Source organism: Zootoca vivipara, chromosome 8, assembly GCF_963506605.1.
Source record: "Zootoca vivipara chromosome 8, rZooViv1.1, whole genome shotgun sequence".
NCBI lineage: Eukaryota > Metazoa > Chordata > Lepidosauria > Squamata > Lacertidae > Zootoca > Zootoca vivipara.
The window spans coordinates 13,138,662-13,407,044 of record NC_083283.1 but is presented as its reverse complement, the minus strand read 5'-3'; the positions used below and the strand labels follow the sequence as shown (position 1 = coordinate 13,407,044).

The 268,383-nt window shown below is 45.2% G+C and overlaps 4 protein-coding genes across 11 annotated transcripts; 1 reads left to right on the top strand and 3 right to left on the bottom strand.

Annotated features, from left to right (window-relative positions):
* Positions 1-26,719: 26,719 nt before the first annotated feature.
* KLHL38 (kelch like family member 38) lies at positions 26,720-39,111 on the bottom strand. 2 transcript variants are annotated; one of them, XM_035126060.2, is made up of 4 exons: positions 38,555-39,107; positions 36,031-37,492; positions 34,680-34,785; positions 26,720-31,689 (listed from the first exon to the last, which is right to left on the bottom strand). In XM_035126060.2, the coding sequence occupies exons 2-4, from the start codon at positions 37,378-37,380 to the stop codon at positions 31,403-31,405; spliced, it is 1,743 nt and encodes a 580-aa protein (XP_034981951.1). In that variant the 5' UTR covers positions 37,381-37,492; positions 38,555-39,107; the 3' UTR covers positions 26,720-31,402. The 2 variants fall into 2 exon arrangements, with proteins under 2 accessions (XP_034981951.1, XP_034981952.1); XM_035126061.2 differs by lacking the exon at positions 26,720-31,689 and adding an exon at positions 31,709-33,918 and having other exon boundaries at positions 38,555-39,111.
* A 3,236-nt stretch (positions 39,112-42,347) lies between these two features.
* Positions 42,348-63,651, bottom strand: ANXA13 (annexin A13). Of its 6 annotated transcripts, none has more exons than XR_009557985.1 (12): positions 62,726-63,651; positions 59,783-59,944; positions 58,731-58,806; positions 56,911-57,005; positions 55,670-55,840; positions 55,525-55,558; positions 55,368-55,447; positions 54,268-54,336; positions 52,451-52,552; positions 48,667-48,742; positions 47,697-47,805; positions 42,348-46,387 (listed from the first exon to the last, which is right to left on the bottom strand). XR_009557985.1 is itself a non-coding variant. In XM_060277642.1 (12 exons), the coding sequence occupies exons 2-12, from the start codon at positions 59,858-59,860 to the stop codon at positions 46,268-46,270; spliced, it is 1,014 nt and encodes a 337-aa protein (XP_060133625.1). In that variant the 5' UTR covers positions 59,861-59,944; positions 62,726-63,651; the 3' UTR covers positions 42,354-46,267. The 6 variants fall into 6 exon arrangements, 5 of the variants coding, with proteins under 5 accessions (XP_060133626.1, XP_060133625.1, XP_060133627.1 ...); XM_060277642.1 differs by having other exon boundaries at positions 42,354-46,387; positions 47,697-47,809; XM_060277643.1 differs by lacking the exon at positions 52,451-52,552 and having other exon boundaries at positions 42,349-46,387; positions 47,697-47,809.
* A 9,360-nt stretch (positions 63,652-73,011) lies between these two features.
* On the bottom strand, positions 73,012-102,006 carry FAM91A1 (family with sequence similarity 91 member A1). The gene is made up of 24 exons (XM_035125233.2): positions 101,778-102,006; positions 97,913-97,997; positions 97,095-97,246; positions 95,565-95,622; positions 92,541-92,608; positions 91,014-91,127; positions 90,036-90,126; positions 89,466-89,528; positions 88,861-88,967; positions 88,552-88,590; positions 88,283-88,395; positions 87,548-87,666; positions 86,138-86,250; positions 85,758-85,844; positions 84,637-84,769; positions 80,711-80,859; positions 79,243-79,377; positions 78,523-78,636; positions 77,240-77,312; positions 75,755-75,904; positions 75,211-75,318; positions 74,973-75,096; positions 74,763-74,832; positions 73,012-73,771 (listed from the first exon to the last, which is right to left on the bottom strand). The coding sequence occupies exons 1-24, from the start codon at positions 101,847-101,849 to the stop codon at positions 73,556-73,558; spliced, it is 2,553 nt and encodes an 850-aa protein (XP_034981124.2). The 5' UTR covers positions 101,850-102,006; the 3' UTR covers positions 73,012-73,555.
* Positions 102,007-125,412: 23,406 nt separating this feature from the next.
* Positions 125,413-252,884, top strand: FER1L6 (fer-1 like family member 6). Of its 2 annotated transcripts, none has more exons than XM_035125519.2 (41): positions 125,413-125,538; positions 149,506-149,588; positions 150,891-151,020; positions 152,679-152,733; positions 152,843-152,974; positions 154,655-154,717; positions 155,963-156,041; positions 158,657-158,813; positions 159,345-159,531; positions 161,133-161,325; positions 162,601-162,950; positions 164,029-164,137; positions 170,236-170,422; positions 175,151-175,271; positions 177,323-177,423; positions 179,072-179,162; positions 181,395-181,514; positions 182,642-182,794; positions 183,457-183,643; positions 184,998-185,122; positions 191,903-192,037; positions 194,186-194,335; positions 200,383-200,493; positions 204,217-204,378; positions 205,596-205,779; positions 207,097-207,296; positions 215,828-215,950; positions 221,425-221,464; positions 226,125-226,243; positions 226,391-226,522; positions 228,362-228,487; positions 229,970-230,097; positions 233,509-233,679; positions 235,280-235,440; positions 235,920-236,062; positions 237,057-237,145; positions 240,988-241,086; positions 242,174-242,415; positions 243,299-243,462; positions 246,604-246,704; positions 251,877-252,884. In XM_035125519.2, exons 1-41 carry the CDS (start codon positions 125,522-125,524, stop codon positions 252,061-252,063), a joined length of 5,607 nt encoding a protein of 1,868 aa, XP_034981410.2. In that variant the 5' UTR covers positions 125,413-125,521; the 3' UTR covers positions 252,064-252,884. The 2 variants fall into 2 exon arrangements, with proteins under 2 accessions (XP_034981410.2, XP_034981409.2); XM_035125518.2 differs by lacking the exon at positions 125,413-125,538 and adding an exon at positions 140,518-140,728.
* The last annotated feature ends 15,499 nt before the right edge of the window (positions 252,885-268,383 follow it).

Sequence of the window (268,383 nt, the reverse complement as noted above, 5' to 3'; positions counted from 1 at the left end):
TCAATATGCCCATGGGAAGCTTGCAAGCAGGAACTGGGCACAACACCACTCTCTCCAGCTGTGATTCTCAGTGACTGGCATTCAGAGGCCGCTGCCTTTGACAGGGTTAGTAGCCATGGGTAGCCTTCCATAAATTTGTCTAATCCTCTCTTCAAGCCATCCAAGTTGGTGGCCATCACTGCCTCCTGTGGGAGCTCGTTCCATAATTTAGTTATGCCTTGCCCTGTCTGTCCTGAATTTTCCAACATTCAGCTTCATCAGATCGTGACTCCTCTTGCTCACCCATCCTCTAAATGAAAAAGCCCCAAATGTATTTCTCATAGGGAAGTTACTCTATTTCAGCTGTTTTCAACCTTCAGCCTTTTTGAGTCCATTGCTCCCTTGACCAAGCACATTCTTTCTGTGGCTCTCTTGTTCTGCCCTGCCCCCTTTTTGGGTGGGCTCAAGAAAGGAAGGCTGCCAGGGAGAGAGAGAGAGAGAGAGAGAGAGAGAGAGAGAGAGAGAGAGAGAGAGAGAGAGAGAGATGCAGGAAGATATTGGACTGCATGTGGTCTAAACCAGATTCTGGCTGGTGTGCGGCGACGTGCGGCGACGAGAAGGGCAATTTGCATTGTCACGTGCCTGGCGGCCGGAAAGCAATATTTCTCCTCCTCTTTCCCAAAGCTCAGTGCAAACGAGCCTGGCGGCCGCCAATACGCAACACTGACCCGCCGGAAAGCAATATTTGGCAAGTGTTTCTTACAGTCATAATTATAATATAGGGCAGCACAGAGTTAAATTTTTTAACTTTTTTAATGGTGGTGTGCCTCGTGATTTTTTTCACGGAACAAGTGTGCCGTGGCCCAAAAAAGGTTGAGAAACACTGGTCTTAGCCACAGAGCCTAGGGCTTCCCGAGCAGAAGGTCGGCAGTTTGAATCCCTGCGACAGGGTGAGCTCCCGTTGCTCAGTCACTGCTCCTGCCCACCTAGCAGTTCGAAAGCACGTCAAAGTGCAAGTAGATAAATAGGTACTGCTCCGGTGGGAAGGTAAATGGTGTTTCCATGCGCTGCTCTGGTTTCACCAGAAGTGGCTTAGTCATGCTGGCCACATGACCTGGAAGCTGTCTGCGGACAAACACCGGCTCCCTCGGCCTATAGAGGGAGATGAGCGTGCAACCCCAGAGTTGTCCGCGACTGGACCTAACGGTCAGGGGTACCTTTACCTTTAACAACAACACGCCCACGCCCACATGGCTTTCAGCTGCATTTTGTCTCCTCCCAAACCTGCCTTTCCCCTAGAAGAAGCAGGTGCTGGGCTATTGCAACCTGAATTTAGGTTCAGGTTCATTTAGGGTCAAACCTGTGGGTGGGTTTGGGAAGATTGCCTACATGAGAATCCAAGCAAATGTAATTTTGATTCTGTGATTAGCAGCCACACCTGCTTTTTAAAAGTCAACACTAGAGACATAGTAGATGGGGGAGGGATGGTTAACCCTTCCTTCTCCAGCCATGAGCCCAGCACAAATGTGCCTCCTGCTTATTAGCAAAGAGAGACCAATGGGAGCTTTCCCCCTTAAGCTTAACTGCAATGTGAGGGACAGGATCCCAGGTGAGGAGGGAAGGGGTTACAGCCTCCCACATGCAGAGGTCCTGATGAGAGGAGGAGGGGGGGAAAACCTATTATTAAACGGTTCCTTTATAACCCCGAGCATGGTTGCCAATCATGCAATTAAAATACTAATCATGCAATTAAAGAATCCCAAGAACAAAAGGCAAAACACAGTTTGGTAAGCCTGAAGTTGGCTGTGCATGGTGTTGGTTGGCCTTATAGGAACGTAAGGCTCTTCTGCAGCAGACCACAGACATCTCATGCCCAGCTGTCTATTCTCATGGTGGCCAATCAGGTGACTATGGGAAGCTCTACCGGCCATTACCAGCAACAGTGGCATTCTGCCTTCAACAACAGAGGCAAGACATAGCCATTGTGGGTATAGCCATTGACAGTGGCATAGCGTGCGGAGCAGCACAGGGCGGTTGGCTTGGGTGAAAAATTGTTAGTGGAGCAAAATTTCAACACCTGGTGCTGCCTCAATATAACTGCATGCTTCTGTTGCTGAGCTCTGTGGAAAATGACTTCTCCGTGTGAAACAGGAAGTGACCTCTCCAGACAATGGAATGACTCTTCTTATTTCTGTGGTTGCAATCTCCTGGGTGATGCAGATGTCATTAGGCAGTTGAATGCACATACGTACTCTGTCGGTTTCCTTTATTCTGTGCAGCCCCGGCTGCTTGCAACCCACACTACGCCACTGGCCACTGATACTCTTTATCCTTCATGAAACCTCCCTCTTTCAATTGCGAGAATAATCTTCTTCTTCTTCTTCTTCTTCTTCTTCTTCTTCTTCTTCTTCTTCTTCTTCTTCTTCTTCTTCTTCTTCTTCTTCTTCTTCTTCTTTTAAAAAAGTCCCATGGTTACTCTTTTAAAAACAGCAAGGCAGCAAAGAAACAAGTATGTGCATGAATGTTTATATGGCACCTTTTTAAAATAAAAAAAATGAAGAGCAGGCAGCTTACATGAAGCGTAGGACTTTCATTTTCCGATATTCTAGTGTGTGTGTTTTGGAATCACAATGTTCATGTTGTCAGCTGCCTTGGGTGCTTAACTGAGGAAAAGCAAGATATAAAATGAACAGAACAAGGCTGATTCCCAGGCATGGATTTGCTGTTACTTATCTCCATCATTTTTAGTTGCAATTCTGGGCCCAGCCCACAGTTAGAGGACCTGCTGTGAGATATCTGCAATTCTTGTTGTCGTCTTTGCCTTCCGTGTCTCTCCTGAGGATGCTGGTTTTACACAAGTGGTCCAAATACACAAGCCCTCCCTTTGCTACTAATGGAGGAAGAGGAGGGAAGGTGGCCCGAGTTTGCTTATATAAGAGTGCTTGAGAGATAAACACCCCCACAGAAGTCTAGCTGCCCTAATCCCAGTCACACTGTCACCTCTTCTCCTGGGGGGTGATGGATCTGCTGACTTGCAGAGTTACAACAACAGCTGGCATTTGATGCACAAGGTGATATGTGCTCTTTCAAAACAACGTCTCGAAAGCCAAGTGCTCAAGTTTTATCTCTCCCTCGGGGTGGGGAATGGCCTGGTGGGCACCAGCACCAAGTAACTGAGAATGGGAGAGCAACATCTTGCAGTTGACTAGAATGGACTGTTTAAGTTCTTCAGGCCTATTGGAATAGACTGGGAACAGAATTATGACTTTTTAGAGAGTTGTAGATAGTTTGAAAGAGTGATCATTGCTTTTGTTGTGTTGTGTTCAGACCTCTGAAGGCAACCCTCTATCAGGAAGTTCTTAATGTCTGGTGTTTTATTACCGTATTGACCTGAATATAAGCCGCATTCCCCCCCCCCCATTCTGACTGTGAAAAGTTAAAGTGCGGCTTAAATTCACGACCTTACAAAAATTGGCTTTTTTATGAAATCGCTGCTGAAACAGACATATGGTAAAACAGAATGGGTGTGAGTGCCTGCGGAATTTTAAGGGAGCGACTTATATTTGGGTGTGGCTCATATTCGGGCCAATACAGTATGTTTTTATAGGTGTTGGAAGCTGCCCAGAGTGGCTGGGGCAACCCTGCCAGATGGGTGGGGTAATAATAATAATAATAATAATAATAATAATAATAATAATAATAATATGTTCAAATTATGTTCAGATTTCTGTAGTGTTTCAAATACTGTTTTGACCAGAAAAACTATGTGTATACTTGATGGGAAACAAACTACTTTCAGGACTTTTTAAAAATGGCATTCTTTGTAGAACATCCCAAAGGCACAGTAAACGAGGCTGATTTGCAACTCGCAGCTGCTGTGATCATTGTAGCAAGGGCAGCCAGAGGAAGAAATGGGAAATCGGATCAAACAGTCGACACTTTGCAGTGGTACGGAAATGTACGGGATATAGTATTATTGACAAACATATTACGAAAGAGGGTTTGAGGAATCAATTTCATTAATATGGAGGAGACCTACATCAGACTAAAGCAAAATACTGTATGCAGCTAATCTGGAATGGGACAGGAACAACAGATGTGTCAGCATCAAGAGGCAAGGTTAGAAGTGCATTTGTGCTTCCAGAAAACATAGAATCATAGAACTGTAGAGCATCCATGACAGATGGCCATCCAACCTCTGCTTAAAAACCTCCAAGGAAAGAGTCTATGCAAGGGAGAAGCTCTGAACTGGCCTGTAGTAGGCCAGTGTGGTTGTAGTGGTTAAGCCCCTTTTAGTCTCTCTTTTGTAAAGCAAAGTGAGGAATCTTCCCTGAGGATTCTATAAGGCTTCTTTCGCCATCTGCTCCTCTCTCTGGAACAGGGTGGCCAAACTTTTCATACCGAGTGGGCCACAAGAATACTTTGATGCAGAAGCCACGAACCACACACCACCTTGTCACACGGAGGGGTGGAGAGGGGGAAGGCCAAAATTTGACGCCTCTTAAGCTCTCATGCGTTGGGCTTTGGGAAGGATGTGTGAGGCTCTGGCCAGGCCCTAGAGCCAGTGTGGTGTAGTGGTTAAGAGCGGTAGACTTGTAATCTGGGGAACCGGGTTCACGTCCCCGCTCCTCCACTTGCAGCTGCTGGGTGACCTTGGGCTAGTCACACTTCTCTGAAGTCTCTCAGCCTCACTCACCTCACAGAGTGTCTGTTGTGGGGGAGGAGGGGAAAGGAGATTGATAGTCGCTTTGAGACTCCTTCGGGTAGTGATAAAGCGGGATATCAAATCCAAACTCTTCTCTTCTTCTATAGTATACTTGCAAATTTACCAGTCCTCTGGAATCATCATCATGAGATGTTATTATAGATACCACAGCCGTCATTCGATGAACTACCTGCCATTTAAACACACACATATGTAGAGAGTTGGGCCATGTTAAGGAGGCACATGACAGGCCTGATTTCTGCAACCCACTCATTCTCTCCCATTCTCTGATTCACGAAGTAGTGGCTTGTGGCAACACAGGTTAGGCAGACCAATTTCATTCAGAAGGTAACCCTAACCCTGCTATATATAAACACGGCAGGCATGTGTTTGGATCATGCTATTGCCCACACCTGTTAGCTGCTGAGTCACTGCCTCGCTTGCCACCTCCTCTGCCATGTGGTTAGTTGACACATAAACCACTTGGTTCTTTCCAAAAGGTTGCTGACTAAATCCTCATCAAAGCTATCCCCCTGCAGTCAAAATAGCACCCGTAGGTACAAACCGTGGGAAAGACAGGAAACCTTGAAATATCTGCACCCGAAACAATCTAAGGTTGAAATAGAGACAGCAGAGTCTGTGTCAGTTTTGGTTTCTCTCTGCTTCATTGTTTAGGGAAGTTTTAATGTTTGATGTTTTAATGTGTTTTTAGTATACTGTTGGGAGCTGCCCGGAGCAGTTGGGGCAACCCAGTCAGATGAATGGCTTACAAATATAATAATAATAATAATAATAATAATAATAATAATAATAATAATAAAAATAAATCCCATTTTTCCAACCTCCACATTTCTGCATCAAGTTTGTGATTATTTCTTTTAAAATAAAAAAGTCTTCATGAAAATTCACCAGCATTTTAGTGTGAATTTCTTCTGAGGCACACATTTGTCTGTACAATTGCCCCTGACATTCACATTTCTGCAAGCAATTTCCTCTCACATAATGCATTTTTACCATGTTATTATCGCTGTGTTATGGACCTGTGGCTTTTTGTCCGCTATATGGGCACACCACAATAATGTCATTCACGGCAGTGGGCGTGCTGTAACTCAGCAATGAACATCAACAGTGGACGCCGTTGCTTCTGTTTCCACCATGAGTACAGCAGGAAAAAACTGTGCCAGAAGAGCACCCCATGGGCATCTGGTTGGTGACCCTAAGAATGGACTAGGTGGGCCGTTGACCTGATCCAGCAGGCTCTTCTTGTGTTCCTGCCAGTGGGTTTGCACCACACAGCCTTCCCTGCTGCCTTGCCCCCTCCTCCTGGTAAGATGCAACAATGCTAGTCAGGTGAGCGCTGCTGCCTGATTCCTGCCTTGCCTTTCCAGGTAATCATAGAATCATAGAGTTGGAAGAGACCACAAGGGCCATCCAGTCCAACCCCCTGCCAAGCAGGAAACACCATCAAAGCATTCTTGACATATGCCTGTCAAACCTCTGCTTAAAGACCTCCAAAGAAGGAGACCCCACCACACTCCTTGGTAGCAAATTCCACTGCCAAACAGGTCCCACTGTCAGGAAGTTCTTCCTAATGTTTAGGTGGAATCTTCTTTCTTGTAGTTTGATTTCCCCAGAGGTAAGCACATTCCCAATGCTCGCTCTCTCCAGCTGAAATCAGCAGGTCTTAAAAAAATGGCCCATGGATCTTAATAGTCAAGTGGTGATGGATCTTGCAGTCCAACAATGTCTAGAGGGCACCATGTAGACATAGGATGTTGTAGAGCAGTGTTTCCCAAACTTGGGTCTCCAGCTGTTTTTGGACTACAACTCCCATCATCCCTACCTAGCAAGACCAGTGGTCAGGGATGATGGGAATTGAAAAACAGCTGGAGACCCAAGCTTGGGAAACACTGTTCTAGAGCTATATGTGCACTGCAATATGAGCTATCTGTGACAGAAAGAGCTCCCTGCCAAGAATAGGCACGTCCTAACAACGTGCCTCACTCGTCTTTCTTCCTCAACAATACGGTGATCTTACTGTTGGCTTCACTTCCAGGTGCTTGCAAGGTGATGTCATTATAGTTACAATTCTTGGAAGTGTGCAGGTGAACCTGTCCATACAGGTTATACACATGGTCTGTTGAAACACTGCAGCCCGGAGGGTAGATGAAGTCATCTTGCATCCTCCCTCCACTCTGTGACCTTTGTGGTGCAGTGGAATACACACATGCAGATTATTGCAAGCCAATAAAAGTGAGGATATGGCTTGACCTTTCATTGTTTTCACCCCAGGAAGGCAGCCCCTGTGTATTATAGGGGTGGAATCCCATTCCTGTTGTCTGTCTCTCCTCTGTCAAATTTGGAGCTGGCTTCTTGAGGTCAGTATTGCTTGGGCACCTGCCAAGGCCCAAACCCCAGCAGGGGTTCTGCTGCTGATCCCTGGGCCTGTTCCTCCTTCCTGTTGCTGCCTGTTCTCCCATCACCTTCAAGTGTGTGAGTGATGAGAAGTATTGTCCACTTACCTTGCTTATGCCTCCTTGGCAGTGGTGAGATTGGGCATAGAGGACAATGGACAGACAGTGGTGACAGTAGCAAGGAGGTGCGCCGCTTAGATCTGGGAGCTAATACTGGACAGTTTATAAATTACAAGAGCTTTGTGGGCAGGTGCCATCAAGCCACAATCCATGCACAGCTTGGGAAGTTGCACAGGAACCAGCTAAGAACCCAGATCAAGTTTAGGGCTCTGAACTGATTGCTGAAGACCAGGAAGTCAGTGTTCCCGAGGCTGGCAGACTGGAACCCTCCCAAAATCACGCCAGGCCACCAGGGCCTCAGGGACTCCCCCCCAGGCACCTTCCCCTGAAGAAACAGGTGCCTCCAATCACACATCACCTATCCAGTAGCATAGAGAGTACACCAGGAAGGGGTCTATGGAATGGAGGAGGGTTGGGGGGTTGGCCCTTTAAGACTCAAGTTCATCACAAGAGGATGGAGCCTGGAGGGGGAAGTCTGGAGACAGCAGCTTAAAAGGCTTAAAAGAGCAAGTGGCTCACTTGGAGCTGTCCGTGGTCCTTCAACTTCTAGCCAGCCTTTGCCCTGCTTCCATGGGATCCAGCACTGGACCAGAACATGAGGTCAGGTTACTGTCCACATGTTCACTTTGATGCACCATGTTCACGGGTGGTGATATCACACCCTCTAATAGTGAACTCAGTGCCTGCTGTGCCAACATGACTGGGGCCTCCAACAAGTAGGAAGGAGGGTACCGGTATCAATATCTATCCCTGCTTTGTAGCTGAAGTACAAAACTGCCCACCCCTCAAATCGAACAAACCTAAAAGAGGGCACGCTCCCGCCAAATGGAAAAGAATAGGCATACTATATTGGAATATAACATTTATGATAAGAATAATATTGGAGAAAACTGGGCATTGAAACTTGCTTAACCTAAATCATATATCCCAGTTTTACAGCGGCCCTTTAAAGTACGCTTCACGCAGAGTATATGCAGTCAGAAGTTGACCTGGCTAAGAAAACACCACCAAGAGCGTGGGGTATTATCTCCCTTATATGAAACCCCTTACTAGCTGCACACTTGTAAAAGTATGCAGATGAAAATACAAACGGTTGGGTTTCTTTAACTCTAAAGAGACTTTAAACTAAAGATAAATGCTTTCTCCCACATTCCCGCAAACTCCCACATAACTCCCATTAAACTGCCCGAGAATTAACAGCATTCTAGCATTATAACTAAGCAATCGTACTAAGATTCAACTAAGGAATCTCTTAAACTGAGAACAACTGAGAGAGTGATCTACTTAGAGATGAATCAAACTGAAAGAATCTAACTAAGAGATGCAGAAGGCTTTCTGGCAGAGCCTTATATACAAGAAGCAGAGCCCACGCCCGTGGGCAATTAACAGAAATCACCTGCACCTGTTTCTCTTAAACAGACAGTATTTACATTAGACCGGCTCTAAAGTAACTTGACTATTCAAAAAATCCAACATACTATACATGCATGAGCATTTTCAGTTTTTTGTTTGTTTGTTATATGTCCTTGACATCACTGTAATTGAAGTATGTGAGGTCTGCATGACATAAATCAGGGTATAAGACTTCTAAAGAAGCCATCAACAAGAATGCATGGCCAACAAGCTGGAACCTGTATAGGCGCTGTGAGGGAGGGAGAGTACGCTGCAACATTTTTTTGTAGGTTCCACTTGTAATAGAAGCAATAACTCGGCTGCTGCAGCTGCTGACAACACAGTCACTCAGCTCTTCTAGACAAGGCCTTTTCCCCCCAGGAACCCTATCACAAAGAGGCTACTGTCCCTTTAAAAGGAATTCATCCATTTCAGTCTTTTTTGAAGAGCCTAGAATCAATATTTCAGGAGCCAGAGCTTGTCAGGGTTACCTTCACTTTGCCCAGCCTCAGGTAATCGAGTTCCTCCAGACCCTGTGAAGTCCTGCCAGCATCAGAGCATCCTTTTGATGCTATACAAGTGAAAAATATTCCAGTAACATCTGTAAGTGTAACTCTCTGTGTTATCACAGGTGAACACAGACGGCTTAATCACAGAGCTTTTTGTGTAACTCTTTGAGGCTTACAAATAATTTGGGCATGCATTAATCAGCTCCAAACTCACTTTAGGAAGGTGAGGGAGAGTCATCCTCTTCATTCCACAGAGTGAGAATGAATACCTGCCCAGAACAGCCAAACTATGATTCGGTGCCCTCAAAATAAATGAAATGCAGGACATACAGCTCCCCACATTGACTCATCATGTGGCTTAGCTCATGAACCAATGAAAAATTACAGGAGGACATTATGGGGAACTCCGTGGTAGAGCACCTGCCACTTTCAAGCTTGCAAACAGTCATGGATTTCCAACCAAAACACCCTGGGAAATGTAGTTCTGAAGGGACTTCAAAGGCAACACAGAACTATCAAAACTACAACTCACAAAGTCTACCAAGAGTGGTGAATGGAGTCTCTGTGTTTTGAACCTGGTTTAACTTTGCAATATACAGTATTAGGTATATATCCAGTTTAAAACATTCCACAATTATCAGCTAATTAGTATTAGCTGGTTCCGATTCTCGATGTGGTCAGAATGTTTTGGCTTTTGCAAATATTTTCCAGCCAGTCTGCATTCCCAAAATATACATTCTTTGCGTGCATAGCTAACAAAAAGCTGGGCCAGGAATGTGACATCAAAGTGGAGTTTATGAGGCTTCTTGCTAACCAACCACAGCGCAGCTTGCAAAGTTTGTCTTCAAGTAAAAGAAAGGGATACTCTAGTCAGGGGTTGACAGTGGTGACATTTTTAAGATTTTATCCATTCTTGATTTTGCCCCCAGCCCCAATCTGTTGCTTTAAATATTACTCATCTGCTGCCAATTTCACGATTCGTATGCTTTAAATTCCAAAGCACAATGCACACATGCATAAATATATAGAGAGAGGAACTGCAAAACAAAGCAATGGGTTATTACTGCATAACTTTGTAATATGCATATTATGGAGACAAACAAGCACGTATAAATGCCGGGTGGGGAGGTTTCAATTTTGCAAGCAAGGAAATCCATCCTTCATCATTCAGAGATCATTAAAGGAGGAAGTTCCACGGCCCCTTATTATGTTCTTGCCATGAGCTTGTTTTGTGTTGGAATGCTTGTGGTTGTTTTGAGGCAAACTTCATGTTCCTTTGCTAAGCCCTTCTTAGTCTCTCTCTTGTAAAGCAAAGTGAGGAATCTTTCCTGAGGATTCTATAAGGCTTCTTTCGCCATCTGCTCCTCTCTCTGGATCAGGGTGGCCGAACTTTTCATACCGAGTGGGCCGCAAGAATACTTTGATGCAGAAGCCACAAACCACACACCACCTTGTCACATGGAGGGGTGGAGAGGGGGAAGGCCAAAATTTGACGCCCCTCCAGCTCTCATGCTGCCTTCACAAAGCCAGCTAAGCAAGGCGTTGGGCTTTGGGAAGGATGTGTGAGGCTCTGGCCAGGCCCTAGAGCCAGTGGGGTGTAGTGGTTAAGAGCGGTAGACTTGTAATCTGGGGAACCAGGTTCACGTCCCCGCTCCTCCACATGCAGCTGCTGGGTGACCTTGGGCTAGTCACACTTCTCTGAAGTCTCTCAGCCTCACTCACCTGATAGAGTGTTTGTTGTGGGAGAGGAAGGGAAAGGAGATTGTTAGCTGCTTTGAGACTCCTTAGGGTAGTAATAAAGCGGGATATCAAATCTAAACTCCTCCTCCTCCTCCTCTAGGACCCCATCCGAGCCCTCCTGCCTCCTTTCAAAAGCCCAGCCGCCTTCTTTGGTAAGGCAGCACAAGGGCTGGGGGGTAGGCGGGCTTGAAATGTTGCTGAGGGCCACCAAAAAGATATTGAGGGCTCCATTCATGTGTGTTGGACCACCTGCTCTGGAACATGGGAAAGTGGTTTATGATTAGTCAGAGCATCACTTCATCACTACCTAAGTGCTGTCTACATTGGCTGGCTTAATATCTTGAGGGTTTCAGGCAGGGGGACATTTCCAGCCATACATGGAGATGCCAGGGATTGAACTTGCGACCTTCTGCATGCAAGGCAGATGTTCTGCCATTCAGCTATGGCCCTGACCTTAAGCTATGGCGCTTTCCCATCTCTCTCCACTTGGCTCCATATCTGAAAACTAGCCATAGAAGTGGGTTGGAGCATGGATTTGTTCTGCTTTATAGGGCCCACAAGTTGCCCCTGATCATTTCCTATCTCCTTCCGGGGAAACTTTTAGAAATTTTAAATGCTGTCCATGTGCGCACAATGCCTATTAGATGTACCAACACACTTCAGTTGTTGCTCCTTACCACTGCCTATCCCGAGAGTAAACACTGATGAATGCATTTCATAGAATCAAAGAATCGTAGAGTTGGAAGGGACCCCAAGGGTCATCTAGTCCTACCCCCTGCAACGCAGGAATCTCAACTAAAGCCTCCATGGCAGCTATTTTATAGTGCAGCCAGATCCATTGTGAGATGGGCAAAGTATGTGGGACCTCACATACACTAACTTCATATCTGCTGCTAGTCTATGCCGCTCCCTAACACAGATCAGATGGCATAATGGCAGAATAGTGTCCTAAACATCTACTAAACCTTATTTGTTTTTGTTTTTTTAAAAGAACTACACGGTGACGTTGGTTTATTAACACACCAGCTTTGATAGTTGATACAGGAGTGGCTGCTGTTGAGAAGAAACTGAATTTGGGGTGAATTAGGCACAGTGAATCTCTAGCAAATGTTCAATTGGGTGTTACAAGAATCCAAAGTTCAGTTCTCCACATTTCCACACAGGTTTGTGAATCTTTAAAGTCATGAACATTCACCAGGATTTAGTGCAAATTTATTCTAATACAAACATTTTTTAAAATGCAATACAAAACATTTTTGTATGTTCTTTTCACAAATATATTCATTTAATGCACACTTCATCTAGATAATTATTTTATTTTATTTTAGGGGGTACACATTACCTGGAGAACTGCATGGCATAATTCAGAAAAGTGCACATTTTGAAGGATGGCTGTGTGTTGGTCTTCATTGTTGCAAAGTACAAATTAGGGAGCTTTGCCTTTAAATGCAAACTCAATTGAATTTAACTCCCCCATCCCCATATTAAACGCAAACCCTCCCCTTACTTAAGGGCATCTGCAAATTTTGTGAATTGCTGCACAAGATAATTAGTCCCAGATAAACAGAGATGGGCTCTTTTCTGCATTGGAAAGTTGGGAGGGGTGGGAGGGATCCTGTTCCAGGAAATTCAATCCAAAGCTTTGGTAGGGTGGGGGATGAATGGTGTCAATCAGAGGAGGCTTAAATGAAGCTCTGGCATATATGTTTGCAGAAAATAACTCTCAACCAAGGTAACGCTTGAGAATTATGAAACCACAAATAGATTGCAGCTGAGCGAACAGCTGAATTATTAAGCTCCCAAGTTCATGGAAACAGCAGAGAGGTGTCACAACACAGCAGTGTGGCTTACAACTGTGGAAGCCGTGTGTATTTTGTCTCTGAGCTTGTGTAACAGCTTGTTGCCCGTTTAGTTCCTACAGTTCCATTTCACTCCTGGTTCGAGAAACTCCAAGCTCTGATTCCCAGAGGTGTTGGCTTCTAAAAGTTTGTTTCGATAGCTGCCTTTCCACGGGATGGTTGAGAACATTTGTAGAATAAATGCTCCTTAATATCAAGGGAAGAGGTTCAGTGGGTAGAGCCCACCCTTTGCATGTAAAAGGTTCCGGGTTCAGTCTTCTCCATCATCCTCCAGGAGAGCTGGGAAATGCTCCTACTTGAAACCTTGGACAGGGGCGTAGGAAGAGGGGGGCGATGGAAGCATGCCGCCCCTGGCAGTGCGATCCCGGTAGGGTGCCATTGCGGATGCCACCCTGCCCGCGCTGGGCGCCCTGCCCCCACAGATGGTGGCCCTTGCCCCCAGAACGCGCGCCATGCTCCCAGAATGTGCGCCACGCCCCTGCAGGCGGCACATCACGCCCCCAGGACACGCACCACGCCGCTGTGGGCGGTGCACTCTGCCCCCAGGACGCACGCCAGCCAGCCCTGCCCCCGCCTGCTCTCTCCCCCCCCCGGTGCTGGAGCATGATGCTCCGCCACTGACCTTGGACAGTCAGTTTGGACCTGATGCTCTTGGACTCCAAATCCCATGAGCCTCAGCTGGCATACTAGATGGTCTGGGATGATGCGAGTTGCGTGAAACATCTGTCGGGTCACAGACACCCTATCCTGCACCAACAAGATTTAAGCACTGTGCATAAACCCAACACGAAGCATGGTCCAAATATGACCGGGCACACAAGGGAAGGGAATGGGTGGGGGAAAGTAATAATGGTCCGAGGGCACATTTTGCAGCCACCTTGCTGAAGTTAAATCCTCCTGGAGGCTGTCATCCATCTCAGGTTCCTCATCCCCAGTGTAGACAATACTGAGCTAGAGGGATTGGTATTTCTGACTCACTCTCTACAAGGGAACTTTCTGTGTACCTTTGCTTAGAATATAGTCTCTCTTTCACACAAAGACACACACACACACGGCTGATTTGCAAAGTTAATCTCCACAGTGCAGAATCATATCTCAAGGGCTGTCAAATGGAAGAGGGAACATGCTTGTTTTCTCCTGCTCTGGAGGGTAAGACTCAGACCAATGGCTTCAAGTTACAAGAAAGGAGATTCCGACTAAGCATCAGGAAGAACTTTCTGATGGTAAGAGCTGTCTGACAGTGGAACTGTCTCAATCGGGAGGTTGTGGACTCTCCTTCCTTGGAGGTTTTAAGCAGAAGTTGGATGGCCATCTGTCATGGATGCTTTAGCCCAGGCTTCCTCAAACTCGGCAGCGGCAGCAGCACTGGGCAATGCATTCCTTGGAGTCCAGATCTACTGCCCCTGTGGATTCTGCCACCTGAAGCGGTCTCTTAACCTTACCTCAAGGGTGGACCGACGCTAGCTTTGCCTGCATGCAATTATCCACACAACAGACTTAACCGGGCACAGTTGTTCCCCCGTTTCAAAGCATTGTAAGTTAGATCTGAATCATTGTTGTGAATCATAGATGTAACTGGCTGATAGCTTGTGTAAGCAAGCCACTCCTCTGCTCTCCATTGAACTATCAAGAAGATCCACAAACCTGCTTTCCATTCAGGACACTTATCCACAACAGAAAATATACAATTTTCATTCACTCTTTGGCTGAATACAGAACATTTTCTAAATGTGGGTGCAACACATTGCTGTAACTAGAGATGGGAGGGTATAGTTTTTTTTGCAGAGGGCAGATATGCTGGTATGTAGCTCCTACACCCCATCCCTGCTTGTCTGCCCAGCCCATGTAAAGTGTAAGGTTGTCTGGTCCGCTGAGAACACGGGTGACAATAAAACGCTCAGAGCATTGACACCTACATACCAAGTACAGCTGCAGATCTCTCTGTCCAGTTCCTCTTGTGGTCCTCAAGAGTTGTGCAAGAACGCTGTGTTCCAGACCGAGAAAGACACCTGGCAATGTCTTTCTTGGAGGAAGATAAGAGGAGTCCATTACAATTAGCAATAAGACCAGACATCAAAGCTCCCATCTGAGCTGAGCTGCCCCCAAATGTCAAGGCTACTTGGATCTTGGGTGGTTATTCTAAATGCCATGGCTTGCTCCTGCCTATCATGGCCCATGTGTTCTGTTCCAAACACCGGGAAATAATCTGAAGGCAAAGGCTTGATTAACATCTAAACAAAATATGGAGATGAATGGGTGTGCCCCCCCCAGTACAACGATACTTCATTCAACTATATTTCTGTTGGATTTGTGTCGGATTTTGGGGGAAGGGCTGTAGCTCAGTGGTAGAGAATCTGCTTTGCATGAAGGAGGTATAAGATTCAATAACTGGCATCTCTAGGTAGGGCTAGGAGAGACCCTGGAAAAGCCACTGAAGCCTTGGAGAGTCACTGCCGGCCAGTGTAGACAATATTGAGCTAGGCGGACCAATCCTGTGACTCAGACTAAGGCACTGTCCTGTGCTGCCATGCCTTCTCTGACTGGCATCTCACCTCCGAGGTCTCAGCCAGAGATCATTCCCAGTTCTAGTTTCTGAAATTCTTTAACTGGAGGTGCCAGGAATGAACTTGGGACAGTTTGCATGCAGAGCACGTACTCCCCCCACTGAGCTACGGCCCCCTCCTTTGCACAGATGTATAATGGGGTTAAATTCTGCATCCAAGCGGCACCTTGCAATGGGAGCGCTGTACTAAATCCCGCTTTCTTTCGGCCAAGCCGCAATGTTATCCCAAGCATCCAAACCAAGTGATGCGAATCTAGTGGAAAACAATGCTTCCCATATGTAGAAAGGGAAGGACTCCCCCCCCCGCCCCCGCCACCAACCCCAGGGTTGTCCATTGCACTTCTCGGCCAAGGAAAAACAAAAAATCTGCAGCAGCTAAAGCGATTTTCCAGGATCAGCTCTACTGATCTCACGGAGGAGCCTGCCTCTGAGTACAGCAAAGCTTTGTAATTTATGCCAGAGGTGATTTCCCAAAATAGAAAGCAAAACGAGAAATCGGAGACTTGTTTTGCTTGCTTCTCCTTGGAGCAAGGGGGTGCCCAACCCCTGGCACAGGAGCCTGATGCAACCCCCCCCCCCCAGTTTTTTCTGCCCCTCACAGACCCCAACAATTTGAGCGGCAGTGGTCAGGTGGGTGGAAAGTTTAAATCTCTCTGCCCAGCCCAGTGGATTGATGGGCATGCGGTTGTCTGATGAGCAGAGAGGTGGTGATTTTGCATCCTCAACTGCACAGCTTAGCTGAGGAGCAAGGGGCTGTGTGTGCCTGCAAGTTTGTCCTCTCTGTGTGTGATGGCCTGTTCATTGAGCATTTTGTCCTGATTTGCTTGCACCAGGTTTATGTGGTCATCAGATTACAGGGACTTCCAGACCGTTGCAATTTTGGAGTCGGATTCAATCACACACACGGGTAGATTCAGATTGCAAGACTGTAGTTGACTGGGAGGTCCTGTGCTACAAACCTGCTTCTCCAAAAGATTAAGTAATTAAGGAAAGGATGAGGAAATGCATTGGAATGTCTGGGATAACATTTGCTTTTATGCAACGTCATCTGATTTCCCTGCAAACAAATATGGAGGAACGTTCGGGAAACAAGGCCTCTGCAGGTATCTGATCTGCCAGTGTGAGAAAAAAGATGCAGAACGAGGTGGGCTTTTCATCTGATCTAGCAGATAACATTGCAAAAAAAAAATTTAAAGGCACAAATACAGGATGGGAGACACCTGGCTTGAGAGCAGTACATGTGAAAAGGATCTGGGAGTCTTGGTAGACCACAAACTTGACATGAGTCAACAGTGTGATGCAGCAGCTAAAAAAGCCAATGCAATTCTGGGCTGCATCAATAGGAGTATAGCGTCTAGATCAAGGGAAGTAATAGTACCACTGTATTCTGCTCTGGTCAGACCTCACCTGGAGTACTGTGTCCAGTTCTGGGCACCACAGTTCAAGAAGGATACTGACAAGCTGGAACGTGTCCAGAGGAGGGCAACCAAAATGGTCAAAGGCCTGGAAACGATGCCTTATGAGGAACGGCTTAGGGAGCTGGGTATGTTTAGCCTGGAGAAGAGAAGGTTAAGGGGTGATATGATAGCCATGTTCAAATATATAAAAGGATGTCATATAGAGGAGGGAGAAAGGTTGTTTTCTGCTGCTCCAGAGAAGCGGACACGGAGCAATGGATTCAAACTACAAGAAAGAAGATTCCACCTAAACATTAGGAAGAACTTCCTGACAGTAAGAGCTGTTCGGCAGTGGAATTTGCTACCAAGGAGTGTGGTGGAGTCTCCCTCTTTGGAGGTCTTTAAGCAGAGGCTTGACAGCCATATGCCAAGAATGCTTTTTGATGGTGTTTCCTGCTTGGCAGGGGGTTGGACTGGATGGCCCTTGTGGTCTCTTCCAACTCTATGATTCTGATTTCTTAGGTTTTGTACTCAACATACCTTTAAAGCACCCCCACCCTAGAATCCTGGGAACTGTAGTTTTTCTCTTGTGGAGCTACAGCTCCAACTTTCCTTAACTAACTCCCTGGATTCTTTGGGGTGGGAAAATAGGCTTTAAAGGTGTGGTGTGTATGTAGAGTTTCTTGGGAGTAAGACCCATTGAACTTGTTATAAGAAAAAACTGCTCCTTTCCCCTATCCAAGAGCCCATATAGAGTCCCTAAGTGGGTTCTCTATACAGTGTACGTAGGAGAAAATAACAGAGGTCAACCAGAGTATATTGAGAAGCAAAGCGACTAGTAAGCCTGATCTTTATTAACTGTTGCAACAGGGTCCCCACTCACCACACCCAGGAGGAGGGAGAACCCCGAACAACGGTGCGCAAGCCCTTATATAGAAATTGTCCACCCTGTAGCCCAAGACCACCCCCAAAACATCATACATACAGAAGGAGGCGGTCTACAGCAGAAATCCTGGTTACAGGTAGGTAGCCGTGTTGGTCTGGGTCGAAGTAAAATAAAAAAATTCCTTCAGTAGCACCTTAAAGACCAACTAAGTTTTTATTTTGGTATGAGCTTTCGTGTGCATGCACACTTCTTCAGATACAGTGAAATAGAAGTCCCCAGGCACTTATGTAGAGAAGGGGTGGGGAGGGGGGATCACTCAGAAGGGTGGTGGAAGTGGGTGCTTGACTGACTGATAGCTGTTGATGACCGAAAATGACTGCAAATGGTTTTGCATGAAAAAGCAAGGGTTGAGATGGCTGAAGATCGCTTATCATGTATAATGAGATAAGAATCCGATATCTCTGTTCAAACCAGGTCCCTCCATGGTTTTGAGCTTGGTGATAAGTTGTAATTCAGCAACTTCTCTTTCCAGTCTATTTCTGAAATTCTTTTGTAGTAAGACAGCTACAGGATACCTGTAGTCTGGCAGGATACCTGATGATGGTCACTATTTGCATTACCTGGGCAGTCTGGCCATTCTTTTGTGATGGTTAATGCTTTAGTTCCTGAATCCAGGTCACAGGTTCACCCTGTTCGTAAACAAATACACCCTTAAGATAGGATTTGTAAGTGAAAAGACAATGGGAAGGCTTTCCCCATTTTCCTCCCTTACTGCAGAGGAATATTTGAGGTTATTGGGAGAGTCAAAATGGCTTCAGGATTGTTCTTCTGTACTATTTCAGACATGTGGTTTATATACGTGTCTGAACTCAACAGGGCTTGCATTTGAATAGTCTATCGGATTCCTTTATGAGTCAATTAAATAACTTCCATGTTTCAAAACCTCAAGGAAAGAACATATTTCTAGCAGCAAAAACAAGCACCAAGTAAATTTATAAATAAAAGCTGAAGCGAAGGCCATCTTTCATAGAGACTTACATTCAGGAACACCTCAGCATCAAAACGCTTCCAAAAACTTCAACATTCATTGGCATTGTGGACGATCCAGATTTAAAGGACCTATTGGCAATTGTTTCACTTTCATATGCCTGTGGTTCTTATTGCTGGAGGGAAAGACATTTCACATTGCACGGCAAACGTTATCTGCTAACTCTGAAACAATCTCTCCTTTCATTTCTGCTTTCACCAGCAGAAGCTGCATGATTGTATCCAACAGCAAGTTTCCCTCTGCGAGAGTGGGACACTGGGTTTCAGACTACTATCTCTGCAGGTGTGGTTTCATAAAAAAAAAAACACTAAAATATATATAGATTTGCCTTTGTTTTGGAAAATTGCACTCAGGATTTCCTTGTGCTCCACAAGTGAGTGTGACTCGCACACGCTATCTTAACAGATGCAGAACTCAACATACCGTACAGTGGTATCTCGGTTTACAAACACAATTGGTTCCAGCAGTCTGTACTCAACCTGAAGCGAACATTCCCATTGAAAGTAATGGAAAGTGGATTAATCTGTTCCAGACGGGTCAGCGGAGTACTCAACCTGAAACGTACTTAACCCGAGGTATGAGTGTAATTGGTTCCGGAAGTCCGTACTTAACCTGAAGCGCACTTAACCTAAAGCGGACTTTCCCACTGAAAGTAATGGAAAGTGGATTAATCCATTCCAGACGGTCCGTGGAGTACTTAACCTGAAGCGTACTTAACCTGAAGCGAACTTTCCCATTGAAAGTAATGGAAAGTGGATTAATCCGTTCCAGACGGTCCGTGGAGTACTTAACCTGAAGCGTACTTAACCTGAAGCGAACTTTCCCATTGAAAGTAATGGAAAGTGGATTAATCCGTTCCAGACGGGTCCGCGGAGTACTCAACTTGAAGCGTACTTAACCCGAGGTATGAGTGTAATTGGTTCCGGAAGTCCGTACTTAACCTGAAGCGTACTTAACCTGAAGCGAACTTTCCCATTGAAAGTAATGGAAAGTGGATTAATCCATTCCAGACGGGTCCGCGGAGTACTTAAACTGAAAATACTCAAGTATCTGAAGAAGTGTGCATGCACACGAAAGCTCATACCAAAATATAAACTTAGTTGGTCTTTAAGGTGCTACTGAAGGAATTTTTTTATTTTGCTGAAAATACTCAAACCGAGGTGTACTTAAACCGAGGTATGACTGTATTGAATTCTGGTTCAAATGATTTCTGCTGGTAATTCAGAATGCAGCACCTAAGTTGACTTGAATGCCTGTTTTCATTTCTGCGGGCAGTATACATAGCACTCATGAGGCTCAAAGGTAACTTGAAGTTTTGCTTAAGACGCGGCAACAAATGTTCCACTCCTCACCTTCCAGGTTTATGACCCTTCAGTCTCTAATGGCAAACTCCTCCTTCCCTTGATTTTTGGTGGCAGGTCAACATGCCTCTGCTCTGCTAGGTCTTTCAGCAGTGGGAGTATACTATTGCTGTCTCATTTTCAGATAGAAGAAATACCCCTATAGTATATTGGATGAAGTGCTCTTTCAAACACTTTCAAAGTTATATTAAGCAAATGAAAAACTTGCGAGAAGACGACATAAATCATAAATTCATCTTTACAAAGGGCCAAAAGCTGCAATAGCAGATCATGACTTGTTGCCCCTTCAGACAACCTGTTGATTAAGCAGGAGCACCCAAAGCTGCCTCATATCAGCTCAGACCATTGGTCCATCTAGCTCAATACTGCCTACACGGACTGGCAGCAGCTCTTTGCAGTTCCAGGCAGGAGGGGACCTCCATACTTGGAGATGCTGGAGATCGAACCTGCAACTTTCTGCAAGGAAGGCAGACACCTTGCCCCTAAGCTATGGTTTCCCCAAGAGGAGCTGTGGCTCTGAGGGGCTCAGTCCCCTCCCAGCACTGTGAAGATCCATGATTTCAACACCATCACCCCACTACTGACACTGACAAAAGGGATGGCTGAAAATCCAAAGTTAGGCAAGTCATTGGCAATGAGCAGCTTCCTTTGTCTAATAAGAATGGGCTGGGTGAAAACATTTTGTTCCAGGCTTTGTTCCTGGATTTGCAGTTGTTTGAAACCCAGACCTGCAACCTCTCATCTCTGTGACTGATGAGAGGCTGAGTGTTTAATTCTAATCTATACATGAAATTAACTTTCTTTGTGAGTTCTTGTGGGTTCTTCATCTCCAGCCGCTGAGCTTTTTGCAGGCAGCTGTTGGATGAATTCCATGATCTTCGCTGGCCTCTGCTTGCTCGTGTCTCAACAGTCAAGTGGTCCTGTAACGTTCTGTACTTGAACGCTGTTTGTGTACGACCAGATTGCTCTTGATGCCCTTTGTTTTCAGATGGTTGCAGATGCAGGATGGGGGGCATTGTTGCTGATATGAAAAGCCTTTTTATACTTTCTGGGTGGATGTGATATTGATTTCAGATTTACCCTTTTGTGCCTGGTTCCAGGGGTTGGTATTTAACATGTCATAGTCAACACAGGAAGCTGTGTTGTTGTTGTTGTTGTTGTTGTTAACATTTGTTACATAAATAATACACCCAAGACAACCCAAAGTGACTTACAACCAACCAACCAACCAACCAACCAACCAACCAACCAACCAAAGAAAACGACCCAGATAGATATACATTTAGGGTTGCCATATTCCCAAACCTAAAAATCCAGACAAAGTTGTTGAGCTTTTTAAATATATTAACATTATGTATTTTTATACCTAAATACAGTCATACCTCTAGTTACGTATGCTTCAGGTTGAGTATGACACGGGATACGTACGTGCCGAACCCGGAAGTAACGGAACGGGTTACTCCCGGGTTCGGCGATTCGCGCATGCGCAGACGCGCCAAATGACATCACACGCATGTGCAGAAGCACCGAGTTGTGCGGGAAGCATGTGCAGATTCGGTGTCTCAGGGTAAGTACTGCTCTGGATGCATACGGGGCTCCAGAACGGATCCCGTTCGTATCCAGAGGTACCACTGTACCTTCTTCTAAAAGGCCACAGATAATTAAAGGCCAAAGGCATAGTTTTAGAGGAAAGTTTTTGCCTGGCACCCAGATATATAATGTTGGCACCAGGTAAGCCTCCCTAGGGAGACGCTGCAGAGAAGGCCTGTTCTTGTGTTGCTACCCTCTGGACCTCTCATGGAGGAGGAACATGAAGAAGGGGCTCAGATGATGATCGCAGGGTCCAAATTGGTTCATATAGGGAGAGGCGCTCTTTGAGGTATTGCGGTCCTGAGCCATTTATGGTTTCATAGGTAAAAATCAGTGCTTTCAATTGGGCCTGGATACTAATTGGCAGCCAGTGCAGTTGGGCCAGAATTATGCTCCGACTGTCTTGCTCTGATGAGCAACCTGACCGCCAAATTCTGCACCAGCTGAAGTTTCTGAACCATCTTCGGAGGCAACCCTATGTCTAATGCATTGCAGTAATCTAACTTAGAGGTTACTAGAGCATAGATAGCAGAGGTGGGGCTATCCAGATAGGCTAGGCTATCTCTCTCTAGCATCAGACAGCAAAGAGAGGGAGCCATGTTGCAGTGCTCCATGTGTGTTTATATGTAAATAAAGTAGATTAGCCAAAATGCTGTGCTGCTGAGTTCTGTTACGTAACTGCGTAAACCTCTGCGGATCCGTGCAGTGTGCTGATGTCTGTTGGCATCAGTCGCTGTGATGTTCGGGCTGGAGAAAGCTTGTGAAGCTCCCAAACGATCTATCGGGAGGGAGAGAACATGCCAGCCGGGCACGTGTCTCTGCCATGGTTCTACTCATGTGTAGGACATCCTGACAGGCTCAGCTGGGTCACAAGCTGAAGCAGATGGAAAATACTCCATGCCACTGAGACCACCTGAGCCTCAAGCAACAGCCATGGATCCAGAAGTACCTCCAAACTGTGTACCTGCTACTTCAGAGAGTGCGTGTAACCTTGCCAAGAGCCTGGTTCTGGCAGATCGCCCACTAACAGTGCCTCAGCCTTCTCTGTTTCCCTGGAACAGCATAAGAACAGAAGAACGAGCCTGTCGGATCAAAAGCTTCTCCAGTCTACCATTTTCTTTTCTGCAGTGGCCAACCAGACGCCTATAGGAAACTTGAAGGCAGAACTCGAGGGACAATAGCTCTCTCCCACTGTTGTTTCCCAGTTGCTAGTATCTGGATTCTGATCCTGGAAGTAGCAGCCACCCAGCCCCAGGAGTGGCTCACCCTGGAAGGCAGAGCTGCAGCAAAAACCTCCCAGCAGGGGCGGTGCTCTTGCATACTGGGGGGAGGAGGGGCAAAGTGGCAGTGCGGTCAGTGCGGTCGGTCGGTCGAGGCTACATGAACACACCAGCAGATCCAATCTGAGAGGCTGTTTCTGTTTCTCTACTCCACTGAGTGAGCTGCTCCTGGCCACCCCTGGGGACCAAGCTAAATGTGACATTAATTACACTAATGTAATTATGTTGCACTCTTTTTGTCATGCAAATAGCATCCGAGAGAAAGCTGGAGAGGTAGGTAGGGAAGCCTAACTCTTTCTTTCCCTGCTATACAAAAAAAAATTCACCTTTCGAAGCTGCTATTTGCATAAAAAAAGCCTCCATTGGTACTGGGGAGTTTCTTGAAATGCGAATAGAAGCTGTGGAGAGGAGATACTTTATTTATGGGGGCAGGGAGGGTAGGGTTAAACTTCCCATCCTGCATGGTCTCAGGCCTGCTAAGCCTCCCCCTCCCCAGATTTTTTTATCTACCTAACCAAAAGAACAGTGGACAGTGTTCTCGAAGCTACGAACATGAGTTTGACCAAACTGCGGGAGGCAGTGCAAGACAGGAGTGCCTGGCGTGCTATGGTCCATGGGGTCACGAAGTCGGACACGACTAAACGACTAAACAACAACAACAACCAAAAGAAATGCAAGTTAATTACATTCATGCTGTTAGCATCGCATCTAGTCAGTCCTTGATGCCTCACTGCTTTAGGGAAAGGGAAGCGAATGAGATGCTGTACCTGAAGGAGCGCCTCCACCCCTATCGTTCTTTCCGGACACTGAGGTCCAGCGCCGAGGGCCTTCTGGTGGTTTCCTCGCTGCGAGAAGCCAAGTTACAGGGGACCAGGCAGAGATCCCCTGTAGTGGCACCTGCCCTGTGGAACGCCCTCCCACCAGATCTCAAAGAGAAAAACATCTACCAGACTTTTAGAAGACATCTGAAGGCAGCCCTGTTTAGAGAAGCTTTTAATGTTTAACAGACCATTGTATTTTAATATTTTGTTGGAAGCCGCCCAGAGTGGCTTGGGAAACCCAGCCAGATGGGAGGGGTATAAATAATAAATTATTATTATTATTATTATTATTATTTTTATTATTATTATTATTGGAAGCTGTGCACCATTGTGTCCTCTGCACTGGAATTACGAGTTCTGAGCTCCTTCCAGGAGTGCCAGAGAGAAAGGCTGATGATGTGATTTACTGTCAAAGTTATTTCCAAGAGCAGATCGTTTCCCAAGCTGTTTACATTCCGGACTGAAGCACGCTTCCCATGAACTGACATGATCACCCAGCTCAAGAGACTCAGATATTCTCTCCTGTGAGTTTGACCGGGGACGTGGTGGGCAACAAGGGCACCTGTTGCTGTACGTCCGACTGCTCTTCACCACATTTTCCATTCCTCCCTGTGCGATGTCTTTCTTCATCACTGTAACTACATGCAAGGGATCTGTCACCTTCCCTCTCCACTGGGGCCCTCCATCCTGCACAAGCTTTCAGAGTCACATGATGAGAGGCATGTGATGTCTCCTGCGCTGCTCTGATCCTGCACATGTAAACAGATCGGTTTAATTCCAGAAACTGTAGGTTGCATAGGAAACTGCTCCCGTTAACTGCTATTGACTGAGGGTGTTGTGTTTCACCCAGACAGAGGCTGATCAGTTCAGCCTAAAAAACAGTGGCAGCCAACAGCTAGCAAGGAGAACTGTCCGATAAACAGAAGCATAAAACAGTTTAAAGCAAAGTGCTGGTATGCAGACTAGTGCTGGACTATGAGCCAGTGGCGTAGCTTGCGGGGCACAGGAGCAGTTGCCCTGGGTGCAAAATTGTCAGGGGCGCAAAATTTCGACACCTGGTGCTGCCTCAAAACAGCTGCGGGCTCCATTGAAAATGGCTTCTCCATGCGAACCAGACAACAGAACAACTCTTCTTTTTTAATCTTTGTAGCTGTGATCTCCTGGGTGACGCGACACCATTAGGCAGTTGTATGCGCATGCGTACTCTGTCCGTCCCCCCCCCCCTCCGTGCATCTCTGGGTGCTAGCAACCCATGCTATGCCACTGCCGCAAGCCATTGGCTTCAAATCTGTGGTGACTCCACCATAGCCCAGATTGGATGGGACACTTTAGGGACCAAAGTTATGGTCCCTGGCAAAATTGCTGGTCCACCATGTCAGATAGTTCGTTCGTGAGGTTAGTTAAAGAGGTACTCAGAACTGCCATTTGCTTTAGGAAAAGTTGCAGCATTCATGAATCACAGGTCACGTAGACATCACAATGGAGCAAGAGAAGAGGTTTCTTTGAATGTTTTGCCTGGTGTTTTTGGACTACAATTCCCCTAAGCCCTGAGAATCGCCCATGCTAACTGGGGCTGATGGGAGTTGTAGTTTAACAACAATTGGAGGTTACAGTGATAGCTACTCTTGCTAGAAGACACCCAGATGCACTTGCTAAGCTGGCCAGAAAACCACCTGCATATTTCTTTGTGTTTACGCTTGCAATTAATTTATTATTAAGAGCCTAACCAACTGCCCGCGGCAACACATTGCCAAGTCTTTATTCTTCGAGAGGCCCGCCAAGATGGCTTGCATCATCTCGCAGAGTTTATATTTATCGCTGTGAACATAAGCATGACATTTTGAATGCCCCGGTCAGGCCAGCTCAACTGCCAATCAAAGGCTGAGTCCTGAAACATCTGTGTGGTCTGCAGAACATTGCTGGACGGGGCGAGTTGCAAATTGCACATGTGTCTCAGCGGTCCTTGGGCCACTTTAACAAAGCAAGCAGGAGCCTTGAACTTTAGGCGAAGGGCTGTAGCTCAGTGGTAGAGCAATTCTTGAACCTGCAGAAAGTCCTAGGTTCAATTCTCAGCATCTCTAGGTAGGAGAAGAAAGGAGAAAGGTCCCCTTTCTGGAACCCTGGAGAGCTGCTGCCAATTAATGTAGCCCACAATGAACTAGATCAGTGTTCCCCAAACTTGGGTCTCCAGCTGTTTTAGGACTACAACTCCCATCATCCCTAACTAGCAGGACCAGTGGCCAAGGGTTATGGGAACCGTTGTCCAAAACCAGCTGGAGACCCAAGTTTGGGAAACACTGAACTAGATGGACCAATGGGGGGCTTCCTTTGTTTCTATGTTAGGCATGGTGGTATTGCATAGTGGTTAAAGTGTCAGACTAGGACCTGGGAGACCAGGTTCAAGTCCCCACTCAGCCATGAAGCTAGTCACTCACTCTCAGCCTAACCTACCTCATAGGGTTGTTGTGGGGATTAAATGAGAATGGGGAGAACCATGTATGCTGCCCTGAGCTGTTTTTTGGGGGAAATGCGGGATTTAAATGCAATAAATAAAATTAATAATAGTAATAGGTTGTCCTCATAACTTTGTCATGCACATGATTTGGCTCTTGGTAAGGGCATTTCAGCTGTCAAACTTCAGTCAATAAAGTACATTCCATCCCTTGGCATGACTTTTGCTGCAAATATAGCTTAGTTGGCTAGAGCATGGTGCTGATAATGCAAAGGTTGTAGGTTCAGTCCTCGTAAGGGACAGTTGCATATTCTTGCATCACAGGGGGTTGGACTAGATGATCCTCAGGGTCCCTTCCAATTCTGTGATTCTATCTATCTATCTATCTATCTATCTATCTATCTATCTATCTATCTATCTATCTATAAAAATGTAAACTGGCCATGTCCGTTAGTATCCACTTTTCACCAAAACCGCTTGACACAATGCCACATGTGAATATGAGAGTGACCCCGTACCGTTTCCAAAGACAGATGTCACACCCTAAAACCCCGTGTTTCAAAACACACCACTCAGACTAAAATGCATGCTGGGAAAAGAACCAGGTTGCAAACCAGCACCCTCTAGCAGTGGCTACACTGGTACTGCACTTATAAAACCTTCCCTCTCAACAGCACCTCGGCTCCCGTTTACATACTAGGCCGAAGCCTTTATAGACTAGGCCGAATGGAGGTACTGAGTTGCCTGGGTGGGGGTTGGGGGGGGGAGGCGACGGGATAGGTTAGGACATGGTGGGACCAGTCACAGGGATGAGCTGGGGGGTGGGGAGAAGAGGGGGCATGATACGTCATGGGTCGGGACAGGGTGGGGGTAAATCACACGGATGAGCCACAGCAATGCATGGCCGGGCCAGCTAGTGATTCTATAAAATTGATGCTTAGTTCAGGAAAAGCAATGTTCTAACAAATAACTGCCCATTTGCTTGCCTACCTGCACCCACCCAGGCTTTACTGTCTGATCCCTGGCCAAAGCACCAATACTTTTTGATACCAGCTGTTATCTACTGTCCCACTGCAAACAACAAAATGTTGCAGCATACTCCTAACATGAGGGCTCCTGGTCAGGGCTTCAACCTCAGGAGGTGGTGGACTCTCCTTCCTTGGAGGTTTTTAAACAGAGGTTGGATGGCCATCTGTCATGGATGCTTTAGCTGAGATTCCTGCATTGCAGGGAGTTGGACCAGATGACCAATGGCAGCTGGGGACCCAAGTTTGAGAAACACTGTTCTAGGGTTTGACAAAGGGACAAATTCAAGTAGCAGGCATATTTTCCCCATCCGTCTAAACTAAGCACATTTCACTGGGGATGTTACCCTTGATTTCTTGGCTACACTTGGCTCATCCTGGCTTGTGGGGTTAAGACAGATGCTCTTATTTCACTTGCACTCCTTCGGGTTGCAGCAGCTATATCCCATGATGTTTGTTACTTAGCCTCTTGGAACTTGAGCCTCGGCTGGTAAATATTCCCATACCCAACAGCATAACACTCGCTGTGCTTTTAAATGTTTTCAGGGCCCTGTAGACATGTGTCATAACAACACAACGCAGCTGTGTTTCTCCCCACCCATTTCTTCCCACTCAGTGGAGGTGGCTAAGGGAGAATGGGTCTAATTTGGCACCCAAGCTGGCCTGATTAAGTCCACTGCTTCCCTGCCCCCCACTTCTAAGCACCCACTAGGTAGGTACTAGTAATGGGTGAATCTGCCAGTTTTAGTTTCTCTCAGTTTCTCATTTGTCCAACCTTAAGTTCAATTCTTAGTTTGCATTCAAAACAAAACAAAACAAAACAAAACAAACAGCATTTTAGTGCCCAATATGTACATTTTTGTATGCATTTCTTGCCTAAAATGCACATTTTTGCAAAGCATTTTTCCAGCTAATATAATGCATTTTTGTATGTAACATTCACCAAAACATGCATTTTGGTGCGCATTTTACCCTAGTATTTTGGTACACATTACTGGGGCCGGAGAACTGCACTGCCAAACTTTCAGATTTCAAAGTGCAAATTTCAAAGGATGGCTGTTTTTCAGTTCACGTACAGTTTCAGGAAGTGCAGAGGTTTGGTTTTAAATGTGAACAGAGTTACCTTTCTGTCCCTCCCCTAGCGTTGCTTGATATTGACATGATCCCTCACAGCGCCCATTTGCCAGTAATGCCCGTGGCCTATTCTGGTGTAGGATTCTAGTCTGCCTTATTCTCATATTTTGAGCATCTTTTCCCAGAACCCTTTTTGCTTTACCTTTAATGGCTTTCCACAAGTTCTGGCCCTGGCTTGTATATGAATCAAAGGACAGAGGCGGTTTGCCTCAAACTGCTGGCAAGGTTTCCTAGCCTGTCATTTGCCTGGCCAGTTTCCCAAGCACTGCCTTCCCACAGAATAAAGTTTGCACAGTTTCTTCTGCCTATGTTAGTCCACAGGAGAGGCAGTGGAACTTATTCCCAGAAATTAAATGGGAACAGGATTGCAGCCTCAGTCAGTGATCTCTTTCCCTGCTTGCCCTCACTCCTATCTGGCTTTTCAATAAATGAAGAAATGATTGCATAATATAATATAATATAATATAATATAATATAATATAATATAATAATACGACAGACAAATTGGAGTTTTCAGAAATGCAGCTCAAGCAGTGGTCTTTGGTTTAGGAACAGGCATGCTAGAATGCAAAGTAGGTCCCCGGTTTCATCTGCAGAATCTTTTCTTTTTTCTATTTTTAAGGAACTTCTTGGTTGCCTTTTAAAATACTGTAGAAATAAAAATACCTTCCCAAGGTGATGTACAATAAAAGAGCTTTAAAACAAACAACAAAATTCACAGTTAAACTATTAGGAAGTATCAGTGTAACCATTTCATTTCAATCCACCTCTCTCTCTCTCTCTCTCTCTCTCTCTCTCTCTCTGATCCAGGCCTGGAGGTCATGTTCTTCATGGCAAAGACTGAGCTTTATGCATAGAAAGGTACTATACCGTTACTATAGATAGGGTGTGTGTGTGTGTGTGTGTGTGTGTGTGTGTGTGTGTGTGTGTGTAGCATGTGTTGCCATCGCCCAGGGCAAGGAAAGTATTGTGCCCCTTAAGGAAAGTATTTCACTCCTAACTGGCACCTTGATGTGGTGCTGCTGCTGCAGGACAGAGCTGAAGAGTCGAGTCCCTAAGTTTTTTTGGTCCAGGGCAATTGCCCTGGATGCCCCCCCCCCGGCCATGCTGCACCCCTGTATATTTATACCAGGTCTGGCCAATCCAGAGGCTTCATGTGGGCAGGGGCCAATTGTGCCCTCTGCACCTCCAAAGCCCTCAAGGGGTTGAGTGCAAAACCACCCATAACATCTTGACAGGCTAGAACTTCGTCCTCGAGGAACTGAATGCTAAGCAATAGTGACAGATCAGCTGACTGCCCCATTCATACTTATTTTTCTTCAAAAAAAACCCCAAATAAATAAAAAAAAGTGGTGTGGCACACGAATCCCTTTCTGTTGAACCGGGTGGATTTTGAAACCAGACGAGGAGAGAGGGGAACAGGCAAAGCTGGGGCACTTATTTATCTATCTTTGCACCGGTTTCTTTGATAGTCTTGTCAGGTCTGTTTAATCAAAAGGGAATGAGAAATGCATTAAAATAATACAAAGAGCAAAACGCTGCCCTTGGAACCATCCTCACTCCTGAAGTTAAAAGAAAGCAGGCATAAACCCCCACCCCCCGCTGCTGCCAAAAGCTCCTGGCGAGGATTACAGTGAACATCTTGGAACAATGCACAAAAGGTTTCACAGGACAGATAGAGAGAGAAGTGTGAGGAAATAGAATGGGAAGGAGACTGAAATGCCTTCCGTGGGGTTAATGAGTCCCTGATGTGACAGCATATCCCAACTTGAGAGCCAGTGTGGTGTAGTGGTTAAGAGCGGCAGACTCGTAATCTGGTGAACCGGGTTTGTGTCTCCACTCCTCCACATGCTGCTGGGTGACCTTGGGCTAGTCACACTTCTCTGAAGTCTCTCAGCCTCACTCACCTCACAGAGTGTTTGTTGTGGGGGAGGAAGGGAAAGGAGAATGTTAGCCGCTTTGAGACTCCTTCGGGTAGTGATAAAGCGGGATATCAAATCCAAACTCTTCTTCTTCTTCTTCTTCTTCTTCTTCTTCTTCTTCTTCTTCTTCTTCTTCTTCTTCTTCTTCTTCTTCTTCTTCTTCTTCTTCATCTTGTTCCTGACACCCTCCGACTTCATTTCTCTAAGCTTAGGTGACCTTCTGCCATTTTTTTTGAGGCTGATCTCAAGCTATCATCCCATTCCCACCTGGGGCCTGCTTCCTACTTTGGGGAAGGGCTGAAGCTCAGTAGCAGAGCATCTGCTTTGCATGCAGAAAGTAGGAGGTTCAATCCTCAGCATCTTCTGGTAAGACTTCCTGAAACACTGGAGAACTGCTGCCAGTCAGTGTAGAAAATGCTAAGTTATATAGGCCAACGGTCTGACTCAGCATGAGGCAGCCTCTTTCTGTGTTTCATGCCATGGCTCACTGGCACCTTCTTCTGCTTTGGAGTTCATCCATGGTTCGCAGTCATCCAACCATAATGCCTTACTTCTGGGTGCTACTAAGCCCTGCCAAACAGGCTCACCTTGTGTGGAGCCTTCCCACAATCCATTGCTACTTTTATGAGGCGCCATAGAATTGGACAGATTCTTTAATTGTCAAGGGAGACAGTTCCTAAGAAAGCAGGAGCAGTGAACACTTTAGATATACACATGAAAACCGTAAAAGAAGAATCAACAGTCACCATTGCCTGGATGGGGTTGCTTGGAAGACCTGTTAGAAGCCAATGCTTGATCTTGATCTGTCACAACTTCCCTCAAGGGTCTGTTGAGGCTGTGAGGAAAGTCCCTCAGAGGGCAGGAAAGAGGAGATGGGACATTTTGGTGTTTAAGGCCCCCCCCCAAAAATAATCCAAATTATATCCCTCATGGTAAACCAGCCAACCACAAGAAGCTCCGAACATTATAAAATTGCACAACAGACCTTTCATCACACTCAAAAGCTGGCACTATGTCACTTTTACCACAAGATATAGTGGGGCATGGGAGTCCGAACCAGGAACTGAAACCCTAAGGTCTCCCCCTTATTTGTTTGTCCGTTTTGGTGGTTTTCCTGGCAAGAGTTTACCACCCTTCTCCACGCAGAGAGCACCATGGGCCTTCCAAGTTGAAGAGGACAATGCCCGTTTCCTTCAGCCCTCCTCTCACAAGAGGTTGGCATAAGGCACACATTGGAGGGCCAGACACCCATGGTCAAAGAGTCTGTGGGGCAAGTGCCCCTTTGAAGCCCAGGTGTCTGTCTTGGGGTCGTAGCACTCGAGTGAATCGGAGTCTTTGATTTCATTGTCAATGGTAAGGCAGCGACCTCCGGTCAGATACAGCTTCTCATTTATCGCCGCAGCGCCGTGATGCATCCGCCTGTCCTTCATGTCTGCACATTTGACAAATTTATTAGCCTTGGTATCATAAGCAATCACTCGTCTGGTGTACCCTTTGGGGGGAGGGGAGGGGAGAGAAAAACACACCAGACAATTATGAATTTTGCAAAAATCCTTTGCATTGAATGCATAAAGAGGTGGTTTCAGAGTTAGAAGTGCTGACAGCAATGATAAGAGACACACATTCAGAATCCTTCAAAGAAGAGTGGAAACCCTTTCTAGTCTGTTTAAAAGTTATTTCCCATATGTGGAGATCGCCGTGGGGTTTGAAGTGTAAGAAAAAAGAAGAACATGTTAAAGGGGATGAAATTAGATAAGATGGAAACTTGAAACGCAATAGTATGTTATTTGGGTTATGAACTTTGATGTTGGGTGAGCAGGAAGTCACTAGTTTTGTTGAATTGGAATGTAACTGTTGAGTAACAAGTGTAACTTTCAATATGGAAAAAGAAAAAAATATTATTATTTTAAAAATACATTTAAAGGGCTCTTATACCACTTTTAACAGCCATGGCTTCCCCGAGGGAATTCTGGGAACGGTAGTTTGTTACAACTGGACCTAATGGTGAGGGGTCCTTTACCTTTATCTAAATCTGAGTTGCTAGATAGCTCAGTTCTGAGGGCTTGCAAAGAGCTTTGGAAAGCTCTCTTTTTGCTATATTGTTCTTCTTTCAAACAACTATGTTTTATCACTTAGTGGTTCAACTCAGAACCAATGTAGGTTTAGACACAACTGCAGTAGGTGATAACATCAAAAAAGAAAGCACCATTTAATTAAAACCAAGAATCCCATTACTTGAGCCAATGAACCCAACTTTGTTTGATGTGTATTGTGCAATGAAGACTTGAAATATACTGGATGCCCCCCCCCCTTAAAGAATGTGTTTGTTATCATTGTGATTTTTCAGTTCCAGTTGCTGATAAGCCAAGAACAACTGGATGATGTTATGGCATACTTACTTGGTAAATGAAAACTTATCGCTAGTAAATCTCTCCACTTTAAAAGAGAATGAATTATGTTTGAAATTAGACGAAATGTTTGTGTGCTTTGTTAAGTAAACCCCCCCAAAAAGCTTACGGCTTAAGCTTGTCAGTTGAATTATTGGCAGAATAAATACATTTGAAGGCATGATTTTTTGGGGGGGGGAAACCTTCTTTTTCTCATCTCTGCTGCGTTCACATTTTGAGCTCCTTGTTCTCTCTCATACCAAACTGTTTCATACGTTTTTGTTTTCCAACACAGACATAAAATTCATAAAGGAAAAAGCATGCACAAAAAAGCCTTATTCAGGCAGTAAGGTGCAGGAGGCCAAGGTGGGAGAGGGCAATCATTCAAATTAGGCCAGCCGACAACTGATTAGGGGTTGGTTTCCCCTTCTTTCAGCAGCCCCCGCTATCCTTCTCATATTGTTCAGAAGGGACCCACAATCCTCCGGAAAGGCTTTTTCCTTAGGGTTATGTGGAGCAAGCCAATCGGGCACCTGGGGTGGCGCATGTGCCCTATACCCAGGGGTGGGGCCAGCCACCCGTGGGGCGGGGCCAGCCGGGACAGGACACTCTGCAGGGCCTCCGAGGAGTCTGCCTGTCTCCTCCCACTCAGCCGCCCTACAGCTGAGGAGGGGGTGGCAGGCGGATCATTTGGTGCAGCGCAGAGCCTGCGGGTGCCTAAGCCACCGCATCACTCCCAGGAGAGATGCGTGGCTCAGGTGTACTGCAGGCCTCGTGGTGAGTGCCACCCAGCATTCTGTCACCCCCCTCAGTGGTGACACCAGGGGCAGCCTGCCCCCTTCTTCTGCCCCTGACCACAGTACCCCAGCAAAATGACCACACAGAGTTTGGGATGGGTGAATCTGTCAATTCCGGTTTCTCCCTGTTTCTCAATCTTAAATTCTGTTCTCCACATTTCCAATTTTATTTCAAAATTCTTTAGCATTTTAGTGTAAATTTATCCTAATGTGCACATATCTTTGTCTGCAATTTTTCCCTAATATACACATTTGTGCAAAGCAATTGCCAGGGGAGGGGGCAGATGATACAGAAACTTCCCTTCCATGAATTTCCTACCATCCACTTATCTTCAGATCCGTGCAGTTAATAACAGCTAGGGTCTACCTCTGAATGGAATTACGGGTGGGATATAAAACTAGTTTTTGTACGTGGACAAAAACATCAAGTTCATAAGTCTATGGAAGCATTCAGCAAAATCTAGTGTGGGGTGGGTTTTTCCATGACGTGCTCTGCTTTATTCCTTCTTGGCATGTTTATAATCCCAACAGAGAAGACTGTAAAAATAAGGAGAGGATAGACTTTAGTTCTACTATGGCAGAAGGCAAGAGAGAGCGACTTTTGGCATCAGCTACCGAAATAGCCCCTTTTCTGCCTTGAAGGTTTCAAACAATAAGCTCCAAGGAACTGCACAATGTCCACACACAGACTTGGCTGCGTTACTAGTTGTAGAAAGGAATTGCACACCGCAATGGCATGCAGTAAAGAAGAAATAGAGCAGTGTTGGGACCAGCAGTGGGATACAGTCAGACTCTAAATCCCATCAGCCTCAGCCAGCAGGGCCAATGGCCAGGACGTTGTGTTCATCGGCATTGTTTATGACCCAAGGTTACCCACTCTCATCCTAGAGTATACCTGAAGAAGCGTCTCCACCCCCCACCATTCTGCCCGGACACTGAGGTCCAGTGCCGAGGGCCTTCTGGCGGTTCCCTCACTGCGAGAAGCAAAGCTACAGGGAACCAGGCAGAGGGCCTTCTCAGTAGTGGCACCCACCCTGTGGAACGCCCTCCCATCATATGTCAAAGAGATAACTAACTACCTGACGTTTAGAAGACATCTGAAGGCAGCCCTGTTCAGGGAGGTTTTTAATGTGTGGTATTTTAATGTATTTTAAATTTTTGTTGGAAGCCGCCCAGAGTGGCTGGGGAAGTACAAATAATAAATTATTGTTATTATTATTATTATTATTATTATTATTATTATTATTGAGCTCCTGTGTTGTGAAAACAGTCTAAGAGCACTTAAGCAAACAAATTACCTCCAACAATAAAAATCCGGTCTCCAATCACAACTGCTGGTGCGCAGACGTTCTTCACCATTCTGGTCTCCATCCGGAACCACATGTTCCTTGACACATGATATACCTGAGAAATACACAACACATAAATGAGATTTCTGGGATTAGATGTAAAAAGAGCATCTCTGATTGCACACCCCGATTTCATTTCTGAAAGGGAGGGTGACTGCTCACATCCTTACAGCAACCACAACCATCAAACACTGAACAGTCCTTGGAAGAACCATTCCATTGGGGATGTGGAGCAAATCACACTGTGTGGAGATCTCATTGCTTTCATCTCACTCTGCTATACCTCCTGCTTTGATGGCATTCCCTCTTGCTCCTCCTCCTCCTCCCGGGTTACATTTTGTTGTTGGTAGAGGCATCCTTCTCCATACATGGAAAAACAGGAAGCTGCCTTGTACTTAGTCAGATGAGTGGTTCATCTAACTCAGATTTGTTTATACACTCTCTCCAGGATTTCATACAGGGGGCGTTCCCAGACTTCCCTGGAATTGCCAGGAAGTGAACCTGAGACCTTTTGCATGGTAAAGACGCATTAGAGCTTCCTCTAATGTCTGAGATTCAGGTTTGCCTTGCTAAAAGTGGCCAGAGGACTTCTGAGACACATGTGCAATTTGCATGGCCTGCCATGCCTAGCCTAGCAATGTTTTGCGGACCGCACAGATGTCTTGGGACTCGAGTCTTTGATTGGCAGTTGGCCTGGCCTGCCTGGGACATTCAAAATGTCAGGCTTATAGTCACATCAACAAATATACACCTTGAACTACATGCTGCTAAATGATGCAAGCCTTCTTGGTGGGCTCTTTAAGAGCAAAGACTTTACAAAGTGTCATTGTGGAAGTTCGTTAAACTCTTCTTAATGAATTAATTGCATGTGTAAACAGAAATGAATATGCATGTAGTTTTCTGGAGAGGACAGTTTCTGCTTAGCAAATGCATTTGAGTGCTTACAGCAGTGATACCCTCCAAATTCTGTTGGACAACAGCTCCTAAAGCAAGCATGGCCCAAAGTGGTCAGGGATGATGGGAGTTGTATTCCAACAGTATCTGAAGGACACTGTATTGGCCACTCCTGAACTACAGCATGGAATTAATGATAAATCATCAAGGTAATAGATAGAATTTTATATTGACAGCTGAGTCTGGGCACAAGTCATTCATTACTTTGGAGAAGATAAGAGTAGCCACGTGTGGTCAGATCCAATGGTCTCACAAGCCTGAAATCATGTCTCTGTGTATGCTCAACATTGTCTCTAAAGAGGACAACTGGCATCTTGAAGGTGAGATGCTGAAGATTGGGAGTTACCTGTATTAGCCGGACAGGGTTTTGCATCGTGTCTTCCCCTCCAAAGAGATAGATTCTTTGGTCTTTGGAAGACACAGCAGGATGAAGAACGGCAACAGGCATGTTTGCCATGTGCTCCCAAACATTGTAGATACTGTCATATCTTTCCATGGAATTTAGGATCTCCTGGTTTTCTCCAATGCCTCCAATGGCAAAGATATAGTTTTTATAGGCAATGCTCCTGTGGGAATAGCGCCGAACTAACATGGGCTCAACTAGCCTCCACTGGTTAAGTTTGAGTGAGAAGATATAAACATTGTCGCTGACTTGGTTCTTCCCATTGCCAATGGGAATACCTCCAAGGAGATAAACATTACTGTGGACGCTCACTACAGAGGCCTTGTAAAGCCGTGTTGGGTATTTGGCAAGGCTCAACCATTGGTTTGTCTTCTCATCATACAGCAAGACGTCTCTCGTTGTCTGTTGGTTGTCTTTCCGGCCACCAACCAGGAGGAGGAATTCCCGACATGAATATCGCCGAGGAACGTGCCACATAGGTTTGATATCTGGAGCACTGGTGCTATACAGAGAAAACATCTGCTTTTGGGCCAGTTCCAGGATATTTCTACATGCTGGGGATGACTGAATGAGAGAATCATTGGCAATGAAGTGGAAGAAAAATGTTGGATGGACGTACTGAAGCCTTACTTTCTTGAACAAGTCTTGAATATAGCTTTGCCGTGCCTGGGGATCATGCCTCACCCAAACCATGAGAGCTTCAAAAACTTGTTCCTCCTCTCCACAAAGCTCATCATCTCCAAGATAGTCTATCAACTCCAAAGCACAGAGTTCTTTCAGGTCTTCGGAGATGGCTACTTCAGGAAAACACTTCAGAGCCATTGCTTTGGCTTTCTTCTTGAGTTTATCGCAGTGCAAGATCTCCGAGAGCCGAATCAGACCGAGGCAGTTATCCGGAGCAAGTTGGTCCTGGAGGTAGGCTGAACAGGCCTCAAATAGCTTCATGTACTGGAGCATGGAAGCAGTTTCCATTAGATACAAAATATTCTCCACCGTCATTAGAATCTCTCCTGTGTAAACATAGACAATGATGCAATGAAGAATGTTTGAGTCGATGTCTCTGAGGCTGACTTTTTCCTGGCCACTCTCTTTAAAGTTGTTGCAGAACATTGCCTTGAAGTAGGGGCTACTTGAGGCAAGTACATTCCTATGACAAGGGATTTCTGTGTCACCAGTACACAGGACAACATCAGTTAGGATTCTATTCTTCCGTAAAACATTGAGCTGCTTTAGCAGCTCAGAGGAGAAATCCTGATCTTTGAAGAGCCGGTCTTGTGTGCATTTCTCTTCCATAGTGGAATCAGAGAGATATCAGCACTGGCCAAACAAGAATTCTCATTGGTGGTTCATCAGCCTCCTTGACTTGATAGATCACAGTCGAATGGTCTGTTTAAACATTGTCCATCTAGAGCAGAAATGGAAAAGCTAGCTGCATTCACCAGTATAAGGAAACATCACAGAACATCTTGTTTTATAAAACCAAGCAGGTAGGTTGGAAGTCTAGGGTTACCTCGGGGTATTTCTGACAGAGTAGTAGAATAATAATAATACCAAAATTAAGCATGCATTACAAGGCAATAGGGACAATTAGTGGCTCAAGCACAAAGCCTGAATCAAACAGTTTCTTCATGATAAGTATCTCTTAACAAATGCATGTTGGCCAGTCATTCCCATGAAGCACTTACAGTTTAGTATCGTCCATCTCAAACCCTTCAGCCCTATGTCAATATTAGTCATTCCCAAAGAATGCAATTCTGGCAGCACGACATAACAAACTAAACTCATCGAGTCTAGAAATCTGGGGGTGGGGGTGGGGGGTGGGGAATGATATATTTATTTATTCCCTGGTTGCTTTTGCTTTCATATCCACCAAGAATAAGAGCAGTAGATTTTCTCTGCTTTATTCGGTGTATGCAAAAGTCTGCTGTAGCATTTTCCCCTCCTCCCACAGCATTACATATTTGTACAGAAGCAAGACATCACTGAACAAAATAGAGGAGGATAGCTGACAGAAAACTTTGCAAACCACCACTGCAGCCTCCTTCTAATAGCAACAGAGGAAGCTGTTTTATACCCAGTCAGACCAACGGTCTATCTAGGTCAGTTCTATGATCCTAGAATTGTCTACATTGACTGCCGGTGGCTCTCCAGAGTTTCAGGTAGAAGTCTATCCAAGTCGTACCTGGAGGTTCTGGAGATGGAACCTGAGAGCTTCTGCAATGCAGATCAGATGGTCAACGATTAAGCTATGGCCATTTCCCACAAATGCAACATGAATCCAACATACATGCAACACACACGCATCATAAACAAAGCAATTGGGCTCCTTCCCCGCAAATGCTATATAAGCGCCGTATACTTTGTATGACTGGTTAAGGCTTAAATGCAGCAGGAAAAACACACAGCAGGCAAAACTGTCTCCCAGATCTCTCACATCTGTAGTGAAAATCATGGCAGAGTTGTTTACCTTCTTTCCTTCCCTGCTTTTGCTTGTTTATTCTCTGCTGAAACTTTCCATGGCTAGCTCATGAATATGAAGAGTTTTTTTAAAATTTGTTGTTGTTTTTAAAGAGCTATTTAACGTCTTGAGATTGTTCTTTCGCTGGTGAAAGATTCATAGGGGGAGATTTCTGGGTTTGTTTAGTATCAAGGCACTGTCACGGCTCTCTGAAGGTTGGCTCATGAGGTGCCGCAATGAGGCGCTGTATACATTCCTCGACTAAGAATAGTTCCCCCGTGTACTTTTTTTACTGTGTTGTGACATGTGACTTTCCAGTTGCCTGCTGCAACAACAAGGTGAACGGAACACAGCACTACTGAGCATGCCCAGAGGGTGTTTTTCTGGCGAGTGTTTACATACGAAAATAGACATGAAGATGAAGGATGGGGCATTTGCAGAAGCCCTGCTGGAAGCAGCAACAGGGACCTGAAGTACACTAGTAACTCTAGAAACTTGTAAATAATCTGCAACTTCTACAAGCTTCTTCGCTTCTTCGTTCACCCCTGTTTAGCTATTAGATTATGTGGAGATGTAAAATCAGGTCCTATGCTTCTGAAATTTTTTTGATGCAACCACTGGAGGGAAGTTCTAATAGTATTGAAATGATATTGTGAAGAAATGGGATCTTGGGGGTTCCTTAGAAATTTAACGGGGGAGCAGCATTGGCTAGACTCTTAATGCTGTGGGTGGCCCACCTGATGCTAAGCTTGTACATGTGGTATATAAGAAATACCTTAAATAAGGGATGTGATGTGTCAACTGAGTCCGCTGGAAAAAATAGTGTCTTTGAGTTGATGGGATGGCTCTGTAGCCCATTGCAGTCACCATCAAATGATGAAAACACATGTGTGAGCCAGCCTTTTCTCCCTTCTTTTCTACCTGCTTTCACATGGGCTAAGCGTGATACCAAAGACTTCTGTAAGATAGGTAATCTGGGCTCTGGGGTGACCCAGCTTAGCGATCTATCTGGGGCTTCATCCCACTGGCATGCTCAGCTAAAGGATTTCACCCAGCAGAGACTTTGGTGAGCTAGGCTAGATGGAGTAGGCAGGCTAGATGAACCCATGGTCTGAAGCAGGCATCCCCAAACTGCGGCCCTCCAGATGTTTTGGCCTACAACTCCCATGATCCCTAGCTAACAGGACCAGTGGTCAGGGATGATGGGAATTGTAGTCCAAAACATCTGGAGGGCCAAAGTTTGGTGATGCCTGGTCTGAAGTGATGCCAGACATCCCTGTAGGAACTTCATATTGCCAGGGTGGCTTCAGGAGAAACCATAAAGTGCACAGGCGCCAAATTGTTGGAGATGCCTCTCAATTCAGAGCAGAGCAGGCAGTTTGTAAGTTGTGTTCCTTTGGTTCAAGTGATAGGACACCTCCTCCAGCCAATTCAGCTGAAAGGTGCAATCTATCGTGCATTTTTAAACACGGGTTTGTAACTTTACGAAGTCTTGTGACATCTTTGCTTCTCTCTCCATAAGGTAAACAGGGAATGAGAATGGAGTTTTCTTACCAAGCAGGCGCTTGTGAAAAAGTGGATATGTTTAAAGGATATCTGTAAGAAAATAATAACAATAATGTAATTTCCATGGTAGCCTTGGAATGACTGGTTTATAGCATAAATTTATAACTTACAAGATATGTTTGTACGATTGGATTTTTGATGTACAAAAGAGACAATATGAAGATGAAGTGGAAAGTATGTACATTAGTAATATTGATGAGGTGCACTCGGGAGGTGATGGGAAATCAATATTTTTGATTGAATTCGCTAGGTTAGATCAAGGATATTTGAGGAATTTTTGATTCATGTATATTTGATTTAATACCAATAACATAGAAAGAAGGAAAGAAGAAACAAGTATGTTGAAAATGTAACTAATGTTTAATGATGTAGTAGCAATAATGTATATGTGCATAAGATTGTATAAGAAATAACATAATAAAAATACAATTTGGAAGCGGGGAAAAAGAGAATGGAGTTTTCTTTTCTAAGGCTGTAGATATGCTACAAGTGACATATATGTGTGTGTGTGTGAAAGCTACCAAAAATGGGCTGAGAGGTGATGGCAAATATTGTGGTCTTACAAGGCTATATTAAAGAGATACACTGTATGCCCGGGGGGTGGGGTGGGGGGTGGAATCACATACAATATTTAACCTAAAACACTTTTGCAGTTAATTGCATCAGGCACATTTGTGGGGTGCAACACACCTTGACAACATTTGCACCCTGCACTTTTGAATTTGTTTTGCACTGCAAGAACGCTTGAGGCTGACATTTTGATTCAGATCCTGCTCTAGCAAACCCCAACTGAACTCTGACCCACATGTTCAAATTACTTGCTATTGCTATTTGCGTTCGCTCAACACCTTAGACCCTCTGCTCCCCTGACAACTTCCAACTTCCACAGAAGGTACTTTCTAATTACGGCTGTCTGCCTCTAACGGAATGAAGACCCTGCTGGGTTCTGAGGATGCCTGCCCTGCCCTAAGGGAGGTTATACTTGCACCTACTGATATTACATACCGGTATTGCATGCAGATGGTGTGCTACAGGGCTCGTTGGAATTAAGAGTAACATGTGCATAGGCTGATACATGATGCAAACATGGAAATAATTGCTACAGGAAGAAACCCAGTACCATAGAGCAGTGTTTCCCAACCTTGTGCCTCCAGCTGTTTTCGGACTACAATTCCCATCATTCCTGACCACTGGTCTTGCTAGCTAGGGATGATGCGAATTGTAGTCTCAAAACATCTGGAGGCACAAGGTTGGGAAACACTGCCATAGAGAGGAAGTCTCTGGCCACATGACACCAATCATATTTTCTGGATCGATTTTTGTCCTGGACCAAACAAGCCAACATCAGCAATTTTTGCTCCTGTTTCCATTTTTGTCTGAATTCTCCGACATCCCTACTAATGTCGCATGTAATTTGGACCATTAGCAAAGCAAAATTCTGAAACCGAGCTCCTGGGTTCATCAGACACCTACTGATTGGAGAAGGAAATGTGTTAAGTTAATCATTGGTATTGCTTATTTTTCCATCCACTACTACTCCAAAATGATTAATGTGCTCTAAAAGAAAGGATGTCTTCTCATATTTTCTTTGCTCGGTTGCAAAGCTCCCTGGGTGGCCAAAGGGAACCTCAGCCCTCTCAGCTGAGGCCTCCTCACACACAAAAAAAATGTTGATAAAAGGAGACAAAGCTGTGCTGCAGACCTTGGAGTTGGGACAGGATAGAAAATCTAAATAATGGACTGCAGTAAATAAATACACCTGGATGCATTCATTTCCCAATTGCACTTTAGAATATTACCAGATGGCTTAAAACAAACAAACAAAACAACCCATACCCTCCAATACCCCACAGAGCATGTGTCTTTCAGGGATGTGCTCTCATGGGAGCCAGGTGACTGCAAAAAAAAAGTGTGCATCTCTCAGGGTCAGAAGCCAGAACAGGACATCTCAGGATCCGGTCAGAAGCCCCTTGAACTGGTCATACCAGTCTCTTTGTAGGATGATGGCCCTAACTGAAGGAGCCCCCATCTGCATGACCAAAGAGGTGGCCATGTTACCATGGAAACAACCAGGCCCCTTTTCCCCCAGGGAGAACTCACAGGAACTCAGCTCTGGCAACTCTCAGGTGGGTGCCATTGCCGTTCTAGGAGAACAAGGGAGGTGTTCATGGAGAGTACAGTGGTACCTCAGGTTATGAACTTAATTCATTCTGGAGGTTTGTTCTTAACCTGAAACTGTTCTTAACCTGAAGCACCACTTTAGCTAATGGGGCCTCCCGCCGCCGCCGCGCTGCCGGAGCACGATTTCTGTTCTCATCCTGAAGCAAAGTTCTTAACCCGAGGTACTATTTCTGGGTTAGCGGAGTCTGTAACCTGAAGCATCTGTAACCTGAAGCGTCTGTAACCCGAGGTACCACTGTACTAGAAAAACAGCACTGGAAACAACTAAGGGATAATGTCCATGGGGGTGGGCATTTCCCCCCACCACATCACCTGAATGAAGGCAACATGATCATGTAAGTAGGAGAACAATAGCCAGGGCTGGTCTGCATGTTGACTGGGAGCTGGAAAGGCAGAAAGGCTTCTTACTCTTTGTACTGGTATCCAATGCTATGACTTGGGGGACTCTCCCTAGAAACCTAACGGGGAAGCATGGTCTCCTGGAGTGCTAATGCTGTGAGCCCTTCCACCCTATGCTCAGGTTGCATATGTGTGTAAATAAAACCATATATCCTAAAGACACCACAGTCTCCATTGACCTTCATTCCAAGGAAACCAAACCCTGAGTAAGTGTTGGAACCGCTGGAGTCTCTCACCACTCAGAGATTGGGGTACGCACACCAGTGTGTTTTTATTTAAATTATAGACACTGCTTCTAAATTTGGATATAAACAAACGAATTTTTAATTCGCATATGCAAATTCCATGCAAATCTGTACAATCTGTTGTTCTCTCTTTTTTTTGCTTTTGCGTTGCTTTTATTTCTTTCCTTTCCTCTTTTTGATGCATGTAATTGGCCAACTGGAATAGCAGTCCACAGCCCAAGTATATTGCAATAATTGGTCCCTTAATAACCACAAATAACTGCAATTGTGTCAAGATTTGTGCTTGGGCTTAGCTCCAAGAACTTTGAGTAGAACTAAATTAATAACATTTAATATATTTCTGTTTGAATTGTGGCTCCCTTGCTAATACAACTCAGAGAAATGGACCCTTAGCTTTCTTGCTTCTCATATTAATTCCCTGAGGCCCTGCTCCATTATTTTTAGATTTTCAGCTGTTGTGCCTAATTTTTGAACTTAGTTTCACTTCTGCTTATGTTGCAATCTGGTTGTACTTCCGTCTCATGAGATCTTGACTTTGCTAGTATCTGTGACGGTGCCCCCCCTCCCCGTGAAAGGCATTGCTGGGCTCAGAACAACAGTCGATCCTAGTATGAACGTCTGGACACTTGAGTGGTTATTTATAGATCCGCTTCATTGTGCTCCTATTACAGGACAATCGGTACAACTGGAGGTTTAAGGGCTATGCACGTCTCATGCATTGGACTCCTCCTTTCCTGGAATCTAAGGCGACCACTACTTATCCACCTAAAGCCAAGCTCAGTAATATATCTGCATTCTCGGGCTTCTCTTCAGGCCAGGAGACCAACTTCTCTTATGGACACTCCTCAAATGTAAACATCAAACCAGATGTAAGCAATCCACGGTGTCAGACACTCCTGGGTTTAAGATGATGATGGTGGTAATCAAAATCGAAATCAAAATAATAGCAGTTTTACAGGAGTCCAGTTTGGACCAGAACCAAACACGAGTTGCGTAGGTTAATCTTCCCATAAGACTGTGGCAGAACATGTGTACATTTTTATGTACACACATACATTAAAGCAGACATGTCCAAAGTCTGTTTCAGGGGCCTAATCCGGCCCGCCGATAGATTTAATCCAGGCCCCGTGGGAGTATATGTCCTGGGGTAAAATCCTAACTCCTAAAAGCTCAACAACTTTGGGGTAAAATTGGGGGGGAAAGCTCCTTAAAAAAGCTCAACAACCTTGGTCGGCCCTCACACATGTTCACTTCATCAAATCTGGCCCTCTTTGGAAAAAGTTTGGGCAACCCTGCATTAAAGTTTCAAGTACTGTATACCCCTGAAATAAACAAACACACAATTTTGAAAACCATAAGGGATCCTTACCAGAGATGTCCCAGTGCACATCTGGCTTGACCCTTAACAGAGGTCATGACTAAAATGACATGAGACACTTAATCTCAGGGTTGTGGGTTCAAGCCCCACGTTGGGCAAAATAATATCTTGCTAGGGACCTTGTGCCTTTAAGTAAGCCATTATGCTACGTGCTTCAGCCACCACCGCCAGTGTATGCCAAAGATGTAGGGCAGGGAAATATGACATAGCATAAGGAAGCCAGGAGGGCACACGGGTTAAGTTATCCAAGCTGGTTTGGAGGAGAAGTAAGAAACTTAAGACGCTGGTGGGTTTCTTGGTTTTGTTTTTCGTTTGGCAGCAACACTTGTTTTTCGTTTTGCTTTTTGAGATGTTCAAGTTCTGCCCTGAAAGACAGTTCATCTTGCAACATTTTCTTATGTCCAACATTACAGCTGCCCATGACACACTTTACGGTGCGAGAATAGAGCGGAAAAATAGATGCTTCGCCCCACTGACCCCTTAGGGCAACTTATTGCTTATGCAATTCCGTTACATGAATGTTTACTTGAAAGCAAGTTCCACTAGGGTCAGAAGGGCTCCTTACCAGGTGGCGCTGTGGGTTAAATCACAGAGTCTAGGGCTTGCTTATCAGAAGGTCGGTGGTTCGAATCCCTGCAACGGGGTGAGCTCCTGTTGCTCGGTCCCAGCTCCTGCCCACCTAGCGGTTTGAAAGCACATCAAAGTGCAAGTAGATAAATAGGGACCGCTCCGGCGGGAAGGTAAACGGCGTTTCCGTGCGCTGCTCTGGTTCGCCAGAACCAGCTTTGTCATGCTGGCCACATGACCCGGAAGCTGTCTGCGGACAAACGTCGGCTCCCTCGGCCTATAGAGCGAGATGAGCGCCGCAACCCCAGAGTTGGACATGACTGGACCTGATGGTCAGGGGCCCTTTACCTTTACCAGGTGAACGTGGAAAGGAATTGCCATGCTGATTTGCAAATGCCTTCTAATCTGCCTTTAGTTTTGCATTAATGGGGGTCACTGTGCCCCACATTTTACAAGGCCGAGGGTGAGAGGCGGTGAGTTGCAATAGGTTCAGGGGAGCCATTAGGGAATACTGTATATTCTGCTCAATTAACTTGTGGGATTCACTAATACAAAGGGTGCGTTCAGACATGGGGATCATTGCGCTAGCTTTCCTGTGCAAAGGGACTGATTGCTAAACCACTCAGGGAAAAGTAGCTCTGGGGAGGGAATAGGGGTCTCCTAACAACTCTCAGCATCCTTAATGAAAAATAGCTCCCATAATTCCTTTGGGGAAGCCATGATGATTTAAAGTGGTATCATTGTGCTTTAAATGCATGGAGTGTTTGACATGTGGTAACACAGCGAGTTATAACAGAGGTAGGACTTGAACCTAAACGCTCCATCCCATGGGCTCCTAGAAGTGAGAGTCAACCCAAGAATAGGCCCTCTGGTTCCTGGCCAGATCTAGTCACCTCATGGGATAGGTTCAGAGGGAAAGCTGAGTCTATGCTGGCTACTGTCCCTCTGGCTCTGTGGGGAGGCCTAGCTCCTATTTCAAGAACTGCTAAGTGTGGTAAGCGGCGTCAGTCCACAACATTGTGCTTCTTGAGAGAGAGGAGCAATTGCTGCTTTGCCTCCCCTCCGAGGAAAAGAGCAGATTTTCTGGCAAAGCTGAGGCGGAAAATCCCATGTGCCTGTTCTTGGAAATTAAAAACACAACAACAATATATCCAATTACTAACATTTTGTTGCTGTTTAATGACACTCTGTATCAGCCGCCCGAGGCTGCCTCTTGACTCTGCCCAATGGTAGGGCCAACCTTGCAAATAATTCTGCTCGTTGCCTTCATTAAAAAACAACAACCACCTACAACTGAAGTAGTAATCTGCTAGAGCTATTTCAATACTACTTCTTCATGTATATAAGCGTGCCATTCATTTCGACACCCCTCTTTTCAACAAGGTCTCAGTGCAGCAGGGAGAGCAGCAGCTTCCTGAAATCTCCCGAAGTCTCGGATCGGATGGCTTCGGCCAGAGACCTGCTGTACATCTGCTGAAACCTCTCCTTGATTGTCTGAAGGTCAATCTTGAAAGCAAATGAGAAGAGATTAGGAGTCATGGGTCAAAAGCTTGAAATGCCAGAGCATTCTCTTTGGGGCCATAGGTGAGAAATAGCAGGAGAAGATAAGTGAGCTCTCCTGGGACACACACAGTTAACCGGCTGTTGTTTGTGAACCCCAAGCCCTGTCCATATATAGGCAAGGATTGGAGCAAACTATTAAAAAACCCAACTGCTAATTGTGGCAGGAGCATGCCGGGTCCTGACAAAGGAAAGGGGGTCCTTCCGTAGAGTGAGGTATTCTGGGAGACGCAGCTTGAGAGGAAGCCCGCAAAACTGCCGTTTCCCCAGGGTGGTAGACCTTACATTTGTAAATGACTGAAATTACTCTATCAAAAGGAAAGGGGGAGAGAAGCAGTAGCCTATTCAAATCTGGTGGGTGGCTTTAATCATATTTCTGCGTGGGCTATCAGGAGACCTGCAAGGACACCCACTTCCCAATGTATTCAGTGAACATGTGAGAGGGTGAGCGGCATTGTGCCCATTTGTCATGCCCCCTGATGCCAATGGGCTCGCTTACTACATTCTGATTACTGCTTATGCCAGGTGCCCTATGGGCATGAATCTGTACTGATATAACCTCCTTATTATTCATTTTAAAATTAATTTATATACTGCTTACATGCCCGTTTTTTTAATAAATTGTGTTTAGAAGGTTGTAACCATTGTAGAATGTTTTGGCTTTTAAATTCTGGCAATGATTGCTGCCCTGGGCACTTTTGGGAGGAAAAGCAGGATATTAAATAAATAAATAAATAAATAAATAAATAAATAAATAAATAAATAAATAAATAAATAGAAATGGCTTCTAGGTGCTTTAAAATCACCATCAAAATCAATTAAAATCACAACAAAACAAGCATGCCTCCTTAGTGTATGTGTTAGGGGCTCCACAATTCAAGCATCAACATAAAGTCAAAACAATGTTTTCATAGGTCTACTTACATAGGAGACTGCTGGCACAATTAAATCAGGACGTTTTAGTTCAGCGGAATGGTTGCGTAAAGAGGTGTGCTTTTGTGAGCCAGCAGAATGCCAATACTGTTGGGGGACTTTCATATTTCACTTCCATGAGTGAAAAATCCCACCTTCAAGTTATCACAAGCTGAAAATCATCAGGCCACTGGTGCTAGCAGAGCTACTGTATATTATTAGGTTGACAAGAATGCTACACAAGTCTGTGCTCCCTTCTTTCTATCCGGTCACTTTTAAAGGCGGTACTTACTGCAACGATCACACATCCACACAAGAATTTAAGAATCCCCAAACGGCTTACCTCAGCCCTCGTCACCAGGATGCGAATCAAGGTCTCCTCGTCGGTTCCTGCGCCCTTCATGGACTCATACAGGCGAGTGGCAAAATAGGCTTGGCAGTCCCTGGCACATCTTACTAAAGAAAAACATTCCACGAGGGCCCACAATGGTGCCATCGAGAATGAAAATATGCAGCCAATGAATCAGATACCGAGGGAAAATGACGGTCCGAGTTTCCTCAGGAAGTAGTTACTGGGCAGGGGCAGGGACTACTGTTGATGCAGCTGGCAGGTGAGTGTCGGCCTGAGTTTTGGACCCTGGGTCACCTGGAATAGGTGCTGCTCCTCCTTGCCCCTCCTGTCCCCATGGAACACCCATTCTGTTGGAGTAACTCTGGGGAAGTTACGGTGGCATACATTCCACTGGTTGAGCCCCGGCTCAGTGAAGTTGAGCTACACGGGGACATAGGGAGCTGCCTTATACTGAATCAGACCATTGACCCACTCAAGATCAATATTGTCTACACTGACAGGCAGCAGCTGTCTGGGATTTTAGACTGGGCTCGGCATGCAGATCTGCTGGGCTCAGGTGCAGGGCCGTCTTAATCGTATCTGGCGCCATGGTGCGAAGATCCCTCCCCCCCGCCCTGTTTCACAGAGTGGCTGTCTGGCAGGCACAGCCGTGTGGCGCCCCCTGGTGGCCCGGCACCCTGGCGCATTGCGCCACCCAGCCTTGCCTTAGAGCCGGCCCTGCTCAGGTGAAACAAGCCGCCCCACCTATTCCAAACTCCACTCATCCCGGAGTTTGAATTGTGCTATAAAGGCAAATTATAATTTTAGAAGGAGCTGCGTCAGAGGGGGTTCGGGTTCCAGAATATGATCCCATATAGTTCCCCCCCTCCCCACTCATGATTTCATCCAGTGTAGCAAATAGAGTCACTTCAAGTGATGGTGGTTTTTTTTTAAAAAAAAAAAATTATGTCTTTGTTTTTACCAAGCGTTAGATAGGCCTTCTCAAGGTCTCCAGAAGTTTCGCTCTTAATGGCATCTTCAATATCTTTGCCAGTCAGCTACGGTGCAATAAACAAATAAATCTCATAACTGCTCTTTGTAGTGCAGAGGTTAGACCAGAGATACCATGTGGCATTGCCACTGCTTTTTTGGGGGGGAGGGCAAGGTTTCCTGCTCTTTCCCCTTTAGCCTGGTCCTAAAAATGTATGCTGTCAGTGGGAAGGTGGGGAAAGGAAGAACGCAGCAACTTGCCTGCTTAGTGTATGTGTAGTGAAATATGGACCACATATAAATGCCATCTCCAACTCCTTGAAAGATTCCAAAAAGTCCTCGAAAGTCTCCAAAATTATTTACAAAAGACTCGGGAAGACAGGCGAATTAATATTAGTGTACTGGAAGAAGCAAAGATCACCAGTGTTGAAGCAATGATTCTTCAACATCAACTTCGTTGGACTGGTCATGTTGTGCAGATGCCTGATGATCGTCTTCCAAAGCAACTACTCTATTCCGAACTTAAAAATGGAAAGCGTAATGCTGGTGGTCAACAAAAGAGGTTTAAAGACTGTCTCAATGCAAATCTTAAAAATTGTAGAATAAAAACACTGACAACTGGGAAACACTGGCCTGCGAGCGCTCCGATAGAACAGCCTTTACCAAAGGTGTCATGGGCTTTGTAGACACTCAAACGCAGGACGCAAGGGAGAAACATGCTAAGAGGAAGGCACGCTTGGTAAATCCACACTGTGATCAACTCCTGCCCGGAAACCAATGTCCCCACTGTGGAAGGACGTGTGGATCCAGAATTGGCCTCCACAGTCACTTATGGACTCATTGTTAAAACTGTGGAAGATTGTCTTTATGGAAGACAATCTTACTCGGCTACAAGTGGTCGCCAAAAAAACAAAAAAGGGGGGGGGAAACTCTGCAATTCAAGCACACACATAAAATCATAGAATCACAGAGTTGGAAGGGATCCTGAGGGTCATCTAGCCCAACCCCTTGCAATGCAAGAATCACAGCTAATCTCTGCTCAAAAACTTCCAATGATGAGGAGTCCACCACCTACTGAGGCTGTCCATTCCACGGTTAAACAGTTCTTACCAACAGAAAGTTCTTCCTAATGTTTCGTCAGAATCTCCTCCCTTTGCTACCGGCCTAAATCCTTTCACTGATTTTGAAGCTCTGCTTAAATATAACCGAAATTCCACCTTAACTATTAAAAACAAAAACCTGGCAGCCGGCTCCGAATTCTAGCTTTTTCACAAAAGATATTTTGTGTAAAAGCCAGGCCACCTTCTACCAGTCAGTTGGCAACTTTAGCGAGCAGTCAGGGGTGAAGAACTTGTGAGCTCGAGGCGAGCCTTATTTTTAGAGTCTAATGTATTTGCTTAAGCAAAAAGAGGTGTTTAAATAACTTTAAACTTAATCTAAATAGGCTTAGGGTTTAGTTAAAACAACACTTTTTGAAATTACATATTATCTCAGCCTTCCTCGAAGGAGGTGGGTAGCTGAACTAACTGCCACAAAAATGACCCATATTATTCTCCTGTTTCCCCTTCTCTCCTCTTCCTCCCTTGCCTGTCCTGGGTTAAATTAAGGATTGATTCACCACTGGATGGGTGGGACCTTATTGTACGCTGGTGGTGGTGGTGGTGGTACCGTTTCCCCTTTTTTAAGACACCGTCTTATACCTTTTTTTACTCAAAAAAGAACACGGTGTCTTATTTTCAGGGGATGTCTTGTACGGTACCTTAAGGCCTCCTCGGAGGGGCCAGGCCACTGGTTCGGGATGCTGCTGGGCGCTCTGCGCGGCACCGAGGCGACAGGCTGCTGGCTCGGCGCTCCGCCCAGCACTGCTGGGCGCTCCGGGCGCTTGGCGCTGCAGACCGCCGGTTCCGGTGGCGGGGGGCAGGCCTCGGGCAGCTCTCCCCCCAAAAGAAGAGGCCAGGCGCTGCAGGGCGCTCCGAGCGCTCGGCGCTTCGGAGCGCTCCACTCTGCAGCCGCCGCTTCCGGTGGCGGGGGGCAGGCCTCGGGCAGCTCTCCCCCCAAAAGAAGGGGCCAGGCGCTGCAGGGCGCTCCGAGCGCTCGGCGTTTCGGAGCGCTCCGCTCTGCAGCCGCCACTTCCGGCGGCGGGGGGCAGGCCTTGGGCAGCTCTCCCCCCAAAAGAAGGGGCCAGGCGCTGCAGGGCGCTCCGAGCGCTCGGCGCTTCGGAGCGCTCCGCCCTGCAGTCGCCGCTTCCGGTGGCGGGGGGCAGGCCTCGGGCAGCTCTCCCCCCAAAAGAAGAGGCCAGGCGCTGCAGGGCGCTCCGAGCGCTCGGCACTTCGGAGCGCTCCGCTCTGCAGCCGCCGGCCTCGGGCAGCCAAACAAAAAGAGAAGAGGCCAGGCGCTGCAGGGCGCTCCGAGCGCTCGGCGCTTCGGAGTGCTCCGCTCTGCAGCCGCCGGTTACGGCGGCGGGGCGGCAGGCCTCGGGCAGCTCCCCCCCCCCAAAAGAAGAGGCCAGGCGCTGCAGGGCGCTCCGAGCGCTCGCTGCTTCGGAGCGCTCCGCTCTGCAACCGCCGGTTCCGGTGGCGGGGCGGCAGGCCTCGGGCAGCCCAAAAGAAAAGAAAAGAAAAGAAGAGGCCAGGCGCTGCAGGGCGCTCCATGCGTTCTCTGCAGCAACAGCAGCCGGTTCCAGGCCCCTCTGGCTGGCTGGGGCGCTCGGCGGTCTCGCATGGAGGTATGTCTTATTTTCGGGGGGTGTCTTAGATCTCACTAATGCTAAAAAATGCTGCCATGGCTTACTTTCTGACTACGTCTTAAAAAGGGGGAAACACGGTATATTAGTAGCGTTCAGCAAAGTGGAAATGGCCCTTCTTCACACAGTGAAGGATTTAACTGTGGAATTCGCCACTGCAGAGGTAGCAGCCTTGTTTTGAGTCAGACCATTGCTCCACCTAGCTCAGTCTTGTGGACACTGACTGACAGGGGCTCTCCAGGATTCCAGACAGGTGTATTTCCCCAGCCCTACCTGGAGATGCTAGGATCGAACCTGGGACCTTCCTTGTTGCAAAGCATTTGCTCTGCCACTGAGCTATGTGTGGCGCTTTTCAACAAGAGGTAGTGATGTCCACCAACCTGGGCAGCTGTAAAAGGTGTCATGTCGGATGCAGCAATCCAAGTCATAATATGCCTCTGAATACCAGTTGCTAGGAATCACAACTGGGGAGAGTGTTGCTGTCCTGCTTGGGAGCTTGCGGCAGATATCTAGTTGGCCACCGTGAGAACAAGACGCTGGGCTCTTCTTCTCTTCACATTGGTGGTGCTGTGTCTTCATCATGGAATTCGTGGTCTTCAAGACATTGTTGGATTCCAACTTTCATGAGCCTGCATTGGTTTCCCAAACTTGGGTCTCCAGTGGTTGTTGGACTACAACTCTCACCACCACTAGCGAGCAGGACCACTGGTCAGGGATGATGGGAGTTGGGAGTCCAACAACAGCTGGAGACCCAAGTTTGGGGAAACCCTGGTCTTCATGGTCAATGCTCAAAGGTGATGAGGGTTGGAGTTCAGATGCAGGTTCTCATTGGTCATGGACACCAGCCAACACAACAGTTTAACATTGTATCACACAGGCATACAGAAAAGCAGCTCAGTGTGCAGATTCTTCATTGCAGGGATAGCAACTGCATTTTAAAGCTAGACGCTCGACCAATATTTTACCCACTGGCAGCACTAGCATGGAGCCTCAGGTGAAGTATCAGTTGCCACAACAGAACAAGGGTACTCACATGTTTGTAGGCTTCAAAGGTAGCCCTCAACTGCATGTAGCTTCTCTTCGCCAAGACATCATTGAAAGCCAGCTCGTCAGTTCCCCAACGGCCTTCTCCTGCCTCAGAGATGGAGGACCACTATAACTATCGGTTTTGTGACATATCCACTGAGAACAGGCTAAGAATTTAAACTACAGGAATATAAATACAGGTCAAGCTTGGTTTGTGTTTTTTTTGTGTGTGTGTAGAGAGATTAGGCAATGTTGATTCTGTCAATTTTGCTTTCCCCAAGTTTCCCCAATAAGAAGTTCGGTTCTCCACATTTTCACATAAGTTCGCAGATTTTTTTTAGGTTCATGCGAAAATTCCTGAGACTATTTTTCCAAATACGGTACACAAGTTTGCCTAATATACAGATTTTTGCAAAGCCGTTTTCTCTAAGATAATGCATTTGGGGCGTATGTTTTTTTCACCAATGTGCATTTTTAAAGCAGAGTCTACCCTCGTATATGCGTTTTTGGTACACATTGCTCGGCTGGAGAACTGCGCCGCAAAATTTAGAGGTGCGTGAATTTCAAAGGACGGCTGTTTTTCAGTCCGCATATTGTTTCAGGATGCGCGAATCACGTAGGTTCACAGTTAAACCTGAACTGAATCAATTTCTGCCCCATGTCTGGTAGAAATAGAATGGCCACAGGCCCTCCTTCAACAGGAGAACAGCCAGACCTCTGTTAAAGGATCCAAGTCCAGTTTAAAGATAAAGATCCATGAGAAAGAAATGCAAGATCTTCAAAATTGCTCACCGGCCAGTAGCACCCGGGCAGCAGACTGAGGAAGCATGCAGACCACCTCCTCACAGGCTTCCTTGCTATGATGAGCTAGACGTATTGTATTCCTCTGTTTAAATTTTAATTATTTCTAAATTTGCACCTGTACCAGTTAGCACATATCAGGTGTTCCTGTTCGTTTGTTCATTTTGCAGATCTCTGCTTACTCGTGACCTCTTCTTTGGGCGATGCATATCTATTTTTTAGAAAGTGGCCACCCCAAGGGAGGGATCGACTTCTCTGTGAGGACAGTTTGGCAATGGGATAAGTATGCAAGGAAGCTTTTAGCTGATGGTGAATATTAAGAGTTTGCTTAATTGGAACTGGTGGGCGGTTGGCTGTACCAAAGCACCTGGAATGCAAATCACACCCGACAGCAGGTCAGAAGGAGAAACACTCTAGAGACCCTCCAAGTGTCCGTATTTTTCAGGGGCAGTCCCAGATTTTCAGAAGCCGTTCCGGTTTCTGATTTGATCCCAGAATGTCCCGCTTTTCCTTAGGACCTGCCTATTTTCATTGAGAAATGTTGGAGGGCATGGATAGGATGCCCTTATTTTCATCGGAGAAATGTTGGAGGAGATGTTTTCATTGGAGAAATGTCGGAGGGCATGGATAGGATGTCCCTATTTTCATCGGAGAAATGTTGGAGGAGATGTTTTCATTGGAGAAATGTCGGAGGGCATGGATAGGATGCCCTTATTTTCATCGGAGAAATGTTGGAGGAGATGTTTTCATTGGAGAAATGTCGGAGGGCATGGATAGGATGTCCCTATTTTCGTCGGAGAAATGTTGGAGGGCATGCACTCTCCGTTGCTTCTTCTATAGAGAATGCACCTGGAGAGCTGGGGAAGCACCAGTTTGGGGATCCAGCTGGGAAGATAGCTTGGAATTTCAATGTGTTGAGGCTGATAGCAGGGTACCATGCTGTCTGCCTGTGTGATTGCTTCAGAACCCTAATAATAATAAAAGCTGCTCCACCTGTTTATGTTATATCATTATTGTGCTTACTTCATAGAGATCCTTGGCATCTTTCTGAGCCAGGTTTTCATTAGTCTCCATTCCTTGATCTCTGCTAGCCTGGGAGGGGGGGGGGGGGGTAAACGACAGCCCGTTAAGAAAAAGCACAAACAAAGAGCAGGTTGTTTTCTTTCTAATATGGAAGGTTCCCCCTGCCCTGGGCTAGTGGAAATGGTATTTAGTATTAGGCTCAGCTCTACCATCTGATTTCAAAACCCTTCTTCTTAATTTCAGGTCTGCAACTTCTACTTGTTAGTGAGAGAGTTAACCCCATAACTTATTCGTTTGCTCCAGAATTGAGTCCTGTCACTGAAACTTAAGCTGGCGAACTCCAGCGCAAATTCCCAGAGTGGTTTAACAGTCTCTCTTTCCTGGGGAACTCTAGGAATTGTAGCTCTATCAAGAGAACAGGGTCTCCTAACAAGTCTCAGCACCCTTAATGAACTACAGTTCCCAGGATTCCTTGGGGGAAGCCATGACTGTTTAAAGTGATATGATACTGCTTTGAGAATGTATAGTGCAGATAGATTGGGAATGCACAACCAAACAGAACAATTTCCACACAGTTTAGTGTTGCAGGCAGCCAGTGGTGTGCATTGTCAAGATTCTCCAGAACGGAGGTGAGCAAACAGTGATGGCTCTGGGGAAATGGCTGGTGTAGATGAAGCACCCTTTATTCTGAAAACTTTAAAAGCCATCTGACAGAGAGACGCGTCAGTTTTTATGCTGCCCTCTAGTGAGTGTTGAAAGCTGGAAACTAGTGAGCGAGCAAAGCTAGAAACAAGACACACAAATCTGGTTCATTCCCTGTTGTTTCCTCACTTTTGTTTTGCCCCGTAAGATAAACCTTCTGCACCCCTTGAGCTTTCCCCACTCAGCAGTAGCTTAAAGGAACAAAGGAGACCAGAAAACCCATCTGCATTAAGTAGAATGAGATGGTAGCAATATGAAACCCCAATCTGCCGTGCCGCGGAGCTTTTGCCAGTTTTGGGGTGAGCCTGCTGCAAAAGAGCACCCCAATGGCAGACAGGTGTCCCCAGGACTCAGGTTCTCCCCCTCTGTGATAAAGAAACAGCCCAACCCCTCCTCACCTTCAACACAGAGAGGAGTATCTTCCTCACTGACCCGCTAGTATCGCTTTTGACGTCAGATTCCAGATCCCTGTCAAAGACTTTGAAGAAAAGGAAGAGAGTGACTGCTCAGGCCTTTTCACTCAAGCAGGAGTTCTTGAAATAGGACATGACTTACTCCTTTGGTAGGCAGATTTTATGGCTAAAATTTGCTGGGAGAGAGAAAAGAAAAACAGGTGGTTTCACTGGAGGAGCTGTTTTTTCTCTGTGGTTATCTGGTTAAAAGACATTTAAAAATGATGCTGAAGCCCGGGTGGTCCTACCTGGTTGACCCGTGTGCACAGGATCTCAATCAGGACCGTCTCGTCTGTCCCCACCCCTTTTATTGCCTTCCGAAGCTGCCTGGCCTCATAGTCGCATGGCTGGTCCAGCAGGGCCAGGGCAGTCTTTTCGAAATCCCCACTCAGCTCTCCTTTCAGCACTTCTCCCAGATCCTAAAAAAAACCGTAAGGGAAAAATAATAATCACAAGCCATCCTTTAAGTCACAGAAAATAACACCTTGCACAGGACAAGAGGACAGGAGGAGAATCAGTGGGACTTGCTAAAATATACAAGTCTGAATCAAATAAGTGCTGGTGATGTAATGAGGTAGAGGGTACATTTCATCATATGTGGTGGACTTGTTAAAGGGTAAAAGAGTATTGGGAAATGATATATAATGAATTGAAAAAAATGTTTAAAAGTACCTTTCCAAAAAAGTCAGTGCTTTTTGTTGGGGATAACTCAGAGGGAAATTCCCAGGTGTTAAAAAATATTCTTTATGTATGCTACTAATACGGCCCGTGTTTTGTTTGCCCCAAAATGGAGAATGAGCGAGGCCCCAACCAAAGAAGAATGGCAACTTAAACTGATGGAATACACACAGCTTGCAAATTTAACATACAGAATATGAGAACAAGAAGAACATATATTCATAGAAGACTGGAAAATGTTTACTGATTATATGGGTGAATATTGTGTACATTTAAAAACGCTGGTATCATTAAGATAAATTCAGCAGTGTAAATAGGTTTTGATGGTGTAACAATGGGCTGCTGAATGGTTCAGTTCATGTAAAATATGCAGGGATGTATGGCATGCAAAATGAACCATGGAAAGAGAAGAAAGGAAATCATTGATTTAAGGTTGTCTAAATGGATATTTTGAAATGTAAATTAGAAAAATTTAGTAAAAACTATATACTGTATATAAAAAGGAAGAGGACTGGTGGGAACAGTGGATGGGTGCTGTGATGATGATGGTGATAATTGTCATTTATTTATTTATTTATTTATTCATTCATTCATTGCCCATCTGGCTGGGTCTCCCCAGCCACCCTGGGTGGCTTCCAACAAAACATGAAAATACACGAATCCATCAAACATTAAAAGCTTCCCTAAACAGGGCTGCCTTCAGATGTCTTCCACAAGTCTGGTGCACAGCTGACAGTAAGGGTGGAGAACCTTTTGCGCTCTCGGGGGCCACATTCTCTTCATTTCGAGGGCCATACACCCACAACAATACCTTGCCATATATGGCTTGGTACTTCTGCTTCATTTGCTGTCTCTGGTCTGATGAACGGTTGGACAAGATCTCAATAATGACTTTTTCATCCGTCCCTGTAAAATATGAATGCAAAGGAGGACGTCAGCATGAAAACAATCTTTTTTGTAAAGTGGAGAGGGGGTGGACGGTTATCCCTCTCTTCCCAATCTGAGAGTTTAGGCCTAGCACTGAATGGATGTTGCATACGTAGCCATAAATCAGATATAAGGTAGAGGTAAAGGACCTCAGGATGGTTAAGTCCAGTCAAAGGCAACTATAGGGTGCAGCGCTAATCTTCACTTTCAGGCTGAGGGAATTGACATTTGTCCACAGACAGCTTTCCAGGTCATGTGGCTAGTATGACTAAACCACTTCTGGTGCAACGGGACACCATGACGGAAACCAGAGTGCACGGAAATGCCGTTTACCTTCCCACTGGAGCAGTACCTATGTATCTACTTGCACTGGTGTGCTTTCGAACTGCTAGGTTGGCACGAGCAGGGACAGAGCAACGGGTATTCACCCCATCACATGGATTCGAACTGCCGAACTTATGATTGGCAAGCCCAAGAGGCTCATTGGTTTAGACCACAGTGCCACCTGCGTCCCCTAAATCAGATACGGGGACTCTGTGGACCTCTAGATGTTGTTGAACTCCAACTGCCACCAACCCATGCCAGCATGGCCAACAGTCAGGCATGATGGGAATTAAGGAGGGCCACTGAAATTAATGGCGCTAAGTAAGTCAAGTTGATTAATTTCAATGGGTCTACTCTGAGGGGATCGAACACTGGCAACAACCGTGTTGAGGGCCTCACATTCGTCATCTTTACAATAAATAGTTGTGATGAATTCAGTTGGTGTCTCCTGATCTACGCCACAAATTACTCAAAGCATCTTTGAATGCAAAGTTTTCCTGTGAATGACATGCCTGCTTCTCCTATTGATCAAATCTCACCAATATTTGCAGTTATTCAGGCACACGAGCCTGTAACTGCTGTGTATTTGCACATAAACACCAGCTTAACAGAGTTCCAGATTGATGTTTATTTTTTCATTGGGAAGTGCCAATGAGGTAGACTTCCACTAAAATGTGAGCTGAATTGATTTTCCCTCCTTCCCCTAATGGCAAAAGGCATTTTTATATTAAAAAGGTGCATAAAATGTTGACTACCAATTTGGTGGCCTCCACAACCTCACAACGGTCGTATTCATGCCATGCATTTAAAATGCTGCGGTACCACTTTAAACAGTCATGACTTCACTCAATGCATTATGGGAGCTGTAGTTTGTTAAGGGTGCTGAGAGTTGTTAAAGTAAAAAAGGTAAAGGACCCCTGGATGGTTAAGTCCAGTTAAAGGCAACTATGGGTTTGTGGCACTCATCTTGCTTTTCAGGTTGAGGGAGCTGGCCTTTGTCCGCAGATAGCTTTCTGGGTCATGTGGCCAGCATGACTAAACCGCTTCTGACACAACGGAAATACTGTGACAGAAACCAGAGCGCACGGAAACGCTGTTTACCTTCCAACCGCAGCAGTACCTATTTATCTACTTGCACTGGCGTGCTTTCAAACTGCAAGGTTGGCAGGAGCTGGGACAGAGCAACGGGAGCTCACCCCGTTGAGCGGATTCAAACCGCCAACTTTCTGATTGGCAAGCCCAAGAGGCTCAGTGAGTTAGACCACAGCTCCACCCACATCCACTGTCCCCCCCATCTAAACAAGAGTGCCTTGTTTTGCGGCAGGGTTTGGTCCTCTGCATGGGATTCTTGCCATGCAGGGTAAGTAGCAGCATTCTTACCCATCCCTTTGCAAGCTTTATGGACCTTTTTGGCATCTCGCTCGGCATCAAAATCGTGGTGGCGCCGAATAGTTGGCTAGGAAACAGAGGACATCATTAAATGATGGGGGTGACCATGTTGCTCCCCCCCTACAGTTGTCTTTCTCTCTCTATTTATATACCATAAAAATATAAAGGTGCTTTTACAACAAGAATATTTACACAGAAAAATGTACAAAGACTACCAACTATTATGGAAAGGTGTTAATTGCCTATTAGGGTTGCCAGACTCAATAGAGGACAGGACTTCTGTGCCTTTAATTGCCCTGCTCTCTTTTGAGTCTGGAAACCTTAAAGAGAAACCAGCAGACCCTTTGTTTAATTTCCAAGCAAAGGGTCTGCTGGTTTCTCTTTAAGGTTTCCAGACTCAAAAGAGAGCAGGGCAATTAAAGGCACAGAAGTCCTGTTCTCTATTGAGTCTGGCAACCCTACTGCTAATAGAAGCTTGGCAGCATAGAAAAATTTTCAGCAGGCATTTGAGGGTTAAACCAGAAGGCACCTCCCATTGCCCTTTGCCCTGTCTTTACAGCTGCAAGGGACACATTCCGAGCCTGGCCAGCCACACCTGATACCCAAACACTCACCTGTAGGGTTGTCTGTAGGTTAGCATCATCCCAGACCCGGAGATTTCATTTTGTGTGGATTTCTCCTAATACTATACAGTATACACATTTTTGCATGTGATTTTGCCTCATGTACGCATTTTTGCAAATCTATTTTCTCTAATATGATATGCTATTTTCACTAATATATGCAGGGCTTTTTTCCCCCAGCCAGAGCTCAACTCCAGAACCTCTCAGGTAGGTGCCATTGCCATCTAAGAGAACAAGCGAGAAGTTCATTGTGAAATCTGACACCACTTTTACTAGAAAAATAGCATTCAATATATTTATGAAATTTTGTAAGCACTACTTGGCTGCAAAATCATATGGCAAAACTGGGGCGAATCTTGAAGGATGGCTGTGTTGTGGTTCTCACGTGGTTTTGGAAAATGTGGAATTAGGTAGGATCACCTTTAAATATGAACTGAATTTCTCCTCTGATCTGTTCTCTGGAGTCCTTGTAATAGATGAATCACACATCCCATGCATCCATACTCACACATCATAATGAGAGGCATTGAACTAGATGAATAATATTGACTGAAACTGCGTCAATAAGTCAACCAGGAAATCCTGAAGACATGAACAGCAAATGTCTCATTTACGTTTCAACAAATACAGTTTGATGGCAGAAGATTAGCTTAGGCAAATCAAGGCTGACAAGATTAATTGTCCATTGACTTGGGTTTAATTATTAATTGTATTAGGAGTTTCTAGACTTAAGGTGTTTTTTTGGGGGGGGGCTGTGCTGATGGGAGTTGTAGTCCGGACATCTGAAGATTGCCAGCTTGTTGAAGGCTGTCCTGGAGAGCAGAATTAACATGGGGCCAGGTGGCGCTGTGGTTAAACCACTGAGCCTAGGGCTTGCTGATCAGAAGGTCGGCGGTTCGAATCCCTGTGACGAGGTGAGCTCCCGTTGCTTGGTCCCAGCTCCTGCCAACCTAGCAGTTCGAAAGCACGTCAAAGTGCAAGTAGATAAATAGGAACCGCTACAGCGGGAAGGTAAACGGCGTTTCCATGTGCTGCTCTGGTTTGCCAGGAGCGGCTTTGTCATGCTGGCCACATGACCTGGAAGCTATACACCGGCTCCCTCGGCCAATAATGCGAGATGAGCGCGCAACCCCAGAGTCGGTCACGACTGGACCTAATGGTCAGGGGTCCCTTTACCTTTACCTTTACATGGGCCCTATAGCAAAACTGTATTTGATGGTAGCAATCCCAAACCCATCCCATCCCACTATAAAATGTGGGTGCTGGGTGACTGTTCTGGAGCAAAAAAAGGGTTGTGTAGGTGAGAACACAGGAAACTGCCTTACATCAGGACAGATTATTTGCCCATCCATCTCAGTGCTTTCTGGCAGAAGCTCTCCAGGATTTTGGCTCGGCTTTGTTTTTCTATTAACTGGAGATACCTACCAGGGAATCAACCCTGGGACTTTTCAAATGCAAAACGTGAGCGTCACAACTCAGCTATGAGCCCACCCTGCCCACGACTTACTTCCAGGTGGTTTTTCCTACCGGGATTTCCCCTCTCTTCTCAGTTAAAACTAAGATATCAGAAGTGAACTCCTCTGGGACAAAGGTTGGGGAATGAATGCAGGAAGCAAGCAGTAGGTGCAAGGAGTATTTGGCTCTGGTCACATGCACGCCCCTTTTGTTAAAATAACCAGACCCCCATCTCCCGTGTTATACATAATCGGGGCAGATTCAGGTTTAAATAAATAGGCAAAGGTAAAGGACCCCTGGATGGTTAAGTGCAGTCAAAGGCGACTATGGGGTTGTGGCGCTCATTTCACTTTCAGGCCAAGGGAGCTGCCGTTTGTCCACAGGCATCTTTTCAGGTCATGTGGGCAGCATGACTAAACCGCTTCTGGCGCAACGGGACAACTATTTATCTACTTGCAATGGTGTGCTTTTGAACGGCTAGGTTGGCAGGAGCTGGGACAGAGCAGTGGGAGCTCACCCCGTCATGGGGATTCGAACTGCCGATCTTCTGATGGCAAGCCCAAGAGGCTCAGTGGTTTAGACCGCAGTGCCACCTGTGACCCATATCTCCTGGCATTATTCCTAGTTTGACTGTAGTCCCATTCACCCATTCATTCCATCTCTATGTGCACAGGAAATGTGTGTATTGGAGGCAGCAGAAATGTGTGTATTGGAGACCAAACTGTGTCCATTAATCCCACCCTTGATGCAACTGTGCCCACCAGCTGAGGTTCTGCTTGCAGGCTTCCCACTGACATCTGGTTAGCCACTGTGAGAACAGGTTTCTCTTTCTAGATAAAGCTTTTGCGATAACTGAATCCACAAGGCTTTTGTTCATCTTTCTCTGCTAATCCCCATGAGTCAACTATTTCCCCAGAGATGGTCCAGATAATCTGTGTGCCCATACTGACCCCACCCTTAATATACCATTTACTAAACTCTGATAGACTTGACTTCTGCAGAGTGTTAACGTTCAGAATTCATAAAAGTCTAGATTGTTAACAATGTAATGTTAAGAAGCAACCCTCTGCATTAATATAATTTTCCGATTCCCCTTTATTTATTTCCGCTTGCGGTAACTCCAAGGAGCCAAAAGAGCTTATAAAGAAGAACCAAAAGTGCCTTTTGGGGAGCATGAGAAGCTGGCATAAGCAAACCAGTTTAAGTTAAGCCGGTGTAAAGTTACACCAGATCCAAACCCTTGTTCAGCAACAGGGTTGCTGCTGCTCTGGCTAAGCCTGGCAGAGGGAAAACAAGACTTTGAAATACAGTGGTACTTTGGGTTACAAACACCTCGGGTTACAAACACTTTGGGTTACAGACTCTGCTAACCCGGAAGTAGTACCTCGGGTTAAGAACTTTGACCCAGTATGAGAACAGAAATAGCACAGCGGCGGCAGCAGCAGGACATCCCATTAGCTAAAGTGGTACCTCAGGTTAAGAACGGACCTCCGGAACAAATTAAGTTTGTAACCAGAGGTACCACTGTAGTCTTCAGTGCCAGATGGGCAGGTCAAGTGACCAAGCAAAACAGGCTTAGGACCTAGGCTACGTCCCTCCCCTTGGGAGGCTTATAGTGGCCTGGCTCAGCCAGTTTGGGATGCTTCCATATCTTTGGCTGAATCCAAGGCTTTCCCCCCTCAGCCGGAACTCACAGGAACTCAGTTCTGTCACCTCTCAGGTGGGCGCCATTGCCATTATAAAAGAGCAGGGAGGCCTTCAGGCAAGTTCTGACACCTCTTTTTCTAGAAAAATAGCACTGGCTGATTAAAACGGGTCCCTTTAGCGTTATGTCTGTAGGCTGCAGAAAAGAAAAAAATGGATCTTTGGACCCCATAGTGAACAAAAGGGAAGAGGAAGATTACTTACATGAAAGTTGCCCATTTCTCCTTAGAACGCAGGGACGTTGTTGTCTAATAAGGCAGGTGTCTCTTAATATCCAGGTTTTATGCTTTTACAGTTCCGGGATTAATAAATAACCCATGGCACCATTTTAGTCATTTAATCCATAAGTGATTGTTTGCACCATCTCTTTCTTAATACTTAGGGGCCATAAAAAAAGAGAGGAAAAACTTGTGTTTTGAGTACTGTAGTTATCTAAAGGTGCTACATTTATTCGAACAGATTAGGGAGGAGATTCCCTCAGTTCCACACAGAGAAACACCTCCCTGGAAAAGCGTCATGGCAGAAGGAAGACCAAACTGGCTCCATTCATGGATCAGGGAGGAAGCAGCTCTCGAGAGCTTTGCCAATGTGTGGCCTAGATAAAATCGGGCAGACTCTCTCATCATACTTCTAAAAGCTGGGGCTATCGCAATGAAGCTGAAAGGACAGACAAAAGGAAGCCCACCCAGCACACAGTTAAACTGTGGAATCGGATCCCACAAGATGCAGCAATGGCCACAAACCTGGATGGCTTTAGAAGGGAATTAGGCAGAAATTCATGGACAAGGTTGTCAATAGCTACAAGCCATGATGGCTTTAAGTTTTCCCTTCGCCGTTGGAGGCAGTATGCCTCTCAACAGGGGTGACCTGCCTGAGGTAAAACAGTAAGGTCCCACCCCCGGCTGTCTGCCACCCCCCTGAAAATGTTAATATTGGAATTTGTCACACAATCCTCAAGCAAATGTTTTCCAGGTTGTATTCATAGGTGAGGCTAATTGGTGTTATCGAAAAAGCAAACAGAGCGTACCTGTGGAAGCCTGTACTAGACCACAGTGAGCATTGCTGTCGGTTATTAATTGACCAAGTATATGGGAAGAGTTTGTGCTATGCTGAATTTTCAAGGCTAATGAGTGAAGAAGTAATCATAGGGTAAGGACTCTGGGATGGGGTATTTTGGAGTGCAAAGAAATTTGCATATATATATATATATATATATATATATATATATATATATATATCCTGTTTCTCCAAAAATAAGACGTAGCCATAAAATAAGCCATAGCAGGATTTTTAAGCATTCAAGGAATATAAGCCATACCCTGAAAATAAGCCATAGTAATAGGCAGTTTAATCTTGGTTAAACTGTACCATACTTACGTAATAAAAAAAATAAGACATCCCCTGAAAATAAGCTATAGTGTTGTTTTTTAAGGAAAAATAAATATAAGACGGTGTCTTATTTTCAGAGAAACACGGTATATATATTTACACGCATATGCCCTTGGCTTTGCTAAGTTCTTACCAGAACGTTTCTTTGCCCTTATACTCTCACTGATGCACAAACACAATTACAGTACATATTGTTCAATTGTGTTTAGAATTCCCCTCCACTGCCTGTGTACAGCAAGGTTTAGGGAAATTATTTGCCCATGGCTAGACAGCTCTGTTTGCATATTACCTGCATAATCTTGTCTTTATATGGCAGATAATCACTTCTCAAAGGAAGGAAGGAAGGAAGGAAGGAAGGAAGGAAGGAAGGAAGGAAGGAAGGAAGGAAGGAAGGAAGGAAGGAAGGAAGGAAGGAAGGAAGGGTGGCCTAAAACAGGGCAACTTCTAGTAACAGGCCAATCTTGGCCCACCAGTCTTCCTCATTTGGCCGGTGAGGTCATTTTGAGCAAGCCATACCCACCTCCTCTGCACCTGTTGTCATACAGGTAAGGGCAGGGCTTGGCTAAGTCCACTTTGTGCAGCTCCCAAAGCGTCACACAACCCACTGGTTGCCAGGAGCCTTTGAAGCACTGCAAAAAAGTGAGAACTCAGCACTAAGCAGGATTGCTTCCTTTTCACACTGACCCAGGGAGACTCTGCTGAGCTTGGTCACAGGGAGCCTTCTGGTGTGCCTGAACTCAGTGGTCAGCAGAATCGCTCGCTCCTCTCATGGGAGAGGAAATGACCGATCCAGTTTCCTGCTGGACTCAGGAGAGTGATCGGGGGTGCCAGGTTCCTGCAGTTTTCCCCAACCTTTTAAAGCAAGCTATAAGCAAGCATAAATCTCACCAATAGGTAAAGTAAAAACATCTAACAACTTCCGTCAAAGTAGTCTGAAGGATGATGGCAATAAGACCTAGCATCACCTGCCCCCCCCAAAAAAATCCCTCCATCTTTTATGACTCAGAACAAAAAGGTGAAAAGGTCCCAAGAATTCTTCTGGAAGCAGCAGTTTTAGAACACGCTTACCTGCCCCTACTTACCAGAAGTGAAGGTGGGATCAGTGTGTACATCGCAGGTTATGATACATCCCTCATGCCGTCTTCAGTTCTTCAAAACCATTATGCGACTCATCATAGTATCGTCCTATTGATCTTAACACCCATGCTGAACACCCTTGAAGGGTGCGCTTCTTGGCAGCCAATATACAGTTTTGCATACATGTAATTGTGCCTAATGTAAATATTTTAGCCAAGATGCTTTCCCTAAAATGCATTTCTATTTTTGCTAATATTTGCTTTTCTGTACACATTTGACCTGGTATATGCATACAGCTGTGGTCTAAACCACTGAGCCTCTTGGGCTTGCCGATCAGAAGGTCGGTGGTTCGAATCCCCGCGACAGGGTGAGCTCCTGTTGTTCGGTCCCAGTTCCTGCCAACCTAGCAGTTCGAAAGCACGCCAAAAAGTGCAAGTAGATAAATAGGTACTGCTCCGGCGGGAAGGTAAATGGCATTTCCATATGCTGCTCTGGTTTCAGTGTTCTGTTGCGCCATAAGCAGCTTAGTCATGCTGGCTACATGACCCGGAAAAACTGTCCGCGGAGCGGACAAACGCTGGCTCCCTTGGGCTGTAAAGCGAGATGAGCACAGCAACCCCAGAGTCATTTGCGACTGGACTTAACTGTCAGGGGGTCCTTTACCTTTTATGCATTTTTGAACACCTTACTTGGCTGGTGAACTGCACTGCAAAACTCAGGGATGTGCGGATTTTAAGGACGCTTGTGTTTTGGTTCCTTCATTGTTTAGAAAAGTTAAGTGTTTAAATGCAAATGGAATTGAAATTTTCCTAGATATTTCACACCTCAGCCGCTTACTCCCATTGGATGATATCTTGGGTTGTTACGTATCAGAGTGAGCAGCTGATTGACAGGAGATCAAACAGGTCATCCTTTGCTGTTCATACTGGCGAGATGAAGTCCAAGAGCCATCTCCTCTAAGCTCAGAAGAAAGCAACTAACATGCACAAGAAACCAAGCAGGGGGGCAGATGTGGACTCTGGCCAACTAGTTGCCTGCCCCTTGTTGTTTGTTGTTTAATCGTGTCCGACTCTTTGTGACCCCATGGACCATAGCACGCCAGGCACTCCTGTCTTCCACTGCCTCCCGCAGTTTGGTCAAACTCATGTTCGTAGCTTCGAGAACACTGTCCAACCATCTCGTCCTCTGTCATCCCCTTCTCCTAGTGCCCTCAATCTTTCCCAACATCAGGGTCTTTTCCAGGGAGTCTTCTCTTCTCATGAGCATTTGGAGCCTCAGCTTCAGGATCTGTAATTCCAGTGAGCACTCAGGGCTCATTTCCTTCAGAATGGATAGGTTTGATCTTCTTGCAGACCTGCCCCTAGGATAGTGGAAACATACCTGTGCCATTTATTTCAATTAGTCCACTCTGAGCATGACTAAGGATGCCCGCAGCCTGTCAGTATTTTGTGTGACGAGTTTGAAGTCTGTGAAATTCTGAGGTGGTAAAAGCCATTCTCCTTCCCTCACCCCAAAAGTCAAAGGAATTCGTTCCCCTTTTTTGGATTTATTTATTTTTGTACAGAAACAGAGACTTCCAATTCTGATGAAAAAAGCTACGTGTCAGAAGCTCTGATGCTGTGAAAAAGGATTAACTGACGTGGTGAGAACTTGCCAAAAATGAAAAAAAAAACCAACCCCATGTGTTTTCCAGAAATGGCTGAAGCTCCAGCCAAGAAAATACTACAGCAGTAAAAGTCTGATGTAAAGGCCAAGAGGCAGATTTACTGTGCTCTCAGGCCTAAATCACTAATCACCACTAATTCTGATGAGAGACTAACACTTTTGTTTTGGAAATCCAGTTGGGGTTGCAGGCTTAGAAAGAAAAATGTGTTTCCCATGAAAAACACGACTAAAACACTTGCACATTAGAGCTAGTAAAATGAAAGGAGCATCTAATTTGTTTACCCAAGAAATGGGAGACTCCGGCTATCTTTGTCATCAGATGCTTAGGCACACACACAAAAACAGGCCGCTAAAATTTCCTTCTGGATTTACTTGTGTTGGTGAATGGCTGTGGGCTCAGAACTGCAATACCTCAAGGGCCAACTCTCCTCACATGAACCAACTCAGTTCCTGCAATCATAATCTGAGACCTTCTTCATGTGCCTCCTCCATGAGAAGTCTGGAGGGTGGCAACCCGAGAACGGGCCTTTTCTGCAGTGGCTCCCCACTTGTGGAATGCTCTCCCCAGGGATGTTTGCCTGGTGCCTTCATTATAAACATTTAGGCACCAGGCAAAAACATTCCTCTTCAACCAGGCTTTTGGCTGATTTGACATCCAATACCCTTTTAAAATAAGGGACGCGGGTGGCGCTGTGGGTTAAACCACAGAGTCTAGGACTTGCTGATCAGAAGGTCGGCGGTTCGAATCCCCGCGATGGGGTGAGCTCCCGTTGCTCGGTCCCAGCTCCTGCCAGCCTAGCAGTTTGAAAGCACGTCAAAGTGCAAGTACAGTGGTACCTCAGCTTATGAACACAATTGGTTCCGGAAGTCTGTTCATAAACTGAAGCGAACTTTCCCATTGAAAGTAATGGAAAGTGGATTAATCTGTTCTAGACGGTCCGCGGAGTACTCAACCTGAAGCGTACTTAACCCGAAGCATGGGTGTAATTGGTTCCGAAAGTCTGTTCATAAACTGAAGCGTTCATAAGCTGAAGCGAACTTTCCCCTTGAAAGTAATGGAAAGTGGATTAATCAGTTCCAGACGGGTCCACGGCGTTCGTAAACCGAGGTGTTCATAAACCGAGGTTCCACTGTAGATAAATAGGTACCCCTACAGCGGGAAGGTAAATGGCATTTCCGTGTGCTGCTCTGGTTTGCCAGAAGTGGCTTTGTCATGCTGGCCACATGACCTGGAAGCTGTACGCCAGCTCCCTCGGCCAATAACGCGAGATGAGCGCTGCAACCCCAGAGTCGGTCAGGGGTCCCTTTACCTTTACCCTTTTAAATGTGTTGTGGGAGCAGAGATTTTTGGCTTGTAGTTGTTCTTAATTTTATTATGAATACTGTCATTTTATGTTGTGAACTGCCCTGAGATCTACAGATGAAGGGCAGTATACAAATTTAATAAATAGAATACCACAAACCAGCCTGTGGACCTGAAACCAGCCCAGAGGCAACTGCTGGCTTGCCCTTCCAATAGTTAAGAGGACTCATTTAAGACCAGCTGAATGCCTCACAGCAGCCTTCTATAAGACAAAAGGGTTACAACAAATGCAAGAGATCCATGATCAGAATTCTTGAAGTTTTAATGTAATAGGTGTGTGGAAAGAGAGTTGAATTGGGGCAGTGCCGGCGAGAAACTGGAACGTTTCCATTGGGGCTCCTTCTCTGTTTACAACCCCTGTCCCAACCCTATTTGAACAGCTAGAGAAAAACAAATGCCTTTATAGTGTTTTTGCCTTGCTTTGGAGATTGGCGAGAGAAGCCATTTAATTAAGAGTGGCTTAGGGCGAAGGGTTAACCCTCCTCTTGAGATTGAGAAGCTGAAACCAACAGATTCATCTTTCTTCCAGCCTTAAGTTGGTCACATTCTTGCAACAGTTTTGCAAATGTTTTGATAAAAGGTTCTCACAAAAATGAACACCAACATTTTAGTGTTCATTTCTCCTAATTCACCATTTTTATATATGCCATTTCCCTCCTAACATGCACATTCCCCCAAACAAGTTTTCCTAATATAATGCAGTTTTGTTTGCTATTTTCAGCAGTATTTGCTACCTGGCTTCTTAATTGCGCCAAAAGTTATTCTACCACCCTTTTATAGTGTGGTGTTTTAACGCTTTCCCTTTTATTGTAATTTTACATTCTTGGAAGAAGAAGAAGAGGAGGAGGAGGAGTTTGGATTTGATATCCTGCTTTATCACTGCCCGAAGGAGTCTCAAAGCCGCTAACATTCTCCTTTCCCTTCCATCTCCCACAGCAAACACTCTGTGAGGTGAGTGGGGCTGAGAGACTTCAAAGAAGTATGACTAGCCCAAGGTCACCCAGCAGCTGCATGTGGAAGAGCGGGAAGCGAACCCAGTTCACCAGATTACGAGTCTACCGCTCTTAACCACTACACCACCCTGGCTCTCTTGTAAGTCACTCTGGGGACCTTTGGAAGGACACCATATAGAATCAACTGCATACAGAACTGGCAATTCACACTGCGCCACTCCAAGGAATGGAGTCAGCTCACATATTCAAGTTTCTGCAACCAAGTTAACATAATTGCACACATGAACTCACTCTCTGCCAAAAAGCTCGATTTGTAGGATCAAGTAAGCCGTTCTGGAAAAGGTCCTGACCAGCAACACAGTTTTATTTGTAAACATTTATGTTACATATTCCAATAATTTAATCAAATACCAGGTTTTTGTACAGTTCACTGTATACTATCGACGGCGTCGGACTAGAAACAAAGCAACTGGGTTGCTTTTAGGGCTGCCGGACTCCCACGCTTTTAAAACCTTCAAAATAGTATCAGAAACACTGGAGGAAAAGAAGTACGGTACAATGAATTATAAGTGCACTGTGGAAATAAAGAATTCAAACTGCTGGGAAGTTGGGAGGGGACGGAATGGAGAAGATTAACATATATACATAGAAAAGAAGGGATAATCCCAGTGAAACTGCCTTGAAAAAGCCTCCCAAGGCAAGTCCAGTTAAAAATAGTATTTATGGATGTCTCATTTATTCCCAGATTCAAGCAGCAAAATACATCTTAGTCATGAAGCACACATAGATGAATAATGAAATGTTAAGGCCTAAAACGTCGCAAACTTGATTTTTTACAAGGAAAAAGCTGGTGGGGGAAAAAATAAAGGATTAAGCTCGACAGATTTCTTAAAAAAATTTTTTTTTGGTTGCATAAAGCTGTCGTCTTTATTCACAGTACTTATAAGTAATTCAGATATGTCCTTACTGCCCCCCCCCCCAAAGCACCCATGGCACATAGCCATTACAGACACTTTTGAACAACCACCTGCATACCCAATTTAAGATTCACCTTTCGGGACTCTTATGAAGGCTGTGATGGCACCAGCAGCAAAGGCATTGCCACCGAGTTTCCCATCTTGGGCTTAAAGCCATCTACCCAGGCCAGCAACAGCATCCAAGATGGCGGCACTCACGCCACTAGCTTTAAGTGAGGTTTCAAGATTATAGTTGCACGGAAAAGAGGAGAGGGGTCAAATGATGTCTTGGGGCTGGGGAACAAAATAGGGAAGTTTATTCAAGTTGACCCTTAGGGGGATTTCAGCTCATCTCTTATAACAGTAGAGATAAAACTCCAGAATGCTTGGGATTTCCGGATGAGCCTCGACCCAGCATGCCATTTCACATTATAGTTTACACAAAGCACAACACTATCAGCATTACAAAGCTATGCTATGGCATCGTTTTTATTAAGGCCTCCCTGCTCCACTAATTAGAACTTTAATTCAAAGTTTAAACACTATGTGATGTGGGGGATCCCTGGATCTCCTAGCGCTTTGCTCTTTTTAAAACTAGCTGCAGGGTTGGAAGCGTCCAAATTTTCATCACAACAGTGGCACTTAGGGTAGGGGTGTTTAATCGTCACATGCTCCAAACTACTGATCTGAAAATGGCCCTGAAGCTACTTCTTTTTTGCTTGCTGGGGGGACGGGGGACTAAGACTTGGAAAATGGCATGGGTGAGTTTAACCACCCAACTACTGCTCTCTCGTCATATTTGGAGGCCCTAGTGGCTGCATTAAAGAAAAAGCAAAAAAAAGAAAAAGAAAAGGAGGTGGTGGTGTCAGTAGATCCAACCAATGGATCTCTTGCATCACGTGTAGATTTAACAGCTGGGCAGGTGGTGTGCAAAACAGTTCCTCTTAGGGTAGTTCTTGGGGGGGGGGAGCAACTTATTTCTGTCCTCCTTGCATTTCCATGGGGGGTTGAAATGTTGTAGTTGCAATACACATGTCATTTTTTTTGAAACAGATCAGCTTTGAAGATTGCCAACTGATTTACTGATTTCTGCTCTTGTGGCTTCCAATGGTAGCTTGATATGCTAGCATTAGCAGGCAAACAGATGCTTCTCTCCGCGCTGCGGAAGTTTTCGGCCTGCTGATTCCACATATCAAGCGACTATCAGATGCAAGGTCAGGCTCGTGTCATTCTGTTTCGATGGGTCATTTGACAGCCCTAGATCACCCATCCCAAACCCACCCTTCCATTTGTTAGGAGGCCAGAAAAACAGCCACTGCTCTATTTCCAGTATGATGGCTGAGCTGAAACTCTTTTTTTTAAAAAAAATAAGTCAACGAGATGCTCTGTGTTGCATGCAGCCTCAGAGTCCCATTGTTGCAGGAAAGGCAGAAAAAAGTGAGAGATGGCTAAAAACATTACTGTCTGTGCAAATTCTTATTCATCCCTGCTTTTCAAATGAAAGGGGAACCTTTACTTCCAGAAATATTGTGTAAAAATAATACTAAGGGGAAATGGCTGGTGGGGAGGAGGAGGAGGAGATTCAATTTCCAACCATAAGAATGCAAGGTAATTTTTCTACATTTCCCCCAGTTTCAAAATATGCCCAATAAATCCTTTGCCATTGCTCCGTATTTTTCTAAGAAAAGGAAAAGAAGAAGAGAGGAGCCTGCTAAATACTGCAATCTGCTTATGAATGTGACTTGGGTGCTTTCTAGGTTCTTGGTCCCCAAAACATCCCTGCCGATGTGCAATAAAAAACAACAATCCCCAAACTGCTATTCCAATAAAGCAAGTAACTAACCACCTTTCCTCCCAAAGCCCTGATATCGAACATCTTGGACCACAATTATTTTTATACCAAAGGTTCTTATTCTTAACTTTTCACGGCTGCTTTTTCTTTCTTTCAACATTTTGCAGCTGTTGAGAAGACCCTGAAACTAGAGGAACCACAATACAGTTTTTGTATAAACTATGCAAAGCTAATTGTTACACAACACTGCATACATTTCTCTTCCCTTCCTAGGAAGGGAACCTTGATAAAATCTAGAAAGGATTGAAACTAAATCTCCAATTAACATTATTTTCATGATGAAACACCCGCCATCCCCCAGGTATGGCCACAATCCACTGAAAAGTTTTCCTGCAGAAGCCCAACTGAGCAAGTGAGAGTTGCAAAAGAGCGTTTCCTGTGCTTCGCCTGTTATGGGGTGTAGGAAATTTCCCAGTAGATTGTGCCCAGTTTCTTCCAGTGAGAGACCAGGCTTGATTACAGTTACAGCTCTGTTAGTTTTTGTCTATTCCTACGTGGAAGAGGAGAGGCTTAATGTGAGCCTGGCCTGATTCTGGTAACCTTTCTCCAGTAACCACGTCAGTCATCAGAGGGAAGAGCCCACTGGTTAAAAGAAACGCAGCTTCCGCAGCATGGATCAGATGCTACGCAGTGCAAGTATTTCGTGGATTTAAACCATTCTGTGTTGCCCGCCTGCTTAGGACCTATTCACACAAACACATTCCCCTGTAAGGTGTGCTCGAAACTCTACGGGAAGTCATCAGAATGTGCAGATTTGGCCTTGGGGCAGCAGTGGCAAGTCAAGACACCGAATTCCAGACATGGCAGTGGATTCACACACCTGGCTAGTTATGGGATGAAAGCCATCACAGGTCAAGATTTTTTGTGAAGCTACCGCATCCTGAAGTGGCCGTGCAGAGCAGGCTCTCAATTAGCTTTGGACAACAGGAGGCAAGAGCAAAAGGCTCTCAATTCCTGCCCTCACCCTTCCGGTCTACTGTGCCAACAAAGGAAGCTGGAGAAAAATAAAGTGTATTATCAACAAGAACTTCTACGTACAGACAGCACCACATTTAACACTGGTGTAATCCCATCAAACTCCAAGGTTCCACCAAGGACGAAAATAAAATTAGATCTCTCTAAGTTTTCCTATGACGCTTCTGTAGCTGCTTTTAAGCTTCAGATTAAAATAATTTACAAAGCATAATCAGCAGACTGATGTGACCACTTCCTAACTATCCTTTTTAACCAGGTAGTTAATAGCTAATTATTAAGTACGTCAGCGGTAGAATCCTGCTGTCCCCCTCTCTCCCATCAGTCACTGATACTTTTGTTACACTATTTTAATACATCTTGTGCCTTTCTAATGCCAAAAGCTATTAACTGTTGTGTGTTAATAAGATAAAAAAAGAAGCAAGTTTAAGGTCTGCACCACAAACGTATAAAATTACTATTATCTACTGTGACAGTATAGAAATTCAACCATCAGAAAGCCTACGAAGGGCGCTTTCAGTTATAAAAGAAAGATTGATTGTCTTGAGATAAAAAGAGAGGCAGGCTGACAACTAAGAAGCTTTTCGTTGCAGCATGACATGCAGTAATGAACAGGTAGGCGAGAGAGGATGCATCTCCCCCAGGTTAAAAGTGCAGCACTACACACTTTAATAACACTATCGTTGCAGAGGTCATGCTGTGGGTAGCATTATACTTCCGGGGAGGTTGGCACTGTAAGTCGAATGCAGTTGGTTACCCGGAAAGAAAAGGCAAAATGTGAACCACACCCAGGGCGAACCCCTCGAGCTATTTCAGGTGTTCGGGCGGCACAGTTGCAATAAGGACAGAGGAAGGAGACCGCCCGTTCCACTCTGACAATGTACCGTCCTTGAACATCAGGTTCTTGGCTGGAAGTGGAACGCCTGCGTCAGCAGAGGATGGGTGGGAAAGTAAACTTGAAGTAGAAGAGGAGGAGGACGAGAAACTAGCTTCTGAAAGTAATTCCATAGTTGAAATGCTTTCCTGAGGAGGAAAAGAGGGAAGCGTGCCTCAATAGGATTACCAGTTGGCATTTATTTTTGGCAAACAAGTAACTTACAGTCCCAAATTCTCAATTGGCTACTGCATATTATTATTATTATTATTATTATTATTATTATTATTATTATTATTATTATTATTATTATTTATTCCCCGCCCATGTGACTGGGTTGCCCTAGCCACTCTGGGCAGCATACAACATATATAAAAACATAATAAAACATTAAATGTTTCCCTATACAGGCCTGCCTTCAGATGTCCTTGACAAAGGGAGGTGACGGTGCCAGGGGTCCCTTAGCAATTTTGACTCTTGGTGAGCAGAGGTAGGGGTCTTGCTAGTATTCACAAACCTAGTAAGCCTTGGTTGGCTTCTCTTTTATTAACCCAACAGCCTCCTCTTTAATGGCCAAAGGATCCAGGACAATTCCCATCCTTTCCTTTTTCCATTCTCTATCCTCTTGCCAAATTTATAGGAGGTAGTGGAGCTGTGACACTTGGCACATGCCCCGAGGCTTTTGGTGTCAGAAAGGGCTTCTTAAAACCTAGGATCCTGGCACTACTATGTCCCCACTGCTATGCCAAGTACAGTAGAGATTAAGGCTGTTTGGAGAGACCAGGCTAGCAGGCAGGACAGACAGAAAGGTAGCAGAGGAGGCACTAAGTGGCTGCAAGTCTGTCAGAGAAGAGGTTTGATAACACCAGTAGTCCTGGTGGCCTTCAGGTTGAGAAAACGTGCAACTAAGCACAAAGTCATGAAACAAACCCACAACATTGTCCAGGGAGGTATGGAGAATAAAGCTACAGAACCAGACAGTGGCTTTCCCCCCTCGTCTCAATTCAGCAAACACCCTTTAGCATTTCATCAGTGTTACAAGGAACATCGAGAAATGAAAGTTTGCAATGCGTTTATGTCAAAAAGGAACTTTTATGTAAATATTAATGCATATGCAATTCTTAAACGGTATCTATTTACCTGGAATGAATGAACAAAGCTTAGGACCTGTAGAGAAAGTTTTCTACTGGAATGTAACAGTTTTTGAAGGCTGTTGAAAGATTAGAAAACATATATAATGTCAAACAAGTAGTCTATGGGATCGATGTGCATGTTGAACACTAACCGCTTCATTTCTACCTCTGCTGAAAGATCTGCAGGCAAACAGTTTTGGTCGTGGCAAGTCCTCACCTCTCTCTGCTGCACAGTCCGTGGCTTGCAATCTTCCGGCAGACTTTCCGGTTTAACTCGGAGCTGAAGAGTGGAATTCCAAAGCACAATTCCAGGGGGACCCACTCCTGCTCTGTTGTGGGAACTGAACAGATACAGAGATGAGGCAATGTGGAATTTGGACTGCAGTTCCTTAGCCAGCACTGTCTTCTTCCCAGTAACAAATTATACCCTTTATTTTATTTTTAAAAAGGATTACCTTCGGGACTTTGCTTAGCTGCCAAATCCATGGGTGGCTCTTCAATGACCATTTCAAATGATTCCGTGCTCCCATTTACATCCGAGCCCAGTGCCAGCTCTGGCTCGCCTTAGAGCAAAAGAAACAAGCCATTTAAGCTATATTCCTGAGCAGCAGCTGCTATGATTCAGCAGCTCTGGGTGGAACACAGCGCTGCACAAGCTCACCTTCCTCTCCTCCCACCGTGTGCCCTCAAAATCTGCTCCGGAGAGTCCCTCAAGTCTGCTTTGCTTGTGCACAGACAGTACTGCTCTGGTTATGCCCTGTTCATCCACATCCCCAATGGCTTCTCTAGTATGAACACTCTTGGCGTATCTGGCATCTGGCCATGCGCAGGATGCTTCCTTTTAGCAGGACCCTTGAAGGTGTAGGATTCAGGAACCCACCCTCTTAGCTACATGCTTCCCATTCCACCACCTTTCATTCACTGTACACAAGGAACTTGGCGCAGATCCAAATGCTAGAAGCCTCCACGTCCGACAACAAAGGTTTACTGCTGACCAACCTTTTCCATCAGATGCATCACTCAGCTTTCTGTGCACGTGGTGGCTGAAAGGGTTCAACATGGTTACGTAGCCGCAGAAGTGCTGCAAATCCATCTTTTCCCTTAATATCCTCAACGCTTTGTGAACGCCCATGTTGAGACGAGAAAAATCTAAACACAAACCGGGGGGGGGGGGGGGGAGACGACGACACACCTGTCACGTCAAATGGCAATTTTACTAAGCAAAAGGTAAAAGAAAAAAAGCTGCATCACGCAGCCACCAGTTTAAAAAAGATTAGAGATTGCAGTGGCAAAGAAATCTAGCAAAACAGCAAGCCCCCCCCCTTACTTCCTCACAAAGAAAGACAATGCAGAACAGTGCAAGGGAGTGGGGGGTGGGGAGCAAACTTTTGGAATCATTGTTCATTGACAACAATGATCAGTGGCTTTTATGTCTGTCTGCATCATGTTTTATGGGGAGCGGGCAGGGAAAGGGTATTATCAGTTACATTATTCCTAACCAAAATATCATTCAAAAGGTAGTGATTACCGTATATACCTGAGTATAAGCCAACCCGAATAAAAGCTGAGGCACCTAATTTTACCTTTAAAAACAACAACTGGGAAAACTTACTGACTCGAGTATATGGTGGGAAATGCAGCAGCTACTGGTAAATTTCAAAAATAAAAATAAATACCATGCTGTGCCTTTCCCAGCTGTCGGCGGCGGGGTGGGGGGATCCCTTCCTCGCCGCTTCTCCCTCCCTGCCGCTTTGCACAGAGCAGGCATAGGACCGGGGTTTGAAGAGTCGCAGCGCAGTGCTTCTCCGAACCCCCGGTCCTGTGCCTTTCTCCGCCGCCACCTGCCTCACTCGAATGTAAGCAGAGGGCGGTTTTTCAGCACATTTTTGGTGCTGAAAAAGTAGGCTTATACTCAAGTATATAGGTAAATTCTCACAGCAACATACAAGTCTGATACCCACTAAGCCAGGGGTCAGCAATCTGCGGCCCATGGGCCACAAGCGGCTCACAGGGGTCGTTTAAACGGCCTATGAGTCACCCCTGAGCCGAGCTGCCTGCTTGGCGAGTCCCCACGTGCTGCGCTAAACCGGTGCAACACGGAGCATGGACTTGCTTCCGCAGTGCTGGAAATCTTGTCTGCGCAGATCCAACCCACAGAGCAATCTCCAAGGGAGTGAACCGGCCCAGGCGAGGAAAACCTTGCCGACCCTGCACTAAGCCAAAAGCACAAAGAGGACTATAGCTAAGTGGCAGAGAAACATGCTTTGCGTGCCTGTGTTTCCCAGGTTCAATCCCCAGCATCTCCAGCCAGCAGACGATGGGAGATGCCTGAAATTCTGGACAGAAACTTGCTAATTCCCCCCTTTCCTTGTTACCTTTTAGTATCACCTTGTTACTGTGAGCAGCAAGGTGCGGTTTTGAGGATTCAGTCATGCACAAATTGTGTCTGAGCTGAGAATGTCAGTACAAACAAACACGAGTTACCTCCTTGCAGTTCTGTTTCATCGAATGGAAATGGCATATGGACAGTTTCCCCCATACCACGCATACCATGTCCCTAAACACCAAAGTGAGAGTTAAGGCACAAAATGCATGTCAATGTGACAATGTCCAGCTTTTCAAAGGCGCCTAGACCTCATTGATCATGGGGAATTACTGCCAGAGAACTAAAGAACCTAAGGTGCCCTCTCCATTAATACTAAATTCTGCAGAATTAACAGAATGGAAACTCTTTGTTGTTGCTTGATAAGAGTTCCTGTTCAGTTAGTAAGATCAAGGTTCCTTTAATAGTAAGGACAAAATCCCAGTATGGTTTCAAGCTAGGATGCTTTTTCTTGGGAGATGTGATCAAGAGGTGGGAGTCAGAGGAAGGGGAGAAGATAGGTGAGGGAATCCAACATAATCAGGAAGGTTATCAGGCTGGCTAAGTCTGGTCTAAAAAAATAATCTGAGGCACAGGTCATCACAATATAGTCTTTTCTCATATTCCAAGAGTTAATCATGATCACCTCAAATAAGGAGTTGCATTAAATAAACCATCTTCCAGCCACCACTGGTCACCTGTAGACAGGTGAAACTCGGAAAATTAGAATATCGTCGAAAAGTGCATTTATTTCAGTAATGCAACTTATTATTTTTTTCTTTTTCTTTTAATTTTTACAAATGCTTTCTTTTGTAAATTCCACAGTAATAAAACAAATAGTTACAAAAATACAAAAATAAACATCGCTATTACATTTCATTCCATTCCATTTATAATTGACCCGCCTAACGACAAATAATTACGGTTAAAACAAATAAAGGCTTGACATTTCTTGCTTTGCATGTCATGCATCTGTCTCATATATTGGTTTCACCTTTTAAGTTGCATTGAGACAGATGCATGAGACAGATGCATGACATGCAAAGCAAGAAATGTCAAGCCTTTATTTGTTTTAACCGTAATTATTTGTCATTAGGCGGGTCAATTATAAATGGAATGGAATGAAATGTAATATCGATGTTTATTTTTGTATTTTTGTAACTATTTGTTTTATTACTGTGGAATTTACAAAAGAAAGCATTTGTAAAAATTAAAAGAAAAAGAAAAAAATAATAAGTTGCATTACTGAAATAAATGCACTTTTCGATGATATTCTCATTTTCCGAGTTTCACCTGTATTACGCAAACTAGCTTTAATCCCCACTCCTTTCCCGCCACATCCTACGCAACTCTCTGGTCCAGGAGAAATATCAGAAGTTTCATATTTATACAAGTTGTTCCTTACCTGAATCAGAACAGCAGAATGGGTTAAAGCATCATTCAGCATGGTGAGCACATTGGAAGTTGGGACGACTCCTGGGTCATGCCCCCAAGATGTTATTAGTAAGCGGTCATAGCCCTAGGGAGCAGAAGGGAAGACGCAGCGGTCAGATTAAGACTGAAAGGTCTATAGAGTGGCAGCAAGAGCAAAGTCCTCCACTGTCTGCATCCATCTGGCTTTGCCTTTCAAGCTCTTTTCAGCCTGAATTAAAGGGGTTTACCTTTTCTGCTGGTAGGAAAAGAAGAAATATCCCCAATCTTATTTGCACAAAGCGAATTGTTTCAACAATCTGAAAAGTAACGCAATCATCCTATTTGTACTGATTTATCGGCACACATGCTTTTCAATTAATTTAGAGACAATTTGTTATCTAGATGACTGTACTACCTATTAACACCGGAACCTGTGGCCCCCTAGATGCTGTTGGGAGTCTTATGCTCTACTGACTGAGCCATCTCAGCTCTCTAGAGCGGTGTTTATACAAAACACTGATCTGAACACAAAGTTGAACATGACCAAAGGCCTCTACCCCAGAATTAAGATCGCCCACATTTCCAGTGCAACAGCTTACCCTTGCTGAAACCAGCAGCTTCAGGTGTTATATGCAAAGGCTAAAGAAGCAACAACTCCAGAATCAATACCATTACAGAAGACTCTCATTCCCTCCAAATCCTTAATGCCTACCTGAAATATATCTGGAAGTTTTCGGAGTCTTGTTCCTTTAGATAACAACAGGGATGGAGGCCCTTGTCCAGTAATATGATAAATGTAGAGCTTGAACCATACGGAGCTGACTTCTGGAATAGCCGGTCCAATATGCTAGGGAAAGATGAAAAAGGAACCCACTGAAGCAAGAAGAATAAGACAAACGTTGCTGTTATAACCTTGATTTGCAGTAACAGGCTTCTTCTAACAGCAACTGCAGTTTCACTCCAAATATTAAGAAGCAGAAAAGCATTTTGGAAGGCATGTTGGTGACTCCCCACCAGTGGGGCTTCCTTGCCAGCAGAAACCAACAGTGCTGGGCAGAACTGGATGGAGACCTCTGCTGCATCCAAACCCCTTGCAGCATGGCAGAGCCACGGTTTGGGTGTAAAGTTCACAGTATCTTTTCTTTTTCCCCACAGACTCATTATGACTTTATGGTTTCTCATACCAGCTTTAACTGTGTCACCTTCTTGTCAATGGCTTTTTGGCTTGAAACTAATCCGTGAAGGAAAGCAGTGTAAAAATGCCTTTTAAGAATAAAGATTTCTGCATTTTCAGAAAAATTCTTGTGGGCAGCCTTGGGGACCTTGTTGAAAGAAGGGGACAGAAACAACCCTAGGCTTCAAACCTGCCTAAGGTTCCACTAGTGGGAGAGTCCCATCAGCAGGATGCTCCCATCAGCGGAAAGGGAGGGGGGCAATTGTCTCTGATTGGGCCATAGAACACATGCTTAACATGTAAAATATTCCATCTCTGGTGTCTCTAGGTAGGGCTGGGGATGTCTGAAACTCTGGAGAGCTGCTGTGAGCCAGTGTAGACCAGGCATAGGAAACTCGACCCACCAGATTTTTTTTTTGGGGGGGGGGACTACAATTCCCATCATCCCTGACCACTGGTCCTGTTAGCTAGAGATCATGGGAGTTGTAGTCCCAGAACATCTGGAGGGCCGAGTTTGCCTATGCCTGGTGTAGACATTACTGAGCTAGATGGACCAGTGGTCTGAATGGGTAGAAGGAAGCTTCTGACGTTCTTTTCCCCTTGCACCACCTTTGCCCCGCAAAGATCTGCCATGCAGGGCTGGGGGACTCCCTGAAGTAGTAAGGAATGTTAGTGCATGGTGGTGCAATGGGAAGGGGAGTCAGGCAAAAATAAAATAAAATAAAAAGCTGTTCCAGCCCTGTGCTCTGGGGAGTGGGGGGAAGGACTCTGCCGGACCCTCAGGCCCCTCTGCAAACAGAAGGGGCTGTCTTCCAGCTGTGGAGGGCCAGTTGGATAAAGCCATGCACAAACAATAAAGTCAACTGCTGGGAAGAAAAGCAGAAACACAGATAAGGAGTGCATCCACACTGGTGACCAAAAGCCTTGTGTAAATACTAAAAGCAAAGCATTACACAGGAAGTAATCCTCCCATTTCATTTTTTTTTGGGGGGGGGTTCTTTCTTACCTGGGGTGTGCAGCTGCTGATGGGTCGGATTTCGTTGGTGAGAGGCGCCATGGAGACGAGCAGCGTGTAGTTTTTGTTCAAAACTCTGCTGCACGTAGCAGGGTCCAAGCCAAGCAAGCTTTCGCAGCGCAGCAAATCCAGAGGGAAACCTACATCAACGATGTCAAAGACACTTGGAATACAGATAGAGAACGAACATGTACAACTGAAAGGGGTACAGGAAGGGGGGAGGAAAAATACAAATTTAGACGGGTCTCTTCTCTCTTCCTGGATAAAATCTCAACACAACGACTTAAAGATGCTATCAGCTAGGGAGGGGTGGGTGAGATGGTGCCCTCCAGACATTGTCAGACTACAACTCCTATCACTCCTAGCCAGCACGGCAAGGAATGATGGAAGCTGGAGTCCATAAGCATACGAAGGCACTGTGCATGCCAACTACCCTATGGGAAATGAGCTTTGATGCATACCACCAACCACAATGAAAGTTACATGTCAAAAGGAAATAACCGTTGAACCAAAGAGTTATTTCATGCATCCCAAGTGGGATTCTTTTATTTATTTACTTTGCTCTCCTTTGAATAGCAGGATCTCCTTCCATAACTGCTTTGGAACGGCCCCTCTGCTCTGAAGGGGTTCAGAGTACGGGGGACCAAGGAGAGTGCTGTTCAATAAATATAAGCACAGACTCTCCATGGGTATGTGTTCTCTATATTTGAATTTCTTGAACTGCTGTTCACTCACTGGGCAGTTCTTTGGATTCCAACCATGGATACTTTTTCAGGTTTTAATGCTTGGGGGTTGTTTTTTTTGAAAAGAAAAGAAAAAGGTGGAAATGATAGAGGCGCATAAAATTATTCAGTGTGTGGAGGAACTGGGAGAAAATTCTCTCTCTCATACACACACACTGGTAGAACCGGGGGTCATAGAATCATAGAACAGTAGCGTTAGAAGGGATCCTGAGGATGGTCTAGTCCAGGCATGGCTAAACTTGGCCCTCCAGCTGTTTTGGGACTACAGTTCCCACCATCCCACCACTGGTCCTGTTAGCTAGGGTTGATGGGAGTTGTAGTCCCAAAGCAGCTGGAGGGCCAAGCAGCTGGAGGTCCAACCCCCTGTAATGCAGGAAAATGCAGCTTTCCCATAGGGGAACCTGAAACCTTGTGTTATCAGCGCCACACTAAGTGAAGCTGAACACAGGGAGATTAAAGGCAGGCAAATAGATCTATACTTCTTCACCCAGTGCGCTGCTAAACTATGGACTTTGCTGCCACAAGATGCCGGGATGGCCACCAGCCTGGACAGTTTTAAAAGAGAATTAGCCAAATTAGGAACCAGGAAATCAGGCCATGGGACCACCTGGCACAGCATTGTCTACAATGCTGTGCACCTTCTGCATGCAAGGCAGATGGTCTACTGCTGAGCGATGGCTGTTCTCCAAACTCAAGGAGTTTTAGGCTTTCAGTGGCTACTAGCCACAATTGCTAGGTTCCACCTTCACTATTGGAAGCAGGGTGCCTCTGAATACCAGCAGCTGAGAAAGGGCACTGTTTCGCTCATGGCCTGGTTTTGGGCTTCCCGTAGGCATCTGATTGGCTGCTGAGAGAACAGGACTCTGGACTAAATTGGCCTTTGGTCTGTTCCAGCTCCTATATATTCAGTGAAGGAAATTTTATTCTATACTATTCTTTTCTCAGGCCCAAACTAGCATATTACATGCTGGTCACCAGAAATCCCGTTTTGAATAGGACCTATGGATTTACAGCACTACATTCCTTAGCCTTTGCCAATTTTAAACCATAGTACCCAATTCAAGAGCACTATCCAACATGATTTAAGAAATTTAATTTTTTTTTTTAAAAAAAAGAAATTTAAAGCATACTCAAGCCTAAAAAGCTTCTCCAGGGGGCATAAACCAACTGTGCAAGGTCAACTTCAAATGTAAACCAACCGCATAAGCAGCTGGAAGCTACATAAATAGTATCCCCCCCTCCCCCAGCTGTGGATATTGTGACAAGTGAAGGCTTATTTAAGCAATTCATTATCTTAAGAGTATTAGTTCATGTCCTGTTCCCCCAACCCTCTTAAATGATCAAAAAACACTGATAGAGTTAATGTGGGTAGTGAAGTGCCCTCCACAATAACTGGGGTTCATGCTCTGTATCTTTTTTTATTCTATGTACATTTTTTAATGCTGTTGCCCAGGAATCTGACAGTTTTTGATAGGACTCAACTGGATCTAGGTGGCTGCACATGCTGCTGAATGTTTTAAAGGGGTATAAATCTGACAGAGCAAGATAAATTCTTTCCCCATTAAAACAAAATTAACTTGAGAGATGTACAAACATGCACACTATGTTTGTTCAGCCCTGCAGGAAAATGATGGTCACTGGGATTTATTAAGTCCGGAGGGGGCTGAGTGCTTATAGCTAATGGGAATTACAGCTGCTGCACTCTCCCAAAATAGCATGGCTCTGGCCAAAAAGATGGTGCAGGGTTGGTTCAAGATATTGCATCGCCTATGCAGTTAAAAGTGCATGGATTTTGCAATGTATACCCCGAGCATCGTGCGATGACCTACAGATTACAGTGGTACCTCGCAAGACGAATGCCTTGCGCAACGAAAAACTCGCAAGACAAAAGGGGTTCACAATTTTTTTGGTGACTCGCAAGATGAATTTTTCTATGGCCGCGCTTCGCAAGACTTTTTTTTTTTTTTGCAATCCCCCCCCCCCAAAAAAAATGCTGGACCATAAAGGAGGCTGATCGCCGAAGAATTGATGCTTTTGAATTATGATGCTGGAGCAGACTCTTGAGAGTCCCATGGACTGCAAGAAGATCAAACCTATCCGTTCTTAAGGAAATCAGCCCTGAGTGCTCACTGGAAGGACAGATCGTGAAGCTGAGGCTCCAATACTTTGGCCACCTCATGAGAAGAGAAGAATCCTTGGAAAAGACCCTGATGTTGGGAAAGATTGAGGGCACTAGGAGAAGGGGACGTCAGAGGACAAGATGGTTGGACAGTGTTCTCGAGGCTACGAACATGAGTTTGACCAAACTGCGGGAGGCAGTGCAAGACAGGAGTGCCTGGCGTGCTATGGTCCATGGGGTCACAAAGAGTCGGACACGACTAAACGACTAAACAACAATAACAACCCCCCCATGCATTCCTATGGGAAACCGCGCTTCGCAAGATGAAATTTTCGCAATACGAAACGACTCACGGAACGAATTAATTTCGTCTTGCGAGGCATCACTGTACATGGGATACATATTGTCTCGAGTGACTTTCTGAGTTACTGGTGCCTTTGGACCAAGAAAGAAAGGGAAATAGGGAGAAGGGAGAAAGTTGGCAGTTGCAAGGTGGGAAGCAAAGGGTCCAAAAGATTCTAGTTGTGGTGGCTGATGTAACAGGGTAGAGGCAGGTTGCTGTCCTCTGATGGTGGGAATGAAAAAGAAATAAAGCACATTTTCTTTCTTTCTCATGTGACTACTATAACCAACATCTGCGATCTACTCTTAAAACTTTAATGCAAACACTATGTGCTTAGAACATTTATGCATAAATTAATGCACTCTTTGGACATTGCTTTCCAGTATGTTTACCTGCAAACACTAGAACTTGCGTAGGTTTATAAATAAGTCAGGTCGACTTTGTTTAATGAGATGACTTCTCGGTCGCCTAGATTCTTAACTGGCCTTATACAGAGTACATTTCTGAGTACAGGGTCTATTGCAACGTTAATGCCATGCCAAGATTGATGTTTTGCAGCCTAAAACAGCTAACAATGGACAATGGGACCTCTGTTCCCAAAGGGTTTATACTTATAAGTGCATGTTTGGAGCGCGTTTTCAAAGCTGGTGGAAGTGTGTCATTGGAGTAAAAAGTACAGAGCATGTAAAATAAAAGCATGTCTTCCCTGTACCATTATTGGGTTGTTCAGGCTGTGAAACTTGAGCCGCGAGGTCCTTATTGTGCCTCAGAAACAGTATAGTGTTTCGCAGGGTAAGTGCGTGATCAAAGTATCTTTGCGCTTCACCCTCTCCTGTGCTTTGAACCTAAATAAGGGAACAACAAGAAAAAGTACTTTGCATGAGCTGTTTGTGCAAATACTATTGACATAGAAAATTGAATTAAGATATGACAAAACATTCCCAACTCAGGATTTATGACCATGCAGCTGCTCTGATCCGCAAAAGAAAAGTAAAAACATTTACATGTCAGACGAATAAATGTGATTATATTTCCTAGTACCGTACTTGCATGTTATCTTCACTATTAAAAAGAATGGAAACTAAGAATATAGCATTTTCAATAGCTTTGGTAAGCTATCTGCAGACCAGCTTTATGTACATAATTATGTGTAGCTATACATTTGATACAGAGTTTAAACAACTTATGTGCAGGCTGTGGCAGAAGGAAAACATCATTTGACAATGTAATCATACAAAGGGTAATGACTGAAGTGTCTTATCTATTTTTCTTCAATCTGAATGATCAGATGAGCCACAATTACTAAAAGCAAGTGGGTGGGAGGGAAACAATGTCTCATGGGAGACTGCTCAGCAGTGGGCTATGGGCTGCATCCAGCCCCTTAAAGTGACTTGCGTGGCTCCAGGCGAATTGACCAAGTTCGGACTTTCGCTCGTAAGAAAAAGGCACTTCCAACATATAAGTTATTTTGAAGGTTAATGCTAAATTTCTCTTTCAAATCTGAATGCATTCGTGCTGTAACTGGGAAGCCTTTAATAAATAGAACGCCAGAAGAGGTTTAGTCATGCTGGCCACATGACCCGGAAAGCTGTCTGTGGACAAACGCTGGCTCCCTCGGCCTGAAAGCGAGAGAAGCGCCACACCCTACAGTCGCCTTTGACTGGACCCAACTGTCCGGGGGTCCTTTACCTTTTTACCAAAGCCTTTAATGCAAGATAACACCAACTTAACTGTACTGTATATAGCCTGACTGCTCATGCAAAGGTATTGACTACTGTACTACTGACTACTGTACTACCCTCCTTTAACAGTAACAAACCAACTATTATTTACCTTTTCAAGTTCTACAAGGAAACTGTCCAGAGACTCATCTGACAACTTTCCAACTTCAAACATGGTGACTGCATGACTTTTCAAATTCTGCAAGGAAGGTAAAATTGCATAACCTTGAGTTCCGAATTATTATGAATCTATCCAGTATTCAATAAGTGTTCACAATGAAGATGTAGGAAAACAGACTACACACCCCTTGCGTTCCCTTCCTGCAAGTCAGGACTCTTTTTTTAAATTATTTTTTAAAAAATGATCATACAGTAGTTATCATTTTGACAAAGAACTTATCTAAAAACTTGTTTTTTAAAAAAGTTTTAATAAAAAAACTAAAGGAATGTTTTAAAGAGTTTTAACAGATATTGAGAAGCTAAGAAACTTACCGGTGAGAGATTCCCCATCATTAAAAAGGCAGTGAGCGTTGAATCAAACAGGAAGGCTATGCGCTTCGTGTGCCCACTGGACAGACTCAAGCTGCTCACACTGGCAGTATCAGCTAAGGAAGCAAACACACACAGAGATTTGCCATCTTACATAGTTTTGACAACAGTGCAACACGCTGGCCTGCTTCGTACATCACGCTAAGATTGTGGTTGTGCCTCTCCTCTCCACTCCTTTTGCTGATGTGACGAGCTGCATGGTTTTGCTTAGCATGTCCTCCAAACTCAAGCCTGCAGTTCAGCTCTCCTGGGCAAACCATGAGTTGTAAACACATAACCAAACTTGATTAAAGCCCATGGTTAGCTTGAAGAGTGTTAATCCAAAAACCCAGGTTTGGATGAAACACTAACTAAGCTTAGCTCAGCAGCAAAATGACCAGCGAGGAACAAAGCTAGCCCTGATCTTATCCTCAGGAGACCAGGCCTTAACACTAAGCCATGGTTTGGGCTTAGCAGGATGTGCAAAACAGGCCATTGTGTCTGTCATTGAGTCTGCCCTTCTCTTGAACCTTTGACACCTTGGATTGCCCAGGGTCGCTTGACATCATCAGCTGACCTTCTCTTATTTAAGTGTGGGCTTGTGCTACATCTGCCAGTGTTCCAGCTCCAGCGACATCCGAAGTGTCTGAGAAAGGCCTGAAGTGATGCAGTCCCCATGGATGCTATTGGCTAAACTACTGTGATGTCACAGAGAGGCTTGCTAACCTAATGTCAGGCAACCGACTTCTTATGGAGAATGGGGGGAAAAACCTCACCATCTCAAACTGAAGATCCATGAACAACTCTGGCCACATTCAAATGGTACAGGGATTTTATTTATGCCGTGGGCTTTTGATGACACCTTTGATACCCCAGAACAGTTCACTAAAAACATCACAATAATGTTTGCTACTTATGCACGTAGCTAGAGTATTTCCCTTTTGCAAAGCTTTAATATACAAATGCACGTCTTTTAACAGAGGAATAAAGCCATACACCCCAAAACGATAAAAATGAATGCTGAAAGGTATCTCTATAAAAATCATCTACACCCTCGTTGGTTCTTTTCCAACTCAGCCTAGTGGCTCTTCCTTTCTTGCATGTGGGACAGGGGAAATTCTCCCCACTTATGGATTTCCCTGCCTGCAGGGACAAGCCAATTGGAAGAGGAGCCATAAAGATTCTCCACATGCAGAGCAAGCTGCTTTTTCAAGAAAATGTTTTAATGTTTAGCCTAGCTCTAGCCCACATGATTCAGACCACAGAATGCCACAGTAGTGGATGACAGGCACTGACCTATACAGAACATAAAAAGGAATGCGTTGCAATGCACACAAAATTATTAGATGGGCAGCCACTTGCTCTATGGCTCACCTGGATCATCTTGGCTGTTTGTGTCGGTATCTGTAGCGGATGATCCCGCCTCTTGTACAGGACTCCTGCTTTCTGAGCTCTCCCAGGAGAGCAGCATCTTCTGTGGATCCAAAGTAGTTCTAAGAATGGGAAGAAGGGTAATAAGAAGAGGCCCGCTGGCTCAGACCAACAGCCTATCTGCTGTGACCCTGGGAAGAAGCACTATTTGAGAGCAGGTTGTGGCCAGGGAAGTCCCCAGAATCTGAGCAAAGATAAACTGGTTCGGGTCATGGATCTCAGACTTTATATTCCAGCTTTAATCAGTGAGGCTGTAAGTTAATGTCACGTGATTATTTTATTAAGCTATTTTTTGACAAGGACTGGTGGCTTTTAGCTAATAATAAGCAAGGCTATTGAAAAGTTAAGGGCCACTAAATTCAATTCTATTTATTCCCAGTTGTGTACGTGCACACGACTGTCCTGACTTTGTTAAATAGTACAACTCACAAGACACACCGATATTGAGGTCCCGGAGATATGCACATCTATTAAGCATCACAAGGTGGGACCCAGTCTCAAGCAACAATGTGCTCTCCCAAGCCCACATTCCCAGCATGTTTGCAACTGCTGTCCCAGCGACATCTATGCTGGCTTGGTAATGTCTACAGAATGGAAGATGGCAGGATCCCCAAGGATGCTCTCTTTGGGAAGCTGGCTTCAGGCACCAGGCCTGTTGCTGGCAGACCACATACTTACTTCAGCCTGTTTATGGATGGGACATTCCGCCATGATGCATGAAGATTGTCCAGATTTATTACTTGGCCCTTTTTGTGGGCAAACCCTAACCGGCAATACATGGAGACAGCGTTCTAAAGTGAAGACAACATTTGCAAATCAGCAAATCAGCACTTTGCATTCTTGTTTCACAATGTCAAAAGAGATAAAACATGTGTGCAATGAAGGGTTGGCCCACCTCCACCCACCCACCCACCCACCCACTTTAAGCTGCAATACAGGAGGCCTACCTTCACTAGTGACAGATCTATCTCCAGGACATTTGCAAGCTGAAAGGACAGAAGGGAAAAGGTTACTGGCAATTCTCAAAAATCCAATCCAATGCATTCATCTGCACAACCTTCTGCCACCTGCACAAGTCAGGCATATGAGCGCTAAGCTTTAGGTACAGGTCCCTAGGAGTTAGCCAAGGAAGGACAGACAGGCATAATCCCAATCCTACCCTTATGTGGAGAGTTCACATGAAGTTAATTTAGCATGTCTTTTCCTGACAGATGCTCGTATGCAGGGCACAGAGAAACGCTGAAACAATAACTTACCTCGGCCACGTTTGTGTGTTCATCTATTGAAACAAATATCTTGTACAACAAGGTTTCAAAATAGTCACCCTGCACTCTGTTCATAACGAACCCTTCAAGTGGGGGAACTGAAAAGAGAAGCCATGTTTAAGGCTGTGATTCAAGGATATAATTTTGATGTATAAAAAGGGGTCTGACCCTATATTTGCTTATTAATTATCAGCATTAAAATGTTTATTCCTGCATCTCTCTCTCTTTCTCTCTTGAAGGAATCTGACCTAGAGAACAGAGACTCCCACCAAGCTAATGAGATACTTTGATCTTTCAAATTACATTTTACAAAACGGGAATTTTATGGTCCCGTACATCTACCAGACATGTCACACTTTAAATCCCTTTTAAACACCAAGGTCTACACAAGTGCTACACATATTTTGCATTTTTGTTGTGGCAAAACAAATAGAAGTTTGTACTTCTAACCATCACTGCAACCCTCTTTTCACACAGAGTCCCATTTTAATCCACACTCAACTCCTCCTTTGCCACAACTTTGCTATTCAATCCACTCCTGAACATGTAGCACCCTTTATGGATCTTTGTTCTGAAAGCAGCTAGTCCATACTTACCAGCTATACAACTGTCGTCCGATATTGGTACATCAAGGTAAATAAAGCCTTTATTATACAAGCCTACAGAAAGGAAAATAATGTCACTGTAAAAAAAAAACCCACCCCATCAACCTTAACATTATACCATTATGCATAGAGAGCACTATAGAAGCTAAGCATGTGCCACAAAACTGCATGAGAAGCACTCATGACATGTGTTATACAGGTAACTCGCAATTTATGTGCATTTAACTAACATGACCATAGCTTTGCGTGGGTGGGAGGAAATAAAAAAGTGTTCAGGGCTTGAGAGAAGTCACACTGCTCAGGATTCAGGCAACTTATGAAACTACTGCCAACTCCACATGACAAAGCTGCTTTTGAAATGTTGTGATGCAGCATAGCATAGTTCTAGTAACAAAAAGCAAAAAAAATTCACTGCTTTAGTGGGAATTCCTTGCAAACGTTGCTTGGGTTCTAGCCACTGTCTGAAGTATAACCTTAGACATATCTTATTTTAGGTCTAGAAAAACAAATACAACTGGCAGAAATTACTCTTCTGTTTAACAAAACCAAAGCAAAACTCACTGTGAACTATATTGTAATCCAGAGATCCAGCAAGCTGAGGACCTGAATCGATGATCTTATCGATAGCAGATTTTTCAGAGGTAGTGCAAATCTAGAGAGAAATGTACATATTAAATCACACATTTGGAGTAACCGCCAGGTCTTTATAATTCCATGCAGCTTTCAGACTGAAAATAATTCCATGCAGCTTTCAGACTGAAAAGTTTGACAATGATGACGTACACAACCCACACAGAGAGCTTGTTTAGTAGGTTAATCAAGTGGCAATTTAGTACCAGAATAAACTTTTTGATAGATGACCCACCCCTGCAAAATATCACAGAGCTAGAATTCAGGGTTAGCCAATGTCTGGAAGCAGGAGGACTGACAAAAATGAAATACTTCCTTTGTCATGCATAATTATTGTATTCACTCCCATGTGATGTGGTTACAGCTTTAACTTAGGCTGCTTTTAAAAATTCATATAGTATAATAAATGGTCTTCAGCCATGAGAGCTAAACAGAACCATCATATGAGTCTCCAGACAAGCACTGTTTGCTTAATAGTGATGTAAGCTTGCACCTGCAGGCAGCTGTTAAACTGGAATTATGTGTCGTTTCCACAAACACTTAAGGAGTCCTACTTGCCCTTATGTTGGATGCTGTTTTGAATGCCACAGCTAGCATCACAGACAGAATCCATAAGGCAACTTGACCCATTTTCTGTAAATACTGTAAGTGCTGTAACTGCAAAGTAGCTGTGTGAAATAAATACCTTTGGCGCAACAACTTTCTGTGATAGTGGCAGTAAGTATTTACACATTCCTGATTTAGGTGGTGAAGCGAAAGTAAACAACCCGCACTGGGATCCTATACAAATTTACTCAGAAGTAATTTCCGCTGTGTTCAAGTGGATTTAATTCCAGGTAATTGTGTACAGGATTTCTGCCTGACATTTATGCAGACTAATTTAATTTTTGGATTTTTGTGTGAAGATACCTTTATGTCGTCCTCTGTGATGTAACCAGCTTGTACCACCCACCATGGCTCTATTGCAATCTCAACTGGCTTCGTGGGTAGCAGATCACGGGCAGTTTTCCTTCTGAAGAATTTCTGAAGGAGTACAGTCCATTCGGGAGAGACAACAAGGAAGTAACCAAATTACTATCCTATAAAGCAGAACTAACAAATGCTCGTATTTCTGGATACGGCACACTCAGGTCTTTAACCCTCCTGAACAATGTACCATAACAAGGATGGGAGGGGAACCGTGCCACTTTTCATCATTAATCCTGAGAAACAAGTTAGTGCAATAAATTTACAGACTCCTTCAGTGGATTTTTTATAAAAAAAAAAAATATGCAGGATAAAATTAAGACTGTTAGATTCTAGAAAGAGAAGTTTCAGTTCTGTTTTTTGCTTGTATTTCTCTCTCTCTCTCACTCACACACACACACACACATGCACACACTCTCCAAGGGGAAGGGGAAGTTTTTGTTTTTGTTTTTAAAAAAGCAGTTATTTGCATTTCTGCAATATCAAGGTTAAGCTCATGCTATGTTTCATCACATCCTGCAAACTAAGATGAGAACTGCTTGCTATATACTTTCCATGTACAGTATCAAGCAGACAGAACAGGGATACACTGAATGAGATGAGATGACGGCTTGGCACTGATAATTTATGAAAGCCTGCAGAATATCCATTTAATGACTCTGAAGAATAAGAAGAGGAAGAGTTTGGACTTGATATCCCACCTTTTACTCCCCTTAAGGAGTCTCAAAGTGGCTAACAATCTCCTTTCCCTTCCTCCCCCACAACAAACACTCTGTGAGTGAGGCTGAGAGACTTCAGAGAAGTGTGACTAGCCCAGGGTCACCCAGCAATTGCATGTGGAGGAGCAGGGAAGCAAACCCGGTTCGCCAGATTACGAGTCCACCGCTCCTAACCACTACACCACGCTGGCTCTCTTGGTAACATTCGGAACAAATTACTGCAATATGTTATACATGGGACACGACTGCCTTTTAAGGCTGCTTGAAAACTACAGTTAGCTCAGAATACAGCAGCTTTTGCCAGTCCCAAGTCAACTGGTTCATTTCAGAGCACAGCTCAAAAGTGCTAATGCCAAAGCCTTAAATCAGGGACGGGGAACCTGAGGCTCCACAGATGAGCTCTTCAACGGGTTCTCCCACCTTCTGAAGCAAGGTAAGTGCATATTTATGATGCATGACCTCTGGCATCCAAAAATAACATCTTTTATACACTGTGTACCATTTTCTATTACAGAGGATGTTAAGCTCGAGACGAAGGCAATCCAGAAGGGTTTGTGGTGGTGGCACAAATGACCCATTATGCCAGATTACGAAGATTATGGAAGGTGTCACTAGGTTTAGCTCCCCTCAGTATATTTCTAGTTAGTTTTTTCTGCTAGGGCTGTAACCCACACTTTGGACAACCAAACTTGGTCCAAATATTAGATCGCATAGAAGAGAGGAGGGAGGGAGGGGAACCGTGAAGACCTACTTTGGATGATCTACACTGGTTCATTAGGTCAATGTACTGGTTTCTTCCTATGCCAAGAAGTCTCAGGCCTGGAGGGGAAAGGAAGTTGTTAAGTCTCTCAAAATAGAGTTATAAAACTATTCTGAGCCAAAGGAACATTATTGCATAGTACTGCTTTCATATGTTGCTTTGCAGACAAACAGTAGAATTTTCAGAAAGGCTGGTAGATGCGTCATCTATGAGATGATGAATTTTAAGCCTGCCATTTGCTATTCAATTGGAAATACTGTGTTTCTCATATTATAAGTCATGTCTTATAATCTTTTTTTCTCAAGAAAATAAGCCTATGGCTTATTTTCGGGGGGTGTCTTATTATTTTTTAAAAAAATTACAGTATGGTACCTCCCCTGTCCGGCGCCCGGAACTGGCTGCTGCTGCGCTGCTGGGCGCGTTGTCGGCGCTTCAGCAGGGCACGCTGCTGGGTCCCGCCGGGTCGGGGCTTCACGCAGCGCGCGCTGAGGCTCTTGCCGGATCCCGGCTCGGAGCAGCGCGCGCTGCGGCTCTTGCTGCGTCCCGCAGCGCCAGCGCCAAGCGCCAACCCAGCGGCGGGACCGGCGGGACCTGCAGCGCGCGCGACAGGAAGAGGAGGGACCAGCGAGTGGCAGCCGCGGCGGCCAATGAAGGCTCGGCCGGGTGTTTTTTGTCGTTGTAGCTGCGTCCCGCTGCGTCCCTTCTCTTCCTGTCGTGGCTCGGCGCCCGGAACTGGCGGCTGCTGCGCGCGTTGTCGGCGCTTCAGCAGGGCATGCTGCTGGGTCCCGCCGGGTCGGGGCTCCACGCGGCGCGCGCTGAGGCTCTTGCCGGGTCTCGCCGCCGGGTCGGGGCTCGGAGCAGCGCGCGCTGCAGCTCTTGCTGCGTCCCGCCGCCGGGTCAGCGCTTGGCGCGGTGCATGCTGCTGGACATTTTGGAGGGGCAGCAGCAGCCGATTCCGGGCGCTGACAGGCATCTTCCTCTTCCATGGCGCCATCCAGACCTGCTCCCACCACTACGGCTTATTTTTGGGGTATGTCTTATATTTCTTCAACTCAGGAAAATCCTGCCATGGCTTATTTTGTAGGGATGACTTAAAATATGAGAAACACGGTACTCATCCGGGCAGGCACAAGAGACAGGGCCTATTATGTGGTGGCACCCAGATTATGGTCCTCCCCTTTAATATCCACACCACAGCTTTTTTTAAAAAGGTTTTAAAACATGCACCTTTTTCAAAGCATCTTTTGTGAAATCAGTTATTTGTTCTTCCAATTGGTTTTTAACTGGCCTTTTTAATAACTCTTAATGTTGCTGCCTCTGTTAGATTCAATTATTTTTAGACTTTTGGGGATCTACTGCACTTCTATAATACCGAGAGTCACTTTGGATATGTTATGCCCCCCCAATGGGGCATTTAAATGATTTTTATAAAGAAAAATATACAGTGGAACCTCGGGTTGCGGATGTAATCCGTGTCGGAGGCACTTCCGCAACCCGCAGCCTTTGTAACCTGCAGTGCCGCATCTGCGCACGTGTGCGACGCGATTTAGCGCTTCTGCGCATGCGCGAGCGGTGAAACCCAGAAATAACCCTTTCCAGTACTTCCGGGCTTCCCGCGGTGCTCAACCTGAAAACGTGTAACCTGAAGCGTTTGTAACCCGAGGTACCACTGTACATCTAAATAATTTTCATGTATTCTCTACAAGCATGCATATTGTCCTGAGCTATCCTCTTCTTATCATGCATTTGCATCATACAGTTTTAGCCCTAAATAACTTAATCCTTGACTTGAAAGATGCCTTGAAATTCCATCTGAAGCACCCTCACAAATGGAAACATTATCAGATTAACTTGAAACATAAAATGCTTCCTTAAGCCCTTAGGTGTTTCAGACAATGCATGCCCTTGTTACCGTTTTTATCAAAGGCAATTCATGAGCTTAGGGGCCAAACCTATGGCAAGATCTGCCAGGATGAGCAGTTTAGAATGCAGAGGTTGCCAGCTCAGTCATGTTCAGCTGGGATAAAGTCCCCAGCCCCAGCAAAGCAGCATGAACTTGCTCATTCTGACTCAGCCTGAGTCAAGGCTACTGTAGGCCCTAAAAAAGGAAGGTGTTATGGGGGCATGGTGGAAGCAGGAAGGGGTGGGGTGGGGGAATTAAGACGGTCCCTGACTCTGTGCAACTCAGCCTTGTGTTCTGGCAAAAAAGGTAGTGTAAATCAAATACTATTTTAAAGTCTAGTTCTCCCTCTGACAGACTTGGGCCAGTTCAGCCAGCAGCGGTGTTCCTCTTGAATGGCATGCGGATCTGGCGTAACTTTACTTCAGCTTGTTTAATGTGTCTTGTGTATAAGATCGCTCTCTTAGCAATTGTATTGGAGCTGTGGGCTTTAGATAAAGGATCTGCATTTGGTGCAGCCAGAAGGGGTTATTTATGTCACCATTTGGTCTGCCTCTGTAATAACAATGTCAAAAGTGACAAATGGAAGATGGGTAGCCTCAGAAGAGAGCAACTCATCAGAAGTTATCACTGTCTCCCGCCTGCAGCTGAATGGCCAGCAATTCAGAAAACCAAGTTAATGAGAAGGATAAAGACAGTATAATTTACACACTGATTCATTTACTCCCAAGAGTTACTGTGCCAACAGCTATCTCTGTTAAAGCTAATGTGCTGCACTGCTAAATGGGTAAAGTGGAACGATTTTAAGTTATGTAAATGCAATTCTTATGGCCTATTGCTGTGGCAACAAATAATTATTAGAAAAGCAGACGCTTAACTTGTGGGTTTGTGTTTTATTTCCATAACTGGTTTGGGGTTATTATTATTTTTTCATCAGTATCTTTTTTGTTCTCTTTTCAAACATCAGGCATGTAATCCCCACAATTAAACAAATGTTACAACTTCAAAAAGGAATTATCATGCAGCTGTGCTGTTAGAACTAGACTGCCTTAAAACATGTTTTCCAAATGGAAATTTGTTTAGCTTGTGGAAACAGAATGAAATCTTATACTTACAGTCTGCAGCAGTAAAGTTGGGCAAACAATCATAGCTTTTTTCACTGTTCATTATATCCTTTGCAAAGGAAAAGGGAAAGTTGCAGTGTCAGCTTGAATCACTGTACTTCTTCATTTCACAACTGTGCACTGATGCTACATCAGTAAATATTTGAAAACTACTTTGCACCCAAACCCCAGTTTATGGAGGCTTTGTGTTTATCCGTTAGCTTGTTTGTTTGGCTTGTTTGCTTGCTTGCTTGCTTGCCGGGGAGGGGGAAGGAGAGGAAATGGAAGTCCATTGGATGTAACCTAGTGAAAACAAAATTCTAACTCAAGAACCTAAAATTAGATGCACAAAATGAAATAGATTTTAGGAAAAAACTGCAACCAGATCTAAATATGTGGAGTGTGTCCTATTCATTTCAACTGAGAAAAACAATGTGAACACAGCAGTAGCGCATTTCAGGGCTTCCCTCACCAAAATACATTTGGAGATGGGAGGGGGAGCAGAGAGAGTGAAAAATGGGGGTGGAATTGTAGTGCTCTATTTCTACAATGGCACTCCCATGCTCAGAACAGATTGCTGGATTGAGGCACAGGAGGCATGTGAACCTCACAATCCTCATGCCACTGATTTTGGAGATGCCCTGCATAAATTTCAATGGATCTCTGCTAGTGTTCCAAGGACATAGTGTACATAGGTTTCCCCCTTTCCATTTCATCTTCGCAAACACCTTGGGATGGCTTGCCCAAATTTACCCAGTAAACTTCATGGGTGAACATGAAAACATGTACCCATTATGCACCAGCTCTGGGATTATTCCAGTTTGGTGATTATGGTAGATATACTGTATCCAAGACATTAGATGCTTCAGAAACAGTCATCGCCAGCAACAGAAAGAGACACCAATGGATTACAGGTATTCTCTTCCATGGTATCTTTAAAGGTCTTTAGTTCAACACATAGGCCCAGTCACCTTGCAGCGTAGCAAAAGGTCGTAATGGAAATGCATTTGAAGAATGGCAGACCAAGAATAAATCACCCACCTGAGCTCATTGAAGGAAGGACTGGAGATAATAAATATAACAGCAGCTCCACTTGCTCTATGCAAAATGCTGCTTTAACAATACCAGTAACCAAGCCTCTGTGTGCTCTACTGCAGTACAAGGATGGAGGCAAAAATGGCCTATTTTTGTGGAATACAGTGGCAAAACTCTCACTAGAAGCAGCAGGGCACAAACTACACATTACCAGCAATTATCAATCAACTCTGCACCATGCTACACATTGTTTCTCCCATATGTTGAGAGGTGCAAGCGCTGTTTGCTGCTTTCTCTGAATACACGTTTGCAAGCTCCTTCATCAGAGTAATTTGGCTGCAAGCCCAAAATGCCACTGTTTCCTGCCGCTGATTACCAGCAGCAGCCTGGCAAAAAGCTAACAATAGTGGGCATGTGACTCCAGCTGGCAGGCATCATGTTACGCTGCAATACCACAAACTCCTGGGACACACAAAATGCCTTGTTTAAGCATTTATCTAAACTCACCTCCATTATTCCTGTGTAATACGAAAAGGGGGTTATCCTCAAGCCTTTCACCATGATGTCAGACAAGTGGTATGGGTACAACATGAGGTGCTCTCTGCTGTATTTCAACAGTTCCTCGTAGTATCTGCGTTCATCCTTTTTGACATGCTTAACTGGGAGAGTAAAGAAGGGTCAGCAGGTTGTAGCAACACTCTCCACAAATCAGAAATGCTAAGGATTTTTACGGGGAGTGAATTTGGGAGAGGTTCCAGAGCAAACCTGGAGCTCCATTTGCACAAAGATTTGGAGCCTGCTCTGTGTATCCGCACAAAGCGAGGGGGCGGGAAAGAATGCAAAGCGATGAAAGTATGCTGGACTTCATGGCACAAAAGAGAAGACACCTTATGCCACATACTATACCTATTGCAAATGCAACATCATTACCTGACACTGAGTTAGTTCCCAAAAATCCAGACTTAAAAAGAAGGCAGCCAACTAGCAAAGTTCTTGAAGTAAGTTCATTTTGGGATAAGGAACTGGTAATAAGCTTGTACGGGGGCTGGTGGGCAGTCCTTGGCATGGGGAATGGTCCTATGCCATCTTCCAGCCACCGACTGAAGCTGCCCTGTTCGTCCATCTCATGGGTGTCCTCCTTTTCCCTGTTAACTTCCTTCTTATTTTTATTGGCACTTTAAAGTGTTTATTAATACAAAAATGATCAGTAGTGGTAGTACAATTTTACTGAATTCCAGCTGAGGACAGGTTTCTCTGATGTAGCTGTTACATATGACAGTATCTGTTTTCAAAAGCCCTCCCCCCAACTCTGTTTCTCTACTCACCTAAGTTATTTCGGTACCGTAGCTGATTGCGAATACTATAGAGCACAACCTGCTTTTCATAGTCTCGCTGTGAGTTTCCAAGCCCCTACGAGACAAAGCATAGAAATTTAACGAAATGAGTAAGGGAGCAATCCTGTACACAAGCAGATGGCATAGAACAAACTGGTGTAATTTAACCTGGTGTAAAGTTACACCAGATCTACACTCCATTCAGCAATGGGGCTACCGCTGGCTGAGTCAGCCTAAGCCCGGCAGAGAAAAAACAAGCCTTTAAAATAGTGTTTAAAGTTAGAATCATAGAATCGTAGAGTTGGAAGAGACCACAAGGGCCATCCAGTCCAACCCCCTGCCAAGCAGGAAACACCATCAAAGCATTCTTGACATATGCCTGTCAAGCCTCTGCTTAAAGACCTCCAAAGAAGGAGACTCCACCACACTCCTTGGTAGCAAATTCCACTGCTGAACAGCTCTTACTGTCAGGAAGTTCTTTCTAATGTTTAGGTGGAATCTTCTTTATTGTAGTTTGAATCCATTGCTCCGTGTCCGCTTCTCTGGAGCAGCAGAAAACAACCTTTCTCCCTCCTCTATATGACATCCTTTTATATATTTGAACATGGCTATCATATCACCCCTTAACCTTCTCTTCTCCAGGCTAAACATACCCAGCTCCCTAAGCCGTTCCTCATAAGGCATCGTTTCCAGGCCTTTGACCATTTTCGTTGCCCTCTTCTGGACACGTTCCAGCTGGTCAGTATCCTTCTTGAACCACCCTTTCTACCAGCTTAATTTATGCCAAGTCACATGACAGAGCTGCACTGGCTTAGGATCCAGTGTACATCTTCCCTTTCTGGTCCCACACACAGAACACACTTTTTCCAGGGCTTATACTGGATTAAGATCTGCTAGGCTTGGCTCAGGTAGTTGAGGCCTGGCTGAGCCAGGATGTGCTCACATACCTCCCTCCATCTGAGCCAAGGACGAGGGAGTTAAGCCAGCTCAGCTGCAGATGTGCTGGATCCTAACCTCCTCATCCTGGTTGATCTTGAGTGCTGGACAAGTTGTTGATCCTCAGCCCAATAGGTAAATTTACAGCTCAGGCTTGCTGAAAGTTGAACTATAAGATTACGCTTCAAGAGTTTTTATCAAGCAACTTGGCTTAGACCAACAACTAATTGTTAGATGAATTGTCTGACCTATACACATAAAAGTGCTGATATTGTAGTTCTACTTAACCAACACAAATCAATACAGAAGCTCCTGCAATTGGTAGATAACAATGTTTTCCTATGTGTGGCTTTTGAGGTAGGTCAGAGGCATCCTGTAGCTCAGTGGAAGATCCCATGTTTAGTAGACAGAAGGTCACATGTTCAGCCACTGGCATCACAAGTTAAAGACACATCCAGCAAGGCAGCCAGGGAAAATTTGGGAAACTGCTGCTGGCCAATCAAAAGGAAAATACAGAGTTAGATGCACTAAGGCCCTGTATCACAAGACAACTTCATATGCTACTTCTTCCCCTTCTAATAAAAGCTAGTGTGGTAAAGCAATTTGAGTGTTGCCCTAGACCACCCACCCCTTCAATTCTTCATTTACTGTGGGTGTTCACTATGCTATGTCATAGGACATTCCTGAAGGAAAAAAATGGAAGCACAGTGGACACTCGGGTTGCGAAGGTGATCCATGTGGGAGGCACGCTCGCAACCCGCAGCATTCGCAACCCGCAGCGCCGCGTCTGCACATGCGCAGGTTGCAATTTGGTGCTTCTGCGCATGCGCAAAGCGTGATTTAGCACTTCTGCACATGTGCCGAAACCCAGAAGTAACCCGCTCCAGAACATCTGGGTTCGGTGCAGTGCGCAACCCAAAAACACGCAACCTGAATCATCTGTAACCCGAGGTATGACTGTATATCTGCCCCCCTGATCTCTCTGGAGGAAAGCTTGGATTAAAATAACAGGTACAACAGAACAACAGCATTAAGACTACAGCACTACAGCAGAGTGCACAGACTATTCAACTAAGTAACTCAAATCAGACCAACTGAAATTAATAGACATAACTCAGTAATGTTCATTAATTTCAATGGGTTTACTTTGAATAAAACTTAAACAAATGCTCAAAATCCTATATCAACCAACTGGGGTCAGCTACAGGGGGGACGGGGACTGAACATGCACTAAAAAACAAGGAACTCAGCACGCTCAGCATGTTTTTAGCATTTGAATGGAGTTCACTGCACTTTCAAACAAAAATCCAGTTCTACCTTTCCTTTCTAAGGTTTCTTCACTTCAGCAACCTAATTTAGAGCCTTGTTGTTGCAAATGCTTTAAAAATGAGGAATGGAAAATTCCATATTGGCATGGTTCCCATATATCACCTAGGCATAGCTGCCAAGTTTTCCCTTTTCTCGCGAGGAAGCCTATTCAGCATAAGGGAGAATCCCTTAAAAAAAGGGATAACTTGGCAGCTATGCACCTAGGTAAATAGAAGTAATATCAGACCTCTAGCCACACATGTTTACTTATGGAGGGGATATGTCAGGTAGTTGAAGCCTTGGCAATGCATCCACTGATTTAATTATTTGACAGTGTCTCCGTTCAGTTTTCCTTCTTATGTGACTGATGTATTCATGTAATAATACACTACAGGTTTTGCTGAAGTTGATTAATGCCATTTTATTACAATTCCAATGAAATATTCTACAAAAAAGGAGGAAAGGGAACACTTTCAGATCTACTGCAAAAGATCTAATAGTGCAGTAGATCCTCATCTACCTTATTCACCCCATGTTCAAATTAATCTCAAGAAGCAGCATGCTGTATGCATACAATTGCCTGCAGGAAAAATGTGGCTGGCTGGCCGGCCCTGAAAAGCAGCAGAGGTTTATGCAGGTGAGGATGGGCCAAAGTTCAACAAGTTTGACAACAAACATTGACTTGGCAGTACCTGTCCTAATACTAGGGAAGAGAAGGAAAGAAAGGGTGAAGAAAAGTTAGCATTTTAGTCTTATTGGGTTGTTTTATTTACTGCATTGTGTGACACATCAACAAACAAGTACCTAGGAGGAAAATGTCTCTACACACCAGCAGTGAAAAGGGTAATTTGCAGTAGATCAGCAACGATTTGCAACCAGTGTCAACCACAAAATGATTCTGCCCGCCCGCCATCCCCCCACTACACTGCTGAAATGAATAAATGCCGGGGTAACTAGCAATGGACTTAGAATCACAGAACTGTGCAGCTGGAAGGTTCCACGAGGGTCATCTAGTCCAACCCCCTGCAATGCAGGAACACAACAAGATCATACATGGCAGGTGGCCATCCAACCTCTGTTTAAAAAACCTCCAAGGATGCAGAACCCACCACGTCTCAGGGGAGTCTGTTCCACTGTCCAAAAGTCCCTACCTCCGATGTTTAGTGGGAATTTATTTCCTTGTAACTTGAAACCCACTGGTTCGTGTCCTAGCCTCGGGAACAGAAGAGAGATGGGTTCAAGTTCTGCCGCTCAAAACAAAAAAACCGAATGGGCTTAGCAGGGGGACTCAAGCCGTCGCCCCTGGCGGAACCTAGGACGAAGTCTACCCCGGCCACCCGCTTGGTTGGCACCTATCCGACCCCGCTTTTACTGGAGAGCAGACCCACTGAAATAAATGGACATGTCCCAAGTTGGGTCCATTGCCCGCCCCCGTCTCGCTCAGAAGCGAGATCCCACGGAGTTCCTGCTCCCCAGAAGGGGAAGCGAAAGTGGTGGAGGAGGTCTCTGCGGATGGCCATTGGCGGGGTACGGGAAGCCAGAGGGGTCAGTTATAATAGGGAGAGCGATAAGAGCCGCTTTCCTACAGGTGCCGGGAGGGGTCAGTCCGTACCTGCTTGATGCTGGCGGGGAGGCGGGCCCAGGGGTAGTTGTGGCGAATGTGGAACTCCACGTCCACATTCATGGCAGGCTCCCCCGGGTGGGGTGGGAAGAGTCGGGGGCGGCGGTTGGGCCCCCCGCCCCTCACACAGCCTCAGCCCCCGGACCTTGAGGAGCGACGCGGCGGCCCAAAGCTGGACCTTCGCTCAGCCCTCTTTCTCGCCTCTCCTCCTCCTCCCTCTCGTCTCCTCACAGCGCGCTTCCGCGTTACGGGCGCCGGGAGCCCCGCCCCTCCGCGCGACGTCGCTTCCGGTCCCCGCGGGCGGAGCCTCGAAAAACCAAGGGAGTAGGTAGAACGCCCCTCTCTAAGAACCAATGGGATCGTACTTTCCTCCTCCACCCTCCCTTCTTTCTAAATCAGCACGCCAGAAATGTGAGGGCGGGGCTGGGGCTTTTAAACCCGCGGAGGTTTGACGTCACGGGCGCGTCGCTTTTACGTCTCCGCCGCAGGCTACTGTACTGTGAAACTACAAGCCCCATGGTGCTTTGCGAGAAACGGCCCCCTTTTTTTCGTTCGTGACGTAACAATTGGCGTCGAGGCTTAAGGGTTCGCCTGACGGAACAAGGTCGCTCTATTTGTTTATTTATTATTATTTATTGAATTTGTATACCGTCCTTCGTTTCAGTTCCATATCGCTTTATATTTTAAAGAAAAAATTCGAACCACATTAAAACATCAAATAAAACAATCCAGAATAAAGCATTACTGAAGAAAATGAAATATAAACTTTAATTAACTTTGTTATCGAAGCAGCATAGTTAACAAGAAACTAAAATACTATTTTAAAGATTTAAAGGCGTCTAGTCCATCCCCCTGCAATGCAGGAACCTTTTGCCCAACGTGGGGCTCAAACCCACAACCCTAAGATTAAGAGTCTCATGCTTTACCAGCTGAGCTGTCCAGCCATGCCGCTGACCCTACTATCATGCAACACTGATATCTTATAATAACAATATTACACCTCTTCCAGCTAGGGATGGTGTTTCTGTCCATCTCCTGAGGTGGACTCTAGCCCAGAAAGCATATGCCCAAACTTTTTTCAAAGAGGGCCAGATTTGATGAAGTGAACATGTGTGAGGGCCGAACAAAGTTGTTGAGCTATTTTTTTTAGGATTGAAGTTGTTGAGCTTTTGGGGGCCGGACTAGGCCCCCAAAACGGACTTTGGTCATGTCTGCCCTAACCTGTCTGCTGGGCTCAAGTGCTGCGTCTGCTTATCTGAGAATAAGGCTTCATTGAACCGATTGGGGTTTATTTCTGAGCAGACCTTGCGTGTATTCTCAGAGCTAAGTGCTGCTGAATTCAGGGAGGTTGCATTCATTAATCACTTCTCCACAAAGTGGCTTACGGTGCAAAAAGCATTAAAACCAAGCAGAAGAGTGAGAATAAAATAAGTTGCAATGCTCGTCTGTAAATACAGGTGAAACTCGGAAAATTAGAATATCGTCGAAAAGTGCATTTATTTCAGTAATGCAACTTATTATTATTTTATTTTTCTTTTAATTTTTACAAATGCTTTCTTTTGGAAATTTCACAGTAATAAAACAAATAGTTACAAAAATACAAAAATAAACATCACTATTACATTTCATTAATTACATTCCATTTATAATTGACCTGCCTAACGACAAATAATTACAATTACAACAAATAAAGACTTGACATATCTTGCTTTGCATGTCATGCATCTATCTCATATATTGGTTTCCCCTTTTAAGTTGCATTACTGAAATTAATGCACTTTTCGACGATATTCTAATTTTTCGAGTTTCACCTGTATGTGCAAAGGGACAGGTCCAACCCACTAGAAAGATTAGCCGAAAAGAATTCATACCAATGGAAGTCTTTGTTCCAATGCAGATGGTGAGGGGCTGATCCGGATTGGGACCACAACAGCAGCAAAGAGCTTTGAAAAACAACCCTTCCTGGACTGCCTGCTGTTTGCCTGCTGGTCTATCTCACTCAGCCTCATTTACGCAGGCTGGCAGTGGTCTCTTACAGCCCTACCTGGAGAGGACGGGGGCTGAACCTGAGACCTTCTGCATGAGCCATGACCCTTCTTCATGCAATTAGTTTCTTGTCTAGTTTGGGCTTCGAATGCCTGTTGTTGACACTCTATTCATAACTCATAAAAACATTGTGCAATGGCCAACCTATGGTAAAATAAAGTATATTTCCTATGATCATCAAATAATACTTGGAATTTTCTTTTCAACCTGCAGGTGTCAGTCATTTGCTATTTTAATACTCACCAGTTGCAGGGAGAAGGCCCATTGAGAAATCGATTCATTCCGGTTCCGGTTTCCGCCTGCAGGAATGGCGGACCTGTTTTCCATCTCTCTGACCTTCGTAAGGAATTTGGCGGTTGCTAGGGGAGTAAATGGCAACCCCCTACCCTCTCCGGGGGTTACGGAGAGGGGCCGCTGGCCCGCGATGCCCCCAGACCCACTCCGACTGTTTTTGGAGTGGGGGGAGCTTGGGCTGAGCACTTACAAGGGCCAGGACTCCCGGACGCTAATCTGCATGGCGGGGATTTCCATGGTTAAAGAAGATAATTAGGCTTAAATCTATGGACATACTTCAGAAGGAGGGGAAGAAGCGCTGTTTACTGCTGAGAAATTTATGCTGCTGAGGGAGAGGAGTCAAAGATTGTACTGCATCTGGAAGAAGGATTGATGGGGACGGAGCGATAAGGGAAGTGAGTTTTTATTTTTATTTTTCTTCATACTGTTGCCTCGTACCTTCCCGGACGCGATGTCCTGGCTTGTTTGGAGTGAAAGAGAAGCAAAAGACTGTGTGAGTTGAACTTTATAACTGTTGTTACTGAGCATATTTTTTAAAGATGTGGAGTTGCCGATGAGAAAAGCCCCCCCCTAGTCGGACGGAAGGAGTTCTGGACGCGTTCGGAGGATTTATGAGCTGTGACGCACTTTAAATTGGAGCAGCGACCTGAAGCTAAGTTCAGCTATAGGGCAAGGAGATCCATTAATTTACCAAGAGTCTATGGTTTGATGTTTGGGTCTCCTGCCTGGAAAAGCTGTAAATTCTATAATGATCGTAAATCTTCATGGCTATGAGAGAAAACGAAAGTGATTTGAGCTTTTTAAAATGGCGCTGCTTCGAACTGCTTCGACGCAACAGGGAGCTCCATTAAGAAGATTTATGGGGAGGCTGGACTGATTAACTCACACAGGAGAAAGAACATCTGTGAAACTTTGTTTGATATTTATCTCAGCAGCTGGGAAACAATCGGATGAAAGTGGAAAACATCTATGTGACTGTAAGGGGAAGATCTGGATTATTATGAACTTGGAGGACGATTTGAACTTTAGAAAAAAGACGGCAGTGGACAGTTGCGAGGAATTCCCAATTTCTTGAAGCATGGGAACCCAAATAAAAAATTCTTTAGATGATTTGGCATAACATTCGGTTTGATTGATATATATATGTGTATAATTTGAAATATTGAATGTGATATAATTGGTTTTAATTGGAAAATTAATAAAAAATATTTTTTTTAAAAAAAGAGAAATCGATTCATTCCTATGGAAAGTGGCGGTGTATTTGAAAGTGTGTGTTTGTAGTTGCGGACACTTGCCGAACCTGCTCGCTTATATTTAGGCTCGTAGCTCACCCTATCCTGAAGCCTAGGCAACTGGTTTTAAAAGTTATGCATAGCTATTGGAATGAAAATCTACAGACAAAATTCCTCTTATGTGCTCCATAAACCTTAGTGGTCTGCTTAGATAGGATCAATGGGAGGGTAATCTGGCCTTGCCCATACTTGCATAGCCACTATGGCTATCTATGGGTCTCTGTTTAGGAAGTCCTTTGAATAAGATTTTGCCAGATCTTAGCTATTAGACCACTACACCAACTGGTCTCTCTAGCTCTGGGAGGTCCACCTGACAACTTTGCTGACATCATTTCGGCGGCGCCAGTAAAGACTTACCCTTTTTGGCCTTTGATGGACTGAGGTGGTTTTGTTGAACTGTTAGCTTGGCGTCAAAGCTTCCCGTGGCAGGTGTGTGTGTGTGTGTGTGTCTGTGTCTGTGTCTGTTGCATCTGTTCTATGTGTATTTCCACTGGTATAATATAAGTCACTTTGAGACCTTTTAAGTAATAAGTGACTAATGTTTAAATAACAACAATGATGGTGATATGCGCCTTTATATACACATGTACCCTATAAATTTCAAATTTGTTCCTCCAAAATTCCTGTTTCCATGTGTTGTGCCACACAGCATGTGGAATCCGTCGCCCTGAATGGAGGAAACTAGAGGGCAGGGTTAATTTGAGCTGCCCCATGTGCCACATTAAGTCTTCAATGCTAAATCACAGGCTACAAGCTCTAGTTCAGGGACGTGGAACCTGTGGTCCACCAGATGATGTTGGACTCCAAGTACCATAAGCCCTGCCCACCTGATCTGGAGATGATGGGAGTTGTAGTCCTGCAATATCAAAAGGTGCAGAGGTTCTCCATCCCTGCTCTGGTTCTTCTGTCATAATGTGGTTTAATTTTTTAAAAACAACAACAACTCTTTCTTCATGCACATGATATGTTCCATTTAACTTCAGTAGCACAGACAGGCTCTTCCAAGCAAAGGAAGTTGTCCCACTCATGAGGTGGCCATTTAATGCATCTCAAAAGAGGAATTGCATCACCAAAGAAGACAAAAGAGGACACGTACTTGAATAAAAAGTACATATGCTCATTCATATGTATAGATGCAAATTCAGAAATAATAGTTGTCGTTGAAACAGATATACATCTTGCCATGGCATATTCTGATCTGGAGATCTGAATCCATCTTTTGATTCTTCAGAGTAATTAAGCTTAATTTGCTTGAACGACACTGAGTACCATCAGAATGGAAATGATCCAGCAGAAATGTCAGTGTGGTTCTTTGGGGACTTGCTCATAACACTGAGCTAATAAAGTAAAGAGTCGCCGAAGCCCACAGACAGCATCATATATTAAATGTTACAGAACATTAACATTCCAGCGAACAAGCCCATCAGTCTCTCTCTCTCTCTCTCTCTCTCTCTCTCTCTCTCTCTCTCATCTGTCTAACCTCCCACTCGGCACAGAAGAAGACAGCAATTGAAGCTCAGTTCTCTTTTATTTTCCTCCCACACATCAGAAAGCCCATCCTAAAGGAATCAAAAACCAACAATTGAGGAAGTAGGATACATCTTCCTTCACATACGAAGGAGTTCTCTTAATGAACTGTCTGAACCACATCCGATATAAAAGATAATCAGAAAGGAGATCTTTCTTGAAGTTGCCCATCAACAGTTAGCACACAGACTATGGTGAGATATACTCCCGTCTCTGTTTAAATGATGATATTTATTTCTGAATTTGCAGTGATGCACAAAATTTATGGAAATCTATGCCCTCTTTTTTTGGCAATTCATAAGACTGCAGTTGCCAGTGTGCCCCTGAGTATCTGCTATGGGGCCTGAAGAAGGTCGCATCCATTTTGTGTTTTGCTACACCTCCACAGCATCCTTTTTGTGATATGCCACACCTCCAGGGCAGCCATTTTGTGACCGGTACCCATGGCACTTTCTCAGAATTCTAAATGCTCCCGTTGGCACGGTTGGCAACCCCAAGATAAGTGGTCCCCCTATTGAGGAGAGTCACTAGGCTGGGAACAGACGGCTGGCAGCTCAAGAGCATGTTACAGGGAGAATCCAGGAAGGAAGCAACAAAGCAGGGCTTCTTCCCTGTTCTCCTGGTTCCTCCAGCCTCTGCTGCTGACTTGGAGGACCTCGATCAGGAGAATACAGAGGCCAGGTCTGGTTTCTCCCCACTTCAGAGCCATGCTGCAGCCATACCCTGTGATTGATGCCTAAACAAACGAGCATCTCTCTTCTTCAGCTGGCCACATTTTTTAATTGGCTTTTGCACACCTAGTGTTGTAAAACGCTTATAAGCCCAATTAACCAATTTTGCAGGCTGTCTAGTTACATAGTCTACAAAAAGTCCCTTGGGGAAATTGCTTTTGAGTGGGCTGATGGCATGAGAGTGTTGGGAATGGGGGAGTATTAAGCTATTAAGATTAATAGCCCCCTCAGTTCCACCAAAAGAGTTTGAAGCAGAGAACAATGAGTTACGTTCTGAAGTTACCATACAGAAAGAGCCTGCAGCAGTTGTTTGTAGGTCAGCACTAAAACCTACGAAAGCAGTGCCTAAAATTCGATCAAATCCTGTATGATGATGTCTAGTCAGCCCAGAGTTACTTCCTGTCTAAGGAGGCCTCTGCATGTTACCTTCTTCACCAACAGCATTCATAAACTTCAAAACAGATCAGGAAAGTTGGGTGGAAGAGGCATTGTCAGATGCTGAACATGTTCCTGAATCTTCTGATCCTTCCGATGTGTAGTTTGAATCTGCCCACCAACTCCCCAAGTCTGTTTACTCTCTGTACAATCTGGGGCATTTCATAACGTTTCCATATTTCAAACAATAAAAGCCAAGACACCCCAAAAGTTGTTGAGCACCCCTAACATTTCAAGAACACCACAGGGTTCTTACATTAGACAAATTCACAAGGCTATCAATAGCTGTCTACTACCAGATGTTCATGGGCCAGAAGTTGGCTTCACCTGTTGAACAGCAGCCAGAAGGGAGGAAAAAATGGAATGATTCCACTGGGCGCCACACCACAGGGGCCGGTACTTACTGCGGGTCCTGCAACGTGCCCAAGCCACACATCTCTCCTGGAAGTGACACAGTGGGTAGGCGCCTGCAGGCTCCACGCTGCCCGAAATGATAGCATGGGGATTGCGTGTGCCTGCCGCCTCCCCCTCAGCCGCCCTACAGCTGAAGGGGAGGTGGTAGCGAGACTCTGTGCAGTGCGCCCTTCCCCGGCTTGCCCCGCCCAATGGTTGGACCGCCTTGCCCCAGATGCAGGGTATACGCACTGCCCCAGGTGCCTGAGCGGCTAGCTACACCACTGCTTCCAGGAGTAGAAGGCACTGGTGAGAAACAGCTGGCTTCAGCATCCTTAAACAGAGCTCTCAGCAGCACTCAGGCACTAGAAACAGTGCTGTATTTCCTGGCCCTACCGGGCTGCTTCCTACTCACCACCTGGGTCCTTGGCTCTGTAATCAACTGGATTCCCTGACCTCTGGGCTGTCTGACTTTGTATATGGATTCTGCTCTCAGGGATGTGTTCCTCGGAGACTCCTAGCCCCTGCTTGCTCGACTGGGGCAGAGACACCAGAGGCAGTATGCTGGGGGACACTAATGGAAGTGCTACTCTTCCAGCATCTTCCTTTAGCTCTATGCACCAGAGAGACCAAGTGGGCAATGTGGGTGGAAGGAGGCAGCCTCAGAAGCTTTCTGGGGACCTGGGGAAGACATCAAGTGTGCCATCACTCCTATGGGTGCCATGTTGGCACTCCCTGTACAGGGGTACATAATAAATCTTTAAGGTAGAACAAACCCCTTTGTTGTTTTGGCTGCAACAGAGCAATACAGTTCCTTTCGATGACTGAAACACACACACACACACTGAACATCCCTAAACTCAGGTTAAAGGATGAATCCATCTTTCAGAATGAGGAAAGTGCTCTCTAGGTACTCATTGACAATGTGTTTATTTGTGCATATCCTTTAATTAAAAAGAGCTGAATGGACAGTTTGGGACTTTCTATTAATCGAATCCATCCTATTGCACAGAGACAGGTTCCCACATAGTCAAATAACGCTACATAATTAATCCGAAATAAGTAGCAGCAGTTGTTGCTTTTGCCACAAATAGGGAGCACAGTTTAATTGAAGTCTGAAAAGTGTCTTAATCACAAGGGTCCTGTGAATGCCTGCAGCCAAACACAGCTAGTACAAGCACTAGAGACTGGCTGCTCTTATGCAATCAGCACCCGGAGGAAGAAAACAGAATGGTGGCGAATGCATGTATGCTGAAGTTTTAATTGCTTTCCTTCCCCCAGGTCTGTTTGGAGTGAACATGGCAAATGTTAAACTGGGAGACGTGCTCAGATGGCATGCTAAATGGTGCAAGCAAACCACAATTTTTGTTTCCAAATAATAAATGACCATTTTCTTCCTAAATATCAGATGCTTGAGGCCTCGAACCATCAACTCATGGGGCTGAGGTTATAACTTCACCTTGTGTGCTTACATAAAACTGTTGTGTTTTCACAAAGCCCACTTCAGCCATGGAAGGGAATCAGGGAGCAACACTGACCCCTGTGGACTGGAAAGTGGTATGAAGTCTCTGGCTTGGTCACATCTGCCATATAAACTAGGAATTTGGACTTTTGCCCTTGGCTAATCAACAGAATGCTGTCTTTTGCTTGCTTAACATCTGCTGCCAGGGAAAGTGAGCTTTATCCAAGCATAATGAATTTTGAGCTGTCATGTTCACTTAAGATAGGTGCGGGAACCTTTGGCCCTCTGGATGTTGCTGAATGACAACTCCCATCAACCCCAGCCAGCATGGCCAGGAAGATGGGAGTTGTAGTTCAGCAACAGCTGGAGGGCCATGGTTCCCCACTCCTGACGTAAGTACAAACCAGGCTCTGAATTTCACCCATCCGTCCTTTCCTGTGCCAAGGAAGAGCCTTGCTTCAGGCTTGCACTAAGAGCACTACCAGGGAGTTGTATAAACCTGTTAAGTTACCAATACAGTGGTACCTCCATTTTCTAACATAATCTGTTCCGGAAGACCATTTGAGTTCTGAAACACTTGAAAACTGAAAACTCAAAACAGAAGCCTCAAAGCGGAAAACTCAATAAGGAAGCTGCGTTTCCTGTTCGACTTGCGAGGCGCATTCGAAAACTGAACCATTTACTTCTGGGTTTTCAGCGTTCGAGTTCCGAAATGTTCACCAACGTAGACGTTCCAAAACTGAACTGAACAAGTGTACTTGTGTGAAACCTGAATCTGGCTGTCAAGGTTCAATGGACAACACAGAAAGGAAGGGAGAAGATTGAAGGAATACAGTAAACAGGTGTTATTACCCCACCCACCCCTGCAACAGTTTCTCATGGTTCCTACAAGAGGATACATAGTATGTATGTTGCAGTGGTGAGGCAGAAGTATTTGACCAAAGCTGCAACAGTATTTGACCAATATTGTAATATATAGGCATGAGGCCAAAAGTGTGAGGATTTAGGCTGAAGGTCAGGAACTCATCCAGATCATGCCCACCTAATATTAGCAGTTTTCATACTTGAAGGCTTGGCCACCGTGAGAACAGCATACCCTCCAACATTTCTCCAATGAAAAGAGGACATCCTAAGGGACGCGGGTGGTGCTGTTGGTTAAACCTAGAGCCTATAGAAGGTTGGCGGTTTGAATCCCCGTGATGGGGTGAGCTCCCATTGCTCGGTCCCAGCTCCTGCCAACCTAGCAGTTTGAAAGCACATCAAAGTGCAAGTAGATAAATAGGTACCACTACAGCAGGAAGGTAAACGGCGTTTCCGTGTGCTGCTCTGGTTCGCCAGAAGTGGCTTTGTCAAGCTGGCCACATGACTTGGAAGCTGTACGCCGGCTCCCTCGGCCAATAATGCGAGATGAGCACCGCAACCCCAGAGTCAGTCACTTTACCTTTCAGGAAAAGCAGGACATTCCGGGATCAAATCAGAAACCGGGATGGCTTCTGTAATTTTAGGATGGTCCCTGGAAAATAGGGACACTTGGAGGGTTCTGGAACAGGATGTTTGACTAGATGAGTTACTGGTCTGATTCAGCAGGCTCTTTTTATTTCTGACATTCCCGTGGGAATGTATGCACATTTTGAAGCTAGATGAAATGATGTAAAAAAAAAAGGTAAAGGTAAAGGACCCCTGGATAGTTAAGTGCAGTCAAAGGTGACTATGAGGTGTGGCGCTTATCTTGCTTTTCAGGCCAAGGGACCCAGCGTTTGTCCACAGACAGCTTTCTGGGTCATGTGGCCAGCATGACTAAATTGCTTCTGGCACAACAGGACACGGTGATGGAAACCAGAGTGCATGGAAACGCTGTTTACCTTCCTGCTGCAGCGGTACCTATTTATCTACTTGCACTGGCATGCTTTCAAACTGTTAGGTTGGCAGGAGCTGGGACAGAGCAACAGGAGCTCACCCCATCGTGTGGATTCGAACCTCCAATCTTTGGTTCGGCAAACCCAAGAGGCTCAGTGGTTTAGACCACAGCGCCACCCGCTCCCTACTATGAAATGATGTACTCAAGAAGCAATATATGTTTTACTGTGCCTGGTGTCTTTGAGCAGATGGCACATGAGGTTATTTTGGCCATCTGGAATCAAGCTGGGGCTTCACAAGAGAGATCATTTCCCTACTTCCTCAGTTTGAACACTATAACCACGCCAAAAATACGTGCCATTCTCTAGAGAAGTCGTGGCATAAATCTCCCTTCTCAAGAACAGCGTCATGCTAATTGTATATTCCAACCTACAGGGATTTCTTCTGAATTGAGAAATGTGTTATAAAGCCTCTTCATAGCACATGGTATTTATTGACTATTGTACCTTGGAGATGCTCGGCTGCTAGGTTCTTATCGCTTTGAGCAGCTTTCTAACCTTTAAATAAGTATTTAGCCTTTTAAACACACCACTTGGCATTGCTAAAAGCTAGTTACTGCAGATAGGTTTCCAATTCTAGACAGGCACTTGCTTTGTGTAGTAGTTGTTTACTTATTTTTCTCCTGAAACTTAGCTCTCCCTGGATAATGACACAGAGAACGAGATGATGATGATGACAGAAGGAGGAGGAGAAGGAGAAATTATTTTCCAGCTTCTTTTAGAAAGAACCGGAGTAGAACTGATGGGGAACCTCAGGACTCCATATTTGTCTCTTGGGGCACTTGCCAGGTCAGTGGCGTTGCACAACCACACCATCTCTGCTTCACACCCTCCTTGAGTGGTTTTGCATGGCTCAAATGTGTCATTGAATTCTGATAATGACTCTTGTTTGCCTAGATAAAGGTTGAAAGGAGTCTGGAAGTGTGGGTAGAACACACATTCATTGCTCTGTGCACTTCTGCTTCTGGCCCCGCCCAGTGCTGGTATGTGGCCCCCAGAAGATTACCAGAAGATAATGCGGCCCTCAGGCTGAAAATGTTCCCTTGGAAAAATAAATGCAACTAATTTGCTGAAGCAATTTACAGTGGTACCTCGGTTTATGAACTTAATCCGTTCCGGAAGTCTGTTCTTAAACCAAAACCATTCTTAAACTGAGGCACACTTTCCCTAATGAGGCCTCACACCGCCAGTGCCCTTCCACTGTTCGGATTCTGTTCTTAGACCAAGGTAAAGTTCTCAAACCAAGACACTATTTCCAGTTTTGCGGAGTTTGTAAACCAAATCGTTCTTAAACCGGACTGTTCTGAAACCGAGGTAGCACTGTAAACCAGTTCTAAGTACAACTGTTCTTTCTTGTATTCATTCTTTATTACCTGTGCTTCCCTTCATGCACAGTCTTTGTGGTCAATGTTTAGATTGTAAGCTACTTGGGGCAGAGATTTGTCTTTTTCTTTTGCTCTGCAAAAAAGGGGGGCTTTCTGCTGATGTAATAAATAATACAGTTAATGTTTATGCAGAATTAAAACTCTCCACGTTCAATAAGGCAAAGGCAAAATTATACAAAGAGGGTGGGAAAGAAATAGGTAAATAAAATAGCTGTTTCGGGTTACAAGGATCCATAGGTGCTGCTGCTATAGCAGGTGTGTTTGAGGAAGACGTTTAGTCAAAATGATATCATGCGTTTACCTTGGAAAGACTTGAAACATGCAAATGACTTCAGAAAAACCAGGCAAGCAGGAAGAAATCTTGCCTCTCCAAACCAGCCAACCTTTTCTTAAAAAATAAATTTTATTAATATTTTCCACATAACAAAAAAAGCAAAAGAAAAATAACAAAACACAAAATACAAAAACACACATATGAAAAACAAATCCAAGTCTTACAAATTAATAATATAAACATTTAAGAAAAAACAAACATTGACTTCCACCATTCCGACAGCACCTCCTTTACCTCTCATTGTATCTTCCTGTTTTCCTTATCATCTCAATCCTAACATCCTTTTTTCTTATCCTTTCACTTCACAAGATTATTCCAGACTCAGCCAGATTTCTGTCCTCGAACCTTGACTTTTAAGATATTCGTTTAGGCACTCCTATTCCTTTTTCAAACTACAAGAAAGAAGATTCCACCTAAACATTAGGAAGAACTTCCTGACAGTAAGAGCTGTTCGACAGTGGAATTTGCTGCCAAGGAGTGTGGTGGAGTCTCCTTCTTTGGAGGTCTTTAAGCAGAGGATTGACAGCCATATGTCAGGAATGCTTTGATGGTGTTTCCTGCTTGGCAGGGGGTTGGACTGGATGGCCCTTGTGGTCTCTTCCAACTCTATGATTCTAAAGAAAGCAAATTACAGTGGAACCTCGGTTTATGAACACCTCGGTTTATGAATTTTCGGTTTATGAACACCGTGGACCCATCTGGAACGGATTAATTCATTTTCCATTACTTTCAATGGGAAAGTTCGCTTCAGTTTATGAACGCTTCAGTTTATGAACAGACTTCCGGAACCAATTACACCCATGCTTCAGTTTATGAACGTTTCAGTTTAAGTACTCCGCGGACCCATCTGGAACGGATTAATCCACTTTCCATTACTTTCAATGGGAAAGTTCGCTTCAGTTTATGAACGCTTCAGTTTATGAACAGACTTCCGGAACCAATTATGTTCATAAACCGAGGTACCACTGTACTAGTAAGGATTGTAACTTCTGAATGTGGCAGCACTTTAAAATAACAATTTTTTTAAAGGTCACAGAATTAAAAGATTAAAAAACAACAACGAAGGAGAAACAAACAAATGTATAGCAATAGGCAAGAAGTGTCAAAGATTCATTTTTCAGGAGAAGAAATTGGTTCCAAAAACCCAAAATTGTACTTGTTTATGAACAGGAATTTCAATATGTATGTAGGGATGGGTAAATCTGTCAGTTTTGGTTCCTCTCAGTTTTCATTTTTCAAATCTTAGGTTTAGTTCTCTACATAGGCGCCAGCTATGCAGAGCCCTGGGTCCCCAGGCACCCACAAATTTAAAATGAAAGGGCCAGCGGCCCCCAGGTTCCACTCAGTGGCGTGCGAGTGATGTCAGCGCACCACAGGGGGTGCCAACATTAAATGCACACACACACCAGTGACGTCGGAACACCCTGGGCACCCATCGTGGAGTTAAGGCTGGTCCTCTGCATTTCCACATCAGCCTGCAATCGAAAAATAAGTCCTCATGAAAATCCACCAGCATTTCAGTGTACGTTTTTCCTAATAAGCACACACCTGTATGCAATTTCCCCTAATATGCACGTATTTGCAAAGCATTTTCCTGAGATACAATGTGTTTTTGTATGCTCTTTCCACTAATACATTCATTTTTATGGACACTTTGCCCCACTATATGATTTTTTAAAAAACACAAAAACCAAAACCCTTACATTTTGAAACAAAAAAATAAAAAAAATTCCTTCCAGTAGCACCTTAGAGACCAACTAAGTTTGTCATAGGTATGAGCTTTTGTGTGCATGCACACTTCTTCAGATACCTTACATTTTGTATTTACTTGGTTAGAGAAATGAGCTGCAAAATCTGAAGAAGCACAAACCTTGACGGATGGCTGCGTTTCACAGAATCATAGAATTCCCTGTCTGTCCAGCGATACACATGCAGAACTAACGGAGGAAATGTGCACAGGGCTGGGCGATGGGGGTGAGAATACACATTGCAAGCACACAAACGCCCTATTGCCATCTGTGAAATGCTGGCAGAGCTCTGAAATTCAGTGCCCCCACTCCCATTCTATGGTGGGTTTTGTCTGACCAAGACCCGAGATCGACCACCAAATTGTTTCCTTTATCAGATTTTGGCAGCAACCTTTAAAGAACTTGCAACTTTCAAAAGCAGAGGTGTAGAAGTGGGAGAGGAAAGGGCTGTTCCAGTGACAATATCAAAGCAAGAGGAAGTAGGCAACTGTCTGGCACAACAGTATTGTGCTTAGGACAAGAACAGTAGCTTTTTCATGTTCTTCTATTTTAAAGGCAGTTATTAAATGGGTTGGGCTCAGCTGGGAGGAAATATTAGGTCTTCTAGAAATGGCAATATAACATAGGAAGCAGACAAAACGTGTGATCAACATTATTCAGTTTTCTTTTTGCATGGAAATAGAGAGGTGATGAATCACACATCAGAACCGTTTATCTGCAAGCGATACCAGAATAAATGTTTTGTTTCCTTGGATCTGCTGAAATGTGAGTATGGTGTTCAAATAAAATGGCTCTATTAAACAATAGACAATATAGTTCAACTTATGCTCACCAACAATTTATTTTATTCTAAGGAAATAAAATATTGTCCTGAAACGACATAGGAAGAGAACATAGAGAAAAGGGGGGCCCTTTAAGAAGAAAGGAAATATATGGAGGAAGACTAACACGGATACCATTGTTATATTTTGAATTTATTTCCTGCTGCTATACAGTAGGTAGAGGAGCTGACAAAAAAAGAAAAGAAAACAGGCACCTCCCCAATTGTGCGCAATAAGCACATGCGCGACTGCTGACACATGTGCCGTTTTCAGTGCTGAAAGGGGTAGGAACGGGGACAGAACGGGCCGAAACCTGCCCTACGATTTCACTCCCCAATGGGGAAAGATTGTGGGCTGGTTCACACATGCAAACTCCTCACTTGAGGACCATGACATCAAGTGATGGCCTCTTCCAGACACGGATGTGCAATCGCAGATCAACCGCTACAGACATAATTTTCCATTTGTCCAAGGCAAAACTGCAATTACCGGGCTATTTCTCCCTCTTATTTACACACACACAAAATATCTCCTCCTCTTCTTCGCCACCCTCCATATGTATCCCCATTCCTTCTGAAATGTTGGAGGGAGGGATGGCAGACTCCAACCCAGGGGTAGGAAACCTGTGGCCCCCCCATCTCCCACAAGCTGTAGCCAGCATGGTCAATGGTCAGTGAGCATCAACTGGAAGGCACAGGTTCCTCCATGCCAGCTCTAACTCCTCCCTCCCTCCAGGTGCCAACATTCACCTTCATAGAGCATGAGGCTCTTAATCTCAGGGCCGTGGGTCATGAGTTCAAGCCCCACATTGGGCAAAAGATTCCTGCATGGCAGGGGGTTAGACTAGATGACCCTCGGGTTCCCCTCTAGCTCTACAGTTCTATGGTTCTAGTTATCTCCCGCCATAGCTGCCAAGTTATCCCTTTTTTAAAGGGAAATTCCCTTATGCTGAATAGGCTTCCTCGTGAGAAAAGGGAAAACTTGGCAGCTATGTCTCCCGCTTGGACTACTGCAATGTGCTCTACGTGGGGCTACCTTTGAAGGTGACCCGGAAACTACAACTAATCCAGAATGCGGCAGCTAGAGTGGTGACTGGGAGCGGCCGCCGAGACCACATGACACCGGTCTTGAAAGATCTACATTGGCTCCCAGTACGTTTCCGAGCACAATTCAAAGTGTTGGTGCTGACCTTTAAAGCCCTAAACGGCCTCGGTCCAGTATACCTGAAGGAGCGTCTCCATCTCCATCATTCTGCCCGGACACTGAGGTCCAGTACCGAGGGCCTTCTGGCGGTTCCCTCACTGCGAGAAGCCAAGTTGCAGGGAACTAGGCAGAGGGCCTTCTCAGTGGTGGCGCCTGCCCTGTGGAACACCCTCCCAACAGATGTCAAAAAGGAAAACAACTACCAGACTTTCAGAAGACATCTGAAGGCAGCCCTGTTCAGGGAGGCTTTTAATGTTTAATAGATTACTGTGTTTTATTTTTCTGTTGGAAGCCACCCAGAGTGGCTGGGGAGACCCAGCCAGATGGGTGGGGTATAAATAATAAATAATATTATTATTATTATTATTATTATTATTATTATTATTATTATTATTATTCTATGATTCTACTTCCGGTAACTCAAAAGCCTGCTTTAGTGGTGTTTAGTTTTTAGTTGGGCCAAATAAAGGTGTTGCCCAACTGTGGTGGATTTGGAAATAATAATTAGACTGCCTGTTGTTCCTTTGAGATATCAGCTATAATTTTACCTTCAATAAACATTTACTTTACCTGTGACGGCAGAGTCACTTAAAGAATGAATGCAAAAATTACACATCCCACGTCTCTCCTAATCAAAGGAAAACAAACCTTCCTGAGCAGAGCTGGGAGGAAATGTTTGTAGAGTAGTGCTATCAATGGTTACTGCCTGGGGGAGCCTTATTGATTAAGCTAGAGTTTCTTGACATGAGTTTGTCAGGCACCTGAACTTTGTAAAGAGAACCTACCTCTTAGAACTTGATGGTTATGTGACACGCCTTCTCTTCCCCGTCAAAAAACCATGGCAATTGTAATTTAATGAGGGATGTTGAGAATTCTCTGCTACCAATCTCAAATTCCGCTTTGTTGTTTAGTCGTTTAGTCGTGTCCGACTCTTCGTGACCCCATGGACCATAGCACGCCAGGCACTCCTGTCTTCCACTGCCTCCCGTAGTTTGGTCAAACTCATGTTCGTAGCTTCGAGAACACTGTCCAACCATCTTGTCCTCTGTCGTCCCCTTCTCCTAGTGCCCTCAATCTTTCCCAACATCAGGGTCTTTTCCAAGGATTCTTCTCTTCTCATGAGGTGGCCAAAGTATTGGAGCCTCAGCTTCACGATCTGTCCTTCCAGGGAGCACTCAGGGCTGATTTCCTTAAGAATGGATAGGTTTGATCTTCTAGCAGTCCATGGGACTCTCAAGAGTCTCCTCCAGCACCATAATTCAAAAGCATCAATTCTTCGGCGATCAGCCTTCTTGATGGTCCAGCTCTCACTTCCATACATCACTACTGGGAAAACCATAGCTTTAACTATACGGACCTTTGTCGGCAAGGTGATGTCTCTGCTTTTTAAGATGCTGTCTAGGTTTGTCATTGCTTTTCTCCCAAGAAGCAGGCGTCTTTTAATTTCGTGACTGCTGTCACCATCTGCAGTGATCAAGGAGCCCAAGAAAGTAAAATCTCTCACTGCCTCCATTTCTTCCCCTTCTATTTGCCAGGAGGTGATGGGACCAGTGGCCATGATCTTGGTTTTTTTGATGTTGAGCTTCAGACCATATTTTGCGCTCTCCTCTTTCACCCTCATTAAAAGGTTCTTTAATTCCTCCTCACTTTCTGCCATCAAGGTTGTGTCATCTGCATATCTGAGGTTGTTGATATTTCTTCCGGCAATCTTAATTCCTGCTTGGGATTCATCTAGTCCAGCCTTTCGCATGATGAATTCTGCATATAAGTTAAATAAGCAGGGAGACAATATACAACCTTGTCGTACTCCTTTCCCAATTTTGAACCAATCCGTTGTTCCATATCCAGTTCTAACTGTAGCTTCTTGTCCCACATAGAGATTTCTCAGGAGACAGATGAGGTGATCAGGCACTCCCATTTCTTTAAGAACTTGCCATAGTTTGCTGTGGTCGACACAGTCAAAGGCTTTTGCATAGTCAATGAAGCAGAAGTAGACGTTTTTCTGGAACTCTCTAGCTTTCTCCATAATCCAGCGCATGTTTGCTATTTGGTCTCTGGTTCCTCTGCCCTTTCGAAATCCAGCTTGCACTTCTGGGAGTTCTCGGTCCACATACTGCCTAAGCCTGCCTTGTAGAATTTTAAGCATAACCTTGCTAGCAATCTCTGCTACCAATCTCAAATTCCGCTAACGATATGCAATTCTCAGCTTCCCTGAGATAATAGCTAAAGACATTTTGTTATAGAGGTACCTTTGCAGTTGCTCAGTGCCTTCAACTTGAGCTGTATAAACATTTATAAGACAGACCTTCTCAATTCACTTCTTCTGAAACAATGTACAAATCAAAACATACCATACACTTAAAGCACATTTTTCCTCCACTGGATGCTGGGAACTGTAATTTGTTTGGGGTACTGGGAATTATAGTATTATTCTGTGTGGAATACACTACAGTTCCCAGGAGTCTTTGGGGTGGGCATAGCTGTCAAGTTCTCCCCCCCCTTTTTAAGGGAAATTCCCTTATGCTAAATAGCAGGCATCCCCAAACTTCGGCCCTCCAGATGTTTTGGACTACAATTCCCATCATCCCTGACCACTGGTCCTGTTAGCTAAGGGAGTTGTAGGGCAAAACATCTGTAGGGCCGCAGTTTGGGGGTGCCTGCTGAATAGGCTTCCTCACGAGAAAAGGGAAAACTCGACAGCTATTGGGGGGGGGTCTTCAAGGGATAGTGTGTACACTGCTGGCACACATAAATTCACTAGGTGAAGTTTTCCTGAAATGAAGTCATAGGAAAAGCTAAGGGCACTTCCAGCTTCTTGCTATTTTGTAGAGGGAAATCAGTCGCTTACTGGCAAATTCAGATTGTGCAATTAAATCGTATTTAGTACTCTTACACAAGAAACTCATCTTTAAAACAGAAACAAAAGAAACACCTAGACATTTTGTGGTAAGGAAAGTGACAGGAACATCCACTTGAAAAGGTGGGATAGCAATTAATGATTGACACAATGCCATATGAACTTTCGGCAAACAGATCGGAATGAATGCTCCATAAACAGCCATATAACTTCCCCACAAACTTTGTGCAAACAAATCTGAACGAAAGTTTGGTAAGCGTGTCCTCTGGAAGCAACCTTACTTAAATTTGGCATGCTAGCAGCGGCGAACGGTGCTCAGAAATCTGGGGCAGCAATCCTGCATGCAAGCAACTATTGGGGGGGTTTAATAGCAGCCACACCTCAAGTCCTTTGCTGCGAGCCTCACCACGAGACCCCGATGAAAGAACGCTGACATATGACGACATAGAAAGATTATCAGTGCCGGATTTACGTATAAGCTAAACAAGCTATAGCTTAGGGCCCCACTCTCTTGGGGGCCCCCCAAAAAAATTGTAGGGGAAAAAACACTGGATGCACATTTCCAAAATATAAGATAAAAAACAAATAACATAAAACCTACATACAGTTAGAGCTTATTAATTATTTCACTATTAATATACTTCTTCTTGATTGTACAGTCATACCTCTGGTTACAGACGCTTCAGGTTGCACATGTAACTGTGAGAATCAGTGGGGAGGAGGAAATTTCCACAACAGGTTGCGCACCAGAAAGGGTTACTTTCGGGTTTCAGCGCATGCGCAAAAATACTAAATTGCGCTTTGCGCATTCGCAGAAGTGCCGAATCGCAACCCACGCAGCACTGCGGGTTGCAAACGCTGCGGGTTGCGAACATGCCTCCCGCACGGATCACATTCGCAACCCGAGTGACCACTGTATTTCAGTTCAACAATTACTTTGATAAAATACACATCTTGTTATGTGCAAATGGCTTTAGATACCTATTAGGTCCATAAATTAACATATAGGTAAAGATAAAGGGACCCCTGACCATTAGGTCCAGTCGTGACTGACTCTGCGGTTGCGCGCTCATCTCGCATTATTGGCCGAGGGAGCCGGTGTATAGCTTCCAGGTCATGTGGCCAGCATGACAAAGCCGCTTCTGGCAAACCAGAGCAGCACATGGAAACGCCGTTTACCTTCCCGCTGTAGCGGTTCCTATTTATCTACTTGCATTTTGACATGCTTTCGAACTGCTAGGTTGGCAGGAGCTGGGACCGAGCAACGGGAGCTCACCCCGTCACAGGGATTCGAACCGCCGACCTTCTGATCAGCAAGCCCTAGGCTCAGTGGTTTAACCACAGCGCCACCTGGGCTAGCATATATTCAACACACAAAAACAGTGACAATTTGTTGTTGCCAAAGGACAGCTGGACATATAAAGGACCCCATTACCTTCAGTAGCTTAGGGCCTCATCAAACCTAAATCTGGCCCTGAAGATTATATACAGAGTTACATGTTCTCTACCTTTGCTTTAGGCCTTCTTTTCAAACTATATTCTCCAGACTGCCTCTGGCACTTGGCACTAAGCAGGCATTGTCAGCCCGAGAGATGCCTCTCTCTTTCCTTGTTTTTCTTTCTCCCACGCACCCATTGTTTGCCATGCATGCTGCTGGGTTTCTTCCAAAGAATTCTCCAAGGCAATAAAAGATGAGTGTGTCTGTTTTCACTGAAGGAACAGTGGCTAATGGATGTGCATGACATCTGTCATCTTAATATCTCCTGTTGTGTTTGATCAGCAGGTGAAGTCAGCTGGCATGGGTTGAATAAATATGGCAAACCCTCTTTTCTCAAAAGAGATGTCTGCTTTAAGCTGGCAGACTTTTTTGGGACGGGGGATGAAAGATGAATGCAAAGCATGCTATCTCCTCTAGATTAACATGCATCACTCTTAACACCAGCTTGCTAAGATTTGTAGCAATGTCCTTACCACCTCCCCAGGTGCTCAGGATGACAAACTGTTCCACATTTTGCTCGTAATGTAACCCGTGGTGCTGCTGTGTTAACAGCGCATTCTGATACATGTTTATTCAGAAGCAGGAATAGGGAGAGATTCGTTTTTGCCTGCATTTTAACGATCTACCCCATTTGCACTTCTTGAAACGAAACTATCGTTCCAAATCGGCCCTTCTCCAGCGTTGTGATTCAGTTCTGCTAGGAGACACGGTGTACAAAAAAATGTATATAATTAGGGGCATAATTATGCATATGTTAGTTAAAATAAAATCTAAGTATGAATTATATTAGGGGAAATTGCTTAGCAAAAATGTGGGGGGGGGGGAGAAATACAAAAATCCTGACAAATCTCCATTAGGCTTTTTATTAAAAAAAGAAAAGAAATCACACATTCCTGTGGAAATGAGGAGAATAAAATTGGTTAAAAAATGGAAATCTGAGAGAAAGTGAAATTGATAGAATTTGTCCATCCCTATTTAAAAGTAACGCTTGCTGATTTCAGTGGGACTCAGGCCTCCTATAGTCTGTTGCTTCATTTGGGTGGCATTCGGTCACATCCTGGCAAATTTAGGTCGTGCAATTAAAGCTGCTTGGGAGCTCTTGGACAATGGGAATCCTCAGGATGGGATTTTTTTGTGGTAAGGATAATAATTGGGAAAGTTTAGGAGAATGCTTTGCTGTACCATTCACAGTGCCACCTGCCCCCAGGCAGTGAGTACGAAGAGGTATGATAAAACAAACTCAGACAGAAGGATCAAAAATGGCCACAACTTTATTAAATAACAGGTGGAGGTGGAACTTTGACCAACTGTGCTGTGGAGGGCAGGAACATCCAGCTTTTAAGGGCTGTAGCCACTTCTCAGCCAGGCAGCAAAACTGCCCCTCCAGCAGAGCCTCTGATTGGCCCATTTTATCTTGACTTTCTGGTGGGAATCCCTCTTGGAACTTCTGCTGACCAGGAAATTCCCTTAATGGCTGGCCAACATGTGGGCTTTTGCTGCTGAGGATGGCAGATGGGGTGAAGGTCCTCAACCGCCGTCCACCTGAAAAGGGTGAGCGGCTATTCTTGCCACAATGTCATTTAACCTCCCCATAAATGAATCAGACTGGAATGCTTGATAAAGAGCCAGTATCTTGGTTATTCATCCTGTGCTTGATGGAACTTGCTCCCAGATGAACAGACAAAATGCACAGTATTCTTTAAAACAACTACAACAACCCCACAGCCCAATAAATTGTAGTTTTCTGGGGATCTCTTAACAGAATGTTCAGGTCCCGTCAAATCACATTTCTCAGGGTATTTGGAGAAAAGCATGGTAGTTATGCTAGCATTAGTTATATTGGCATGAAACCAGTATTGTTGTAGAGCAGAGGTTCCCAGACTTATTTGGTCTTAAAGGTAAAGGGACCCCTGACCATGAGGTCCAGTCGTGACCGACTGTGGGGTTGTGGCGCTCATCTCACGTTATTGGCCGAGGGAGTCGGCATACAGCTTCCAGGTCATGTGGCCAGCATGACAAAGCCGCTTCTGGCGAACCAGAGCAGCACACGGAAACGCTGTTTACCTTACCGCCGAAGCGGTACCTATTTATCTACTTGCACTTTGACGTGCTTTCGAACTGCTAGGTTGGCAGGAGCTGGGACTGAGCAACGAGAGCTCACCCTGTCACGGGGATTCGAACCGCCGACCTTCTGATTGGCAAGCCCTAGGCTGTTTTAACCCACAGCGCCACCCGCGTCCCTATTTGGTCTTACAGTGCCCATTTCAGGGGGGGAATACTCAGTGCCCCCCCTGGAAATCTACATTCTTTAAGCGAACAAACAGAAAGATGCAATGACAAATTTGTGTTCTTCTATGTATCTCTATTTCAACCTACGTCCTACAACATAGTAAAGAAAGTAGTTGTCAATAAAGCAACTTGAAGCTTGAAATTATAAAATTATTTATTAAAATCCATGGGGCGGACCAAAGTGAAGCCTGCCGGTTCAGTCCAATCCACCCTATTGGCCAAATAGGCAGGCAATCTGCAATCCATTTCCTGGGGCTGAGTTTCATTCCATTCCATTTATTGAATTTATATACCGCCCAAAATCAGAGGTCTCAGGGCAGTTAAATGGTTGAGCCTATTTAATAGTTGTAATGTATACACTGCCATTCCCTTGCTCTTCCATCAATAGTTAAAACGTTCTCTGTGACAGAAAGCTCTAGAGCAGTCATAGGCAACCTTGGCTCTCCAGATGTTTTGGAACTACAACTCCCATGATCCCTGACCACTGGCCCTGTTAGCTAGGGGTCATGGGAGTTGTAGTTCCAAAACATCTGGAGAGCCAAGGTTGCCTATGACTGCTCTAGAGTGTTTTAGCAGCTTTTTTGCAATACTTGACTCATTTGCAAATATACCTGTTGAGCAGATGGAAAGCAAGCACTTACACAGCTAAAGAATCCATAGAATTGTAGAGTCGGAAGGGACCCCAAGGTTCATTATAGTCCAACCCCCTGCAATTCAGGAATCTTGTCAAACATGGGCCTCGAACCCATGACCCTGGGATTAAGAGACTCAGGCTCTACCAACTGAGCTATCCCAGAAAGCCCAGGAAAACCCTTTGCCTCCAGCATGCCCGCAAGATCCAGGGGAGGCCCTGTTGCCGTCCCGCAACCGTGCCCGACCTGGCGGTAAGCATCATTACACAACAGATGAAACATGTACGGACAGTTTTTCAAATTGTTCTTCTCTCCTTTATGCTTCCACTGCCCTCTTATTTTCATTTAATACCCCCCCCCAATTGCACCCAAGGCTACTACTGCCCCCCTGGATCATTCCAGTGCCTCCAGGGGGCAGTATCGCCCACTTTGGGAAACCCCGTTGTAGAGATATGCCCACAAATATTCACTATGAAACAGAATTGGAGCATGGCAAAGGTGCTGTTCCGCACACATCAAGTCAGAGGCTGCTGGGGGAGCTGATCTAAACTTTCCGAAACAATGAGCAATCTGATGCTTATCTCACAATCCTGCTGAAGGAAAATGCCAAATCTACCTAGTTTTACACCGCCTCATTTAATGTCATGGTCCTGGGCATTCTTGTACAGAATGAGAAAAGCACAGTCATATGTTTAAACAGCCCCACCCTCCTGGAGTGGCTGATATCTTGGTAGGCTTAACTCCTGGCAGATCCTATAGTTGGTGGCAACAGCAGCAGAAGCAGCAGCAGCAGCAATGATATGCCTCTGGATTAGTTGCAGAACACACAGCCTTTAGCAGACCATCGACAAGCAAGGGTTGAGAGCGGAACGATGGAGAAGCTGCAAAAGTAAGCCTCCTTTTCTGGGTTACATGGGCAGATTGTGAGATGGGGGACAGTGGCTGAAAATAAACCGGGTCCAGGAATAGGGGCAGTATGCCAACAAATGGCCAAAGAAAGTCTTGCTATGTTGTGTTTAGTTTTTGTTTTCTTTCTCTGAAGGGAGTTTCATTTTGTTTTCAGCTTAATCTGACTGACAACTCCCAAGCATCTTTGGGCCTTCAATGCTATGCCAGTTTCCTGGGAGAAAAAGGTCATTGAACTCAGTTGTACGATTCCACTGTTTAGCCCACAGTCTGGTCCTATGCAGACCTGCATAAATTCTGCTCCTATGCAGAAATCAGAATGCATTTAAACTGAGGGGTTCAGATACGCCCAGCTTTGCAGTGGGCTCTTGGAGCCTTAGCAGTTATTTCTAGGATTACATTTTTAAAGATCTGAATGGACACCAGAAAACTATTTAAGCCCTTCCCTGGATCCTATGCAAGGTTTTTTTTTTTAAGAGGGAATGGCTATTGGATTAGTTTAAGGCTGCAATCCTGTGCAAACTTACCAGGAGTACTTGTTACAGGTAGGCATCAGGAATCACAAGACAGAGAAACTAGTAGGAGAACACTTCAATCTCCCAGGACATTATAGGATCTCAAAGTAGCTGTCTTATTACAGAAAAATTTCAGAAACAGACTGGAAAGAGAAATTGCTGAATTGCAACTCATTACCAAGCTTAAAACCATGGAGAGACCTGGTCTGAATAAAGACATTGGATTATTATCTCATTATACATGATAAAGCTTTCTTTAGCCATCTCACCCCTTGATTTTTCCTGCAAGACCAATTGCAGTCGTTAACAGTCATTAACAGTCGTCAACAGGTTTACCACTCCTACCAGCCAATCACCCATTCCCACCACCCTTCTGAGTAATACCCCTCCCCACCCTCTGACTATACATAAGGGTCTGGTGACTTCTGTTTCAGTGTATCTGAAGAAGTGTGCATACACACAAAAGCTCATACCTATGACAAACTTAGTTGGTCTCTAAGGTGCTACTGGAAGGATTTTTTTATATATATATTTTGTTACCAGGAGTAGATACCTCCAACACAATGGGAACTTCTATGCATGGTTAAGATGGTGCATGCATGGTAATTTGTACTCATGAAGGTATTGGGGCAGTTAAACACAATCCCTCTTTCAATACTGGTTGCGTCTGCAAGTATTTCAGGGCAGACACACCACATCATTGCCCATCAGTGTGTGCCCTGTAACATCCTGCTGAAATCCTGCAACTCTTTGTACTGCAAACAGTCTGATTAATTCTTGTCCCGCTCATGTTGTACGTCAGTCCAAGAGTGACCCTCTAGGCACCAATAACGCGGCAACATTGCGGAAGCATCGCAGAACAACTAATGGAATGGTGTGTGGATGGTCCTGTTTAAATCCACCACTAATAACATTGCTATTATTGCATTAATGACATGTTGCAGAATGCAGCTGCAAAAAACCAAAACAAAACCCAGCAGTCTGGAGGGACTCTAATGCTTTAATGATGTGGATGCACGGAAACCTCAGGAGAACTCAGGAAGAAGGAAGTTTCATTTTGGCTTTTTGAAAAATAGCAAGATTAATTTATAAAGGCTGTTGCTTAAATTTATGAAGGCTGTTGCTGCATAGGCAACTGTGCAGTTGTCAATCAGTTGCTGGACAGGACCCAGACATCTCCCCCCTCCTCAAGGAAGCACTTCTGTTTCAGGGAGCTAACATATAGTTGCCCACCACCCGAATCTCTTAAGAGGTGTGAGATTCCAGGGATTTCAGGTGCTTAGCCAGAGTTCATGTATCCTTTTGGAAATGAAGCACAGTGAAGACGGTGATGCCTTTATGATGTTGTTGTTGTTTAGTCGTTTAGTCGTGTCCGACTCTTCGTGACCCCATGGACCAAAGCACACCAGGCACTCCTGTCTTCCACTGCCTCCCGCAGTTTGGTCAAATTCATGTTCGTAGCTTCGAGAACACTGTCCAACCATCTCGTCCTCTGTCGTCCCCTTCTCCTAGTGCCCTCAATCTTTCCCAACATCAGGGTCTTTTCCAAGGATTCTTCTCATGAGGTGGCCAAAGTATTGGAGCCTCAGCTTCACGATCTGTCCTTCCAGGGAGCACTCAGGGCTGATTTCCTTCAGAATGGATAGGTTTGATCTTCTAGCAGTCCATGGGACTCTCAAGAGTCTCCTCCAGCACCATAATTCAAAAGCATCAATTCTTCGGCGATCAGCCTTCTTTATGGTCCAGCTCTCACTTCCATACATCACTACTGGGAAAACCATAGCTTTAACTATACGGACCTTTGTCGGCAAGGTGATGTCTCTGCTTTTTAAGGTGCTGTCTAGGTTTGTCATTGCTTTTCTCCCAAGAAGCAGGCGTCTTTTAATTTCGTGACTGCTGTCACCATCTGCAGTGATCAAGGAGCCCAAGAAAGTAAAATCTCTCACTGCCTCCATTTCTTCCCCTTCTATTTGCCAGGAGGTGATGGGACCAGTGGCCATGATCTTGGCCTTTATGATGGATGGTTTATTTACACATATATTCAACCCGAGTCTACGATGGAGGGGACCACAGCATTAGCACCCCCAAAATTCTCTTCTTTTTTCCGCTAGTTTGCAGTCTTGGATTCAAACAGAAATCAAACATTGCTTTCTAACATTGCTCCGACTCTCTCTCCAGCTCTCTGCTTTGCTTCTAGGTCACATTACGTCACTAAACTCTCAACTCTGGATTCATCTGTTGAGGGATAAGCAGAAAGCCACCCATGCATATTTAAGCCAAGGCTGGATGGATGCTGCAGGTGCAGCCTGCATTGCAGATTTGGCATTAAGCAGGAGGGTGGGCTTGTTGATCTCCAGGGTGCCCCAAAACACTAACATTCTGTGGCAGAGATGGGCAAATGTGTCCATTTCAGATTCCAGTCTAACATTCAGTTTTCCACACGTCCACATCAGTGTGCAATTCCCTTTTTAAAAAAGTCATCTTGAAAATCTGTAAGCATTTTGCTGTGAATGCCTCTTATTAAATACATTTTTGTATGCCGTTTTCCCTAGCAGAAACATTAGCAGACACATTTTGCAATACAATTCCCCCTACTTTAAGGCACCAATATATGAATTTATATGCACATTTTACCCACTGTATGTGTTTTTGTACATGTTAAATGACTTGAGTGCTGCAGTGCAAACTTTGGGGAACTGTGGGTTTTGAAGGATGGGCTGTGCTTCCGTTTAAGATGTTGTTTTGGAAAATGTGCATTAGATAGGTTTGCCTTTAAGTGAAAAATTTCCCCCTTTTCCCTGTTCTCCGCAGTCCATGCTAAACACTGTAAGTCATATGGACTAGTAGGGAAACCAGCATACTGTATTTCCCACCCAAGTGCTTGGTGACGACGACAAGACCCCCTAATGCCTTGCTGGAACACATAATAATAATAATAATTTGTTGGGCAGCTTCCAACAAAATGTTAAAATACAGAAATCCATCAAACATTAAAAGCTTCCCTAAACAGGGCTGCCTTGAGATGCCTTCTAAAGGTCTGGTAATTGTTGTTCTCTTTGACCTCTGGTGGGAGGGCATTCCACAGGGTGGGTGCTACTATCGAGAAGGCCCTCTGCCTGGTTCCCTGCAACTTGGCTTCTCGTAGCGAGGGAACTGCCAGAAGGCCCTTGGCGCTGGACCTCCGTGTCTGGGCAGAATGATGGGGGTGGAGACGCTCCTTCAGGTATACTGGAAAGTGAATTATGAGGTGCTTGTTGCAAAGTCTCAAAGTCTCAAGCTCAAAGGTTTGCCTCTAAAAGGAGAGGTTCCCTGATCATGGGGACCATCCTTTGCACTCAACCAGAGCATGTGACCTTCCTGCGGCCATTTGGTGTGAGAATGTGTGTCACTCTGCACATGCTCACTCTGCACATGCTTTATTCCCTTCACCAAATATCTCTCTTCGCGTACAAGCACTTCCCTTTTCCGGAACAAAGATATTTCTGAAAGTTATGTTAAGGTTATTGGAAGAAGCTTTTTGGTACTAAAAACACACATATAATAAAATAAAACGAGCAGGTCAAGCCTGTCTGCGGTGTTGATTGACACCGATCGTAACCAACCCTGCCATTGGGCAATGAGGATAGATGTCCTGCTTGCTCAACAGGACCGCCCCTTCATCTTCTCCCTCTTGCAGCTTCCCAGGTCACAAGGCCAAGAACTAAGCACACCTGCTACCTTAACAGCAGACAAGTCCCCGATGCTGAGGTGAGCAGGTGCCTAGGCATGGAGCAGATAGAGAGAGATGGAGCAGGGGAGACGGAAACCAATTGTCCTGTGACTGGAGAATCCATTTTAGAGCCAATATGTACATAAAGAGATGCAAATTACGGCTATCAAGAAACTCGACAAACAAGTCTGCTGAGTGCTTCCTGCTGCCTGAGAAATTTTGCTTTATTTACCTGAGCTTTGTTGTTGTTGTTGTTGTTGTTGTTGATACCCACTTCCCTTTCTTGAAACAAAACTTCTCTTAGGGCTAAACTAGGCATTTTTTAAAAAAAAGTGTTTTAATAATTAGCATCTTTACAAGGCTGCTTTCAAGGAACAGGGAAGTGGCACTAATAGAGGGGATATTTAACTGCTTCCCTCCACTCTTTCCCCCATCTAAATAGCACGCCTCCTGACAATCACCACCCAAAAGTGCTATTGGCTCCACACAGGAGGAAACAAAAAGAGATGCCAGGATTGTATCTGTATGCTTTCCCCTATGGAGCTAATGACATCTTTGGTGGGATCAGGGAAAGTATTTATCACCTTTCTCCAGGGTGTGAAACAGGGCCGGCTCATCTGTGAGGCAAGGCGAGGCAGCTGCCTCAGGCGGCAGGATCCATAGGGGCAGCAGAGCCGGCTTCCAAGGAATGCATGGTGTGCTCCAATGGCAGCAGCCACAGCTATGGCATACTTCTTGGAGACCAGCTCTGTTGCCACCTCAGCAGCCGCCACCCCCAGTGCCACCTCTATAGTGGCCTTTCAACTAAAAGGAGGTTCTGGTGGTCTCCCCCAGCCCTGACACTGTAGCAAACCCAGATTTTCCTGTGAGTATTTTGGTTGGTGATCCTTAGTTAGATAATCAGGGCTCCGATTTAGCTGGGAGCAAGCTGCTATCGCTGTGCGTTTTATTTTATTTACTTCATTTACATCCTTGTCGTTTAGTCATTTAGTCGTGTCCGACTCTTCGTGACCCCATGGACCATAGCACGCCAGGCACTCCTGTCTTCCACTGCCTCCCGCAGTTTGGTCAAACTCATGTTCGTAGCTTCGAGAACACTGTCCAACCATCTCGTCCTCTGCCGTCCCCTTCTCCTTGTGCCCTCCATCTTTCCCAACATCAAGGTCTTTTCCAGGGAGTCTTCTCTTCTCATGAGGTGGCCAAGTATTGGAGCCTCAGCTTCAGGATCTGTCCTTCCAGTGAGCACTCAGGGCTGATTTCCTTCAGGATGGATAGGTTTGATCTTCTTGCAGTCCACGGGACTCTCAAGAGTCTCCTCCAGCACCATAATTCAAAAGCATCAATTCTTTGGCAATCAGCCTTCTTTACGGTCCAGCTCTCACTTCCATACATCACTACTGGGAAAACCATAGCTTTAACTATACGGACCTTTGTAGGCAAGGTGATGTGTCTGCTTTTTAAGATGCTGTCTAGGTTTGTCATTGCTTTTCTCCCAAGAAGCAGGCATCTTTTAATTTCGTGACTGCTGTCACCATCTGCAGTGATCAAGGAGCCCAAGAAAGTAAAATCTCTCACTGCCTCCATTTCTTCCCCTTCTATTTGCCAGGAGGTGATGGGACCAGTGGCCATGATCTTGGTTTTTTTGATGTTGAGCTTCAGACCATATTTTGCGCTCTCCTCTTTTGTCATTGCTTTTCTCCCAAGAAGCAGGCGTCTTTTAATTTCGTGACTGCTGTCACCATCTGCAGTGATCATGGAACCCATGAAAGTAAAATCTCTCACTGCCTCCATTTACATCCCACGTGTCTTCTATTATGGAGCTCAAGGCAACCATAGAATCATCATCATCTAGTCCACCCCCTGCAATGCAGGAATCTTCTGCCCAACATGGGGCTCAAACCCACGGTCCTGAGAATAAGAGTTTCATGCTCTACCGACTGATGGTCTCCCATCTAGCCACTGACCAGCTTCAGCAAGAAGGCTGCATCCTGTGCCTTTAGAATAACAATACTGATCTATCTAGGACCAGCTCACCCATGTAATAAATAGGACATTTGTCCTGCATGTTGGCACTGCATGGATGATTGAGCAGCCAATTGCCAAATATCCATTTCACTGCTTTCCAGAAAACACTACCGGAGACTAATATTGTCACTCCTGTCCTGACTGACATATTCTGCACATTATTATTATTATACCACCTTCACCTGAAGATCACAAGGTGCTTTACAACATACAGTCATACCTCAGTTTAAGTACGCCTCGGTTTGAGTATTTTCAGTTTAAGTACTCCGCGGACCTGTCTGGAACAGATTAATCCACTTTCCGTTACTTTCAATGGGAAAGTTCGCTTCAGGTTAAGTACGCTTCAGGTTAAGTACAGACTTCCAGAACCAATTGCGTTGGTAAAATGAGGTACCACTGTATAAAAGAAAAACACAAACTGCATAATGTAACCAATAACCGCCTGCCACAAACACATTGAAAAGGCCATCGATGGTTTAATTAGCCAAAGGCCTGGTTAAAGAGCAATGTTTTCTCCTGACACCTAACTTATATGTAATGAAGGTGCCAGGTGAGCCTCCCTGGGGAGAGCATTCCACAAATGGGGAGCCACTGCAGAAAAGGCCCTGTTCTTGTGTTGCCACTCTCCGGACCGCACATGGAGGAGGCACATGAAGAAGGGTTTCAGAAGATGAGCACAGGGTCCGGGCCGGTTTTATATGGGGGGAGGCGGTCCTTGAGGTATTGCAGTCCTATTCAGATCAGGAGCCAGAAAAGGGGGGGGGGACATGAGAAGCATCTTGCCTTAAGCAGTGCAACACATTTCTCCTGCTGTATTCCCCCACCCCACCGCATATTTCCAGCTCATCCCTTTACCAGATTCTGCTTGTTTTGAGTCTGACTCTGTCCCCAATGCTTCAGTGCTCTGTGGCTGGCTTATTGCTCCCACACAGTAGCAGACAAATTAGACCGATACATTTAATGAGGGAGAGGGATCCTTTCTATTGCTGCATACTTAGAAGATTTATACAAATAAAGCCACTCCTGCTATTAAGACAGCCCATAGTTTCTCTGATGGAGCAAAGTGAAGTTTTTTTATTTATTTAAAAAGTATTAGAAAATCTGCTGGTTTTGTGTGGTCTCCAGAACCACTAGGTGATGCTGCAGAGTCACTTAGCGATTAAATGGTGAAGCTGCAGTCTGTACTAATAAGCACCTTTTCTATGCAATACTTGGAGCTGGTAGTTACAGTTAGTAACCTATAAAATGCACTCTTTAGTTTCCTAAATAAGGGTAGGGGACCTGTTTCGGCCCAAAGGTTTGCAAATAATATAAAATGTACATAAACAATTGTCAAGAAAGTTAAAAACAAGGTTTGAAGAATGTGAATATGAACAAAAACAACAGTTGAAAATATGTACTAGAAAATTAAAATGCAGATAGGTTTGTTCAAACAGTTTTTTGTTTTGTTTGTTTTTGCTGGTGCTGAAAAAGGATACAAAGAAAGTGCCTAATGGAAATAGGCAGGGAGTTCTAGAGTTTAGGAGCTGCCACACTAAAATATGAATTCCTTTCAATTGTCTGAACAGATGTGAGACATGTTGACAGGATCTCACTCCTGGCAGCAACCATATTGCAGCATCCTGCACTTATTGAAGTTTCCAGACCAAGCGCAAGGGAGGCCCCACATAGAGCGCACTGAAGGAATCAAATTTTCACATGGAACCATTGTTGGCTAGTTGACTCTAACACTTAACAAAATTAACAATTAAAGATACAAACCGAATGATCTCTGCTGTTGCACTTCCAACTCCCTCTCAGCTGTCCTCCCTCATCCCTTCAATCCCCCACCTTGAGAAAATTATGATAGGGGGGAGGTTTTGTTTTTTGCATTGGACAGCAGCATTCATGTAAACCAACCTGCGTTTTAGCTCAGAGCTGGTCCAATCGGCATGCATACGGAACTGCTTATTTGGAAACGAAGAGCTGTGCACATTCTCTTGGCAAGATACAAACCAAGTTCCCCAAACACTTGCAAATAGAGCCTTTTATTTAGACATTATGTTTTTGTGAGGTTTTCCTTTTGGGCTCTTGTCTTTCGATATACCCCTACGGCACTGCTGGGGACACTTTCCCCCCAGATTCCGAAACGATGACAAATGCCAGAGAAGCAAATACGTTTATTTGGTCCGGCCTTTATTTGCTCTAGGGATGGGCCAAGATTGCTTAGCAATTTGTTTTCCACCTGCAGACCTCAGTCCTCTCCAAAAAACTCACAAGTCTCTGCTTCACAGCTGAAATTCCTCAGGAGACCTACACAGGGGAGTCTTGCCCCCTTTGCAGGGCGCAGGGTCAGTGCTGGCCGTATCGCACATGTGCAGAAATTTAACACAGGGGTGGCTAACTCCCAAGAGACTGCGATCTACTCTCAGTGTTAAAAACTGGCAATGATCTACCCCAGGCATCCCCAAACTTCGGCCCTCCAGATGTTTTGGACTACAATTCCCATCTTCCCCGACCACTGGTTCTGTTAGCTAGAGATCATGGGAGTTGTAGGCCAAAACATCTGGAGGGCCGCAGTTTGGGGGTGCCTGATCTACCCCCTTTTGGGGGCTCCAGGTCAAAGTTGTTGAGCTTCTTTTAGGGAAGAGGAAGGCCCATTTTTAGGGGTTCAGGTCTATATTGTGTAGCTTTTTTTTAGGGAGGAGAAAAGCCAGTGATCTACCAGTGATCTACAACAGACATCCAGTGATCTACCTGTTGGACGTGCCTGATTTAACACATAGGGCGATTGCTGACAGGAGAGAGGTTGAGAGATCTGCACTGCTTGCTGATTTGCAGTTCCAAGGTGTTACTTTTACTATATAAAGCCATTAACAACTTGGGACCCATGTACCTACAGGATCGCTTTTCCACCTGTGTGCCCCCTCAACCCTTTCGATCAGCAGAATTGGCACGGTTACAGGTGCCACATAATATCTGTTCCACAACTGTAAGGGACTGGCTGGGTGAAGAGGAGTAGGGGGCGTCTCCAGCCGAAGAATTCCCCAGGGAAGCAGCAGAGGAGGAAAGCTCACAGCCAACATCATGGGGGTGGACTCTGAAGACAGGTCAGAGGAGGAGGGAGGCTGGGAGGTGGTAGAAGCAACAGGCTCAAGGGAAAGAGAAGAGCCAGGCACAGACAGCCGTTCAGGGGCAGGAGAGGGTGCAGAGCTGAAAGATAGGAGGAGGAAGGAGCAGAAGCCACAGCAGCTTTGCAGCAGCTGCCTAATAATAATAATGATGATGATGATGATGATGATTGTATCCCACCCTCCTTGGCCAAAGCCAGGCTCAGAGCTGTTAACAACAAGTAAAAATAGCACAGTGTACATAAAATCACACAGTCAATTAATTTAAATACGTTCTAAAATCATTTCAGAATCAAATTAATGGCAACCATTGTGTTAGAGTTCTATGAGGATTACAGAAGGAGAGAGAGGGGTCAGACTGTGCCTTTGCCAAAGGCCTGGGGGAACAGATCCATCTTGCAGGCCCTGCAGAAAGATGTCAAGTCCCGCAGGGCCCTAGTCTCTTGTGACAGAGCGTTCCACCAGATTGGGGCCACGGCCGAAAAAGCCCTGGCTCTGATCCCACTTTAGTAAGCTCCCTTCCCGCTTTGACTCCAAGGTCATGCAGGGCTTTGCGTGTAGCCGAACAGAAAACTCAGAAAGCCCAACACTCCTCTTTCTCAGCTTCACTTAAATCAATTAGTGCTCAAGTATGGCGGCACATGTACTGTGAGCATGCCGCAAAACCAGGCAAAGAGAGAAAACAGCAGGCTGTAGCAAAACAACCTCACAAATTCATTGTTACGGGGGCTGTTCCATAGCTCCTCCAAGCAATGGCAAAAATAAAATAGAACCCCACGAGCATTGGAATGATAAAAATGTGCCGACATATTGAGTCAAGAGAGTCTGATCTGAATATTTATCAGAGTAAAGCTGGAACACATTATTGATATAGAGAAACACCCAGTAAACTTTCTGAATGATGTCTGAACAGTGCACCAACTTCAGAGAAAATCTCAAGGTATATTTAAACAGTATATTAAATGGAGAGAGACATGATGGGCAATGCTAGTTTCTACCCTGAGGCAAAGAGTTTGATTTTGCTCTACAACTCTCCTTAATGATTAGTTCCACAATAATCTCCCTCTACTGGTGCATGTCTTGTGCAATGGATGGGTTAATAAAATCCAAGCATCATTGTTGTTGTCCCGGGTAGTTTAAGCTTCGTTATTTTATTTTAAATCATGCCTCCAGTTGTTATATTTAGGAAGGAATGAGTGGCGGCTGATCTTGCCACTGCTTGAGCCAACAATGGAAAGACAGTGCCTGGCAATGGAGAGCAGAAGAAAGGAAGGAGACTTCATGTGGATTCTAGACAAGAAAGTCTATTTGTCTGAGAGAGAAAGAGAGGAATCAAAGGAAGTCCAGCATGTTTCAATAAAACCTTCGTGAGTTCCCTCTGTTTCCTGACAGGGCAATATCTTTGCAGAGCTGAACTTAATTTGCCTCTCACCATCCTCTACTTTATTCTCCACCGTTTTCCCACTTCAGTTACTGCTTTCCTCTTTTTTAAAAAATCCATTTTTTATCGTTTCTGAGAGCATAACAAAATAATATGCCCATTGAAAAAGGCAGAAGAAAAAGCCAACCCCAAGAACAAAGTGTGTCTGGTTCGAAACTGTGCATCAGTTTAGTCCAATTTTTTATTAAAATCTTACGAGGTTCTCTCTCTCTCTTTGTCTCTCTGCCTACCTCTCTCCTTCCCTCTCTCCCTGATGCTGAACCTGTGGCTTTTTAAATCCTGCCTGACTTCCTCAGCCCTGACCAATGGCCAGGCTGCCTGAGGCTGTTGGGAGTAGGAGTCAAAGGGCATCTGAAGAGCCAGAGATTCCCCTTTTCTGCTCTTGCACCCCTGATCATGACTTACTTCGCTCGCCACCTCACCACCAAGCTCAGAGAGCAGTGCACGTGGTTCCCTGCCTTAACCTCACAACAACTATGTGAGGTAAGTTAGACAGAGAGGTTATGACCAGCCCAAGTCTGGTCCATAACAATGAGAGAAGTTGGATCAGAAGTGAAAATGTGAAAGTGGGTCCCATGTTACAGGCTGGGAGCCAGCAGTGTGTCTCAGGTCTGGACTAGTTGAAGACCACTGTTGTAGAGCGGCCACCCCAAATTGGTGCCCTCCAGATGTTGTTGAAGTGCAATGCCCATCACCCCTTACTTTGGGCCATCCTGGCTAGGGCTGAGGCAACCAGTTTGGGAAGTGTTTATCTTCAGCATTTCAATTTTCTTGGGACCAGTAAAAAGGAAAAGGGAAATGGGAATTGTGCGTTTGTTGAAGGCAGGGGTGGGCAAATATGTCTGCTTTGGTTTTGCTCAGTTTCTCACTTTTCCACTCTCAAGTTCAGCTCTCCAGATTTCTACATTAGTTTGCAAAATTTTTTTTTAAAAAAAATAGTTTTCATGAAAATTCACCAGCATGTTTTAGTGTTAATTTCTCCAAACAAGCACATTTTTGCAAAGCACATTCCACTAACATACTGCATTTCTGTATGTTATTTTCACTAATGTTTTCATTTATATGCATACTTGACCCTAGTGTGTGTTTTTTTCCCACATTACCTAGCTTTAGAGCTACAAAATTCATAGGAGTACACATCATTTTGAAAACTGTGAATTATTTAAATGTACATTTAAATACAAACTGAATTGGGTTTCTCTCTCATTCCTATATGGAGGTTCTTGCCCTGCCATAAGAAGGCTGAACTGGAGTCATTTTTCAGTTCAGTGGAAATGCCTCTTCTTGCTTAAGCCTGATAAAATGGCTTGTGGCTGGATTCAGTTCCCACCTAAATTTATCACAATGTCCAAATAAACACCTCCTTTGTCAATAGAGCAGAGTTTCTGTTTAACAGAGGCAGGGGGAACAGAAGGATAAATTAATAACAGCACACTTCCTAGCGGATTAGTGGCATGAGTTAATGACATAATTTATGTGTAAATTTAATACCACTTTCCAGTCTCCAAAATGAGTGCAAGTTTCCTAGGAAAATCATGAATATGAAGCCAAGTAATTCAAGTTTCAGGCCCTGTTCCACTAGAGTTTGGGAACAGGGGCAAAAGTATTTTTCCCAGCCATAATATACTTACTTGCCTGGGAGTAAGTCCCACTGAACCCAAATCAATTTTTAAAATATATTTCCAGGCTACACAAGTCTTTTCTATTCACCAATCAAAGGATCACAGCAATCTTAATTGTGGCAACCCAACGTCATCATCCTGAACCAATCAAAACCATTTGGCTCTTCAGATTAGCCCTCATTATAATACCATGTGATTACATGCAACAGTTTTTCAGTGTCTTTCTTTATGAAGACTTTGACTGATTTTCCTGTTCATTAAAAGTCTTCCAATGTCCTCTTTCATCTGTCTACGAAACAATTCAAGATTAATCACAGTTGCCATACCTAGCCGATTCTCTTTAAATGCATACAGTGGCCGGCCACCATTGATTCTAACAGTTTTTTTTCATTTCAGTGCTCTGGAATGGATATTCACCATGTACAGTGCCTAAAAGCAGCTAGTTATGTACTCAGTGGCTTGCAGTGAAATTTTTCATAGGGGGGCAGTAATGTGTGTGACATTGTGATGTCCTGATGTTGCGCACGTGAGCAGAAGCTTCCCGGGCTTTGGGAATGAGGCACTGGGAAACATTTAAGGGACTAACCTAGTCCCCTTAGAGTCCAATGACCACGCATCACTGTTCTGAACTGTAAAAGACAGGTACAGGCCTTTTTAGTTTAGCTAGGCCATATAGCCTAAAAAGAAAACAGAATCATCAGAATGATACAATTTTAAGAAATCGTTAATTTCTCCAACATTCCCCTCTTTGTTTTCGAAAGGAATGTGTTTCCTGATTCATTTCAACATGGTTTTTTTTTACAGAATATTGTTTTCTTGCATGAGAGAAAGTACCTAGCCTGCATAGCAAGTGCCATACAATATAAGTACAATGCTTAGAGTCGCTCTCCACGTATCCAATAGTGGCATGTCAACGTTGTCCAGCTTGTGGCAACCATATTAGGGCTGGACAATAGGAAATGACTGTGTTGTATGTACCAGCCTGAAGAGGATTTAACAACTCCTATGCTTGATTTCTGAGTGGAATTTGCAGTGATTTTATTAAATTCAAATTTTAGCATGTGGGGTTAACTCAGAGGTGTCACTGGCGTATGGCTCACGGGTGTGTTACATGGTATCTACTCACAAAACCAGTAGTTGCTTTTATTTAAAGCCGAAGTAATGGCTAAAAGCGTATGACTTTATAAGCTTTTAGGGAGTGCTGTACCTTTAATTAAATGCTTCCTCCTTCAGCTTCTGCCATTGTTATTACTTTCTGTTCAGCATAGCTGGAGGATTGATGATGAAATGCCTTTTAAATAAACCCTTTTAACCGAAGAGGATTTGTGTGAAGTTGTGCTATTAGCCCCCCCCCCCCCCTGGGGTGTGTGTGTTGCACTCAGATGTCTGCTCAGGAATCATGAACAGCTACACATATACAATGGTTTCTCTTCACATTCTTCTGGTTAACTTTCTGGTGTTGGTGATGCTTAGGGTTGCCAGACTCAATAGAGGACAGGACTTCTGTGCCTTTAATTGCCCTGCTCTCTTTTGAGTCTGGAAACCTTAAAGAGAATCCAGCAGACCCTTTGCTTGGAAATTAAACAAAGGGTCTGCTGGTTTCTCTTTAAGGTTTCCAGACTCAAAAGAGAGCAGGGCAATTAAAGGCACAGAAGTCCTGTCCTCTATTGAGTCTGGCAACCCTAGTGATGCTGGCTTGTATTGGCTTCACAATGCCTAGGTTTGGCCAGCCACACAGACTCCTATTATATGGAATATGGAACCCCGTCATGTATTTTATACATGAATAGCACTTTTGGCAGGGTGTTAATTAGTATTCTCCCCACCCCACCCCAATTATTTCCCTCTTTTATAGTGAAAAAGTGGTGTTTCACTGTAAAAGAAAGAAATGTTTTTAAACTAGTCATTAAATTAAGGAGGAAGCTACTAACTAATGTTGCTGGGGACTTTTGTAGGACATCAGAGAAAGGCCTTGGCCATAGGGAAGGGCACTAATACAGGTGAAACTCAGAAAATTAGAATATCGTTGAAAAGTCCATTTATTTCAGTAACACAATTTAAAAGGTGAAACCAATATATGAGATAGATGCATGGCATGCAAAGCAAGATATGTCATTCCTTGATTTGTTGTAATTATTTGTCGTTAGGCAGGTCAATTATAAATGGAATGTAATTAATGAAATGTAATAGCGATGTTTATTTTTGTATTATTGTAACTATTTGTTTTATTACTGTGGAATTTCCAAAAGAAAGCATTTGTAAAAATTAAAAGAAAAATAAAAAATAAAAAGTTGCATTACTGAAATAAATGCACTTTTCGACGATATTCTAATTTTCCGAGTTTCACCTGTAGATAATACAACAGTGTAGAAGCACAATTCTATTTCTGCTTCCACCTGATTTCAGAAAAGCAACGTGTGACTGCGGTTCTCAAGAATTCTTGCGTGGAAGCCACCTCTCAGTTTTGTGGCCAGTGAAGCATCCCCCCTCCCCTCCTTATTTCATGCCCAGCAATTGAAAAACCAAAGTTTCCAACTGAGCCAAGGAAATCTAATGTTTGCACAAGCAGCAGGTTCTGCATTCCGGGACTGTGTTTGCAGATCTGACTAACCCATCATTTAGGAGTAAATAAATCTCGAAGACAGCTATAAGGCGGGGGGGAGCAGGCGCAAGATGTAAAAGGCAAGCACTGGGAAGGAAAGCATTAGTCATGGAGCCAGAGCCCTCAGCTACCACTCCACCATCTCACAGGTAAAGTGAAAGGATACTTTGGGATTAGTTGGTGTGTGTTTTTAAGAATACTGTGCAGCTGGTTAAGTTTGTTTGTTTATCTGGGAGCAAGCTCCATCAAATGCAACAGGACTTACTTCCAAGTAAGCATGCATAGGATCGGATGCATAGGATCCTAACTACATTTTTCATTTTCTGGGTTTGGTGACCTGTTGTTTTGTCACTGTGGTTCCAGTCCAGAGTTCTACAGATGTTGTCGGTGCCACCAGCTCTGATCTGATCTGATCTGCTTGCTTGTGCTGTCCCTGTTAGCTAGGAACATCTACAATATAAATTGGGGGTGGGGTGGTTTGGATGTCTTGCAGTGACATGCAATACTTGCCTTTCCCGGCCAGCTCTGCCATATAGGCCAAGTTACTGCAGATTTGGACCTCAGAATGTTGCTAGCGTGTACTGAATACTGAGATTCTGCAAATGTTGATATTTGATCAATGGTATGTTGAAATCAAAAGGATGCACTTACAACATCTAAATGCGAAAATGCAAGCTCTTAACTGTTGGGGACTTTTTTAAAGGAAATGTTTCATAAATTTCAGAAACTTTATTGTTGTTTAGTTGTTTAGTCGTGTCCGACTCTTCGTGACCCCATGGACCAGAGCACGCCAGGCACTCCTGTCTTCCACTGCCTCCCGCAGTTTGGTCAGACTCATGTTGGTAGCTTCGAGAACACTGTTCAACCACCTCATCCTCTGTCGTCCCCTTCTCCTTGTGCCCTCAATCTTTCCCAACATCAGGGTCTTTTCCAGGGAGTCTTCTCTTCTCATGAGGTGGCCAAAGTATTGGAGCCTCAGCTTCAGGATCTGTCCTTCCAGTGAGCACTCAGGGCTGATTTCCTTCAGAATGGATAGGTTTGATCTTCTTGCAGTCCATGGGACTCTCAAGAGTCTCCTCCAGCACCATAATTCAAAAGCATAAATTCTTTGGCGATCAGCCTTCTTTATGGTCCAGCTCTCACTTCCATACATCACTATTGGGAAAACCATAGCTTTAACTATACGGACCTTTGTAGGCAAGGTGATGTCTCTGTTTTTTAAGATGCTGTCTAGGTCATTGCTTTTCTTCCAAGAGCAGGTGTCTTTTAATTTCGTGACTGCTGTCACCACCAAGAAAGTAAAATCTCTCATTGCCGCCATTTCTTCCCCTTCTATTTGCCATGAGGTGATGGGACTAGTGGCCATGATCTTGGTTTTTTTGATGTTGAGCTTCAGACCATATTTTGCGCTCTCCTCTTTTACCCTCATTAAAAGGTTCTTTAATTCCTCCTCACTTTCTGCCATCAAGGTTGTGTCATCTGCATACCTGAGGTTGTTGATATTTCTTCTGGCAATCTAAACTCTGGCTTGGGATTCATCCAGTCCAGCCTTTCACATGATTAATTCTGCATATAAGTTAAATAAGCAGGGAGACAATATACAGCCTTGTCGTACTCCTTTCCCAATTTTGAACCAATCAGTTGTTCCATATCCAGTCAGTTCTAACTGTAGCTTCTTGTCCCACATAGAGATTTCTCAGGATACAGATGAGGTGATCAGGCACTCCCATTTCTTTAAGAGCTTGCCATAGTTTGCTGTGGTCGGCACAATCAAATGTTTTTGCACAGTCAATGATGCAGAAGTAGATGTTCTTCTGGAACTCTCTAGCTTTCTCCATAAACCAGCGCATGTTTGCAATTTGGTCTCTGGTTCCTCTGCCCCTTCGAAATCCAGCTTGCACTTCTGGGAGTTCTCGGTCCACATACTGCCCAAGCCTGCCTTGTAGAATTTTGAGCATAACCTTGCTAGCCCCTTGAAATGAGCGCAATTGTTCGGTAGTTGGAGCAATCTTTGGCACTGCCTTTCTTTGGGATTGGGATGTAGACTGATCTTCTCCAATCCTCTGGCCACTGCTGAATTTTCCAAACTTGCTGGCATATTGAGTGTAGCACCATAACAGGATCATCTTTTAAAATTTTAAATAGTTCAGCTGGAATATCATCACTTCCACTGGCCTTGCTATTAGCAGTGCTTTCTAAGGCCCATTTGACTCTCCAGGATGTCTGCCTCAAGGTCAGCAACCACACTACCTGGGGTATAAGAACCCTCCATATAATTCTGCAATAATTCCTCTGTGTATTCTTGCACCTCTTCTTGATGTCTTCTGCTTCTGTTAGGTCCTTTCCACTTTTGTCCTTTATTATGGTAATCTTTGTACGGAATGTTCCTTTCATATCTCCAATTGTTCCTTTCATATCTCCAATTTTCTCTCACGCTGGCCGGGGAATGGGAGGGAGGCCGGGACCCGTCCCGCTCCAAGACGCTAGTGAGGGAAGCGCGAGGGGGACAAGGCTAGGGCCTGCGCCTCTGGCGCACGCAACCCCAACTGACGGACCGACGCAAGGAAGGGAAGAGGGAAAGGGAAGGAGGGGGAGAGGAGCGGCGTCAGCTCTCGGCGAGGAGGCCGGGGCAGCTGAATGACGAGCCGAAGAGGAACCTGCGCGGCACCTTTTCTCTGTCGGGGGGGGGGGAGAGATGCGATCACAAACAGAGAGAGATGGACGCGCACACAGGGGGGGGGAGAGAGAAAGACGCATGGGGGGAGAGGGAGAGAGAGAGAGAGAGAGAGACAGACAGACAGACAGACAGACAGACAGACGCGCGCGCGCACAGAGAGAAAGAGACTGACACCCACAGAGAGAGAGCGAGCGGTGCTGCTTTGCACTTCGTCAGCGCTGCAGCCGCCGCCGCTTCCGAGCGCCAACCCGACCTGGCAGGCTTCCTCCTCCTGCCACGGCCGGCATTGCAGGAGCTGGGTCCTGCTGGCTTGTGCCCTCCGTGCTCCGTGCGGCACTGCTGCACGCTTTATTGGCGCTGCAGCAGCCGCCGCCGCTTCCAGGCACCGACCCAACCTGACAGGCTTCCTCCTCCTGTTGCGGCCGCCGTGCTGGGTCCCGCTAGTTGGCTGGGGCGCTCAGTGGTCTTGCTCCGCACGTCGCGGAAGTATGGCTTATTTTCGGGGTATGACTTACATTTCTCAAACGATTAAAAACCCTGCCATGCCTTACTTTTTGACTACGTATTTAAAAAGGGGAAACACGGTACAGTCAGCTCCAGGTCTTGTTTTTGCTGACTGTATAGAGTTTTTCCACCTTGGGCTGCAGAGAATATAATCAATCTGATTTCAATGCTGCCCATCTGGTGATGTCCATGTGTAGAGTTGTCTCTTGTGTTGTTGGAAAAGAGTGTTTGTGATGACCAGCTTGTTCTCTTGACAGAACTCTATTAGCCTTTGCCCTGCTTCGTTTTGAACTCCAAGGCCAAACTTGCCAGTTGTTCCTTTTATCTCTTGATTCCCTACGTTAGCATTCCAATCCCCTATAATGAGAAGAACATCCTTCTTTGGTGTCATTTCTAGAAGGTGTTGTAAGTCTTCATAGAATTGGTCAGAAACTTTATTCTCAGTCAACTCTTGTTTTGCTTTGTTTTTATGTACTTAATCTTAGAATTTATTTTTTGGTAGTATTGAATTTTTACTGTGTTTGTTAAATTGTTGGTTTTTGTCATATCTGAATCTACCAACGTGCTCCATATTTCATATATTTGTATTTTGATATTTTGAATGTGTGCTGTAAGCCGCTTTGGACACAGCTCACTGTGGAAAAGCGGCATATAAGTAAACCCAATCAATCAATCAATCAGTGTGCAGCTTGGACCTTGAATGTATTCAGGCTCCACAGAGAGTAATGCAACAGGGTAGTTACACTCTGCAGGACTCTAAAACACAGGGCTGCAAGCAAGTTTTCTCCTAGTTCAAGTGAAGAGGGAGAGTCGAGTCAGTGTCGTGCAGTGTTAATTCACTATGCTTGAATGGACATCATTGTTAGGACATGCTGCTGTGAATTGGGTGGAAGTTGCTACCTTCATTTGGCTCATTTTCTATTGCAGCGTTTCTCAACCGCTGTTCTGCGGCGGCGAGAAGGGCGATTTGCATTGTCACGTGCCTGGCGGCCGCCAATGCACAACACTAACCCACCGGAAAGCAATATTTCGCCTCCTCTTTCCCAAAGCTCAGTGCAAGTGTTTCTTACAGTCATAATTATAATATAGGGCGGCACAGAGTTAAATTTTTTAACTTTTTTAATGGTGGTGTGCCTCGTGATTTTTTTCACGGAACAAGTGTGCCGTGGCCCAAAAAAGGTTGAGAAACACTGTTCTATTGTGTCAAAAGCCTTTTGCTTATCTAAAGATGAAGCGTTAGCCCATACCCGCTTTTCCTCTGTCCAGTGCTGGAGGAAGCTTCAGTCCAACCCAGACAATCACACTTAGCGGAATTAAGCATGTAACTGTGTGTTCTGAAACCCCACTGTTTTCATGGCAATTTAAGTAGAATTTGTAACCCATGTTCTGCGCAAGAAAAACCTAAATTCTGTGACAGCTATAAATTTCAAGTCTATTTCAGGTATAAGAATATTTTGTGCATATTATGCAGGTTATGCAACAGTGGTGCTGGCAGGGGAAATGCGGACATTCCAGGATCAAATCAGAAGTCCGGATGGCTTTTGTAATTCCAGGACTGTCCCTGAAAATAGGGACACTTGTGTCACAGCAGCATGCAAGCAGGGTTACTCTATCCTGCTGTACAAATCATTCTGCTTAAATTCCTTCATATTTTACATCATTAGTGGTGTGTCTTTTCATACAATTACAAACATGGAAATAGCAGTTTAGCCAAAGGTTGTTGTGATCCCTGTCAAAGGTTGGCGGTGGTTGCCAGGCACGTCTTCAAACTGCTTTGCATAAATGTGCTGTTAAAACTTTGCAAATGTGCTTTCAGTTCCTTAAAGATGAAAGCATTTAGGACACGCTATTTCATTCACCATCCTAGGAATCAGCACCTTCAGTTTGTAACTTGTCTATTTATTTCCCACGGTCTCTGCTATGCTGGGTTAGATATTAATGGTGTGGATTATGCAAAACTGCCCCATTCTGAAACCCGTTAAGCTGTTTTATGGTCATGTGTTTTGAAAAACACCTAAGCATCAGCTAGAAGGCAGATTCCTTGAGCTCATGCTGTGAACAGCACAGCCCATGTCAGGGACGAGAAAAACCGTATGCAGGAATCATTTGAGCAATGGTAAAAAAAAAAAAGAAGAGCCCTACAGCATCCAATCCAAGGCCCATGTAGTCCAGAATCCTGTTACCCATAGTAGCCAATCAGATGCTTCTGGAGAATCCACAGGCAAGGCATGAAGGGAAAATCCTTGTCCCATATTTGCTCCCCAGCAGATAGGACTATCCAGTAGCTTCTGGGAGACTGCATGCATTACTGTGTTTTTAATATTTTGTTGGAAGCTGCCCAGAGTGGCTGGAGCAACCTAGTCAGATGGGCAGCATATAAATACTAAATACTACTACTACTACTACTACTACTACTAATAACATCAATCCTCCTTGGCTAGAATTTTCCAGTCTCAGACTGAAGTTTCTCATTTTGGCCAGATGCTAGAAGAGACTCATAGAAGCAGTTGATTGGAATTGATTGTACTTAACATATAGAATAAGAGAACAAGAAGATCATACATTTAAAGAAGACTGGAAAATGTTTATTGAATATATTGGGGGGGGGAAAGAATAGTGTACACTTGAAAATGCTGGCAGCATTAAGATAAATTCAGCAGTGTAAATAAGTTTTGATGGATGTCATAGTGGAATACTAAACGGTTCAGTTTATGTAAAATATGCAGGGATTTATGGCATGCTGAATGAACCATGGAAAGAGAAGAAGGGAGGTTGTTGATATCGTAAGGATGTTTAAATGAGCATTCACAATTGTAAAACAGAAAATTTAATTAAAATTGTATGAAAAAAGAGACTCATAGAAGTATATAGCTGGAAGGGATCTTGGATGTCATCTAGTCTAATGCAGGAATATGTGGCTACAATCTCCTCCAAGCATCTTCCAGTGATGGAGAGCACATCACTTCCCAAGGAAGTTTGCTTGGCCTGGAAAGGAGCAGAGCAGGGGGGGGGGGGAAAACCACTTGGAGAGCCATGTTTTCCAGGCACGGCACAAGTGGAAGTGTGAATAAGCTCTGAGGGTGCAGGATGTGATGCACTTTTGCCCTTCTTTGCCCTTCCTCACTGAGGAAGCTGGCAGGGCGCTGAGGCAGCCGTAGCAGTTGAAGGTAAAAGATAAAGGACCCCTGGGTGGTTAAGTCCAGTCAAAGGCGACTATGGGGTTGCGGCACTCATCTCGCTTTCAGGCCGAGGGAGCCAGCGTTTGTCTGCAGACAGCTTTCCGCATCATGTGGCCAGCATGGCTAAACAGCTTCTGGCGCAATGGAACACCGTGACGGAAACCAGAGCGCATGGAAACGCTGTTTACCTTCCTGCCACAGCAGTACCTATTTATCTACTTGCACTGGCGTGCTTTCGAACTACTAGGTTGGCAGGAGCTGGGACAGAGCAATGGGAGCTCACCCTGTCGCGGGGATTCAAACTGCTGACCTTCCAATCAGCAAGCCCAAGAGGCTCAATGGTTTAGACCACAGCACCACCCACATTTCCTCTGTAGCTGTTCATGTGAGCTGGTGCAGCGAGGTGTCATGGCTACTCACATCTCTGGGGGTTCATCTTTACCTCCCATTGACCACCGTACCTCTCCACCCCTAGGAACAACGGTGGGTTCTGAGGAACACCATTTTGAGGAGGCTTCTGGTTTTGTTTTGTTTTAGCCAGAAGTCTCCTCAGATGGATGCTATACATAAAGCTGAGCAAAAATGGGATTCCCACCCCCCACCCCCGAAAAAAAGGAGTCCAATTCTGGGGCAGAAGTGGGTTTTGCTGTGCAAGAGTGCCAATTCACCTTTAATTTGTGCAAACTGAATTTGGCCAGTCTGCGATTGAATCCCACCTGAAAACAGCAACAGCCTGGAAGGACTCCTTCTGCCCCTCTGGATAACTCTCCGCAGAGAAATTTGCTGGATGTGTTACCAAAGTCTCCTGCAGCAGAAACAAGCTGGTAACTCGTCTCACTCTTTCAAGTGCGGATGCCCTCACCTGCGCTTTTTTCTGTAATTAATTCATGTACTTTGGCAGTTCTGGAAATAAGATATAACTGATCAGGTAACAAAAACTTGTGCCTATTGAGGTCTCTGTAACCTGAATACATTTAGTTTAGTTGCTAACTGTCAGGTACGAGCTGCAAATATTACTAGCTTGTTATTACTCAGGAAGGGGGGACCCAGGTGGTGCTGTGGTTAAACCACTGAGCCTAGGGCTTGCTGATCAGAAGGTCGGCAGTTCGAATCCCTGTGACGGGGTGAGCTCCCGTTGCTTGGTCCCAGCTCCTGCCAACCTAGCAGTTCGAAAGCATGTCAAAATGCAAGTAGATAAATAGGAACCGCTACAGCAGGAAGGTAAACGGTGTTTCCATGTGCTGCTCTGGTTTGCCAGAAGCGGCTTTGTCATGCTGGCCACATAACCTGGAAGCTGTACGCCAGCTCCCTCGGTCAATAATGCGAGATGAGCCTCCACCCTCGCTTCCCTGACATGCCCTGCAGTGAGGCGGTGTCCGGCGGGAGCGGCGGTTGGAGGAGGCAGAGGGGGGGGGAGAGTGTGCGCGTGCAGTCTCTGCTGTCCAATCCCTGTATCCCTGGGGCACATGCGCAGTATCCCAGGGACACACGGGACAGCTTGGACGCAGGGACAACTTGGACTTTATTATATAGGATGATAAGCCGCACCAACAGGTTAAAGAACAGTTTCTACCCATGGGCCATGAATGGAAGACAGCAACATTGCAGTTCTGCTAGTCCAAGGAGTTTTAGCTGTGCTACTATGGACATTCCCACTCTCTCCTCTCCTCACATGCCCACTGCATACCCTGTAAATCTGCAAGTGGGTTAGGGAAAACCCAGGAACAGATTTAGAGGGTGTGTGGGATATGTGTAGAAAGAAGAGAGGGTGAACAGTTAAAATCTATGCAATTGCCAGATCACTTTGCAACATCCTGTACAGCAGGCACTCCCAAACTTCGGCCCTCCAGATGTTTTGGACTACAATTCCCATCTTCCCCAACCACTGGTCCTGTTAGCTAGGGATCATGGGAATTGTAGGCCAAAACATCTGGAGGGCCGCAGTTTGGGGATGCCTGCAATAAAGTATATCTATTTGTGACACCCACTGTTCAGTGGTGATTGCCTGGTGACACTGAAGTCCAGCTGGTGCCAGTGACCTGACCTTGGATGCCTACAAGACACTCAGTGTTTTGCCTTGGTAGAGAACAACATGTTCATCATGTTGTGATATGAGGGCAGTTTGAGCATCCTTTGTTCATTCTCGTTCATGCTGCCCATGCCAAGTGGCCTATGCAGTTGTCCCATGTGTGATGGTCCTCTCCACCTCTGTATTGATATCTCCCACCAGGAATAGGTGTTCACAGTCTGAGACCTTCCTGATAGCCTGGTCTAGTTACTCATGCCAGAGCACATAGTGGGAATGTAAACACTCAAGATGTTAACTGGACCAGAGGTGGTTGAGGGAAAGCAAGCGTTCTGAGACCTCGGTTGGTGGTTCTATCGCAGACAGCAGGGAGTTCCTCACTGCAAAGCTCATGAGCTGGGGTCTGAAAAACAATAGAGTATCTTGAAAGAGGCTGGCTGGCTGGGACCACTCCACACTGCAACATTTTGTTGCAGGCCCCACCTGTTTCTGTGACTGCTCCTCTTTTTTAAATTTTATTTGTTTGGTTTGGTTTTGCAGGAAAGGGTTGTTTGCTGGAATAAAGCTGAAGAAGAAGAAGAAAGGAGAGAAGGGATTAACGATTGCAAACAAAGGAGCAGTGGGTAAGACCTACTAGGTCAATAATACAGCTGGTTGGAATGGAGGACAAGTGTGAGATGATGTCATGGGGCAGTTATTTCAGCTGAGCCTCAGGGACAAGTGATAAAGTGAGTGATAAAATGTGATGTTTGCTTTAGGGAAACATGAACCATGCCTACTTAGGGTGCTTCCAGCTGGAAGTGTCTGGAGGATCCTTCCCCATGCTGAAATGCCATGACAGCTGATACAGGGTAGTTGCTAAGGGACTGAGTTGCTCATCAAGAAGTCTCTGGTTTCACCCCGATTGTGAACACACTAGGCAAGCTGTGCCCTCTCAGCCTCTGTTTCTCCACATCTGCAACCTAGGGGATCATGGTGTGAGGTCAGGACTATGCAAATACACCAGTACAAAGCCTTAATTGGCTCCACTGGTGCCCCTGTGGAGCGCTAACCTTGCCCCCATTCTCCCCATCCAGGTAAGCAACAGTGACACCTGTTTCAGGATGCCGCCTCTGTTTCACCACACTGGCCGCTACTGTCTGTATGGATCTGAAGTTCATAAAACATCTAGCATCTGTTGGCTGTTCAGAGCTTCAGGTCATAGGACTGCATGCCCTCCAACACAGCGAGGCCCAAATCCAGGACACCGTCTTCTGGGTCTGAAATCCCATGCAAGACACATGACCCGTGCGAGATTGCAGACCTGGAAAAGGCACTTTTTTCGGACATGGCACCCAAAAATGTGTGGACCCTCCAAAAATGTTTTTTTGGGGCAAGATCTTGACCTGAAATCGCACAAGAGCAAGGCCACCCAAAATGGCCACCATGCTCTTGTGGGGGAACAAACAGGATGCCCGGGTTTTTCCAGGGCAGTTGACAGATATACGATGGTGCACAGGGACTAGCTGAGGAATGTGGGATCTGAACAGCAACAAGCAGGGGCTGTGTATCCCTACTGGCAAGCAACTAAATTGAATCTCTAGGTCTGTATCCAGAAACAGTTTTACTAGCGCAAGAAGTTTTAACTGCTTAACTTCTTTCTACGCACATCCCACACACCCTCTAAATCTGTTCCTGGGTTTCCCCCAACCCACTTGCAGAATTACGGGGTATGCAGTGGGCATGTGAGGAGAGGAGAGAGTGGGAAAGTCCATAGTAGCACACCTAAAACTCCTTGGACTAACAGAACTGTTTTGTTGGGTACCGCCCCAGAGTCTATATTTGACAGGTGAATCACTCTCTTTCTTTCTTTCTTTCTTTCTTTCTTTCTTTCTTTCTTTCTTTCTTTCTTTCTTTCTTTCTTTCTTTCTTTCGTTCTTTCAAAGGTGATCATGATGACACCGATAGCCTACAACAGGAGTTCCTTACAGGTCAAGATGGGGAAGAGGGCGAAAATATGTATGACGACTCAGCCTCCACCAGTAGCTTTGGTGCCTCAGGGCCTCTCCAGAAAAGGTATTGTGCTGCAGAGTCACAAAATGGCCGCCCAGTCCCTCTGCCCTTGAGGGAGGCACTGCTGCTGTTGACACAGTCAATAACAGAACGCCAGTGTGCTCGAAGAGCTTATCTCTTGGTCATTGTGCTTACCCGCAGTCCAACGGGATGTCCTTGTCAGCAAAATGTTGTCACCACGAGACAGAACTGTCACTAGATGGAAGTCTGGGGTAGGAGAGAGTGATGGGAGGAGAACCAGGAATAGGCCCTGTCAACAAACATGGCATGGAGAATGGACAGTAATTGTCACAGCCTTTCATGGAAACAAATAGATCTATGGTCTTGGAGGTAGAAGACTTTACTGTTGTCAGAATAAGGGCAGCTGCTGACTCCAGTGGAAATTGGACCAGCCTTCAAAATTTGTTTTATGCGTAGCTAAAGCTGCAGAGTAAATGGAGCTAAGTTTCTCTGACAGTGATATAAAGTGAAGAAATAAAACCATTTGTACATGCCTAATATTTCATTTTTTTTCATTGAGCTAACCCCAAAATCCCAAAGAGGGGTGGCTGAATCTGTCCATTTCTTTTTCTGTTCCTCCTTTCCCCCCCAATCTCAAGTTCAGTACTCCACATTTCCATATCAGTTTGTGATTCATTTGTTTTTTAAAAGTCCTTGTGAAAACCCACCAGAATCTTACTGCAAATTTCTCCTAACACGCATGTTTTTGTATGCAATTTCCCCTGTTGCGCACATCGTTGCAAAGCAATTCTCCCTAATATCATGTGTTCCTATGCACATTTTACCCAAGTATATGCATTTTTGTACACATGACTTGGCAGGAGAACTGCATTGCCAAATTCAGATTTCAAAGAATGGCTGTGTTTTGTTTTGCAGCACGTTTTAGAAAACTGGATAGATTTGTCTTTAAATGCAAACTCAATCAAATCTCTCTCCATCCCTATCATATAGGTAATATTCCACATACGGTAATAATCGCTGTCAGCCAAGATTCAGCATACCAACCATAGAGCTTTGCAGCAACTGTAGGACCAGCAAGGAAGGTTCTTAAAAAAGATAGGGTAGACCAGGCCAGCTGACAATCCTTGGTTTCTGTCCAAGATTCTGGGTTGTCTGTCAAGCTTGTTCACTGATCTGAGCAAGTAGGTGAGCTAAGGCCTGCCATGTCTTCACACAGTAGCTGGTTCTGAGGGCCATCATGACCTCAGTTTTCACACTAGTTTGTAGCGGCCACCAATGATCTATCTAGGCCAGGGTTTGGGTCTCCAGTTGTTTTTGGACTACAATTCCCATCATTCTGGGCTGCTGGCCCTGCCAGCTACGGATGATGGGAGTTGTAGTGCAACAAGAGCTGGAGACTCAAGATTGGGAAACCCTGATCTAGGCATCTTGGTGCATTTCTGTTAGCTGAGCTCTGTACCACGGAATTCATATAAATGCAAAATCTAATTGATAATGATGTCCCAATCTCTATATTAATCTGGGAGATGCAATTTAGCTTAAAAATGCAAACCAGATGAAATCCTTCTCTACCCCTGCCTTTAACTATAACCCATAACGGCATAGGTGCTAAGATGAATCACATTCTAGTTGTTAAAAGATGGGAAAGGCACAACATCTTGAAGGCTGATGCATGTCCTTGTGTTCTGAATTGGGAACAGAGCGAAGGTGGAGTCAAAGATCCATGAAGGCGAGGTGAAATCACAGAATTATCAGGTAAATCGGGGGGGGGGGCAGGGCAGGGAGGTTGTCCATTTCTATAACAAACGATTGAAGCCTCCCTCTGTAGGAAGCTACAAGCACATGCTTCATTTCACCCTCACAGATTGCCATAACCATCATTGAAGCCCGCCAACTCGTCGGTGAGAACATAGATCCCGTTGTGATTATTGAAATTGGCGATGAAAAGAAGCAGACAACCGTCAAAGAAGGAACCAATTCACCATTTTACAATGAAGTATGGACTTTTCTCTATTATATAAAACTCTGGGAGTAGTCATTGCAGTGCCTTCTGGGTGCGGTTGATCTCACAGTTCTCATCGTCCCTGAGCACCGGCCATTTTGTATGGGGCTGATGGAAGCTGAAGTTCAAAAACATGCAGAGGGCACCACCTTGGCCACCCTAATGTGCCAAGAACTGGCTTGGTTTTGAATAAATAAGGTCAAAGCCAACTCTGCCCCCTGCTTTATGGTCTTCCATAAAGAATCCCAAGGACCATAGTTTGAGAGTGGCTGAGGATTCTGTATGTGCTGATGAGTACGCACAAGTGTGTGCACAACACAATGTTGCCTGAGCCACAGTTGCTGTGTGATGGTGACTTCACATCCCCAAATCAAAACAGAACCATTGCAGAATTGGAGGAGATGTGATTAACCTTGTCTCACATGCAATTTCCCCAGTTGCTGTGGTAAGCTGTGATCCTGATTAGACAGGCAATGCCTTATGTGATACAGCACTAGCACTGAAACGGTAATGATCTCTGGCAGGCAATCAAGCCCGATAAGAAGTAATGACTCTCCGGCATGTTACAAAAAGACACATCCAGAGCCTGGCATCTTGTCTGCTCGCATTTACGTTTGTTGGTCTTTCTGAAATTTTGCCCCTCCCATAGCAGGAAGGATGCCAGACTCCTGCCTTTCCCCTCTTGTCCTTCCATTGCCTTCTGATTTTGTCCAAATGCCTGGATTGGGGACTGAAAGGCTAACCTCCCCACTCCTCCTCACTCTCACTCAACCCAGACTCAGACCTCTGCTTATCTGCTGATTGCCTAGCAATGCTCTGGCTGTCTTCCAACTCTTCCTCTCCGTGAGAGCTAATAGAGTCTTCTCCGGGAAGGGGTTTCGAACTGCCCTTTCTCTATTCTGACAGTCAGTTCTCATCTACAGAGCCCGTCCCTCATTCACTTAATTCATTCTCTGAGTCTAACTCATCCCCTTCGCTTGGGGGGGGGGCATGTTCCTGACAGAAACATGAGAAAACTCTGTATTAACGAGTTTGTTTTGGCTGTTTTAGTCACTTTTAGCCGATAAAATTGTTACTGTTAATCTGCTACAGTCTTTGGCATTCATTAAACAGTTATATTGCCCTCCTCCTGAAGCTGTTATTTGTCCTGCCATGGAAAATGTACAGATACCCGTATGATTTCCCCATATTAACATCCAGGGATGCAGGTGACGCTGTGGTCTAAACCACTGAGCCTCTTGGGCTTGTCAATCAGAAGGTCAGCACTTCGAATCTGTGTGATGGGTTGAACTCCCGTTGCTCTGTCCCAGCTTCTGTCAACCTAGCAGTTTGAAAGCACACCAGTGCAAGTAGATGAATAGGTACCGGTACCTCCATGGCAGTAAACAGTGTTTCCGTGTGCTCTGGTTTCCATCACAGTGTTCCATTTAGTCATGCTGGCTCTCTTGGTCTGAAAGCAAGATGAGTACCACAACCCCATAGTCACCTTTGACTGGACTTAACCTCTTAAGTCTTAATCTCTTTGACTGGACTTAACCCCTCCCAGGGTTCCTTTACCTTATTAACATCCACCATTTCTTCCTTTTGCTGCTGCTGCTGCTGTTGTTAATGATGATGATGATGCAACAAGAAGATATATTAACTTGAAATTCTGTGGGGGTTTTCTTCCCACAGTATTTTGTGTTTGACTTCATTGGACCCCAAGTACACCTCTTTGACAAAATTATCAAGATCTCTGTGAGTATATGCATCTTTAGTTGGCCAGAAACTAATTTGTTTTTCTGAACCAGGAAGTGTGGAGAACAATGACCAAAGAAGCGATGAGATCAGATTTCTCAATTATATAAAAGAGAGGGGAAACTTGTAGTTGGACAAACAGAAAACTGTTTTGACTATTTTTATACAAATAGTTTTGCTCATGAATTTTTAACATTGCCTTTTCGTCTTAGAGGTAAACAGTAATGGCAATCATCTATTAAATTACCAAGTCTGTTTTCTGCTTCTTGGTTCTTGCATTTTGCATGGCACCCTTAACACAGCACTTAAGGCCAGGCTGTAAAACTCAGCAGAACTCAGACTATAAGAAAGTAAGTCAGATTCTCAGCTAATGTAAAAACCGTGTCTCCTTTGCCAAGACTTGGGGATTTGTCACGGCTGAGGATCTGATTCTGGATTGCTGCAAGGGAGTGGGGCACTGAGAGGACACATTAACTTGCTGCCTGGATAATAATGCTCACTGTGGTGATAATCAAATATTCATTTTAGTTACCGTGCTGTATTGCTTTGCAAATCAAACGTGTCAGTGGTATAAAATGGAAAGAATGAGACAAATAGGCACTCCGTGGGAACAAATTGCAGAATACTTGGCAGAAATCTTTATTCATCTTCAAATAAAATTTGTGATTGTTTTTTTAATATATATATATATTTGCCTTGGTCAGGGTTAGCAATGCTTCTGAATACCAGTTGCTGGAAGACACAAGAAGGGAGAGTGCTCTTTTGCTCAGGTCCTCCTTGTGGGTTTCCCACTGTAAGAAAAGGACTCTGGTCTAGATGGGCCATTAGCTTAATTAGTAGGTTCTTCTGGTCACAGAAATGTAGAGTTGGAAGGGACCCTGAGGGTCATCTAGTCCACCCCCTGCGATGCAGGAATTCTGCCCACAGCTGTCCCTGGTTAACAGCTGGATGCACTGGCCCATTGTACCATTCTTATGTTCATTGTGGGAAGAGGGACAGGGTGAGGTGGGTTGAATTGCACCCTTTCTTGGTCATGCTAGAGCAGGGTTTCCAGCTGTTTTTTTTGGACTACAACTCCCATCATCCCTAGCTAGCAGGACCAGTGGTCAGGGATGATGGGAATTGTAGTCCAAAAACAGCTGGAGACCCAAGTTTGAGAAACTCTACACGAATAATACTTGATCTCTGTTCTGCAAATGCTTCATGTACCAAGCATATAATCCTTCGTGCATCTTCCTCCAACAGGTTATGCATAACAAGCTGATAGGGAGCATATTGATTGGCTCCTTTAGAGTAGACCTGGGGACCGTTTACAATGAGCCAGGTAAGATACGCAGTTTCAATCTGGCCCTTCTTCTGTTAATCAGTGATCTTGTTTCCAGTTGTATCTCAAGGCTGATTCACAGGATCTCTGAGCATATGGTTTGCCATGAAAAACAAAAAACAAAAATTGGACTACAGGTTGCTCGTGGCAAACAGACTACAGTCATACCTTGGTTTAAGTACGCCTCGGTTTGAGTATTTTCAGTTTAAGTACTCCGCGGACCTGTCTGGAACGGATTAATCCACTTTCCATTACTTTCAATGGGAAAGTTCGCTTCAGGTTAAGTATGCTTCAGTTTAAGTACTCCATGGACTTTCTAGAACGGGTTACAGGTAAAATAAAAAAATTCCTTCAGTAGCACCTTAAAGACCAACTAAGTTTTTATTTTGGTATGAGCTTTCGTGTGCATGCACACTTCTTCAGATACCTCTGTTACAGGTAGGTAGCCATGTTGGTCTGACGTAGTCGAAACGAAATAAAAAAAATTCCTTCCAGCAGCACCTTAAAGACCAACTAAGTTTTTTATTTTGGTATGAGCTTTCGTGTGCATGCACACTTCTTCAGATACAATGAAGACTTCTATTTCGGTGTATCTGAAGAAGTGTGCATGCACACGAAAGCTCATACCAAAATAAAAAACTTAGTTGGTCTTTAAGGTGCTGCTGGAAGGAATTTTTTTAATTTTGTCTAGAACGGATTAATCGACTTTCCATTACTTTCAATGGGAAAGTTCGCTTCAGGTTAAGTACGCTTCAGGTTAAGTACAGGCTTCCGGAACAAACTGTGTTTGTAAACCGAAGTACCACTGTATGTAAGAACTTTGCTGTGGGGCTCTCCGGTGTTAAAATTCCAAACAATTCAGTCTTTCAGTCTTTTGGTGATTAATGGGCACATAGCTGGCAATGGAGCCTAGCCAATAGGTGTCTCATCCATCAGTGGTTGGCAGGAAGGGGGAGCCACCGCGCACCTGACCTCCCAGCAGCAGAGTCACTGGCACTTACAGGAGAGGGATGCAGCAGGGACACGGATGCTGTGCAGGTGTACTGGTGGAGCCAGTGAAATGCTCGCGCTGGTGCACCTGCACAGGGACGATGCCCCCACCACCTCCCACCTTCCTCCTGGTGGCAGCAACTGCACAGCCAATAGGCATGCAGCGTACACCCGCCCCTCTCTGCTGACCATTCCTGGTCTCTTCTTGTTGTTGATATGCCTATCTCCATGTCAAGGAGCCGTCAAGCGAGCCCAGTTCATCCACAGGGCAGGAAAAAGGACAGGAGGCACGGAATGTAATGAGCTTTTTATTAACGGAAAATAACAACACAGCAGAGTCCTCTGGTTCACCTTAATCCAGCAGCTGAGACATTGCTGAAAATGACCACTAGCCCTGCACACTCCTCCCCCTCCAGCCTTTGGATGCTTCCCAAGCAGAGGAAGGCTGTGTCGAAGGGGGGGGGGCTCCTCCTCTGGGCCTGTCTGGTCTGGCTCATTGCTCAGCAATGTGCAGGACTCTCCTTGATTGGGGTGTCAGAGGGGGAAGCGAGCCATCAGGACCGGGACTGTCCTGCTGCTGTGTAGCAGAGCCAACCTCTGACTCCTCTCTATCTGAGTCTGTGCTCACAGTGTGGCTCTCAGCCTCTAACCCTGCCCTGGAAGGCCCTCCTCCTCTTGACCCTAATAATAATAATAATAATAATAATAATAATAATAATAATAATAATATATTTATACCCCGCCCATCTGGCTGGGCTTCCCCAGCCACTCTGGGCGGCCTCCAACTGAACATTAAAAACTTCCCTAAACAGGGCTGCCTTCAGTTTTCCTCTAAAAGTAAAATAATTGCTTATTGTCTTGACATCTGCTGGGAGGGCGTTCCACAGGGCGGGTGCCACTACCGATCACTCAAACCCCTTGCTTCTAGCACCTCCCAGCTCGTCCTTTCCCCAGACTGCTCTTCAGTGTCCCACCACCAGGGTCCAGGGTCTAAGTCATCGTCTTCTGTGCCCTCCCTGGGGGGTTCTTGGGCAGGCAGCTCCCACCACACTTCCTCATCCAGCCAATCCCTGACACTCCACCATGGAGGGCGCCAGAGCTTGTACCTGAAGAAGATGGTGTTTGAACCTGGGACCTTCTGCATGCAAAGCAGATTCTCTACCACTAAGCTATGGCCTTTCCAAAAACTTTTGCTTCACCAATACCTGATGGGTCTTGATAAGGGTTTGTTCTTCATTTGCTCACATAGCTGCCAAGTTATCCCTTTTTTAAAGGGATTTTCCCTTATGCTGAATAGGCTTCCTCGCGAGAAAAGGGAAAACTTGGCAGCTATGTTTGCTCATCTGATGTGCTGCTAAGAAGTCACAATGGGAGGGTTTTGTTTTAAGAAACAAACGACAGCAAAACAGAACCTTGACAGGCAGGTTAAGAACATTTTAAATAAATGAAATACATTTACTTTCCAGAGTGTTGCCAATTTTGTTCATGGAGCGGAAAGAATAGTTATTGCTGGTGATTTGCTGGCTGCTAATGCACGTGTTTCTCTCCCCCTCCCCTTTCCCCAAGAGGCAGAGATTTCAGAAGCTCTCCAGTGGATCATTCACGCTTGTATGTTTCATTTCCAGGTCATCAGTTTTGTGACAAGTGGGCCCTCCTCACAGACCCTGCGGACATAAGGACAGGAGCCAAAGGATATCTGAAGTGCGACATCAGCGTTGCAGGGAAAGGAGACACGGTGCAAGCCACTCAGAAAGCAAGTGATGCAGAAGAGCAGATAGAGAAGTACGGCCACAACTTAATTACGATCTTGCAGGCATTCTGACTCTGACATATATAGATGGCAGTCGCAATGCAAAAGCCTGGGGAATGGCTTCACAGTGGCTTCTCTCAATTGCTATCTTACTTAGGTAAAGGTAAAGGGACCCCTGACCATTAGGTACAGTCGTGACCGGCTCTGGGGTTGCGGCGCTCATCTTGTGTTAACCACCTTGGGTGCTTTTGCAGAATGGAAGTGTATGAATGAATGAAATTGAAATGAAATTAGCAATTGCATAAGTGACTTTTAAAAGGTAAATAGCAGGCATGCCCTCCATTAGGATCAGGGCTGCAATGGGAATGGGAATCCCCATTCCCAGAGTCCTGATCTGGATCAGCCCCTTCCATACTTGCTTTTTTTTAAAAAATTAAGAAATCTACATAATTACTTATTGCGTGAACAGTATCTTGTCTAGTTTGCTCCTAAGTCTGAGTAAACTTTTTTTAAAAAAATCACTTAGCTTTCTTCAGAGAGGTGGTCTTTTTCTTTTTCTGCAGGAACCTCTTGATTCCCAAAGGATTTCCATCAGAAAGGCCTTGGGCCAGATTTTACGTGAGAATCTACAAAGCTGAAGGGCTTCCCAAAATGAACTCAAGCATCATGGCCAATGTAACAAAAGCCTTCATGGGCGACAGCAAGGACCTTGTGGATCCATTTGTGGTGGTCACATTTGCAGGTCAAATGGTAAGTGGGTCATCGTGATCACAAGTGCAACCTTTTCGTGTTGGTTGATTAGCTGCTTTGTCACCAGGCAACGGGCTGTCAGGATTCTTTGGCATATGCTCTGACCATTAATGTGGTATAAAACATAATGATGGTGATGGTGATAATGTTGTTGTTTAGTCGTGTCCGACTCTTTGTGACCCCATGGACCAAAGCACGCCAGGCTAATAATAATAATAATAATATACTTATAACCCATGCATCTGACTAGGTTGCCCTAGCCACTCTGGGCAGCTTCCAACATAATAAAAACCACAGAAAACATCAAACATCAAGAACCTCCCAATACAGGATTGCTTTCAGATGTCTTCTAAAAGTTACGTAGTTGTTTATCTGTTTGACATCTGACGGGTGGGGGGAAGGGAGTGTTCCCTGTAACTTCCCTGCCTTGGATCCCTGTAACTTCACTTCTCACAGTGAGGGAACCATCAGAACTCAGTGTCCAAGGTGAACGATGGGGATGGAGATGCTCCTTAAAGCCATTTAGGACTTTAAAGGTCAACACTAGCACCAACCAATCAGAGTTTGTAACAAAGAGGGCTGGAACATAATCCAGATCAGATTGGGATTCCTTGCAATATTTAATCCCTTTTGTTTTTATTGTGTTTGCATGGTACAGTATTTGACACTGGTATGACATCAGTACACATAGCTGGCAATCAGTTTTATGACACCAAAATGTATTTTGCTAGCATTGTACACCAAAAGGTGGATTCGTTGTGCTAGGGTGTCAGAGCACTATGATCCCCTTACATTGGTAAACCTTAGGATTCAGTATGACCTTGAATCCATCATGCAGAATACTGACAATCTGGAGGCACCCCAGGCTAGGAGTTATGCACCCATCAAGTAATTTAATAGTGGGAACATGGAATGTCAGAGTTGGAAGGGATCTTGAAGGTCATCTCTTCCAGGAATCTTGCAGCTACAGCAACCCTGACAGATGGCTGCCCATCCTCTGCTTTAAACACCTCCAGCGAAGGAGAGCTCATCATTCCCCTAGACAATCTGTTCCACTGTCAAACTGTTCTGAAGGTTCCTTTGAAAAATGCTTGGCCAACCTCTGCTTCTGTGCCATTTCCACCCAGCTCGTCCTTTACCCACCTTCTCTTTTGCAACAGGCTCTTCACCCATGGCAAAAAAAACCTCCACCTCTGCGCTCCTGTTCTTCACAGCTTGCACAAGAAACGTGCATTCTGTCAAGACAAGTGCTTGCCTGGTGTCAACAGGCAGGCCGTTGCAGAGTACAGGCACTGCCACATCACAAGACAAAGCTCTCACACATGCGAAATGGGTGTCATGTGGCACTTGTAGCAGTGCCAGTTCCACTGACTGAAGTGGTCGAGGGGATGTATTTTGGGGAAAGGTGATCGCGTGATAATAGCCATGCAAGATATTACTAACATGTGAGAATTGCTCCAACTCTGCAATCCTTAGCACTAACATGCACAGGAACAGAAGAATAGTGCTTCCCCCCTGGTAACATCTGAAGGTGATTTTGTGTGGGTGATTATGCACTAGCCCCGTTGATCCCTCAACTAACCCACAACTTTTCATTTTAGGGCCGAACTACAGTACAGAAGAACTGCGCCAATCCTGTGTGGCACGAGCAGGTCATCTTTAAGGAGATGTTCCCCCCTCTCTGCCGAAGGGTTAAAATCCAGGTGTGGGACGAAGGGAGCATGAATGATGTGGCCTTAGCCACCCACTTCATAGACCTGAAGAAGATCTCAAATGAACAGGATGGAGATAAAGGTGAAGAGCTATGCATGGTTCAGTTTTAAAAAGACAACTCTGGACTGTTTAAAATGTCTGTGCTATAGAGACATTTCTGGTCCCCTCTCTCTTGCCCTTGAGGATGAGCAGAACCCAAGTCTGAGCATCTTTGGAAGGGCAGTAAAGCCTTTCAGAAGGAGCCAGCTTCTGAAGGCCAACTCTTCTTTATATCATTGCATTGTTTCGGAAGGTGGTTTGGAGAACCTCTTTCCACCCGAGATAGGAGAGAGGGCTTGTAACAGCACGTGGCAATTCAAATCCCATTTTGTGAAATAATGACGTTTGGATTTGGGGATTGAAGATAAAATGTTCATAGAAAGTGGCTTTATTATAGGGTGTTACACTGGAGTGGATGAAGCAAATAATGTTTATGTATAGCAGACAGACGAAGAATCTTTAGCTTAAGTTTCTCTCTCTCTCCCTCTCCCTCTCTCTCTTAATTACTTTTCTATTCCTTTTTCTTTATCTCTGCCTCTCTCTCTCTTTTCTTTCTCTTTCTCTTTTTTGCCTCTGGAATAATGTTTTAGTTTGGACCTCCCTCCCCCCCCCAAGATTTTTGTATATCTCTTTATGGGACACAGATTGTGCTGTGGGTTAAACCACTGAGCCTAGGGCTTGCTGATCAGAAGGTCAACGGTTCGAATCCCCATGATAGGGTGAGCTCCCATTGCTCGGTCCCAGCTCCTGCCAACCTAGCAGTTCGAAAGCACGTCAAAATGCAAGTAGATAAATACAGCAGGAAGGTAAACGGCGTTTCCGTGTGCTGCTCTGGTTTGCCAGAAGTGGCTTAGTCATGCTGGCCACATGACCTGGAAGCTGTACGCCAGCTCCCTTGGTCAATAACGCGAGATGAGCGCCACAACCCCGGAGTTGGTCATGACTGGACCTAATGGTCAGGGGTCCCTTTACCTTTATATCTCTTTATAAACTCGAATAGAATTTATTTTCAAAAAACACAAATCAAATTTTGTTTGAGCAATCTCTGGAATAATTAGTTGTAAAAAAAAAAACCCTTGCCTAAATGTTTTATTATTATTTTCAACAATATTGGGGTGCATTTAACCCCAACTATTGAAGAAGGGTTAAATCTCTGTGTGTAATTTTAGTAGTGGTTAAGTTGAGGAATTTGCCTCTTCAAGCAGCAAGCTGCTATACCTACCCAGAATTCAGCTGGTGTACAGATGCCTGCCTGACCATGTTCCCTCCCCTCCCCAGTCATTCCTTTGACATTTGTTGCATATATGTCTTCTTCAGGGTTCTTGCCTACCTTTGGGCCTGCTTGGGTCAATCTTTACGGTTCCCCCAGGAACCACACCCTGATGGACGATCACCAAGAGCTCAACGAAGGTTATGGCGAAGGCGTCTCTTTCAGGGGACGGCTCTTGATCGAGCTTGCAGTGGAGATCCTCTCTGGGGGAGCCCACGAATCAAAGTTTTCAAAGATGATCAAGGAAATAAAGCTCCCTTCCAAGGACAAAGACTCCAAAGGCTCAAAAGGATCGGGAAAAGACAAAGACAAAGGAGCTGAAGATGGAAAATCGCCCCCTTCGGATAAAACGAACTCAACAGATGTGGAGGTGGAGCCTTTTGATGTGCTGCCTGAGGTAAATTTTCTTAAAAGTTGCTCAATTTGAAAAGTGGATCTCATTTACAAGGTTGACCCATAGGCTGTGGTCCTCCATATGTTATGGGACTCTAACTCCTATCGGACCCAGCCAGCATGGCCAAGGGCTTGGAATTATGGTAGTCCACAACATCTGTAGAGCTTATGGCCTGTCTGGTTTAGAAACCACACCTTCTTCCCCTCCCCACCTCACCTCACAGATCCCTGGTCTGTGTAGCTCTATAAAGAGTCAGAGGATCTCTCACAGTTCGCAGCATTCACATGAAACGCAAATTCCCAGAGTGCATTATTTCAGAGGCCTCTGGATGAGGACGTGTTGTGCAAGGTAAAGGTAAAGGGACCCCTGACCATTAGGTCCAGTCGTGGCCGACTCTGGGGTTGCGGCACTCATCTCGCATTATTGGCCGAGGGAGCCGGCATACAGCTTCCAGGTCATGTGGCCAGCATGACAAAGCTGCTTCTGGCGAACCAGAGCAGCACACGGAAACGCCGTTTACCTTCCCGCCGAAGCGGTACCTATTTATCTACTTGCACTTTGGCGTGCTTTCGAACTGCTAGGTTGGCAGGAGCCGGGACTGAGCAACGGGAGCTCACCCCGTCACAGGGATTCGAACCGCCAACCTTCTGATCGGCAAACTCTAGGCTCTGTGGTTTAATCTGTGGTTGTGCAAGGTATGAATGGCAAAAGCTGACAGCCACAATCTGAACTAGCCACAAGTTACCATTGATAGGTGTATTCCTACGGTTAACACAAATTCAGCCATCGGAGTGGGCTGTCGATTCAAGACAGCATCAGATTAAACCTGCTCAGAAATTTGACATGATGCAAGACTAAAATGGATACGGCTCTTGCAAGTTCCTCTTTATAAGGCATTTGAGCCAATGCAGAGAGCTTTATGTGCAATAAATCAAATTTGTTCTTTTTCCTCCCCACTGCTCTTTCTTTCTTTCTTTCTTTCTTTCTTTCTTTCTTTCTTTCTTTCTTTCTTTCTTTCTTTCTTTCTTTCTTTTTCTTTCTTTCTTTCTTTCTTTCTTTCTTTCTTTCTACCTGCTACCAGATCCATGAGGAGCAGTTTGAGGAATTCCTTCTCTTTGGGGCCTTTTTTGAAGCTACAATGATCGATAGGAAGGTTGGAGATAAACCAATAAGCTTTGAGGTGTCTGTTGGTAAGTGGGGGGGGGGAGAGAGAGAATGTTCCTTGTGTGTTTCTCCACTGTTACCCTTATCTTTGAGGGAGAATGTAGGAGGAAAGCTACTATCTTCTGTGTGGAATGAGAGCCCATGATAATAGCGGCCATAAGGTCCCTCTGGATGAAAGCCAGAGTGGAGAGTGTCCACACTGTTTGGACGGCTGAGTTTTGGATCCAAACGACTGGAAATAGATGCTTTATCTGGTGTGTGTGGATGTTGTTATTTCTACTCCTTTATTTCTGTGTCAGGTATTATTCTTTCTCCTGTTTAGTTTTAAGCTGCTAAGTTTTAAATTGCTTTATTTGTAGTGTTTGATGCAAAACTTGTATGGGTTGAATTTCTGGGTATGTATTTATTGATATTATTATTTATAATTGTATATTATAGACATGGGGACACGGGACGCTCTGTGGTCTAAACCACAGAGCCTAGGGCTTGCTGGTCAGAAGGTTGGTGGTTCGAATCCCCACGGCGGGGTGAGCTCCCGTTGCTCGGCCCAGCTCCTGCCAACCTAGCAGTTTGAAAGCACGGCAAAGTGCAAGTAGATAAATAGGTATCGCTCCAGTGGGAAGGTAAACCGTGTTTCCGTGCGCTGCTCTGGTTTCTCCAGAAGCGGCTTAGTCATGCTGGCCACATGACCTGGAAAAAACTGTCTGCGGACAAATGTCAGCTCCCTCAGCCAGTAAAGTGAGATGAGAGCCGCAACCCCAGAGTCGTCTGCGACTGGACTTAACTGTCAGGGACATATATATTTGAATTTGAAAATTTCAGAAACAGGCTGGAAAGAGAAGTTGCTGAATTGCAACTCATTACCAAGCTTAAAACCATGGAGAGACCTGGTCTGAATAAGGACATTGGATTGTTATCTCATTATACATGATAAAGCTTTCTTTAGCCATCTCACCCCTTGCTTTTCCCTGTAAGACCAATTGCAGTTGTTAACAGTCGTCAACAGGTTTACCACTCCTATCAGCCAATCACCCATTCCCACCACCCTTCTGAGTAATACCCCTCCCCACCCTCTGACTATAAGTCTGGTGACTTCTGTTTCAGTGTATCTGAAGAAGTGTGCATGCACATGAAAGCTCATACTATGACAAACTTAGTTGGTCTCTAAAGTGCTACTGCAAGGAATTTTTGTTTGTTTGTTTGTTTGTTTGTTTCGACTACGTCAGACCAACACGACTACCTACCTGTAAATATATTTAAATTGTTATACTTAAATTGTTGACTTGATTGGTTGTGAACCACTTTGGCCAGTTTTGTGGGAAAGTGGCATACAAAAAAACAGGAGGTGGTGGTGATATGGTTGAGAATCTACAAGCTGATGTTGCTATCAAACTGATTTATCTGACTGCGCTTGTGGGTCGGGGGGAAATTTAGAGGATCTGGTGTAAACCTGGAGCCACATCAGCTTTTCCTCTTTCAAGCTCTGGGCCATGGAAGCAGAATAAGGATGTTGGATCTTCAGTGGTGGGGAATACTGATGGGTGTACTAAATTCTGTGAGCAGGAAGGTCATTGAAGTGTAGGTGGGTTCCCACAAGGTACGACACAGCGATAACAGCAAGAACCTTTATTGAACTACATAACTGGGAAACAGGGGCAAAGCAACTGCTTATATACATTCCTGAAAGCCTGGGCCACTCCCACTCCCAACGTGATTGGCTGGCTAAACTTCCAAGCTGCGAATCACGACTCAGAGTTCAAGGGCCAATGGCAGAGGCCCAAATCCTGAATTGTTCTGTGATTGGACATCATGTATCGAATCAGAGCACAGGAGCTCAGAATCCTTAGTCCAGGCTCAAGCTCAGGCAAACACAGACCACTGAATACATAACAGTCATATATCTCAGCAACTTTGCCTTGCTGATTTTTGTGTTACAGCCATAATGGACTGGTGAAGCTCTCCTACAGGCATTAGTTTAAATCAGGCATCCCCAAACTTCGGCCCTCCAGATGTTTTGGACTACAATTCCCATCTTCCCCAACCACTAGTCCTGTTAGCTAGGGATCATGGGAGTTGTAGGCCAAAACATCTGGAGGGCCGCAGTTTGGGGATGCCTGGTTTAAATTCATGTTCTCCAACATCAAAGGTAGACTTGTCACTATATTATTCTAGCAGCAAAATTCAAAGTGAACTTGGAGGACCCTACTCAATTGAAACCTCTGTGGGAATTTTGAGAAAACCCAAAATTGTTCCATTAATAGGGGCATTTCAAAGGGCTCCTCCCAGATGACCTATTTATTGAGCATTCCACCTGATTTGCTTGCACAAAGCTTACATGGAGCTTAGATTGTATCCAGTCTTTAGTGAGCAGTTTGCAGGCAGATTATACGACACTCAGTACTTGCCCTATCTGAAGAAGTGTGCATGCACACGAAAGCTCATACCAAAATAACAACTTAGTTGGTCTTTAAGGTGCTACTGAAGGAATTTTTTTATTTTACTTGCCCTAATTCGCTTGCATCTTGTTTATACACCTTTCTGTTAAACATCCATTCGTTCCATACTTTTCAATGCATTTCCTTGTCACTTTCCTAACTGCAAAGAGTCTGATACTTTTTAAAAGTGGACTTGTTGTGCAGGGGCAACAGAGTACTTGGATCCATTGTAAATACACAAACCTAAATTTTGTGGCATGCTCTTGAATCCCTCCTGCAAAATAATAACAATCTGGAGGTATTCTTAATATTTGGCGAATGTTAGGAATCATAGAACTGTAGAGTTGGAAGGTATCCTAAGGGTCATCTGGTCCAACCCCCTGCAATGCAGAGGCTCGAACCCGTGACCTTCAGATTAAGAGTCTTATGCTCTGTTGACTGAGCAATCCCAGGAATCTAGGTTGCCAATGAACTCTGCTGAGGTGAATTTGGACGTGCCTTCTCTGGTGAGGCGTATCTGGGAATTCTGAGGAAGGTTAAAAGAATTTAAAGAGCATAAGTGGCATTTCTCAGGGAATTATTTCATTTTGCTCTTTTTTTAGTAGTAGTGTCTGATGACTGTGTTACATCACATGTCAGTGTTTACCTTCTAGGCTTGGAAAATGTGAGAATGGAAGTCAGTCTTCTCTCTCTTCCGCTCTACTGTACTTCTCTCTCTCTCTCTCTCTCTCTCTCTTGAAGAAGTGTGCATGCACACGAAAGCTCATACCAAAATAAAAAACTTAGTTGGTCTTTAAGGTGCTACTGAAGGAATTTTTTTATTTCTCTTGAAGAAGTGAGAGGATGCCATGGTTGCTTTGTCCTGTATACAGTCATACCTCGTGTAACGTTTGCTTCACATTGCAGCTTTTCAGGTTACGAACGCAGCAAACCTGGAAGTGTTTACTTCCGGGTTCGCCGTGCACATGCGCACAGAAAAAATCTGCACGCTTCACACATGCGCAGAAGCGCTCTATTGCGCTTTCCGCACGTGCAGTAGCAGCACTCTACTTACGGACTTTTCGGGGTGCGAACAGCACCCTGAAACAGATCACACTCATAAGTAGAGGTACCACTGTATTGTTGTTGTTGTTTAGTCGTTTAGTCGTGTCCGACTCTTCGTGACCCCATGGACCATAGCACGCCAGGCACTCCTGTCTTCCACTGCCTCCCGTAGTTTGGTCAAACTCATGTTCGTAGCTTCGAGAACACTGTCCAACCATCTTGTCCTCTGTCGTCCCCTTCTCCTAGTGCCCTCAATCTTTCCCAACATCAGGGTCTTTTCCAAGGATTCTTCTCTTCTCATGAGGTGGCCAAAGTATTGGAGCCTCTGTATATTGCTTAATAAATCACTTGGGATGTTACACTCACACTCCACGATCATTTCTGCTATACTCTGCTGAGTGAGCTTGCACATGTCTTTTGATACGTGTTGCAAGTGCGCACCGGGACTGATTTGTGAACGTCCTGGGCTGCACTTCATCAGGAAGACGCCTGGAGAGGTCTGTCTCATTCCGGGAGCTGTGTGTGCCCCCCAGGGCGTGTTCAACAGCAATGTGTTACAAAGCATATTGCCTTTGTCTCACTCTCTGAGAAATCAGATACACTTCCTAGTCAGCAAAGGTTTTGCTCTTTTTTATTTTTTATTGCAGATGCCATTTCTCAGTCATAAATATAGTGTAGGAACATCAAACACGCTCTGATATCCTGGTTTTCCTCCTAGGTCAGGTTGTTCTCAAACTGTAGCACAATAGGCAAAAAAAAAAATGCACAACTTTCAGCAGGTAACTTTATTCACTCAATCCATCTTGATTGCGGTCAAAGACCATACAGCAAAATCAACAACAGAAACATACGCTTCATCAGTATCAAGAGGTGGATGTAATTAGAAATTTCCTGTTGAATTTTGCAACAGGCTTGGTGATAGTCAGATCATCATCGGCAAGAAGATATTTAACATAAGGTTCCTGAGCGGCCAAGTAATTTCCTTAGTATTGGTTGGATTAGCTCTCTTTAGCTCTCTTTGGGTATCGTAATACAACAGGCAGTACAGTGGTGCCTCGCAAGATGAATTTAATCCGTTCCGCGAGTCAATATGTTTTGTGAAAAATTCGTCTTGCGAATCGCGTTTTCTCATAGGAATGCATTGAAATTTCTTTTTTTTGCCCATAGGAACGCATTAATTAAATTAAACTGCGATTCGCAAGACGAATTTTTCACAAAATGAATTTGTCTTGCGAGTCACCATCAGATCGCAAGACGCCTTCGCCTTGCGAAAAATTCGTCTTGCAGGGCATTCGTCTTGCGAGGTACCACTGTATAGAAGGACATGCCAAATGGATTCAATCTCATCAGAGTTGCAAGGGCATCATCTTTGTTCAACTGGGATGTCATGATATCTGCCCTCTAATAGTGATTTTATTAGTTTTTGCACCACTATAAGACAGGCATTACAGATGAACATCCTAACTTCTATTTAAGACCAGAAAGCAGACTTAAGGAAGACTCCAACAGGTCATTAAACCGCAGGGAAGTTCTTACATGTTTCCACTTCGACCCTGCCTTGCTCGACCTGGGCTATACCTCCCTGTTTGTTTGCAGTGGCAGCGTAACACCTTTATCATTCTCCATGTTCAAGAACCTGAGTGTTTTTCCCCCCTGATAGATTGGGTGTCTAAGGGAAAGCCTCCTAAGCAAACAAGGCGGTGTCTAATATTTACTCAAGCATGGACTTGGGAGAGACTGGATGAGAAAGGACTTCATTTGTGTATTTGCACAGCAAAGAGTAATAAAACCTTTGAGCATGAGAAGAGTCCTGTTGGACTAGGCCAAAGACTCACCTAATCCACAAGCTTGTTCTCCCAGTGGCCAACCAGAATCTTATAGGAAGCCAGAAGAAGGACCTGGGTGTTATAGCATCCTCCCTACTTGTGATCCCCAGAAATTGGCTGCCCCTGAAAGCGAAGGTGGACCATAGCCATTGTGGCTAGTAGCCACTGATGAACTTGTCTAATTTTCTTTTAAGACCATCAAGGATGTTGTATAGGAGGAATCTTCAGAAACAGGGTCAACTAGAGGAAAGCTTTTAAGAATTCAAAACTCAAACATTATCCATAATATCTTGTGTGTGTGTGTGTGTGTGTGTGTGTGTGTGTGTGTGTGTGTGATCTAGTTATAATCTGGTTGTGCATATTATTATTTTGAATTGATTTTTATTAATTTTCCAAATTTTAAACAAATTAATTCAAATTTAAGACCAACTTAACAATTGTCTTTCCACCCCCCACCTCCAAGATGCTTCTTCTCCCTCCTTCCTTTCACTGCTCACAGTAAAATACTTTTTCTTAATTTCTAATTTCTTAATTTCTAATACTTTCCCATCCATTCCTATTTCCATCGATCGTGCATGTTCAATTCCTGTTTAGACATTCACCCAATTAATCCCCCAATTAATTAAATAGAATTAATTCCTTTCTCGATTCATATAAATCATTAATCCTAATTTCAAATGGTATTTCCTCCAATACAACCTAACCTTCCTATATTTATGCGTTCACAACATTCTGACTTTCCAGTTGTGTTTAAATGCTTTGGTCCTGGATGTAGCCTAATTCTGTTACCCCTCTCCCATATTTGGTTTGCACCTCTAGGGAATTTTGGCAATGTTATTGATGGAGTGTCACCTGGATCTGGGAGCAAGAAGAAAGGTCATGAGGGAGAGGAGGAAGAAGGTACCCCTCTTCTGCATGAGGGAACAGGAGAAGCTTCACATGACATTGCAGTGCCGCTGGTATCTACCACACACCCAGAGAAGCCGCTCATCACTGAGGGAAACAGGTAGAGCCTAAAACACTTACCTTATAGCAGGCATCCCCAAACTGCGGCCCTCCAGATGTTTTGGCCTACAACTCCCATGATCCCTAGCTAACAGGACCAGTGGTCAGGGATGATGGGAATTGTAGTCCAAAACATCTGGAGGGCTGAGGTTTGGGGGTGCCTGCCTTATAGGCTTCATTAAATCTCTCTCCTTGACTTGCACCTCTAGAGATACAGGTCTTTCCTAAGTAGATATGGACAAATCTGTCCATTTTCATCCGCCCAATTTCTCATTTCCCCCAATCTTTAAAGTCAGTTTTGCACATTTCTGTTGCAATTCACAATTTATTAATTTTTTTCCTATACAGTGGTACCTCTACTTACAAATAACTCTACTTACGAATTTTTCTACTTACAAATGGAGCTCCGTCCGCCATCTTGGATGTGGTTTAGATAGGATTTTTTTCTACTTACGAATTTTTAGATAGGGTTGCTTCGACTTACGAATTTTTTCTCCCAATGCATTCCTATGGGATTCGACTTACAATTTTTTTGACTTACAAATGTGTGTTCGGAACGCATTAAATTTGTAAGTAGAGGTACCACTGTGTGTGTGTGTGTGTGTGTGTGTGTGTGTGTGTGTGTGTGTGTATATATATATATATATATATGTTGTCTTGAAAACAATCAGCATTTCCGTGCAAATTCCTTTGAATAAACACATTATGGTGTGCCGTTTTGACATTACAAATCTATTTGTGCGATTTCTATAAAATAATGCATTTTTGTACATCATTTTTTTTGCTAATCAATGGATTTTAAAGCACACTCCCCCCCTCTATATATATACACAAACACACTTTGTGTGGTTGGAGAAATGCATTGCGACATTCAGAAGATTTCTAAGGACGTTGGGTTTTGGTTCGCATGTTGGCTTGAGAAATGCAAATTAAGTAGTTTCTCATTAAAATGTAAACAAAATTGAATTCATCCATATCCCTACGTTAGTGGGGCCAGTTGCTAGGGGAGATGGCATGGGTTTTTTGGCCCAAATTTTGAGGGGACAAGAAAGTAGCATGCTGACCTGATAGCACAAATGGTAAAGCAGTCATACTGATGTATTGTGCAAATAGGGCCACTTCCTGAGCAATGAAGTATTTCATTCATTTATATAGCAAGGTTTATTACATTAAAAATCTCAATATTCGTTTTAAAATGATAAGAACAATAACATTCTTATTGAAACCAGAAAGCCTGCGTGTTATAATGATAGTAGCGTAACTGCAAGCCTTTGTATTACAGGGGTACCCAAGTTCCCCCATAATCTTGCTTTGATTTGTACAGGATTTGCAAGAATTCAGGGGCGTAGCGGGGGGGGGGGGGCGATAGGGGCGGTGTGTCCCGGATTCCACTCTGGGGCGGGGGTTACAGTCGGGACCCCACCCTGTGACTCCCAAGCCGAGCTCCTCCAGCCTCCCAGTAAAAAGCCCACTCGCAGCGCTGCTCAGCTTGGGAGTTGGGGGGCGCCAACGGTCACACCCTCCAGCTCCAGGGTGCCACCTGCCCGCTACGCAGAGCGAGGCTTTCTACCGGGTGGCTGGAGGCTCTGTTTTGAAGTTGCGGAGGGGCGCGATCCCCCTCTACGTATCACGCATGCGCAGCATTGCGCTGCACAAAACGGAGCCTCCAGCCTCCCAGTAGAAAGCCTTGCTCGGCGCGGCGCACCCACTGCGCTAGCGGGCTTTCCACCAGGAGGCTAGGGGCTAGAGGCTCCATTTTGAAGTCGCCGGGGGCACGATACCCCTCTACGTATCACGCATGTGCAACTTCATTACGTAGCGACGCATGCGTCATTACATAGCATGCACACTACGAGCAACGCCCCCCCCCCCCAGTACACGGCAATTTGCCACCCCGGGTGTGACACAGTGTTTTCCTCCGCCACTGCCAGCATTGGTCATAAGGTGATTCTGGTCTGCCCCAGCCATGGCCCTAGTGGTAACAATACACCATGGTTAAAGCAAACCATGGGGCAGAAGGGGGGGTAGCAGGGAGAACATGTGTCTGACTTATAACTTATAACACTCCAGAGGAGATTGGGAATGTGACATTTGCATTTGCTCCTAATCTCTATGCCTGATGCTATATCCCGAAACTTCAGAAAAGGCAGAGAGATGTGCTCTGAGAAAACAAAACAATCAGACGAAATCATTGCCAGCGATACTAGACTAGAAGAGAATGGTCTTTTAGGACAGTCTCCTGGTGAGAGAGATGAAAAGCAGAGGCTGTCAAGGATGTAGCTGCCGTCTCGCATGACAGTACTAGAGAATGTAGATGATCAGCTATTATCTTGGAGAGGCAGATGGTGGGTTTTTATGTATTCGCCTGATAGACATTCGGGTCTAAAATGGCTGCAATAAAAGAGCAGAAATCTGAAATTGCTTTGTATTAGCTGCTATGGTATTTGTCTGGTTCCACCGCTCCTTAATGACCGACATCTCTCTTTGATGTAGGTGCAAAGCTCTTTCAGATTTTGCATTTCCCCTTCCTTTATCGGATTCTTGTGGACAAATGAATTTATGGCATAAAGCAGGCATCCCCAAACTTCAGCCCTCCAGATGTTTTGGACTACAATTCCCATCCTCCCCGACCACTGGTCCTGTTAGCTAGGGATCATGGGAGTTGTAGGCCAAAACATCTGGAGGGCCGCAGTTTGGGGATGCCTGGCATAAAGTATAATAGAACTATGCTGCAAATCAGGTATAGGCTACTGGCAATCCATTGAGCCCCTAGTGGCCCCTAGCAAATTCTTATCTAGGTGTGGTAAAAATATTGCCCACAGACTCAATGTTAAATTGAATAAATGCTATTAATTTCCAAAAATTGTGGAAGAGACAGAGATTGCATGCTTGCATTTCCTTACTCTGGATGGTAGCTACAGTAAAACAAAGCTGAGCGTATAGCAAGATAATCAAGTGACCAATATGAAGCCTGTCCTTTCTTGGATTCTATCTCCTCTCCATTCAAACAGTGAGACTACAATCGATTGAATGGGGGGGCACCCAAAAAAAAATTACATGGCAATCAAGTTTCACAAAATTATTAAACTTTGGAGAAAGAGTTGCCCCCTCTGCTTGATGTCAGAATTGGACTCGGGAAACTGAGGACTCACCCCGAAATCAGAAAATAGTGTGGTTAATTCCGAGCCCAATTTGGACCCTGTTGGACGGGACGCGGGTTGCGCTGTGGTCTAAACCATTGAGCCTCTTGGGCTTGCCGATCAGAGGGTCGGCGGTTCGAATCCGCATGACGGAGTGAGCTCCTGTTGCTCCGTCCCAGCTCCTGCCAACCTAGCAGTTCGAAAGCACGCCAGTGCAAGTAGATAAATAGGTACCACTGCAGCGGGGGGGAAGGTAAATGGCATTTCCGTGCACTCTGCTTTCAGTCATGGTGTTCCATTGTGCCAGAAGCGGTTCAGTCATGCTGGCCACATGACCCCAGAAGCTGTCTGTGGACAATCGCAAGCTCCTTTGGCCTGAAAGTGAGATGTGCGCCACAACCCCATAGTCACCTTTGACTAGACTTAACCGTCCAGGGGTCCTTTACTATTTTTTGCTCTCCTGCTGATGCAATCAGGGGTGTCTTCCTTCCAGCAGGAGGTCTTCCTCTCTCCTCTCCTCAGCCTGCTGTTTCTCTTCCTTTCTCTCTCTCCCTGCATTCTGAGCACCAGGGGCAAAGAGGAATAGAGAAACACCCCCCCCCCCGGTGACATTAGCATCCAGGTAAGTAAGTGGCATGGAAGAAGAGAGTGGACCATTTTTATGAGTGTGCCACATTCCTATTCTGTTAATGAACAATTCCACTAGACGATCCTTGCGTGGCCCTCCAGATGTTTTTGGCCTACAACTCCCATGATCCCTAGCTAGCAGGACCAGTGGTCAGGGATGATGGGAACTGTAGTCTCAAAACATCTGGAGGGCCGAGGTTGAGGAAGCCTGGTTTACATTCATTGATGGAGCCTCCTTTTTGTCTCAAAGCTATTAAGTGTATGAACACTTTTTTGTATGCCTTCTCTGGAGCACTATTATGTAAGCATAATGCAACTGGCCTCTCGGGGGGGGGGGTATTACATAAAATCACAGGTGCCCCCTCCTGCTGAAATTCAGCCCTGGAGGTAGGGTTGCCAGACTCAATAGAGGACAGGACTTCTGTGCCTTTAATTGCCCTGCTCTCTTTTGAGTCTGGATACCTTAAAGAGAAACCAGCAGACCCTTTGCTTGGAAATTGAACATCCCACTGTCTCCAGCCAAACTGGTCGCTGGCACACTTGCTTTTTGTAGAAAATTTTATTTGGCAAGCAGTGAAGAAGAAAGAAAGAAAGAAAGAAAGAAAGAAAGAAAGAAAGAAAGAAAGAAAGAAAGAAAGAAAGAAAGAAAGAAAGAAAGAAAGAAAGGTGCACAGCCAGGACTTTCTAAGATTCAAGTGAAAAATAATGGAAGGGGAAAGCATTTTATCAGCCATTTGCAACTGAGGTGCCGCTGTAATCTTTCCGAGTATGTCCAATTTAAACAAAGAGATGCAGTTGAGTTCTGTGGATTCATACAAATCCGAAGAAAATGGCCTATCCATACAATCAGATTGCCTTGTGAATATATGGGAAGCAAATTGGCTGCATACTTGCACATCACTATACTTCATTCACAGATCCCCAAAAAACTATTGATGATGCTATCTCCTCTCTTTCCACAGAAACTACCTTTATTTGCCCTATGACGATAAGAAGCCCTGTATCTACATAAAGAGTTTTTGGGGTGACCAAACTTTCAGGCTGTATTTTTCTAACGTCCTCGAGAAAATGGCACATCTCCTGGTAAGCCTGCGGGAATATCGAAATAATGCTTCTCCAAAGCACTTGCTGAACTCGGGATGGAGGCATTTTTGCACACTGGAATTCTCTTGAGAATTCTCTTGCTTGAGTTGGCTTTGCAAATGGATGGAATATTCATAGACCTGCTTCTGCGGTGGTGTGAGAGAAGCTTGACAACACTTTAAGGTTTTGGTGTCAAAAAAAAAGTGGGTGGGGGAAAAGGTTTCTAACTCTGCAAGTGATTCCTGTGTATCATTTCTAAGTTTTCCTCAATTTGGTTTCCAGTGTAAAACATTGATTAAAATAGCAATGGAGACTTTAAACACAGTAGGCATTACTAAAATTACCAAAATGCAGATGGAGGGTTGTCTCCAACTGAGCTTTACTGAGAGTAGACACACTGAAATCAATGGACGTAAGTTCGTCATCTTCATTAATTTCAACGGGCCTTCTCTGAGTAGGACTAGCATTGTGTGGATGCCTGATGATCGTCTTCCAAAGCAACTACTTATTCCAAACTTAAAAATGGAAAGCATAATGCTGGTGGTCAACAAAAGAGGTTTAAAGACTGTCTCAAGGCAAATCTTTAAAAATGTAGTATAAACACTGACACTGGGAAACACTGGCCTGTGAGCGCTCCAGTTGGAGAACAGCCTTTACCAAAGGTGTCGTGGGCTTTGAAGAAACTCGATCTCAGGACGCAAGGGAGAAACATGCTAAGAGGAAGGCACGCTTGGCAAATCCACACTGTTATCAACTCCCGCCTGGAAACCAATGTCCCCACTGTGGAAGGACGTGTGGATCCAGAATTGGCCTCCACAGTCACTTACGGACCCATTGTTAAAATCGTGTTTATGGGAGACAATCTTACTCGGATACGAGTGATTGCAGAAGAAGAAGAAGAAGAAGAAGAAGAAGAAGAAGAAGAAGAAGAAGAAGAAGAAGAAGAAGAAACACATAACCATCAATTTCATTTTAAAAACAAATGGATGTAATAAAGCTACTGAGGTCCAGCTCCGAGGGTCTTCTGGCAATTCTCTTGTTGCAAGAAGTGAAGTTACAGGGAACCAGGCAGAGGGCCTTCTCAGTAGTGGTGCAAGAAATATTGGGAAACTATGCAGGTTAAAGAGTTGCTTCAGGTTGCTGGTCCCTCCCCCCCCCCCGGCCTCTCACCAGAGCCCTGATCCAAAGCATGTGTGGAGCCTGACTTTCTCCTCATCAGCAGGACTCAAAGATGGGTGGCCTCATGCTGTCAGATGGGCTCTGCACCTCTAGACTCCTGCTCAAAATTGCTGTTTTGCTGCTGTTTCTGCAATGGCACTCTTTCCATATGAGATTCAGGAAGCTAGTTGAGAGTGATGTTGTGCGGAATTCTATTTCTCCACTCAATATATTAGCAGAGGCGGGGAACCTGTGTCTCTCTGGAAGTTGTTGGACCACAACTTCCACCATCCCTGCCATTGGCCATGCTGGTTGGGGCTGATGGATTGGAATATAACAACATCTCAAGGATCTCAGCTCCCCCACCCTTGTCCTATACTATAGCATCACTTTCCAGGCTACAGCATCTTTACGTTAATAAAGGGAGAACTTTGCCAGTTTTGACGTTTGCATTGGAAAGGAAGGGGTCAAAGAGGCTTTGCATATTTTTGAGACTGCATGGGAGTGGGTCATGAGCCAGAGCCAAGATTCGGCCCTTGTTAAACTCAAAGTATGGCACATGTCAAAAATCGCCCGCCATCGGGAGACAGAAGATTGTTTATAACATGACATCTCAGCAGAGAATGTCCCCTTTCTGGAGACCTCTGACTTAATTAACATAAACTATGTTGAGTCTACAATGCATCAAGGAACTAATAAATTCACTTCTCAGTAAAAAAATGTGTCATACATGCCAATTAGCTGGAACCAATTATCGTTTATCACTTAAGCTAATTAGCCAGTGAAGGCTTCCCCCCCCCTAATAATTGCATTAATTGAAAGCAACTCTTGCCATTTCTGGTGACATTTATATGCTGTTCATGCAACTGTTCTCCCCATGCCCCATCCCTTAGGAAGAAGGTTTAGAGCAAGTGAGAGATCTGATCAAAGTTTCTGAGATTGCCTCAGAGGAGAAAATGAGGTCCACTTTAACGGATTTCATCAACCAAAGTAGGTAAGACTATCTACCGCAGAAGCTGACACTATACTTTATACTTGATTGTATCTACCAAAGTAGGTAAGAAAAAGTGTTCCTTATAGTTTCCAGGAGATGGGTAATGAATGAACAAGTAATACAAAGGAGGCTATACCAGGGATGGGGAATTTGTGGCCTTCCAGATCATGCTGGACTACAGCTCCCATGATCCTGCACCATTGGTCATGCTGGCTGGGGCTAATGGGAGTTGGAGTCCCACATCTCCTAGAGGACCACAGGCTCTGTGTCCCTGGGCTATACCGTAGCTGCTTTTTTGACAGCATAATCCTGTGCACGTCCGCAGCAGTAGATTTGGGGCACAGCGTGGGAACGCCAGGGGGGCCGTGGTCCCGGGTGCACAATTTTTAAGGGTTCGCAAACTAGGCGCCCCCAGCCTGGTGTTCTCAGCCTGCCAAGGGCCGTGTCTGCCAGAGGGGCTCACCCCTGTGTGGCTCAGCATGAACCTGCTTTGCCCTGGTGGGGTTGCTCCTGTGGGGTTGGCGGCAAAGGCTGGGCTGGTGTCCCTCCCCTGGCCCCTCTCTCATACACACACCCAGCACACACACCCTTCCCCTCTGGTGCACGTCCACCCGCCCCAGGTGCCAGCAACCAATGCTATGCCACTGCTGAGCTAGGCCAAAACTTGGTGCCCCCCGCAGTCCTCACGCCGTGCTGGGATTTGGGAAGGAGGTTCTGGCAGGGTCTCCTTTCCTCCTTCCTAAAGCTGGGCAAGCACTAACTAGGCTTTGGGAAGCGGGCAGGAGGACTCTAGGGCTGGATCTCTAGACACATCAAAAAACCGATTCTAACTGATCGCGTTGTAAACTTAATACAGAGAAATCCCGCTGGCAAAAGCTGGGACTCCACAGCATCAACAGATGTCACAGTGTTATGACACATATAAAGCGCTTTATCTTTACGAATGCAGCTGGGTCGTAGGACCCTGCCAGAGCTGTCGTGCCCCCTCCTCATAGCCGGGCAAGTACTTGCTGTGCCATCTCCATTCAGTGTCCAGTTTGGAGGTGGAACTGGTCACGCTGCCCTAAAACTGCCTCTGATGTCAACTCTGACATAAGTCTCGCTGAGTTCAGAGGGACTTATTCCCAAGTAAGTGGGCATAGGATTGCCACCTAACTTGCTCGCTTCACTTGGTGTCCTGTTGCAAAAAGCTGTTGCTGACTTAGGCTCCAACTTCATACGCAGATCTATCTATTTATTTTTTTCGATTCAGTTTCCGTTCCTCATATTCCAGCAGATTCATTACCAGATTGCCCACTAGGCTTTTGGAACATCGCACTCACTGGAAATAGATTCTGCAAAAATCTGCAAGGTCAAGATGCATAAAAAAGGACTTTGCTTGCTCAAACTTCGTTTGAGTACAATGGATGGGATGCAAAATAGCCACATATCCCCCAAACTAATTAATTTCATATTGAAATATTACCATACAAATTGCATTTCCACTTCTTTCTACTTCTCCCAGCAATAAATGATGCCTCCGTTTTAATATTACATTATGAATCTGAGCGCTTAGTATCTTCTGGCTCATCTGGCGGGTGAACTTGCTGCAGGAGAATTACGATCCATCGTTATGAAGATGCCATCTCTGACTGTGTCTTCATTTCAGGGCCTTCATTGCGAATGCTGAAAAGAAGCCCAAACTGATGAATCGGACGCCTTTGGATAAAAAGAGGCTGACGTTGTATAAGCAAGAATTGGTATGTGAGATATTTCCTTGAATACTAGATGCAATGTGCTATAAAGCTGCTCCATCTACCAAACCTCTTGAGTTCATGCGCCACAATTTGCATCTGGCTCACAAATAAAACCGGTGTGAGGTTTTAGGGCAACCAAGCAGTATATAAATGTTGTGAAATGAGCAGCGGTGACGTTATGACAAAGAGGCCACAAGTGCAGCTTTCATTTAAACAGTCATGGTTTCTCCCAAAGAATCCTGGGAAGGGTAGTATGTTAAGAGTTGTTAGGAGACCAGCATTCCCCTCACAAAGCGACAATTCCCAGAGTGGGTTAACAATCAACCGCTCTTCCCATGGAGAAGAGGAATTCCCACCTGAGGAATTCCCACCATGGAGAAGAGGAATTCCCACCTGAGAGGAATAGGTGTCTCTTAACGACTCCCTGAACAAACTACACTTCCCATAATTCTTGGGGGGGGGAGGAAGCCATGACTATTTAAAGTGGTATAACAGTGCTTTAAATGTGTGGTGTTCTTGTGGCCTCTATTTACTTAGTTCTGCAATTGTATGCCAACTAATAATATAATAATTATGCAAAAAAAACCTATTTGCATACAAAATAAGACATAGAATCAAAAGCTATGAAGACATAGAAATCAGCTCTAAAACTGCATATTCACCCCCCACCCCACTCAGCCTCCATGGCATAACAACAACAACAACAACAACAACAACAACAACAACAACAACAACAACAAACCCCGCCCTCCCCAGCCAAGACCGGGCTCGGGGCAGCTAACACCAGGTATAAAACAATTGATTAAAACACAGCTTAAAAACAAGATTAAATACAGCATTAAAAATGCAGCCGCATTTCAATAGAAACTCAAAAGCTGTTTGGGGAAGAAAAGGCCAAATCTTCACCAGGCCAACTATCCAGACTGGTCCTACATGGGCCAGAAAAAAGCCAGGGAAGTCCCCAAATATGAGTTCCGTCACAGAAGGAAAAAGGAAAAAGGGAGAGGGGGTCAAGTTGGTTCCAGGCCAAAGGCCAGGCGGAACAACTCTGTTTTACAGGCCCTGCGGAAAGAAATCAGATCAGAGTGTTCTCATGAGACCATGCACTTTCATTGCACATAGAGTGAGTTCTCCTGGGAGCGATGGGGCCTGGTGATGTTCTGGTGCTCCGGGAGAGAATTATATTGGGGGGGGGGACACAACCGCCCCACGTGTAAACAAGCCAGACTAAGCAGGTGCCTAGGGAGGCGTGACTGAAAAGTCAACTGCCACATCAGAAATCTCAGTTCAAGAGATTTATTTTTTTCTGGCATGGTTGTCTCCCCAGATAAATTGAGAGTGTATCCATAATCTGCTGCAACACCAATATGTGCCCCCACCCTGCCCCAGGTGGCAAAAAAAACTTAAATGAGCCCCGTTCGTATCAATCTAAATACAATATTTTCAGCTCATCTTGCGTTCAAATGAGTACCATCAATTGGTGAGGCATTTATGTGTGTCAACTGGCGCAGTTCTGTAGGTTTGTCCAGAATTGGAAAACGGATAAAGGAAGGAAAAAAAGGGGGCAAATAGGGCTCTTCTGAGTAATTCATCTGCTGAAAATGCAGGTGGGAATATGCATCTTTTGCGAAGATAAGATCCTCTTCTGACATCTAATCTATCCCATTGTGACAATTGAGGAAGGCAACCTTTAACTCTATCGCCTGGTTGCTGGAGGATGTTAGCAGACGAAGGATAAGGTTACCTTTCCTTGCATGTCCCAGTGGATAGCAAGAAATTTGTATTTGGGGATGTGGGAGAAATCCGATTCAGTTCACATTTAAAGGTGAACCTGCCTAATTCCCACTTTCCGAAACAATACATGAACAGAAACATAGCCACCCTTTGAAATGCCCACTTCATATTTTGCAATGCATTTCTTTGGTCAAGTAATGTGTTTCGAAATGCATATACTAGGACAAAGTGTGCAGATAAATGTATGTATTAGCGAAAAAACGCATTTGGGGAAACTGCTGTGCAAAAATGAGTTTATCAGGGGGGGAAATCACACTAAAATGTTGATGAATTTTCATGAGGAATTTTGAAGGGAGGGGAAGAAAGCGTGGAAATGTGGAATATTGTACTAAAGAATGAAAAAGAATGAAAAGGGGAGCGATTGACTCTTGCTGATTTGTCTCTCGTGCATCTGACAGGGCAGGTAACTTTAGTAATGCCCTGCCTCTTTTTTTGTCATAGGAAGCGATGTCCAAAGATGCTAAAACAATCATCCAGCAGCAAAAGAAGAAGATTCCACTCGAAGAAATGATGCGCGAGACTCAGAACTACATTGGGAAGATCCGTTTCTTAGTCGATGAGGTAACTACTCCAGTTTGTTTTCTGTTGGTATGAAAGCTCCTACGTGTGTGTGTGTGTGTGTGTGTGTGTGTGTGTGTGTGTGTGTGTGCAAGGGTGCAGTGTACAGGCTCCCACTGTTGTGTTGCTGGATTTAACCGTGGAATGGACTCCCTCCTTGGAGGTTTTTAAGCAGAGGTTGGATGGCCATCTGTCATGGATGCTGAATTCTGCCAGCAGCCTGATTGGCTGCTCCTGCAGGCCAATCAGGTTGTGGATTCACTTCCACCTGGAGTTGGATTGGGTGGCTGCTGCGGACCAATCAGACTGCTGATTTTGGATCCTATTGTTCTATGATTCAGCTCAGTACATAACAGATGCTTTAGCTGAGGTTCCTGCATTGCAGGGGCTTGGACAAAATGACCCTCAAGGTCAGGGGTCAGCAACCTTTTTCAGCCATGGGCCGGTCCACTGTCCCTCAGACCATGTGGTGGGCCGGACTATATTTTGAAAAAAAATATACATGAACAAATTCCTATGCCCCACAAATAACCTAGAGATGCATTTTAAATAAAAGGACACATTCTACTCATGTAAAAACACCAGGGCAGGCCCCACAAATAACCCAGAGATGCATTTTAAATAAAAGCACACATTCTAGTCATGTAAAAACATGCTGATTCCCGGACCGTCCGCGGGCCAGATTGAGAAGGCGATTGGGCCGCATCTGGCCCACGGGCCTTAAGTTGCCTACCCCTGCTCAAGGTCCCTCCCAACTCTAGAATTACATGATTCTATGGATGTGGAGGGGGAATCAGATGAGTCCTGAGCTTCTCCTCACTGTTATTTCAAACACATACAAGAGGAAATCCTGCTACACTGAGATATCAGAGAGGCTACAAGCACGGCAACAACCTCTCTTGCCACATTTCCAGGTTTTTTTTAAAAAAACTTCTCTAATTCTGCAGGAGATTTTTGGAGTGGTGGGTGGGTGGGTAAGGAAACAGAAAGAAGGGCACTCGTTGGAGATGAACTCTTATTTCTTGATTCACACACAATCAAAGATTGCTGACCCCGCCAGCAAAAGCACACTCTGCACAAGCCTAATGGTGTTCTTGATGCTCAAATCACATGCCTGTCTTTTTCCCAAGCCTCAGCATACAGTTCCCGACGTCTTCATCTGGATGCTGAGCAACAACAAAAGAGTTGCCTACGCAAGGATCCCAGCAAAAGACTTGCTCTATTCCCCAGTGACCGAGCAGAGAGGGAAGCACTGCGGGAAGATTAAAACTCACTTCTTGAAAGTAAGTCTGAGAACCTCCCAACCGTTTGAGGAGACAGCCATTGTTGGCGGGGTCTCATCTACACTGCCAGACAAATTTATGCAACAACCCACTCCTTTTTTAAAAAGAAGAAGAAGAAATTCAGCCATGAATCAGCACAGGATCCTCCCACCCTGAGCAGCTGGTTATTGAGATCAGTGACAAAGACTGAATACACAACGTACATTTAAAGTACTTTCCACTTCCCCAACTCCTTGAAACTGTAGATTGTTAAGGGTGCTGGGATATTTAGCTCTGTGAGGGGTGAACTACAGTTCTCGGGACTCTTTGCAGCAGTGTGTGTTTCTGTATACTTTAAATGTTTGGTGTCCATGCAGCCTAGATGAGGAAATGGGCAATTTCAGCCAAGTTTTAATTCCATAGCACTGAGGGCTTACCCAGGTTTCAAATATTTTATCCTTGGCGCATGTAGCACAACGTGCAATTATTTAAGAGTTTGGCAGTTCCTCTGCTGTTTTAGCTGTCCCTCTCCCCGTTCTGAAGGTTTAAATAGGATTGTACGTAATTTGTGTTATATAATTATATGTGGCACCCTGGTCTGCGATTTTTGGAAGAATGGCTCGTCTTGATAAACAAACAAACAAACAAACTTGACCTTCTGGACACTTCTTCTTTACTTTAAGTTGCCAGGAAAACGACCTCCTGGCTGGAACGTTCACGGAAAAGTCGACACTTACCTGTGGCTTGGCTCCGCCAAATATGCGGACACAATTTTGGACAACTTGCCTATTGGATATGAAACAGAAACACCTTCGGGAGCAAGCGCAGGACATCATGGCAGCCCTCCACCTGTTAGCCTGGTTTACAGAAGTAAGACATTATTTAAATGTAGGAACATAGGGACATAGGAAGCTGCCAGGGTTGTTTGATTGTTGTTATTTTTTTTAAAAAAAATCATATATTTTGGTTCATATGTAATCCTTAGGCCATGCCTCCTTTCATACATTCCTGCAGTGGTGGTGGGTGAACTATTTTTCTGAGGATTATGATTATGATTATACCATCCTTCATCCATAGATCTCAGGATGGTTCACAACCTAAAATTATAATACAGTGGTACCTCTACTTACGAATAGCTATACTTACGAATGTTTCTACTTACGAATGGAGCTCCGTCCGCCATCTTGGATGCAGTTTAGATAGGATTTTTTCTACTTACGAATTTTTAGATAGGGTTGCTTCTACTTACGAATTTTTTCTCCCAATGCATTCCTATGGGATTCAACTTACAATTTTTTTCGACTTACGAATGTGTGTTTGGAACGCATTAAATTCGTAAGTAGAGGTACCACTGTATAAAAAATGCAAAAGACATAATAAAAAACAAACTGCACATAGTGACTTGCCCCCTTCTTTGATTTGATGGGGCAGCTTTGAGAGGGAGGCCAAGCTGGGAAAACCAGTGGCTAGCCTGTAAGTTTCATCAAACACAGGCAGGGGGGTTGTATGTGCCTGTCTAGCCTTCCCCCAAGCTGGTGCCCTTCAGATATTTTGGTCTACAGCTGCCATCAGCCCCAACCAGTATGGCCAAAGATAGGGGTTGATGGGAATGCAAGCATTTGGAAGTCTAAAGGAGCGCCTATTTCAGTACTATCCCGCTCTTCCCTTCACATTCTACACCCTGTGGGGTTAAAATCTACCTGAGTGGCACATTTCATTGCAGAATTTACAAAGAAATAGACCTGCAACACAGTCCTTCTAGGATATTGCTCCCCTGCCCAGGTGCAGTGGAATACAATGTCCCTAAATTACAGCCGTTTATGATTTTTGTTCTGTAAATGAAAAAGACCTGGGGCAAAAAAGAGGAATTCATTGATTTATTTTTACTTTTATTTTGCCATCGGGGTGCTTTTTGTCCCTGCCACTGTTTAAAACAAAACAAAAAATGCAAGTGGGTTCTCAAGCAAAAAGTGACCCAGGGAAGCTGGTCAATGACTTCGAGCTGACACGATGGACTAGGCTTTGTTAGGAGATATTGGAACACGGGAAACTACCTTATAGTGAGTCAGATGACTGGGTGCATATTTCTCGGTATTGTCTACACAGACTGGCAGCTGTCTCTCCCATACCTACCTGAAGATGCTAGGGGTTGAACTTGCAGGGTGGACCACTTTGATCCCTCTCTGTGATGATAACTTTCCTTCTTTCTGTTGTGTTTACACAGACAAGAATGTTTTCCAGCTGAGAGTTCACATGTATCAGGCCAGGGGTCTAATCGCAGCCGACAGCAGTGGACTTTCTGATCCCTTTGCCAAAGTCACTTTTGTTTCGCACTGCCAGACCACGAAGGTAAGGGCGAGAGGAAGAGACGGCGGTGGTACAAGAAACTGAAGTATTTATAAGCACAAATAGCAATTTCTTAAGCACAGGGGTCATCTCTCAGCGTGTGCTGAGTAGGTAAAGGAAGATGTAGTTCATAAATCATTGTTTGCCTGGTCCCCTGTGGCGAGTAAAATACCACAAAGCTTTGTTGTTGTTGTTGTTGTTGTTGTTGTTGTTTAGTCGTTTAGTCGTGTCTGACTCTTCGTGACCCCATGGACCAGAGCACGTCAGGCACTCCTGTCTTCCACTGCCTCCCGCAGTTTGGTCAGACTCCTGTTGGTAGCTTCGAGAGCACTGTCCAACCATCTCGTCCTCTGTCGTCCCCTTCTCCTCGTGCAATCTTTCCCAACATCTGGGTCTTTTCCAGGGAGTCTTCTCTTCTCATAGGTGGCCAAAGTATTGGAGCCTCAGATTCAGGATCTGTCCTTCCAGTGAGCACTCAGGGCTGATTTCCTTCAGAATGAATAGGTTTGATCACAAAGCTACCGTCCACTAAGTCATACATAGGCCAATTACCCTTTCTGGCTTAGTGCTGTCTACTCTGACTGGTTGGAATTGGCTTTCTAAGTTCTTAACTAGGATATCCCCTTGTTTGGTTACTCCTTTTAATTGAAGCTATGTCAAAATGAGCATGTGAGCACCCCAAGACAGTTTTTATTTTATTTTATTTACTTATTAAATTTCTAAACTGCTTTGGATAGCTCAGGCAGCAGAGCAAGAGACTCTTATTCTCAGGACTGCGGTTTCGAGCCCTACATTGGGGGAAAGATTCCTGCATTGCGGGGTGCTGGACAAGATGAACCTCGCAGTCCCTTCTAACTCTACAATTCTGTGATTCTAAGATTCTATCCCACCCTTCACCCGAGGATCACAGGGCACCCCTAGTGGTGAAGCTGATGGAATTTGGAAGCTAACTATCCTGAAGGCAGTGTGTTGCCTATACCTGGGTTATTGGTGGTTTCAGCTCAGGTTTTTCTTTTAAACTGGATTTAACATTAGTGGTACCTCAGGTTAAGAACTTAACTCGTTCCGGAGGTCCGTTCTTAACCTGGAACTGTTCTTAACCTGAGGCACCACTTTAACTAATGGGGCCTCCTGCTGCCGCCGCCGCACGATTTCTGTTCTCATCCTGAAGCAAAGTTCTTAACCCGAGGTACTATTTCTGGGTTAGCGGAGTCTGTAACCTGAAGCGTCTGTAGCCTGAGGTACCACTGTACTTTTTTTTCCTGGTCTGGTGCTGGAGCCCACCGGGAAATCAGCAAGGCTGGAGGCAAGGCCGCAGCACCAAGGATAGATCTAAGCAAGCCCCTTCAGCAAAAGTTTGGAGCAGACTGAGACCTGCTTCTACCGCCTTTAGAGCCACCAAAGGGAAAGCCTCTGGGCTGAATACAGGCACTCCTCCTTAATAATAATAATAATAATAATTTATTATTTATACCCCGCCCATCTGGCCGGGTTCCCCCAGCCACTCTGGGCGGCTTCCAACAAAACAGAAATTCTAAAATACAGAAATCCATCAAACATTAAAAGCTTCCCTAAACAGGGCTGCCTTGAGATGTTCCCTAAACAGGGCTCCTTCATCCCATAGTCTCCCTCCTGATGCACTCCCAGCACTGCTGGACTATGACGTGTGGCAGGAAGTATCTGATTTGTCAGGCTCCATAAGGGACCAGGCTCTGACTCTATAGGCCCTGGTGGCCCAGGGAGTTCTTCTGAGAGTTCTTATCTAACCATCTCAGGTGCAGTGGGCTCCCTGTCTTCCACCATCAGCTCTGAGCCCTGATCCAGACCCATAGGGTGCCCCTGCAGCCTCCGATTCTGTGCCTAGATAATAATAATAATAATAATAATAATAATTTATTATTTATACCCCGCCCATCTGGCCGGGTTCCCCCAGCCACTCTGGGCGGCTTCCAACAAAACAGAAATTCTAAAATACAGAGATCCATCAAACATTAAAATACAGAAATCCATCAAACATTAAAAGCTTCCCTAAACAGGGCTGCCTTGAGATGCCTTCTAAAGGTCTGGTAATTGTTGTTCTCTTTGACCTCTAGTGGGAGGGCATTCCACAGGGTGGGTGCCACTACCGAGAAGGCCCTCTGCCTGGTTCCCTGTAACTTGGCTTCTCGTAGTGAGGGAACCGCCAGAAGGCCCTCGGAGCTGGACCTCAGTGTCCGGGCAGAACGATGGGGGTGGAGACGCTCCTTCAGGTATACCGGACCGAGGCCGTTTAGGGCTTTAAAGGTCAACACCAACACTTTGAATTGTGCTCAGAAACGTACTGGGAGCCAATGTAGGTCTTTCAGGACCGGTGTTATGTGGTCTCGGCGGCCGCTCCCAGTCACCAGTCTAGCTGCCGCATTCTGGATTAGTTGTAGTTTCCGGGTCACCTTCAAAGGTAGCCCCACGTAGAGCGCATTGCAGTAGTCCAAGCGAGAGATAACTAGAGCATGCACCACTCTGGAGAGACAGTCAGTGGGCAGGTAGGGACTCAGCCTGCGTACCAGATGGAGCTGATAAACAGCTGCCCTGGACACGGAGTTGACCTGTGCCTCCATGGACAGCTGTGAGTCTAAGATGACTCCCAGGCTGCGCACCTGGTCTTTCAGGGGCACAGTTACCCCATTCAGGACCAGGGAGTCCTCCACACCCGCCCGCCTCCTGTCCCCCACAAACAGTACTTCTGTCTTGTCAGGATTCAATCTCAATCTGTTAGCCGCCATCCATCCTCCAACCGCCTCCAAGCACTCACACAGGACCTTCGCCGCCTTCACTGGTTCTGATTTGAAAGAGAGGTAGAGCTGGGTATCATCAGCATACTGATGGACACCCAGCCCAAACCCCCTGATGATCTCTCCCAGCGGCTGCATATAGATGTTAAAAAGCATGGGGGAGAGGACAGAACCCTGAGGCACCCCACAAGTGAGAGCCCAGGGGTCTGAACACTCATCCCCCACCACCACTTTCTGAACACGGCCCAGGAGGAAGGAGCGGAACCACTGCATGACAGTGCCCCCAGCTCCCAAACCCTCTAGACGATCCAGAAGGATGTTATGGTCGATGGTGTCAAAAGCCGCTGAGAGATCCAGCAGAACAAGGAAACAGCTCTTACCTTTGTCCCTAGCCCGCCGGAGATCATCGACCAGTGCGACCAAGGCAGTTTCAGTCCCATGGTGAGGCCTGAATCCTGACTGGAAGGGATCCAAATGGTCCGCTTCTTCCAGGCGTGCCTGAAGTTGTTCAGCAACCACTCGCTCAATCACCTTGCCCAAGAATGGAAGATTTGAGACTGGGCGATAGTTGGCCATATTGGCCGGATCTAAAGATGGTTTTTTAAGAAGCGGTTTAATAACCGCCTCTTTCAGCGGGTCTGGGAAGGCTCCTTCATGGAGAGAAGCATTTACCAACCCGCGAAGCCCATCGCCCAGCCCTTCCCGGCTAGCTTTTATAAGCCAGGATGGGCAAGGATCAAGGAGACAGGTGGTTGGTTTCACTCGTCGAAGCAGCCTGTCCACATCCTCGGAGGTAACAGATTGAAATTGATCCCACAAAACTTGACTAGACAGGACTCTAGCACTCCCCCGCCCCGGCCCTGCTCCCACGGTGGAGTCTACCTCTTCCCGAATCTGAGCGACTTTATCTGCAAAAAACTTTGCAAAATCATTGCAGGAGATCATGTGGCCCGTACTGGGCCCGGATGGAGCAGGTGGTTCCGCTAAATTGCGAACCACCTGGAAGAGTCTCCTGCTGCTGTTTTCTGCAGATGCGATGGAGACGGTGAAGAAGGTCCTCTTCGCTGTCGCCATTGCCACTTGGTAGGCTCGAAGTTGAGCTCTAGCCCGTGTCCGGTCTGATTCAAAATGAGTTTTCCGCCACCGGCGCTCTAGCCGTCTCAACGACTGTTTCATCGCCCTCAGCGCCGGGGAAAACCACGGGGCTGTCCGGGCTCCATGCAATCTGAGAGGGCGCTTCGGAGCCAGACAGTCAATAGCGCTGGTTAACTCCGCATTCCAGCGGGCCACCAGGGAATCAGCTGAAAGGCCATCGACATGGGATAAAACATCCCCTACCACTCTCTGGAAGCCAATTGGATCCATTAAGTAGCGGGGGCGGACCATCCGAATCGGTCCCACCTCCCTGCAGAGGGGAAGGGTTGCGGAGAAGTCCAGTTGCACCAGAAAGTGATCTGACCATGGCACTTCTTTTGTTTCGCTTTTACTTAATGTCAGATCACCAACATCCATAGAGGTGAACACCAAGTCCAAGGCATGTCCGCGGCTATGAGTTGGGCCAGACTTATTCAGGGACAGCCCCATGGTGGCCATGCTTTCCACGAAGTCCCGAGCGGCTCCTTGTAAGGTCGTGTCGGCATGGATGTTAAAATCCCCTAAGACAACCAAGCTAGGTGTCTCCAGGAGCACATCCGACACGACCTGAAGCAGCTCGGGCAGGGAATCCTTGGTGCAGCGGGGAGGTCGGTACACCAAAAGGAATCCTGTACTGCCCCTATTGCCCAACTTCCAGAACATGCACTCAGAAAACTCCGTCTTACCAATAGGACGCCTGGTGCAAACTAATGACTTCCTAAAAATCACTGCAACCCCCCCTCCCCGCCCAGATGGCCTGGGTTGCTGTGCATAAGAGAAACCTGGTGGACAAGCAGGATCACTGGTGGATGGGGAGCGGGGTCATGACAACTTCATTTTCAGTTTGTTTGGCCTCTTTTATCACTCAGTCCATCCGATTGCCTTAGATTGTGAGCCCCTAGGGCACGAGGCTATTAACATTTAGGAAAACAGCTGCATGCTGGTCTGAGCTTATGGGACACTGTGCAATACAGTATAGACTCAAAGAAATTTGTCAAAGCTGCTTTGAACCCATGGGATAGACTGGGATATAGACTCAAATAAAATGGTCTAATCCCCCTTTCAAGCCATCTGAGGCAGTAGCTATCACTGCAACCTATACCAGGGAACCTGATAAATTGCGTGCATGCAAAAAGTGTTTTGTTTGTTCTGTCCCAAATCTACTGCCAGTTGATTTCATTAGGTGACCAGACTACAGGTTTTAGCATTTTATGAGCATGTCTCCCTATCCATTCGCACCATGCATAATATTATACATGTCCCCTCTTTATTTTTCTCTTCTACGGTATTGTAAGGCTGCAATCCTGTACATGATTACCTGCTTGTAAATCGCACGGAAATAAATTGGACCTACCTCTGAGTGGGCATATAAACATTTGCTCTGTAAATCTTGGAGAATGTCAGACTTTATATGTGCCAGTAATGCTTTCTGTAGATAATAGATGCTAGGCTGTACCTGAAATTGTTTTTATGATGGTACATGAGATCCAATAAAGAATAAGTAATTGCTGGAGAACCCTCATTTATTATATAAGGCCATTCCAGAAATTTTTATTGAAGTGATTCCCACCCAATTCCAGTACATTTTTATCCTCAAAATATATCTTCGGTGTTTGCTGTCATACCAGTTAAAGGGCTGCTTAAAAGGAGGAACATCAAAGGAAACACAGCTCAGTTATAGAGCACATGTGCTTCACTGCACCGAAGGACTCCTGTTTGTTGTTCACTCACTGCATTTACAGTGCCCAGCTTTCAATCTATGTTCATAGAGCACTAATCAAAATACTTAAGTATCGTGGACATTGTTATGAAATACTACTGTTTGATGTGTTGTTTCTTCTTTCATCTTTATCAAGTCTTTCAAGTCTAAGTAAAGCTGTGCAATTGAATACTTAATTATAAATAAAAGTCCATCTGTACTTTTCAAAAAAAAAAAAATTAGGTTTCTTAATGAGGCTTGGCATAGAAAAACAATTGTAGGTATTGAGACGAGAAAAAGAAGTCCGAGCTTAAACACCAAGGGCTGTGCCATTCTGCAGGTTTTTTCTCAGTCTTCTTCGGTCCAGACTATGTCTGTTTATTGTCCAAATCTAATTATTTTATCAAACAGATATTTCCGGCTATGAGAGTTGCTTCAGAAAGTACCAGCTGTGTCATGCTCTGGGACCCAGTGTCCTGCCGCTTGCACCTTGATGCAAGCTGACAATCTCGGACAATCTGCAGGTCTATGAGACAGTTCAGGGCTAATTACCCCCATATCGGCCCTGAATTACTGGCATGGCTGAGGTCTGATCGTATGGGAGTCAGCCATTTCTCACCGCCGGAAACAAGAAGCTGCGCTGATTGGAGTCCTTAATCCATTCCAAATTCGTCTCTAGCCAGGGTGTGCATAGGGTAATGATATCCCTGTCCTATCAACGCCCCCTGCTGTGCGCACACAAAGAGAAATGGATCTGACACTAATGAAGCCATGTTGATGTGAACAGCTGCAGGGCGAGAAAGAGCTGTGAAACACACAGGACACCTTCATAGCACTCTGTGGTGTTGATATGTGCTCCCAACCACTGTCAGAGCAAGTTGCTTGCTTGGAGCTGTCCGTGGTCCTGAAGCCATGCCTCCTGTAGTTGCCATCTGTTTTTATTGTTGAATCATTTCGGAGAGTTTCATGGCAAGTGATTCATAAATGAATTTAAATCAATTGCTCAAAATATAGCCAAACAAATTATGGTTGTATATACATCTATATCTATATCTAGACAGATAGATATCTGTGTGTATATATGCACATTATTCCATAGCACAAATAGAATGTCCCAAGAGAGCTCATCTAAAGTAGAGTCTTGTCTACTCTAATGCACTATTTTTCCCCCACCATTAGATCATACAACAAACTTTGTCTCCAACCTGGAATCAAATGCTGCTGTTTAATAATATTCTGCTTCACGGGGATGGAAAAGAAATTGCCGAATTCCCCCCAGTGATCGTCGTAGAGCTCTACGATGATGATGCAGTGGTAAATATGATTTTCTCCACCTTCTTTGTTTGTTTGTTTGTTTCAACCTTGATATGGGTGGGATTCAGAGTAGTGCTAAGGAGATGCTGAATCAGAGCAAGCATTTGTGTATCAAGGTCCCCAAGCCACCCCCAGGAGAATAAAGATACAAGGACACAGAATTTTAGGCCACAACTTCATTGGTTACAGAGTGTGAGCGGTATTGGCTTAGGCATTGCCATCAACAGACTATATTTGACTTCTGCCCACCTTGCAGGGAGTCTGGTAAGGGTAAACTACCAGTAGGGGGGGCCCCGCCAATGTGGATCGACTCAAGCACCTCCCGGGTTCCCGCTGGGGTCGTGGCATGGCTCTAGCCCCTCCCCGGGCTTCAGACAAGATCCACACCCCCAGATTCCTTTAACGGAATACCCTTAAACATGGAGGGGGCCGCACCTCCCCCCCATCGCTATTCCAATGCCTAACCGTCTAACCTTACAAAGTTGTGATGATTGCTACGAGGTAGGCGAAAACCAAGTGGCTGGTGCCAATTTGCCAAGTGGAAAAAGTCCTACCAGGCCCCTCAACGGCAACCAACCCAAGGCCAATGACACAACCTGAAAAAAGGGTGGGAAGGCAGGAGATCCACGGCACGAGGCTGAAAGAGGAAGCCTCAGAATCGCGCCATGGCTTAAATTGTCCTCGGCTCTGCCCCCAGGTGACCTGATTGGCCGCCTGGGAACCTGACGTGGCCAGGGTCTCCCCCAGCACGATGTGGGACACCGCCCTGCCCCAATGCTGAGGAGAGTGGCTAGGTGGCCAGACCGCAACCCAGTCCCACCAGGAAGTGGAGCCGATTTCTGCTTGCCTGGTGGAATGATCTCCCTTCTCATCTCTCCACATGGTAGGAGGTGGTGGTCTCCTGATTAACCCCCCCCCCCAAGCTGATTGGGGAGTTGGGGCAGAGAAGGGGGGGCAATCCCTGTTGCCCTAGTGGGACCCATTGAGCTGGCTCCCACAAGCACAAGTATTTAGTTAAATCCAGCCCTGAGCCCCTGTATTACATTTGCTTACATAGCAAATGATGCTGATTGTTCAAAGGTTTGAACAAACTGTCCTTTTTTAATAGCGTGCAGTGTTGCACTGGATGCCTGGACAAATTATAATTTATCATTTATTCAGTTTACATCTTGCCCTTCCTCCCAATGGAAATTATGCATAGCTCTGTGTTTGTGTGTCATGTAATTTATCCCACTTCCGCCCAACGCGTAGAAAGGGCGAAGAAAAGAAACAGTGCCCTCTTCCATTACAAAGGTTGCCAACTTTTGATTTCAGAAACACTGGTCTCCTTTTCTGGGGTAACAGGAGCAAATCTGGGAGGGCTGCAGAGGGTGAGGAAGGTATCAAATGTTGCCCAGGGCCACACAAAAAAAGGCACTGAGGACTGGATGCTGCCCCTAGGCCGTGTGTTGGACCACTCTAGTCTAGACTCTAGAGCAGAGGTGGGGAGCCTGTTGCTCTCAGCTGAATTTCATGTGGCAACTCAGAGGAAGAAGGGGGAAAGCTGAAATGGATGGAGCAATGGGGTGGGGAGCCTTCTGCAACCCTCAGCTGACAATTCTGAGTGACAGAGTGACCTGTCTTTGCCACGAAAGGGGAGTGGGAGGGAGAAGGGCATGCCAGAGCAAAACGGACTGACCTCATCATCTTTCGGCTCTGGCATATGGGCCCTGGTGGATTGCCCCCAGGGTAACGTACCTCCATGACAGGTAAAAAAAAATGGTCCCCACTCCTATTTTCTTCGTGGTCAGCTCTTCAAGGCTGAGGCCCAGCATCACAACGCAGAGCACAGCTTGGAACATGATGTCCGCTTGATGCTGGTTCACTAAAGACACATCAAACATTTAAAGCATTTTTACAGAACATGGCTATATCCCAAAGAATCCTGGGAGTTGTAGTTTGTGAAGGGTGATGGAAACTGCGAGGGGTAAACTACAGTTTCCATGATTCTTAGGGTGAAACCGTGTGCATTGGATGTGCTTTGCATACATGGTGTGGACGTGGTCTTCTGCATATCACAAACTCTGGTTGTAAGGGTGGTTTTGTATGAACGGCACAATGTGAAGATAAATGATGTTATGCTAAGTCTTTTTCTTTTTAAACGTCTAGGGTAAATCAGAATATATTGGCTCTACCGTTGCTTCTCCTGTGACAACATTGGTTGGTCAGAAATATGAGCCACCTAAACTTAGTTACCACCCAGTGTACTTTGGAAATATTTCTGGTGGGGACCTCCTTGCTGCGTTTGAATTGCTGCAGGTGAGCTTCAACGAATATTCTTATCCATGTTTTTTATTGGTGAATGTCTGAAAACAACCAGGGCAGGATAATACACAGTATGGTGCATTCACAACACAGGGTTGCTGGTGTGTGTGTGTGTGTGTGTGTGTGTGTGTAATTTTTATTTTTGCTGGAACAAGGAGATGAAAGCTACCCCTTCCTGTGTCTCCTCACCCTTTCAAAGTATTCTGCTGCTGCTGCTTTGTGTATGTATGCATGGTTCATGCACGATGCTAAACCAGGGTTTGTTAGCCATGGTTTAATAAACCATGGTTATAGTGTTGAGTGTGAACCCAGCTCAGCAGCCTAACTATGATTTACTAACTGTGGTTAAAATTTGCACGTGAACCAAGGTTTGTGGTTGGTTTATGCTATTTAATGAATCTGAACCAAAGCTTAGCATTGCGTGTGAACTAAGGAGCCACCCAAAAGCTACAGAGCTGTGGGTGAAGAACAGCAAAATATTCAAGCCACTCTCAAGGCTCGCTTGCTCTCACTGGTGCTTTTAACTATTCTGTTGCACAATAGTCCAGGGTTTAAGATGCTTTACACCTTTACCTGTGGTTTCTTAACTATGGTTAATGTGAATGCTGACCAAGGGTTAGCAAATTGTGTGAACCAGGCTAACAAGTGCAAAAGCTCAACTACCACATGAAGAGGATTGCTTGCTTATAAGAAAACTGACTGGTGGTGAGGGCACCTGCAGGATATCTTCTGCAGGATATCTTCTGTTTTCGTAAAGCCAGGCTAGATAATGTGTTGCAATCCAGAGACTGAGGACTACAATTCCCATCTTCCCTGACTATTGGTCATAAAGGCTAAGGCTGATGCTGGGCTGCCCAAGACATTTTGGTACCTCAGCAGAAGAAAATATGGTGTCTCATATTTTTGTGATTAAAGGTAAAAGGACCCCTGACCATTAGGTCCAGTCGTGACCGACTCTGGGGTTGCGTGCTCATCTCGCATTATTGGCCGAGGGAGCCGGCGTGTAGCTTCCAGGTCATGTGGCCAGCATGACAAAGCCGCTTCTGGCAAACCAGAGCAGCACATGGAAACGCCGTTTACCTTCCCGCTGTCTGTAGCGGTTCCTATTTACCTACTTGCACTTTGACATGCTTTCGAACTGCTAGGTTGGCAGGAGCTGGGACCAAGCAATGGGAGCTCACCCCGTCACAGGGATTCGAACCGCCGACCTTCTGATCAGCAAGCCCTAGGCTCAGTGGTTTAACCCACTGCGCCACCTAGGTTAAATCACACTTTAATTGTACATACTTTCACCTAAGGCATGTATTATGCATGCATTCTTCTAAAATATGTGATTTTTAATGTTTTTGATGCATTTGTAGACACAATTTTAGAAGCAGAACTGCACGGCAAAATATAAAGACGTGCATAATCTGATTGGGAGCAGCCTTCCAATACATATATAAATCTGGGACCAGCAGGTTAGGTCATTTCACTTTAAAATGCAGACTGAATAAATTCTCTTCCAACACTAGTTCTGATGTAGTTCTCAATTTTTAAAAAAACACTATCAAATTACATTTAAAAATGCATATTTGCAGGGTGACAGTATGTAGATACATATTTAAATATGCATTTAAAAGCATTTTTTGTGCAAATGAAGATCAATGTGAAAATGGGATTGAACAGATTTATGGATTAATGCATATTAAAGTGTCAGGGACTGGAGACAGACTGATTTACCTGTCCCTGCAGAGTTATTAGTGTATCAGCTTTATCAGTTTGCAAAAGTCAGGAAGTCCCTTTCCTCGGTTTTACCTACAACTGCTTTAGAATTCTGCTCAGTGCAGACTGTTCTATATATAGAGGACAGTAAATCATCTTATAACTCTCACTGCTCTCCATATTGCCGCAGCTCACCAGTATATTTAGACAAGGCTTTTCTGTGCTTCGGCAAGGTATTAAACGCAACTTCTCTTCTTCAGCATAAACACTCCCCTTTGGTTGATCTGAGTCCATAAAAAAACAGGTGGCACTCATTTGATAGAAACAAAAGCTGCAAACTTTATATGTCCCCCAGGATTGCCCCTCTATGCCTTGACCTTTCCAGGAGAAATAATTTAGCTTCATCGCTGCAAAGAAATTTGAATAACCTTTCATTTGTGAGCGGCAGTAATTATATAATGACTCCGCCAATGGATGGATGTGATTACCCCTGTAGCTACAGTACCTTGTGAAAAACTCTTCCGCCTCATAATGGACCTGTATTGGTAATGACTGTCTGAATCATGCCGCTGCCTCGGAAAACTAAAATTTAATGTGAGACAATCACAGTGGACCAGTACGTATGTATGGGGTGTTAGGGGGGGTAGTACCTCTGGTGGGGGACATGTCGTGCTCTTTCTGGGGTAGTTTGTCCACCTTTGGTCCTCACTCCTCCTGCACTCAGCTCTCACCTGTGGCTCCTAGAAGCTGTTAGCATGTGGTAGCAGCCAGACTCTGGGAACGGCTTTGACTGGCCAGCTAAACCAGGTGAGGGTAGCTGATGGGTCTCAAACCCTCAGTGCAAAGACAAGTTCTGGCAGATTGAGCAGACGAGACCAATTGTGGGTCCAACGGTCTAGAAAGTGGTTCTGCTGTAGAGGGAAGTGAGGGGCAGGTGGGGATTGTCAACCTGGGAAGGTCGCCCAACGAGGAGAAGGAGAACTCTGTTGCCTTGCAGGGTATCTTCAGAAGAAGAAAAGGCTAAGGAGGAAACCCTACACAAATCCAGAGTGGGGTCCCTAAAGCGGTTGGATGGCGCCTTGTACGCCTCCTTCCAGCAACTCTGCAGCCAACCTGGTGCCCTAAACGGCCTCGGCCCTGTATACCTGAAGGAGCGTCTCCACCCCCATCGTTCAGCCCAGACACTGAGGTCCACTTCCGAGGGCCTTCTGATGGTTCCCTCACTGCAAGAAGTGAGATTACAGGGAACCAGGCAGAGGGCCTTCTCAGTAGTGGCGCCCGCCCTGTAGAACACCCTCCCATCAGATGTCAAGGCAATAAGCAACTATCTGACTTTTAGAAGACATCTGAAGGCAGCCCTGTTTAGGGAAGTTTTTAATGTTTGATGTTTTATTGTCTTTTTAATATTTTGTTGGAAGCCGCCCAGAGTGATTGGGGAAACCCAGCCAGATGGGTGGGGTATAAATAATAAGAAATTATTATTATTATTATTATTATTATTATTATTATTATTATTATTGCTCTGCCTGGAACGTGTCCAGAAGAGGGCAACCAAAATGGTCAAAGGTCTGGAAACGATGCCTTATGAGGAACGGCTTAGGGAGCTGGGTATGTTTAGCCTGGAGAAGAGAAGGTTAAGGGGTGATATGATAGCCATGTTCAAATATATAAAAGGATGTCATATAGAGGAGGGAGAAAGGTTGTTTTCTGCTGCTCCAGAGAAGCAGACACGGAGCAATGGATTCAAACTACAAGAAAAAAGATTCCACCTCAACACTAGGAAGAACTTCCTGACAGTAAGAGCTGTTCGGCAGTGGAATTTGCTACCAAGGAGTGTGGTGGAGTCTCCCTCTTTGGAGGTCTTTAAGCAGAGGCTTGACAGTCATATGTCAAGAATGCTTTGATGGTGTTTCCTGCTTGGCAGGGGGTTGGACTGGATGGCCCTTGTGGTCTCTTCCAACTCTATGATTCTATGATTCCTTTGAACCACACCTGCAAGGCTGAGAGGGGGGGTCTTGTCGGGCCACCCAGGGCCTCATTCAGTGCTGATAACCCAGTGGTTTGGCTTCACCCCCTGAGGCGCACTCCATTGTGTCTCAAGGCAGATGGATGCCAACAATAAGTACACAGTTGAGGCTGCTCCATTAGAGTGAACGGGGCCCTTCCTCATCATCCTTATTCAGTCCCCAGCTGCCTGCCATCATACTTACATTTTGTCCAGGAAGTTGGTACTGGCTGTCGGCTTCTTTCTCTTTAGTCTCAGTGTTGCTATCAAAGGACTCAGTATGGAGGAGGATGGGGTCAAATCAGAATTAGCTGGCTCTTAGGTGGTTACGTCCCAAATTCTGTAGAGAAACTTGGATTTGGTGCTGGTGGGCTGAGCAATGCAAACTACTTGAAACCATTGCATCAGCCAATGAATTAATGTCCTTTTCTCAGTTATTGGCTTCATCAACCGCTTGATTTGGGTAATTCAATAACACAGAAGAGCTTTCCAGGGATCTTCTTATACACAATGAGTGGCTTTGTGCACAGCAAAACAGCTCTCTAAAGCCTTTCCATTTTGTCGCACTTCCAAAGCGTGTTTCTAATTTTAGCTACCGTAAATGCAAATGGAGTGGAAAGCCCCAAAGATCCAGGAATCTTTACTCTTCAGCAGATGGGAGGACATGTTTGGAATAGGTCAGACACAGCAAACGACTCCAAATTAGCCTTAAGACCGTAGGTGTGAATTTCAGCAACGTGGTTGTGACTGCTGTGAAGACTATGACTATGTCAAACAATGTATGTTGCTGAGAATTAGGAACATAGGAAGCTGTCCTCTACCAACTCAGAACATTGTTTCATGTAGCTCAGAACTGTCTCCACTGAGTGACAACCACACTCCAGGGTTTCAGACATAATACTAATAATAATCTTTCAGCTGCCACGTCTTCTCTACTGCATATTCTAGGAGCACCCAACACCTGCTCCTATTAGTAAGGTAAAGGTAAAGGGGCCCCTGACCATCAGGTCCAGTCGTGTCCGACTCTGGGGTTGCGGCGCTCATCTCGCTCTATAGGCCGAGGGAGCCGGCGTTTGTCCGCAGACAGCTTCCGGGTCATGTGGCCAGCATGACAAAGCTGCTTCTGGCGAACCAGAGCAGCACACAGAAACGCCGTTTACCTTCCTGCCGGAGCGGTCCCTATTTATCTACTTGCACTTTGATGTGCTTTCGAACTGCTAGGTGGGCAGGAGCTGGGACCAAGCAACGGGAGCTCACCCCGTTTCAGGGATTCGAACCGCCAACCTTCTGATCAGCAAGCCCTAGACTCTGTGGATTAACCCACAGTGCCACCTGGGTCCCTAAAGGTAAAGGGGCTCCTGACCATCAGGTCCAGTCATGTCTGACTCTGGGGTTGCGGCGCTCATCTCGCTCTATAGGCCGAGGGAGCCGGCGTTTGTCCGCAGACAGCTTCCGGGTCATGTGGCCAGCATGACAAAGCTGCTTCTGGCGAACCAGAGCAGCACACAGAAACGCCGTTTACCTTCCCGCCAAAAGGTATTAGTACAACTGCTCCTATTAGTATAACTGGAAAAATGGCCACAGATTCTCATAAACCACCTGGCCTACTTGTGCAATGGGGTGGCGCTGTTGGTCTAAACCACTGAGCCTCTTGGGCTTGCCGATCGGAAGGTCGGTGGTTCAAATCTCCGCGACGGGGTGAGCTCCCATTGCTCTGTCCCAGCTCCTGCCTACCAAGCAGTTCGAAAGCACACCAGTGCAAGTAGATAAATAGGTACCGCTGTGGCGGGAAGGTAAACAGTGTTTCCGTGCGCCCTGGCACTCGCCACGGTCCTCTGTGCTCCAGTAGCGGTTTAGTCCTGCTGGCCACATGACCCCAAAAGCTGTCTGTGGACAAACGCTGGCTTCCTCGGCCTGAAAGCGAGATGAGCGCCACAACCCCAGAGTCGCCTTTGACTGGACTTAGCTGTCCAGGGGCCCTTTACCTTTTCTTCTTCTTCTTCTTCTTCTTCTTCTTCTTCTTCTTCTTCTTCTTCTTCTTCTTCTTCTTCTTCTTCTTCTTCTTCTTCTTCTTCTTCTTCTCCTTCTCCTTCTCCTTCTCCTTCTCCTTCTCCTTCTCCTTCTCCTTCTCCTTCTCCTTCTCCTTCTCCTTCTCCTTCTCCTTCTCCTTCTCCTTCTCCTTCTCCTTCTTCTTCTTCTTCTTCTTCTTCTTCTTCTTCTTCTTCTTCTTCTTGCTTGCAGTGAAAATTGCTGGGGAATCTCTGTAGGGACTTGTTTTCCTTAAAAGCAGCATATCTAAATAATAAAACATTGAGGTGGCTTCATTTTGCAGATCTCCGATTCCGGCCCTGAAAACCTCCCACCTGTGGATCCTGCAGATGTCAGTATGATCTACCCAGTCCCAGCCAACATCAGGCCAGTCTTGAGTAAATACAGGATAGAGGTGAGTTAACACAAAATAATGTGCCGGGGTCTCATTTCTTATCAGCCTCAGGGTACACCTTCACATTTCTATAGCTTCCTGATCTACGACTGTCATCTCTGCTCCGATGCTTCAGTTGAACTTTCTACTTTGTTTTCAAGCATTTGCTTGCACGTTTCACTGCTTAAATGCTGGTGGAGGGGATTTTAAAAACTGTTCCAAGAAGGGAGTAAGGGGCAGAAATGCGGCTTCGCAAATGTCACAAAGGCCCCCAATCAGCACTCTGCACAGCCTTGCTTCAAGGAGGGTGCAACATATGGCTTCTTGAGTGACGTAAGAGTCCGCCAATTACTACCCTGCAAACTAGAAACGTTTCCCTTTAAGCTCTACCAAGGAGAGAAGGTCACCCAAAATGCAGCATGGTGAGTATGCCATTGGAGCAGGCTCAGTGCTAAAATGTTTCTAGATCATTTTGGAGAGACCTGGTCTGAATAGAGATATTGAATTCTTGTCTCATTACACATGCTAATGCTATTTTTGTTCACCTGCATACTATCCCTTGCTTTTTCCTGTAGGACTAATTGCAGTCGTTAATAGTCCTACACGGGTTTATCATACCCATTGAGCCAATCACCCATCTCCTACTACCCTTCTGAGAAGAACCCCACCCCACCCTCCCACTGACTGCTGATGTCTATTCCAACTGTGTATCTGAAGAAGTGTGCATGCACACGTAAGCTATACCAGGCACTGGTGTAGCAAGGGGGTGAGATGGGGGCAGTTCACCCCGGGTGCAACCCTGGATGGGGGTGACACTCGGCGCACCCCCCCCGACTCCCAAGCCAAGTGGTGCTGCTCCAGCGCCGTACAGATGGTGCCGGGATCCTCTGCTCGCGACTGCAGCTGCAAACGGAGGATCCTCCGTTCACCGCTGCAGCAGCGAGCAGAGGATCCCGGCACACTATCCCCGTACGGGGCTGGAGCAGTTTGCTGCCGCCGCTACGTAGCACGCATGTGTGGCGTTGCTACGTAGCTACGCTGCACATGCACGCTACCTAGCGATGCCCCGCCCCCAGATACACGCCCCCGGGTGCCGTTCCGGGTGCCTGAGCGGCTTCCTCTGCCACTGATACTAGGGGTAGGCAACCAAAGGCCCAGGGGCCAGATGTGGCCCAATCACCTTCTCAATCCGGCCGGTGGGTGGTCTGGGAATCAGCGTGTTTTGACATGAGTAGAATGTGTCCACCACATGGTCTAAGGGACGGTGGACAGCTGAAAAAGGTTGCTGACCCCTGGCTTATACCTAGAACAAACTTAGTTGGTCTTTAAGGTGTTACTGGACTGTTTTTTTAATTTTTTATTTTGATGCTAAAATGATGTGCAGTCAAGAAGAAGTATGATTTACAAACAGGATTTTGGTAAAGGAGCTTAAGACACCCCGATGATGTTCACTGTATATCCTGTTTGTAAATCATACTTCTTCCTTTAGGTTGCTAGAACATGGATATACCTGCAGTTGGTCCTCAAAATACTCCCAAGAATTAGGCACGGTTGAGACTAGATAGTGGCTTACCCCTAACCCCCACACCCCATCCTGCAAATGAGTTTCATGGCTAAATAAGGCTTTGAACCCAAGTCTTTCCAAATCAAGGCCAACTTGGGTCACTTCCAGACATTATACCAGGTCAAACCATTGGCCCATTCAGTCCAGTATTGCTGACACTAACTGACAGTAGATCTCCAGGGTTTCACGCTGGGGACGTTCCCAGACCTACCGAGAGACACAGGGCTTTGTACCCGGGACCTTTTGCATGTAAAGCAGGTGCTCTCCCACTGAGCTCCTCTCTATAGATTTCCATGTGTGGCAACAGGGGTTAAATACTTTCTTCTAGACACATAACATGCAGCCTTACAGATTCCAATTATTTGCAGTTGCCAAGCAAGATTATTATCCAGAAGGGATGGAAACTTGCTGGGCATAAATCTTTGAAAACAACTCATTATTCTCTTTCTCTCTTTTCCCTCGCCCCCAGTTTATAAATCACTTTTTAAAGAATCATCTCGAGGTGCTATTCGTCACCATTTAAGCGGCAGGAAAGATCACTTTTCAGGCATTTAGCTGGAACAGTCAAGGGCAAAAAGGGGGGTCTGGGGACATAGACCGTATTTTTTGCTCCATAAGACGCACCTGACCATAAGATGCCCTTAGTTTTTAGAGGAGGAAAACAAGAAAAAAAATATTCTGAATCAAATGTTGTACTAAACTATTTAATAAACAACCAGTCCCGCCGCCGCTTCTCTCTGGGGCAGACACAGGAGGCTGTGCTGTGCCTCTCCCAACCGCGGCTCGTATGCCGGCTCTTGCGAGTGGCAGAGGGACGAGCGGCCCCAAAGGCCTGCTTTCAGGCTGCTCATCCCTCCTCTGCCCCTTTGCCGCTGTCAGTGGCTGCGGCGGAGGGAGGAGCAGCCCGAAAGCGGGCTGCTCTTCCCTCCCCTGCCGCTGGGAGCCATGGCTCCGGCAGCAGAGGCATCCCTCCGCTCGCGACTGCAGTGGCAGCAGAGGCATCCCACTGCCGTCCATTGCCTTTGCTCCATAAGATGCACAGACATTTCCCCTTCCTTTTTAGGAGGGAAAAAGTGTGTCTTATGGAGCGAAAAATACGGTACTCCAACCCCATACCTGCTGGGACTGATTGGTGGGAAGAATGGTGGGAAGAACCAACTGGGGAACTCCCAAAGGAAGGAGGCTCAGAGCCCAGGGATTGGTGGTGGGTTGACGATGAGTGGTCAGAGACAGAAGACTGGGAGGAGGAGGTGTCGGAAGCTGAAGAGGTAACAGGGCTTAGTGTGCGGGGAGAGTCTGTGGCAGAGAGAGGTCCAGAACCAGAGGCAGAAGCTAAAGCAGGGGAGAAAGGAGGCCAAGAGGCAGAGATGGGTCAGGCTGGTAAAGAGACAGAGATGTCTCCCCATCCTGCTGCAACAAGCTCCCCTCCCCCCCATCTCCCAGAAGAGGAACGAAGCGGGAGGAGCAAAGGCAGGCATGCCAGCGCAGTCTCAGATTGCTTGGGGCGAACCCTGAAGAGTAGGACATTTAAGCAGATGAGGGGAGGCAGGGACCAGTTTCAGCAACTGCTTCACAGGGACAAGACTGACCCAAAAAGAGCTGCTGTGCTCATTAGGCATGACACTCCTGTGCTGATCCTGGTTTCTTTGCTTTCTAATAAAGAGTTAACTCCACTTAGTTTGTGTGATTTACTGCTGGCTCTCTTCTGACACTGGGCATGACCGCTCCACCCTACGTAACCTTTTTGCACTGTGGGAAGGCATGAATGTAACCAGAAATTTCCCTGTGATTAGGACAGCTTGGTGGTGCAGCTGAATGCACTTAAACCCTGCCCTGCTTGATCCAGACCTTTGCAATAAATATGTGAAGGTCAGGAGTGGAGGGTGCAGGCTGCTGCATGTGGAAATGTTGGGAGCACATGTCTTGCTCCTGTGTGTTCAGGGTGAACGTCTGAAGAGAACAATGCAGAACAGGCGAGCCTAGAACACAGAAAGCTGCCTTAGGCCGAATCAGACCAGTATAAGGCCAGTCACCGTTTTGTGAGCCTCATCCCTTCTATCCCCACATCTGAAATACAGAGGACGATAACCTGGCCTACCTTGCAGGATTGTTGCAATTGCAAGTATTTGTACAGAAATGAATTGTGCACCTGCTAAGTGCTTTTCTTACCCCCGTTGAAGGTTCTCTTCTGGGGTCTCCGTGAACTGAAGAAAGTGCAGCTCCTTTCTGTGGATCGCCCACAAGTTCTCATTGAATGTGCCAGCAAAGGGGTGAAATCATGTGTCATCCAGAGCTACAAAAACAATCCAAATTTCAATATTCAGGCAGACTGGTTTGAAGTGGTAAGTATGTTTAACTTGCTGCTGCTCCGACTCCCCCTTTCTTCTCTCCCCCCCCCCCCCAAAAAAACAAGCAGCAGAGTAAAGTTTGGGGATAACCCATGGGATAGTTAAGAGCCAGCCAGGATGCAGTTAAAGAAGGTGCTGGTTTTTTCTTCTTCTTCAGAATTGGGGCTGGGGAGATGGTGGTTCCAATTTTAGCGCAGCCCACAGGCTGACTTAGGACCAATCATCACCTCTAAACTTAAAGCTTTCTCAATGGGTTCTTGTGAGGATAAACTGGGGGGGGGGTCTCATATATTCATCCTAGGGATGAGTGAGAAATGTAAGTTTACATTTCAATAAGAAACTGCCTAATTTGCATTTCTTAAGCATATAGAAGAACCAAAACGCAGCTATCCTTTTAAGTTTGCACATCTCCAAGTTTCACGATAGAGTTCTCAAACCAAACAATATGCACAAAAAATGTGTGTATTGGGGGAAGTGTGCAGGAAAGCTGTGCATATATTAGTGAAAGCAACATCCAAAATACATTATACTATACAAGGGCAGATTGCTTGCAAAAATGTGCATATTCTGGCTTGCAAAAATGTGCATATTCGTCAAAACGGCATCCAAAAATGTCTTTATTAGGAGTAACCTGCACTAACATGCTGGTGAATTTTTATAAGGATTTGTTCTTATTGTAAATTGCTTGCAGACATTTGGGAGTTACCAAGAGGTGGCGGGCCCTTTCTTCAATGGGGCTTGTGAATTAATAGATCAAATCAGAGTTATCCCGCTAGATTTTGCAAAGAGCAAAATATGGCGTTCCTTGGGTGCAACAGGAACAAGAATACTCTAGAAACATTTAAGATGACAGCTTTGCTAAAGCTAAACAGGTGAGGATGGGAGGTCATTGGGAGCCCTGTGTGAAGAATATATAAAAAGAAACATCTACAGGTAAGTGGAATTTCTCGAGGCACAACACACAAATTTTCGTCAATTTGAAAGATCCTGAAGAGGCCAAATTTCCATGAAATTTGAAACAACAACACCTCAATTCAGTTAGCGAAGCCAAAGTTCCAGGGGATTATAGTGTATTTCTCTACATTAGATAGCTGCTACATCTAGGATTAAAACAAAATTATCAATGGGGCCAGTGAGTAAATTCTGGTAACCACCATATCAGAAGACAAAGAATGGATTATTATTGGATCTTGTCCTTTCTCCTCTGCTAGGAGCTGCCTGAGAACGAACTGCTGCACCCACCTCTTAGCATCTGTGTAGTTGACTGGAGAGCCTTTGGACGCAGCACTTTGGTTGGAACCCACACCATCAATTGCCTGAAGCAGTTTCTGTATAAGCCTAAAGAACTGCCTGCCCCACCAGCAAAAGAGTCCAACATTGTGGAAATCGACAAAGGTAAGAAGCATTGAGCGTTTGCGTCCAAGGGGCTTCTATTCATATGAGTGAATGAGTTTATATTTATATGAGTCTTAAATATGATATGAGCAAGCTCGCATAGAAAACATCTGCATGGTTTTATAGCTTAGTTTATTGCTGGGGGATGGGGGGGGGAATCAAGTTATAGACCAAAGGCGATCGATATAGCCTGGCAATAATGGGTACAGTAATTGGTTGTGGTCCACCATAGGATTTTGATTTTATTTATTCAGTTTGTATACTACCCGTCATCCGAAGATCTCAAGGCGGTTCACAGAATAAAAATACAAAATGAAAACACAAAATACATCGTAAGAACAAGCGCAAAACGAAACAATAGCCTTCCTCCCACAAACACATATAAACGGGCCTTAGAATGTTAATCAGCCAAAGGCCTGGATGAACAGGAACGTTTTCGCCTGGTGCTTAAAGGTGTATAATAATCATTATTATTATTCCACAAATGGAATTTTGTGGAGCATTCCACAAATGGAGAGCCACTGCAGAGCCCCTCACTATCACTGTGTGTGAGCCAAGAAATTTCTTTCATTGATATCTCCCATAATTCTTCAGCAGCCTTTTCACACTCATTATCATTGACATTTATTGAATCCTACAAAGCATTAAAACGCCCCTTGCTATGCAGGCATAAACTCTCAGGTTTAATCCTTGGGATTTCTTCTTCTTCTTCTTCTTCTTCTTCTATTATTGTTATTATTATTATTATTATTATTATTATTATTCCCCACCCATCTGGCTGGGTTTCCCCAGCCACTCTGGGCAGCTTACCAAAGGCAACCCTGTTTAGGGAAGTTTTTAATCTGTGATATTTTAATGTATTTTGGTATTTGTCGGAAGCTGCCCAGAGTGGCGGGGGAAACCCAGCCAGATGGGCGGGTTATAAATAATTAATAATAATAATAATAATAATAATAAACATAATAAAACATCAAACAGCCCTGTCAGGCAGCGCTGAAAGATCTTGACAGAAGAGCAGAAGAAGAGCATGGCTGGATCAGGCCAAAGACTCATCTCATCCGTCTTCTCACAGTGGCCAACCAGAAGCCTATAGGAAGCCCACAAGCTGGGCCTGAGCATTGAGAGGCATACTGCCTCTGACAAGAGGAGACAGAACACATCCATTATAACTGGTAGCAATTGATAGAGTGGGTCCTCCATTTTTCTCTAGTACAGTGTCTGATTCTCAATATAATGCAGCTTTGAGAAGGCCCACAGCTTGCTGAGAGAGAGCCCACTGGGTGAGCCACCACAATAACGAGTGTTTCTGGTTTCCAGCTTCACCCGCTCCAGCACAACTTCAGTCACCTCAGCCTGGAGAGTCTTCAGCAGATCATGTCTATATTGACGTGGAACATGGTGAGCCAGTGTTTGCCGTGCCAGAGCCAGAGCCATCGGCTCCATCGCCTCTGCCAGCACCTTCACTGAAACCGGCTTCTCCTCCTACCTCGGCACCTGCAAAGGACGAGAAGCAAAAAGTAGGTAGCATTGCAGTAGCTGGCTGGCTTCATCCTGGAGCTCTGGGATAGTACATTTTCTTCCGTATTGATTGAACTAATACAGTGGTACCTCAACTTACTAACGACTCGACAACCGAATTTTTCGACTTACGAATGGGGCAAATGGCCGCACACTTACGAATTTCTCGATATCCAAATGGAAACCGCGGCGGTTTTAGATAGGGTTTTTTTGACTTACGAATTTTTAGATGGGGTTGCTTCGACTTACGAATTTTTCTGTTTCCAATGCATTCCTATGGGAAATCGCGTTTCCAATGGTGCTTTTCTACTTGCGAATTTTTCAACCTACGAAGGTGCCTTCAGAACGGTGCCTTCAGAAATTCTTAAGTCGAGGCACCAGTGTACTCTGTTAATATTGCGTTGCATATTAATGAATGGCCATGACTAGGACTCAAAGGCAGTACCAACTGCAGCTCTCCTTCTCAACATTAAGAAGCAACCGGAGCCTGTAACTAGGGAAAGGAGTCTGGACCACAAAAGAGAAAATATGCTATTTCATATTCATTCAGCAAGGCAACATCTCCCACTAGGTCTTAGTATAATGAATCTGCACACAGGGGCCCAGTTATAGCAGGGGATAATTCACAAAACCGTGGAGCTGTTTCTGAGAGGTCATCTATGACATTACTGTGACTTTATTGAATTGTATTAATCATTTTGATGAATATGTTGTTGTTTGATTTATTTATATATATGCGATGCTGCTTAATAGTATAGTGAGTGTAATGGTGGTTTTTTTTAATGCTTTTGTGATTATTGTGAGCCGCTTTGAGAACATCATTTGCTGCTGAAAAGCAGAATAGAAAGATTAAATCAAATCAAATCTAGTCCATCTCCCTGCTCATGCAGAAACTAGGGTTGCCAGACTCAATAGAGGACAGGACTTCTGTGCCTTTAATTGCCCTGCTCTCTTTTGAGTCTGGATACCTTAAAGAGAAACCAGCAGACCCTTTGCTTGGAGCCAGTGTGGTGTAGTGGTTAAGAGCGGTAGACTCGTAATCTGGGGAACTGGGCTCGCGTCTCTGCTCCTCCACATGCAGCTGCTGGGTGACCTTGGGCTAGTCACACTTCTTTGAAGTCTCTCAGCCCCACTCACCTCACAGAGTGTCTGTTGTGGGGGAGGAGGGGAAAGGAGATTGTTACCTGCTTTGAGACTCCTTCGGGTAGTGATAAAGCGGGATATCAAATCCAAAGTTCTTCTTCTTCTTTCTTCTTCTTTCTTCTTCTTCTTCTTCTTCGAAATTAAACAAAGGGTCCGCTGGTTTCTCTTTAAGGTTGCCAGACTCAAAAGAGAGCAGGGCAATTAAAGCCACAGAAGTCCTGTCCTCTATTGAGTCTGGCAACCCTAGCAGAAACTCTAGTACTAGAGCAGGCATCCCCAAACTGCGGCCCTCCAGATGTTTTGGCCTACAAGGTCAGGGGACCAGTGGTCAGGGATGATGGGAATTGTAGTCCAAAACATCTTTTTTTTTAACCAATAAATTTTTTATTGATTTTCCATTTTCAGCAACTTATACATTACATATTAGTCCAAACAATACATAGCTGTCTCCAGCTCGGACTTCCCCCCACCCCACCAACAGGTATATTAGTTCTCACTTCTCGCGTATTTCAACTATTCTTGATAATCAACAATGAAGAATTTAACTCATTACCGCCAACGTTTTCATTCCATTATAGTTCTTTCTTGCATATTCTACAAACTTACTCCATTCTCTATGGAATTTCACGTCACCCTGATCCCTTATTCTATAGGTTAGCTTAGCCATTTCCATCAAGTCTAATAGCTTCGTTTGCCATTCCGTAATCTGGGGTACCTCTTCTAACTTCCATTTTTGGGCGATTAGTAGCCTCGCGGCCACTGTGGCATACAAGAAAAATCGCTGGTCAATTTTTTTAATTTCGTTATCTAACAGCCCCAATAAAAAGGCTTCAGGTTTTTTCTTGAAGGTGTACCTAAGTATCTTTTTGAGTTCATTATAAACCGCTTCCCAAAAGTTTTTTATCTTAGGACACCCCCACCACATATGAAAAAATTCTCCGTTAGCTGTTTTACATTTCCAACAAGCCTTATTATGCAGTCTGTACATTTTGGCTAATTTGACCGGGGTTAAGTACCAGCGATAGGTCATCTTCATAACGTTTTCCTTTAAGGCTGTACAGGCAGTAAATTTTAAATTTTCCTGCCACAGTTTTTCCCATGCCTCCATTTCTATATTATGCCCAATATCAATTGCCCATTTTATCATTGATTCCTTCACTGCCTCGTCCATTGTGTGCCAATCTAGCAGTAGGTTATACATTTTAGACAACATTTTTTGGTTGCTTCCCAAAAGTTCAATTTGAAATTTAGATTTCTTTTCTTCAAAGCCCAAATTCTTCCTATCCTTCATAAACAAATCATTGATTTGGTGATATTGTATCCATCCTGCCAGCCTGTCCTTTATTTGTTCATATGTCTTCAATTTGAATCCTTCTTTGGATTTAGTCACTATTTCCTCATATGTTAACCCCTTTTTATCCATGTTAATTTTCTGAATTGCCAACACATTAGCCGGCGCTACCCACCAAGGTGTTTTTTTCTCAAGCAAGGCTTTGTTCCTTTCCCACACCTCGTAGATTGGGCCTCTGAAGATGTGGTGCAAGAAACCTCTGTGTGCTTTGACTTTCCCCTGGCATAGGTAAGCATGCCAGCCGAACCTGTTAGGATACCCTTCCAGATCAAGGATGTCCGTATTTTCTAGTAGGATCCAGTCCTTAAGCCAGCAGAGGCAAGATGCCTCGTAATAAAGTCTCAGCTCCGGCATCGCAAATCCTCCCCTCTCTTTCTTGTCCACTAGAATTTTCATTTTGATTCTCGGTTTCTTTCCCACCCAAACGAATCTTGATAACATTTTCTGCCACTCTTTAAATCGACCAATTCCTTTAATTATTGGTATATTTTGAAAGAGAAATAAAAATCTAGGGAGAACATTCATTTTTATTGCAGCGATTCTTCCCATAAAAGAGAGTTTTAAATTTCGCCATTTTTCCAAATCTTTTTTAATTTCCTTCCAAATGTTATCATAATTATCTTCGAATAGATTGATATTTTTGGTGGACAGCCAGATTCCTAAATATTTTACTCTTTTCGTTACCTCAATTCCAATCATCTTTTCCAATTGTTCAATTTCTTCTCTTCTCATATTTTTCACCAATACTTTCGTCTTTATCTTATTAATTTTGAATCCCGCCACCCTTCCGAATTCTTCTATAATTTTAAGTGCTTCCGGCAGACTTTCCTCTGGATGTTCGACTGTTAGAGCCAGATCGTCTGCAAAAGCCTTGAGCTTGAATTCCTTCTTCCCGACCTTGACCCCCTTCACTTGCGACGATTCTCTTAACTGGTTATTTAGGACTTCAAGTATCGTTATAAATAACAAAGGTGATAATGGGCAACCTTGCCTAGTGCCCTTAGAGATGTCAAATGTGTCTGTCAGGTTATTATTTATCACCAGTTTGGCTTTTTGCTCGGTATATATTGCATTGATGCCTCTTAGAAAAGTGACCCCCACGCCCAGTTTCTCTAGATTTTTAAGCATGAAATACCAAGAGACGTTGTCGAACGCCTTCTCGGCGTCGACAAACATGAGCGCCGCCTGTTTTTCGTTTCGGACTTCTAAATAATCAATGATATTTACAATATTTCTGATGTTATTTCTCATCTGGCGACCTGGCAAGAAGCCTGCCTGATCTGTGTGGATAATTGTGTTCAAAACCTCTTTCAATCTTTGCGACAAAATGTCTGCAAAGATTTTATAGTCGTTGTTTAAGAGGGATATGGGTCTGTAATTTTTGACATTTAAAGGGTCAGTGTCTTTTTTCGGGATCAATGTAACGTAAGCTTCTTTCCAGGTGTTTGGTATAATGCCACGTTCTAAGATGTTATTCATAACTTTGCATAGTACTGGTGCCAACTGTCCGGATAACATTTTATAATACTTGGCAGTGATGCCGTCCGGGCCTGGTGCTTTGCCCGCTTTCATCCTCTTTATCGCTTTCTCGGTTTCCTCAACTGTTATTACTCTATTTAGAAACTCTCTCCTTTCTGAAGGTATCGGCTGTAGACTATGTTGTTTAATATAATTCTCAATTTTAGTTTTGTCTTCTCTTTCCTTCCTATATAATCCTTTATAAAATCTCTGGAATACCTTTCTTATCTCCTTGGGGTCATCTATTTCTTCTCCCTCCTCTTTTATCTTGTTAATTAAATTTTGCTTCTGCCGCATCTTAATTTGCCATGCTAATAATTTGCCTGATTTGTTTGCTAATTCAAAAATTTTTTGTCTCATCCATTTAATTTTCCATTCTACTTCTTGATTTACCAGCATTGAGAATTGTGTCTGTAACCTCCTAATATTCTGTTTTATATCTTCATCTTTTGGCTTTATGATTAACAATTTTTCATTTTCCATCAACTGCCTCAGAATTTCCTCTCTCTTTTCTCCCCTTTCCTTTATTTTGTGGCTGTTTTTCTGTATCATATACCCCCGCATAACGGCTTTGCTGGCATCCCAGACAATATCAATGGGTGTTTCTTTGTTTAAATTCCATTTGAGGTAATCATTAATTGTCTCTTTGGCTCCTTCTACAATTTGGCTATCATTGAAGAGGGTTTCATTCATTCGCCACCTAAAATTAGATTTGTCTTTTAATTTAAGCTCCACATACACCGAATTATGGTCTGAAAAGGTTCTTGGGAGAATGTCTGATTTTGATATTCTAGGGATCAGTTCATTTGAGATCCAAATGTAATCAATTCTTCCCGAACTTTGATTCGGTTCTGAGAAGAACGTAAATTGTTTGGTGGTTGGGTTTTTGAATCGCCAAATGTCTGTTAATCCCAGCATATCTACTAATTCGAAAAAGGATTTCGGTAATTTACCCTCTGCTTTATCTTTCCTTTTCGTTGATCTGTCTAAATCCGGCATGACGACTCCGTTGCAATCTCCCATAAGGATAAGTTTGGTATCCAGGTATTCCATAAGTATCTCTTTTAGTTTTGTGTAGAATTCCGCTTTCTTGTCGTTAGGCGCATGTATCCCAACCACTACTATCTTTTCTCCTTGAACCTTAATTTGAACAATCAGAATCCTCCCCTTCTCGTCTTTAAATAATGTTTTGGCTTCATACTTCTCCTTGATATACATAACAACCCCCTGCTTTTTAGTTACATCTGAGGCCACAAATTCATTTCCCAATCTTTTATTTATCAAAATTCGATTATGTTTTTTAGCGATATGGGTTTCTTGTAGACAAATTAGATCAAGATTTTGTTTTTTCAAAATATGTTCAATTTTATTTCGTTTCTTTTTGTCGTTAAGACCATTTACATTCCAGGATAGAACTTTCAAGATCATTTTGGTAAAAAAAGGTTTAAAAAAACTTTGTCTAGTTAGCAATTAAGGCTCTTTGTCACTTTCCGGTTGTTCCTCTTCTTGATGTTGTTCTGCGTCTTCGTCTTCTTTGTCTGATCCCTCCTTTATCTCGTCTTGCTCTGAGGTTGGATTTGTTTGCTCTGGTTTCCCCAGGAATTTATAATATTTTCTAGCAAATTTATCTAAATCGTGTGGGTTCATCAGCATGAAACGTTTGCTCTTGTAATAAAAGATAATTCCCTGGGGGTATTCCCAACGGTAGGGGATGCCGTTCTTGTTCAGGAGTCCCGCTAGTTCTTTATAAACTTCTCTTTTTTTCAAGAACCTTGCCGGGATTTCTTTAAAGATGATGATTGTCTTTCCATCGATACGTAGACTGTTGGTAAAACTCATTCTTAAGATTTTATTTTTCATGTCCATTGAATTGAACATGACTAAGCAGTCGCCCGGCAGTTTTTTTGCTTTTGCTTTTGCTGACTTGACCTTAATCCTGAAAGTGTTTCCTATAGTGCAGTCAACCTCCTCCTCTTTCAGGTCAAGCCACATCGCCAGATTATTTACTAGCTTTGCTCTGATATCTTCATGGGCCTCTTCCGGTATCCCTCTAAATTTCAAGTTTAATTGTTTTTGTCTCATTTCTAGCAGGGCAATATTATCCAACAAATCTTCCTGGAGTTTACTGATATCTAGTAGGTCTTCTTTCATTTTCTCGGTTTCTTTCTTTGTATCTTTGAGATCTTTCTGAGTTTTCTTTAATGAATCTTCCATCGTCTTAGATCTAACAGAAAGGTCTTTGACTTCTCCTACTAGCCCCTCAAACTTTTTGTCAAGCGCTTCTTGTACTTCGGTCAACTTTTTGTCAATGTATAACTCATTTTGTTTAAATTCCTTTCTAATTTCTGTCATTAAGTTGTCGTAATCCTTTATTTCTCTCCCTTCTTTTCCATTTTCCTGTCTTGATAGACGTCTTTCTGTAGATCCTGAAGCTCCTTTCTTTGCCGTTCCCGCCATTCTGTGCACCTGTATTTAAAAAAAATAAAAAAATAAAAAAAGAGGGAGAAAAAAAGGAAGAAGAAGAAGAAGAAAATAGGGGGGGAGAGGAAAAAAAACCGAAAAAGAAAATAAGAAAGAAGAAGAGAAAAAAAAGGGGAGGGGGAGGGGGGAGGTAGACAGGTATTTGGTATGTGGGGGGGGGGTAATATGGGGGGTAATATGGGGTAGATTAATAGGCTTAGCTTAGAATACCAGTGGGTGGATATTTGAGGGTAAATGGGAGTAATTAGTTCAGTAATATATACTTTGCATCAGAATATTTTTATACAATGCAATAAAGAAAAAATAATATTAATGTTGTTGACCAGGTAGACTGCTTTGGAAGTTCGGTGCAGTGATTTTAAGTATCAGCCTGGCACTAGAAAGGTAACACAGTTAGTTGTACTGCTGAACCAGTAGCTTCCTGTATTTGGCTCCAGAAACAGAGAAGCAAAGAAGTTTCACTTTCAGTTTCAGCCACGCGTCGTCATCCAAGGTCCGCAGAGCATTAAACAAAATGGAGCTAGGCTGTGCTGTCCCACAAAATGGAGATATTTCCACTCACCCCTCCAGTCAGACAAAGAAATGGGGGGAGGAAAAAGACGTAATTCAAATCTGCATCAGGGTCGATAGTCCTCCCAGGTGGGCGATAAAACACTCCGGTTAAGGCGTTCTAAAGGGTAGTAAGGCTGTTGCGATGAAGGCTCCGCAATTCAGCTCTTCCGATAATAATGGAGAGGAGAAAACGTGTCCCCGCGTCTCCGCTGACCGCCAATTTGAGGGGAGCCTCCTTTTTCAAGGGAGGGGGTAGCTATCGCCTTCACGGTGCTCAAAAAAAAAAAAGAAGGTCCACAAAAAGGGCTCGTACCTAGCTGCCTGATTAAGTTCGTATTAGATGCGCTGCACACAAATCAGTTCAAAATGGAGGAATGCAAAGAAGCAGAGTGCCTGCCTCCCCAACCCATAGAACGCAGGTAGGGCTGACGGAAATTCTTTCTCACCCTTGGATCCGGCAAATTCTATCTCTGCAGTCTCTTTTGCCCCAGAGCTTTGTGTAAAAATACAAAGTTACTGGGGACTTAGTATAACGTTCGCTGAGCGGATACTGTATCTCTTTTCATTCTCTTTCCACATTGTAACGCCGAACGCCATTTTCCTCCCCGCTGCTGGGATGGACTCCCTCTTTACATCCCAGCCTTTTCCGAATTAAATGATCCAAATTCTCAGCTCGTTATTCCCTCTATAGCTTCTTAATTCGGTTCAACTTCAGATCAGGAAGCTTACCGCTTTCTTCTGAAGCTTGAGGCTTCGCGTTGCAGGGCTTGCATTACCTCCCCTCCGTGTCCACAGCTCCGATCCCGTTTTCTAGGTTTTAAAGTCACGACCCAGAGCGCAGGAGAGCTTCCAGGACACTGCCGGGTACACCTCCTTTCAGGGCAACCCCCTGAAGTACCGGGGCTCGCGTAGCCTTCGCGAAACCCCTTAAAAAAGCTCCGCAACGCTCGAGACCCCCCGGAGGGTTGTCTCGCGCTTCTGCTATGATGGCCGCGGCAAACCGGAAGCTGGGAATTGTAGTCCAAAACATCTGGAAGGCCGAAGTCTGGGGGTGTCTGTACTAGAGTATTCCCCTGATGCCTGTAACAAGGGAGACTCCACCATTGTCTAAGCCACCCTGTTCCAGCTCTGAAAAACTTGCAGCATTAACCTAAATACTTTGAACTGAATAACAATAGCTTACTGTCACCTTTGTAAACCAGAGATGGTCAGTCTCTGATCTTCAGGTGGCAGTAGGACCAGTTGTCCTAGAACAACATTGTGAAGGGAGCACCTCCTCAACGAGCTTTTCATTACCGAAGTGTTCAATCCATGTGGACCCAAAGCATTGTGCATGGAAACATCTGTGCTTGATCTTTTGATTCAGATATGGTCAAGTAGCTGTCTCTCCAACGCCACCATTTATCCTCAGGCTGAAATGGATCTGCAGGTCCATTCTCTCCTTCTGCCATCTTTGTAACTCCAACTCCCCCCCCCCCTTTCCAGGGCTCAAGGAAATCAACTCGACGCTCCACCAAGAGGAAAAAGAGGACCATAGCTGATGAATCGGCTGAAAATGTTATTGATTGGTGGTCAAAGTATTACGCCTCTGTACAAAAAGGACAAAAGGTAGGGAGTACAGTTTGTGACTCGTCTAAAGTATGGTGTTGAATGCATCCCCCCCCCCAGAATGTATGTCTCACAAGTCATGATGCTTTGGCCTGTGTGCTAAGCATGCATGTATGTACATTAGTGCACACAGGCACACATAAATGTATCTAACCACTGAAGACAGCACTTCATGGGCTGGATGAAACTGTCTGTGGCCAACAAAATAGGCCACACTAAACCTGTTAATAGCCATTGGTGTGCCACGGGATTCTTTTACTTTTTGCATTGAGAGTGTTTCAGCATCTGTTATGTACTGAGCTGAATCCTAGAACAATAGGATTCAGAATCAGCGGGAGCTACCCAATCCAACTCCAGGTGGAAGTGAATCCGCAACCTGATTGGCCTGCTGGAGCAGCCAATCAGGCGGCTGGCAGAAGTGAATCTGCTACCTGATTGGCCTGTAGGAGCAGCCAATCAGGCTGCAGGCAGAAGTCAATCCACAATATAATTGGCCCACAGGTGTAGCCCTGAAGTAGCCAATCACGCAAGGCCCATTGTGTAAATAATGTATATAAGCAGATGGTTTTGGGAAAAGAGCCATTCGTCTTCTCTTCTTCTCCTTGATGAATATGAGCTGAATAAAGAGCATGAAATTCACTCTCGACTCCGAGTATATTTCACTGGCGACGAGGATGGGATCCTGCTGAGCTGACCGCCACCACGCACTGCACCGCAGCACCGCCACCTGCTGCACCGCTGCATCGCACCGTGCATCCAGGCTTCAGCTCCAGGACCCAAGGAACCCAGAATGGCAACCGACAGCAGCTTCTTGCCATTCAAACCAGCATCAGGAGACTGGGAAGGGTACGCCGCCCGTTTCAACTTCCTCCTGCAAGCGAAAGAAGTCACCAACGATGCCATGAAGAGGGCGACATTCTTCAGCGTCTGTGGAGAGGAGACGTTTGAAATCGCCCGGGCTCTCCTTGCACCTAGAGATGTCGCTACCGTCTCTTACAAAACAATAATGGAACGGCTGAAGGAGCACTTTTCACCACAGCCCTCGGTGGTAGCTTGCCGAAATGCCTTCTACGCAAAGCGGCAAGCCCCAGGGGAAACCATAACTGGGTTTGTGACCTCCCTCCGCCAAGCCGCCCGGTTATGCAACTTCTCAGAGTTGGAGAACATGCTTCGTGACCGCCTCGTCGGTGGCCTGAGGGACGAGATGTTGCAACGACGCCTCTACGCCAAAAAAGACCTCACGTTCCAGATTGCTCTGGAGGAAGCCCTGGCAACCGAAGCCGCCGAGAGGTCAACGCAAGAGGCACGACCGGCCCCGCCATCCCAACCGAGGGTCTACCACGAAGACCTCACCGACGAATCCGAATCTGACAGGGAGGAAGTACACCGAGTACAGCGGCGCACTCAAGCAGCACACACACCACAGCAGCCTCGACGAGAAGGAGGGAACTGTGCAAGCTGCGGGGAGAACCACGAGAGGAGGACCTGTCGTTTCCGCAACACAGAGTGCAGGCAGTGCAGAAAATTGGGACACATCGCCCGGGTGTGTCGGGCTCGACTCACCCGTCGACAAGCATCAGATGACCGATCCAGGAGCCCCAGGTCACACGGCACCATGCACCAAGGCAACTCGACGGAGATCACGGACTACCAGGTATTCCAGTTGCCCCATCCCAGCACAGAGAAAATTTATATAGAGGTACAGATAGAGGGAGCCCCATGCCGCATGGAGCTGGACACGGGTTCAACTCTATCCATAATCTCGGCCCGAACATTAAGGGAACTGTGCCCTAATGGGGGTCCCAAACTAAGGCCGGCCCCATTCACCCTCCGGGACTTCCAGAAACGTAAGGTCCCTACAATGGGGGTGGGGACCTTCAGGGTGCAATATCGAGGGCGAAAGCAACAATTGGACTTGCTGGTAGTTAAGGGCCCCTACGTTAGCTTACTGGGACTGGCATGGTTTGGACCTCTGGGGCTAGCCGTTACCGGGGTGAACCGCACTAGCTTACAAGTGGACGTGGACGCCATATGCAAAGAGTTTCCAGGGGTTTTCGATGGGGCATTGGGACGATATACAGGACCCCCCATTGCCCTACAGCTAGACCCCGCTGTACGACCCATCAGGCACAAGGCCCGCCGGGTCCCGTTCGCCCTGAAACCCCGCATAGACGAGGAATTGGACCGGCTCGTGGAGCAAGGAGTGCTGGAGCCGGTGCCCAACGCCCCCTGGGAAACTCCAATTGTCACACCCGTCAAGCCTAACGGTTCGGTCCGCATCTGTGCAGACTACAAATGCACCATAAACAAGGCTCTCACGGCCCATGCATACCCAGTGCCAGTGGTCAGCCATGTCCTCGCCACCCTGGCTGGGTCAAAAATCTTTGGCAAACTGGACTTGGCCCAAGCGTATCAACAGTTGCCTGTGGACGAAGCCACAGCAGAGGCTCAGACGATTGTGACGCACAGAGGGGCATTCAGAGTAAAGCGGCTGCAATTTGGCGTTAGCGTGGCACCAGGCATATTCCAGAATCTAATGGACTCTCTCCTTAAAGGGATTCCTGGCGTCACCCCCTTCTTCGATGATGTACTGATCGCCGGGCCCACACCAGAGGAATTTGAGGACCGCCTCCGCTCCGTCCTGTACCGTTTCCAGACGGCGGGCCTCAAGGTGAAGCGGGAAAAGTGTTTACTGGGAGTGCCGCAGGTGGACTTTCTGGGATTTAAGGTGGACGCAGAAGGGGTCCATCCAACCGGTGACAAGGTACGGGCCATTTGTGAGGCCCCAGCGCCCAAGAGCAAGCCCGAACTTCAGTCATTCTTGGGACTATTGAACTTTTACCATGCCTTCCTTCCCCATAAGGCAGCGGTAGCGGAGCCCCTACACAGACTCCTAGATAAAAGGGCCCCTTGGGTGTGGGGCCAGCAACAAAGGGCCGCATTCCAGGCAGTCAAGGACTTGCTCGTCTCGAACTCGGTCTTGGCACACTTCGACGAGAGGCTGCCAGTGGTGCTGGCATGCGACGCCTCTCCCTATGGCATCGGCGCTGTCCTGGGACACCAACTCCCGGATGGAAGAGAGGTGCCGGTGGCATACTTCTCCCAGACGCTTGCTGCAGCCGAACGAAACTACTCACAGATTGACAAGGAGGGTCTGGCAATCGTGAAGGGCGTAAAAAAATTCCATGATTTCTTGTACGGGCGGCCCTTTACCATAGTGACTGACCACAAGCCGTTGCTTGGCCTGTTTGCCCCCGAGAAGCAGACCCCCCAAGTGTTGTCTCCACGTGTCCTCAGGTGGTCAATTTTCCTTGCCGGCTACCAGTATGCACTAATCCACCGCCCTGGGAAGGCGATGGGCCACGCAGACGCACTCAGCAGGCTACCACTACCAGAAACAGGCCCCGACCCAGCGCCTGCGCAAGAGGTTATGACCCTGGAGCTGCTTCCCGACCGACCCATTCAGGCACAAGAAGTTGCGCACCATTCCACAAAAGATAGGGTCATCTCCCGGGTCCTGGACTGGGTGTGGCGAGGATGGCCCAGCAGCAGCCCCGGGCCAGAATTCGCTGGCTACACAAACCGCAAACATGAACTGTCGGCCCACAAGGGGTGCCTGTTATGGGGAAGCAGGGTCGTTGTTCCCCAGCCCCTCCGCAAAAGGGTCCTCACAGCCCTACACGAGACACACCCAGGGGTAGTGAGGATGAAGGCCCTTGCCAGGAGTTATGTGTGGTGGCCGGGGATTGACAGAGAGATAGAGGCCTGGGTCCAACACTGCCAGACCTGCCAAGAATCCCGCCCGGATCCCCCAAGGGCCCCAGTCCAGCCCTGGGAGTCCGCCCGACATCCATGGTCACGCTTGCACGTGGACTTCGCTGGCCCCTTCCAGGGAAAAACATTCTTCATAGTGGTGGATTCCTACACCAAATGGCTGGAGGTCGCACTGGTACCGTCCACTTCTACGGCGCCAGCCATCCGGGTACTACGTTAGCTGTTTTCAACCCACGGGCTCCCTGACACTCTCGTCTCGGACAATGGAACCGCATTCACGTCAGAGGAGTTCCAGACCTTCACAGCGCAGAACGCCATCCGCCACATCCGCTCAGCACCATTCCACCCTGCCACCAATGGCCAAGCGGAGCGCATGGTGCGGACCACCAAGGACAGCCTCCGCCGCATAACACAAGGGGACTGGGAATACCGCCTTGCCGCATTTCTTCTAGCACAGCACAGCACCCCAAGCACAACGACGGGCCGGAGCCCAGCTGAACTACTCATGGGCCGGCGCCTTGCAACTAGACTGGACCGACTTCACCCCGACAGAGCTCAGGATGAGGTAGTGGTGGGGAAAGGCAGGAACCCCCGGACATTTGTGGCCCAGGACCCAGTGTATGCAAAGAATTTTGGGGCAGGCCCAGCATGGGTACCCGCCACAGTCACCAAGGTGACCGGTCCCGTGTCGTACGAGGTACTAACGGAAGGGGGGCAATGTTGGCGCCGCCACTGCGACCAGCTACGGCGACGATTCCCAGGAGGAACCCAGGAGGAGAGCGGGACAGAGGGGTCCCAAGGGGACAGCAGGGCAGTGAGGCCTGTAGAGCGAGAGGGGTGGGCAGGGGAAGCAGAAGCAGTAGGCACAGAGGGGCGCCCCGAGGCTGGAAGGACACCGGAACCAGAGTCACAACCTAGTGGTTCAGTGGCGCCAGACCAGACAGCCCCGGCACAGCCAGCAGCCTCGGAACACGAGCCAGAACCAGAACCCCTGACCAAGGAACACCCCAGGCCACAACGCACACGGAGGCGGCCAGCAGACCTTGGGGACTACGAATGCAACTTCCCGGGCAGGACTGGAACTTAGAGGGGAGGGGTGTTATGTACTGAGCTGAATCCTAGAACAATAGGATTCAGAATCAGCGGGAGCTACCCAATCCAACTCCAGGTGGAAGTGAATCCGCAACCTGATTGGCCTGCTGGAGCAGCCAATCAGGCGGCTGGCAGAAGTGAATCTGCTACCTGATTGGCCTGTAGGAGCAGCCAATCAGGCTGCAGGCAGAAGTCAATCCACAATATAATTGGCCCACAGGTGTAGCCCTGAAGTAGCCAATCACGCAAGGCCCATTGTGTAAATAATGTATATAAGCAGATGGTTTTGGGAAAAGAGCCATTCGTCTTCTCTTCTTCTCCTTGATGAATATGAGCTGAATAAAGAGCATGAAATTCACTCTCGACTCCGAGTATATTTCAGCATCACTAACTATGAATCTCCAGGGGGAAATTTAAAAAAACAAAAATCTGGAACATGGAAATGAGGGGTGCAATCTTTCTCTTCTTAAAAGGAGGGAAGCAAATTGACTTCTACTTAACAAGAGTCGAGATATTAAAGTGGCTTGCTCTTTATTGTTCCATTTATGCAAGTTTCTGCCTACCTGTTGTTGTTTTTTAAAAAAACACCTCTTAATTTATTTTGAAAGGCAAAAGTGCTCGATTTCAATGAAGGAAGGCCAGGAAACGGTGAGTATCTACATTTGCATTTTTGTTTCTCTTTCTTGGTTCATGATGAAAGCTGCCCAGTTTGATTTCATCTTACTGTTTGCGAATGGCCCAGATACTAAGCATCCCTTGTGGGAACAAAAGGGCTCTTTCTGTATGCAGAAAAGCTTTCGGTCCAGTAGAGGCTCCAGCTACGAAGGGGAAGAGCCCATTTTTGCTGATATCCTCCTAACTCCTGCAGTTTTCCGTACCACCTCCCCACTGTGCCAGAGGATCTGGCAACTGTTCAGAGCACATTTTCATCCCGCACTGGCAGCTGGTGGGCGGGAGAAGAATAATGAAAAATCGCCTCCTTCCCTTCACTTAGTGGGAGCAGAGTTCAGAGTTCTGCTTGTGGCAACAGCTGGTCTGAGCCATTATGTGCACTTTACAGATCAGTCTGGTGTTTTGTGCAATGTAACCCAGACAAACCTGGTGTCTTGCGCATGTTTTCACCTTGTGTGTAAGGTAAAATGTAAAAGGTAAAGGAGGTGAGACTATGGGGTTGCGGTGCTCATCTCGCTTTCAGGCTGAGGGAGCTGGCGTTTGTCCACAGACCAGGGGCAGAAGAAGGGGGTGTGGTGTGGGCAGGTCGCCCCGGGTGTCACCACTGAGGGGGGGGGTGACAAAATGCCAGGCAGCACTCACTGTGGGGCCTGCAGCGCACCTGAGCCACGCGTCTCTCCTCCCCAAATCGTCCACCCGCTGCCTCCCCCCCAGCTGTAGGGCGGCTGGGTGGGAGGAGGCAGGCAGACTCCGGAGGCCCCATGGTGCACCCCGCCCCTATAGGCAGCTGGCACCGCCCCTGGGCGCACCGCCCCAGGCGCCCGAGCACCCTCCTCTAGCGGCTTCCTCCTCCTCTGCCACAGACATCTTTTCAGGTCATGTGGCCAGCATGACTAAACCGCTTCAGGTGCAACAGAACACCGTGACGGAAACCAGAGCGCACAGAAATGCTGCTTACCTTCCTGCCTCAGTGGTACCTTTTTATCTACTTGCACTGGTATGCTTTTGAGCTGCTAGGTTGGCAGGAGCTGGGACAGAGCAACGGGAGTTCACTGTTAGGTTTCTATTCCTCTCACTGTGCAGGTCACATGCCTGTGTTATGCATTCCAGCAAAGATTGTTGGAATCATGGGAGCGGAGGTTTGCTGTATTCTGCTTCCGTTTGTTTTTTCTTTCTTCAGACTTCTCTCAGCGAGAGGAGACATGTTTTCTTTTGTTCTGCCTTACGCTTAATAAAGTAGCTTTTAGTACACAACCTCAGCCCCGCTCCATCTGCGTTTTATCTCTGCTGGACTCTGGATATGTGCTCCACGACATTTGTCGTAATAAATCGCCGAAAAAGGGCTATTGGAACTCCCTAGAGCTGCACGCTGAACACTGATGGGAGAGACAGGCTGGATTCGTTCCTGCATTATGCCTGTGGATCATTCCTGCCCCCGGCTGACCCGACACTCACCCTGTCGCGGGGATTTGAACCGCCGACCTTATTGGCAAGCCCAAGAGGCTCAGTGGTTTAGACCACAATGCCACCTGCACCCTTTTACCTTTTACCATGTGCATACCGTCTCACCCACTGTGGGTCTCCTTCCTTGGAGGTTTTAAAGCAAAGGTTGAATGGCCATCTGTCATGGATGCTTTTGCTGACATTCCTGAATTGTAGGGGTTGGACTAGATGACCCTTAGATCCCTTTCAGCTCTATGATTCTAGTTTGTTCACCTCCTGTGGTTCCAATTCTGCTGAGGCCCCCCTTGGCTGCTGTTTTTATAACAATTCATGCTGTTGTTGAGACATCTAGCTTGGCTCTAAGCACAGATACACAAAGAGTCAAATAAAGCCAATATATTTCAGGGTAGGCTTTGCTGGAGATCTGGCAACTAATCTCTTGGCACACCCTGTCTTTTATAAATGTTTCTGACCCTTAATTATTTGTTTGCCTGTTTTTAAACTTAACACCATCAGTACGGCGTAGATTTGACCTAATTTGTTGCTGGCCCAAGAACTGCAGGTGAATGGAATTTCAATCATGAACTCACTGGTGTAGCAGAGCTTGCCAGAAATCTAATTATGGAGGCAATTTGTGTCTCTGCATGATTGCAGCATCTTGATAGGCCGGCAAGCTACCACGAGTCCTTTTCCCCTCTGATTGCTGCATCCGTGTCCAAAATAACTTTGCCTGTCATCTTAAAGAGAATTCTTCCGTTCAGCTGCTAGTGGGATGCAGTTTTTTCCCCTTCCGTTCTGATGAACCTGGTGGGTGGGAATTAGGATAAAGGATCCCACCTACATTTTCTAAAAATTTAAAAATAATAATAGGAAAGTACAATTGAGGCACATAGGCATTTTACACTGGTGTGGACCCTACAGGTAGACCTCTGAAATGCTACTTTAGTCTGATGCAGGGTTGTTGCCAACTAATCTGATGTTGCATCATAAAAATCTCGATACTGGTGCCAAGGGATGGGAATTAATTTGCTAAGCCTGAAGTTGGCACAGTGGATAAAAAATCATATTGATATAATTAATAGTGACGCCACCAACAATATGGAACTCCCTGCTCCTTGATATCTGGCAGACACCTTCAGTGTACTGTTTTTGGTGCTTGCTGAAAACCTTTTCATTTTTAAGCAAATTTGACATGTATTTTAATATGCAATTTTGTTTTATAATTTATATTTTCAAACTGCTGGGCTTTATTTTGAAAAGTTTTAAGCTTTCTTCTTCTTTTTACACCTGATTCTGTAATCTTGTGTATATCTTGTGTAAGCAACTTATTCAATCTTGTTAAATAAAAATAGTTTATAAATTAAAAAAAATAGGGAAACAAATAGGGAGAATTTATAGGATGTGATCATCATTGCTCCAGTGAGAACCTGATCTGCTGAAGCTAAAGAAATGGGGGGACCTGACTAGTAGCTTGAATGGGAGTTAACTGGGAAACCTATGTAAGAGATAGGATAGGATTTTTGTGGTTGTTTCGTCGTTAAGTCATGTCTGACTCTTCGTGACCCCATGGACCAGAGCACGTCAGGCACTCCTATCTTCCACTGCCTCCCACAGTTTGGTCAAACTCATGTTGGTAGCTTCGAGAACACTGTCCAACCATCACATCCTCTGTTGTCCCCTTCTCCTTGTGCCCTCCATCTTTCCCAACATCAGGGTCTTTTCCAAGGAGTCTTCTCTCCTCATGAGGTAACCAAAGTATTGGAGCCTCAGCTTCAGGATCTGTCCTTCCAGTGAGCACTCAGGGCTGATTTCCTTCAGAATGGATAGGTTTGATCTTCTAGCAGTCCATGGGACTCTCAAGAGTCTCCTCCAGCACCACAATTCAAAAGCATCAATTCTTCGGGGATCAGCCTTCTTTATGGTCCAGCTCTCACTTCCATACATCACTACTGGGAAAACCATAGCTTTAACTATACGGACCTTTGTCGGCAAGGTGATGTCTCTGCTTTTTAAGATGCTGTCTAGGTTTGTCATTGCTTTTCTCCCAAGAAGCAGGCGTCTTTTAATTTTATGACTGCTGTCAACATCTGCAGTGATCATGGAACCCAAGAAAGTAAAATCTCTCACTGGCTCCATTTCTTCCCCTTCTATTTGCCAGAAGGTGATGGGACCAATGGCCATGATCTTAGTTTTTTGGATGTTGAGCTTCAGCCCATATTTTGCACTCTCCTCTTTTGCCCTCATCATGCCATTGATTCAAAGCACATCCACCATCATCCCCAATAATCCTGGGAGCTGTAGTGTCAGGGACTGTGCTGAGGTGGGCTGCACTGAGGAGGAATGGTGGGAGCCTCCCCCTCCCCCTGCTCCTAATCCGGATCCTGAATCTTCTCAGGAGCAGGAGGACAGTATAGATTTGGAACAGTGGTTTGCAGAGGGACAAAGTTCAGAAGGCAGAAACTGGAAAATACTGGATGGGGAACAGCTAGGAGAAGAAAGACTGGAAAAGAGAGGGTTAACAGATTCACAGTCTCTAGACAGCATTCATCCCCCTTCTCCAAAGTCACGGAGAGCTCAGAAAGTGGCAGAACAGAAAGCACAGAGGGTACAAAATCAGATTACAAGACATAGGAGTGACATAGATTAATAGGGACGGAAGGGGGTGTGACACTTAATTGGGAGCACCGCCATTTCTGGAAGACTTTTTTTTGTGTTCTCACTGTAATTATTAAAGATTCTAACTGGTAAGACGTTCCTTTCATTTGATCTTTTGTTTACTGCCATGGAGGAGGAAGCCGATTCCCCGAAGCCCGACATGTACTTTGTTAAGGACGCTGGGAACTGTAGCTCTGTGAGGGGCAAACTATGGTTCCCAGGCTTCTTTGGGGTGGGGAAAATGTGATTTTTAAATGTAAGGCATGCATGCAGCCGATAACATTATTCTTTTTAAAAAAGAGTGGAAATTCAGTTGTTACAGTTCACAGGAAAGACATCCTCTTCCAACCTTAGTTCTATCATCATAGCATTGCTGCTACTATTTATTTGCTAAAATAAACAAAAAATAGGCTTGTGCTTCAGCTGCAAATGCACTTGAAGCTCCAAAGTGGTGGCAGTCTTGAGGTTCATCTTTCGATGCAGTCATTTGTAATGGTAAACAAAACAAAGCAAAACCTGTTCCATTTAATCTCTGTAGCGAAACAGACCTCTGGCCACGTAGCACTGAGCATTGAAGACGAGCCAGACAGAAAGAAAAAAGACAAGTTGCTCAAGAAGAAAGTGAAGGAGGCCCCTCCAAATCTAGCAACCCTGGAGGTAGAGTTCATTCATATTTGGAATTCGGGTTATTTTCCCAGTTTTTCCCAGTTTCCTGCTCCTGCTCATTTTACATAAATTTTTATTCTGAAACTGCTCCGTTTTCTCAATTGTGAAATGCTGATTGTTGGTCGATCTCTTCCAAAGATCTACGATGGAGATTTGGAGAGTGAATTTAACAACTTTGAAGACTGGGTGAAAACGTTTGAACTCTTCCGAGGCAAGTCCACTGATGAAGATCACAGCGACTATGAGGACAGGATCATAGGGAAGTTTAAGGTATTGTGAAAAGTACCGTGTGGAAAGAAAGAAATCCATGTTGCACAGAAATTCATTTTTACTTGGTAATATTTAAGTTTGCTAGCATTTGTGGAGCAGTGCATAGAGCAGGGGTCCCCAGACTTACCGAGCGGTGGGCCGGTGCCCGCCGCGCCGCCCGCGCGGTGGGCCGGACGGCAGGGGAGTGCGCGCGCAGCGGGCCGGAGGGCGGGGGAGTGCGCGCCCGTGCGCATGCGCACACGCACACGGGCGGAAAAAAATAGCCGAAAATCGCTTGTGCGCATGCGTATGGGCCTCCCCCGACCCGGAAGTGCACCAGAAATGACCTCTTCCGGGTCGGGAGAGGCCTGTACGCATGCGCACAAAGGATTTTCGGCGATTTTTTGCCGATTTTTTTGATTGTCGCTGCGCCGCGCGCCGTGAGAGCGGGCGGCGGCAGCGGGCGGCGGGGGTCGTCGCGGGCCGGATTGGAAGGCCGATTGGGCCGCATCCGGCCCGGGGGCCGTAGTTTGGGGACCCCTGGCATAGAGTATGGCATACATACCGGTAGTAGATTACCCAAACTTGACACATTTTGGGGGGGTGGGCAGAACCTGTGATTCTTCATTGATTGAAAAACCACGGGGTGTCTTGTTCTAAATCTAAAAAGAGGACGAGCTTTCAGTACCTCTATCATAAATTCAATTAACTCATGAAAATAGAGTTATTCCCAATTTCAGAACAACCCTCGGGCTGTTGTCTTTAGATCACTTAATTGAAATGTTAAAAATTAAGATTCTTATTACACCATAATCTGTCAACCCCAAAAGAACCAAACTGTGGCGATGTATTCAGGCCACAATACATTTAAAACACCATTATGGCACTTTAAACAGTCATAGCTTACCACCCAAAGAATCCTGGGAGCTTTAGTTTGTTAAGGATGTTAAGCAACCCCTATTTCCCTCACAGAGCCACAATTTCCAGATGTGTTTAACCAACCATCTCTCCTCTCAGGGAAGTCTGGAAATGGTAGTTCTGGGAGAGGAATAGGGATCTCCCAACAACTCTTGGGAGTACAGTGGTACCGTGGTTCTCAAACTTAATCCGTTCTGGAAGTCCATTCCAAAACCAAAGTGTTCCAAAACCAAGGCACGTTTTCCCGTAGAAAGTAATGCAAAACAGATTATTCCGTTCCAGACTTCTAAAAACAACCCCTAAAACAGCAATTTAACATGAATTTTACTATCTAACGAGACCATTGATCCATAAAATGAAAGCAATAAACAATGTACTGCAGTCACACAATCAATCAGTAGCTGAACTGGGTTCCACACAGTCACAAAAACAAACAAAGAGCCGCAAAAACAAAAACACAAAATAAATAACAAAAACAGACGGACCTCAGCGTAACACTCAAAACAGAACTGTGGCACTCAAAACGGAAGCGTGGCACTCAAATCAGAAGCGTAATGCTCAAAATGGAGCACGTTCGGCTTCTGAAAAAAGTTCGCAAACAGGAACACTTATTTCCAGGTTTGCAGTCGAAACAAAATAAAAAAATTCCTTCCAGCAGCACCTTAAAGACTAACTAAGTTTTTATTTTGGTATGAGCTTTCGTGTGCATGCACACTTCTTCAGATTCCAGGTTTGCAGTGTTTGGGTTCCAAGTTGTTTGAGTACCAAGGCATTTGAGAACCAAGGTATCACTGTAATAGCATGTGATCTTTTTTCTTTTTTAGATAAGTGTTGAATGCATGTGTTTAAAAAACACACCACTGCAAGCATGGCATTATGTCTGCCTCTGCTGATTTAGGTTTGGCACTAGGAATGATCTCTATCCATGCTGTGTATTAACAGGGCTGTTTCTGCATATACAAAAGTCCAGAAGACGGCTGCCCAGGAGACGGAGGCCAGCCGAGGATCCTGCAGGGCATCCCGCCCAACCACTCGGTGAAAGTTCTCATCAGAGTATACATTGTCGCAGTAAGTATAACTGATGGTTCTGTTAGGTGCGGCGTCTGGGGCCAAAGCCTTGGACCCTGAAGCCCAGCAGGGCATAAACAACAGGCGGCACCTGACAGGTGTGGGGACAAGCCATGACACGCTCAATGAAGCCAAGTGCTGCATTGGCCAGACTCTAGATACCTGCCAAAATGGCAGGTAGGCTGGAGCCTTGGTCAGGGCAGTGCATCGTCTGGGATTATTTATTGATTTTACTTCCCTATAAAACTATTGCAAAAAATAATAATAGTATGAGCACAGCTCAGTCTGTAGAGCGTGAGACTCTTTGTCTCAAGGTTGTGGGTTCGAGCCCCACGTTGGGCAAAAGATTCCCGCATTGCAGGGGGTTGGGCCAGAAGATGACCCTCGTGGTCCCTTCCAATTCTATAAGTCTAGGGCCTTCTGGCGGTTCCCTCGCTACGAGAAGCCAAGTTACAGGGAACCAGGCAGAGGGCCTTCTCGGTAGTGGCACCCGACCTGTGGAATGCCCTCCCACCAGAGGTCAAAGAGAACAACAACTACCAGACCTTTAGAAGGCATCTCAAGGCAACCCTGTTTAGGGAAGCTTTTAATTTTGTTGGAAGCCGCCCAGAGTGGCTGGGGAAACCCGGCCAGATGAGCGAGGTATAAATAATAAATTATTATTATTATTATTATTATTATTAGTAGTAGTAGTAGTAGTATAAGTACAGGGGACCCCCCCCCAGTTATCCTGACCAGCACTTCACCCAGTGACAGCACGAGCAGTGGGTCAGGAGGAGGGAACGGGGGATGGAGCAGAACGGAGAAAAAATTCAGTGAGGCGTCGGAGCCATGGCAACGCTCGGGAGAGCAGAAGGTGGAGGAAGGGCTCACGACATACAAGAACCTATGCGCCACTCTGGTCAGCAAGGGGAATCAGAGGCACTGCTCCTTCCGGCGCCTGGAATGAGGCGAGCGCCCAGACGTAGGGCAAGGGGGAGGCGTTTTGGGGTGCCCAGGCTATTTTGCTAGCGCCAAAGCAGACGGTCGCCATTGCCGGATTCTGAATCGGACTAGGCAGTCATGTTTTCTGATAGCTCTGCATTGTAAATAATATGCACAATAATACTCTGAAAGACAGAGCGGACTGGAGCGTCTTTACTCGAGAGTAGCCGCAACAATCCCCTGACAGCACCACTACCCCTGCCCTGGAACATATTTCAGGATTCACATAACAATTCTTCAAAGCACAGTATAGTTTACAAACAGAATAAAGAATCTTCTATTTAACGTAATATTTTATCTACCAGTCATTGTTTTTTTATATATATAATCTATATCATCATAGAATGGTTTGGTCTTCTTAGGGGAAAATAGGATCAGTGGAGAAAGATTTAACTAAATTAATTCAGAAAAATGAAATAATGGAGTCACTTGTGCTTTTTTTACTCTAGATTGGTTATATAGTTTGGGATGTATTATTTTTTCCCCCTCTTATTATAGGCATTTAATCTTAGTCCAGCTGATCCAGATGGCAAATCAGATCCTTATATTGTGCTTAGGTTGGGAAAAACAGAAATTAAAGACAGAGACAATTATATTCCAAAGCAGCTGAACCCAGTTTTTGGACGGTGAGTTTATTTTAAATTGCGTGATGTTCCGGATAGAGTGAATTAGCTGCAGACAATTTCTCCCCCCGTTATTTAGGACAAAGTGCATTTGTTAAACATTGGTGCATGTCTCTTTAGATGTTTGTGAAATTACTGATTAAATTCTTGACAATTGTGTCACATTGTCTAATTGCAAATGATTCGGCTTTCAAGTTCATCCGGCACGTCCCCAAATTAGTTTTGTGTTGCTTCATCTCTCCCCATGCAATAGCACCGATGACCTTGACCAACCATCGTCACCAAGGACGTAAGCCAAGCCTGCCACAACTATCCTATAACTAAAATGTTTAGGGCAGGTTTGCATTAGAATTGCTTCACATTTCAATCAGGATACGATTCTTAATCCAGTCTAGGGGTTTCTTTGGCCATGTAATAGGAAATAGGAAACCAAGGATATTTGTTGACTGGAGAAATGTTGGTTATTTCAGCATATCCATGTATTCGGTCGGCATGCTAATGGCTCATGCAGTAAACTGTCGGTCTGTTAGCTGATATTAATAAGCTGTGGTAGTATTCAGGAGGTCAGCAACATGGTGTCACAGAACCTCCCTTTTTTGTATATAATTTTTATTAGTTTTCCATTTAATAATATACAATCATATCATTGTTATCCACTTCGCCGCTCTGGCTCTTTAGAGCCCATCGACTTCCTTCCCTCCCGCCTTATGGCTTTCAAAATCAACCTTTATCTCATTGCATTTATACGTTTTCCAATTCCACTCATTACGAAAAGGCGTTAAAATTTAGGTTAAAATAAAAAGGGAGAAAGTTTCTCATTACGAGTCTTCAGACAACCCTGCTAGTGATGTTAATTGCTTACAGTAACCTTTCAAATATCGTATAAATTTACTCCAGTCCTTTTGGAATACGTGATCATGCTGGTTTCAGATTTTTCCTGCCAGTTCCGCAAAGTCCGTCATTTTCATCTGCCACTCTTCTTTTGTTGGTACTTCTTGTTGTTTCCATTTAGGGGCTAAAAGAATTCTTGCCGCTGTTGCTGCATACATAAACAGTCTTTTATATTCCCTTGGTATCTCTTCACCCACTATACCCAATAAAAAGGCTTCTGGTTTCTTAACAAAAGTATTTTTAAACATTTTCTTTAACTCAGGTGTCAGAGAACTTTCCAGTACCTCCTATGGGACCTGTGAAATATCTGCTCAAAAATGCACAATCTACGAGAGACTGCTTGCTCTTCCTGCTCTAAGTTCCTGCTTGCCTTGGCTTAGTGCAGGGGTCCCCAGACTAAGGCCCACAGGCCGCATATGGCCAGAAGGCCTCTTTTATCTGGCCCGCGACGCCCCCCGTCGGCCGCTGCCACCCCCCACTCTTACTGGCACGGCGGCGCACTTCTGGGTCGGAAAAAAATGCCGAAAATCGTTTGTGCGCGTGCACATGGGCCTCTCCCGACCCGGAAGTGCACCAGAAATAACGTTCGCGTGCTTGTGTAAACATCATTTCCGGTGCAATTCCGGGTCGGGGGAGGCCCATGCGCATGTGCACAAACAATTTTTGATGCTTTTTTCCGACTCGGAAGCGTGCCGCCGCACCTGTAAGAGTGTGTGCGCATGGGCGTGCATTCCCCGCCGTCCGGCCCAAAGCCGGGTAAGTTTGGGGACCCCTCGGCCTTAGTGTCTCTTACATTGCACATGCCCAATTATTTCAGTGGATTTCAGGATTAGGCCATGCAACCTCCCCTCTTCTTTCTTTTCAGAACACAGGAGAGATACAAATAATCTCTATCAAGTGCCAGATTACCACATAGTCACCTTTTAGGGGCCCTGCAACAACGGATCATGATAATACTGATTAGATCTTGAAAGAAAATCACAATCTCAAGCTTTCGTAGCTTTTTGTTTAATAATATAATATGTTAATTTGTTTAATGACATTAATAATTGTTAATGTTTGTTTCATGTAATAAAATTGGTATATTAAAATTGTCGGCTGGTAAAATAAAAAACAGGTGGGGCGCGGGTGGCACTGTAGTCTAAACCACTGAGCCTCTTGGGCTTGCCGATCAGAGGGTCAGCGGTTCAAATCCCCACGACGGGGTGCGCTCCCATTGCTCAGTCCCAGCTCCTGTCAACCTAGCAGTTTGAAAGCACATCAAAGTGCAAGTAGATAAATAGGTACCACTCCAGTGGGAAGGTAAAAGGCGTTTCCATGCGCTGCTCTGGTTTCGGTGTTCCGTTGTGCCAGAAGCGGCTTAGTCATGCTGGCCACATGACCCGGAAAAACTGTCTGTGGACAAACGCCGGCTCCCTTGGCCTGTAAAGCAAGATGAGCGCCGCAACCCCAGAGTCGTCTGTGACTGGACTTAACTGCCAGGGGTCCTTTACCTTTAAAATAAAAATGCATTTAGGAGATAATTTGTGAGGGGGGCCCCAAGATTTCAATTGCCTAGGGGCCTCCAGACAGTTTAATTTGACACTGTTTCTGTTGGCAACCAAGGGGGTAGCTAATATAAGTTTCTTTTTTCCACTGATGGGGGGACGGACGGACGGACGGACATGCCTCTACCATTTTGTGATCCCGTTCCATTTCCTTCTCTATTCGATGTGTCAGCCATGTTGCATCTTTTCATACACACACCACCAAAACAGCTGTTTGGGATTTGTTTGATTATTATTTTTTTAGCTATGGGTAGCCTGCTTCAACCCAAGATGATCATTATAAGAACTTGATAACATTTGGAAATTTGTTCCTGTTTGCTCGCTTTTCTCTTCCTTCCCTGTCTCGTTCTACATGTGTATTTTAAGATTGTAAGACTGAGGGCAAGAACTTTTGCAGGTGGGTGGAGAGGATATTGATCTGTAAGCTGTTCTGGCAGCATTTCCAGTTTTCTCGAGGGATGTAAATGCTTTGTATTAAAAAAAAAATCCATATAATATAGAACTTGCTGGAGTGGGTAGAGATGCCTCTACGTATGTAGAGAAAGAAAATACAAGAAGGTGAATTTCATAACTGATGTCCAGATTAAACCAAACAGATGGGGAAGCCTAGTTTAGTCACATTTTCAGCTATAACAGAAAACGAGTGTTGGTCTCACATTTCAATACTGGGAAAATTTAACTAATGGCTGGCTGTAACACAGACATACACCATGCAGAAGACTATTGGTTCAAGGGTTGTTGTTTTCTGGGGTTGCCAGAAAGAAAAAAATCATTCCAAGGATAATTTTCTAAAGCTTCCCATCTCTGATTTTTTTGTGATGGCCTTTTTGGGTTAAACTCTGAAACCTTTGCTATATTTCTATAACTTTAATACACCACTCCTAAGCTCACTTTATTCCAATTTAAGTCCCATTGATTTCAGCGAGACTTCCCTGACAGCAAGCATGACATACTTTTACCAATATTTTTTCTGTAGGTCATTTGAAATCCAGGCAACTTTCCCTAAGGAATCCCTGCTTTCAGTCCTTATCTATGACCATGACTTGATTGGTTCTGATGACCTCATTGGAGAAACCAAAATCGATTTGGAAAACCGTTTTTACAGCAGGCATCGAGCTACCTGTGGGTTGCAGAGCCAATATGAAATGTAAGCTTCTTTCCAGACACAAGGTCTCTGTAATTGATGTACAGCCTGTGAAGTTTCAGAAAACTCCTAATGTAGGGATGGTCAACCTCCAGGCCTCGGGCTGGATTTGACCTGCAGTTGAATTTTGTTAAGCAGTCTGTGACTCTGCATCCCTTCCTGCCCACCAGCTGTTCAAAAGGGAAGAACTGAGAAGGAAAAGAGCTTCAGTGTTGTACAAAGTGTGCACAAAGATAAGCTGCAGAAGATCGAGGTGACGGTGTGTGTGTGTGTGTGTGTCTCAGCAGAAAGACAGATCTGTGTTCCTTGCAAACATGCAAAAACTTGCCCATGCAAATTGCATACAACATTTCATATGCAGTTGCATTTTTGCAGTTCAGATGTGCATTGCATTATTTGCAATTACAGAGCTGACCCACTGAATCCAATGGACCTAAAATAAAAAAATCCTTCAATAGCACCTTAAAGACCAACTAAGTTTTTATTTTGGTATGAGCTTTCGTGTGCATGCACACTTCTTCAGATACACTGGAAACGGAAGTGCCAGGCCCTTATATATATATACAGAGGGTGGTGGGGGTGGGTGGGGATGGGTGATGGGCTGATGGGAGTGGTAAACCTGTGGATGGCTGTTAACGGCTGCTGATGGCTGCAATTAGTCCTGGGGGGGAAAACAAGGGCTGAGGTGCTAAAGAAAGCTTGATCATGCATAATGAGATAAGAATCCGATGTCTCTATTCATCCCAGGTGGCTCCATGGTTTTAAGCTTGGTAATTAGTTCCAATTCAGCAACTTCTCTTTCCAGTCTGTTCCTGAAATTTCTCTGTAATAAAACAGCTGCTTTGAGTTCTTGTATAGAATGTCCTGGGAGATTGAAGTGTTCTCCTACTGGTTTCTCTGTCTTATGGTTCCTGATGTTAATAATGGACCTAAGTTAATTGTGTCCATTATTTTCAATGATTGCAAGGCTTTTAGCTGCAAGGTCCACTATTTGACTGCTGATTCAGGACCCTAAACTGTTTTAAACTATCAACTTTTTCTTTTGTTCTGTGTATATCACAATGTTTGTTTGTTGCTATGGCTGATGGCTCATTCATTCATTCATTCATTCAGTGGATCTGCTTTGAGTAGAACTTAGCTGGATTCAGCCTTAAAGTTCTTTTTGCCATTTGCACAGTCGAGCCAGATAAAGGGCATTGGACAGCTTTTATTACAACTGCTGTGTTAAAAAGAAAAGTCAATTGAGAAAATGAAAGGTGAAACTTGAAAGCCGTTTCTAAGAATTGAATATATGCACTGCTTTCTATGCTTTGTGTGTGAGTCTGGGTATATGTTAACCGTGTGTTATAGTCTGCTGTCACAACTGGAAGACACACACCCCAAACAGCTGACCACCAGACTAATGTAGTCCACAGCCTGGAAAAAGGTTATCTGTCTCTGTTCTAATTGGAACTAGACATTCTTATGGCCAGGTAGTATTCTAGAGCTCATCAAAATTGAATAGTGCCTTGGCAGGAAATGTTTTCATGAGCTCTGTTTTGAAAGGAATGTCGGCTTTTAGAAACTGCTCCATCTGTCCAAAACCGTCTTCTCTCATTCCCAGTGAAGGGTATAATGCCTGGCGAGATGCCACCAAGCCAACCGAGATCCTGACCAAGCTCTGCAAAGATAACAAGCTGAGTGGGCCCTTCATGCAACCTGGGAAGATACAAGTGGGCGACAAGGTCTTTACAGGGCAGACGGTCTTCCAGGCAGATGAGAATGGTAACTGTGCTGAATAATGGTCTTTACAGTCTGATCTGCAGCCCCAGCTGCACCACAAATGTTTGTTTGTTTTTTTGTAAAGGAGATTGCTGGCTCTGCATTAATATACCCTCCAAGTGTCCCAATTTTCCAGGGACGGTCCTGGAATTACAAAAGCTATCCCAGCTTCTGATTTGATCCTAGAATGCCCCTGTTTCTCCTGTCAGTGCTGCCGCTGCCGAGCTCAGGGAAGAGGATGAGCCAGCGCATGTCCCAAGCAGTGGCGGCCTCAAGGGAGCATTGCCTGTCCATGGCTGCTGCTGCCGGCCTCCTCCCTTGGGCAGCTCTTAGCAGCCGCTGGAGAGAGGAGGAGGAGGAGGAGGAGGAGGAGGAGGAGGAGGAGGAGGAGGAGGAGGAGGAGGAGGAGGAGGAGGAGGAGCTTCCAAGGCCCAGCCTCGCTTGATGTGACAGCTCGTCTTGTGCTCTCCTTTCTTTTACAGAGGAGCCAGTGGAATCCTATGAACACCTTGCTCTGAAGGTTTTGCGTTCCTGGAACGACATCCCTGGGGTTGGATGCAAGCTGGTGCCCGAACACATTGAGACGCGGCCGATATACCACAAAGATAAGCCCGGCATGGAGCAGGTAAATGCTTTAGCCTAGATAAATGGCAAAAAAAGGAAATCATTGAAAGCTGGGTGGTTCCAGGCTGTTGCTATCTTCAACTGGGATTCAGTCACATACAGGCACATTCCGGTTGGGCGATTATACTTAATTTGGAGTTATCAGTATGTCTCTAAATACCAGTTGCTGAGAGTCACAATGTGTCCCCACTTGTTGTGCTCAGGTCCTGCTTATGAGCTTCCCATATAGGTATCAAGTTGCCCTAGGGGACGCGGGTGGTGCTGTGATCTAAACCACTGAGCTGCTTGGGATTGCCAATCAGAAGGTTGGCGGTTCGAATCCCCTCGACGGGGTGAGCTCCCGTTGCTCTGTCCCAGCTCCTGCTCGAAAGCATGCCAGTGCAAGTAGATAAATAGGTACCGCTGCAGCGGGAAGGTAAATGGCATTTCCGTGTGCTCTGGTTCCGTCACGGTGTCATGTTGCACCAGACTCAGTTTAGCCATGCTGGCCACATAACCCGGAAAGTTGTCTGTGGACAAATGCCAGCTCCCTCGGTCTGAAAGCGAAATGAGTGCCGCAACCCCATAGTCACCTTTGACTGGACTTCACCGTCCAGGGGTCCTTTACCTTTACTTTTTTTTATCAAGTTGCCCATTGTGAGAAAAGGATGCTGAACTAGAAGGTTCGATCCAGCACAGCTCTTCTTGTGTTCTTATGCAGCAGTAGCTCAAGCATAAGGATAGGCATAGGCAAACTCAGCCCTCCAGATGTTTTGAGACTACAATTCCCATCATACCTGACCACTGATCCTGTTAGCTAGAGATGATGGGAGTTGTAGTCCCAAAACATCTGGAGGGCCGAGTTTTCCTATGCCTGCATTAGTAGATACAGGGTTGTCTGAAATCAGCTATGCTGATGAATGGCAGTATACACATTTTAATAATAATAAATCTTGCTATTCCATAACTGAATTTGCACCTCATTCACATGTGTCCTTTTGTTTTCTTTCCTGAAGGGCCGTGTGCAGATGTGGGTGGACATGTTTCCAAAGGATATGCCTCTCCCAGGACCGCCGGTCGACATTTCACCCAGAAAACCCAAAGGGTAATTCATTACACGCTCCCCTCTGCCTGCAAATATACATTCCCAGGTGGCGCTGTGGTTAAACCACTGAGCCTAGGGCTTGCTGATCAGAAGGTCGGTGGTTCGAATCCCTGTGACGGGGTGAGCTCCCGTTGCTTGGTCCCAGCTCCTGCCAACCTAGCAGTTCGAAAGCACGTCAAAGTGCAAGTAGATAAATAGGAACCGCTACAGCGGGAAGGTAAATGGCGTTTCCATGTGCTGCTCTGGTTTGCCAGAAGCGGCTTTGTCATGCTGGCCACATGACCTGGAAGCTATACGCCGGCTCCCTCGGCCAATAATGCGAGATGAGCACACAACCCCAGAGTCGGCCACGACTGGACCTAATGGTCAGGGGCCCCTTTACCTTTACCTTAGCTTCCTGTTAATAGTATTGCATCTTCCTAGGGATGTGTAAACTGGTTGTCATGCAGCTTAAAATCTCCAGGAACTGGAACATCCTTTTCGTTTGCAATAATCTCCCTTCCACTTTCTATCCCTTATCAGCAATTTTTAAAAACCCTTTTTTTAAAAAAAAATGAAATTCGCAAAACACTTTTTAAAAAAAACAAAGGTAACTGCACAAGTAGCTGTGGTGGCTTATAAAAGCTGGGCTGGAGGTAAGACAGTCAGAATGGTTTGAGAATGGTTTCACTCCCCACGGAGAACCCAAACATTTTTTTCCTGGGGTCCAATGGCAGGGAGTTTGGCAGTTCTCCCCAGCTCGGGCCATTAAGGCAGGAGTGGGGAAGTGGATCCAGCTGGTGGGTCAAATCCTTATCTCCCCTACCCCTGTGAGCCAGGGTTTGCAGGTGGATGTGGAACGACCCATCTATTAATCCCCTGATGCCACAACGATATGAGGTCACTCGTTTTTGCCTGCACACGTGGTCAGCTGGTTGTTGAGGCTTGCAAAGCACCATGCATGGAACTTTCAGTGCCTGTATAGCGCTGTTCGTGGAACTATGCAAGTTCTAATAATTAGATGATCATCTGCATGAGAAAAGGAGGATCACCTGATATAGTTTTGACTTCAGGTGACTGAGAGGTGGGTGAGCTGTTATTTAAAGGTGTAGCAATTCCAGGCTCTGCTTCAACAGTGAATGTGCATCAACAGAAACAGTGTCTTGGTATTCCCCACAGTGGCACAAAGGAATCTATGACGGTTCCTCAATTAACTTTCCTCACTTATTTCCACTCTTCAGCAGCTCCTCCAGATACTTAAGGGGCCATGTTGCTTGGACCCCCTGAAAAGCTGGAGATGCTCGTGGTTGTCCCATTTTTCCCACTGGTCAAAGAGATTCTGCAGGCTTTCAAAACCATGTAAAAACCTGCAAGATCTGTTTACCAGAGGCAAAAGTGGGATGAGATAGTGACAGCAATCTTTATTTCAAATTACATTTCACTCTCTGAAAAATGTGTAGTCATTCTCTCCAGCCTTATTCTTTTCCACTGCACTGTGTCTCCATAATTATTTTATTTTAATATTTGTTGCTCATTAACAGTCAAGAGTATTTGCACTATTACCCAAATGGTAAAGCTGGAGTCTGTTGCAACAAAGTTTGCCAATTGCCCTTTATTTGCCATAAGTCACGTGAAGACTTCTGTTAGAGCCCTATAATTTGAGGTTACTTGATCTACGTAATTTGAGATAACAAAACATCTAACTTCATTGAATATGCTGCTCAGCTAGAGAGGGTGTGTTGAACGCAAAACAGATAGAAAAGCCAAGGAAAATTCAAGGCTCATATAAAACAGTGGCTTTTTGGCAGCAATTTTTTTTTAGTCTGGAGTAATTTCAGAGAAACGATTAGTACATCAATTATGTTCAGTCTGAAGCTGACTCTATTAAGCTTTCGTCTCTCTCCATGAAGAATTAATGAAGGGCTAAAGAAGTAGCCTTCACAGCAGCTAAGAAGTTTTTAATGCTATAAATAAAGCATTTTTTTTCTTGCAAGAAAGTTCGAAATACCAATAATGTACCTATCAGTGCAAAACATTAGATCACAGAGTCAGAAGAAGCCACGTTACATTGAATTCAAACTCTCAGCGGTGGCCTATGGTACAGTCCTAACATGTAACCGTAACTAGGACTGTGCTGAATGTTTGCCCATTTCAAGTATCAAGCAGAAAGTTGTGCTTGGAGATGGGAAGTAATTAACTTCTGGAAAAGCCCATAAACATGTTACCTTCTTTGATAACTGTTACTTTTCATTTTCTCTCTTTGCTATACTGTTTGCTGCTGCTTGTTCCTGGTTTAATTCCTCCCCACTCCTTCCTAGAATATCTCAGTTAGTTAGGAATCACATTGTGAATGTAACAGAACACCACTAGTCATCACATACAGCTCTCAAGTTAAAACAGTACAACGCATCATCAGAGATCTACAGCCTCTCCTGGACAATGACAGCTCCCTTTCTCAAGCTCTGGGAGGAAGACCTTTCATTGCCTACAGACAGCCACCCAATCTTAAACAACTCCTCACCCACAATAATACAACCACCAGACTTAACATGGACACTGGTACCAGAGCCTGCAATAAACCCAGATGCCAACTTTGCTGCCACATACACCCGGACAACATCATTACTGGCCCCAACAACATCCAACATAATATCTCAGGACTATTTAATTGCTCATCTTCTAACATTGTGTATGCCATCAAATGCCAACGGTGCCCTTCAGCTCTCTATATTGGACAAACAGGCCAAACCCTACGCCAAAGGATAAGGTAAAGGGACCCCTGACCATTAGGTCCAGTCATGACCGACTCTGGGGTTGCACGCTCATCTCGCATTATTGGCCGAGGGAGCCGGCGTATAGCTTCCAGGTCATGTGGCCAGCATGACAAAGCCGCTTCTGGCAAACCAGAGCAGCACATGGAAACGCCGTTTACCTTCCCGCTATAGCGGTTCCTATTTATCTACTTGCATTTTGATATGCTTTCGAACTGCTAGGTTGGCAGGAGCTGGGACCAAGCAACGGGAGCTCACCCCGTCACAGGGATTCGAACCGCTGACCTTCTGATCAGCAAGCCCTAGGCTCAGTGGTTTAACCACAGCGCCACCTGGGTCCCTATCCACCTGGGTCCCTATGGACATAAATCTGACATCAGGAACCAGAAGACAGAAAAACCAGTAGGAGAACACTTCAATCTCCCAGGACATTCTATACAAGATCTCAAAGTAGCTGTCTTACTACAAAAGAATTTCAGAAATAGACTGGAAAGAGAAGTTGCTGATTTACAACTTATCACCAAGCTCAAAACCATGGAGGGACCTGGTTTGAACAGAGATATCGGATTCTTATCTCATTATACATGATAAGCGATCTTCAGCCATCTCAACCCTTGCTTTTTCATGCAAAACCATTTGCAGTCATTTTCGGTCATCAACAGCTATCAGTCAGTCAATCACCCACTTCCACCACCCTTCTGAATGATCCCCCCCTTCCCCCCCTTCTCTACATAAGTGCCTGGGGACTTCTATTTCACTGTATCTGAAGAAGTGTGCATGCACACGAAAGCTCATACCAAAATAAAAACTTAGTTGGTCTTTAAGGTGCTACTGAAGGAATTTTTTTATTGTGAATGTATGAAAGCATGACATTTGTGCTATTTAAAGTTCTCCTCAGAAAAGAAAAAGAGGCAGGGCCCCATTTTTTTCCCCAGAGCCACTTTCTTTTTTCTCATATTTAGGCAGCTTAAAATTAGAATCTGTCCCCCCAAAATGTGACCAAAATGATTGACTACGAATTAATCTAACTTCACATTCTGTGCTGGCTCCCTATCCTCCTTCTTCCTTCCCCACCCTTCTTCCTCTCCCAAGTTATGAACTGAGAGTGATAATCTGGAATACAGAAGATGTCATTTTAGAGGATGAGAATATCTTCACTGGACAAAAATCAAGCGACATCTATGTAAAAGGGTAAGTTTGCTCAGGCACAGCCTGCGGATCTCCTCATTTATCCATTGACAGGGTGAATTAATTTATGACCCAAGCCCATCCATCAAAAAATATAATAAAATGAGTCACAGCTGTATTAGCAAGTTCTGTGCAAACGCGTGGATGTGACAGCTCTGTGGCCTTGGCATTTTGCTGCAATGGCTCATTGAGAATTCAACCCGACGAGAATTAAGCAGGCACAGGACTGACATGCATAGAAAATGAAGTCCTACATTTCTTCAAGGAAAACTCAAAACACACAATAATAGGTAACCAACCAGCAGGGCTGACTCACCCATAGGAGCTAGGGGTGTGGGGCACCCGGGCACCAGGCTCTCAGGGGCACCAGCTTGAGAGTACAGGGCCTGAGAGTTGAGTCTGGGGAAGAGCCCGCCCATTGGTTGGAGCGCCACGGCGGGTTCTTCTTCTGCGGGCAGCTCTGCACCGTGAGTTCGGGGGCGACCGAGCCAGCGAGACACTGAGGCAGCCGGCTGGCTCCACCCTCCTGTGTGCCTGGGACTGGGAAACCGGGGGGGGGGACTGCTGGGCGGATCTTTGCACTCCGGCGTCACATATGCTTAAGACAGCTTTGCCAACCAGGATGGAAAATAAGGCTATCAGTGGTATTATGCACCTGAATTGCACTTTCTGGAAACTGCAGGAGGGGGGAGTTCTGTTTTTGCTTGGGTCCTGCTTGTGAGCTTCCCATAGGTAGGATACCATAGGTATCTAGCTGGCCCAGCAGATGCTGGGCTAAGATGGGCCTGTGGTCTGACCCAGCAGGTAGCCCTGGTATCTCATACCTCTTTTAGATTGGGGTGGTACGCAACCATATAAATGTGAACTGTTGGGGCAAATGTTAGAAAGATCAGAAGAACGGCAAGCACAGATCAACAATGGTACAGGATGCCTAGGTAAATGGTGAAATAGTCTTGGAAAAGTTAAGAGAAACAGATTGGACAGAATACTTTATGCATGAGATACGATGTCTTGATACACAAAGGGTTGGGCTAGTTCCTTCTGGCTCCATTTGATTCTTCTTTCATGCACTCCATGTTACCTGCAACAGGTGGGTGAAAGGCCTTGAAGATGATAGGCAGGAGACGGATGTGCATTACAACTCTTTGACCGGAGAAGGGAACTTCAACTGGCGCTTCGTGTTCCCGTTCCATTATCTCCCGGCCGAGAAGCAAGTGGTGGTCAGCAAGAGGGAGAACATATTTTCCTTGGAGAAGACAGAACGCAAAATCCCTGCAGAACTGGTGCTCCAGGTGTGGGATTTCGAAAGGCTTTCCTCCGACGACTTCCTTGGTAAGCCCTGAACGGAGCGGCGTGATCTGCATTTTGATCTGGGGATTTTGAACAAAAGGCCAACAGATATTGAGCCCTGTTTGGGTGGAATTTTGTGGGCGTTGGTGGGATATGAAAGTGGGACATCGTATCTGTGGGAATGTTCAGGGTGGCAGGAGAGGATATATTGTTTATTAATGTCCTTCCTAACTTGCGCTAGCAAGTTCCTTTACTTAGCAGAGTGCATTCACCTTTACACAGCAGAAAACTAGTTGCAAATTTGTGTGAGTTTCTTAAGACAATAAGCAATTCGGCTTTCTGTTTCCGGTGGTGAGAAATGGCTGGCTCCCATACAATCGGACCTCAGCCGTGCTGGTAATTCAGGGCTGATATGGGGGTAACTAGCCCCGGCAGACTCCCCAGTGTGGAGGAGGACTGTCTCGTAGACCAGCAGATTGTCCAAGATTGCCAGCTTGCATCAAGGTGCAAGCGGCAGGATACTGGGTCCCAGAGCACAACACGTCTGGCACTCTCCGAAGCCACTCTCATAGCCGGAAATATCTGTTTGATAAAATAATTAGATTTGGACAATAAACATAGTCTGGACCGAAGAAGAGTGAGAAAAAACCTTCCCCAGATACTGCCTCACTTAATCATTAACTGTTAGGCTCTTGTATTAGCTTTAATGGAAGTTTCCATGCCATGCAGTATATATACAGACACATAAGGAGTTTATTTTCCATTTCCTGCACCCTCCTCTAATCACCACAGCTACAATTACAGGAATTTATTGGCAGGTTATTCCCTTCCTAAGCATGTGGGGGCTTGGGCCTGAATTGGGAAGTTGCAATGTCCAGTTGGTCTTGGAATGATGCAGAATTTGACCTCTCTCGCCCTCCCCCAGGCTCCCTTGAAATGAACCTGAATGGCTTTCCTCGAGCCGCCAAGTCTGCCAAGGGCTGCGACATAAACATGGTCATGGCAACAAGTGAGGAGAACAAGATTTCCATATTTCAGCAGAAGAGGGTCAGAGGCTGGTGGCCTTTTGTCAAAGCCGGGGAGCTCACAGTAAGTAATCCAATAATACCTATTTTGAAAGCCTTTAGATAGGTCACACTGATATCACTGACAGATGCTTCTTAAAAATATGAAGGACGTGAAGACTCAAATATCACATGGATCAGCAACATAGTGATTTGACCTGTCATAATTCCAAATGCTGGCTTTTATGATCATTGGATCCCCCCGCCGTCCCCATATTCTTCTGATTTCTTTCTGGTTTGTGATTTGTTTGTTTACTTGATTGTTTATAAGATTTCTTAGCTCCCCTTCGGCATAAGGTCCCAGGGCAGGTTATAGAAATATTATCATACAATTGTGTGGCTATGCCCCGAGTCCTCCCCGCGAGAAATAAAGACACAAGACACATTGCATAGGGTTAATGGGCATGAAAGGCCACAACTTTATTGATTACGGGTGTAGAGGGGTATTGGCATAGGCATTGGATCTAACCGACTATATCCGACTCCAGCCCGCTCTGCTGGCAGTCTGTGAAGGGTTAACCACCATTGGATGAGTCCTGCGATGCACATCAACTAGGAACTCATCCTGGGGCCACCATTAGGGGCGTGCCCTCTGGCCCTCACCTTCCACGGCTTCGGACTTGGCAACGCCCCGGACTCCTTAAGGGAGTACCCTTCCGCATATTGGGGGAGGTGATGGCAGCAACCTCCCCCCTGCACCTGTACCTTCTTGAGATAATCCAATGCCTACCGCCAATCCCCCCCAAGTTGTGACGGTTTGCATACGCGGCAGGCAAAAAACCACAGGCCAGAGCCAATTTGCCAAGTGGGAAAAAGTCCTACCAGGTCCCTTACGGCGACCAATCAAAGTGCGCAGCAACGTCAAGGAAGAAACCTGCCTAAAAGAGGGTGGGTGGGTGGGAAACGCATGAGCCGGGTCAGGAAAAAAGAGGACGATTCCCCGCCGCGCGCTCAGTTAAAAGCCCAAGCCACGCCCCCATGGGGCACCCGGATTGGGTGCGCCAGGGCGCGCCGCGGCGGGGGAGCAACCAATGGGCTGGGGGGAATGCTAACCATTCCCCCCCACGTGAAGTCCTCGTGGGCCCACAATATCTCCTCCCCCCGAGGAGGGAAGAGATTTTATAAACAAGTGAAACCATTCTAAGCCCAACAGAACCTGGTGATCATGTTCCAGTTGCATCTAGTTGGCCACTGTGAAAGCAAGATGGCGGACTGGATGGGCCAGTGGCCTGATCCAGCAGGCTCTTCTTGTATTCTTAGAGTCTAACTTCCTGTGTTACTCAGATTTCAGCGATTCGTTTCATACTGTTTTTGCATCCATGTAGCACTGAGTAAGTGCAGTTTACAGGGAGAGGATTGTGGCAGATGAAACAGCCATAATTACTCCAGAAGGATCTTTTCAGGTTGACAGTTGGGGGGGAAGGATGTGTTTATTCCCTGAGGAATCTTTCTAATACTTAAAACATGCAATTCCCCAATCACTCCCCCCCCCCAGCCACCACAGATTTTGTACAGTCTCATTGCATTTAACTTCCTCATCATTATTTCAGAGGATGTGTGTGTCAAAGACATCTTATCTTAATTAAATTGCAAGTGCAGGTTGTAAGATAGTCGTGAACATGCAGACTCTGTGCATCTGCGTCACAAAAAACCCAGCTTTTTCTCTGCAGTTATAATCATTAACCGTGTACTTTTAATATTGTTGCAACAAGATAATGTCAGCACTTTGAGAGACGACTCATATTTGAGATATACTCCAAAATTTTAACTCCTGGCTTAGAAACACAAATTTGGCAGGCTCATAATACTCTCTTCATATTCAAGGCAAGCATTGTTATTGTTGTTTAGTCGTTTGGTCGTGTCCGACTCATGGACCAGAGCACGCCAGGCACTCCTGTCTTGCACTGCCTCCTGCTGTTTTAAACTCATGTTGGTAGCTTCGAGAACACTGTCCAACCATCTCGTCCTCTGTCGTCCCCTTCTCCTAGTGCCCTCAATCTTTCCCAACATCAGGGTCTTTTCCAAGGATTCTTCTCTTCTCATGAGGTGGCCAAAGTATTGGAGCCTCAGCTTCACGATCTGTCCTTCCAGTGAGCACTCAGGGCTGATTTCCTTAAGAATGGATAGGTTTGATCTTCTTGCCATCCATGGGACTCTCAAGAGTCTCCTCCAGCACCATAATTCAAAAGCATCAATTCTTCGACGATCAGCCTTCTTTATGGTCCAGCCCTCACTTCCATACATCACTACTGGGAAAACCATAACTTTAACTATACGGACCTTTGTCGGCAAGGTGATGTCTCTGCTTTTTAAGATGCTGTCTAGGTTTGTCATTGCTTTTCTCCCAAGAAGCAGGCATCTTTTAATTTCGTGACTGCTGTCATCATCAGCAGGCAAGCATTAGAAGCCCAAACATTCCTTTCTGGTTCAGATTTTAATGGAAGGAGGGAAGCACAAGGAGCACTGGGAGATGTCATTTCCCCAGCACAACTGCCACCAGTAGCCATGGGAAAATTGCATTTCCCAGTGTTCTTTGTGCTTTGCATGCTATGATAGCAGCGTGACAGGCATTAGAGAGGGGAGGAAGGAGCGAGACCTCCCTCGATCTCGATCCCCCCCCCCCGCCATGGGAACGGCAACAAAGATAAATGGGATTGGAGTTTGAAATGAAGGGAGGAAATCAGAGGAAGGCCCAGTGGAGAGGTTGGGAGAGAAATTGGACCTTATTGTGTTCCCTCTGACACAATCCAGTGTGCAGAAAGGTCTGAATTGGGTTTGGAATAAGCTGAGCTCTTTTCCGAATTTTGGGGAAATTATTTGGTTTTCCTTCAAGCCCATCCTCATTATTAACAAATGCAAATTTAATGTAAGGATAAACGTTATAAGTGAAGTAGCATAGGAACACAGGGAACGGCCTCACGGTCAGACTTCCAACCAAAAATTAATTTAATGCTTAATTGTTTAAGAATTAATTGCTAGTCATGCGTAAGTAACTTGTAATTATTGGTGGTGATTGTGGTTAATGATTAATTATTTTGGCCCTCTCAACTTATGACTTCATAGTACCCATTTTCTAAAGAAGAGCTCTCAAATGCTAGTGAATGAAGAACCCATTATGTGTTATTTACGTACTGTGAATCAAAACAGGCTCTCTTTCTCAATCTAGGGTAAACTGGAAGCCGAGTTCCATTTAGTCACAGCGGAGGAAGCGAAGAAGAATCCCGTAGGCAAAGCTCGGAAGGAGCCCGAACCTTTGGAAAAACCCAAGTAAGTGAGGTTGCCAGGTGTATGCATGCATTTGAAGTTCTGTGAGCAACCTCTGACTCCAAATGAAATGTCTGAAAATTATTATTATTATTAAGAATGTAAGAAGAGCCTGCTGTAGCAAAGCCCAGGATTCTGTTCTCACACTGGCCAACCTTTTGTTTCTGAGGAGCCCACAAGCTGGGCATGAGGGCAACAGAACTCTCCCACTCATGATACTGCCTCCAAGGTAGTACAGAGCCATCACTCCTAGTGGACACTGACAGCTTCATCCTCCACTATTTTGTCCAATCTCCTTTCAAAACTGTCCAGCTTGGGTAGCCATCACTATATCTTGTGGCAGTGAGTTCCATAGTTTCCATAGTCTCTGCATGAAGAGAAACCTCCTTTTGCCTGCCCTGAACCTTCCAACATTCAGCTTCATGGATGGCCCTGAGTTCTAGCTATTGTGAGAAGGGAGAAACATCTCTCTCTATCTCCACTTTCTTTGCACCATGAATAAGTTTGGGCGCTTCCTCTCATGTCCCTCCCCCCCTTTACTAATCTGATTTTAAAAGCCCCCAATCCATTCCTCATTGCTCCAGTCCCTTGATCATCCTAGTTGCCATTTTGTCCATATTGTTGACGGTTTGGAACAAGAGTTTGTTCCCATCTGCCCTGTCCCTTCTGCTGATAGTTGTCTCACTTCATGATGAGGGAGGACTGTGGCTTAGTAGCTGAACATCCATTTTACACACAGAAGGTATCTGGTGCATTCTCCAAAATCCCCAGCATCCCAGGGAGAGATTCCTTTCTGAAGAAAGAGCTGCTGCCAGTGTAGACAGTATTGCGCTAGATGGGCTAACAGTCTGAGTCAGCGTAAGGCAATTTCCTGTGTCCCTACATATATCACAGAATATAGTATGCAGAGAGGACTGTATCAGTATCAAAGTTTATTTCGGCCACAAACCAGTGTAAGGATAAACTGAACACATAAGACTTAAAACAGGTAAGGGATAAAAACTAGTAATTAAAAGGTGACTACAGTGGAACCACGGTTCTCGAACGTCTCCGTTGATGAACATTTCAGAACGCAAACGCTGAAAACCCGGAAGTAAATGCTTCCCTTGTCAAACGCGCCTCAGGAGTTGAACGGCTTCCGCTGCATGTTTTTCAATTTCCTCAGTTGAGTTTGCTGACAGACTTTTGCGCCTCGGTTTTTGAACATTTCGGAAGTCAAACGGTCTTCTGGAATGGATTACATTTGAAAACCAAGGCTCCGCTGTATACCTCACATAACTTAAAAAGACAAAAACAAGGATAAACAATTAAAAGCAACTATAAGGGAGGGAACGCAACGGAGCACAAGTCTTGCATTTTGAAGCTTTAGTTTAGGCCACAAACCACCCTTTGGCGAATATCCATCATGGCAGCGCAAAATCTAGCAACTGAGTATGTAACATCTGGGTTTTCATCTTGAAGTAGTAGGGAGGTATAAATTTGTTCTGTACGGAGGTCAGATTTAGCTTCTCCCCACACAATAATAATAATAAAAACCTTGTTCTGAACTGCTGGCCCAAAGAAGGGCTCGTCTCAGTAGTTGGGTGCAGGAACAGCAAAGAAGGATGTCAAAAACGCTGGACACTGGAGAGACCTCTCAGGAGTAAGCATGGACCATTGGTACCAAATAGTATGGGAAACAGCCCTACTAGAAAAATTAACTAATAAACTGAAACTGACATGGGGACAAATAGAAGAAGACGCCCTCAGCCCAACAAAACAAGGACAAGAATCCACCAACAGCATACGAATCAATATGGCTTACCTGATCCAAAACCACCCATTCACCACAGCCAATCACAAACAAGCAACCACACCCTAGGCCAACCCCAACCTCTCTCACCATCAAAGGAACGAACACAAGCAAATAGCAAAGAGAACCTGCAAAAGCGTTGCTGGCACAAAACCCCACACATACATTAAGTAGAACAGAAACATCGCCACCTGACTCCACCCCCCTCTACCTCTTCCCCCTTTTCTTCCTAATGTAACACTAATGTCCCAACAAATGAAACTGATCTGTAGAAAATGTAACTTGAAAAGAGAGACATTGCACATACTTTTGTAAACCAAGAAATCTTTAATAAAAATACATTAAAAAAGAAAAAAGAAAGAAAAAAGAAACAAAAACCGCAGAGTGATCAGTTCTAGTGCTTTATTAAAGAAAGGTGCAGACTTGCAGCAAATCAGCTTGCCTGGTCTCCCAGCCTCTATACACGCAACACGGACACCACAGCAAAGAAATGGCTTGTCCGTTCCTAAGCAAACACTCATTCATTCGTTCGTTCTTTATACACAAAGCAGCACACATCTCTTTGGCCAGAACTTCCTATCACATCACCTGCCCAGATGTGGGCATAGGAGGCAACTGTCCAAAGCCAAACTCGGACCTCCAGATGTTTGGGGACTACAACTCCCATCATCCCTAGCTAACAGGACCAGTGGTCAGGGATGATGGGAGCTGTAGTCCCAAAACACCTGGAGGGCTGAGTTTGCCTATGCCTGGTTCAAAGCTTACAGTTACAGTTAGTTCCCCTTCCTGGGCTCAGAGCCCAACACCCCAAACCCACAGAGGACATCAAATTGTGGGGTTATCCTGACTACCAAGACGGCATTTGCTGAGCTGCCAGAAAAGTTCGCCTTTGCTTCAGCACACTGCTGGTTATCCAAATTAATATTGTGTCCTCACCAATCCCATGTGAATACAGCATTCTTTAATAGCATCCCTGCTGTCCGAGCTTCCAATAATCTCATTTTATGGCTGTTCCCCCCACCCCGAGGCTATGCGGAAAGCGGAGGTTGTGCTTCGTGACCTCGACACAGTGGCGTTCTCTGTTATTTAGTTATAAATGCACGATGCTGGACCAGCTTAAAGGGGTAGACGGCGCCATTAATTGCCATGACACAGTATTTTAATTTTTGCGCTTTTATTGTGGCCTCTGCAAAAGCCTGGAAGGGAGATTGGAATAGCTGGGGCTCTCCAAGGGTGCTGCGTAGCTGACCCCCACCCCCACTCTGCTGACTTCGGAAGAAATTACATGCTACAAGGCAAATGGGCCGAACCTAAAGTTCATTATGGAGAGGCATAAGCAAGGAAGATTTGGCAGGTGCTTGTGGGATGGCCTGGCCCATATTCACTGAGTCTCCCCTGCAGGTATCCCTATTCCCAGCTGTGTTTTATAGCTCTCCTACCCGCAACCCCAGCCAGATTCTGAGATGAAAAATAAACACAGCATCACGGAAAGTTACTGGACTGTGCATTTTGGTCAGGGGTGGGGGAATTTGGGGCATGCCAGATGTTGTTGGACTGCAGCTCCCATAATCCTTGACCTTTGGCCATGCTGGCTGGGGCTGATGGAAACTGGAATCATAGAATCATAGAGTTGGAAGAGACCACAAGGGCCATCCAGTCCAACCCCCTGCCAAGCAGGAAACACCATCAAAGCATTCCTGACAGGTGGCTGTCAAGCCTCCGCTTAAAGACCTCCAAAGAAGGAGACTCCACCACACTCCTTGGCAGCAAGTTCCACTGTCAAACAGCTCTTACTGTCAGGAAGTTCTTCCTAATATAGAGACGGCACTAGGTTCCTCATGCCTGATTTTGCTAATAGAGCCTGCTATATGCTTCTGCATACAAGGTGCAGGGAACAAATAGGGACAGGCAGTTGCCTTCCTGCCATTTGTGGCTGGGGTGGGGCTACCCAGAAGCATTTAAGCAGCTGTCCCAGTTTATGGGTGCCCAACAGCGTGCACCATGGCATCATGATGTGACATTGCACTGAGACATCATGACGTCATGTGCCCTGCAGTGGCGCCTGGGGACCCCGGATGTTGTGTCCGACACCCCACGAGGCCCCAGATGCCACCTCTGAGGCCCTGTGATGTTTCGGACATAACTTCGGTGCTTCACGAGGCACCAGAAGTTGCGTTGGAAGCCTTGGAACCATCTCCAAGACCTTGCGAGGCTTCGAACACTACCCCCGAGGCCCTGGTGCATTGCGAGGCACTGGAAGTTGTGTCAGAGGCCCTCCAGTGTGGGTACTGAGCACCCATAACAAAAAAAAATGTGGGTGCTAGGGCCTCCAGGGCACCAGTGAGCAGCACTTTCCAATTCACTCTTGCCTGCAATAGTGACATGCAGGGCCGGTGCTAGGGTTTTTTGCGCCCTAGGCGGGATCACCTTCTGGCACCCCTCCCCCCCAATAAAAAATAAAATAAAATAAAATAGAAAATAGAAAAAATAAGAATAGAAAATAAAAATAGGAAATAAAAATAGGAAAAATAGAAAATAGAAAATAGAAAAAAGTAGAAAAAAGTAGAAAAAATAAAATAAAAAACAGCTGAGAGGCGCGGGGAGGTGGTCCCAGGCTCCCGCGCGCCTCCGGAGCTTCGTGCAGGAGCGCAAGCCTGGGGCCACCTCGCTGTGCCTGTCAGCTGCAGAGCGGCTTCAGGCTGCTCTCTGGAGGCACGCAGCTGCCTAGGTCGTCTGAATGGACGCGCCGGCCCTGGTGACATGGCTTCTGTACCAACCCCAGTGGAACCTGAAGTTGCACTGTGTTGCACAACCAGCTCGAATAGTTTTGGGGGGGTTCCTGGCATGGGAATTGCCTCCATGTGGCCAGGGTCCCACGCTCCATTTGTTGCAGCTACCATGTGAGATGGGGGTAGATGTCATGACAGACATGGTCGGTTGGCAGGCATTGCGTGTACAAGGTCCCAGGTTCAATCCCAGCATATTTCCATGTAGGGGTTTGGAATGTTCCCTGGGCCTTTGCTGCAGATAAAGAATAAAAGATTTGTTGTTGCCATTCTCCCGTTGTGCAAGATAAGGCTGACTGTTCCACTCAGCCTTATTTTCCTTCCTATCTTAATTGACTGCTCAAACTTGTGCGATTCTGAAAAGGAGAGAGAGATGCATTATAACAGCCTGGGTTTTTTTTTGTTTTTTTTTTGTTTTACAAAAACATACAGGAAATGGAGAATCTGTATCTTGCTCCAGTTCTCATAGTGATGAAGTTTTTGCCCAGTCTCAGTTCCAATGACTTCCCAAGATTAAAATGATAATGCAATTACATTGGATGAATATGAATCTGACAAAATTAATATGTTCTCTCCCCCCCCCCTTTTCTGATTTAGCCGGCCAGACACTTCCTTCTCCTGGTTTGTGAATCCTTTCAAGTGCTTTTTCCATCTCATCTGGAGAAACTACAAGAAATACATCATCATCGCGCTATTCCTACTTATCCTGGTTGTATTCTTAGTACTTTTCATCTACACTCTGCCTGGGGCTATCAGCCGTAGGATTGTTGTAGGGAGTTCTTAGAAGAGCTTTCTCTCTCCATTATGGCACGACCATGTAAAAAACCAAATCAATAAACAAACTCAGCTTATTTTAACGATGCTCAGAATAACATATCACCCTGTATTGTAGGATATTCAAGTGTACTCCTAATAAGGGTGGGCAGATCTGTCAATTTTGGTTTCACTTTGGTTCTCGTTTCTTCCCATCTTAAACGTGAATTTTCCACATTTCCATGTCAGTTGTGCAGACGTATGCCACTGATAATAACATTTGGAAGTGAAATTCTGGTTTGAAAATTCAGTGTAAATATTAGGAATGTCCAAATTTCCTATTCCAGTTTGGATACAATCCAGGACAACTGGTTTATTTTGCTGGATGCCAATGAAATATCTGCAAATCTGATAGGTCTGCTGTGTTCCAGACCAGGGGTCCTTTGTGCTACACCTGAGCTAAGCTCAGCTTGTGTGTAACTCTGATGTCAAAATCTGTATCTGAGTTGCTGAGTGTTATGTATTTGCACGGTTGCTTATGTTGTTGTGATTTCAAGCACCAATAACTTTCTCAAGCATGTAGCTAGCTATTCCTTGCAATCCAGAGAATGCAGTCTGCATGTTGCCAAGAAAAGGGCTATGAAAATCTGGATCACTTGTACCATGTATGCAAAAATCTGCACATGTTGTAATATTAATGGAGGGAATCCAAAAACATGGTTCCATTTCTGCAGATTAATACACATCCACTTGCTCGACAACATGCACATAACTCTTGCATTGCACTCGTAGTGTGTTTTGCATCATGGGTGCTTTGGTATAAATAATTAACCGCTGTGTACATTAAATATGAAACAGCATTCAATGTATAAAAGATTATTTGCAATTACACTGTATTTGTGTTGTCTCTCTGTGTGCCCCCCTGCCACCCAAAGGTTGCTGTGTTTTAATTCCAACGTGTGTGTTTGTTTGTTTTTACAAACAAAAAGCCAGCAGACCTTAAAAAGTGACGGCTCAAATCATTTCAGGAGAAATAACTGCATTGTGCCTGGAGGAACCCAAAATAACACATGTTCACCAGTGACAAATGAGGGGAAATGAAAGCGCAGACAGAGCTAGTTTTTATTGGGAGCTGGAGGACAGATGGAGAATTAATGGGGAGAAAAGAAAATTCAGAACTGCTTGCAGGGAACACCCACTGCAGAAGCACTGTGAAAACATTTGCACATTGTGTGGGCCTTCAGTGCAAAGATCGCAGAAAAGGTAGCGGCAGTTAAGTGGTAAAGCAATGGGCAGAGTGCAGATGCATGGCAGGATGACTTCCATAAGCAAAGTTATTTAGCTGGTTCTTATTGGCAAGTTAGAAAAAGGCAGGTTGGATCCAACGAAGGTTGGGATAGTTGAAATTGAAACACCTTATTGAGCAAACTCTGGTGTTTCTAAACAATAACTTTAGGCACAGCTTTGGCCACAGCTACAGGTAGGATATAAATGTCTCAATCTGGCACAGCTAACTCAGGTGCAAAGAGGGATGTTATACTCTTGCCTGTGAGAAAAGTCCACATAGTTGTGATTCTTTCCTTCTATAGCTGGCGGCAGCAGCTCACTATGTGAATATAATCGCACCTTGGTTTTCGAACAGCTTAGTTCTCGAACATTTTGGCTCCCGAACACCAGAAACCTGGAAGTGCCTGTTCCGGTTTGCGAACTATTTTTGGAAGCCAAACGTCCGGTGGGGCTTCCATGGCTTCCGACTGGCTGCACGAGCTTCCTGCAGCCAATCCGAAGCTGCGCTTTGGTTTCCGAACGTTTTGGAAGTCGAACGGGCTTCCAGAACGGATTCTGTTCGACTTCCAAGGTAGGACTGTATTCGTGTACACATACAGGAGATCACCAACCTTTTTCAACCCATGGGCATATTTGCAAAGTAGGGAAACTGTTGAGGGCACAACACACACACACACACACACACACACACACACACACACACACACGGTTGAAGGAAGGCTAACCGGCACCCGGTATGGGGTGTTAGGGGTGGAGCAAACTGCGCCGTATGTATGGTGCATGTCCCACTACTACGGCACACGTGTGTGCCGTACGTACTGGTGCTGCGCATGCACCGCCGGGCTGTTTGCCGATAGCGCCGCTCAAGCGCCATATGGATGGTGGTGGGATCCTCTACTTGCGGCTGCAGCAGTGGCAGAGGGATCCTCCACATGCAACTGTGGCGGCGCGATGGTGGCGGCTTGTGCCGCCATGCCCAGGGGCGGCAGGACGAGTTGCCCGCAGGGTGCCTTCTTGTCACCCCCCTCAGAGATGGCACCTGGGGCAGACTGCCCCCCTTGCCTCCACCACTGTTGAAGGTCCCCTTTAGAGGGGTCCTTTCTGTGGGGTGCACTGCAGTGGGTGTGCAAACTTCACTGAAGTCTCTATGGCGTCATGTAGGGGGGAAACACAAAGCTGCAAGTACTCAGACAGCTGTCTCTGATACTGACATCATCTGTTTTTTACACATGTCTTAGCGGAGGAGAGAAACTCCAGAAAATGGATCTACAGGTCTTGAACCTTCCCATGTCTTTAGCTTCTTTTAATTACATTGTTAATTTATTTATAAATGTATTGATTTCTCACTGATGCGCTTGCCACCCTGGGCTCCTCTTATTTATTTATCTCAAACATGTTTATGCTTCGGTTCATAAACAAACACTTCATCAGCTCAGCAGACCTTCAGGCAGCCTACAAGATTAAACAATAAAGCAATTAAAATGAAAAGTCTGCCCTCTCTGCTGCTGCTCAAGACATTGCCCGCCTTCTGTTCTGCTTGGGGTTTGAAGGAGATGCTACCACTTTGCCCAAATTACCACTGCACTGAGAGTCCTTTTGGATTCTCATACATTTGCATAAAGGGTAAAGGTAAAGGGACCCCTGACCATTAGGTCTAGTCGTGACCGACTCTGGGGTTGCGGCGCTCATCTCGCGTTATTGGCCGAGGGAGCCAGCGTACAGCTTCCAGGTCATGTGGCCAGCATGACAAAGCCGCTTCTGGCAAACCAGAGCAGCACATGGAAATGCTGTTTACCTTCCCGCCGGAGCGGTACCTATTTATCTACTTGCACTTTGACGTGCTTTCGAACTGCTAGGTTGGCAGGAGCTGGGACCGAACAACGGGAGCTCACCCCATCGCAGGGATTTGATCCGTCAACCTTCTGATCAGCAAGCCCTAGGCTCTGTGGTTTAACCCACAGCGCCACCTGCATCCCCTATACATTTGCATACCAAGTGCAAAAGGCTTTGATATCTCATACTGACACCCTTGATTCTGATACATGTACTAGAATTCTTGCACTTCTAACAATACTGATGGCCGCATGGAGAGAAGTGGTTTCCGGGCATCAAATTTAATAAATTTGATTAATAATAATAATAATAGGGGTAGGAAATATAATCTCTTGTGGGTCAACAAAGGTGAATGGATCCTTTGGGAAAAAAACAGCTGGGTGTTTTTTTTTGAAATTGGGTATTTTTTTAATCTCCCACAGCGTTGCTTAATGGTTTGTTTTGTTTTCATATGAGCATTTCCACTGGGGTTTCTGTTTTTAATGGTTATTGTTTCCATCGAAATGGAGAATTCTTGCATTCAGATTGCTGCTATAGAACACTAGGGAATAAGTCATCACCATTGATCATTGCCTCTGCTGAGATACTATCCTGCAGTAGAGAAGATTTGCTGGCAGGGCTAAAAGGCAATGATCCACAGCACCTCACTGTGTGATGGTGGATTTTTATCAGTTGTATATAGTTAGGGCTAAACCGCACTTTTCTTTTGCCCCAGTCTTTCCAGGTACAGGACCGCACTTAAAAGCTCCTCATCCAAACATGGTTTGTTTGTTTTTTCTTTTTAGATCTGAACTTCCCCCTCAAAAGCTGCTCTTTAGTGCTTAATCGGAACAAATTTGGGTTCCCTACGGATTGTCATTTTCTCCAAACGAGCTTTAAAAAGCAGAGCAGAAAAGAGGGTGCTCAGACATGGCGAAAGACTTCCTTAGGGGTATGCAAGGAACCCAGATCTTGATTTAGTAAAAGCAGGAAGTGGCGCCATATTGAATGGTTGGAGAGAGGGCAGGAAGCATAGGTCTAAGAAATGTGTTAGAAGGACGCACGATTCTGAACTTCTAGTTACATGCTGAAACACTGTACTGAAGGGAAGGTCCCATGGGAATTCAGGACTCTGCATGAAAAAATGAGAAGCCGTGATTGCTTAAGGGTTTTCGTGACAGTCCTGGAATTTTCTGGGCAATTGGATACTATAGATTTGGAACTTCCATACCTACCATGCTCTGTCCTGTATATATTTGGCTAATCCTTGTTAAAGTTGTATGAACTAGATTGTTGTAGGTCCTGGGCCACCGTTTCCTCTACTAGCCTCATCCATACTCCAAACAAATAACACCAGTGCTCTCTTCCCCAATAAGCTGATTCAGCCCTGCAAGAATGTATCAGCTTCAGAATTGACTCTAAAATCTTTCACAATACCAATAATCACCGGTGTCAGGGCCTGCTAATGGGGGCCTCAGCTCTTTCACCTTGTGGAGGGGCAAGCATGACCGATCAGAGAAATCAGATGTGCACAGCAACAACTTTTTCCATTTGCAGTCACGCTAAAAATTTTTGCTAGCTATCATAAAGTCAGATCCAGTGCTTTTCTCTGGGTGGACGCAGGGGGACGCATCCCCCCAGAAAGCTTTGTGAATCTTTGTACTTTTGTCCATTTACTGCATTTATTTTTCCCAATTTGAACTATAAAATGGTGGTTTTCTTGAGTCTAAATGAGCACCCCTAAACATTTTTAAAGAAAAAAAAGCACTGGTCAGATCTAATGAAAAAAGCAAGGGAAATGGTCTTAAGCGGGACGCTTTGATTCTTTGGCAAGACATAGATCGTCGAGCTTCACTTCCACCATGAATCGGCATTGGCACGATTGGCAGCAACAGTAGCAGGTATCTTCTGTGCTTAATGATAATATTTTAGCCTCTTCTTAATTATGCGCATTTTATATTTGACTTCCTTTAGCAACCTTTTCTTTTGAAATGCTAAATATTTAAAAATTGTGTTAACTTTGCTTGCATTAAATGTGCATACTGCGGTTGACCCCCCCCCCCCTTTGTAAGATGTTTTATTTTGAAACCTTTAAGATAATATTTTAGTTTTCTGTTAATTGTGTTGATTTGGATATATACTTTCTTCAGGAATGTTTTACTCTGAAGAGTATTATTCGACTTTTCAATGTGTTCTAAACCACTTCCAAAAAATTGGCTTAAAAATATAAGGCAGTATAGAAATGAAATTAGCAGCAACAACAACAACAGGAAAGTGAAGCAGCCCTTGATGTCTTTTCAGTCTCAATTGCAGTCAAAACAAATGCACAATCCTGCCCCACAAGTTCAGTTTGGTCCTTCCTTTCCTTTCCTTTCCTTCCTTCCCTCCCTCCCTCCCTCCCTCCCTCCCTTTTCATTTCTTGCAGGTTGTGCTGCTTGCTAGCACCGTCAACACCTTGAACAATTTTGTCCCCTGCTGTGTGAAATTTGACACACTCCCATATTTTCCCGTCATGTACTTTCTCGCCTGGGCAGGCAGCCTTCTCAAGCCATTTGCCCAACTCTTCCCCGCTTCTTCCTACTTTCTAACAAGCATATTTCCTGAGCCCGGCCAGAGACGCTTTCCATCTTCTCCGAACTCCTGCCAACAGATCCCACTACTGTTTGACGATAAGTGGAAAGAGTTCTTTAAAAACAGACAAAGCTAGACAGGTGGCTGGTATCAAGCCAGAACCTGTGTAAAAAGGTCTTGTTCGGTTACTGTTTATAATGTAGCTACAACTCCATAGGTTGATAGCAGCAGGGAAAGTGGTCAGAAAAAAATGTCTTGTTGATGAAAGACTTGGAAGTTGGCCATTTTTTTAATAGAGACACGTCATTGGTTCAGAGGGTTGTTGTGAAGATAAATCTGAATGCAGCAGTGCAGTTCTTAAACTAACTCACAGTAAGACCTGTTTGACAGGGGAATGGACTCCCTTGGAAGGTGGTGGACTCTCCTTCATTTGAGGTTTTTAAACAAGGTTGGATGGCCATCTCGCAGGGATTCTTTAGCTGTGTTTCCTGCATTGTGGGGGGTTGGACTAGATGACCGACAGGGTCCCTTCCAACTCGACAGTTCTATGATCCCATGAAATAGCTTACCAAAAACAATTATACAGGTAACTTGCAATCTATGCAATCTATGCACATTGAACTTGTGCACATTCAATGTGCACAATATTATGTGCTTGGCAAATAATAATTTTAAAAGGGGGTGGTGTCCAGGAAAAAAAGACTTTGGCAATCCTACTTTCCATTGAACTCAATGTGCTTGGATTACAGTATATGCTATTTTGGCTTTAGACACTATCCTGCACAAGTTGAGAATCACCCGCATGTGCATATATTAGGCAAAAATGCATACCATCACGAAAATTGTGTGCAAGAGTACATTACATTATGGGAAGTTGCTTGCAATTTTTTTCTTCATTTTATTTAAAAACATTTATGAATAGCTTAAGGTCACGTTTAGTTTGGCGCTTGGTGTCTGGGAGGAAAGCAAGCAAGCAGGCAGGTGGTCAGAGTTTAGGGAAGTAAACATCCTGCTGGAACGGGGCATGCCATTTTAAGGGGTGAAAAAAATGCAAATTTCTTCAGTGAGGGGTCTAAAATATGTTTTGGGGTGTGAGGAATTCAAATCTTCTATTATATTTGTGACTGAATAACGTTTAGCTTGGTAAGCCTATGTTTGATGAAGAAGCACATAAACTGCTTTTGGAAAACCGATTAATTTTAATTTTCCCTTCTGAAAAGTCAGGTAATGCTAAAACAACAACAACAACAACAACAACAACAACAACAACAACAACTTAAAATACTTGGCAATCATTATTAATGCTTCCTATGCAATTTTACACACATTTTTCTTACTAAGAAAAACTAAATCATATTAGTTTCACCGAAACACCTTTTGGATTCCCAACTTTTTGGAATTTGAAAGTTGAAAAATTCAACATGCCCTAGGAGTGCATAGGGTTAGGGTAGGGGGAGCAGCGGGGGGAGACAGGGGGGCATGCCTTTTTGGGTTTTCAAAAAGAAAAAGATTCTCCAGGCGGCTGCAACTTCGCATAAAATCCATCTTTCTCTTTCTCTGCATCAATCATGTCATGGATTTATGTCTACCGGTCTTGCTTACTGGGGGTTATTATTCATTGTCTCCACAGAAGCAGCTGCGTGTCACAGGGGCGCAAGGAGGGGGACTTTCATTTAATGCCTCCTGTGGAACCTGCAGCGAGGTTCTACGATTTCAGTTTTAAAAACAGTTCTCTTCCAATAAATCAGCCAGATTTGTGTGACGAATCCCAGGGAGGGCAAGGCACCTGAAAGGTTGCTCCATTTCGCACATGTGTTTTATTACCTGAGCACCTGCAGAACAATTTCTATAGGAAGAAGAAGGAACCAGCATTTCCCTTGGGGCCAGAGAAACAGGGAGGCAAATGAACGACAATGGTGTCATCACTCAAACAAGGGCCCCAACTCAGGGCATCTTATCTACGGGGGGCCCCTCAAAACCTGGAGAGGCCACAAGTTCTTCATGATCTTCTGGTTGTAACAAATGCTGTAGACAGCACCTCCGCCAGCAGGTGGCGGTGTCTGTTTACCATATTGCAATTTTCTGAAGTACGTCAATAAAAATAATCATTACAAAAAATATGGGGGGGGTAGGACAGCAGCCATTGTTTCACAGCTACCTCACATGGCGCTACAGCACTGTCCCTGGAGCCGAAAGCGATTGCAACTTTGCATGTGGACAGGGGTCACTTCAAAACGGCCCCTTGAGAGCTTGATGGAAAGAATCTAAAGGACCCTTTGCCTGACTACTTTATAAATGGCGCCCAAATATCGATAAATGTATCTTACCGCTTACTAAGCCTGTGGTACTGAGGGAGATTCTCAGGTAGCCCCAACTGCCACACATAACCTCCGTTTGGCCCGGGGATTGGTAAATCTTCCCTCAGTTTCTCATTTTTCTGATCTCATGAGTTCAATTCTCCACATTTCCTCATCATTTATGGTTTGCTTTTTTAAGTCCTCGTGAAAATTTATCAGCATTTTAGTGCAAATTTCTCCTAACATGCATGTGCTTGTATGCAATTTTGCCTAATATACAGTACACAGTTTCGCGGGGCAATTTCCCCTTATAATATGCACATTTTTGTATGCTGTTTTCACGAATATATGCACTTTTCTACACATTACTTGGCTGGTGATCTGCATCACAAAATTTCATAGGATGGCTGTGCTTCGGTTCCGAAAGTGTGAATTAACTAGGTTGTCCTATAAATACAAACTGAACCAAATATCTCCACATCAGGGGAGCCAACTTGAATAAAATATTGGGGGGAGGCCAGGTGAGTCCTGCCTCGCATAATCAATCACATGACATGGTGCACATACACCATTTGAAGGCGATGCCCATCAATTTTGGAGGAGCCCAGCCCCCTCAAATATTTTATGGGGGGCCAAAGCCCCCTCAGCCCCTAGGAGTTGGCTCTTATGCTCCTCAGGTTGCTGCAAACTTCTCAGAGTCAATCTAGTCTATGAGATGGCTAGGAATTCACACTCCATTGCCCAGTAAGTGTTTCAATTTCATTGAGAGTCTGCTTTTTAGTGCAAAATCGAACAGGTTCACAGAGGGGCTGGTACCATAACGCCATGCAAGCAGAAGTGATACCTTGTTCCTGTCAGTTTGCATTTCTTAGTACAGAAAGTATTGATCTGATGTGTAGAGATCTTTCCTATTCTAATAAATTCAAGAGGGTTCTGGAAGCTTCTCTGTGTGAAAGAACAAGCAGAAGGTTTGTGATATTTGGGTTATTCCTTCAGAGAAGCTGAGTACAGCTGGCTTAAACTGGTTCTCTTATCTCTTTCTTACTATAATAGTAAGGCCAGGAGGTGCGTGGGTTTCACACTTTCTATTTTTCTTCCATCTGGTGTGGTGTTCTGTATACAGTGGTACCTCAGGTTACAGACGCTTCATGTTACAGACTCTGCTAACCCAGAAATAGTACCTCGGGATAAGAACTTTGCTTCAGGATGAGAACAGAAATCGCGCGGCAGCGAGAGGCCTTATTAACTAAAGTGGTACCTCAGGTTAAAACCACTTTCAGGCTAAGAACGGACTTCCAGAACAAATTAAGTTCTTAACCCGAGGTACCACTGTATAGCATTAAGGTTTAGACTTATTATAAGTTACTGTAAGTTTAAGTTAAGACTGCTGCAACTGGATTTCTTATGGACAGTGCCAATCCTGAATGTATTGGATTTGTGACCACTGCGCTCATTTGCCTTCAGTAGCTGTAAAGCTCTGCTGGAGGAAATATCAATCGCCTCTGGTCTATTTTTATTTTATTTTTTTGAACCCTGCAATGTGTTTAAGTTTTTACTCTGCTAAATATACATTGGAATCTGCTCTGGATCAATATTGAGCAGAATTACATGACAGTTCCATCAATATGAGCCAAAGAGAAGCCAGGTCAAGCATTCTCTTCTCACATACTGAAGACATTCTTCCTCTTTCAACAAGACTTTTAAGGAGAGCTCTTTCCCAGTCTGCATCTGTACTGCCATTCTAGTCCAGCATCTGGCTCTCATTGCAGCCAAACAGATGCCTGTGGGAACCCCTCAAGCGGTATCTGAGCGCAACACCCCTTTCCCCTCCTGTAGTTTCCAGCAACTGGTATTCAGAAGCATGGCTGCTCCAACCATGGAGGTAGGACAGAGCCATCATTGAATCCAAGGAATTTCGAAGGCAGTAAGAAGGATTTCCATTAGACCCATGGGATTTCTCTAAGAGGGCTTGCAGGTCCCCAATGTGCAGAGGCAAATCATTTCCCAGTGACACCAGGAGTTTTGATGTTGCATTTAGTAACAAGCGCTCAAAAGCGAAAGGCACATTTCTGTAATCTCTTGACACGGCATGAATATACATTATTGAAGGCTTTCCGATGGCTTCTGTGTTCCTTCCTTGTAACTGCTCTAGACAGCTCCTGCATAGTTTTACTCTGCGGTGTTGCTTTCCTTAATTTATGAAGTGCACGTGTCGTACTCCCGGCTACAGCGGAATTGCATTTGCTTGCTTAATTGAGCAAGTCATCGCCATCCCTCCTGCCAGAAGTAGCAAGGCTCTCTGTTCAAGCCCTAGGAATACGCGGAGGAGGAAGCCTTTATCTGAGGTGGTTTTAGGGCAGTGCCACTGGTTTGCCCACCCTGGGTGCGCAGCCGAGGATGGCACCTTCTCAATGCCCAATAAGCACTTGCCCAGTTTGGGAAGGAGGCGTGAGGGTTCCGACAGGGTCCTAGAGCCCTCACATCTCCTTCCCAAAGCCAGGCACCTCTTACTTGGCTTTGGGAAGGTGGGTCAAGGGCTGCGGAGGGCATCAAATTTCAGGCTCACACAGGGCACCACATCACCAAGGTCCTCCCCTTGTATATATTTGACAGTACAATAAAGGAAAGGGAAAGAGATTGAATTGGAAACGCACATTTGCCATGGCTGACTCATTATCAATAATCTCTGTGACATGGTGGAAGGTATCAAACAGATCAGAATAAACTGGGATTGTCAGAGCGGAAGGAATGGGGCCATACCTGAGTAACAGAGCACTCACTTTGCATGCAGAAAGTTCCAGGTTCAATCCCCAGTTCAATCCCCCCTGGCTGGGGCTGGGAGAGATCACTGTCTGAAACCCTAGAGAGGTGTAGACCACAATGAGATTGATGGAACAATGGGCTGACTTTGCATAAGGCAATTTCCTATGTGCATGCAGAGGCGTGGCTCTTAATGAACACAGAGCACCAATATTCTACTGGCATTTAACTAAAGAATCTACTTGCTAACTCTTTGAGTAAATATCACCCAGTTTTCCAACTTCAAGAGCTCCTTCTCAGCAATAGAATCGTAGAATTGCAGAGTTGGGAGAGATCCTGATTATCTAGTTCAACCCTCTGCAGCACAGGAATATGCAGCTGCCCCATAACTGGGATCAAACCTGCAACCTTGGTACTTCTTCAGTCTTCCAATCTTGAGCTAGTAGAATTATTGCCGCTGTTGTAGCATGCATAAATATTTTCCATTTTTCTTCCAGCCATTCTTGGCCTGAAATTCAGACCATGGTAGGGCCAGTCCTGATGACCATTAATTCAAACTTACAATACTCCTTGTGGTCCTAGGGAGAAATTCGGCAATTTGAACTGGCCCCAGGGATCGCCAGCTCCCTCTCCTCTCTCTGTGTCGAAAAGATCCTCATCTGACAATGCTGCTGTCTTTAAAGAGCAACATAAATACTAGCAGAAAGTGATTACTATTATTTTCTCCAGGGCGAAGGGCACAAATGTACCAGAGTCAACGGGCTGCTGCCTTATTTTGAAGGATTAGGCCTCAGGTGGCATATCAACTACTTTGAGCCTGTGTCTCTGGCTTCTGGCTTCCAAACTTTGCAAGGCCCACAGAGTTTTAAAGTTCACCAGCATTTAATTGAGGGGAAACACCTCTTGATCCATCTTGATTCATCCTTTGATTAAACAGCCACTGAGGCAAGGCCAGAATCTAGCACTTAATTAGCAGACCAATTTAAGGGTTCTTTTTCAGTCTGACCTGTCTGTGCCCATCCAGTAATACCCCCCCCCCCCCAATCTGTGCTTTTTCTCTAATTGCCAAGAAACCAACACTTACCTTCTGTTTGACGGTATTAATGTGAAAAATATACCCTTTGCCCCTGGCTGTAGCAATATACTTGTGATTTTCTCTACGTGAGATCATTCTGCCAAGCCATTATGCTGGCATGATATCCAAAAATTAAAGTATTATTACGCCTAATATAACTAGTTCAGCTGCTAAAATAAAGTGGGAGAATTAATGGGTGTACAGTTTTCCAGAAGAGGTTTCAGTGAGGATATGGATATGTTGCTGTATGCTATACAATCTAATTTTTATTGACTTTCCTGTTACTGATCAGACGAGGAGCTGTCTCAGGGATGTGGAACCTCTGGCCCTCCAAATGTTGCAGGGCTGTTCAAACGGGATACAAAGAGGCACTGAAATAAACAGAAGCCAGCCATGTTGGCCATATTTCTGATCAACTTTGATTCAGGAGCCAATGTTTCTAATATTCCCCGCCTTTTAATCTAACACAATGTCTGCCTCTCTGGCTGGTTACCTACTTGTCATATCTAACTATATAATAAAATAGTAAGAATGTTGTCACACTGCAGTTTGTGTGGCTGCCAATGTATACATACACAGCCTAGGAGTTCACACTTTAGTAGGCATGGTTTTTCATTCAGTTTGCCGAGGATTTCTAAGGCAGCTTATTCTCATCTTGATGAAGAGAAGAATTATCTAGGAAATCCCTTTAGCAATACCAGCAACAACACAGATAAGCTGATTATATAGCATGAGCGCAGAACAGAGCCTAATAAAAAAGAAAGTGAAACTCTTTATTAGCTGCAGCAGCTTGCAGTATTTTTCCAGGCCCAATTTAAATTGTTGTTTATAAATTATGAAGCCCTTAACGCTGGGATGCAAAACTTCTGGTTTCCAGAGTTCAATTTCCAGAGTTCCCCGGGAAGAAGGATTGACAATTAAACCATACTGAGAATTGTAGCTCTGTGAAGGGAATAGAAGTCTCCCAGTAACACTCAGAACCCTGAAAAAAATGTTCCCAGGAGTCTTTGGGGGTTCCTAGAACTGTTTTATGCAGTATGATACTGCTTTTAATCTATACAGTCATAGCTCAGTTTAAGTACGCCTCGATTTGAGTACTTTTAGTTTAAGTACTCCACAGACCCATCTGGAATGGATTAATCCACTTTCCATTAATTTCAATGGGAAAGTTCGCTTCAGGTTAAGTACGGACTTCCAAAACCAATTACACTCATACTTCGGGTTAAGTACGCTTCAGGTTGAGTGGACCCGTCTGGAACGGATTAATTCACTTTCCATTACTTTCAATGGGAAAGTTTGCTTGAGGTTAAGTACGCTTCAGGTTAAGTACAGACTTCCAGAAGCAATTGTGTACTTAAACCGAGGTACCACTGTAATGCAAATGCGGCCTCAGTTCGATTTCTTCTCTGCTGGAAAGGAAAGGAATTTATGCTACATTTTGGTTCATGCTGTTGTTTTAATGAAGTATTTTCATTTTTGTTTCATTTCTGTGAGCTCCCCAGAAAAATGTCTGTTTTTGAGTGGAGCTATATGAATCTTGCAAATAAATGAGAAATGGATATTAATAATAATAATAATAATAATAATAATAATAATAATAATAAATTATTTATACCCCGCCCATCTGGCCAGGTCTCCCCAGCCACTCTGGGCGGCTTCCAACAGAAAAATAAAACACAATGATCTATTAAACATTAAAAGCCTCCCTGAACAGGGCTGCCTTCAGATGTCTTCTAAAAGTCTGGTAGTTGTTTTCCTTTTTGACATCTGTTGGGAGGGCATTCCACAGGGCAGGTGCCACCACCGAGAAGGCCCTCTGCCTAGTTCCCTGCAACTTGGCTTCTTGTAACGAGGGAACCGCCAGAAGGCCCTTGGTGCTGGACCTCAGTGTCCAGGCAGAATGATGGAGGTGGAGACGCTCCTTCAGGTATACTGGACCGAGGTCATTTAGGGCTTTAAAGGTCAGCACCAACACTTTGAATTGTGCTCGGAAACGTACTGGGAGCCAATGTAGATCTTTCAAGACCGGTGTTATGTGGTCTCGGCGGCCGCTCCCAGTCACCAGTCTATTAATTGAGATGGCACTGATTCAGCTTGAGGGGTGGGAGGAAGGGGGCAGCACCAGGTTTCTGGCTACTCCCTCTCTACCCTCCTGAACCGCCCTGAGACCTCCTGGGTATAGGGTGGAAGATAAACTCAATAAATTAAAATGAAATAAAAATTCCCCTCTAAAGTTATAAACCCCACATCCTCCTTGATCTTATCTGACATTCCCATTTTACAGAGCTTAACAGAGGGCAAGCAGGCATGATTAAATGAGCAGAGATTTCTGAAATGTTCACTTTAATAACTTTCACTTTGGACAGAAGATAGGTTCGTAATCGGAAATCCATTTTACATCTAATGCGAACAGTTTTACACTGGAGAAAAGAATATGAAATGATTTTTCACTGTGGCTGGAGAATTTGACTCAGATCTTGCTGAGGGCTAATCTCAGGAGCTTAAGAGTTTTCGTGACGGTCCCAGTATTTTCGGGGCAGTTGGAGACCATGCATATAGCCTTCAGCTGTGGAGGCAGAGCATAGCCACCAGAGCTATTGTGAAGATCTCCAACCCTCTTTTAAAGCCATCCAAGTTGGGGACCATCGCTGTCCCTTGTAGGTAGCCATGTTGGTCTGCTGTAGTTGAAACAAAATTTAAAAATTCCTTCCAGTAGCACCTTAGAGACCAACTAAGTTTGTCATTGGTATGAGCTTTCGTGTGCATGCACACTTCTTCAGATATCACTACAGCTTCAGATACATATCTGAAGAAGTGTGCATGCACACAAAAGCTCATACCAAAGACAAACTTAGTTGGTCTCTAAGGTGCTACTGGGTGGCGCTGTGGGTTAAACCACAGAGCCTAGGGCTTGCCGATCAGAAGGTCGGCAGTTTGAATCCCCGCGACGGGGTGAGCTCCTGTTGCTCGGTCCCTGCTCCTGCTAACCTAGCAGTTCGAAAGCACCTCAAAGTGCATGTAGATAAATAGGTACCGCTACAGCGGGAAGGTAAATGGTGTTTCCGTGTGCTGCTCTGGTTCACCAGAAGCGGCTTTGTCATGCTGGCCACATGTCCTGGAAGCTGTATGCCGGCTCCCTCAGCCAATAGAGCGAGATGAGTGCCGCAACCCCAGAGTCGGTCACGACTGGACCTAATGAAAGTTGTTACCCAAGTGAAGACCATAGCTGCCAAGTTTTCCCTTTTCTCGCGAGGAAGCCTATTCAGCATAAGGGAAAATCCCTTTTAAAAAGGGGTAACTTGGCAGCTATGGTGAAGACTGTTAAGTGAAGAAATACAGTCTCAAGCCCAAAAGGCTTCTATCCTCAGAAGATAATAAAAGAAAGATTATTGGAAGAATCTTAGAAGAAAATATGAGGCTTTCAGATGCATATTAGTGATTGTGCTCTGATTTTGCAACCTGCTAGATATGGGGAGGAGCCCATGCCATCGCTCCAGCTTTAGTTTCGAGCTGGATTTATGGCTGGATCCACTGGATCCAGGAGAAAAAAGACAAAAAGCAAAGCAGCCTTTCAGCGGATACTGAGTTTTAACGATGTCTCCTGCAGATGCTCAAAAAGAACACAGCATTCTCAAATCATAGTGGCATCCTTTGAGGGGGGAAGGGGCAGAGGGGAAAACAGAAAAAGCCATGTGCTACATTTCTGCAGCCTATTATTTCTTCCTGCATGCAGTTCTGAAAGTGCTCACTCTAGCACCATCTGACACCAGGAAGTAAGGAAGCATTTTGGACAATCCAACCTGTCCCAGGGCACTTACAGACAACTGGTTTATTGAGCATTTGTCCTGATAGGTTTGCAGGGAGATTGAACAGCACATTGGCTATTTCATGAACAGCCGCTCTGATTTGTTTGTGGGGCATTTCCATCAAAGCAAAAGTTATTCCAGTGAATTTCCCTGTCACTTTCCTCAGCGTAACATACAGCAGGTTTGTTGGGCACAACCTCCCAAACAACTGTAAGGTGGAATCTAGACACATATAAAAAAATGCTGTGAAAATGCTTTAAAAAAAACATTTTAAAATATATATTGAAATTGACATGAGCTCACCAGCACCATCTAGTGTCCCATTTGTATAATGCACTTAAAACACACTTTAGACATTCTATTTGCAGCTGCATAGTGCACAACCTGAATTTGCTGGTATGTGATGGAATTTCATCCCCAAATAGCAACCACCTGGAAAGCACCTGGTCAGCTATTAAGACGGTCCCTGCAATAAAATGCTCATTGGCAACTCATCGATCAGGATGGGCCTCTTCCTCCATCAGTAGCACTTTCGTGGAGCTATTCATCTTTTGAAAGAGTGGAGGATATCGTTTTCAGAGACTTCCTCTGGGGTGGAGAGAAATTTCTTATACTTAGGAGGATCTGTGGCAGGATCTGCCAGGATGAACAGCTGAAGTGGATCTCTATCTCAGTTGGTGATTCCCAGCTCAACGGGGCTCAACTGGCATTAAGTTCCCCCACCAAAAATGCACCAGCACAAC

Coding starts and splice junctions, on each gene's coding strand:
- KLHL38 (XM_035126060.2), bottom strand. CDS start 37,380: ATGGAAGAGAAATGCACACAAGACCGGCTCTTCAAAGATCAGGATTTC. Junction 34,786..36,030: donor ACCCTGTCCGGCTAATACAG/GTAACTCCCAAT, acceptor TGTATTTCTCAG/GTATATCATGTGTCAAGGAA. Junction 31,690..34,679: donor CCGGATTTTTATTGTTGGAG/GTAATTTGTTTG, acceptor CTCCCCCCAAAG/GGTACACCAGACGAGTGATT.
- ANXA13 (XM_060277642.1), bottom strand. CDS start 59,860: ATGCATGGGATGTGTGATTCATCTATTACAAGGACTCCAGAGAACAGA. Junction 58,807..59,782: donor AATTCAGTTCATATTTAAAG/GTGATCCTACCT, acceptor TCTGTTTCCTAG/CCAACTATTCGGCGCCACCA. Junction 46,388..47,696: donor TCCTGGTGACGAGGGCTGAG/GTAAGCCGTTTG, acceptor TTTGCTTTCAAG/ATTGACCTTCAGACAATCAA.
- FER1L6 (XM_035125518.2), top strand. CDS start 140,688: ATGGAGCCAGAGCCCTCAGCTACCACTCCACCATCTCACAG. Junction 185,123..191,902: donor CGCACTGCCAGACCACGAAG/GTAAGGGCGAGA, acceptor CCCCACCATTAG/ATCATACAACAAACTTTGTC. Junction 228,488..229,969: donor TCAGAGTATACATTGTCGCA/GTAAGTATAACT, acceptor CTCTTATTATAG/GCATTTAATCTTAGTCCAGC.
- FAM91A1 (XM_035125233.2), bottom strand. CDS start 101,849: ATGAATGTGGACGTGGAGTTCCACATTCGCCACAACTACCCCTGGGCC. Junction 84,770..85,757: donor TCCTTGTAGAACTTGAAAAG/GTAAATAATAGT, acceptor TCCCTTATTTAG/GTTCAAAGCACAGGAGAGGG. Junction 75,097..75,210: donor AGCTAAGCAAAGTCCCGAAG/GTAATCCTTTTT, acceptor GTATCTGTTCAG/TTCCCACAACAGAGCAGGAG.